Source organism: Anser cygnoides, chromosome 3, assembly GCF_040182565.1.
Source record: "Anser cygnoides isolate HZ-2024a breed goose chromosome 3, Taihu_goose_T2T_genome, whole genome shotgun sequence".
Taxonomy (NCBI): Eukaryota; Metazoa; Chordata; class Aves; order Anseriformes; family Anatidae; genus Anser; species Anser cygnoides.
In genome coordinates, this window is record NC_089875.1 from 86,655,308 (window position 1) to 86,922,366 (window position 267,059).

General features: G+C 39.3%; 2 protein-coding genes across 2 annotated transcripts; both read right to left on the bottom strand.

Annotated features, from left to right (window-relative positions):
* Positions 1–96,735: 96,735 nt before the first annotated feature.
* BCKDHB (branched chain keto acid dehydrogenase E1 subunit beta) lies at positions 96,736–222,376 on the bottom strand. Its single transcript, XM_066994621.1, has 11 exons — positions 222,186–222,376; positions 219,512–219,589; positions 217,544–217,612; positions 200,547–200,680; positions 199,724–199,879; positions 195,253–195,361; positions 187,554–187,651; positions 182,637–182,747; positions 151,105–151,191; positions 102,392–102,543; positions 96,736–97,060 (listed from the first exon to the last, which is right to left on the bottom strand). Exons 1-10 carry the CDS (start codon positions 222,343–222,345, stop codon positions 102,403–102,405), a joined length of 1,143 nt encoding a protein of 380 aa, XP_066850722.1. The 5' UTR covers positions 222,346–222,376; the 3' UTR covers positions 96,736–97,060; positions 102,392–102,402.
* An 18,777-nt stretch (positions 222,377–241,153) lies between these two features.
* On the bottom strand, positions 241,154–244,569 carry LOC125180733 (nuclear receptor subfamily 0 group B member 2-like). Its single transcript, XM_066995506.1, has 2 exons — positions 244,465–244,569; positions 241,154–244,400 (listed from the first exon to the last, which is right to left on the bottom strand). The coding sequence occupies exons 1-2, from the start codon at positions 244,567–244,569 to the stop codon at positions 243,729–243,731; spliced, it is 777 nt and encodes a 258-aa protein (XP_066851607.1). The 3' UTR covers positions 241,154–243,728.
* Between the last annotated feature and the right edge of the window lie 22,490 nt (positions 244,570–267,059).

Genomic DNA, 267,059 nt, shown 5'->3' on the forward strand with positions numbered 1-267,059 from the left:
GTGGGTTTTTTGTTTGTTTGTTTGTTTGTTTTCCCCAAAAAACAGGAAAATATAGCTCTGGAATTTATCCCAGCAGTTAGACCACTGTATGGTATGGATAGAGCACTGCTTTTGCTCAGAGTGTGTTTTTCAATAATAAAAGCAGCAACAGGATAAATCTAACTGCTATTATGTCTCTATTTAAAGAGAAAACTTAGGTAACCAGGATTATAGGAATAGAAAGGAGAAGTGGAATCAGTGAGATAATTCCACAGTAAAAAGCAAAGCAGTATCTCATGAAAGGTGGGATGATATTCCTATTTATTAGTTTTAGAGTGATTTCTTGCAAAACTATCTGTTGCTAACAAAGGAGAAAATCTCTGGAAATTTGAACTAAATACTTCATTTTTATCTATGCCTGCACTAACTCACAACTGAAATATCTTGAGTAGTGAAACTAGAGTAAAACTGACTTCATGTGTTTTGTCAATTTAATAAGAGATTTTTTTTTTTTAAAAAAAAAAAAGTCTATTTAATAACAGAAATTTAAAAAATAAATGTGATTAGGTAAATAGAAAATGACAACCTCCCTAAAAATTCGAGCCAACACTTAAGATCCTTTCTAAGAATTTATGTAGTTCTGTTTATGAGAGGGAAATGTATGCCAGAGTTTTGAACCAAAAGCTCCTGGTTTCAAGGTCTGGTAAAGCTCACTTTAGTGAAAGACAAAACCTACCTTTATATTCCTTTCATTTTGAATATATATTGCCCCAGGGAGGTTTGCAGTGGCAGGAAAAAACTGAGATGCCTTGCAGACCACTCACAGTGGTAGTTTTCTGTCATCTGCTGATCTCTGATCAGATGGGTGTGAGCGTGGAGAGGCTGGAGATGCTCTGATGATCCCCCCTGGGGACAGGTATGCCTCTAATCCCTCTGAGTGCCAATGGTGAAGCCCTGCGGAGTACTGGAGTGGCTGGAGCCAGAGGGCTCTGGGGGACCCCAAAACATATCATTGAGGAACCCATCACAGCTTCTGTCCTTACCCACCTTCCTCTAGTGGGGACATGGGCTGAGCAATGGGTGGGAGCTGGAACTGCTTCTCACAGTTTCCTTTTCATACCCACATGGGCCTCTAGTGAAACCCAAATGTGGTGATTTACCACCACAGTAAATAGCAAAGTCTAAATTAATACCTCATAAAGAAAGGCAGTATTGTTTTTTAATGAAGGAATCATTTTGGCTACATCACTGGTAGTTCTAGCAGCTAGGTTTATTCTTCTAAAGAAGTGCTTAGTGGAGTATCAGTTCATCCATTTCCCTTCAGTTTTCAACAAGAAGCCAAGCTTTTTGGGAGAAGCAATATCTTCTGATGGAAAAAATAGATAAAAAATCAGCTGGTCTGCTGGTAGTTATTCTCCCTGAAGGTCTTGTCTCCCCCATACCTATTGGTATTCCCATTTACAGATCCCAATCATACTACAACTCTGTGTGTTAGGCATTTCTGTGCTTCCTGAATTTCACTTCTGGTGGAGGGGAGAAGGGCGTTAGTTGTTACAGGTTAAAATCTTTACATATTTAAATGTATCATTTTTTTTGCTTTTGAATATGACTGAGGCAATGTTTAAAATCACAATCAAAAGGATAAGAGCAAGAAGTGTTTCCTCATTTTTGCAAAGAATTCTTGCAGTAATCTTTTCCACACAGAAGCCACTTATCTGTTTGAGCACTAAAGGAGAGGAGGGATAGAAATAGTCAAAGCAGAATGAAGGAAACTGAAAGGAATGGTCTGACAGTACCACCTTATTTTTTTAATGTCTTTAACATCTTTAATTACCTTTGTCATTTGGTGCCTATCAGTGTAAAGTGGAAGAGTTACATTCCCACAGAACATATTTTCTTAACCCAGCCCTCTGTTTGTACGTGTGCACACAGATGTGCTCCTCTCCCTCACACTTGCCATTTAAAGCAGATTATGCACATGTATTAGATAGCTATTGACTGAATGCTGAAACAATCTGCTGGTCCTTGAGTTATATATTTATCAAAGAGTGTGGAGCCTGAACTGGAATTAGAAGTAATTACTTAGTCACAGACTGAGAGAATTCACAAGACAAATTGTTGCTGACAGTCCCATGATTCAGACAGTGTTTTATAATTATTGATTTAAGATAGCTTTTAACTTGTTTTTAAAATATAATGGTTTGAGAATGAAATAAATGGAATTATATTATATTTATTAAGTCTAGAAGACTCTTGATTAAAATGTCATTTCTTCTTTTGTCTATGGCCAATAAAACACCCACTTCTTTATTCAATTGCTGGTGGTAAGCATCAGTGAGTATAGAGGAAAACAGTTGTGGCTTTCTGCTTCATTTTCCAAATCCTGGGCTCACGTGAGATTAATGTAGGCTACAGACCAGTGTGTTTTGCACTCGTGCTTGTTCTTTAAACATTTTCTTCCACACTACAAGACCATTCTGGGCTTTTGAAGCAGCCTGTTCAACAACCAGCATGACACATCTTTCTCTGCCTGACCTTCATGTAAGAGGAAAAAGGGACAGTTTGAGAAAATGAAAGAGACAGTTTACAGGCATATTTGGCCTTATTTGCACATTATGACACTGGAAGTGGATAATTGTGGAGTAGACACTATTTTTTTTCAAGCCATTTCAATTCCCTAAAAAATGCTACTCTATTTGTTCCTACTCCAGTAGAGTTCATTTCTAACCAGTTGTGATATACAGAGAGGAAAAAAAAAAAAAAAGTTTTTTTATCATCTGAGATTAGGGTTTTTTTTGTTTGTTTGTTTGTTTGTTTTTGACTGGGATTTGGAAAACACAAATTTCATCCTATCTGGGGAAGTTTAGCACTTTAGGCCCAAAGCTCAGGGGTAGCTTTCTTCATTTACAATAAACAGGGGAAAGCTTGAGATGTAATGTCAGAAGTGAACAGAATAAAATCACAGTAGGAAGGATAATGTTTTGTTTTGTTTTCAGAAGGTGATGCCAGAATTCTTTGCCTGCTGCACCAGTTTCTTAACTCATGAAATAAACTGAGTTCTGACATAAGTGAATATAGCACACACTGGAGTCAATAGGATGTCTGCCATTTATACCAGAACTTCACTGATGACTTATGCTTGTTATCATTTACATTTTTCCCCTGTAGTAGATTGAAATAGGACAAAAGGAAAGGAAAAAATGTGGGAAAATGTGAGGAAAATCATGAGAATAACATGAAATTATAAAAAAATGAATAAAATACAGCAAAACTTATTTTGAACCTGAGAATTCAGGATAAAGCTGAAATGGCCTATCTATTTTGATTTTAAAAATGCACATTTCCCAAACAATTTCAGGCAGGAATCTATGGACTCTACCTGTTTACTTCTTAATTACTACTAATAAAACATCTTTCCATTTGCTAAAGCCCATTCAGTTTACACTGGACTGCTACAGTGTACAAGAATTTCCTGAATATCATGATCTGCTCTTATTCCCTTTTTATGAAAGCCTACACTCAGCTTGGCTGTAGTTCTTTATCACATAATGGTCAAATTAAAAAGTAAAAAAACAAGCAGAAAAAAATGTAAAACTTTATTTGCAGATCTATCCTTTACCAGAGGAACATAGGAGTTTGGTTATTTTCATTTTATTTCCATTACCAACTAATTTGCAATTTGTTTATTCCTTTGAGAAATTCTGAGTACAAATATTATGCAAATCAAATTTGGTTTTGGATGTACTTTTGTATGTTTGCCAGAAAATGGGAGTAGGGAATTCCTTAACCTTGAGCACTTCTTGCCACAGGAATTCTCATCTGTTTATGGTTTTGAAGTCCATTCTAAAATCTAATTAAAAAAAAAAAAAATACACTACTAATATTAAACTCCAAGAAAACCTTTAAAACAGAGAAAAATTTAATGATCTAGTACGTATTTATCCTGAGGCCACCTTTTCACATCTTGGGAAGGCATTCCTGTCAGCAGGATGTGCTATCATTTCACGTGTAGAAACAACACAGAACACCAATTCAGAAGAGGAACATTTCTTCCCTTGCTATACCATGGAAAAAGTTACATCACAAGCCACTCCTCCACTCAGATTTCCTCAAAACAATGTCCATATCTTGTCCCTCCGTCACCCAATTCAGGACTGCTGTTCTTGATTTCTTGATTGAAGAATTATGAACCACAAAAAAAAAAAAAAAAAAAGTACAGAGAAGGTAAGGGTAGTTTTCTTGCTCCTATGAACTCATGCCAGAGCACAGGAGTCACCCAAACATCTCCATCTTTTCTCCCACCTCCCACTCCTCTAGTCTTTGTCTGTCATGAGGCCAAAATTAGATCCAACTACCTTCAGTTCCCTTGCAAAGTTCATCTGTAATACTCCTCCAGGGACCAGCATGTTCCTATAGTAAAGAATAAATGAATGAATGAATAAATAAATAAATAAAAATACATTCAAAAAGCAAGTCTACAGAAGCTAACTTGGCTGGATCCTGTTAGTATGGCAAAATCTGCATGTAATTTTCATAGAGGAAGACCAAATACAAGAGGCACATAATTTGGCTTTGTTTTTTATGTCTGAATATAAGTTGAAAAGGCTTGTTTCCTTTGTTTCATAGGTACATGTTACTTATGTCTGTCATGGCACACTGACACTGTTGCAGATTTAGACCCCAGCTGACTTTATTTGAACTGGAGATTTGGACGCTCCACCTCTGCTAGTTTAGTCTGTTTTGCTCCACAAGTGCCTTGCAAATATGGCATGAAAGTTTTCAGAAAAGAAAAGCAAATCTGGTAATGGCTGATTCCAGAGGCTGATCCTTGCTCTTGCTTACTCATAGACTTATCATCTAAGTTCTGTTTCTTTACCAACTAAAAGACAGTGCATTGCATGAGTTTCAGTAAAAGTAGATACACCTGCATAATGTATAGTCCATCCCGTAATATATTATTTTTTGACTACTCCCAGAGAGAAGAAAGAATAGTTAGTGCAGAAACAAATTTATTTTTTCTTTCAGGATAGAAATAAAAATATCTTTCCACTGCCACCAGGCTTATAAAAAATATTTTGCAAAAGAAAACTTAGCCAAAATAACATACAAGAGAAGGTTTTACAATGATGGTATCTAATTAACTCCTAACTATAAAAAGAGTACAAAAGTCTCCCACAGTCCATCGTGTTCCAGTAGGAACCCATTCTGGTCCAGAAATGTACTCATGACAACTTCATTCACTGAGAGGTTAAGAGGTACTTGGTTTTGTGACTCTTGGTTACTGATAAACTAGAGGTCCCAAGCATGTATTACTTCATTTTTTAAAACCACTGTGCTCAGCCAAGCTCTATGCTCTCCACCCAGGGTGGATCTCCCTGGGTGCAGTTGAGAGCATGCTATATAATACAGGATAATGCTATATTATTACAATCCTTACTATATACAGACAAATCAAATTAGAAATGTATTTATCCATACCACATTTTCTAGTAAGCCATGTAACCAATTCCTTATATGTTTAAGGTTTGAAGGAAAAGAGTGGGAGAACTTGGTGTACAGCAGACTACCACTTTGCACCACATATTGAGCCAAATTTTCAGGGGGCTCAAATCTCCTGAAGACTGATTTTTTCCACCTTTCCAGACCATTGCAGGTATGTCTGGATGCCAGATGGGTTCATAGAGATGAAACATAGGCATCCATCTGGGGGAGATTTTCTCATAGTTTTGCCAGAACACAAAATAATAAAACATCCAGATTCAACAACATTTGTAACTGACTGTTCCTCCCAAATATTCTCTAGAACTGTAGAGACCACTAAAGCTGAAAAAAGCAAAACAAGTCTTGAGCTTCATTGTGCAACATGCTAGACATACCCAAGAAAGAAATTTGACTATAACATGCCTGGAAGGAAAAATAACAGAGACGGGTGAGCCTCCACAGCACCCTGGCTGTTTTATGTTCCTAAAATGCATACAGTCTCAGGGAATGTAGATTTCAAGCACATATTCCATTCCTGATGAAAGGATTTTCCAGATACTAAGCAGCAACTATGCTTCTGGACAGATAGTGATTGAGGTTCATATTCATAACTTTTAACATCCACAAGCAGAATCTCACAGTCCTGGTCTGGGGCTTCACTAGGCTCAGCTGTTAAGTTATGGATCTTGATTTCAATCTTAATATTACTTATTTACTTGGGCCAGATATCTAGGTTGTGAATATACCAAGTTCCCTGTGAAACGCTGTAAAGACCAGACTGGTCACCTCATGAGATCTCCCTCTTGTATAGACTACTCAGAGTAAGTGGTGTTTGTCCCCAGTTGCATGCAGTACAATATTTGGTTCTCAGTTTGCTTGCTCTGGTCATTTCCAGGGTGGGTGAGTTGAAGGGCTTTTTTTTGTTGTTGTTTTGTTTTGTTTTTTAATTTTATTTTATTATTACTTTATATTATTTTTTATTACTTTATTTTATTTTGTTTCATACATCTTGTGAAGTCAGTGTGAGGCTACCCCCTAGTTTTGCCAAACTTCCTGTCTGGTTTGCTGTCTATTCTGTTCCACAGTTTTATATGTCAGCAGTTTATACGTCCACGGTTCATATATTTACAAGCCAGCCTCATGGGTTACATGGTAGTCCTTCTGCTCAAAATCTTAGATACAGAGCATGTTCTTTCTCACCTTTTGTCTGTCTTAGCAATAATGAACTTCAAATGGTTCTGTCCAGTTAATGAAGCATAGCTTCCTTTTCCTGAAAATGAAGTTGTCAGAGCCGCTGCAGACACTGCTTTTACAAATGTTTCTCCATTTGCCCTCTTTAAAATACTTCTTTACACTTCTCTTATACATGATATCAACTAGTCTTTGTCCTATTTCCTGTATTTCTATGTTCTTTGCAGGTTAGTCTGTTCTTGTGACCAGTCCTCAGGAATGTCTCCTGAACTGAGTGAACTCATGAAAATATCTGTGAAAACTTCTCCTATTTCTGTATCCATTTCCTTGAGATCTTGGAAATATTTTCTCTGGACAGAATGCCATGTCAAATTTACAATCTTACAATGTTCATAAGTATTTTTGCTGTTGCCCACACAATTTTGAATCCCTCATCCCAGAAAAAGCACAGACTTAGGAAAATATTTACTACTCTTCCCTGCAAAGTCCGGTGCCAAATTATTTTTGCTGTGATTTCTTTTCATTACAATCTCTGTTTCTGTAAAGTAGCATATTTTAAAACTGCATATTTTATTTAACAGCTGAGTTACTTAAAATTATTCTAAAGATATCAAAGACTGCTCAGTTTGCACTTGTCATTTTTCATCTTCTGTTTTATTTTTTAGTAATCTCCTCATTCATGTGTGCAAAACTCTTTATACCTTTAAATCATATCACTGTTTATATTTGATCCACAATAATAATGGGATGTTGTTATTTTTCTGTTACCATTTTTGTATTAAAAAGTATGCAGCAGAAAATAACACCTATTGGTTATGTGAAAGCAGAAATTTCCTGATTATTCCATCAAGTTAAAAACTACTTTCACTGTTAAGGACCAAAAGAAACAAAGCAATTATAATCTAATCTCATCTCTCATCTGAAAAAGAACAAAGAACCTAGATCAACTATTTCTACAATGACCCTAATTACCCCTTCAACTATAATATACCTTATAGGGAAAAAAAAAAAAAAAAAAAAAAAAGACAATTCTCTATTTAGACCAGGACAGATATGTTGATTTAAAAGCAGAGAATCCATCATTTTTCAAGATATAATTTTTGATAATTTAATCACCTTCACTTCCAAGTCTACCTTCAGTCTCTAGCCTAAGGAGCATGATAAGCCTTCTGCTGTGGAATTAAATAGTTTTCTATTTTCAGAAAATACTTCCCTGTGTAGCTTTTTCTAAATTGTGATCACACTATCTCTCACAGTATTTTAGAAAAAACAGCTTCTTCAGAGCTTTAATATTCAAGCATCTTTTTCAAACTCAGGATAACTCAGGGTCCATACTCTGTGCCCTGCTTAATGTCTCTATATCTTTTGTGAAGGGCGGACAATAGAAAAACACATAACAGGTCCGTGTGTACTATCATTTTGGTTCAGTCCATTTCATTCTGGAGCACTCTTTGGTTGGTTCTGAACACAATTTAGTTCATTTCTGCCCTACAGTCTGCAGAGAACCGCAAATTTCTGTCCTCAGGGAATTTAGAATAAAGAAAAAGACATGTTTTTCATATGTCACCATATTTAGTGAAATTGCAGACTTCACTACATTTTGCTTCTTCTATTCAAGACTGTCCTCCAGCAAAACCGCAGTGGGATGTGTAGCACAGTACAAACTAAAACATCACACTGGGCTGCTGTGCAACAAGAATGCACTCCCAGCTGTACACTAGCAAAGCAAAAGGCATCTGGGCTGTGAAACTGTCTTTGCTTTAATTTGCCTCAAATTCTAAGGTGGGGGGAGAATAACAGTTCTGCAGATCTGGAAGTGACAACATGAGGCACAACAGAAATTATCATTCTGGCCATTGAGGGGGAAACTAGCCCACAACCATCATCCTTCTCCCTGAAAGGCATCCTGTAAACAATACTAAGGAGATAAAGGCCTAAGACTGATTTTTATAAAGCTGCATTTGTATATATAGCCCAGTACATCACTCTTGTATGGGTTAAATAGTATGTCACCACTGTCAAAATAGCACCAGATACCCAAGAAACACGCAGTGTCACTGCACATCCACAGAAACAACAGCTTGTAGGGCTGTATCTTATCTCCTGCCCTCTGCTCTCTGCTATTCCCTTGTATACTTTTTCCATTCACCCTGCATCTACCTTCACCGTCTAGTCCCAGCAAACATTCACACATGGCCCAGCAGGTTCTCTCTCTGCCCACATCAGACTTCAGAGGGTACTTGCACAGCAGGCACGGGCATGAGGAAATTAAGGGATTCAATTACACCCCTGAAATTGTTTCTGGATATAAGTATCATGACAACATTCATGAAATGGGGCTCCTCTACTTACCATCTTCAGGACTTTTGCGCTTCCTTGGGTCCCTTCTTCCATGGTGTGCTGGGTACGGATGCACCCAGGATGGGTGTTGTAGCCAAACATCTGCAGCAGGCACTCCAACTAGCTGTGCATTTGTAGGAGCAAGCCAAGTTTTCCAGTGAGATGACATCAGATCATTCCTGCTTGCGAACTAGTATAATGTATGTAGTAGCAGCATATTGTGCCTTCCAAGGCTACCTCTGCCTCTCAGGAGGCCACACAGAGAGACCCACAACTCTCACTATGCTCACAGCTAGATGTAAAGATGTTTCACAAAAACACTGTTGTCGTGGTACAGAGAAGCCATTTTCCTCCATTTCCCAGCTGTTATGCACACCAGCAGAATTTTCCTCCTCCCATGAGCTCCTACAGGGGTTATCAGATCAGAAGTATGCCACCATGATGCCATATCTTGTAACGTTTGAGGCATTTCCAGTAGCAGGTGTGCTCTGAGCTACCTTCTGGGAATATAGTCTGCTACCAGTGAGGTTAGCCCAGGTGCCTTCACATCAAACTCAGCCTTGGGGTTCAGTCAAGCAACACCAATGAATATTACCTTCTCCATACATCACCATCCAGTGATATGCTTGCTAACTCAGCCCCCAGACATACCCCTGAGGAACAGCAAACATCTTTGTACCCACCAGTCAGCCACGTGGCTGCAGAAGATGCTGGAGGCAGTCCTGGACTGACTGCCCTGCAGCCATTTACCTGGGAAAGGAGCTGAGATGCTATCGCGAGGGCAGCTCCACAGGGCGTTTCAGAGCAGGGAGTTCAGAGCTTTTACTGCTATGGTCACAGGACTGCTGCCATCCATCTGCCACCCAGTGCTGCAGCTCCCACCTGAGACATCTGAGACATCTGCCTCAGCCTGCTTTGGCACTGCCAAAACGCATGTTGTTCAGAGGAGCCCATGAGATGCAAACCTCTAACGAAACAAAAGCCACCTTTGTGATTCCTTTGATTCATTTCATGTGTTGCTAAGCTTTTGGGAAGAATATCATTTGTGGTTCAATTAAACCTCTTTCAGGAGCCCCCCCGCCGTTAGGGATATGTGCTTGACTGTGACTGAACACAGTTTAAGTTACCACCCATCAGCTTAGCTGCCATAACCACTTCACACTTTACATACTCTTTTCACTTTTGTAAAGTTCTCTCAGATATCCTAAACTTTAGGCTGAGATGCTTTACCTCAAAACTGGAATAGACAGAGACCACAAATCTTCCCAGCAGCAAAACGATCACACAAGTTAATAAAGGAAAATGATGAGCTTATAATTTAAGCACATTTTATCCACTACTTTTTCAATCACCTCATAAAAACTTTTATCTCCAAAAAAAATCAGAAATTAATTATCCATGCTGTCTCTTTAATTTTTTATTACTTTATTCTTTATTCTTATTGCTTTATTGCTTTTATTCTTTATTATTTTATTGCTTTATTGTTTCTAGAGGTCCATCAAGGGTAAATTTAAAGTTGTCCATTCTCTATTTATATGGGTGATATCATTTATCTACCTTACATAAGGACATATTATTAACTTTTTTTCCTAATTTTTCAAAACTCCCACAATATCCCATGGTATGTTAATGGAGAGCTTCCAGCTCTGTTCTTCCATAAATTTTAAAAGTAATTTGTCTACTCCTAGACACACACAAATATCCTAAAATATTTTATATATTTAACTTATCTACATATTCACATTCAGATCTTTTTCATCTCTTTGGAGTTTTCCAGGCTATTTTGTCACTTGGTGATCCACAGCTTTTTAATCCTTTACCTCAACATATTGATTTCCTGGTTCTAATTCCAATTTGATTTATACCAAAGTCAAAGCAGCCTAAGCACATTAGCCCCTTTGGTTTTGTCCCTATCTGAACACATATGCACTGGAGGAAAAATTCTGTTTCATATTCATGTTTGCTTTCACCCAACCCATCTTACTTTTATGGATAAAAACAATTTTATCACTGTTAATAATGCAAATCCAATATACTTAGGAAAGAGCAATTGGTATGTTATTCCGCCTCATATATTATTGAAAAAATTGTCAGTCAAAGTTCTCATTACAGGTTATTTATCATCACCAGTGAAGATAATAAGAAGTAGCTCATATGTTTTCATCTCATTTCCTAAATGGGCTTTGCAGTTCTGGTAGCTGGAAAAATATTAAATTTTAATTTGTGAATTCAGCACAAGTTAGAAACTTGATTTTTGACAGCTTTGCACAGCTCAAAATGGATGTAAAATTGGCATGATGATGGTTTATTGGTGTTCTTCATTCTCTTTGCATGCAGATCACAGGTTATATAAGGGCAGAGTACTTAACAGAATATAGTTGTGTGTATATATATATGTAAGTATATTTATGTGTAGGTGTCTTACTTGATTTGTGATGCATGTCAGTACAAGGCCAGCTGAAATAGACATTTTTCCCTAAATTTTCTTCTCATCTGAAAGTCAATGTAGGTCTTCTACGGTAATATATAAACAACTGTGTTACGATGTTTTAAAATTTTAGCAATTTTATCAACAGGAAAAATTCAAACAGTCTCTCTCCTTCTGAACCTTCTCCCTAGCTTTTTAATTCTTCCCCTTTGTGAAAGCCTGGAACACCTTTAGACTACACTTATGTTCTACTGAGTGACATTTTAAGCAAATATACAGCTGTCGAATACTTTCTTGATCTTGACAAAATGAGCATTTTATGAGGTTTCAAGGCAGATGTGTTTCTTCTTGTAATTTTCTTTGAAAGAAAAAAAAAACACAATGGTTTTGTAGGACAGGTTAAGAGGTTGATTTCCCACGCTAGCAAATGGCTTCACATTTATAGCTTTGTTAAGCTAGTGTGAAGTGAATGTAAAATGTCACCATTAAAAAAACCCAGCAGCTCCTGTGCAAGGTTGTTGATGAAAAAAAATCAAAAAGATATAAGACATTGGCAGCTGTTTTTATCACTCCATCAACTGGAAGCATTGTGGAAATTCATTGTCCTCCCTCCAAAAAGTATATATATTTTTCCCTGTTCAAATAAAGCAGCTGTAAGTCCATAACCTGTCTGTACAAAACAGAGACCAGCCTGTAGTAGAGAACTATTTCTATTTATTTGTTGAAGAACACATTGGTGCCGTGTGTGATTCGAAGCAGTACATCTTTGTGAACTGGGATAAAGAGATTTGCAGGTGAATAATACCTTTCTCCTTGTCTTTATCTTTTTCTTCTTAATTGTAAGGAAGACAACTAAAGAATTTAAAGTCTTCAGCCTTGTCCAGGCAAGTCCTGTTCTAGCCATTACAGAGATGCTTTCAGTTAAGTCCTTTGAATAAAGGATTCATGACATTACTTGAAGTGGCTTGTATACAATTCTTATATGACTTAAGCAAGCTTATTCCTCTGCCTCAGCTTAGGTGTATCTTCTGGAGAGAGAAATTTTTGCCCAAAATCTGTGGTCAGTCACCTAAACTCAAAGCATATTTAAAAACAGTTCATGAGGCTACAAAATGGCATATTCAAGGGTACGAGTCTGATTCTACCATGTTTGTCTTGCACCCTTCTTCATTAACGTATCTAATGCCACTGGATCTTACTGCTAACAACAGTGAATAATAATAATAGTAATAACTCTAGTCAGTTCTTCAAAGAAATGTCCAAATTGAGCTACAAAGACTGAAGAATCACTGTATACCTTGCTTTCACTAGTTACTGAGTACTGGCCATTGTCAGAAAGAGGACCCTAAATTCACTAGAGCTCTTTTGTTCTGAGTTTTAACCAGACATTCAAACTCATTATTACTCGCAGTGTCCTGAGTAACACATTATCTTACTACAGAATCCAGCAAACCACCATCTCCACCACACACTGACACTTTATTTGACCCCACTTCTTTTGAAATGAAGTAAGTCTGAGGATACTCTCCCAGTTCACAGGAACAGACATCAGAAGAGAAGTAGCTTCTGCTGATACCTCTGCTTGTGATCTAATCTAAGTCTTTTCTAATCTAACTTTCTGACTGAACTTCATTTTAGTATAAAAGATTATTTGTTCTACATGTCTGAACAGTGCAGTGACTGAAGAGCCACTGAAGGAAGCCATGTGTTGGTTAGTCAAAGGCTATTGGCACAAGGCAGGAGGGTGGATGATTACAGTGCTCCTAATTTAACATATATTGTTGCTGAATTGGAAAAGGATAAGCATGTTCCCGTCTCCAGACAAAGATGAAACCCACAAGCAGACATTAGGAGTGCCAGAGAATGTGCTTAGAAACTAGAGGTTGAATTCTACTTGATACATGGACAGAAAAAAATATATATTTCAGTTCAAACCTCTTTTGGGGGAGCTTGATGTATGTTTCTGGCTCCCTTGAGCCATGCTGGGGGGATGTCACTCAGCAAGTCCCAGCAGCTGCCTTCCACAAGCTGCCCAGAGGTCCCTGCCAAGTGTCTCAGGACAGAGCGGGCATGGTGTATATGAGGCTTGGAGACAATATGTGCATAGTGCTGGGCTTCCCGCTGCTCCTGTACAGACTGTTCTGGTGCTAATGCGATGTCTCATAGCTCCAGGTTAATTCAGTCAGATGACAGGCAGCCTTATCACCACCTCACTCATGCAGCAGCTTTTTTCCATTTTTTTTTTGGAGCCTGAACTATTACCAGAATTCAGTTGTGCCTGGAGTTATATAAACAGATAAGAAAAAAATGACATCAGAAGGTTTTACCAATAATCAGAGGAGAAAGATAGATATCTCCAGAGGATCATTCATTTAATCTTAAAACAGGGAGAATTAGTCACCCTGTGAAATGTTGTTTTCATTCACCTTGCCATTAGACACTGTGCTGAAGTTCTGCCATCTACAGGAGGCCATGATCCACTTCCAGCTACAAGTGGAATAAAATAAACTATAATAACAGGGTTTGATTTTAGAGTGATATGCAAACAACCTACATGGCCTCTTTTTCCAGATTTTTTCCTACACTGTTCATCTATCTAAAAAGCAACCTCTGCAGTTCTTTCTTTAGCTCCCTCCAGCAGTTAAAATGCAACCTGTCCTCCAGAAAATTCTCCTTCAATTTAAATCTACACTGCAGTTTTACCATATGTTCTGAGATATGAAGTAGTCAGCAGTGTTTTCCTTGACAGCTTCACTTCATTCCATATAAATCAAAAATACTATAGCCTAATAATCTGTTTTACATTAATTGCTATTAATCACTATGTTACGTATTGTGCAAAGCAGTTGTTTAATGTCTGTATTAGGTTATTTGAATGGATGTTGCAGCACTGTGCATAGTCTGTAGTTTGCTACGACTTTACAAATGCGTGCAAAGTTCTTCCTCTTGTGAGAACAACTGCTTTAGAAGCCACGGTCTTTAAATGCATGTGGAACTACTTCAGGATTTTGCTGCACATATTCTATAGCTGCTATTTGTCAGGTTGTTTAGCTTGAGGGCTCACAGGAATCTGTAGATGAGATAACTTCACGGAACAAAATTCAAAATCTAGTTTACTATAGCAAACTTTATTCTGTAATTGAGGTAGGGTGAGCCATTGGAGTAGTGTTGTGTAGAATATACATCAGTCTACAACATCAGAGGATGTTTTTTCATGTCTTTAGAAAATATTAAACAACATACATGTGTCAAAAAAGCATTTGTTGTATTTATTACATCCTAGATTTAGGAAATTTTCATTTTTTCTCTCTCTCTCTCTTTTTTTTTTTTTCTTTTTTTGTTGTTGTTGTTGTTATCAGGTGAACTGAGCTGTACAGGGCTGCCTGAATTAAAGCTGAACCAAAGCAAACAGTAAAAGTCGATAAGTGTCCATAAATGTTATTTCAGTGGAAAATTTTCATCCATTTTAAAATACTGAGATCCCTTTCATAGTTGAATAGCACTCTGAAATGTAACCAATCACACTGTTGAATGGGGGGCTGTTATTGGAGGAAGAGGCAGAGAAAAGGAAAACATTTCTTTTGCTGTGTTTGGCATTTCATAGTCCAGGCCATGTTTTCATTTAGGGTTGGATATTCCTTTCTTCACAAAGGTAAGATCAGAGAAAACAGAAGCTCCAAAACCAGAATTCTTGGGATCGAGGTTTAGAAACAGCCATTTTTATGGTAACTTACTTGTCCTCTTTTCTTTTTTGTTAAATACCACTACTTTGGGTAGAAAAGAGTGCAGACGAGTGACCTCGCTGTTATCTGCCAAGACAGCTTGCAGGGGACCAAATTAATCTCTGCTGAAGAAATCCTCTAACATGAAAGCACATTTTCCTTGCAGTACAATGTGACAAAGTGATATGATTCAGTAAGTGTTCATGAGCAAGAGGTGAGTCTCATAGTCTTTCCTGATTATGGAGATACAAGGCCAAGGAAGAAATCTTACAGCAGAACTCCCAAGAGCTCATACAAAACTGAAGGCAATACATGACTGAAAACAACTTGTTCAAAGGCACAGCAAAGGATGCAGACACTTTTTCACTAACCTAATTCTGAAACATGTATTTCTTAACTCATTCTTTGACCTAAGTGATGGTTTTATTTGAGTAAACACTTCCTGTCCTAAGTTTAATAAGTTAGGAGTAATAGCCAAAACCTGATCTTACTTGAATATAACTGAAAGATCAAATCAAAAAATAGCATTAAAACACGGACAACTGAAGCTAAATCTGGACAGCCTACAAGGCATGGATGACCTGGGTGTCGTGGACACTTCTGTCCTCTAGCTCTGTAAGAGATCAGGGTCTCCGGTAGGTGGATGATCTGAGACACTCATCACCAAACCCAGCTCTGCTTGGTGTTGTACCTACAGGTACTTTGTGTATAGCCTACCTCTTCCCAGCTCTACCTAGCTAGCTTTTTCACTTGTCACATGGCTGGTTTTTTAGGCAACTTCTGCCCAATAATTCTCACAAGAACATTTTTGAAGTTCAATCTTTTACATTGTCAAACTTTCAGGGACAAATGGATGAGCCAGAAAATGATTAAAAAAAAAAAAAAAAAAGGGATATGGAGATCCAGGCTGTTTTGTAAGTGACCCTATGTGGTTAAGTATATCACATGCATGTACCTATGCTGAAAGGAAATTTCTACTTTAAAGAAAATGTTGTAGGAATGCTTTGTTCAAGAGATGAATTCAGTAAGACTATTGTAACTCTTCCACCCAGCCCAGTAGACCTGCTTACCACTGCAAACACTATTTCTTTGACATTGAAAGTTATTTTCCTCTTTTATTTTCAGTACAAAAGAGCAGTTCTGTGGTTTTCCTGAAATATATGAATGAGTTGAGTCATCTATGATTCTGATAAAGACTGAAGGTAATATGTGAAGAAGCAGCATACTGAATAGATATTTATGCTAGTTATGAATGATGCATGAAGGTTCTCTTCTAAAAGAAAAATGTAAAGCTGCTGTCAAGTCTCTACTTAATACTAGAGTAGGTTCAAACATTTTTCTAAAGTTGTCTTTATCTTTTCTTTCATTATTAACGGTTAAGCTATTTATTCACCCCCTCAAAAAAAAAAATTACATGTCATTATGGATAAAGCATATTTTTATTTCTCTTTAGTGATCTCAGAAAAAGATATAATCCAAACCAAAACAAAAACAATTCTTTTTATTTTCATCAGAAACTGGTTAGTATCTCAAAATCACTGTTATGTATGGGTCATCAGTGAAGTAATTTCCAACACTACAAATTGTTTATCTGTCTGATAACATAAAACTCACACATTACAAGAAAGTAATACAAGATCCAAACACTCCCAATTTCTGTATTTCTTCACTTAATATCTAAAACCATTTTAAGAGAATCCTAGATGTCGAAGCAAATAAACACTGGTCTCTTACTTTGGGCCTCTTCCACTAGCCATGCTGATTAATTAAAAAAGCAACAAAAAATGTCTGCAGCTGGCACTTTTGCAGTAGCAAGGATGATTTACAAATGTAATCAGACTTCCTGCTTCCAGACATAAAGCAGTCACCAACATGCTTCTTTACACACACAACATGAGGATTAATATCCAGACAAAATAAATAGGCCAAACTAGGAAGTTTCGCCCCCTGCAATGAGAGGTGATAGAAAACGGGGTTAGAACAACCATGTGAGATGTCCTGGTTCTAAGACAGACTGCCCTTGCTCCTAGTCATCCTTAGCAAGCTCTTTTCCTTATGCAAAATAGCATATTCTGCTGGTAAGTAGCAGATTCATCAATACTCATGCTAACCATTTACTGTGTTTATGATACAGAAGAAACCCCCTGGAAACTGCCTTTTTTAGAACTAACAGTTGGCAATAAACCCCTGTTCTGAACATGGCTTATAAACATATAAACATATAAACTTATCTATAGGAACTTTCTATCAAATAAATCTTTCATCAAATAAATATATGAGAGAAAGATATTTTTCCTGAATCAATAGGAAATGTCTGGCTAAAGCCATTCCAGTTTTGAAATACAGTTTCAAGCAACAGAAGTGAGGAGAAAACCCTGCTGTAAGCTTTGCTCTTTTCATTCAACAGGACTAGAAAGCCCTGCAGGACTGCTCAGGTTCCCTTGCAGCACAAAGTGACAAAGCCTGGTGAGTTATGTCACATAATGCTTAATCTTCTGTCAGGTCACTAAATTATCATGCGTCTCATGAAAAGGATGTTAGCACAATTCCAGGCAATCCCATAAGTATCCAGAGTATAGTAGGTGTGATCAGGTCAGAAATATTCTCCCTCTCAGTTCCCTGACCCAAAAAAAAAAAAACCACTGAGCATTCACTTTCTGCCAGAAATAAACTTTAATGCCCTCCTGGGTTCAGCCTTTCTTGTAAATCAGGGTCAAGCTGTCTAGGCCAGCTTCTGCTAGGGCTGCAGGGCAGTCTTCAATGGGAGGCGATGGCAGTAGGAGTGAATTAGGGCTCTAGTCGGAAGGAGAACTCTGTAAGCACCACATTAACATTCACAGCAAAGAGCTGTGGGCAAGACAGTCTCCATCTGAGATAATAGGCTTTTTCCAGTGATTACTCCTCATCACTTAGGAACACATCAGTCCTGCACATTAATCCCACCTTCTGCTACCATAGGCTGTCATGTCATATATTGCTTTTCATGGGCTCTATTCTGCGAAAAATAGTTAATGTCTACTTCTCCTACCAGCAGGCTTCTCCAGAGCCTCACTGTGATAGTGAGAAAATTGTTTCTGTCTTCCAGTTTCAATTTATTCATGTCCAGTTTATAACCATTTCCTTCTGAGCCAATATTGTCCTTTAACTTAACTAGCTCTTTTCCCTTCCTGATGTTTATCCTCCTGATATATTTACACAGGACTGACGTATTCCCTGTTAGCCTTTGCTGAACAAGGTAAACTCTGGCAGTTCCACTCATGGGATTAGCTGAATCACTTCTCCTGCTGCCCAGCACTCAGCTTTCTTAAATATGTCTATTTGCTGTTCTGTATTTGCTTTTCTTCAGGCATGTCATACCACCCCTGTCTTGACAGCGTTATTGCAATCTGGGTACTAGATGATCCCCACCTGATTATATCTTCTTCCAGTTCTTCCAAAACACAGTTTTTCTGTGCTAGTCATTGATGGATTTGGGAATCCGTGCATGGTACAGAACCTTGGAGCCCAGAAGCTCATGTCCCTATATCTGTTAACCCCAGGAAAAGCAGAAATCCTGAGTCTTTGGATGAATTTAATTGCCCTGAAGTTCTCTTTTTCCTCCTAATCTGACCATAGCCTATAATATTTGAATCTCTCTCCTTTGTATGTTAAAAAAAGTAAATAAACAAATAAATAAGAATGGGTTTCTTAGTCCTCTCAAGAAATGTAGTGACATTATGAATTTAAGAATGGGGATCCTCACCCTCCTGTATGCCTATATCCTACATGGATGCTTCAAATTCAGCTTGTCCTTCTGAAACATGAAGACACCTGTACTTACTAGGATTCTAGCTGAACCAAGCCAGAACTGTTCAACAAACATAACAATTTTCAGTTAAATGAAAACCCAAGTCATGCTGTAGTTGCAAGCTGCTATTTGAGGGTCTTTGAAGCTCAACATATCCATCAGAAAATCGTGAGCTGCCAGGACCAACAGGTGACTCAGGATGTTAATTACTGCTGCCCGGATGGCAAAGTGAAATGAGCTGATTAATGTTCTCACGAGTGGGATGAAGGACCCTTCCCTGTGCTCCTCTGCAGCTGCTTGGCCAGTGCTGCAGTTCCCTCCTGCTGGCCAGCACTCACTGGCATGGGCTGTGCCCACAGAAGCCCAGGAGGCAGATTTGTGACTCTGCTTCTCCCACCCCCAGCCACCATCCATGAGGCATGCCAGGGCTGCAGCACTGGAAAAGGTGCAGTGCTCCACTTGCTTATTCTGGCTGGTTTGGGAAAATGATGGTAGTGAGGAGCTACTGCTTTCCAGGAGGCCCCTGGGAGAGACTAATCCTGCCCTCTGCATCCAGACTTCTTCCCACGTTTCCCACGGAAGAATTGGTTGGCAGTCAGGGAAACTACTGTGCAGGGGGACCAGGCTCTGCCTGGATAACTCGCTGTTCAGCTCCTCTGCCACAAATTGTCCAAAGGAAAGGCAATGCAATGTTAACATCCTGTCTGGAAGAATAAAAATAGAGGATAAAATGTCTGTTTTGGATGAGAAATGCTTCAAGAAGCATTTGCCTGTTACTCACAGTGCTTTGCCACCATACCATTATTAAATCCACAGCCAAAGCATGTCAGTATCAGAAGTAGGAGCCAGGGGACTGCCAAACTGAGGTGCTCAGTCCTTTCCTGACCACTGTGGTTTCAGGTACCTCAGTCCTTTCATTAGCTGTTTAATTGTCCTGCAAATGTCTTGAGTCAATATTTTTATTTCCTGACTCTACCTGCCAGTGGTGAACAATCTGCTCCCCTTTTCAGAGCATCTGACTAAATTTAACAGGCAGGACGAGGAGGACACGCCTATGCTTGCTGGACTGGAAAACTGTAAGTATATTTAACAATTTAAAGTATGCATGCAGACCTTGAAAACAACTACTTTGTTCTGAATTGGACTACTGTTCTGCTGACTTTTTTTTTTTTTAATGTTGTGGAAATAAAAGGGTTCAGATTATATTGGAAATATGTAAAAAGAAGAACGTTGTAGCTCCATAAACAGATTGAAGTATCAAAATGAATATTTGGAGGGTCTCATATTTTATATTTTCTGAAGTGGGAAATCAAATTGGTTCTTCATTGCTGACCAATGACAGCTGGAAATGAGTGATTTATTTTTACTTCTATCTTTCATCCTGTTCTGTATAACCTACACAAAGTTGATGTGAACTAGCAGTTCATCTGAAAAATCCTGAGTAACTTCAAAAGGCCCATCAGCTCTGCTGAGCTTACTCAGAAGAACACAAATCAGTTCCTCAAAACTTCATAATACAAAAAAATACAGTATAGCAGAACCGTATTGTAACTAGCATGTACTCCATGTGATGTCCAGGTAATCATCCTTGTCTTTCTGACGAAATTTTTGAAAATGTGAGATAATGCAATGTTGAAATCTGGTTTGTAACAGCAAACTTCAGGTATAGAGCTTGCCCTGTTGGATACCAAATAGTACCAAACTAAAATACTTTTCCTTAAAACTCCCTGTCCAAAATCTAGGCATTAATGCACTTTCTTTTTTTTTGGTCATTTGGCATTGTTATTAGTGAAGAAAGGGAAAGAAGAGGCTCGTAAGCATGCTCTACTGCACTGATTCAACACTTGTATCAACAAAATTGATCCGTTATTATTTTTTGGTGGAAATCAAGTCTTTTAGAAAGCAGTGCTGCAGAAAACAGCTGGATTTATACTCAAAGGAAAAAGATGATTTACTGTATCTTTGTTTTGGAGGGTTTAGAGGAATTCAGTGGGCAGGCTCTGTGGTTCCATAGGGACAAGCCAGCCCTGCCAGTTCTGAATTAAACCCAACAAAAATGGGAGCTGCACATATTAGTGAGACAGCCATCACATAAAAATATGGATCGGATGGGTTTCCCTTGTTGTACATCCAATTTTAACAATCCCAGCTTTTTATTATTGTTATTTTAAAAATCCCAGCTGAACTGTGTTTTCAGGAAAAGAGGAACAGAAACGGCAGAAACAGGTATGGCTGGGGCCTTTGCCTTTTAAATCTTGCCTATGGTATGTCGGCACCTCCACGCTGTGCAGCCACTGACATTAATATCTTCTGAAGCTGCTGGAATCTCCCTTTCATAATCCAAGGAAGCCAGAGAGCATGCTGTTGACCTACAGACATGATAGTAGTGGACAAAGTCTGGACCTTGGATGTTTGAACGTGTAAGTGGGCTCTCAGGAACAGAGCCCTGCATTCGATCAGTGGCACAGACTACAAATGCCTATGAACAGTGCTTGTCTGACTGCTGTTTTTCACCAAGCCAAACAAAACACTATTGGCGGACTACAAAACAGATGAACATGCTCCTATTTTTTGGCACATGAAAGGAAACCTGCTTTACCCAGCCACATCTGTTTCTTTGATTTAACTCCATGCTCATTCCTGTTAGCTTTGGACGAGTGGTTTGGCAAATACACTGCAGCCTGCTTCACTGAAAAAAAAAAAAAAAAAAAAAAAAAAAAAAAAAAAAGGGCTTCCCGGGGAAATAACCCCTGTATGAGACTTTGATGTGAATATATTTAACAAATTGTTTGATTAACCCCTCCTCCTCACCAGTGACTGCATTCTGGGGTGGAGCACAAACCTTACTTTAAGGAATCTGGTTCTTCACAAATAAATTGAAGAGGAGACCTTTCTCTCCAGTCACCCTAGATGCTCTCACAGCAGGATCATGATTGTTCACAAGATGCTTGCAGAGAAGTAGCAAATATATCCTGCTGGTTTGTAATGTAATTCCAGTGCAAGAGGTAAGACTCAAATGTAGCACAATTCATTAATCTCTAAACCGTGCAATTGCACAAGCTGCAGGAAAATTATAACTTCTGGAGAGGGCACTCAGAAAGGGAAAAGAGAGAAGCAGAGAGAAAATTAGAGTTTCAGAACACAGAGGTTACTAACTTAGAGCAGAAAACCAAAACTAAAAGTAGAACTGGACACAGGGTGCACATACCACACACACTTTTTAAAGATAAATTGAGCAGATCATAAGAGATGCTCATAAACTCTGCATTTATCCTGTGCTCACAAGCTGGAACTAGTCAAACAATCAGCTAGCAGCTAAACATATGCAGCACTGCTCACATCACTTTGATGCTAAATGAACCCTCGATAGAGACCATTTAATGCACAAATTGCTGGGTGTGTCTGAAGTCACAACAACAGACATTTGAAAAATCACTTTAAGAACACCCAGCATCAAGCTGGGAGCTGGGGGGAGGATTTTTCCATGATTAAAAAAAGTGACTACAATTATTCTGTCAGCAAATATTTAGCCCAATGCTTTCCCCGAGAGCCAGCGGCCAGACCCCACAGTACTGTGCTCGTACACCAGAACTGGGCTGAACTGTGGGAAAATAAAGCATGCCAAGAAGGGGCAGGCAGTTATCTTGAATTCACGCTGATCTGGGTTGACAAGAGTACCATCCCTTCTGTACATGGCCCGTAAACACCCATAGGAATGCAGTTTTGGTGACAGAAACAGAGAATCCCGCAAATGTGACTATAAATATGATGTGGGTCAGGGAACTTGTTTAAACATACTTTATGGCTTGAGGTGTCATCCAGACAGAAAGCACAAACAAGCTGCAAATAGCAGGCCCCTGAGCCTGAAGACTTTTGAATGAGCAAATTCTTCAAAACAGGGTTTCAGCATAATTTTGATGACATGCAGGCCTCGAACTAGAGATCTGCATGAGGGTAAATTCTACAATTCCCTCAAAAACTATTGGTAATGCCAGTCTCTGGGTAACAGGCTATGACTGATGCAAACTCCTTTAGATGGATGATAGATAGATAGAAAGATAAAAAGAGTGGCCAACTAGTAAACACTGGAGCCGACAGTGTCTAAAATGTGAGCTTGAAACATCATTTCCTTGGGTTCACACCCACTCCTTAGTCATCCTTTGTGTTAATTCCCTGAATACATTTGTCCTGGTTTCAGTTAGGAAATTAACTCTGTCCTAACTGAAACCAGGACAACATTCTTCTATATAAAACCACCCCCTGCAGCCAAAATGCAGCAGGCTCGACCTTCAGCGCTGCACAGTCCTTCAGATATCACCATTCCTTGAACCCATTCCCTGCCTGTCTGCCACCAAGGGCATGACACTGGCATCCCCCTGCTCCTTTGTCTTTTTTGAGTCTGGTGACTCTCTGCTCCCTTTTTTCTTTAGAAAGTGCCTTCTCTCACTGGCAACCTCACCCTCTATTCTGCTTTCCAGTACATTTAAATACCCTTCCTTTTACTCATCTGACAAATGCTCCCTCTGCCTTCAGGTTCCTCTCTAAAGCCTTTGAAGACTGCCTATTTTCAGCTCCTTGGTGGTGCTTAGCATGAGTATAGTTGGAGTACGAGCTTACTGGGACAGTGGCTTCCCTTACCTATGTAATTTATAGGCATCATGTTACACTGCAGGGCAAATAAATACTGTTGAAAAATGGGTCTGACAGAAAGACTTACCTTTCTTTCTGTTTTCATAAGCCAACAGGTACTCTGAGTCTTCCGTATGCTGATACTCCTCTATTTTCCCTTTTTTTAAACTGAGTGTATTCCTGAAAATAAAGGAAATTGAGATAAAAATATAGCAAAATCTTACTTAAAAATATTAGTTTTAATGTCACCATTGGATCCAGCATCCCATTCCACATGATCTCATCTTCATTGTCTAACTACTTATAGAGCAAATGTGCTGATTTTTCAAGCTAGTATTAGAATCATATTTTTCCAAGTACCCACCCACTGATACTCTCCACCTTGACATAATGGGATCACTTTTCTTTCCCTTATTATAACGTATAATAAAATATTGGCAACCAGACCCTGGGTCTCTACAGTTGTTGAAGGATTTGGAAAGGTGTCAGTATAGATATTCTGGGATTTATTTTTTTTTTTCATTAATGAACTGATGCTGTCAGCATCTTCTATGATGTTTTATCATTGAAATTAAACAAAAACAAAACAAACAAAAAAAAAAAAAGAGAGGGAGAGACATACACAAAGCCTAGTTTCTCTGAAAACAGCAAAAATCAGAAAGGGGGAGGCAATCACTATTTCCAGCTACTGTTCTTCCTCCAACTTGCACATTTGTCTGAATGTTTTCTCTTTCTCTCACACAGATGCCTGGTTTTCTGTTTGTTTCTCTCCCCGTTCCCTGTCTGCTTCTGCTCTTAACACACATGCACACACACATTTTCCTTTCCCCAAACAGGAGAATCCTAGTGTGGCTTTGCATTACATTCCCTACAAATGCTGTCTGACCCAATCTCTAATTAGTCTTGGACAGCCCCTGCTCTTCTGAAAGACTCTGTTCTCATTTCAGCTAGGGAAAACTCTGAATGTTTGTTTATTTTTTCATCTATCCTGAAGAACAGGAGGCTCCTTCTCTGTCCCACTGTCAGGCAGTGCTGCATCCCTGTCCCTGGTTTCCTGCAGCCATTCTCCACCTTCCAGGCACCCGAGAGCCAAACTGATTAGGTCCAGGGCCAACCCCTTGCCATGAGCCCAGATCACTATGACCGCTCTGCACCAGCCCCCAAAAAAAACAGCTACCTATTTTCTAGGCAGACAGAGAGAAAGAAGGAATTTTGTAGAAAAAAACACTGTCCATCAGTGATTTGGGCATCATGGAAGCAGATGGGTCAATGCACTGTGCTGGGTCTCCCACAGGCTCACAGCCAGTCCTACCATCCCCAGCAGGAAAGAAGGCTGGGTGGCAAGTTTGGCCTCTACCACTGAGTTGGCTTCAAATTTTGTCCTCAAAATCTGGAAGGTTGTTTTCATCCTTAAGTATTTCACTGCCCCTTCTACTTTTCACAGTTTTGTACTTTTCTCATAAACACATTCTTTAATTGCTTCATATTCACAGGGATTTCTCTGCTCCTCAAAGGCAGTTTCATATCTACACCCCTCAGACTTTTCAGAAGTCTCTGAATTTTTCTCTGCTGAGAAAAATTAATCAGCAATCCCAGTTTTTTTCTTTGACACTATCTACCAGTTTCAGTGTTTACTGTTAGTCAATGTATTTGGACCACTGCTAAGTTTCTTCTAACATGAGTGTGCTGTCTGTGAGCTGTTTATATATAACTTCTAAAGCAAACATTTTTCAACTTCTATATCTTTTCCCCTTGTACTCACCATTTTCATTTAACTTAGTTTAAGTCATTTTTTTAGTTTATTAATATTTTATTTTTTTAATTCAGAGTAATTTCTTTGTTCAGTTTTTCTACAGAAATATACTGCTCTGCGTTTCCCTCAAAGACAGGGACTGGGAGAGGAAGCTGTGCAAGTGATACCAGTTGCTCTTTTGAAGTTGACATCTAGGCTGGATGTAGTACTGGTCTGTTTCAAAGTTTCATCTTTAGGGGTAGTTTTACTGATATTTCTGTTCAAGATTAAGTCTCTATCATAGTGGCCAATTATTGACTAAATTCGAATTGTTCAGAGTCAAGGCAAGATTTGACTTCTAAATCTTTGCAATACTATTTTGAAGTGTTAAAAATACCATAAGGAAAGTCAAGAAAATTAATTTAAGCTAAGTACAAAACAAAGTCTAGGTTTTATTGGTCTATTTTCGCACAGAAAAGGAGAACCGACATACAAGGGGACACGACTCACATGTTGCAGCAAATCTGCCGCATGTTTAGGAACTGAATCTAGACCTCTGAGTCCTTTTGCAGTTCCTTGAAAACAAACTTCCATGATTCATGTATGGAAAAATGTTCTTGGTGTTCATTTCTAACTTACACAACTGAAGTGGCAATAATGACCTCATTTAACTTTGCCATCAGCAGTATTCAAGTTGTAAAGACTGTTTTTATTAAAAAGAATATGCCTCTGAGCAATCGCCCAGGTGCTTTCACTGGGAAAGCTTGCTATGTAGCTTTATCCAGTAAATCATTTCTGTGTCCTTGTCTACCAGGTCAGAAACTATCAGGAGAAACACCAGCCTATGGCATGGTGTGGGAGCTCCTCCGTGCCTCTCGGCTTTGCACCTTGCTGGCCAGTGCTCACTTTTATCTCTGTTTATGTGGCCCAGGGGACATGGGACTGGACAAAGACTGTCTCACAAGGCTGAGCTCTGTGTTTTCTGAGCTGGCAATGAATCAGGCATGAGGCTGGCTGACAACCCATGCTATCCTCATGTATGCAGCCATGGATCGTTACACAGCAATGAAGTACAATATCTTGTTCAAAACCTGTCTTGTTTTATCTGAATCCCTGCTGACTCCACTGGCCCTGAGCCACACTGGTGTTTACTGACCTTTTGGAGCAGCACTGTTGACTGTAGGAACAAAAATAGCTTCTTTCCACGCCTGTGTGCAGACACTGAAGCTGTGGGGTGCACAGTGGCCTTCAGACCCATTGTCAGACCATCACGATGGTCTGGGACAGCCAGCCAGCACTGTCCCTGCTGCAGCAGTTGCCTAGCTTTGAGTACCCCGAACATCTGTGTACTGATAACACGCCGGCTGGTCCCACGCTGCAACATGCAAAGTCTGCGTGGCTTCCAGGCAACAGCACTTCCAGGCTGTGCCTGTGCTACAAGGCAGAGATGATCCCACACTGCTCCCTGCAGACCTGGCCCAAAAACAGACGGTGGCGGTATATAGGATCCCACTACACCTGCGTCCCGGGGCATGCATGGAGTACACAGAAGAAAGGTGCTCACAGTGCCAGACTGTTCATAAGATCCTTGGGTGGATGAAGCAAGCACCCCTGCTACGCACATTAGCTCTGCAATACAACACAGCCTCCGAGCATCTTCCCCAGGTGCCTATGGATATAGGTTAGTGACATCAAATACACTTGCTGAGTCAACAGTGACCACTGGTTAGAAAAACCTAGATTCTAGTTAGCCAAAGTCCTGTGGCAAGGGGTAACAGCATCTCCCCAGTGAGGAGCCCTGAAGTTGTTCTTTTTTCTTCTCTTTTTCCTTCAGCCCATGGGTTAGGAAGGTTTTGCTGCACACCTATAGGGAAGAGGGCTTTGGCTACACCAAGGGTCTTCCTCAAGCTGGCTTAGATGAGACATGTAAAAGTAAAGGGACCCCAACTCAGTCAATACATTAAGACCACTGTTAATTATCTTTTAATGTGGTGTGTCTTTTATAAATTCATTTTTTAAAGTGAGCATTTTTTCAAGTAATAACAAGATTTCTACCTGTCTGTGGTGTGCCTGCACATTGCAGCAGGGGCTTGCCGATGGTCTCTTCAGAGACACAAAGGCCAACACATATGCAGAGCTAGATTTAACTAAAACAAACAAACAATAAAAAGCAATCCTTGCACTTTGATGTGAGAACACAACTATTTCCTCAGTAGTTTATGATCATCCTTCTATCTCGGAGAAGGAGCAGCAGTATCTGGGCCACGTTTGCTGATTTGTGCTGAAAGGCTGGGCTAACAGGGGGTTAGCAGGAAGACAGTTCCAGGATGGATTATCTCTGTGCATAATGGTAAAGAAATGTCACTTATTGCAACTTGTACTGACACCAGGCTTGGAAGGCTGCCTCTGGCTGCAGTTCTTCGGGTGAGCACTGTGGTGTCCTTCCAGGCCTGTGAAAATACATGAGGTTTTGTCCCAGGCATCAGATGTCTTGTCTGATGCTCTGGTGTCCTTGCAGCCCCAACAAAACCTCCCTTACTGTCATTGTTTCCTCTTGAAAACCCACAGCATGAGGAGGCTTCAACTCCCACCCCATAAGATTTGGTTAGCTCACGGTACTCCCACTCCAGGATGCTTCTCACGAGCGTTGAACTGATACTGTCAGACAGAAGAGCAAGACAGATAGCAAGAAGGACCAAGATAAATCTAATTGTTTGAGACATCTGAGACGTGCTGTTTAATTTGTCCATACCATAGAACATGACAAAATAAATTAGTAGCAGAGGAGAATATTGCATAGTGCCATTACAGGGTGAAGATTTTTGTGTGTTTAGTCAAAGTACTGCCTAAGAAGATATTTGAGTGTCAGGGAATATCCATTTCAGCTATGCACTTAATTCCCCATATTCTGCATACCAGGAATTCAGATGTCTTCATTTAAATTCTTCTAACAGTTTTTGCATTGTAACTGTTCCTGTTTGTTTCTCTCTTTTTAAAGACCACAGAACTTGCTAGAAATGCATTGCTGAGACTTATTTTGTTTTTCCTCTTTGGGGGATATAAGCGGTATTAATGTTTCTGTAATAACCAGAATAAAGTCAAGACACAAGAACCCAGAATTCATATTCCTTTGTCAGTTAAATAACCTACTAGAAAAAGGATAAAATAAATTATAGAAAGAAAACAACAGTATGACCATAGAATCCTAGTATTTATTCCTACATAAGCGACCTATATACAGTTGGAGAAATTCCTGTTTTGATTCAAAAATGAGTTTTGCATATATGGTGACCAAATTCTATGAAGTAAGTTACACGTTCGGCTGGTCGGAAGCAAGTCACCGAGTGAATGAGAAGCAGTTAGAGGAGGAACTGACTGATATGCAACCTGTTTTCATTGTAGTCGTGCCATATGGAGCGTTTTTCTCTCTCAACCTGTGAATGAATGAGAAGGTTTCATAATATTTGTGCATTGGGTTCATTAGAGGCATCTTCACTCATGTCCCACCAGAGAGTGTCCTTGCAGAAGCAGTCCTGCTTTGACTGTTGCCAACACGTGAAGTCTGGAGGAACTATATTTTGGCCTCTTAAGTGAAGGAACTTTATTTTTGCTCCCCAAGTGACAGCACAGAAAGTGTTATCCATGACTGTGCTCCTTCCCTCACATCACAGGCTGTGCTGCCTCATTCACCTTCTGTACCTGACTGGGAAATGTAAATGACAAGATCTTTACGTGCTCAGAGAAAAATGATCTGAGCTCTAAGAGACATGAACAGGATATCAAATAGCACTCATTTCCAGCAATGACATATCTGTTAGAAGTGCTAAGCATCTGTGTTGTACTAATTTCTCTGACAGTAACCTATCGAGGTAGCTGAGAGAGAGAGAGAGCAAGAAAACATAAGGCAAGTTCACAGAAGTATTTTAACTTGGACTTGTAGGATATATGTAATTGCCCTTTGAGAGAAACCCCTTGACAGCATGTAAAGAGAACTTTACAATTGCAGAGCAGGTGTGTACAAGGCTGCTTTCTGCAATACATGTGCTCCCCAAATCTCAGTCAGACCCAAAGGCTTTGCCATTGGCATTTCATTAGGTGACTCCATGCCTAAACTAAACTGTGCATAGAAATTGCAGAAGGTCTTCTGGCAGCTGAGGCAAAAACGATCCTGTCTTCCTTTTACAAGGGACATAAACACATCTCATGTGCTTCCTATGTTGATCTTTCTCAGGAAAGCATTGAGAAACTGCTCAAAGGGCAGACAGTGAGCTCTGTAGGGACTGTAGCTTAATGGGAGATGGTTGCTCTAAAGGTGGCTGATGCCCATGCCTCTGCACAAGGAAGTCCTAATTCTACCCATCCATGATAAGTCTTCACACAGATGCAGACCTAGACAAAGCACTCCAGGCTCGTTTCCTGTCACACAGTTGCTGTGTGCTAGCTAGGAATTTTAATCCTTCATAAAAACAGTCTCCTTGGATTCCACAAATGATATAGAAATATTTCTGCAGATGAGAAAAAAAGAGAGGTAAGCTTTAAAGGAGTCAAGCATGAAAAAGATCCACCTATTGCAGAGTCTGCAATTTGCTGCACTAAGAGATATTGAAAGAAGTTGGTCGTTTCTTTAAAAAGCACCTATACCCAGCAGATATACCATATATATATATATATCATATATACCATAGCAGATTTTGCTATTCGGTGTAAACATGTGGAGATGGTAAGACCACTCTGAGGAAGAAAATGTTTTCTCTCGAAACACTGATATAGCACATAGGCCAGACATTTCTGTTAATATTAGTCAAAAGGACAAAGAGAGCTTTAGAAACCCAGTCTGTGATAGTAGAAGCAAAGGAAAAAAAAAAAAAAAAAAAGGCAGGACAAAAAAAAAGAAAGAAAAAGAAAAAAAGAAACACTGAAAAAACAGCTCCATTGAGATCCTGGGCTTCAGGCCATACCCAGCACAGCTGCAGCAACGAAACCAAGATACCACAGGAACAGAAAAGAAGGGTCTACTTATCCAGAAACAGGGAGAGGAAAAACAAGTCCCTAGGAAGCTGGGGAAGCAGCAGGGGAAACATCTTGAAGCAGAGAGCTGCTTTGATCCTAATGATAAATCAACATCGCCAAAATGGATGAGCCATTTGGACCAATTCCCTGCTGTTTAAGGATTTGTCCTTGAAGTGATGAGCGCATGTGAAAACCCACATATGCACTGAGGAAGGGAAGGCAGATGACATCAGGCTTGAATCCAGATTAGAAAAATGTGCATGAAAGAGCAAGGGAAAAATAAAAATAAAAATAAAAAGAACTTACATTGCACCGTAGGAAAGTTTGGTGTTCCCTTCCATCCCTCCAACAGACGGGTTTTTTGGCCCCAAATGATGAACACCACGTGCTATGGATCATCTGCCTCTCTGTGTACCCGGGCTGTCTTAGATCTCAGTCTAGCAGGAAGGTTGAAAACAATTGGTAGCACTGGTGCTCCGCACAGGACTAGTGTTCCACAGTGCTTTGGCTGGCACAAGCTACCCAGCTGTCCGGGCTGACAGAGGCCACTGTCTTGGGCTCATCTGCTTCTCTGTGTCCATCACATGGACCACAGTGGTCATTTCCTGGGCATTCATGACAGTTGGTAAAACAAACCTTAAAACAAAACAAAAAACAAAACAAAAAAAAAAAAACCAAAAAAACCACTCCCAAGACATGTAAATGATTTTCCCTCACAGATTAAAGTTCATATTTCACCTTAGCTTTGCTTCTCTGCAAAGGGCCATCTTCACCCAAACAGGAATTTAAAAATTAATATCAAAAGATGTACAAAACCGGTAATTTACAATGTCAGACCCTGACATTTTCCAGCACCTGATGGATGCTACTGTAACGATCACATTAATTTCTAAAATTGACATCATAATGGTTCACATAGGCTTTTTAAAAATACTTCACCCCTTTCAAATGATCCATTAAAAGTTATTTTCAAGACAAGACACTTTTCATTTTTATGCTGGTGCCATCACCATACAACATACATAACAGGAGGTTTTTACACAGGTGGTTTTTTTTTGTTGTTGTTTTTTCTAATATAAAAACATACCTTAGATAGCTGATTTTGCAGCTCGTGTTGGATTGTTTGTTGCTTTCAATTATTAAAAACATAAATTGTGATAGCAACACTGCATGTGTTTTAGCTAGGAAGAAGTTAGGAGACAAAATGCCGAGAATTGTAGACTGTATGCATCCAAATCTCCCTACGTTCAGGAAAATAAAAATACATCTAAGTGAAAATGTTATCACATCTTTGTCATCATTTCATTACCAAAGTCAATGGGTAGTGATATCAGAATACATGCAACATGATGTTTTGACTGTTGCAGTACTGTTAAATAAACATAGGGATAACATTCCTTCTCAAGGATAATAATAATGTTTTCAGCAACTCAAATAAGTTCATTTTTCTAAAGCTCGAACAGACCCAGCTACCAAACATCCATATCAGAAAGTATAATTTTGTTCACAGGGGTATTTTGTAGCCTTTATCTGAAGCATCCCCTCTCTAGTTGATTTGACTGAAGTCCTTTTAACTGGAATTTAAGTTAGAGAGAAATGCTGGGGAGTTACCAGCCAGTCCTTCCTGCCCCACATTTAAGATATAAAGAAGTGTAGAACATGTGTGGATCCAAGAGCTCTCTGCAGCCACTGAATATTAAGAGGAGGCCTGAGCATGCCCCACCTGACTCCATGGACTGCTACACCTCTGCCAGCCCAAGCATAGCTGACAGCTGCTTCAGGCCCATAGGCTCTCTGCAAAACCTGGACACACAAAAATATGTTTTGGTTGTTTACTAAACATAATGATATTCTTTTTTAAAAAGAGTGGCCTCTTGATTGGTTTGCATTTCAGTGTTTATATCTCACCGGTTCCCACAGGAAATCTGCCATAAGAATTTGAAACTGAAGCAGACTTGATTGTGTACTTCTGAAGATTACAGAAATGTGGATTGAAACTGATATAAATAAAGAAACACATCACTTTATTTTTCCTTTTTGCTCTAAGGCTTTTTGTCTATATAAATTAAAACATGGAGATTTTTTTTAAAGATGTGTCTATCTCATCCTAACATAATTAATATTCTGTAAACTCATCTGTCCTTATAGAGCATGACCTTTAATGTTATGTTTTCATTATCTTAATCACCGTGAAGACAGGCTGCCTAGAAAGTGAACGGTGGCCATGGCAAACAAATATCTTAATGAGATCTTGAAGATCTGTACAGTAGAGTAAATTAGAGAAGTTTCATGTATGATTTCATTATATACATCTCAATAATAGCAGCAAAGAAATCTGGCTTATTTTGTATATGTTGAATTAAAGACATTTTTCAATTATCCCAGACACTGTGCAACCAGATATCCATGCTTTTATAGAAACATATATAAAGCAAGAACTCAAACTTACCCACTGTTGTGGTGATCTACTGCATAGATTTACATTGGCAATGCCATAGAAGTCATGCACACTGAAATAATTAATTTGAGTCTAATTTTTCTCTCTGGATTTTGCCATCTGATTACCATTTTTTCGTTATCTTTTTACAGGCTCTTTGAAGGTGGTATAAATTGCATCTAGCTCTGATTAATGGGGGGAAAATGCTAGAAAATAAAACCTTCACTCCAGCTGGAATGTAAATGAAGCCTTTCAAAATAGTGCAGTTTTTAATAGAAACAAAATGGATTAATTTAACCTAGAATCTTACATATGCAGACAAAAAATTGGTTACCTAAATAATCTCAGTTTGTCTCTGCTACAGTCCTTGATAGAAGGCAATGGCTATATCAGTTTGTTGTGCTGCCAAGACAATAATCTTGTTTTTCAAAGTTACATGTAAAGTAGACAGCACCAGCAGTGTGTCAGTACTGTGCAATCTGAAGGCTCGAGCTGGCAGCAATTACTGCCAAGTGTATACCACGTGAGGGCAATCTTCAAATCCGTAAATGGATCAGATGCCTGGCCATTGCTGGCTGCCTGGAGGGGCTGGGTGCTGAACAGCCCCTCACCCTAACGAAAAACCCTTTGCTCCCCGACTTTGGGCTAGCTGAATCCCCATTTAGAATTACAGCAACTGCAGCAGAGGTTGTAGTCCTGACATAAAAACAGTCATTAATGTGACTATTTGGGGTGGCAGAGCAAGAGAAGCAGGTGTAACATCTATAAGTTGAGTCACCATCAGAAAGTTTAGGAATCATTCTTCCAATCATTTTGGATTGGTACTAAATCATTTGGGAACAAGGAAAATCCTGTCTCTAAGGTCAATCCCTCTTTGCAGAATGAGTAAGGCTATGAGAGGAAGATGCTTTTCAGGCCATATTATAAACAAATGTCAGGTAAATACTGGATAACCCTAGAACATGAAACTGGTAATTAGCTCCTAAACTCTCTCTTTCAACAAAAGAGAAACTTGTCCAGAACAAGGTATGAAAATGTGTAAGTACCTTCTGCAAAGCAAAGAATGAGTGGGGAGAGAAGGAGTACAGGGAGCATGCCCACCTCTTCCCTGTGCACACCAGGAGAACAAAAGCTGTGCCAAGTTCTACTTTTCTCAAAGGTGCCTGAAGTCAAAGTTGGGTGGTAAATATGAGAAAACTCACATTTCAAATCCCATTTCCCGCATAAGGAAGTGTCTTCCATCTCCAGACCTGTTCATCTGGTATCTCTCACTAGGACTGAAGAGCAGGAAGGGCCTTTGCTTTCATTTCTGAGGTGGATCCCACCACAACAAAATGAGGCAATGTCCAAGTAAGAGTAACCTACCTATCAAAACACTTTACCGAGTTGTAGAGTTCCCCACTTTAGCTGGGCTGATTTTTTTTTTCATGATAGCTTATTCGTCATGAGGAACCTGAGACAGTGTGAGACCCCTTTCCTTTATTCCCTCATCATTTACACGTTCACCTTCCTTGTTATTACACTGAGGACAGGGAATTCTCTTTGACCACCCTAGAAATGCAAGTGCGGGAAATGCACATATTTGCACACATGATCAGGGTATGAGAAGCAGTATAATAAGCACAATTTCCTTATCTCATGCCTTCCTCCATGCTCTGCAAAAGCCTTTCCTTCCAGCGCACATAGGAGGGTACAATGGAACCGGACACATCTGAAGAGAAACAGATGGCAGAATGAGGATGCTGCACACTCCTGCCCATGTAGCTGGTAGAACAGGGCTTAAGGGTATGATTCCCTTTGATTCCCTTCTTTGCACATCAAAGCTCAAGTTCAGTACACTGCACAGAAAACAGAAATTAAATTTAGCTTTGGATGTCAAAGAATTGCTTTTGTAATGAGCCAGATTAATTTCTGGCATGAACAGACACAATTGTCATTGATTTTGATGATTTATGGGAGTAATTTATCCTCAGTGTAACAGCACTGACTTTGCTGCAGTTACATCACAGCTTAATTTAGCCTGATATTTTTATCAAGGAAAGGAACAGAATTAAAAGACCACGTGTCTCAGTTCAGGCATTTGTTTCCTACTTTCACATTTTACATAGAATGCACTTCTTTAAGCTATATATCCCTCCAGCTGTCTGTTCTCCTATACTGTGATAGCATTCTCCTTTCTTTTTTCTTTGCCGACTGTTTGCATCAGAGCTTATTGAAAATATTGTCACCTGTGATGTGTTAGCTGTCTTACAAGATTATAGATGACTACTGCCTTGCACTGCTTCTCTTCTCCCTGTATCTCTTACATACTGACTAGGTTGTTTCCTGGACAGCAAACACCAGACAATCCATATAAAATGTTTTTTATTCATTCCTCAGCCCCACACTGCTCTTTTCCTTTTAATGACTTTATAGATAATGTCCTGAACAAGTGCAGGGTAAAGATCTTCATGTAAATTGTTGACAACTCTAAAACATATAGACTCCACACATGCTATACAATTAGTAATAAAATCTCTCTTCTCTTTTTTTTTTTTTAAAAAAAAAAAAACTTAGTTCTTGGGCCATTTGTAAAATTATCATTACAGTGAAGAACAAACACAATGCTCAAAATGGATGCCATGTACAAGGACATAAGTATCTATTCCCTCTGTAAACCAGATTCTTGGAAACTGCACAGTTGCCAAATCCAACAGCTTGAACTATTTTATCCTGTCTGCTTAATTCATATTCTGGGCATACACTGGCATGAGTGTTTAACAAAAAACGATATTCTGTTTCATTGCAATCTCTCCCACCAGGGGTATGGGTACCCCTGGGAAACTCTGATTTCTCCCTGGTTGGGCACAGATTCATTGAAGAACCAAGCTATCAAAAGTACTTGCATGTAATATAGCTGGACTGCTATAGACCAACAAACAAGTGAAAGCCTCTTAAAGTCTCTCTGAAATCCTCCCTTCAAGCTTGCAGGAACAATTTTAAAAACTGTTAGGATGCAACTACGCATCAAGGTATCTGCAGAGAAGTCTGTGATGAGGTTGCCACAGACCTTGGACCATAGCACACAGCCCTTCAGGAGGCCAGGATAAAAAGAAGGAGGCTCCGAGGCAATTGAAGGCATCCTCCTCGCATCAAAAATCAACCTGCAGCTCCACCAGCTCCTCACCAGCTCGTCTGTCCCCACACCTGAGCACATTGGCGCTGAAGGGAATTAGCTACAGCACGCAGAAGGAAGTTGTTGCTGTAGAAAACTACAGACAGCATTTAACGGGTAGGTTTACATATGTGTGTTCTGCTGTTTGTGTTCTCTGTGCATTCTCGATTCCTATCAGAGATGCCCTATCACAGTAATTAACTGAGGTTATTAGTTGATGATATGTTGATATTTTCATACACAAACGATCCCGTTCAGTAGATGTAATGTGTTTTCTTCCTCCAAGCTGAGTGATGAGACCTTGCACAAAGAGGTTGAGGTCCCCTCCGACAGGAGGCCTTCGAGGTGCACGGCCTGATCCTTTGTGTCTGCTTGCTCGTTGCCTCTGCTCCTTCAGCTCCACAGCAGAGGATTTTCAGGCACTTCTAATTATATTTGCATGTAGCAACCTTCTGCTGAGCTACTGTTCAGAACAACAGCCATAACAAATAAACAAACAAACTCAGGGCTGCCAGTTCAGGCAGCCAGCGTGCTCACTCTGAGGATATCTGCCCTTCCCTAGCACCAAGATCACTGACTATCCGCAGTGGCCTTTCAATTCACAGTAGTCTTTGAACATTAGGCTAGCATGTCCTTGGCCCCGCAAAACCAAAAGTCCTCAGAGACTTTTTTTAACTTTTTATTTTATTTTTATTATTTTTAATTTTTTCTTCCATTTTCTTTATTGGGCTTTCCACAGCCCTGGAAAAATGTCTGCAATATCTTTCATAAACATCATCATTTATTAATGTACTGCAAGCCTGAAACAGCCCAGTTGTTTGGGTGCTTGGTAACGTCTGAGGTTAGCTCATGTATAAAGAGGAGCAACATTGGAAAGTGTTTCTCTTCAGAGAACCATGATGATGAAAAGTTGTTTAGAGCTCATCCAAAATTCTGTCTCACATCGGACCTTTAATATAGTTTATTTTGGATGAACTTACAGTATATTTTTTATTTTCCCTAATAACCACCAGTATATTTGTATGCATTATTTTAATGCAGAGATTTTTTTTGATGTTATGTGAGAGATGGAGAAACTGCACCTGGGAAATTTGGCTGGTGGATCTATGCGAATGTAACAATAGTGTGACAGCTTAACCAAGTGGGTATTAGTATTTAACTTGCTTTTCTTTGCATTTAGTAGTTTCAAATGCAATTTGAGTATTCATAAGATAACAAACCAGTGACTCATTAAAAAGACATATCATCTATAGAGTGAAACACTGCAGAAATAATCCAGCAAGTCTGCAGGTTGAACAGATCAAATACAGCAGAGGCCAGAAGAGAAGGACCCACAAAAAACATCACTTTTTTTTTTCTAAATGTGTGTGCATAAGGGAAGGGTTAGGATCATCATGTAATATTCAGGAGTTACACGGGAAATACATTTCCCGTAGCAACAGCTGGTTTAGACATTAGAGAAAGATTAAAGAGAACCTATTTCATCTATATTTTGTTTTAAATGAATGGTTATCTGCCAAAGCAGCAGGTCAAAACAGGCACTTCTGTGAAGACAAACATCTCTTCACAAAAATTATATTCTTTCTGTGGTTTTGGTTTTCTTATCTGATGATGGGCAATCATGTGCCAAACTGCAAGTTTCTGTGTGATTACTAATTCACCATTTCAGTTCTACATGGTTAGCCAAAAAGGCCCTTAAGTAAGTAAAAAGCAATGCAAAAATGTTAATAAATTCAAGATGTTAAACTCTGATTTGTACCTAATTTTGTTAATAGATGCAGTCCAAATTAAAATGTAGCATCAGACTTTCTGGATTTGTTGGCTTTAAAAAAATCCAATAAAAAACAAGTTTGTATTATAAAAATATTATAACCCAGTTTTGTTCTTAGCTCTAGCTCTGTTAAAAGAAAACTAGAGGCAAGTAATAATCTCTATAAATGAGTCATTATCAGGGATTATTATTTTTAAATAGCATCCAAAAATTTGTCAGGCAAAAAAGAGGGAGGTTTGACTTCTCTCCTTGTACAAAGAGATTAGGCTCAAATCCTCAAAAGCTTAGATACTTAAGCCCTGCAAAGGGTCCAGACTCATCTCATCTTACCAAAGGATCCTAAGTTAGGAGTCAACACAAATTCCCTCTGAAAGTTCTTCTGAGGAAATGAGGAATACCAGACAATGGCCCAGCTTTCTTAAAGGCTAAATAAACTTCTGAAGGTGTCTGCCTCTTGCTATTGGGGTGCTCTGGGGGGGGGGGTGCTCTTTTCAAAAGCAACTCAGGAAAACTAAATTTAAGCCCCTCACTGGAAGGTCAGTGGCTCACTAGGAGTTTGGTGCTTGTGTGAAGCAGGACGTCTGCTGCGTGGGATGCACTGGGTGTCACTGATAAACAAGGGGAGGGGCAGAGAGAAACTGGGAAAAAATTATGTCAAAGGACGATGTACTCATGAATTTTTATATAGGCATGTCCTGATGGTACTTGCAAAATTATTAACTGATTTATTTTACTTATGTTAAACAGATCACGTACTGCAGGCAGCATGGAAGAGGCATTTGTTTTCGAAGTAACTTAAATAAAGAGCAGATGGCGGCCTGGTGATTAGGGCCTGGATTTGTTCTCAGTTCCAGGTTTGCAGTCACAACCTATTTATTAGACTCTAAATCAGATTATATCATAGTTGAGCCAATATTCACAAAAATCTACATGGAAAAGCTTACATTTGATAGCTGAGAGTCAGGGTGTTGATTAATCTAATTTTCAATAGAAGGAACTTAAATATCCTGGCTACTTGGGCTCTGGCATATCTGATTTATATCTGTGGAAAAAGAAGTCAGTTATGGGGCCACATTGAAACAGATCAAAAACCTTGATTGCCCACCAGCAAAGGTTTCCACTGGGATGTGGGAGACTCAGGTTTAGGTCCCCATTTCATATATTTCACAGCCTACCTCTCCACAAGAAGAGTCTGAAAGCACCAAACTCCCAGAGAAGGTAGCAGAAGGATATTTGGGAAATCTGTCTGTATTGCAGGATAGCAAAGTTTCCAGATCTCTACCTAAATCAGGAGGGGACAGTGCTTGAAACAGCAACATCCATATCTCAGGAGACTTCCCTAACCACTGAGTTCCTGGACTCTCATTCTGGCAAGTTTGCCACTTGGTCCTATGCAAGCACAAGGGGATTTGCAGGACAGAAGTGTTCCACAAAAGAGCAGCAAAGCCTGCTGTAGAGAAGTCACTGAGCACATGCACAAACATTACAGTGTATGGCAGGTCCTCATCTCAGACACCTTGCACAGATTTTTTGTGGTTACAGCTTTTAAGCAAACTCTCTTCAGCTCTTTTGGTGCCCATCAGTACCTCTGTTGGTGGCCATGGCTGAAGCTGACATTTGCTCTCTTAGGAGACATATCTGAGTCACCCTTCTCTCTTACATTTTGTTTTGGTGATACAGGTCATAGACACTGACCTCTTCAGAGCACCTAAGGAATGGCACAACTTCAGTCAGGTACATCTCATCTGGCACTGCATGCCTCTTGCTGTTAGCATGCAATGTCCTCTCTCACTCACCCCACCATCTTACTAAAAGCTGAGCTCAAGACCAGCGGCAGGCCCAGCCTGAGGCACATGGGAAGCAAAAAAGAGAATTAAACTACTTTGGAAAGATCCTCTGTACAGCACATCCTGAAGAATAGGCCAGGACTTCCTGACTGGTTATTTTTCAGTGGCACAGGGGTATGTCATGGGTTCGCACCAGTCCAGGGAGGGCATTTATGTATTCCCACTAAAAGGGCTGAATTCCTCAGGCAGAGGAAGCTGCTCAGTCTGTCTGCCTGGCTTGCCAAACCTCTCCTCTCTGGGGAGAGTTTTGTTACAAAGAGGGTTTCCCCCTTCTTTCTCAGAGCACTTTCAGTCATTTAAATGTGAGCTCTCTCTTTGGATCTTATTATTGCTAGAAATGCGTACCTTTCTTGGAGCTAAAATGGCCATTGTTAAAAACAAAAACAAAACATCTGCATGTGTGGGAAAGTAGGAGCTAGCACAAATAGTCACGACTGCAAATGGACACCGCTTTTCTTTCCAAGTGAATATGACCCCAGATGGTAGGACATGACAAAATGCTGGCAGTCCTTAAAGTACTAAAATAAAGCCCCACTTCAAATATATTTGCCTCTAGAAATAGAAAAGTATCCTCTATATTTATGTTATATTAGTGGTTGGTTTTGGAAGTTTTGCCAGAAGACATCCAGAAAAAAAAAAAGAAAAAAAAAAGAAAAAAAAAAGTTTTGCATGAATCATCCATGTTATGGTCTTTATAAACCTACATCATTACCAAAGTATGTCCCAAATTGCTGCATGAATACCATACTTGAAACACTGGTGGGAAAAGGAGGGTATGAAGTTATGTCACAGTACAACTGGTACTAATATGATGGCAAAACAATATCATTCTGTTAGTCTATGAAATTTCTGTGGTGATACTCTAAGACATATGACTTTGATACAAAAACAGATGTGGTAATACTCTATTTTACATACGATGCAATGCCTCCATCAATCTGTGGCAATGTAACCTCAAACCATAAGAGTAAAATAAGGCTGAATTTATAACTTTCTTAATACTTATTATACAGTGCAGCATTGCAAAGGCAATACTCACTATAGATCTGATTGAGGGAACCTCTTAAAAGAAGCCACCGACACAGAGATTCTTCCGATGGCATCTTAAAATGAAGAAGGCTAATATATTGAAGACAGTTGTCTTTCAACAGCTATCTCATGAAATGGGTTTTGCATGAGCTCTTAGTTGTAAAAAAGAGGTTTATGAGCACTTGCTAGTAGACTTATTAAATTGTCACCCGCAAAAAGAAGATAAGCATATCCGTTCCTTCTGCTGCTTTGTCTGTTTGTTTTGGTTGTTTGTTATTAACCTTAAGAAAGTGAGGACAGTCAAGCACAGGTACGGGTAACCCAGTGAAGCTGTGCAGTCTCAGTGGAGTTTTCAAAACCTGTATGTATAAAGACCCGAACAATCTGGTCTGATCTCATAGCTGCCATTGTTTTGAGATGGAGGTGGACTTCCTGAGGCCCCTTTGCACCTGAATTATGCTATGATCCTAAGATTATTTATCTATACAATTTTATATCTGAGATAATCTACACTAGAGTCTCATAATTCAGCATTGTATTTCCACTGTAACAATAATTCAATCATGCAAAAGTGTTTGGATCACAGACCCTGAATCCCAAGGAGAGCTGTAACCTCCTTCACAGCTGCCAGAATGGCAACATGGTGGGACACAGGCAGTCAAGGGGATTTGTGGAAGAGGATAACTTCTTGGCTCAGGTGTAGGATGGGCAGCTACTGTTGGATATACTACTCACTAAAAAGGAAGAGCTAGTTGGGTATGTGATAATCAATGGCAATACTGGCTGCAGTGATCATGAAGTAGTGGACCTGGAGATCCAGAGGAGAGTAAAGAACGAGGTAGCAGAGTACAGGAGAGCAGACCTCAGATCATTCAGGGAACTGGTAGATAGCAACACCACAGCTCTGAAGGGTGAAGGAGCTCAGGGAAGCTCACAGGTCTTTAAAGAGGGGTTCATTACAATACTCAGGAAACCAAGCAGACTTATCAGGGTACTCATTTGGCTAAGCAGAAAAGCCATAACAGAGCTCCAGTGAAAAAAAAAAAAATACAACCTAAAGTGGAAGCAGGGCCAGACTATAAAGGAGGAATTTAGAAACATTGCCAGGAGATGCAGAGATGGTGTCACAAAAACTAAAGGTCAGCTGGAGCAAAGACATTCAAGGGATATCAAGGATTCCACAAAGAGCTTCTAAGACTAAATTAGCAGTAAAAGGCTGAACAAGGAAATGTGGGACTGTCAATAAAGGGGGCAGTGATTTAGAGATAGTAGACAGGCTGATATACTCAACACCTTTGCCTGTCTTTAGCAACAAGGTCTCCCAGGCCTCTACAGTAGACGAAAGAGTTCAAAGAGGAGAGAGTAGCTAATAGAAGTGAATGAAAACTGAGTCAGAGATTACAGGCAAAATCTTGACCCAGAGAAAAATTTGGCCTTGGGCATATGGAGGAGCAAAACCTGACTGCCAGCATGGATTCACCAGAGGTAAATTATGCCTGACAACCTGATATCGTTATCTGATAAATTGCTTGGCTTTCTAGATGAGTGCAGGGTAGTGGCTGCCATTTACCTTACTTTAACAAGGCTTTCAACTTTGCCTTCCACAACTTAAGTTGGAGTAACTTAAATTAACCCAAGTCAAGACATTAAGGTATGGACACGTGGAAAAACAAATGAGTAAAAGTTCAGCTGGATAACTGTGCTCACAGGTTAGTGGGTAATGGGTTGTAGCCTACCTGCAGGCCAATGACAATGGAACACCACAGGGTTCTATACTTGAACCTTTCCTGTTTAACACCCCTGTTAGTGACCTGGAGGAGGTAACAGCGCACCCTCAACAAGTTTGAAGTTCACACCAAACTGGGAGAACCAGTCAATATGCACTCCTGCCATCCAGAGGGAGCAGGACTGGCTGGAGTGATGGACCAATTTATGAAATTCACTGAAGAATTGCTAGACTCCCTGGAAGAGGATAGCTGTGCTCCACGCTGCAGCTGCAGAACTGCTGAATTTCAATGCTGGCTCCTTCCCTTCTCATCAGAGGAAATACCTCTGTATTGAGCCTTTCCACATGCATGCAATGAGAACCAATATCAGACCCCCACACCCAACCTGTGTATCAACGTTACTGAAAACCTGCCATTGAGTTCTTACTGCACAACTTCATTACAATTTGCTCCTTATAAACTGTTTAGTCTTTCCATACACAAGTGGGTCTGATACAAAACTCATTAACTTTGCAGCAAATCTTTCAGAAGAATGTAACAGACTTTAGATGAAGACCTCTGCAAGTTATTCTTCCCCTTTGTGTCAATATATTAATAACTGTTTCATGGCTTGCCCTATTTATACCCTTGCATTCGTTGGTGGCAATGGCTTTTGTTGTTTTTTTCTTTTGTTTTGTTTGTTTTAACTTTGATCATTTTATATGAATGTCTATAATCAACTCAGTTCTTTCAGCCTTGACCCTATTTTCATTGCCCTTCATAACTTTGTAGCTGATCCTGCTTTGATAAGGAAGTTTAACTCCTGAAGTCCCTTCATACCTGCATCTTCGTATACTCCTGTGAACTGCTCTTCTCTGGTAGGATTGGGGATGAGAAATTTCATTTTCAGGCTGTTTTAAGGAAGAAATCAAATGCAGCTGCTGCACTAACTGGCCTCCTTTTCTCCCACCTTCATCTTTCTCCACACTCTGCTAAGTCCATTAGGCTTCTTCATGAAATTTTCAGCTGATGAACTATTTATGGAAGCTTTCATGACATAATTGTAGCAAATACCTTGAAAGCAAACAAACAGGCAAACAGACAAAGAGTTTGGCTCTACTACTAAGGGCTAGACCATGTCTTTGTTCCAAGACCCAAGACCCATGCCCGGAGGGGTACTCAACTGTGCTGTGCTCAGCAGTAGAAAAAAAAAAAAAAAAAAAAAAAAAGGAGTTATCCTCTTAAAAGATTCACATTCAGCATGCTGCTACTGTGGGAGAAAGACGAAGAAAGGGGGAATGGAAACAGAAGCACATGAAAATTGTTACTGTCCTATGCCAGCATCCACTGATGTTGTACATGTACACATACCCTTAGATTCCCAGCCAATTCCTTTTACAATTTTTGTTTTTTGCATGCTTTGAGGAGGTTGGGGGGGAGGTGAGGGGGGAGCATCACATGAGGATGAATTAAATTTATCTTGTTCCTGAGCCAAGGTATTGTACTAGGAATTTCAGTCTTCAGTGATCTAGCCAAAGAGAGCCTAGCAGCTTTCTTACGCATCCTTAGTCACACACACTCTTCATACCAGGAGCTAAAAATATTAAACTCACCGGCACAGCAAACTGACAGAACAGCTAAACATTTGGTCTGCTAAAGTCATTAACATGGGGAAAAGTTACCCTACAGATATTGTCAGTATATTTGAGCACCTCTAGCAGAGTCTAGAGAAGGAAATTTAACACTAGAAAGATGCAAAAAATATTTTGAGTTCCTCAAGTATAAAAGTTGCTTTACTAACCAAAATAAGGAGCAAGGAGAAGAGTGGAGAAATTTGACAAGACTCACAAAAAATCTCTGAGACGTAAATAACCTTGTGGTAGGAATGTCACTGTTAGGAACTCACAGGAAATACCCATGGCCAGATTTCCAAGGGTACTAAGATGTCTGTGAGCCAGGCCTGAGGCTCTATGGAAAAAAAAAAAAATGGATAGGGACCAAAAGGACTTAAGGAGGAGACCCATGACCTGACTTATCATGTTAGATGTCCATGCTAAAAGTATCAAACCACAAAAGAATTGGACAGCATTTTCCAGTTCTGGTAAATATATATTTATCTGTTTCTTTGATACCAGAATACATTGGGCATTTCAAGTCACGTCCTGTGTATCTCCAGAAATGCCTCAGGCATGGCAATGCCAAGCAACTCTTCAGGTTGAGGCAATGCAAGGCAGCTTCACAAACCAATATTCCTCCTGCCCGCCTCGTGTCTGGCAGCAGACCTCATCTGGCAGCAGTCCCAGAGCTCACCAACACATAAGGGGGAGGAGGGAGGCTATGTTTTTAATCTTGATTTGGAGCTGGGAGATAATCTGGATCTAACATCTAAACCACATCTCAATCCTTCACAAGCATGCAGATTACAGAGCCAGAGGGTATGCTACCAATGCAGAGATGAGAAGGGAGATGGCAGGAGGTGCTACCACTCCTGTCAGTTGCAGCTGTTTGACTTTTCATCCTGAGTGTAGGAGAGACATTTCCTGACATCTTGGATAAAGTGCCCAAGACAGGGGCAGAATATAAACATTGTATCATCTCTTCAGAGATTCTCACTGTATCCTCACCCCAGCCAGCACCACAAATGGTCTTGGAACACAGAGGAGATTCCAAATTCTCCTGGAGTGGGAGTTCCAGACAAAGTCAGCATACCTAGCTTAGACTGTATGAATCCCAGCAGTTGAAGAGATTTGCCTAAATCCACTTGGCAAATCCAGCCTGAGGAATGACTCTGACCCCAAAACCTTTTCACAATGCTGTTATTTTCACCTAACATAATGAGGAAACCACTGAAGATAAAAAAAAAAAAAAATCATCTCTTGAAAGAGGTTTTAGACTTCTCAGGAAAGTATGTGAGTAAAACCTGTTTTTGCTTCAAATGAGGACAAAATTCCAATCTCGGGATTATTTTAAAAAGCAAAGCTGATATTGGTTAAACTGCAGGTCAGGCAGATGTTCTATCCAAGGAGCCAAATCATTGCTATTATAGTTGTGTTTTATTGCAGAGCCTCAGAACCACAGTCACGGGCCAGGACCCCACTGTAACGGATGACATACAAAAACAGAGCTAATGTCCTTCCTGAGAGAAACCCACTGGCTTCAGTGTGATTATTCACACCACAAAGAGGCAGCTAATTTGCCCTAATGAATAAACCACCTATATATTTTTACACAAACACACCTGCACACACACACACCAAACAGGAAAAAAAAAAAAAAAAAAAAAAAGGTCCACCATGAAAACGAGCATATACATCTGAATAAACAGCAATTTGTCTTTCTTTCTTGGAAACAAAGAGATCCATCTTTTTCTTTTTCTTTGGCATTTTTTTTTTGTGTTGGTAATTTCCAAAGAGGCAGAACGGTTCCATACTTAGAATAGCAAATTTAAGCAGCATAAAAGTTGATTATAAAATTATTTTAATTCAGTGTTGCCATTTCTTACTTGCAAATATGATCGAATAGTAAATAAAAACCTGCTAGTAAGTCCTAAAATATGACTGTGATTATCAGAGCAAAGTATTTTAATCTGTAGGCAAGTTCTATTAACCATACACACTAACTTATTTTGCTCATGGCCATGATCAGTCTTTACCAAGAAGCTAGCCAAAACATGCCACAAAATTAGAGATGTCCTAGAAGTTGCATGAGAAAACTACTTTCTTGCCTTCTTTCAGTCTTAAATAAATAGCAGGGTACTGTGTGTGCTGAAAGGAAATCGTTTATGTTGGACTAAAGCAGAGAAGGAAAAAAATATGCAAAGGCCAGAATAAAAGTAGGCTGGATGCCTGGAAATAAATATGAATATATTAGAAAAAATATTTCAAACTAAGGATGTGAAAAATGGAAAGCCCAAACCAAAACTAGGAAAGGAACTTAATATAATTTGGTTTTATGGCTAAGAAGTGCCATAATACCAGTCCAAAGAAGGGCAAGACTGCTTGTGAGATCTCGAAAAACAGGATGCATTTCTACTCCTTAGCTGCTCTGGTGTGAGCCTTGAACAACTCATTTGGTTTCTGCAGATTTGCTCTAGAATTAAGCAAAAATATTTTGCCTTAAATTCCTGCAGATGTGGGGTGATCATGATGTATATCCTTGCGGATGTGCAGAGACTACCTGCCAATTGACTTGCAGGATCACAGGTTTTATCTGACTGAAATGATGAAAGCAGAATCTGGGCCTACGAAATTGTGTATTCACCATCACCGTGTCTTTCATTGGCACCAGTATAAGTGTTTCCCACTTTAGCTGGAGGAATATTCTTGATCTGCCTGGGCATGCCAGAAAAACACCACTACCCTCTGAGGCAAAGACAAAGTGAGATGACAGCATACACCAGAGGACAATTGATAAAAAACTCTCCTTATTTGCTTCCTACCGCAGAATCTGGGAAGATGTTTTCTTCTAGTGCTTTCTACAGCTTTACCATTGCAAAAACGGAGAAACAGCAGGCTAAAGCTACTAGTTGTTACATGGCCAGCTGGTGATAGAAGGCTGAAAATTGCCATGAAAACATGACTGAAATGAGGATTTTTTGACATTCTGCTTCTGTTTTGAAGCTAATATTATAAGCTTTTTTTTGTTGTTTTTGCTGTTTCATGATGAGCAACCTCTCTTTTGTGACCGCAAAATAAAGAACTAGGTCATCAGGTTTATAAAAATGCACCAGAGAAATAGGGGTCTCTTTAATATAATGGAGTCTGAAAATGTTAGCAACAGAAAGACCAAGAGGCTTTATTGAGAAATTATCTGTAAAGGCAAAGATAGAGTGACTGCAGAAAAAAGATCAAAGGAAAGAGCAAGGACAAGGAACACAGGAAGGCCCAGGGAACAGAAAATGTACTGAACTGTAAATACTGAATTGAGGGAACGAAAATTATCTACAAATGGAAAAGGTAAGAGTGGCGAGAGATGGCACAAAATATTATAAGTAACATATTTTCAAAAGATGATATTTAAAAATGTCATATAAAAAGGATTTTGAGAAAAAAAAAAGAATAAAGAAACAAACAAACAAAAAAAAAAAGCCTTTAAAAAAATGAATGAGCAGGAAAACCCATCAAATTGAACCAGACAGAGATAGAGAAATAGGCACGTCTGAAGCAATGAATGGTGAGATAGGTTAACAGAGAGAGGGAAAATAGGATTTTAGACAAATACTGGAGGAGTTGTACTGTATATAGGGCAAATTACATGACAGGCAAAGGAGCAATTAGTAGAAAAGACTGTCATTTAATCCTAGGAGCTGGTTAGGACCCAACCGGATGAGAAATGTGGTTTAAGTGGTTTTTCTAAGATCAGCATCCCAGAAGCCCAGCTAAAGAACATAAACAGAAAGATGGTGTCAATCACACTTGTTGGAAGCAAAATGGCACAGAAATGGTTTAACTTCATCCCAGAGGGTTAAATGTTGGTTCCAACTTTGTTTTCAGTTTTCAGCCTGCATTTAAGAAAACCCCTCTGTTCCATTTGTTGCCCAGAGCCTCTGACATTCCACTTCTTAACTTTCTTCCTTTTTTCATAACTAAAAAAATCACTGATCAAACCCAATTCAACAAATGTCAAAGGCATTCAGTCAAAGCCAGTATGTGGTCTCAAAACACCTCACTTCTTGGCAATGACAAAGAGCAAGATGACTGGGTCTAAGACAAGATGATCTTATTATTTTTAAAGAAAGGTATTCATATTTAGTCATACATTCCATCTAAGACATACTATTCAAAGGTTGTTTGTAATTCTAGCAGTCTTGCGCTTCATTAATTCCCATGGGACCCTTGGGGTTTAACTGTCATGTTTAGTCACTGGAAAACTCTCTTCCACACAGACATCTGTTGGCCTGTGTAACTAAACACAGGCATAACCTCTTACTTTTGGGGGAGATTGCACCAGCGCTTCAGGCTACAGAGCATGTCAGAATCCTCCAGGCTCATGTTGGTAAGGATCACCAAAGGCAGAGGGCAGGAATGCCTTGATGCCAGCTACGGCCCTGTAAACTCCAACTATTCATCATAAAGGCAATTAAAATTATTGAGTTATAAATTAAAAATAAACAGGAAGAGCTTATCAGAAATCATAATCATAAGTGTGCATGTAAGTGCACATATATGCACTCAGTTTTATGTACACCTAGATGTCTTTCATAGACACACTGCAGCATCAATCAGCACAGCTGTATCACCACATAGGATTAGCAATTCTATAGTGCTCAGAGCTGTTTATAACCAGTTGTAATCTCCAGGATCAAGAAATTTAGAGGTACACCTCAGAGGTGGGGCTGGTATAATATAGCTGCATACTGCACTTTCTGCTGATTTAGGAGCGTGTGCAAGTCTACGCCAACAAAAACTTTAATGGGACACAGGTAAACTCTCAAAGTGATCTTTCCTCCCATCGCTCAAGAAAACACTTGGCTAAAGTAAGGCCAACAGAAGAAAAAGAAGACAGAAACCCTCTGAAGTTATGTTGGATCAGGAATGGTCAAGAACTTTTGGGTGCCCCATATACTGCGATCTGACCCTAACTGCTTCATTACAGAGGTTTGGCCAATACTGTCCACTGTTGTGACTTCTTTGGTTTGCAAGAAAATTATCTGTACACCCTTTATATATATCAATCTTTACACTTCCAGGCAAAATTCAAAAGCCCAACATAATCTACTTCCATGTGCTGTTTTCCATATGTGCAGGATCTTCATCCTGGTTAGATGAGACCTGCTGAGTGCACATCTGAGCTTTGCTTGCAGTGAGCCCCAAGAGCCCAGAGCACCCCTGTTCGCTGCACACTGGCATGCAGCAACATCCTGGATCTCGACACGTCCAGCAAGGCAGGTGGGCTGGAGTCTTCTCCCAAAGCCAAAAGAATGAGGAGGACTGGTCCTGCTGGCAGACTCCTATCTACATCTCAAATAATGTAAAGAAGTGATTTTGAGATGTTGCATCTCATAATTAACAAGATTTCCAGTACAACTAAAACTGAGCCACTTTTTTTTTTTCTTTTCATTGCCTTTTCTTATTTCCAGATTTCTACCTGCAGTTACCAGTTTGGGGGTTATATATAGTGACTGCTGTGCACAAACAGCACCACAAAGTCTGTTTGAATGTGCATTTGTTTCTGTAGGCGCACAGAGCTATTTTTGTTCACATCACTGATAAATACAATTTTCACAATGCTTTCCAGTGTTTTGTTTTTGTTTGCACTATTTGTTTCCGAATTACTGAATCTTATTTATCTGTACCGCCTTAATAACAACACTCTACTGAAGCTGATGTAGGAAGAGACTGGCACAAGTACTACTCTTACCACAGAACTTTATTGAACTTTCTGCACCAACTGTGATTTTTGGCAACCCATGCCAGCCTTTTCCAGCCTTGGTTGATGAAGTCATACCCACAATATCAACAAAGAGAGATTCAACTTCTGCTCACTCACATTAGGTGGGCTCTTCAATGTGCTCCTAAAAGAAGGTGACGCCTCCAGATACCCCATGAGAAACAGCTTCGGTTTATTTCTGCTGTCATTGCTAGCATCTGCATGCCACATATTCTCTGAAAAGAACACAAAGCAGTGCTTGGAAACTTAGGATCACAAGAGTAGATATGTTTTGCATGTCTCTAGTTCACTGAACACCACATGACTAATGCTGATGGCTGGTCTTCCTGGGTGATTATGGGAAGCAGAGCTTTTGTCATCTCCATCTGCTTTCCTAGAAAAGCCAGGGAGATAGTTGGGATTTCTGTGTTGTAACTTTATGTCTTAAGACTTGTAGTGCTTCAGTAAGTTCAGTAGGACAGTTGACAGTCAGTGACTGTGACAGTCATTGAAATGTAGCAAATTAATAACGATGATGATAATAATAATAGTAATAATAATAATAAATCACAAAGTGTTCTTCCCAGTATTAGTTTTACATTGTATGTACAGTATGCATGTATGCAAATCTGTCTGCTCATGCACCCCCCCAACCCATTCTTGCCCAGTCCATTAGCTTTTGAAGTTGCTGGATCATCTCAGTTAAATTTGACAAAAGCTGAAGCTCTCAGTGGCTCTCCTTACTGTGTTTCCACAACACATAAGCTAAATTCGTGTCCCCTGATCAATTACAGAGTAACCTGCACCCGCTCTTACTACAGAGCATAGTCCTCAAGTCCACTTCCCCAGCTCCACATCTTGATTTCTCCCACTCTCTTTGCCCTGGACTGGAGGTAGGGTGGACATATCACTTTTAAGTACAGGTGGACACCTCGTTCTTCAGTTCCTGCCAGTTTCCCTGGATGTGGGTGGAGAGACACAGTTGGTGTCCTCAAGTAGAGAAAGGTTGCTGCAGGTGATGACAATTCAGGCACACCAGGGCACTTCACTCTGCTAGCTCCAAGCTATTTGTTTCAGAGTTTGTTGCTTCTGCCAAGTTCTTCTTACTTTCACTGATGGCCTCTGTCACCATAAAATATTCATGTGCATTCATCTCCCATTTCCCCAAGGAAACACAGAAAAAAAAAAAGTGAGTCCTCTCTTAATTTTTTTTTTGTTTGTTTGTTTGTTTTGTAATGCTGCTGAAACTTTCACAGATCACAGCAGATCAGATTTACGCTGTCACAGGTATAAGCTTTCAGTGGTATTCAAAAAGAAAAATGTTCACTCTTCCATCAAAAAAATGCATTTTTATCAAGTATGAAACATTTGGGAGTCGTGTAAATTTTGTCAGGTTACAATGCAAGATAATAAAAATTAATAGTACCAAATCTTCCTGTCTTTTTGTGTCAACAAAATTTATTTTATTACAATGAAATTTTGCATTTCAGCAGTTTTTCCATTATTTCATTTTAACTTCTAGATTATATTTTTAGTATTATATTCCTATACATATTTCATTTTTCTATTGCAGTTTTGATGTTATCCAAGTGAAATATTGCAATGGCTCTAAATTCATTTTTTTTCTGGAACAGCAGGCCCATAACTCACTTATATTCTCTTTATAAACTACATTCTGTAGATCTCAGCAAATAATAGAGTTTGTAGGCTGGTAGTGAACCAAAAAAAAAAGTTAAAAGAGAAATTTAGTTCAAACCACATCAAAACAGAAACTAACATTACAAGAATAAATGAAAAATGGGCTAGGTTATTAGCAAAAATGAGGTTTTCCTTTTCTTTTAAAGATGTTAATGTCTCTGCCCTGATATGTCTTATTAGTCATTGATTTTCCACGCTCAGCACAGCATCATAAATGGTTTTTGTCCATTTCAAACCTCCTTTTTTGTGAACACAATGGGAAAAGATCTTCATGACTCAGACTTTCTTCTCCAGAAGAGGATTTGTCCTGTGCCTTCCTTGCTAAGGAAGGCCTGTGATCTCTGGAGATACCCAAGCATGGGCTAGTCCCACTCATGCTCTTGTTTCCTATTTTTCCTAATGTTTAAAATGATCTGGAAGCACTGAGGAGCACTCATTTCATGTGAGCTTCTGTCTAGATGACACCTTCATTGCTGTCACCGTCCTCGGCCAGAAGAGTCACATAAGTTTAACCTGAAATTTGACAAATCTTAGTGAGTGGGGAGCTAAGGAGTAGTTGCAAGCAATCAGATCCTCTGAAAAAGGAGGTTTAGGAGCTTTCCACCTCCTAAAGTGACTTACCCATCACCAGAAATCCTTTTGGTCTCTGTAGTGACCACAGTGGCAGCTTGCTCACATTACTAACATTGCTCTGCCTAACTGAACAGTGAAAGAATTATGGGACTTGCCTGAGAAGGAAGTTCTCGAGGCAAAAAGAAAAAGAAAAAGAAAAAATTATAATGTAAAAGGTTCACCCTAACAGGAAGATGGTTCCAATAAAATAAAAACAAGCAATTCCCTGGGTAGTCATGTTCACAGACCCAAATGTCGTACGCTGTCTTGTCTTGGAACTGAATTCTCCAGTGTCCCCCAGATTTTAAATGCCTCATTAAAACACTGTCTTGTTTGGGGTAGTTGTAATGCTTCTTTCTTGTGCGGGCCTCTGGCGTCTAATAAAAAGAGATTGGCAGGACCTTTGGAGGGGTCTTGCTCTTTCCTCCACATAGCTGCTTATCTTTGGGAAGATCACAAGAGTCTTTCAGTTTCCACTAAGTTTTGTGAAACTAGCCAGGGAACAGCAGTAGATGCCAGAATTCCTAAGGCTGTTCTTTCCCATGTTTTTGTTGTTGCTTAGGCTGCAACACAGTATCAAGAAGCAAGAAAGACCTTGAACAATGTCTGTCTGATTCAGGCAGTGCTCCTCTTGGTCGATTTAAAGTCTAACCCTCTTCGGTATGATTGTCCCCATTTCTGGCTTTTCTTGTTCAAACTTTCTGTAGTATAAAAGAGACTATCTTTCTTCCATTGACCTGCTGGCTGAGCTCCTCATAATTATGAAGACAGGATTTCACATTTACCATTTTTTTATCTGAGACTTTTTCTAAAACTAGGTGGAATTTGGTCCTTACTGAGATGTTGAACTCATGGGTTATACCCTGTCTTCTGCAAGATATTCAGAATCAATTTAAATTATCTAGAAAGCTCTCCTTTCTCCTGAGACCTGCACATTGTTCTGAAAAGTATCTGCTTTGAATGGTGCTTAAAGTGAAAAAAAAATCTCATTATGGTCCTCTAGCAACCAGCTTCTGTTTCCACCAAAATTATTGTAACTTTTAATTGCTTATTTAACAATTTCCAGCAGGATGCAAGGTACTTCAAAATATGTATAAGAAAAAAACAGATTACTGCCTGCTGAAGCTTATAAATCTGATGTGGTAATAAGGCTGACAATAGAATAAAGTAAGTCAGTGGGAAGGAAAAATCAATTATTAACTGTAAGGCTGCACTACTGTTGATTTATTGCACAGAGTAAAGGAGTAGAGAATCAAGAATTTCTAAACATCTAGGAAATATAATGACTTGGTTTTTTGTTTTGTTTTGTTTTGTTTTTTAAGCATCATCATAGAAGCTCAGAGCTTTTAAAGATGAATTTAAATAAAAAGAATGCAGAGCTCTTGTCACCAGCTCAGTATTCTACTTTAGCAGTGACTTCAATGGTAGCTCGATCACACTAACTTACTTTTTTGCCAGAATGGCAACAGGCATGGAACAAAGTCTGAGTCAATGATTACTCTGGAAATATTGGCATCAAAAATGTTTTATTTCTCAAGCATTTTGACATTTTGAAATTTATTGACAGCACTGCATTTATAGAATACAAATTAACTAGTGAGGTTTTTTTTTTTTTTTACCGATGAATTTTTCTAAAGATATAATTTTCAAATGGAGCTGTTGTTTTGGTTTGGTACATTGTGGACAGAACAAAATAAGTGCGCCCTTTTGAAGAAAAACTGTCATTTTAATAGATGTTAATATTATTCTACAAACAAAAGAAGTGTTTGACTGCAGAAATTACTTTAGGCTGGTCAAACCCCAAGCCTGGCTTGGGAAAACAGATGTAGGAAGCTCTTTATTTTCATTTATTTCTCTAAGTGAAAACTGTACCATTGATTCCACAAGATTTAAAACTTGCTGTGGTGTGAGCCACAAGATTTTATATGGCTAGTGTTATTTCAGTCTGAGACATCACCAAAAATAACTAGTATAATCTCATTAGTTTTAAAGAACTTTTAGTTTTATACTTACTTTTGCAGAAATGCAGAATACATTTTATTTTTTTATGGACGTGTAATATCAGTTAAAGGTTAAAGACAGTACTAAAAATTAAATATCCTTTAAAACTATATGCCTCATTCCTGTAAAGAACTCGATGAATCCATGCAGCAAGCCAGTTTAGATTTCTCCAAAGAATGGCATTCTAATTGTGATTATTCATATAGCAGTAGCATCTAAATATACTTCGATGATTTTCAAACCTCAGGGCTTTAAGCAGTGTTCAAGATTTAACAAAAGACAGACACTGCTCCAAAACACTCAACAAAAGACACTGAGGGAGGAGTGACCACACAAGGTGTGCATGGTCCACGCAAATATATTGTCCGTATGATAATTACATAATAGTAAGGATGAAATCCAGCAGAATTTCTCCCCAGTTTCAGACAAAGAATTAAATGGAATTTAAAGGAATTTGAAGACCATGACGCTTCATACATCCAAGTCATCAGTGAGGTTCCTATTGACTGAGTGACGAAAGCCTTGTATTTCAACCTGATACGGCATGTGCCTACTCCCAGCACTTGTTCACTGAGTCTTTTTTGCAGCTTTCTACTATGGGATTATTGAAGAACTTTTATCAATATTCAGTCATTCTTTCTATACAGTCAAGTTTTCTGCATTTGGAATTACTGAACGTTTTAAGTACACTGGACTAAATCTTTTAAGTATGTTTATCAGTCTTTAATAAATACTGAATTCCTGTAAATTCACCTACTCCTTCATTTATTACACACTTTAACATATGTAAAATTGTGTTTTGATATCCTAAAATATTTTCTACATTCTGATGTCTATGAGACATATTCTGATCACAGTGACACACATTTTTTTTTTTCAGTACTCCATTGTCTGTGAATAAAATATAGCAAAATCTAAACACAATTTAAAAATCTTTTGGCAGATTCCAGATTCAGAAAGATGGAGAATCCAGCAGAGGGAAAAGCCTGTTGTAACCAGAAGTACTTTAAATTTGAACTGATTAAGTTACTTTGCTGAAATAATATGATTACATGTATAATTATTTTGTTTCACAGTGAACAGCTTATGGACTAGGGGACTAACTCATTATTAAATTGTTTTTTACCCATAAATATTCATAGAATAATCAGAATCATCTGCAGATTCAGGATGTTCACCAGATGTTCACTCTGACCACTTTGTTGTTGTTATTTGTGCTGTGTGATTGGCCACTCAAACCATATGGCATTGCTTCTAATTGCTGAATCAGTGACAAAGGTTTAAATCTGGATACTGATGAAAAAGTAAAGTTCACTTCCATTATGAATCTTCAAATGAAAAAATCATGTCCAAAAATCTTTCCTTTTTCATGAATTGTGAATATTTTCACCCATTCCATGTGGACATCCAAATAATGATGAATAACATAGCACATAAAATTAATCCTAGGGTACTGCTTTTTCCTCACAGTTTGTACAAATCATTCTTTTCTCATTTGATGAGCTCTAACTTTTCCCTGGGATCTAAATTTTAATGACAGCTACATTGTTTTGGAATTTATTATCATCATCATAATAATTATTAACCTTTGAACTTGTTATTTCTTCAATGAATTTAATGTATTGATTCAATCAACATATTTACTTTTCAAAACGGGCTTTCAAATAAATATTTCTGGGCAAGGCAGACATATTGGCTCTTTTCTTCAAGAAAATAAATACCATTGTAGGAATATTAGGCAAAAAAGACATATAAATTGGCACTTTTCTTAAAGATTTCTGCACATAACAGCACATTTTTTCACAGTTATATAAAAGGCAACTTTTCTTGAATATTTCTGAGAAAACTAACACTTTTCTTCAATATCTGGAAATGATTCCTACATAAAATAGTGCATGTCTTAAACTTCCAAAGTTTAAGAATATTAAAAACAATGTCCATATGGCATATTTCATAATACTAGCCTATTTTATTCATACCCTTACATCAGTCAGCATGTTGGTATCTAAATGCACCAAGAGAAAAAGGAAAAAATAAGAAACAACTTCTCAGAGATCGAAGAAAGTAACTCCAGATAATCAGCAAGAATTTGTTCTAGTCTTAGCATTAATCTCTATCTTTCAACATGAACTAATATATACATATATACATATAGGTGGTAAAATGACAAATGGGGGGGGGGTGCAAAACAGTTAAACCAATTTGGATGAAAACACAATTTAATCCCACCAAATGCAAGGTGATCCACATAGGAAGAATGAACACAAATCACAGTAATAAAATGAGTTTTTTTTCCCTGAAAATCAGTGACAAGCAGGGTCTTAGGATATATGATGTAGTAGAACTAACCTGATGGTCACTGTTGTCCCTTGTTTTCGTAAAATTCTGTGAAGCTGCAAAATGTAGAACCAGTCTTGGGACCAAACAACCACAAAATCTGCTATGCTTTTTCAGGATTATGAAGAACTAAGATGCCCATTTTGGAACACCATGATACTTAGCAAGTTTTCCATTATATTACTAAGCAGTGCATTTGGGTAACACATATGCACAGACGGTGTGAAATATGCCACCTGCACTGCATTTACTGTACATGAACAATACATGACCTATGCATGCATTATGAGCCTAACTATAGTTTCTGTCTGTACAGCAGCCTAGCTGGAGCTACCCAATATTCACAATAGCATCCAACCTGCTAGAAGCTACCAAACTTCCAGAGGATCCTAGGCAAGAGTAAAGTATCCCCAAAATTTACTCAGAACTGAGTGGGGGAAATAAAACATGATTCAAGCTCCCCTTCTTCCCCTGCTTGTTGGAAAAACACTTTAATCAGGCTTTAGTTTAAATGTGGAAACAGCCCTGGTCAGAGATGCCCTGGTCCAGGTGATGGCCCTAGCTATTTACAGCTGTGCTCCGACCAGCTATCTTTTTCATAAAAGAGCACAACAGCACAACTTGCACACCAAAATGAGCTGCCCTTCAGCAGCTCAGAAGAGACGATAACTGGAGGGGTACTAAGAGAGAGATGAACAAGAAGTACCTGAGGCAACAAGGGAAATTACTGGATTCTGGGCAAGTTGCTGTCAGCTAAGTCTTGAGAAGAAAGGTATAGAAGAGGATGGCACTCCTCATGTGGGTAGCACTCCTAGGCAAGTGGAGGTACTTCCTTAGAGCATTGGTTTGGAAGCTCAGCTCTTTCATCAGCTTCAGATAGCTCTTCACTGGTTAGGAACACTGAGTTGTAAACTCAGCCATGGTCATTCTCTTCATGACTTCTCTTCTTGTTTTTCCCCAAATACTGAACAAGGAGTCTAGATTCTTCACTGACAGTCTTGAATTTGACTCCAAGGATCCCATGAGTTTGGCAAAGAGAATACTGTCTGCTAAAAAAAGGCAAGTCTGCTAAAAAAGGGAAAGAGAGAAAGGGGAAGGGGAAGGGGAAGGGGAAGGGGAAAAAGGGAAAAGGGGAAAAAAGGGGAAGGAAAAAAATGAGAAAAAAAAAAGGAGAAAAAGGGATAAAAAAGAAAAGGGGAAACAAAAAAAATAAATAAAAGAAAAAAGAAAAAGAAAAGATACCCTAGTTGTGCACCATAGAACAGATCTTCTCAGGATGGGTTAAAATTGATGATGACATTGCTCATTTAGAAGAACTGTTTCTCATTAGATCCCAGAGCATTCCTCCTACAAATTCTAATGCTGATTCAACTTGGTCACTTCACTCTCCGAAGAGAACCATCTGTTTCTGATAAAAATCCACAGTGGTCTTACTGTTTTTTTCACCACTTCTGCAGTACTCCAATCATTTGTTTGTGTTCTTATTTAGTTGGCTTCATTCTTCTAGGCCACTGAGTGTCATCATAACTTTTGTTGCATTTAAAATGTATTTGGAACACTTTCAACAGATGAAGAAACTGAGATGAGGCAGTCCGACCTGTCAATACTATGAAGTAAACTCTTTGGTCCCTCTTTTGGTTTTGTGTTTGTCTTCCATTTCTTCCAGCCTTTGAGTGGGATATTAATCACACACCACCTGACTGATCACCATCCAGTTTCAGCCCTTGTGGAAACTCAAGTTTTTATTAAATGACACCAGAAGATGAAGCTGGCCTAGTGTGCAGAGAATGTAGAATGACTGAAGCCAAGGAAAAATGGTAAAGAAATCTAATGTGATGTAAGACAAAAATCCTTTGTGTATATAACAACTTCTATAACTTCATTTCCTATTAGTACCATATACATACACATAGTACAGAAGGATGATTATTCATCATTTATCTTGACAGCAATTTTCATGTTACTTCATTAGCCGTAGCACCAGATGTTCTCACACGGTCCATCAGGAGGAAGAGCTAGGGAATGTGCACATATATGAGTCTGCAAAAGTAAACTAAAAGAGATAATTGTGCAGAAGTCTGTAGCCTAGATTCCTTATTAGAAATACTAGATTTAAATACTCTTCTGAAAAGGAAAGGTGATATTTTTTTCTTCCAAACCCAGAAGATTCCTAAAAACACATCTCATTCTTCAGAAGAAACCAGAAAACTCCCACATGGGGCTTGCATTTCATCCACAGAATCTGATTTAAACTAAGGGAGTCAAAGACAAATATTTTTCTAATTTTATGTGTGCCTCTAAACCAAGCTTTAGATGGAAACAAAAAGAAAATGATCTTATATAAATAACTAAGATATTCAAATTTGTGGTGTATCATAGAATATTTTTTTAGGAATCATTGTCTCGTCACTTTCCAGTGATAGATTGTGGCAGGATATTTTGATTTCTAAGACAGGCAAATTCCTGGACCAAGGTAACCTACATTTGAGGTTTTAAGGGGGAAAGGAGTTGGTGTCTTCACCCATTATAAAGTTATTTAATTTGTATTAAGACCTGTAAACAATACTTTATGAAGTACTGCTGTTATTTAAAGTTTGTGGTGTTATTTTTTCATTTTATTTTAATGGAAATCCATCTATTAATTGGTTTTATTTTCTGCAGGGCGCAATGCCAATTGCTTGATACCACAAGAGAAATCTACTGTCATAGCCACACAAATTTCAAGCAGTTAGCTAAAAATTCCTTAAAACCATTTCAGAGGCTTGATTTCAAGTATGTCCTTTGGGACTCTCAACTACAGTTGTGCATTTTGATAAATGAAACTAACAACTGGAACCCAGATCTTCCATCTCTGTTTATACACTTTAAAAAACAAGGGCAGCAAAATTTGAAAAGGATGGAAAAGGAAAGGGGAAATAACATAAATGAGACTAAAAAGAATAACAAAACAAAATCAAATAAATCAAAAAGAAAAAAGAGCAGCAGGCCAAGGTTATGTATCCAGCTTTGCAAAGTATTATTTCCTGATGCATATTTTCCCACAGAAGTGATTCTGTAAAGTAAGAATACCCAGGGCAGTCATTCAGTTCCTTAAAGAAATATCTGAAAGCCACCATGTATTGCTATCCTTGCAAGATAAACAGTTTTCTATTTGTTGAAGACACAAACCAAAAGATTTGAAACTCAGAAAAGACATTAAATATTCAGCTATTAAAGATGAAGTGCAGCCTTGTCAACTTCATCTTACTTAAATATATATATGCCTTATAATTTGGGATTGCACATTGTGATTGCACATGTTCATTGTGACCTCCCTTAGATAAAATTTTAGATAAAAATCTTCAAAGGGGGCTCACTGAAGCCTGTCTTGTCTTGAGAAATCCATCACAGTATGTGTCCCAACTCTGCCTTTTCATCAAAACATCAGCATGTTAAATGATGTTCATACTTCCAAGCCAGATCACTATTTGAGGAAGGTGAAATATATGTCTTCAAGTCAAAAACCTGTAATTTTGACTGAAGCTGACAATATTCCAAAAAAATTATCTTTGGAAAGACATTATTTTCAAAGCCTTTCAGTTTTGCATCTGAACTTTCTCAGACTGTCTTGGGTATACACTCTCCCATTCCTGCTGCTGCCAGCCCTTCTCAGTCCCCTTTCTCCATCCCTTCTTTTCTCTTGAGCTGCCCTTTGTTCAGTTTTCATCTCCTTTCTTGGTCATTCTGTTTTCTGTCCTCCATCGGATTGCTTCTGCAGCTTCATCTCTGGTTTTTGTTCCTGCCTTTCTCTTCTCTTGCTTTCACAAAAACCCTCCATTCTCGAGGGCTGAACTCATCTTCAACAGCCTGAGCCACTGGTTGCTTGTTGCTTTACCCTCTGCACTTCATTTGACCTACGGTCCCAGCTCATTCCAACTTAAAAATGAAGGTTTATTCCATTTGGCCAATTACAAAATGCACCTTTCCTGTCTGATCTCTTTGCTGCAATGTTTCCCTATTGTGACATCTCAAATCTGTTCTGCTTTCCTTTCAGTCTGATTTACCAACTTTTAGTTTATCAGCATTTAGTCTCCCAGCCTACCCACACCAACCATCTCCATTTCAGTTCTCCATAAGTAACACAGATTGTTCACAGAAGTGAAATGTGAGGTGTCCTCCCCCTTGTTTTCTTAAACTTCATCCTTTACATAGAATAATAGAATGGTTTGTGTTGGAATGGACCTTAAAGATCATCCATTTCCAACCCCCTGCCACATCTCCCATCAGACCAGGTTGCCCAAAGCCCCATCCAGCCTGTCCTTGAACACCTCCAGGGATGGGGCATCCACAGCATCTCTGGGCAACCTAATCCAGTGCCCCACTGCTGTCATAGTAAAGAATTTCTTCTTTATATCTAATCGAAATCTTCCTTGATGTTAGCTGCTCCATACCAACCACACTGCAACAGAAGCAAGACTTTTGGCTGGCAAGAGCAAGGAATATGAAGACAAGCTAAAATCTCCCTCCACTTGTTCATTGTCCCAGTGGTGCAGGCTCAGGCAGAATCACAGAAGAACATTGAGACCCCCCAGGTCTGTCAATCAGGAGGCAAATCAGCTTTGAGCAAAAGGCAAGACTGCTAATCCAGCAACACTGAGATTATAAAATTTCTTGTCATCAAGGAGAGAAGCTGTGTTCCTCCTATGCACTTATATTGTGCAGGACAAAGCTGTACTGACTCTGCTCTGGAGTGGTTTCTGTTCAGAATGAAAGCCCATGTAGCATCCAAACCAAGGCAATATCCACAGTCTCACAACTTCTCATTTCTTAAAAAATAATGTCCCTATAATATTTGCAGAAGTTAAAAATAAGTTTTCCTTCTTAAAAAATGAACTAATGGAATATCTGTATTCAACAGCTGTACAAATGTACCAGACATAGACCAGCAGTCTCGTATCTGTAGCATTGTGTCTGGTACCCAATAAGGTTTGTTGCAGGGCACTGTTACTGTTTCCATTAAATAGCCGAGGCACAATTAGTTTTGAAACAGCTTGTTAGACTTAGTGATGTGGGATATTTAGGCAGGATTTGGAGTTTGCTTTTGGACGATTCATACTGTGGTGCTATTATTGGCATATTTGGTGTTTAGACATTTTTTTACTGTCTTCTGTAAACCCATAACTCTAAATAATCTAATTTTTCTGCTGTTTTTCTACTGGGATATTATTTCCAGCGAAACCGACCCATGTGCACTCCATTTGATTTAAAAAAAAAAAAAATGAAGTGGAAAAACAAATCCTGGCAATTTTCCTGTTTTGAGATCTTGTCAAAGGCATACGCCTTTTCTTCCCCAAGACTTTTGCCTTCCCCACCAAAAAAATAGATTTGGACTTAGATTTTTTTTCTTGGATTTCTTAATTTCAATTCTTAATCAAATTCTTAAAGAAAACTGGTGGTTAATCAATGGAAAACTATACTGAGAAATAGACTGCTTTATGTCCCTACTTAACCTTTCACAGCGCATAACTGAGCACACACTCAGTGTGTTCTTGGGAGACAGAGCAGAGCTTAGGGTCTAACCCCAATTCATTAGAATCAGCAAGCTTTGAGTCAGGTTGAAAAACGGATTACTACAGAATCAGTCATCAACTGCCTAAGCAAAAGAAAAAACAGTTTTTATCACAAACCTGCCTTCTCATGTCAGGAATCTCTCAGTTGAAACACCAAGTAGCTAAACACAATGTCTGGAATACATTCTCTGATTTTAGGAAAGCTCTGGACAAAACAAATATGTTTATCTTCCAGTCACCGGACAACCCAAACCACTAGAATGAAACAGTACTGTGGTTTCGTGTTGAATGCTTGTAATTAGAGCACAGATTGATAGTTACTTCCTTATCATCCTTCAAATTCTTCCTTAAGCTGTTTTTTGCTAACACAAAAAAGAAGTGGCAATGCTATTATGACTGCTTATAAAGCTAAGGTATATCATCTCCTTGTATTCCTGATCAGACTGTATCCATCTATTGTTTTATACATAGAAGTTCTTTATTCTATATTTATAAAGTGCCTATTAAAATGGGCTCCAGACCCATGACTGGGAGTTCAGAGCATCAGAACAAGATGAAGACAAGTCAACATCAGGCCTTCAGACTTCCCAAGTTCAGAAGGTGTACAATCTGAATGCATTGCAAGTTTAGCTTGAGACATAACCCACCTGAGCTTATAAAATAAGTGGTTTTACATTCTCATGGAATAAAGAAAAAAAATGCATGATCTTCTGGTTTTGATGTATTCAACAAACCATATAGTTTATCTCAAGTGCATGATATGCCATTATCATTCATGTTGTGGATGTCTCTGTTAACAGATCTTCCCATATGCAAGCACTCCCTTCCTCTTCTCTTGGCTACTACCACCACCCCACCCATGGTGAAAGGAGGTAGTTAGAGTACCTCAGGTGGCCACCAGCTGGGGATGAGATAATGGCATACTCAGTTGAACAAGAACTACAACCTTGGGCCTGCAACACGAGTAGCCCACTCCAGATAGAGCACTACCATCTCTCTTTCAGCAGCATTTTACCCATATTGGGAGAAGGAGGAAGAACCTGAGCCTAGGTTTTGCCCAGATAATTATAGAAACAGTAAAAAAAAAAAAAAAAAAAAAAAAAAAAGACAACTTTCTAGTGAAGGATTTAACATTCAAGCAATGTGAAGGAAGCTTAGGGAATACACTTCTGTTACTTTTGTTAACAAGTAAAAGCTTATTGGTAGCACTATTAGGAATAGGAGAGACTACCCCAAGCTGCTGGTAGCCATCCTGAGTTTGTTCTTCACTCACTGGAGGGAAAAGACGATTCTCCAGACCCAATGCCGTTGATACATACTTATCAGTCCTTCCCAGGGGAAGCATATGACGATACAGCACTGTTAGCAATGGCTGACAATGGGAACACTCTGCTTTATTATATCGTTCTTCCCTAACAAAGATATGGCTCTCAGGAATCAATTTTCCTTAGTTTTCAGGACTTTCTTCTCCCTGGGAGGTGTGGGCTTGCAACTTGTCACAGGAGAAACTATCACAGTGAGTGGAATGCCATGTTCCCAATTTCTGCTCAAGTGCAACCCGGTGAAAAACAACACAGCATCTGGGAAGGGTCTTTCTCTCTCTTCCAGTGCTGGCTTTTCATTTCATTCGATTCTTTTTTGGAAACCACAGTCTCTCGTATATTTTTAAGTCCCAAGGAAAACCAGTCCAGCTTGTTCCTGAAATAGCTCCAGCTCTGTTATGACAAGGCAAGAAGTCAGGGATTTGTTTTTCTTTCTTTCCTGGTTTGGTGTTTAGTGCTTTTTATGAGACATGCAAGTGGCAAACATCAAATTAAAATACAATCAGTCTCGCACTATACTGACAGTGAAGAAAATGCTTTCCTTCATACTCATTTGAAAAGTGTTTATGTCTGTAACAATACATGTCTGTCAGCTCACTGCATGCAGAACTCAGTGCACCACCTTTTCAAATTTACAGGAAAAGGAATAAAACACTTTTAATAAAGTTTTATTTCCTCCAAAACTGAAAACCAACATTGGAATAGATATAACTACACGTAGCCAGATGCAGATGTATACAATTAAGCAGAAAAAGAATATTTTGATGAAAAAGCTGTAGATGAATCCAACAAGAAAGACTTGGAAAACACCAGAGGTCACTCATAATAGATGTGTTGGAAATGGTATCTATACTTGAATTACTCTGTGAAAATGTACTTCTGTGTTTAAAAGTCTTGCCTCCCATCTTTATATCAAAGGCATTAAAATTGGCAGAAAGGCTGTACTATATAATAAAATAGGAATGATATGCACAAGAAAATTTGCCCAAAACTGGCTACAGTTCTGAAAAATAAAAGGTAGATAGATAGATAGATAGATAGATAGATAGATAGATAGATAGATAGATAGATAGATGAAAATCAAATACAAACACTTTTTAGTGTTTGGCAGCAAAATTATCCTAAATGTGTTTCACTTAGCATGTTCCATCTTGTATTGATAAGATTTAGTAAGTACTTTACACGTAATTGCTCTTACTCTTCCTAGAGCCCCCTGTAGGAGCAGACACAAGAAATGACAAGAGGCAGTTACTCCCTCCTGTTCTCTCTCCTGAATTTCCTGCAGTCATCAGAGAGAACATAAAAACAGTTGTCTCAGAGGCAGAGGAAGGTGACCCAGATGGATAAGACTATAGCAGCAGCTATGAAGTGGACAAGAATCAGCAAAAAAAGGCTGCAGAAGGAATGTGGCCAAGGAGATGCCATGGGGAGAAGAACCAGAGTGAGTTATGGGGAGGGGAGACTCATGCATAAACTTCATGGTTATTTTGAAAAGTAAACACAGTTTGCTTCCAGAGCCTTGCAGGCATTGCACAATTTCTACCTTCCCTTTTCCAAAAGGAAAGATGAAGCCAGCTCTTTTGCCCAAAGTCACAACTGTGGTATTTAAACAGATGTAGGCTGGAGCTCTGAATTCAGGTTTTAGAAAAATTTGGCCAGCACACAGGGGTGTACCTATCAATGTGGGAAAGACAGGCTTTCCACTATTCCCATCTCTGTTTGTCCCCTGGCTGCATCGAGGGCAGCGAAGATCAGCAGCATGCTCCAAAGCTCATTAGGTGGGATGAGGTGGCACGGTGGGGCTGGTGGGGTAAGCATTGGTGTGCTGCTCACCACGGGGCTCTACGCTGTCACTGCCACTGATGTTCACCACCCCTCTCTTGCTGCCTCCATCTTCTGTGGTGTTTCTGCTTACAGCTCCTTTCTTCCAGCTTCTTTAATCTTCGTCTCTTATATTTGGCATTCTGGACACATATTTTTGTCCTTATCATGCCATTCAGATTTGCTCAGAAACATTAAAAATAATGAAATAACCCGAATCCTGCTCTAACCTACCAAAGCCTCAGCTTTCCAGTAAACAAAGGAAACTCCCATTTGGCCATATTCTGGTAGGAAAGCGGTTGCAAGTAAACTAACCTCAAATTACAGTGGATATTACCTCTACAGCACATCTTCAGACAGAAAATTTAATCACAGTAAAACCCTCCTGATTTACAAAAGACATTCCTGAAGTAAGTACATCATTTTGCTCTCCTTCAAACACAAAACACGGGTCTGAGGGAGCTTTTGGCAAGGTAGCAAAGGTTAAAAAATATTGTGGGATCAAATTCAAAATTCAACATCAAAGTCAAATATAAAATTTGACTTTGATATAGAAGACTGACAAGATGATTTGCACAAACTATTTTACCTTTAATCTAAATACTCTTTTAAAATGGGAAGGTGTTTTTGTCTTTTTATTTATTTGTTTATTTATTTTGGAAGAAGAACCATCTGATGCTAATTAATTAAAACTTTCACTGGGCAAACAAAAAGATACATATTTCTTTTACATCACAAAATAGCTGGGGGGGTATTTATTTTCTGAAGACAGCAGTTCAGCTGAGAAATGACATTTTCTCAGAGCTGACCTGAGCTGAACATCAGAACTCTGCTTCAGTCCAATTCAAGGAAGGCTGTAACTGGAATAGGGGCAAATGTGTCTGCAAGAGTTTTTTCAAGTTTTCTTAGTAAGAACAAGATCCTTTCATTTCAATTAACTATTCTAAAGGTTCTTTAATTTTTCAAAATTCTATAGCAATGTCAATTCACCCATGAAAACTGGAATATTATCAATAAGGGGATGAAGAAAAATGTATGTCAATGCAAAGAGCAGAAACTTACATGAGTAGCACTGGGTCACACTTCTTTTTAGTGACTAGATCAATAAAATTGCATGTCTTCCTAAAATTTTTCTGGTTCTACAAATAAATTACCGATAAACTGCTTGTCTAATGTACATCATGTGTGACAACCCAAAGGCAAATTCATTTTCTGCAATTAAGAGCTCAACAATTTCTAAAAGCAAGCCTCCTGTAACTAACTTCTCAACGTGTTTCCAAAACATCGCACCCCAAGCCTGTGGTCCTTTTTTCATGTTTTGAAATCTCCGTATTAAGAAAAATAAGCCCAGGTTTGATGTATGAAAATGCAAGGTCCATTTCTGCACATCATTGTGGCCAAATTCCAGATAGGGGAAGAACTTTGCACTTGCAAGTCTACCTCTGCAACTGGTGTCCACAACTGGAAATTTCATCAGGGCTCCAGTCAGAAGAATGGGCAGAAGAAACATGAGGCCACATCAAGAAACATACCCAGAACAAATCTCCATGGTCAATGGCTAGAAGTTAAAAACCGATGAATTCATATAAAAACAAAATCCATAGTCTAGCAATGAAAGCATAGTTGCAAGGGAGTGGGAAATTCTCCATCTCTACAGAGCTCACAATGAGGCCGATGTTTCTGCAGAGAACTGTTTAGCTGAGCAAAAGTTACTGGGATCAATACTGCATTCATTCAATGAAAATTTATGCCCAGTGTAACAGACTCAGCCCTTCCCATTTTATAGCACACATAGGAGATTGAAAGTGGCAAGTATAAGCCTATTTTCTAACAGACAGTAGACGTTACGGATATGCTGTCAAACTACCACAGGGAACAAGATGAGGTGCATGAGATGGTCCATACTTATTTTCCCCAGTAAAAAACAAGTCATTTATTTTATATTAAAGGCAGAGCAAAAGTATGCAGAGGCGCTATAGAACAGGTGACATACAAAGTCCCATATTGTCACACTCTGGAGTAATACAAGAATGATGACAAAATGCCCATTTGTGTGACACCTCTTGAGCTGTGTGGATTGCTGCAGTTCAGGGAAAGCCCTTGGAAGAGCAGTAATTGACAAGGGACACGTTTCTGTCCCATCCTCTTCACTGTTACAGAACTTAGGAACCCACTTGCTTTCCTTGCCCCGGCACCTACATTTCCCTAAACTGGCTGCCCTTGATGACAGGCAGTACTCCAAATGGCAATGCTAAACAATAAGCATTCCCTCTACCAGCTGATGAAAACATATACATAGGAAGTTAAACCAGAGTAATAGAAGCACACTGTATTAAATCTGAAGTGCCCCCATCCTTGGATTTCTTAAGACACTGCCAAACACAGCAGGACAGTATTTATTAGCTGATGACTAGACAGTGCAACTTCAGATGGCTTCTAAAGTGAAATTGATTGTCTTAATTATTTATCTAACCAAACAGTACCTATCAATATTTATGAGTGGCAGGAAAGTAATGCAGATTTACTTTCAAATAAATTTGAGAAGCACTGGAGTAGCTATATAATAGAGAAATAACCACTGTAACCTTTACTTGCTTTTCCCAGACCACTTACCCAGAGTGAGTGGTCTGTGCAGAGAAAGGAAAGTAGGCAGTTCTGTAGAGGAACTTTGTACTACAAAAGACAGGATGCAGTTTTCCATTATACGTAAGTAATATAACATATCAGTTAAAGCTTAACAAAATTGTGTAGTCTATATGAACTCATGGTCATTTCACATCATAAATTAATTTCAGTCCAAAATGCAGTCTGCTTTGCTGTATTCTATATCTCTTCTGCAAACAGTGCATTTCAGCAGGTGATGTGATAAAGCAGGAGGAAGGAACCAAGTCACAGGCCAGCTTTCTGCTTTCAGGCCCCCAGCACACAGGAACATTAAGGTTCAATAGGCACTGACTCTAAGCCAAATAACCCAGATGTGTGTGCATGGTGGAAGAGTTTATGAGCATTTTAAAGATGTGTTCGTGCTTCTGGGAATGTTGCTGAAACAGATATTGTTATAAAAAATTTAGTAGAACTGAATGTTAACAACTCTTTTATGCTTAAAACTTCTGAACAGTTGCTGATTATTATTTCTACACTTGATGAAATTTTCACCATCTCTTCCAATAAGTGAACTGAGGAACATCGACTGAGACTAGGATGGAACAGACTGAAAGTAAATAAAATAAAATATTTCTTTGCACAACAGGACATTCAGCTGCAGAAGGCCCCTCTGCAATATGTTGGGCATGCTAAAGCATACCTGAGCTTGGCCATGGATCTGCATGCTGCAGCATCCTGTCTCCAGTAGGGTCTCTAGCCTAAAATAGGAGTCTCTCAATACACCTGTTCTTACCTTGTTTGGCAGCCCTTCCATGCAGACAAAAACAAATAAATCTATGCACAGTCTGAGTCCTTGTGCGTGGACACTTTCACTGAAAATATCTCCAGAAAAGACCTGAATTTGATTTGCTATATAGCCAGATCATCACAGGTCATCCAGGAACTTGAACACTTGAACTAATTAATTTCTGTCTTAAAGAAATTAAAAGCAAGGTACATGGATTGAAAGGGAAATAGATTGGAGGCACTGATACACAGGCCCTCTACATTGGCAAAAATATATATATATATATCAATATATATATATCACAGAAAATCTCAGATCGTTCCACAAAATGAATTAAACCTCAAGCTACCAAGTAAGTGTGTGTGTGTATACATATATATATATATATATATATATATCACATCAAAATCCCTGTTATTCTTCTGAAGATAAAGGCAGCAGAGAAGATGGCCTCTCAACTTCAGGTGATGAGAAAATGGAGACATCATTCAAGCAACAAAGCCAACAGGATTTGCCACACACACAGCCTCAAAGGTTCATGAATCCTGTCCAGCAGCCAGCTGTTGGTGCTCTGGAGACACATAAAATAGAAATAATAATAATAATAAAACCAACAAAGAGAGAGCATGTCAACACAGATGGGGCTTCTTGGAGAACAGCTCTTCCTTAACCTGCTTAAGAAGACCTGCAACTTCTCCTTTGCTCCCCAGCACTGTTAAAGCTTGCCCCATGAGATAGTTATTGCTTGCCCACCAGAGATAAACGGTTGCAAACAATATGAAGGCAGGCATGTCAGATTTCTGAAACCACTAACAAACTCTCTCTCACCATGGATTACATGCCCAAGGCTCATTATCATTCTCGAGCCACAGCCAGCACAACATACTTTTTTAATAACATTTGTCCGATTTAAACTTTGCACAGCATATGTTCAATCCTTCAGTCCAGAGAGGGGTAGGAGAGGAATATTCCAGATGGTTTAGCCCCTTTTCACTGAGAGAAAGCAATTTCTTATTTTTGGGGGGGGACCTGGCTTGAAACCTCGTCTATGTTAAATCAAAGAAAACACTTCTCTTGGCTTGAGAGAGGTTACTGTCTATGAATATGCTATTCAAACGTGGGGTTGGAAAGAAAAGGCTGTAAAGCTCAGGCAGCAAGCAGCTCTGCAGTGTAACTGGACCTGATCTTCCTAGAAGAAAGCACATGTTCCTCAGCCCCATAGGTTTGCCAAGGTGCCTTGACCTTCATACCACAGCCCAGAGCCCAACTGCCTCCATGGCATGCAGGATTAAGGGTACCAGAATGCATGCAGGGAATGAGGCAGGGATTATGGCATCTCTGGGTGTGGAACTGCTCTATCAGGTTAAGATACAATGACCCATCCACAACACAGCAACATGTGCCACAACTTGCCGCAAGTTTGGGACATGCCTGGAGCCGGGCTCAGAGACTCCTCCAGGAGACAACAGGAATATCGGCTGCCACAAGGACCATAGTCTTGGATCAAACTTTTATTAACTACACATCAAAATCTGCTGCTGAGATTTAGAGAGGCTGCTGCATGGATTCACCACTGGCCGACGGGAGCACGACACCCTCTGGTCCCACAGCCACTCCTGGCTCGCGTGCCCAGTGGTGTTTTGGCAGGATTTGGGAGGCAGCTGGGGTCTGTGCAGATCTGGGCAGTTTTCACGCCTGCTATGCATGATAAATGATGGCTTCGCTCCATTTCACTTTTGAATTCACATCCAGAGTACTCTGTGTGTTTCACCTGACTGTCTTTTATGCTGGTATTTGCAGTATAAAAGAATTCAGGTGAAACAAAAAATGCAAAGCCTACTTGAGAGACTACACTATACATCTCCTGATGTATGTAGACTGCATAAAATGTCTGCCACTGAACCCTGTCAGTGTCCTGAGAAATTTAGTAAATGCCCCTTGCTGGCTCCAGACCTGAGTCAGAGGCTGAGACACCAGTTTGGGAGCCCACTTTCCCATCAGTCCTGAGAGTGGTGAGGGTGAAAAGGACTCTGGAACACAACAACAGCCCCTCTTAGTCATGATTTGCTCAGATCAGCTAGGTGTGCTACCACATTTAGTGCACAAATGGCTCCTCGGATGCAATCGCTCGTGCCACCTGAGGTCTCAGATGCCACCAAGGTCCAGCTTGAGCACTTTGCTTTCCCCAGCTGTCCTCACCTCCCTCCCCCGGCTCTGGGTGCTGTAACTTGTCTTGTGGGGAGCAGGGAGCAGGGGTGGAGAGGGAGAGGAGCAGTGGGGCCCTGCAGCCACAGCCAGTGCTGGGAAGGCAGCTCAGCGAGCTCCACACCCAAAGGGACAAACCTGGCCTGAGAGGGGCAGAGAGGCACAGTTTGCTGTCATGCAAGAGTGGGTGGTAGAGGCCACAAACGCTGCCCGGGAGTGTTTTAATTTTCTGTCAGAGAGCACCAGGCTGGCATGCGAGCTGTGGCTGGGGTTAGGACGTCAGCCGCTTGGAAAGATTGAGCGTGCGGCCTGGGCCGAGGTTTGGACACAAACCTGCGGTGCCGGAGCCAGCGCCAAGGCAGAGCTGGGGCCCAGCGGGGCACAGGCACGTCCGCGTGGACGGAGCCACAGCGGGTGAAGCGGTGGCCGGAGCTGGTGTGGCAGTCCCCACAGCCCGGTGTTTTCCTAGCTAATATTTAGCTGAGAAGCCTCCAAGGAAAACCCATAGGGCTCTGGTGCTGGTGATTCAATAAGTGTCATTCTTCCCTCTGAGTCAGTGCGCAGCCATTTCCCATAAACGGGGTTAACAAGTGCTCGACGGTTGGGGAGAGACGTCTTCTAGGCCAGACGCGAAAAACAGAAGTCCTGAACAGTAGTGTGAAAAGCATTTGTAACTACAGCAAAGCAAAGGGATTTTCCTAGTTCAGTATAAACAAATGGGTTCCCTTCTGCACATTTGGTTAGAGCAGTATCAGGCCCATTTTCCATGGAGAGAACGCCAGCTTTAGAGCGAAGCTAGCCCTGGTTTAGGGTGAAAATGACTTTTTTATTATGTATGAACAAGGTGATATTTTTGTCTGGGTTTTGTCCTGCTTTGAGGGATCCAAGGTCAGGCAGCGAAGGCGAGCATTTCCACCGCAGGCATGCAGGAGGCCATGGTGAGGGAGAGGCACCTCCACACGAAACACTGCAGCAGGGTGCAATCCCCTGCTTGAGACAATGCCTCAGTAAATGCCACTGAGCCAGCATGCCAAGGTCCCCAGCATCCAGGGACAAGCATGGCCACCCTGAGCTCCCCATTTTACCCCCCTGCAGTTGGGCTGGGGAGGAAGGGTTGTGCTGGAGTTGCCAGCAGCTCCCTGGGAGAGGTTGATGAGCAAGAGTTATAGCACAGCCCTTGGTTGTAGATGTCCTTAGAGATTCCTCCCGATGGGAAAATTAGTAGTTTTAGGGCAAGGCTTAGGAAAGAAAAAAAAAAAAGTATAAATAATAATAGTGAAAAAATTTCATGCCGCACCCTGAGCTGGGGTGAACCCCTGGAAGGCTCCAGGCTGTTTGCAATTGGTGGCATTGGAAAAACAAGCCAAACAGCACTGCCTGTTACACCCAGAAGCCATAGGCTGGTTTTACAGGGTAAGGTTTCCTGAACTTTGTTCAGCTGGCTTAAAACAGTCCAAGCAGTCTTGAGCCCTTTGCTGCCAGATCACTCCACTCGTGCTTGGACAAGTCTTCTCCGTCCTCCCCTTGTCCAACCATCTGCAGGTTTTCGTTTGACCCATGTTCTCCCAGCTTGCCCTGTGCGTCCTTACAGTATCCTGACTGCCTGTTTCCAGACCGCTCCGTGGTGCTTCACACACCTCAGAGGCTTCCCCTACTCCCTCCAGGGTGCCCATGAAGGGGATGAACCACAGCAGGATGAACCTCTGCTGTCAGGAGGGGAGGGACAAGGAAACCTCCCACACCTGCTTATGCCACACCATAGCATTGGTTATACTCACTTCCAGCAGTCACCTATCAGGCTATTGAAAACATTACCATCAGCCATTATCTGCTGGACTTCACCTGGCATAGGATCAGCTGCCCTGAAGAGATTCAAACTCTCCAGCCACATATAGCTCAAGTCAAAATTAGCGCAGGTTCTCAGCCCCTCTGGAAATCAGGTACTTGGCTTTCTCCCTGCAGCCCAAATGCCACAGTTCCCTTCTTTTCATCTCACATTAAACAAAAGCTTAGAGACCCTCACTGGCATTTTTCAAAAAGTTTTAATGTTTACGGTTTGAAGGTTTAAATGTAATGAGAATTTCTGTTCTCGTTTCCTGCAAAGGGAGCCTTGGACAGCCCCCTTGCAGAGCTTGAAAGAAACTGGTTTGCTCAGAGAGCCTGATTGTTCAATTGCAGGCGGTCATTAGAACTCATTGTTCATCAGATTATTTCTTCCTGTTGGGCTTTATTAAATTGCTATTTGGTTTCACCCCTGGGTGTGCTTAAAGGAGTTTTTAAAAGAGCAGGAAAAAAAAAGTCTCAATTGCACAAAGCTGTTGTTTCTCCCAGCGGGAATGCTTCAGCCAGGATGCAGTTCAGGGTTAAAACTCCTAAATCGAAGTGCCTGCATGTGAAGTAGGTGCCTGAATTCCCATCAGAGCTGCAGCTCGGAGGCTGACTCAACTTACTGTAAACATCCTCGGGCTGCTCAGCCAAAGCACGACGCAAGCTCCGTTCACGCTGAGGGTAGGGTCCAGAGCAGGCATTTTCGGTGCTTTGGGGTATCCCCTTGCTGCAGCTGAGCATGGAGAGGATCGCCTGCCCTGTGCGCTGAGTGCAACTGGTGGGACCCTGCGGGGTGAGCAGGGGGACAGCCCCAGGCACCCACACCTCCCCCTGTTCCCGGCCCCACTGCCATAAAACTGCCTTCACTGTGCAACAGCAGTAGCACGCTTGGCACACTTGGGGTTTGGAGAGCTGAGTTCACCCTCTGACATTGTATGAGCAATCATCTGCCACTTTGATTTATTATTTTCAGATGTGATGCCTCTACCGTTTTGTCAAGAAAACTCGCCCTCTGACAAGTTTTGTTTCTCTTTCTTTCCCTGGTTGTGTTGTGACACAGCCGTCCCTTTTTTCTGTGATCTCTTTACATTGCACTGCAGCGCTGACAGGACAAGGTACTGGGGAACAACACATTTTTAATTTGCTTGCCACTTGCAAAAGAGAGCTCATTTCTTGTTTTAGTACACGGTATGGTTGTTGACCGTCACACACCTAGAAGGTTAAATTTAATTGGAGAGCTGCAGCCTTTTGCACCTATTTCACAGATATCTAAAAGTCTCTTCTGTTTGCTCCCGCATCTGCCTGTGCTGTCAGCCATGGCCCATCCATTGCTGCAACACAATGCACACAAGAATGGGGTTGTAATCCACACACGTTTTGAGGAAAGGTGGAGTTTTGCTGAAGGCATGAGTCCTTTATGGGGTAACACAAATTGCTTCTGGACAGAGAGGTACTAAGGAGGAGTTGCTGGTGGGTCTTGGTCTTCCCCTTCCACACTTCCAACAAAAAGAGAACTATCAAAGGCAAATACCTAATTACTGTGAAGAATTAAACAACTACCCACATCCAAACATTTACACTAATGAGAACATTCTCAGAATTTCTTGATTAAAACATCTTTTCCCCAATTACAAGCTCAAAATTCTCCAAGCTTCAATAGAAAATATAACATGGGTTCAGGTGAGAGAGGTGGGGGACTAAGGAGACACTTCAAAAAGAAACAGCTCTTGACGGAGAGGTGCTAAGAGCCATCCTCTGCCCACCCTTCCCTTTTGCTGAGTTCCACCTTTCCCATTACACCACAGAGAAGTGTCTTCTTCGAGGAGAAATTGCACACCCCTGCAGTGTGTGGCCCAGATGGCCCTGGGGATGCGGATGCAATCAGCATATCAGGTAATTGTCAGGGATTTGCTCATAAATGAGTATTCATACATACGAAACCATTTCATTTAACTTCAGGTTTTGCAGACCTAGAATTATAGCTTAGATATATCAGTTTGGTTTTGGGTGGTTTTTTTTTGGTTGCTATAGGTTTGACTAAGCAGCAACGGTACCTTTGGGAAGAGGTACAAGCAATCAGAAAATACTTGTGTAGTTAAAGACAGCTCATGAAATCAGAAGTGCTGGCAAGAAGCATAAGCACAGTGAGTTCACTGGGGGAAAGAAGGGACGTTTCTGGAGCATCCCTTTGACAGCAGTAAAATGGCCATTAATGCAACCAAAGTTTCATAACCTGTTGTTTCCAAGATCAATGCCACCAAAGCTTGCAGGCAGCAGCTAGGCATTGTATGCATCCCTCACGGCTGTGGCAGGACAGTGCCCCAGATGCTGACTTTCCATAAAGTAACTGCACAGACACTGCACTCTGGGGTCCCTTTCAGCCAGCCTCATGAACAGCAGGCAGAGGAACGTGTTTACGAGCAAAAAAGTGTTACAGGAGCTGAGTGTGTGTATATGAAACAGTGACACAAACAGGTAAATAGCCATTACCTTTAACATTTGGCTCCACAAAGACCTTTCTAAACAGCCCATAGCTCCATTTGAATAAAAATAAATAAATAAAATTAAAATAAAATGAAATGAAATGAAATGAAATGAAATGAAATGAAATGAAATAAAATAAAATGAAATAAAATGAAATAAAATGAAATGAAATGAAATGAAATGAAATAAAATAAAATAAAATAAAATAAAATAAATAAAATAAAATAAAATAAAATAAAATAAAATAAAATAAAATAAAATAAAATAAAATAAAATAAAATAAAATAAAATAAAATAAAATAAAATAAAATAAAAAGAGCAAACGAGGCTGAGTGCTGATAATATCTGCCCTTTATAAAGGATATTTATTTAGTTCATGCCTCAGGTAAATTGCACAACATCCCTCATTGTCTTATAGTAAATAAGTCAGCATGGTTATGACATTTCCATTTTGCAACACCACAGAAGTGATCGTTTAATAGGAAGTAATGGGATATTTTACTTCCATTTTCAGCACAATGTGCCATCACTGATTTTACAACACACTGACTTCAGGTTTACTTTCCTTGTTTAGAAGAGGGGAAAAAAAGGACTCAGCTTGGCTCAAAATTTACATTGGCTCCTTGATTTGGAAAAAATGCCTAAGAGGGACTTGGCTGAGATTACCAGTCCATTTCCATTTGTGACATTGCACAAACCTGGATCTTGATCCAGAGCTGAAATCCTCACAGTTATCAGCAACATGCCAAATGTCTCTGCTAGAGCCAGGCTTTCTGCCCCAGGTGATGGCGGTGGTACATGACCCTACAATGCTTTGTTGTGTTCTCTGTCATTCCTTTCTGTCCTGGAAATATTTGGTCTTGCAGCAGGTTCTCAGGGCACCAGCCCAGCAAGACTTGATTTAACCCTCGGTGCCTAAAACAACGCCAACTTCACAAAACATATACTAACAAGCTCCTTTCACTTAAAAATAATAATAATAATAATAATAATCAAACAGAAGTGATGGGGTCTTAATTACCTCCCAGAATTCCTTTAGCAAAATTAAACACAATGAAGAGTCCAGGGGAAGGGGAAGGAAATGAGCTCCGCTTCCATCATACTGGCAGCATTTAGACCCACAGGGACATCTTCCACAGCAAACCTACCTTGTATTGATGCTGTATTTTATCAGGCAGTTCATCTCTGATGCTACACAAGGCAGCTTTTGCTTTTGTTCTTTTTAGCGGAAGTTACTGTTGTGCATCTCCAGTCTCCATTTGGTTACCAGTGAGGAGGAATCTTTATGAGCAAATTGTCACAACTTCTTTTTATGACTCTAAGTTTTAGTACCATAAGGGAAGCCTTAAGCAAACTGTCCTAAGGATGGCCACGGGCACTTAGGTCCCTTTGCCCAGGTGGCGAAGCCACGCGAGCTGTACGATGCCACACTGTCCCTGGGGATAACAGAGATGGAGCCAAGTGTCCTCTCCTAAGCCTAATCTGATAGATAGGATTAGAAAAATCAGTGAGTATGTTAATAAGATGACAGATTTCCCTGATGGCAATGCATTAAGCATTAAGGCACTCATCTGAGCTTGTCTGACAGCTCAACATATATTGGAACCAGAGTAAACTTCATTAAACTATCACGCATCCAAGCTCTGGTGCTGTTGAGTTTCCTGTTGATGCAGAAGTCACAAGAGTTTCTCCTGCTGTTGTAATTGCAAATTTCTCCTTTAAACATGCAGAAAAGAGTCATAACTCCCTTGTGTAATCACCTATTACAATGCTTACACTGCCACTACAACCAGCAGCATAATTTATGTAACATCATCACTAGGTCTGACAAAGATAGATTGATAGATAGGGAATGACTTTGGAAAAGCAAAGGTAACAAGGATATGTGACATGTTTAAAACATACACTTGATATTTCTTCAACAACATGAACCTGGGGCTAAAAATCATAAATGTGTCATATGAGACTTCAGCTCCGTATTATTTTCTGATGATATCTGTAAATGAGAGATAAACTATGTTTTATTACCATGTGAGTACAACCTTCTAAAATGCCCCAGTTCAATAATAAACTAGCAACTATTTTTGTAGGTGAAGAATTGCATGAACATGTAAAAGTCTCAGGAAAAAACATGTTTCCAGAATAAATATTGTTGTGCAACTCTTTATTTAGTTATAAGATGTTTTCCATTTTTTTAATTAAGATCTTATCTAAACTACATTTTTAGACAATAGTTATACACTGACGTTCCTACAGAATTTATTCTAAAATGCAGATTTTATGGATTTACCTGCATGAAATCTGCATGAAATAAAAATAGACCAAGTTTTTGATTGCATAGCCTTTTTGAGGGGTTTCAGCAGGTGAAAATGTACTTATAATATGAACAAAGTTATTAAGATATTTTTGTATTGGGAAAACACTTAAGACAAAGTTAGTGCATCATTAAAATCCCATGGAGGGAACTTCAAGCTATTTTACAAGCTACGTTGCAAAAGAAAAACTGAGTAAGATTTTCAGTGTAAGTTGCTTGAGACATATGCAATACCTTGTGTCCCCAGTTCTAAAGTCTTTTCCCATACAAAATAATTTACTATATGTGTAAGACCCCTGAAATCTGGTCATTATGACCGAAGGGTGTTTCACCGCCTATGACTTTTCAGCAGCTTCATTTCCAGAGGGGATAGGTGGGCATGGTGGTGCATGGAAACATGGGTGGCTGCCCAGGGATGAAGGCCTGGGAATGGTGTTGTTTTGCTTTCAGCAGAACTGTTTGGGCCTCGTGACTCACCGAAGGACTATTTTATGGCTCGATGTCCGTCCACATTTCTTAAATACATTCTACATTCAGCACGAACTAAAATAGGCACAGAAGCAACTTACCATAGAAATGATGAGTGCTGCAAGCTGAAAGTAGAAGAAAAGTATTATTTTTAATCATGCCAAATCCTGCCTACAGCTCCAGAGTTTACCTAAGTTCAAGCTAAAATGAGGCTCTCAAACCCTTGCTGAGGAATATAATAACCTGCAGGAAAAAAGCCTTCCACAGGCACTTTTTTAACTAGCTAATTCAGGGCCTGGGAAGGGACAAGAGCAATAGCCCCTTGCAGATGACATCATGGGCAGAATTTTGATAGGTACCAAAAATTTTGGGGAAGGAGGTGGGAGTGCAGGAACCTTGGTGAGAAGATGTCCATGAGAAGAGGAAAGCGAGGAACAGCCAGTGGCAGGGGGAGGTGGGCTGTCTTCGCAAGTGAGGGCACTGTTGACTATCAAGTCAGATGGTGATTAAATGACATTTAATTAACAGTTGCTGGTTGCTGAACAGAGAACAATTACCCTAGAAATCTATAGTTTTACTTAAGTATGCATCAGGAGGTGAAGTTAATTCTTCTTATAGAGAAAATCAGTGAAGTTGTTTTTACACAGCTCAGGAAAAGCAAGATAGCATGGTGTCCAGAAATGTGACTGGGGACAGTCAATGAAGAACTAGCTCATTAAATGTGTTTGTTTTGTATACATACATACGTACTTATATATAGTTTTATTTTTACACCTTCTTGAAGCATTTCTTCACCACACTAATCAGTGTGTTGCAGTACCCTCTTTATTGCAAAAATGATCTCCACAAACATTACAAAAATGATCAACAACAACATTACAGTGACACAATAATCAGATTACAGAATATAGTTATAATTTGGCCTTGAGTTTTGTGACTAATTAAAAATAATTAATCAGGTACTACAGAATTAAAAAGCAAAAAAATGAAGTAATAGTAATAATAACAATGACAATAACAACAATAATAAATGTTATTCCTGCCATCCAGTTCAGGGGGGTCCCAAAAGCTTGGGAAGGGAATGAAGTAACCCCTACTAGTTGTCTGCCCAAGACATCAGTCCACAGAGTCCTCAAAACAAAACCAAAAGGTCTCATGCTATTGAATGCCTTGAGAGAGAAAGAAGCTGGAGCTACCTGACAGCAGCTTGTACCGTCTGCAGAAGATCTGTAGCCACTCTGTGTGACTTTCTTTCTGGGTATTCATAAACTGCTTGTTTTATGGGGTCTTACTGAAATATGAGGCTGTAGTTCATTGAGGAAACCCGTTGTTTTGCTGTTTCTGAGGCTCTATCAGGAATGAAACCTGCCCACTGCTCTCCGTCACTCCAGACCACGTGTCCATGTAGCATCCCGTGCAACTGCAGCAAAGCAACGCAGTGGAGTTGTAGGGCCTGAGTTAAGTCCTTGGGAGAGATGGGGAGAGAGGGGGCAGCTCTCGTATTTCCCAGCAGGTAACCAGGGTCTGTGGGGAAACATGGCAATACGTTCCTCTATTTGAAAGCCCTCAGCAGGGAGCAACTGTTTAGGGCTGACGGTGTGTGAACAAATACACAATTCACGCTGTTGTTGTGAACTCAGGAAATGAAGGAAGGGGAGTTCTGCAGCTAATGCATCCTTTTCTCATGTCCAAGATAGAGTGAATGGGAATTTAATCTACAGGTGTTGACTCAGAAGTGATCACAGAAGTAATTGAATTAAGCAGACAAACAGCAATGACAGCCCCCAGAGCCCAAACACGTCTTGTCCAAAGAACAAGTACTGGCAATGCATGAGCTGTGATAAAACTGATTAGGTTGCTGTCTGGGAGAAAATTGGTCTTTTTTTGTTGATGTTATATTGACCAGATCCTCTGAGTCTATTAATTCCTTAGAGTTGTGCTTGGGTAACACTTAGAACACTGCAGGACGTATTCTTTGAGGAATAACCTAAGTAAAGCCACAGATGCAACACATGCAGAGATAAATGAAACAGAAATTGGAGTCACACAGATAGGCTCTGTTCCTTTTATCAGAAGTCAGGTGAAAATCATTAACTAGTTCTCAGAGCAAAACAAAAGCAGAAAGCCCAAGGATGTGGGTAGGGGAAGAGGTGATCTTTGTAAGCTCTTTTGTTTTGCACCCTGGGGGCTGGGCAGGAGAGCTGCAGCATAGCGCTGCATGCTTTGGCTGGCAGAAGACTCTCTGTGGCTAGTTTGTTCCACTTTTCATTTGGGAACAATTAAGTTTCGATAATTTGCTTTCATTTCCTGAAAACTCCAAACAGCCACCAAAGACGAGTTATAACGAATGTAACCTCCAAATAGGTGTCTGAGAGAAACATACCAGGGACATCCTGAAGACAGTCACCAGATTGAAGAAATCATGGTCCTCCTCCTGTTTGTCTGCGGTGTTTTTTGTAGTCCTCAGGAGCCCTACAAGCAGTATCCAAACTACACAAACGCTGTGTCACTTTTCCTTCCTGTTTACATGGAAGTATACATTTGTACAGATAAACTTAGAGCAGCTGATTATTGTTTTACTGACCTCCAGTGAGAGGGAGGGAACATCTGGACAACAATAACGTTAACCTTAGCTGCTGCTGCTGAGAAAGCAGAGAGGCTTTAAAGCAATCTTCTGAAAGCCAGAGGACAGAAACTGGCTTTGTCTTGCAGGCAGCAGCTTTCCGAGCAGTGTGTGCTGCAAGCAGCTCTGAGAGACCGCAAATGAAAAACTGAGCAGAGCTTGTTGCGTGCTAGAGGGCAGAGCGAGGCTCTGGAGTATGCAGCAGACGTGCACAGAGGAGTGGGAGAAGCACCCAGAGCACACCAGCCTCGGGTCAAGCAGTACATCCATCCCCTGCTCTCTTCTTCCCAGTAACCCTCCAGAGGAGCAGATGCAAGAAAACAAGATTTCTTTGCCATCAGAGCGAAGTCAGGTCTGGATTTTCAAACGCAGCTCAGTGATACAGGAGTAAAGGTGCCTCTGGTTTTCAACAGGGCTTGTTCAAAGTTACCTGGGGGCTTTGGGAATCCCAGCCCACTTGCCTCAACTACTCATACGGCCTTCATGACTGCACCACCCGAGCACAACACTGCTGTTACTGCATTAATCTTCCCAGCACCTCTGCTAAGAAGCACAGCTGTATCAGCTCTGCTTTATAGCAAGCAGTGGACAGCAACAGAGACCAAAGGCTAGTGCCACAAAAAGACTTAGGCGTTTTGTTGCCCATATAAAATGTAACACAGATCTGGCAGCATGTACAGCATGAGCATATATGCTCACCCCCTGCTTTTACAGTATGTGGGTTTGTATTTTTGTTCTCCTACTGACATTATCATTTCACCTGAATGATTCCTTTATTTCTCCCTATTATTTCACACAATTTATTTTTCCAGGAAGGTCTTGCTTTCTTCAGTTTGTTAAGCTAAGCAAGTCACTTGCTCTCATTCCCCATGTGGATGATAGAGTTCCCATTCCCTTGATCACCCTTAGAGCCTTTCACCACATTTGTTCCAGTTTATCTTAAAAAAAAAAAAAAATCACAGCTGATCAGAGCTGGAAGCAATTTTCTAAACAAAATCGTACATAAAGCCTTGCACAGCAGTGTTAATGCTTCCCATCTCTACTGAGAAGATGTTGTCTGTCTCATCTTAAAGCCTGACTAGATCTTTTTAGTCCAAGTTTTGTCTGCAGCTGGAAGCTCTTCTGCAGCTGGGCTCAGCTGGTTTGACTGCTTGAGAGGCAAAAAGAGGCAAGCCTGCCTCGTGCCTCGCTTCTTGATTTACATGTAGCAGACCCGTGATGAGTACTTACTTCATACTTACCTTCTGGGGCTTTGCCCACTGAGGTCTTTTGTGAAATGTGTCTGTGGGCACCATGGGAAGGAAAGGGAGGGCAAAGTGGCTGCTGTTGCCTTTTGCAGGACACTCCCCTCACCCCCAGATATGATTATGACCTACCTCATTTTTTCTGTTGAATTCAGGCCAAAGAAACCTATCTTGCAAATCACCAGGAGCCCAAAATAGTGAACAGGCTCAAAGATGGTTCCCCAAGCTTTTGCTTGTAGACATCCTTCTGTTCTAAAGGCACAGGAGATTTTCTGAAGGTGCAGAGACATCACAGTTCCTTTGCTGCTCTGTGAGACCCCATCCCCTCTCCTCTGTCCTCCATGTGCTCCAAGGAGAATGCCCCAGTGTGGTAGGAAACAGCTCCCTGGAGCTCCTTGTTCTCTTCTTCATCCATCTACCTGAGCGGTTAGTCTCTCTCTTTTTTTTTTTTCTTTTTTTTTTTTCTTTCATTAATACAATTCTCTTTGGTGAAATAATCCAGTTTTGAATAGGCCTCCCAGAATATGGACCCAAGTGCTTTATGAAACAAAACGCTAAGGACTGTATTACCTTAAGAAAATGACAGGAATACCAAAGCTGTTACGGTGTCTGATTCCAGCCTTCCTGTGCTTCTGAGGTTCAAAGAAAACAAACAAAAAAGGTAAACACAGCAGAGAGAGCACAAAATAAAAAGTAATGAACATACCAAGGTGCGGTTTGATAGAGGCATCAGATGAGCAAGCTGTAATTGTTCAGCTTAGTTCTTAATGTAAGAAACTTCTAACACCAAAAAGTGTCTTTGATCTTAACAAGGGAACAAGTGTCTTTGATATGGAGAAAAATAAGTGTGTTTGGAGAGAGATGTATCTCGCATAATTACAAAAATGTAATCAAAACGGAGCTCTTTGGTGAGCTACAGGCAGCATTGATGTGATTTGTGCAAGGACGTCATTAGACAGAATCTGGGAAGCTGTGGGCCTAGACTTCACTGCACTTGTGAAGAGATGTATTGTGGTCTTTAATCTGCCATCAGTGGTTTGGAAAAAAAAAAATCGAGGTCTAAGCAGAGATGATTATGCAGAAAGCAGATTTAGAACTTATTTTGAAGTTGGTCCAAATTTTATTTCATAGCATTTCTTGACCACATTCCTAGCATTGCATTGGAATGATAATTAGAAAGGGAACTACCTTTTCTAGTGGAAAGCCAAGCTTGTGTTCAGCTGAACTATTTGAAATGATCTGGGGAGGAACCTGCCTTATACTTCTGGGACTGTGGTAAGCAAGAACATCCCATGGTTGATCACATCAAAATTTGGTTCAGGATAAAAAGTGTCAAAGCCCTGAGACTCGACCTCTTTGTATAAGTAAAAGATGTTTTGACAAGAATCATACAATCATTAAGGTTGGAAGAGATCTTCAGGAACGTCTGCTCCAACCATCCCCCTACCACCAATGTCACCCACTAAACCCTGTCCCTAAGCACCACGTCCAACCTTTCCTTGAACACCCCCAGGGACGGTGACTCCACCACCTCCCTGGGCAACCCGTCCCAATGCCTGACTGCTCTTTCTGAAAAATAATCTCCTGGAGAATGCAGGCATCGATCCTGCTACCTCTCGCATGCTAAGCAAGCGCTCTACCATTTGAGCTAATTCCCCAGTTGACCATTATTGTTTTTTCTCCCACTTTGTGTAACATAGTCTTACTGTTTTGTTACTGGCAGTGACAGTCACAAGTGCTATCTGCTGCTATCTTCATAAACAAGGGGAAAACACTAGTACACCAGAGACCTCCCCCCTCAAGTCAATGAGCACAGAAGTGATGGAAAACATCAGATCCATCAGTCATGCTGATGTCCTCATCTGCCAGGCACCAGAAGTCTATTAGTGACTGAGAAACCATCGGTGTCACATACTTAAATTACTGTGTCGTGGTGGCCTGCAGTAACACCCCATAAAAGGCTCTCAGAAATCTTTCCCCAAACTCTCAGGAATGTGACATAACAGGCTTGTCCTCAGCCAGGCTCCAAGCAAGCCCAGCACGTCATAAAAAGCACAGTTCATAACTTGCTGCATCCCATTCTGTTACAGACACATGTGCAGCCATGCACACAGATCTGGCTGTGAACGTGTGGCAGCTGTCACCTCTCCAGCTATTATGGCACTGGGACGGAAAGCTCTGCTCCACAACATGCAGGGCTCAGGATGCACAGTGACTTCAGGGAAAGGAAACTATCTGGAGCTGAAATGCAGTGGGATCCAGCAAAAGCAACCTGGCTTTGTAATGTTCCAGTGTCTCACCGTAAGTGTAGTAAATAGATTAAATGAAAGCAAGGGAACAGCCCGAGGTTCCCATGTACACTTAAAGTCACTGGCAACCAGATTCAAAAAAAAAAAAAAAAAAAAAAAGCAATGCAAGTGGTATGACTTAAGCTTCGAAGCATTACACTTCTTTCACTTCTTTTTCTGGGTGTAAAAAGACCTATTTTTCAATTCACAAATGGAGTGAATCAGGAATACAATACATGCACAATAAATTAGTGGTTCATCCCTGACCCAGCATGCCATAACCGTGACTGCCTGGTTCTTCCTATCTGGTTTTAGTCTCTATGACACATAAACCCAACAGATGATTTCTCCCAAACCGCAGCCTCTGGCCCTTTCATCTAAATCTTTGTAGCTGATCTTCAGCTCATTTAGGTCGTTGTTAATGTTTTGTTGACACAATGCTCTTGGTCATCCACAGTCTCTTCCCAGACATTTTCCGGACTCGTGTTGGCTGTAGGACCTTGCCTGCTTTCCACCTCACTATGTGCCTGACCTAACCAGCTTTTCTACCATAGCTTACTGGCTCTTGTCCAGTTCTCTCAACCATTTCCAGACCCATAATCTAGCATGTTCCCTCAGCTTTTATCCTCTGTCAACATTTTGAGATGAAGTAAACAGCTTTAACTCTCACCAACCATGTTTCCACCAGAAAGCACAGTGTTGGTATTTCACTGCTTTGCCTTGCTACTTGTTAAAGGGCTTCACCACCCTTTCTCCTAGACTTTTGCTCTGGCCTGTCTGTTGTTGCCATACCTGTACAGGGTCACCAAGGAAACAAAATTCCTCAGTGTTACTGACCTTTACTGCCTCTTGTTGAGCTGCATCTGCTGTTCTCCTCCGGCAAAAGCAAACAAGACTTATTTAGGTCTCTCTCCTGTGTCGGACACTGCTTGGCACCTTTGCCTGCATGCCAGGAGTAAGTGCCGTGAGGCATCTGCTTTCCTGCCAACCCAGCACCACCCCAGGGCTGCTGCCTGAGGCATCCCTTAGCCAGCCCAAAAAGCAGAGGCAATTGCCATCACCTTTGCCCAATTTCTGTCACTACCTTAAACCAATTTGTTAGTTTGGGGTTGGGGTTTTACACCACATCCACTGCTGGTGTAGAGTTGCAGTGTTGTTTCTCTATTTCTTCTGCTGTTTCCCAGGTGCTATAACCTTCCCTGGGCTCTCTCCATGCTGCCACCATTGTGTGAAGACCACTTCCAAGGCACTATGGTTCATGGATGGTCCTTGGCTCTCCAGTGCATTTCCTAGAACCCTTCCAGAATGTATATTTGCTCCATACATCCATCCCTGAAACCTGCCTGTCTATCCCTGACAGCAGCTGCTGTCCCTTTCTATAGACTAGCTTCTTCTGCTGCTTGGAGATCTTTCTGGGATTAAGTATGAAACCATGAGATTCCCAGTTATTATAATTACTGCAGTTAGCGTATGTGCCTCTGGCCTGGCCAAGCCACAGTGTTCTCCACTGTGGGATGCCCCCTGTGGACTGATTGTTGTTTTCTTGATAATTTGCACCACATTTTCAATAAAGTCATTGTGCTCAAAGGTGGTCTCGAGCAAAATTTGGTATTTTTTCTTACAGGACAGCTCACCTCTGCAAACATTTGTGGTGAGAATCATGCCTGAAGCATCTGTTTTACCTTTCATTTACGTAATGTCTAAATGCCTTTCTCAGTTTGTATCAAAATGTAAAGTGGGATTTGGGAGAACAAAATGAAAAATAATACTTCAAGAAATTCCAATTTGAAAAGGTTGCTACAAGTTTCTGGCACAGAGATCTGAATTAGAAAACTTCAAGTATGTAAACATCCCCAAAACGCTACAAAAGATCAGTCTGATCTTATCTACCACATGGCTGACTTTGTTATAACCGGAAGCCATATAGGTACTGAACTACGATTTTTTTTTAATACTTGCAGATATTCTGTGAGCTTCAGAAGGAAATGCTCGGCGTAAATATTGCTTGCAAAAGGGCTTGTCAGCAAATTTATTAATCTTATGGGATGTGCCAAAGTGAAAAATACAGCTATCTTTCCATGGATTTCCTGTCTCTTTTGGCATGTTCATACGATAGGAAAGCTTTTAGCTTTTTTAATTATTATTATTATTTTGGAACATCAATAGAGCTCTCAGGACTTTAATCCTGGTAACTGTATTCCCTTGTTGCAGTGAAACCACTGACCTGTGTACTAGTTGCAACCTAGGAAACCTACAAGGTACTTGATAAAAGTTATTTCTCTCTGCAAAGCCCTGAAGGCGCCAGGTAGGTCTGAGTCGTGGTGACCAGACCCAGCTTATACTTGAGGACATGGAAAACAAGGAATCGGCTCTTATTTTCACACTGAGCTTGCCTATAAAAGTTCACAGAGACTATAGCCCTCTCAGCCAGCCTTGCTGAATTCAGTTGAAATAACATGTTTGCTGCAGGATGTAAAAATAGAAATATACGGATATGATAATCCCTCCCTCAAAGCCCGGACAGTGTTGCTTAGGGAATGAGTAAACATGTAAGCTAACACCTATCACACTTTCTTGCATGCTTTTCATCGTTTTTAGCTGTACCTATGCTGCAAGCTGAGGGCAGCCAAGTCAGAGAGGCAGTGGTGAGAAAAAAAGTAAATCAAGGGCTTTGTTTAGACAGATTTTTCTGTTAAAGAAATCGTGTCAGTTTGGAAATTTTACATCTGTGTGAAAGTATTTTTAGCTACTATTGCTATGAGCCCTGCCGTAAGTCTCTGGAGCTAAAAATGGATCCCAGAAAACAACCTAAAATATAACCCCTTTCTTCCAATGCATTAACCTGGTTGAATTCCAGCTTTTGGCAGACTGGCAGAAACTTGGCACTTTTTTCTTGGATTTTTTTTTTCACGTTTTGCACGTTTTTTCAAAGAAAGAGAACAACAAAAAATTACAAAAAAAAATATTTGGTGAGGGATGCAGACTGATATTAGCAGAACTTAAAACAATTTCATTCCTCTAAACACAGTCAAGTCAACATCAAAGACTTAGTTTAGTACTTTGCTGGCCAGATTTTTAGGTGTTCTCAATACAAATCACTGGAGAAACCTCATGGTCATTTTTTTTGTTTTCCAACAATGATACAATAAGAAAGGAAAGGGGAAGCAAGGAATTAAGCTGACCATTGGTAATATGTGCAGACTTCATCTCAATTAAAGAACAGTGGATCTGATAGTGTATACCTGAGTATACATAATACAACTATGTATCAGTATGCCATGTATACTGCTAGTACCATGACAAGCCTGAAGTAGAAATGGGAGTGAAGAGGTAGTTTTTAAAGGGATTTAGCTGACCCTGCTGAGGAAGAACCCCCTCAACCGCTCCCAGGTCAGCCTGTACCTTCCCTTGTGATAGACTGGTCACTTTGGACATAGGCAAGGATCTCATCCACCTCATTCCATGTCCTGCAACATTTGCAGAACACCAACAGCATTGCACAGGTGACAGCAAGTAAACTGGCCAGATGACAGCCTTTTGTTTGCAGTTCCCTGGCAGTGCAGGACTGCTGGTTGCTGTCAGCAGCTCTGTGAGGATCCCAACAAGAGCTGCTGCAGGCTCCTCCTGTGCAAGCAATGCTCCCAGCGAGCTGGTACTGCCTTGGTCACAGTCTTGGGTGTCTGTGGCCAGTCCCTCACCCTCCGATAGCCCCGAGGCACACTGACTGTGGGGCAGTTTGCATTATTTTGTGGCTGGCAGCTCTTGCCAGGAATAATTCAGGGCTGTGACTGGGGAAAAAAGGAGCAAAACAAGGAGGAAAAATGAGCAGTCTTGCAAATAGGAGTCCAGAAGGAAGACCTGGGAACTAGGTGGGTTTCAGCTTGTTCAAGGGTCTACCTGCACGCCCTTGCATCTGGTGTGCTGTGGGTGTTTCTCTGCCCAGGGCTGGCTCCAACTGCAAGCAAATGGGCAACTGCGGGAATCGTGACCGGCGTTTGGGAACAGGATAATTACAATCTGTGCTCTGCAAGGGTGGGTTGGCTTTCACTGAAATAAACGGCTCAAATCTATGATGAATATCAGCATTGTAGGCACAAGGGGCAAGGCAGTAAATTGTAGTCGGATGAAATACCTACATTTAATTATGTCAAATTATATAGAATTTGAGAGACTTTTTCTGATGCCTGCTATTTAAAGTTATGCCTAAGTGCACTTCCTTGCCTGAATAAAGCAGCTTTTGTTGCAGGATGTGGGCCTGCTTTGTAGTTTATGATTTATAGCCTTCACCACATTTTGTCACTTTCTTGTGTCTTGACTGAGATCTTTCTGAACACCTAGTTTCAGACAATGGGGCACAGCTAGAGAGCATGACTATATACAGACTCTTAAACAAGCACGAGCAATGTTTTGTTGTTGGTTTTTTCCTCCATGATACTTAGGTGTCTTGAGCATGCTGTATGCCGAAATATATATATAGCACATGCACGTGCTGTCAGTAGTCGTTGTGCCACCCACCTAAAATTCATGCATTTCTACCTCAGCCAGATGGGGCCAATACCAAAAATCTTCATTTATGATCATTTTTGATCCAGCCCCTCGGGAGCACACAAAGAGCCCTGGCTGGTCCAGCTGTGCACCAATGTGGGAGGCCTCCTGGGGAACAGCCATGAGCCGTGGGCCGGGCTCGGCCTGCTCCTTCCTGGTGGAGCTGGCAAAAAAACAAGCCTCCAGCTCCGGGCAGGGGACACCTCAGCCCTTCCACCACGGGCAGAGGAGACAAAAGGCTGGTGAGGCTGAAGACTGGCCACCCACACAGCTCTGGAAAGGAGAGATGTGTGATGGGCTGACGAGAGCCTGAAATGCTCCTGGCTTGATGGGGTGGGTGTGCAGGGACTGTGTGGACAGTGAGCATGTTGGTGGTGGCCCAGGCCCGAACCACTTATTCCCAGGGAAAAACATGGGAGCATTTCCAAGCTGGACCTTCCTCAGCAGCCTGCCCAGCCAGCGGGACACGTGGTGGGGTGGCAGGACCTACACCAGCCCAGCCAGCATCTCAGATGGCTGTCAGGCACAGCGACTGGGCTGGAAGCAATGAGGTTCTCCAGGCATACTGTGAGCAGTGCAGTACAGCCATCACTTTATTTACCAGATATTTAAGGTTTCTGTGCTCCCTGGTAATGCACCAGGAGCATCCACACCCACTGCTCACCTCACTGCAAGGGACTGTAGAGAGGCCTGGCTAGCAGATTGCTCAGCACGACACCGGTTAACAAAGGGACTCAAGAGCTCCATGAATAGGTAAAAAAAGAACAATTTAATTTGACTGTTCCCGCTGGTTGAAAAATAAGCAAATAAATCCAAAGAACCCACTTAGGAAATGATCCCATTTTTCATACCTTGATGAATGATTGTAAGGTTTCGTCTATGGGTACAGACAGATGTTACAAACACAGCAGAAGGAAATGACTAAAACCTGAGGACTGTTTTTCTTTAAAAATAAAAATAATCAAACTTCTTTGGGAAAACACTTGGAACTTCAGCCTTGTGGAGCCAGATTCATTCAAGAGCAGTGTCATGTACTTCAGTGAGCATGTGTCAATATACACACACACACACACAGCAGTTTGCTTTAGCACCTATGTTCCACTGAGATAATTTTAACCATATTAAGAGGTTGAGCAATCCCTTCCCCAAAACAGCAGGCTGAGCAAAAGTAATTCCTGCAATGATGTGATGAACCACCGGTTCTCAAGGGGCTGGGACCAGGACCAGTAGCCCCACTGTGGAGCAGCAAAGTTTTGCCTGTGCTGCAGGAAGCCATGGGTTGATCTTGGCATGGGACAAAGCCGGCGAGGAAAGGACCAAGGGACAGCTGAAGAAAGCAGTGGCTTCAGATCATCTCTGCTCTGCAGGGCTGGTCTCTGACATTCTGACATCCATGTGCCATTGCTACAGCCACCTCTGACTCAAGCAGAGCAAACACCAAATGAAGAACAGCTCAGTAAGTGATGCAGAATCAAAGAATGGTTGAGGTTGGAAGGGACCTCTGGAGATCATTTAGACCAACCCCCCTGCAAAGCAGAGTCACCTGGAGCACATTGCATGGATGGCATCCAGGCAGGTTTTGAATATCTCCAGAGAAGGCAACACCACAACTTCTCTGGGCAACCTGTGCCAGTGCTCTGTCACCCTCACAGTAAAGAAGTTTTTCCTCCTAATCAGCTGGAACTTCCCGTGTTTCAGTTTGTGCCCGTTGCCTCTTGTTCTGTCGCTGGGCACCACTGAAGAGTCCAGCCCCATCCTGTTCACACCCTCCCTTCGGATATTTATACACACTAATAAGATCCCCTCTCAGTCTTCTTTTCTCCAAGCTAAACAGACACAGCTCTCTCAGCCTTGTTGGTTTTCTTAGAAGAAAATGAGATAAAAGTCACCTTAAAGGCTTAAAAGTGTTGTAGTAGTAAAAGTAGCTAGGTTGTAGGCAAAAAGGGAGGGGAAAACCTAACTGAAGAGATGGGTGGATGGACAAGAAAAGATCTCTAGAAAGGAATAACAATTATGGTTACTCTAACCTCATCCATATTGCTTTTTGTTCTGCAGATATTAACACTTGAATGGCAACCTGCCCACTCTCTCCTTCCCAAGTTAAATTGCGTTTTGTGAATAAAGCACAGGAACGGAGGGTTACAACAAGAGATGCCATAAAGCCGTTTAAGGTGCACTTGAACAAAGTTGCGCTTTGTTCTTCCACCACCTCACTGCTCTCTCAAGAAGTATCTTTGGACACCCCTGAGGTCAAGAAGTAGGCTTTTGCGTCACAGCAGGCAAAAGCTTGTTGCTTTTTTTATGGGATTAAAAAAAAAAAAAAAATCTGAGCCAAAACCACACTAATATGACACATATCTCTCAAGTGTCTTCTGCTTTGACTTGAGGCACGGCCCTGCACCAGGCTGGGTGGGCAAGGAAAGCCTACAGTGCTGGGTTGCAGCCGTGGGTCCTCCTGGGGGCACCCTGCCCATCTTTTCTGCACAAGCCATTCAAAAAAAAAGCGAACAAAACTATTTTGCTGCAAACCCCTGGTTAGAAAATAGAGTGTATGAGCTAGCTGAGCTATCCGAGCACATGGAAAGTTGCGGTGCTGCACTGCAAATGCGTGCAGGTGCTGAGTAATTCAGTGCCCATTGCCACTGAACAGCAAACTCTCCCTAATGTCTCCTCTGTGCAATCGCATCACACCTGCCATTGAGACCCACCACCTGGATGTGCTGCTCAATGCCAGCCAAGCGCCGTCTCCAAGCTTGCAGAGATGAGCTGGCTCCTCAATTCGTCTCCCGTCACGGCTTATTTCCTGCCTGCCGAGCACCAGGCTGCTCTGACTCAGCTGCAGGAGGAAGGCGTTGCCATAGCATGCCCTTGTGCAGATTGCTTCTGTCTCCCACTGAAGGTCACCGTCCCCGCGTCACCACGCAGTATCACTGCCGCAGCACAGGTGGAGGAACAGTTTGTATGAGTGCTCCTTACCTGACCTGGGGTGAAACTAAAGGGACTTGGGATACTGATGTCACTCTGCAGACTGACGTCGTCCTTCACCAGTCGGATTTCAGCAAGGTCCGAGACACTGAGGAAGAGGACAATGGCTTTACTATCCATTTGGCTTACGCCAGAGCTCTGGCAAGCCAAACTGCGTTTGTATAGAGGAGGCTCCTGCTGACACCCATGGGCAGAAGCAGCAGACGGGACTGTTGTCCCCACCAGCTCCCTCAGGCAGAGCCCAGCGGACTGGCCATGCTCCTCCACAACCACCCAGGTTCCCTGCTGGGAGAAACAGGGCCAGTCCCAGCCAAGCATGAGCTGCCTCTCCTGCTTCACAGCCCGAGCTAACCCAAGAGGTTCGGCCTGGAGGGGAACCCCCATGTTTGCCTGCACCGCCACATCACCTGGGCAAGTCAGGGGGCTGGTAAGGGCTGCAGTGGAACGGCTGGAAGGAAATCATCCATCCACAGCCCAGGTCACTTAGCTCAAAATTGCTTGGGACTGCACAAAACTGGAGCTAAGGTGGCTCAGATACCACAGAGCTGTTAAAAGCAGTGCAACCGCTGGCGTAATAAATTCAGACAATTTCTGTTTTCAGCAAGTACTCAGCTGCAAGCAAATGGAGTGAAAGTAAACAGGAATGATTTAATTATCATATAAAATTAATTAATTAGACACAGGAATCAACAGGGAATCCTTTTCAAACACCGGTGCCACATTACTGTCAGTTGTAGCATACTTATCTGCTGACCTACATGAGCAAGAACAGATTGAAGTTTCTGCCCTTAATATACTCTAATTATTTTGGCTTATTTTTCCCCCAAGACCAGCTAAAATAAAAAGGGTGACTGAAGAACATACAATCATTTCAAAGCAAGTAATGTAAACCCAAAGCTGGGTTGATTCAGTGTTGCACTGGCAATGTGAAAATAGACTAATGGCCAAATCCATTGGTTGTTCCTTCTGGTACAGGGCTGGGGACAACTAACAGAACATTACATACAGTTTAGGTCACCATGCTGGTAGCGGTAGACTGAGGGACAGGCAGTCTTCTCCCAGCTTCTTGCACCAGTTTCTGCGTGGCCCCAGTATCCACCTTCATGTGCTGCTTCTCTGCTCCCTTGTCCTTCTGCCAAAAGCATGGAATGGGAATTTTCGTTTGAAGTTAAACATGTAGCACCATCCACATTTGGGCTGTGACTCTATTACAGCCACTGAGAATTGTATCCTGTTGCCCACACGAGCATCTAACAATGATGGTTGAGATGTCTGAGACTCAAGAAGCATCTGAGCTAGCAGGTGTGACTGAGGACCTATGGAAAATCTGAACCCTTCTAAAGTACCAGCTGAAGGCCAGGCAGGATGCCTTACAGCATCTCATTTGGCACTCATTTTGGCACGGACAACCTGAGGCAGTCAATACAATCATTTCAGCCTACAGAGTGAGTCAGACTGCCCTATAAACACTTACCGGCTAGCTCAACTGCTCCGCTCAGCCAAACACACATATATCTTGACACTTAAATATAGGTGGCTTAACGCTGATCTGAATCCCACGCACAGCTCCAGCAGGAAGCAATGGGACTGCAGTGCCCTCAGCTCCCATTGAATCACCACTGTTACTTGTGGCTTCGCTGAACTTGAACCAGGTCCGTCATGAATGCTATCTTTAGATATTCAGCAGAAGCTTGAAGAGCTGCAGACACTAACTGCAGCCAGGGGACATTTGCAGGGCTGGAATTTTGCTCTAAACTATTCTCCTACAGGAACTAACTTCCCAGTTCAGCAACAGCTCATCACCCCGAGGACAATCCTTTCTTTCACATGCACAACGTCCCGTATCCCACCTTGTGTACTTGCTGGGGATTTGAGCAATTTATTTTGAAAATTGAGGCACGCACCAATCTCAGTGCTAGCATTTTATGCAAGCTCACAGAAAGATAGTCAGACATCAGCTATCCAAGCCCCAGAAAACAAAGGGCTCCATTTATATGCTTGAACACAGGCATCTAGTGCCATTTGAGATACCCTAAGGCACCCAAGATACACATGGGGTTGGCAGAAATCACATAAGACCTATGGAAGCAGCAGCTGGAGACCTGGAGACCCCACAGGATACCCTAGGGTGTCTCAAATAGTAATTGACGCCAAAGCATAAGCAACTGAATTAAGTTCTAAAAATCTTGTTTATACTGAAGTCAGATGTACGTCTCCTGTATCTAACACACACGTATCTTGCAGAGCTGCTAGGCAGCAAAAGAGCTACAAAAGAATTGCATCCTTATTTCGGGTCTACTGAAATCTGGCAGAGCTTACAGACTGTGTCAGCTTATTTTGTTATGAGCGTATAATGCTCACTGAACCCCATGAGTTGCTGTGATAACAATCTCTGCCAGCTTGCTGAATGGGTGCCTTTCAGTTGCTGCCTCTGAAGTTATGTGGCTAGAACAGAGCTTCAGCAATACACCAGAGCACTGTGAACACCATTTTTTAGGTGCGGAATCAGGAGAGCTGTCTGAAAAGATTCATGAGCTCGGAATTGATTATCAGACCAGAGGAGGGGAAGGTCATTGTGTCAAGACCCATGGCTACCACAGTGAAAATATGCTACTGTGCAATCCTCTCCTAAAAAATGCACAGTTCCACAAGGGAGAACACCTCAAATGATTTATTTATTTATACTATTAACCGGTGCACTGTTTATTACTGCAAAGTTTTTATGGCAGAAAAGTCTGAGCTATATGAAAGGAGACAAGTATACAAGCCTTTACCACAGTTAATAAATCTGTGATCCCATGAAGGCTACGTATGTCTGCCTTGAATTTCAGACTGCTGTCTCAGGACCCAGCATTGAACTGCGTTCATTAATTATTTCCAGCAATTTGCATTAAATGAGCATGACTAGATAGATTACTAATTTTCTGGACTAACAGCAAGGAGTGATGACACAATTTTTGCTTTAAAATGAATTACTAATAGCGAAACAACCACCGTCCAGGGTAAATCAGACAATATTCCCCGTCACATCTTTTGCATAATATAATTAAGCTCATTAGGAGACTTTAGTGATTAAAAAACAGAAAATATGACTTGCCTTTGTATTTTATTATTGAAGAATTTAATGAGATAGTTATTTGTATGTAACAGCACACACCTTCCTTTCCGATTAGAGTTACATATTATTTTTCCATAACACTCTTTCAACAGCCACCACCCCGGACAGGTTACGTGAACGCATGCTGCCATCTAGGCAGGTTTGTGGGAACAACACGTCTTTTACAATATTGATCATCTTTGCGAGGGAAAAAAAAAAAAAAATCTATTATCCAATGTGGAGGAGAAAGGAACAGTTTTTACACTATTAAAAAGTGACACATCACTACTCACCGAAAACACAAAAACTAGCCCCAAGCAGATTGTAGTAGTCTACTTAAGAGCAAATATTTTCTGTTTATTGAGAAATATATTATTTCTGTATTCCCATACACGCAACTTAAATTTAAACTCTGCAATAAATTAGAAAATGCTTGTATCTATGAAAACCACGAATACAAGTTCTATAGTATTAAGGCTATTAAGACAGCACTTTGTCAGTACTGTATCTACTTTAAATGCTTTGAAATATAGTAATTACACATTTTTAAAAGACAGTTAATAAAAAATCTCATGATTTTCTACAAAGAAAAATATTTTAAATCATTTTTCTTCATAAAAAGAAAATTTTTCCATCAAGCAGAAAAAATATAAAATACATCATGCACTTATTGTATTTAAATCAATTAACAAACTCTATGCACAGCATTTACAGAAGACATATAGGCAGAAGACATTTACAGAAGACTTGACTGATAATGTCAATTTTACCAGAAACATTAATAAATAGCTTAATTTTCAGTTGTGTTATCACAAAATGTCTTCCTCCTCCTTTCATTCCAGTAGGATAATGTGGGATTCTGTAGGGAGCACATGAACTGTGAATGCAGAATCTTACACAACATGGCAGGAGAACTTCAAAAAATTGTAATTTAGCACTTTCCATCTCTACATGTCCTTTGAAGATGGATCTTTGAATCGAGTTCTGCTGGAAAGCAAGCTTTGCACCATCTTACAACAACAAACTACACTACAAGGATTGCTCCTGAGGTTTGGGAGAGTGAGATGAGAGTTGCCTAGTAGCCCTGAGAAGCCACTCAGAGATGTGGGCACATGCACTTTGGCACCCATAATCAAAAGTGTTGCCCCAAAGGTCCAGTTTCCCCTGGATTTGAGTGGATCTGCCTGATTAACAACCCTCAAATTCATCAGAACAGGTGATGGACAAGAAAGGAAAGGGAATATCTACTGACAATCAGAGTGAAGTCACTCTCCTGAGTTTCCTCTCTGGGGTGTTTCATCGATCATCTTGGGAATTGTCCTGAACAGTTTTGTGTACGAAAGTGCTCTTCTTTCTCCCTGCAACATCCCCCTGAATAAGTGCAGAAATGTGCTTTTTTGGCTACTGGCATACTTCTTCCAATCCCATTCCTTCCCCCATAAAATAAGAAGCAACACATTATTAGACTGATTTATACTGAGAGAAAAAAAAATCTCAGTTTAGGTGGTGGACAAGTGAGCAAAGCTGATACCAAAAGTATTCAGTAACAGGCTTTGAAACTACTGTGCTAGAAGTTCTGTTGCCCTTTGAACAGTCCTTGAATGCAGGACAAGGGAGGACAACTTCCATAGCAAGCATCTTTCCTCTGTCCTTAACTTGCTATATGGAAAAGAAGGACATTATTAAAAATTAAGCAAACATCCATTGACTTCTGAAGCTCTCAGCCAGAAAGGCTGGAATTCTTTTTGCACTTCAGAGCATTCAGTGCCCTTTATATTAGCACAGGAAAAAACATTCATGTCTAATTTTATTGTAGAGTCTTTTTGACAATTTTGCATTCCTGTGTCCTCACCAACAGAAAATGCTACATGCGGTGCCTCTCCTTCCACCACCAGCATGAATTTGGTAGTGTACTGTTACCTTTCCTGGACAAGTTACCACATTTAAAAAAAACACTCATCTGCAGACACATTCCACACTGAGATGAAGAATAATAAAAACAGATATTGCATTAAGGTGGAGCAATGGAACTTCTCAACTATAACAACAAAGCAACAACATCTCTCCTCTCTTCTCAAGAAAAAATGGAGTTTTTATTTCCCTTTCAAAAAGGAAAATCAATATTTGGGACCGCTTTACATGAAGCCAACTCTACTGAAAAGCAACTAATGGCACAGGTTAAAGGAGGTCTCAGTCAGACCAAATGCACAAGTTGGTCTGGCTGTCCAATATTTATTTTGTTGAAAATACAATTGCATTCAAATAGCTTCTTTGGGTTTTCCCAAAACAATAACAAAACCAAGAGACAACATGTGCATAATATGTTTTATTGAATAAAATCCCACTTCTAATATTTACACAATTAAGTTTTAACCTAGTGAAGTATTGCAATGTCTAACATTCATAGAACATCTGGAGTATCTTTAAATACATGACACCACTTATTATAGCAATCACCTGTCCATCACTGACTTCTTAATTAATGAGGATTTGAACTTACTGAAAATTAACCAAGATAAATATTAAGAACAGTTGAGTTCAGAAAAAACAGTTTTCTGTGTGAATTCCAAAACCGAAAGACGTTAGTGTCAAGAGTTATGAAGAAGACTTCAGTATTTTCCTGTTCTTCTTCTCGTCTCTGCAGAAGAAGATAAAAGAAATTACAGATCTTAAGGCTGAATATAATATCCATGATTTAAACACCCAGCACTCTCCAAGGTAATCTTACTTTTAAAATTTATTATGTCCTCCCTGGTATATTTAAAATTAAAAAAAAAAAAAAAAGTTTTCCTTTATCAGGCATATGTTTGGATTTAATCCATTTCTAACCAATAATGAAAAGAAAGTTCTTAAATCTGAGCCACTTGAGATGTTTTGCTCCAGTGTGGCTAACTATGCAGGTGTGATGTGAACACCATCTTTGTCCACTTAATTCAAGATAAAAATAAAAAGCTAATTTAACAAGATGTTTACTTATTATGTATTAAAAGTATTATCAAAAATTTGAAGCTGCCAAAGTAGATAGACAGAAATTAGAAATGCTGCAACTGATGTCTAGTGTCATGACAATACTAATTACTACCATTTATACAAAAACTTTATGATGAATTATCTTCCATCCTGCTCTAGTATAAGTAGAGTCATGTGTTGTTTTTTAAAGCTCTAAGAGATATTCTATCCATCTGCTATTACAGTCATGAGGGGTCTTGTAAAACAACTGTAGTCAACACCTTTCCTATTTTGTTGTTGTTGTTGTTTTAAAAAAAAAAAATGTTAATTACTCCTGATCTTGCATGGATTCTCAGGAAGGTTTGAATGAAAGACTAAAATCCCTACCTATAGTCTTGCAACAGCTATCTTAACTCATAGCACTAGTAAGACTGTTATCTTTTATTTGGATTGCTCCCTAGTTGTGAATAAGATATGATTTACTGGCCATTTTCATGTTTTTTGCCATCCAGCAGGAAAACATTATAAACCAGGAATGCTGTGTTCTATTCAAGCCTCTGGAGGTTGTTCATTCTATGGGTTGCAGATGGTGCAGCATGAAAGGCAAGCTGCCTAGCCTGCAACATTTAGGATTCTGTGCTGAAAAAAAAAAAAAAAAAAAAGAAAAACCAAAAAAAACCTGGTTGTTAGTCTCAGGTTAAAAAGAAGTTATCTTCCATAGTCTCTCATTTTATTCATCAAATGGGGAGGAGTTATATTTTTCCCGTGCCTCAAAGTTAACATTTATGAGGTACTGCCTAAAACAAGGACAATAGTAACTGCCTGCAAAGAATAGCTACTAACCTAAGTATCTAACTTAGGAAGTCCCTTCCTGATTCCCAGCACAACTTACTGGCTGAGAAAGGGCAAGCGTTGCTGTCATTTGCAAGCCTCTCCCAACTGGAGCACTGGTTCTAAGCAAAATATATTGGATGTTGACAATATAGGCTCCCCAGGGATGTAGTTACGGCACCAAGCCTGTTGGACTTTAAGAAGCGTTTGGACTGTGTACTTGGTCATATGGTCTGAATTTTTGAGTAGACCCGTGTGGTGCCAGGAGTTAGACTCAATGATCCTTATGGGTCCCTTCCAACTCAGGATATTCTGTGATTCTATGATTGACAACAACTCAAATACACGCTTGAAAATAAAAATAAATAAATTCAAATCTATCCCTTTCATTCCCTAACATCACTTAACCTTTAGGCACCATGCTTAAATTTTCCATAAAAAATAGTTCCACAATAAAGTTAACAGTGTGATAGTGATAATTTTAGAGGCTGAATTTGTAACAGCAATGTTGTCTCTACACACACCACACACACACAAACTCTTAGGCAGGTGAACTGTTAACAGCTTAAAAATTAATAATTTGACAATAAACCAGAATATGCAGATGTGGTTGAAAAAGCTGCAAAGGTAACAGAAAACCACTTGAGTATTGGCTACAGTCACCCCTCAATATATTTGTCTACCATGAGAGTGTATCTTATAACATTTGTTGGTTGCCTTCTTTCTGTTTCTTCTTTTTCTCTCTCTCTTTTTTTTTTCCTCCCCAGATGAGCATAGACACCATTCCAGCTATCCAGGAAATGTGTATCCATCTTAACCTCACTGATTTTTTTCTCTTTATCTTTTCTTCCAACTACAAAGAGTTGTCTGGAACACAGCTGCCTACCTGGAAGCTATTTCTCTTATAGCTAACATAGCTATAAATTTTAATAACTAAGAAGCTGCTGAAAGATACAGATTTTGCTCTTGCCTGTCATTGGCAAGCTCTACAGTACATGCTGTCAAACTATCTTTGAGCAGGAAAATGATCTGTACTGTCAACCTCAAGACAAGCAACTATGTGTGTGTGAGACATTGTTAACGCAGTTTGAATAAAACCAAGTATACATTAAGATAATAAGGCTATGTTCAAAAATGACTGACTGTAGCATCCAGCTTGAGACCCTGCATTAGCCCCAGATGCAGCATAGTGAGTGAGTTCTCTGTCATTTCAAACGAAACTTCACTATCAAACTAAAGAGATGTCAGGCCATCTTAGAAAGGACGATCTGATATGTGCCACAGATGTATTTGACAGTTTGTTTATCACTTGCTTTTTTTTTCCCTTACATCCTGCCTGAAAGCAATGGATGAAGCAAGTTCTAGTAAAATGCCGATTAAGAGGAATAAACAAGAAAAGAGCCAGACATGCCACCACATTGTATTCACTGGAATGACTTGGAACATAAGCAAAGCAACAACTTTGCCAGCTTTGCCATTTCTGTAACTCAAAAGCCAATCCTGTATCTCTTTCCACCACAGGGAACTACCAGCTCCCCTTTCTCTCCAGCAGTAGGACAAGAAGGGGCCCAACTTCTCCAACATCCAGAAGACTATGGTCATCTTCAAGTCCACAGAAACTGTAGCACCACTTCTGAGAAGAGATGCCCGTCTTTGTGTATATGACGTGGTTTGGAAAACACATTAACCTCATCAGTCCATAGTGACAGCAAGTAACCTCACTAATGAACGTTACACTGAGTACAAGAAGCAGCAAATGCTAGAACAATGCTTCCATTCCTCAGAGACATAAAGGTACTCCCCTACATGCAAACTCTGAAGAGCAGATGGTGGAATGGAGATCAACTGAAACGCTGTGTTGGACAAGCACATAAGACCAAGTACATAGCAGAGCACACAGACAAATAATGCAGGCGACTTTTCCAAATTTTAGTCTATACTACCTTCACAGGAAAGTTTAGCATAAACTTCAAGTATAGAAATTGGACTGTGTGCAAATTCACTGCAATCACACTTCTTTATTCTCATACATCCCTCACTTTAGCATCCTGTGTAGGATGTAGGGGGTTAAATTAAGCCTCTGAACCACCCATTTTCCTTGGTTTGTCTCCCTCTGTTTACATAGCGGTAAGAATATTTGGTCTTTTGGGTTTGGTTTGGAAAGAAAAAATTAGAGGCTACCTAGCACGGTCCAGTAACTTGCCTGAAAGAGTACAGACATCCCATTCTCTTTAGGACAGCTTCACTGACTGCAGTACTGAGGTGTAAAATGAAAATAAAATAACTCTTTAATATGTTCAACTCAGATAAAAGGCAAGGAGAATTGTTGGGAAAAAGCCATCATTTACCTCTACAAAAGAATTTGCAACATTCTTCAGTTTTAAGCCTGAAATGCTGCAGTATGTCAATACTGGGTGATTTTGGAGAAATATTCTAAGTGAAACTACTTTATTTTTTAGAGACGCTGCCTCATTGGTAGCTTTCCCATGTCACATACAAGAACTCAAGTTTCAGCTACCATGGGAAACAAAGATAGTGAAATGCAAAAAGTCATCCTGAAAGAAAATGTGTGTACAAATGGGATTAACATTAAGGTATTGACAACCTTCTCTACCGGGTTCTAATTCACAGCTTTACGTATAGATAAAGTGGACACAAGAGGGCGCCCCTAATATAGGGCCTACCTTGGACCGTGGTCTTCAGTGTCAGCAGCTACAAATCCCCTTTACGTATTACAGGATCTCCTTATTCCAGAAACAAACTGGCCAGTTGTTTTTCGTGTGGTTTTGGTTTTGTTTCTCTTTTGGGTTTAGAAGTACAAGACCCATTGAGTCTTAATCTCAAAAACTATGCTACTTGATCTGCTTAATTAAAGGAAGTTCAGAAGACAATGGATTGATATATTTCCTGATGATTAAACTTTGGTCATTAAACACAAAGGTTTATGAGAACACCACCCAATACTTTCTGAAGTCATGGCTGGCCAATGTGCAGATGAATACTTCTGAGTATGATATTAGAATGAAATCAAAGACTAAGACAATACAGACTATGATTAATGAACACATAATATAAATAAACTACTTCACAGACTAGATGCCTGGAGGGCTCTGCAAATAGAAATATCTGTATATGATCAGATTACCTAAAAGTTATACAGAAGAATGTTTTTTAGAGTCAATATTAAATAGAAGCCTTATAACCATATTTGAATAGAACTGCAAAACATTGCAAATGCTTCACACATTTTCAGTGCTCTGTGTATGCTTGTAATGCAGTGCCTATATTCAGTGTAGATCGAGACTTACTAGTACCTCACAGGATTACAATACAACCCTGAAGAATGAAAAATCATACAGTTTAACAATATGCTTTGCCTACGAAATAACTGTCTTTAAATATACCTGATCTTACTTTTCAGGATATAAGACATTTTATTTTCTGATTGATTAAGGAAGGTAATTCATTTCAAACACTGAGTTCTGTGGCACTACTAAAAAATATTTAGACACTTTTCAGACTGAAGGCCCAAAGCCATGTCCCCCTCTGCTCTGCCCTCGTGAGGCGCCACTTCGAGCCCTACATCCAGGTCTGGGGCCCCCCAGCATAACAAGGATGTGGACCTGTTAGAGCAGGTTCAGAGTAGGGCAACGAGGATGATGAGGGTTGGAGCACCTCTCCTATGAAGACAGGCTGAGAGAGCTGGGGATGTTCAGTCTGGAGAAGAGAAGGGTCCAAGGAGACCTCATTGTGGCCTTTCACACCTTAAACAGGGCTTATAAAAAAGACGGAGAGCAACTTTTTACATGAGCAGATAGGAGTAGGACAAGGGGAAATGGTTTTAAACTAAAAGAGGGGAGATTTAGATTAGATGGTAGGAGGAAATTCTTCACTCAGAGGTTGAAGCACTGGAACAGGCTGCCCAGAGAAGCTGTGGATGCCCCATCCACATACATGAAGTGTTCAAGGCCAGGTTGGATGGGACCCTGGGCAACCTGGTCTGGTGGAAGGTGTCCCTGCCCATGGCAGGGGGGTTGGAAATAGATGATCTTTAAGGTCCCTTCCAACCCAAACTATTCTGTGATTATATGATTTGATACTTGTTAAAGAAAATAAAGGAGCAGTACCTTGCAATCACCCTGTTGGAATGTTTTACAGGCAAACTATCAAGTAAGACATCATTTCTCACCTAACTACTGATCAGTAGTTAATCATTTTTCGAAGAGCATCATAGCATTTCCATTTGTCTGGGATGTAGAAAGGCTCGAAGATGTGAGGGAAAGGAGTGTCATAGCCACAGACTCTTGAAATAGGAGCCTCCAAATTCAGAAAGCATTCCTCCTATTAACAGAAATATAGAATAAATGTTAGTGAGGCCATTATTTGCAGGAGTCTTGCATCACAAATTGAGGTCAAATGAACTCTGCCAGACTGACAGTCCTGGAAACTGAAACCTTCTATTTATATCACAGCATAAGTATTCCAGACCAGAACATTACTTCCTTTTGCCCACAGGTCCATATTAAAACAACAGTTTTCTATTAATGTTATTTTCATTTTCTACATGTGTGCTGCATTAAACTGTACGCAGGTTATATTTAGTACATCTGCTATACATCCAGAAAAATGCTGCCAAGAAAAAAAAATATTTTAGGAACAAAGGATTAAAGAGTTTCTTTCCTGTGCCACTTTTAAACAAACAGAAGAATTACGTAACCTAAGAGTGCACGTTATTTGTTGGATACAAAAGCATCATATTTAAACTTCTTTGAACCCTTAGGTAATTAAGGCTCTGTCTGAGAAGTGCTAAGCAGTCGCAGAAATTATGAATTTGAACTTGAATGGATTTCCACATCTCCAACACTTGAGTCAAATCTATGCTCTACACAAATACACACAACTTTTGTTCTGTTCAGAAATCAGATTTGGCAACTGAGAGAGTTTTTTTACTCGGCCTGCTAAGGCCGAGTAAAACTTTGCACCACATTAATCTGAAAATAACCTATGGAAATATGTGTAAAGTGTTACCAGCTTTAATAACCAAATATACATTGGGGTCTCAAATAGGAGAGCGAAGACATGGACCATGACAACTGGCAAAAAGTGGATGCAGTAATACCTCTTTTCAGATCAAATCAATGTCAACGCTGATTATCATCTCATTTTTCCCCCACATCTTTAGCATATGTGTCCACTTTCCAGAGCAGACAAATGAAGAGACAAAACACATCTTTTCCTGGACTCTCCCTTACAGATCGTAGCAACTGAGACATCCTGGCCAACTTCCTCTGTATGTAGCTCAACAAAATAGAAGGTAACGTATTATCTACCAGTCCTTCTCTACCAGGTACACAAAGAAAACAGTCAAATAGCTATGCTGCTTTTCAGCAGCAAAGTGCTAAGTATGTTCTCAAACTGATGAACTGTTTTGAATGAATGTTGCCTTGCAATCAGTGGCAGCCTAACTCTAACATACTATGCTTTCTGTACATCGTGATACATGGCAGCATAGAAGGTACTCATAACACATCATGAATAGTTTTTCCTCCAGCTACCATTTCTGTGCAGTGTGAATGGACGTATTTATTTGAAGTTGATGGGAGCAAAATACTCAGGAGGCTGTGAGATTGCATACACCGTTGTCACATTTAATAGCAAACTAACCCACCTAGAAAGTTTCAGAGTCTGAATGGGTCTGAGGTAAAGATATATGCAACCAGTAACAAGATTTTTTGAGATCCATTTTCAGGCTCACCTTTGCTTTTACTTGTAAAGTGAAAGATCCATGTTAGTACAAAATACTGGGAAGCAGAGTGTATTAAATCCTTTACCTGTCCATGAGACTGATCATGATGTAGCACCCCAACCTGCTGGCAAGGGTGTTTTTGATAGTAATCATCCTTTACTTCCCATGCTGTGACTGCCAAATAAGACAAAGCAATAGCTTTGGGAAAATCCATAAAAATTTGCCAACCCAGACCACCCATGAGACTACAACAAACCACACAGGTGTATTCTAGACCTACAGCCTCCCAGTTCCACACCTGACTTTTAGACTTTCACTGCATCACTACACAGGACAGATCTTTGTTTAATGTCACAACCAGCTCTGCGGTAATGGCCCATCCCAAATAAAGTACAGAAAGTTCACTACAGTGCACTGAAAATATTCACTGCAATATTCCCCATACATTGGGCATCCATGCAGAGACCAGCCCTGTACCTTCGGTAGCCCAACCAGTTAACAGAGAAACACTGTCTGCAACTGGCGAGGTGCTATACTCCCCTGAATCAACCCCCAGGCTTGGCTGTAAATATTAATCTCATCATGCAAAGCCAAGTCACGTAAAATATTTGCAAGTATTCCTTTTTATGGAAGTTATCTGTATTTTATTTAATACAGAATACCAATGAAGTCATAAGACTTTTCAGAACTACACTTGTGTTTTTTTTTCTTTATGGAGAACCCATAACTGCTGTTACAAACAATCTCATGTGGTTTTAAAGCTCAGCAATTCCTTTCAGTTTGAATATATACAAAAGTTTTGAAACTTTTACAGCTTCCAGAGCTATGTGGATTGCCTTGCCTCTGCGAAGAAGTCAGAGAGAGAAGCTGAGATGAGCAGACTGATGTATTGTCAGATACCATCCAAAAACAAAGGTGGAAGAAATCTACAAGTCTGTCTGGGCTATTGTCTGTGTGTTGACATGTATGCACAACTCTCTTGTATTGTTTTTCTGGAGGTAATGGTGTGTGTAGAAGTTTATCTAAGGGATTCCACTGAATGAGTTAAGTATTTCAGAGGCAGAAAAAACAGGCCCAAACCCCCAGCCAAACCCATAAAGGAACGAACTTGCACCTCACCTGACAGACGTCAACACATTTTCAAGAAGCTTCACACCCAAGTGACTTTGATTATAACAGCGTCACACAAAGAATGTCACATTGTAATAAAATAATTTTCCTAGAAAAGTAATTTTCCTAGAAGATTGGTAAAATTTGCATTAACAATATCCTGAATAAACTGCTTACAGTTTTCAGAGTACCATCAGTCTTACAATGTATTTTTTCCTTACCTTGCATACCTAAAGTCATAACGTAAATCCTATAGACATGTTTATGTTATTTCACAGAGGATTGTTAGATTATTGATGCATATATTTTATGAATGCAGTGTCTGAGTCAGATGATGTGTTGGTTATGGAGCTTCCTGGAATAAATCCCACAAAGTCAATGATGAGAAACAGAAATGCTGCAGACCTAGCAAAAGGAAGATGATTCAATTGACATTACTTGATCTACAGATTTACTGACAATATTTGCAAGAATACTGGCAAGAGCAAATTGCAAAGAAATGCTTCTAAGTTTTTGTTTGTTTGTTTTTAAGACTGTAAATAAAATTGTAATCCATAAAGTGGAGCATAAAGTTATTAGAATAAGGTACCTGAAAACAACCAAGAAAATGCAGATTACAGCACTTTTACTTTACAATGCAGAAGTATTGTAAAGAGGCAAGAGTCTTGATCTTGCTAAGAGTTTGAAAAATACTTGACTTCAGCATCATGGTTCTCATTCAAAACATAATGAGGTTAATGTTTTTACAATTTTCAATGTGCTTATTGTAGGATAGCTGGATTTACATACAGAATCACAGATATTCCTGCCATGTGCTAAGTATTTGGTCCCCCTCCCCCCAAGAAAGTCACAAATCCACACATTTTGTATATGAACAGTCACAGAAAACAGGCTTAAGAAAATTTCATCATAAGTTGACTTAGAGGGAGACAGTATTATTTTTTTCCCCAAACATATAGGCTGCTTTGATAGAAGATACTACTTCTTTATCAGCAGTGCTTTAGATACATTTAGATACGCAGCAAGTCTTTTCTAGAACTGGGGCCTTTGATTATTTTGGTCTATAATTAGGTTTGGAGACAGTTTTGCTTAAAATATAACTATCATAATTTATCAGGTCATGGGGTGTTACCTCTGGAATCAGTTCTAATCTCTGGAACAATATATTCAGTCGAGTCCTTTAAATTTAAAGCAAAGGAAACTTTCTCACGTAGTTACAGAATATGAAACTGGCAGCTTGATGGCATTCATTTAACAACTGCAATCTAAACAAATGAGATGATGCTCTTCATTAGATGGCATTATATTCAGAAGAATCATAGGGTTAGCAAGAGCTAGATGCTAATACAAAAAATAGTCTGTGGACATATTTCTAACTCATCTTCCCTTTGATCAGCCCATCAAATAGCCTATTTTATATGGATTCTTGTTCGCAGCTGCTGCTGAAAGTTAAACTGCATGAGAAACAGCAGGATGAGGATGAAGATCTGATGAAGAATACGATACTGCCTCATCTGCTGTACAGATTGTTGTGCCAGATTTTTTGCACCTGTGCAACCACACTGTAGAGAAATATAATTGAGTATATTAAATATAAAACATCCAGCTCTTTTTAAGGAGTAATTAGAAGACATCCATTATACAAGCCTACCAGCACAAGTACATTGTAGTGTTTAAAAGAATGATAGAAGATCAAAATTTTACATTTTAAACAGATTTACTCCATACCACTTGGGCATACAAGAGCTGGTACTGCCTGAAGTGTTCTTGCACTGTAAAGGAATGCAAGCTTAAAAGCTTCAATAAGGCTCTGCTTATTCAAGAAAGACTATTAAAAATCTTAAAGGTAAATGCTTTTGAAGTAAAGTAGGTATGGGGTTTCTGATTCAGTGTAAAATGCTTTAAAGTTCAATTTTTAAAAGCAGTATGAAAAAGTCACACTCGTTACTAGAACATCTATTAGATTCCAAACTTCAGCTGAATTATTTCAACCAGGGAACATCTATGGTTATTACAAGGATTAAAATTAGAATTTTTACACACATATTTATTATTTATATATATATATTTTAATTCTACTATTCTGTAGAATATGCTCTAAGCTGGGAAAACTTTTGTTAAAAAATCAATTATTTCTGTAACATTTATGTTCCAGGAGTCTCTCCCATGCTATTCTTATTTTGTGACACTGCAGATACTCAGAAAAGATGAAGAGCTTAAACATTATCACATGGCTACAGAGCTGCTATATGACAACAATGATTTTACAACTCCTTTTTTCAGTACAGGAGTTCAGTTTCTGTAAGAAGACAAACAAAAAAAAATCAGTTTTAAACACTAACATGAATAGACCAAGTTGGATGGAGCTTTAATATTTCTTTTGGTGTTATAGCTGTTATAATAAAAATAAGACTCAACATAAGATTAAAGTCAATTATATAAGACAAACTGTAGGAAAATTCTGAGGCAAGACTATTTATTTTTCTGCAGACAATAACTGCAAAATTTAGACCCAAGAAATCAGTGACCAGCTGCAAAGGTTTAATTCAATTGTGAAATTTCTGTCAACAAGAATTTTGAATTTTGCCATCTGTAGAATATTCAGTGATTTATCTTTTTTAAGTATTTATTCAAATAATATTTCAGAAGGAAAATTCTACAAATTTTCAGCCATGTATTATCTACTACTGTAAGAATGAAACGAATCCTACTCTAGGCTAGTAATTAGCAAGATGAGCTCATATATTTATTTATTTACATTGAAACCTAGATAAAGATTTTCAAAGAGGCAGTTGATAAAAGCCAGCTCCATAAAAGGTGGATTTCGTGCAACATCAGTGCTAAGTACAGATTAAGTCTTTCTTCGGTTTCTGCTTATGAAAATACACTAATTTGAACAGTTTACTTTCAAGATCAGAAAAGTCCCTCAGTTTTCATATGTCTCAATTATAACACCGGTACTTTCCCTGACAGCTGCAAGCACCAGATTCTGAAGGTTGTTAAACAGAATATGCTTTGACAACATATGTGTGTTACATACTTCTGAACAGTCACTTCTATGAGCTGTGTAAGTGCTATACACCCATGAGACATTTTGAAGTGAAGATATGTTTGTTTTGGTTTGGGTTTTAGAGAGCATTTTTTTTTCCAATGGCTTAGTCATATTCAACTAAAAATAACTATATAAATCTCCTCCTGTTAGTTGCAATAGTGATACATTTTTTTCCTCAAAGAACTCTGCAGTTATATTTTTTTAATGCTTAATTCTATCAAAAAGCTTTTTGCTTTTTATGAGATCATGTTAAAACAATTATTTTATAACTTAGCATGGCTTGTAATGTTTATTTCTTACTAGTTCTTTGAATTTACATAATTAATATCCTGTCAAATACAAATAAATAGTTTGCTGCTAAAATTATGTATTTCATGATTTCCAAATAGATAACATTTTTACTATGAAGTAGATCAACAGTTAAAACAGAAAGAAGCACTGGGGGGTGTGTGTGTGTGTCTGTTTCATATAACTCATTGGCTTGTTACCATAAAAACAAAAAACATCTAACGGTAAATATTGCCTTTGTGGAACTGAATCATACAAAACAATATTTATAGGTGAAGTCCAATATAAAAGATAAAGTATTATAATATCAAATGAATAAGCTTATTTCCAATTAATTCATATTCCTCTTAAATCCATCACGCTAAAATAAAGAATTCACTTCATCTATTTCTAATGAGCATTGAATCTACTTACAGTGAATATATTATTATTGACCACAGTACTTTTAGAATCCAGATAAATAAAACACAATGCAGCATTTTAACAGGAAAGCTTAATCCAGCCTGTTTTAAATCATCTATGAGATGTTGCATTATCATAGTCATCAAAAGATAAAATAAATAAAATAAAAAAGGAAGTTTGGTATATGACTTATTTGTATTAAGATATTTACCAGAAAGGAAAGGGACGGCATGCAGCATGTCTGCTTTAAATATCATCTTCATCAAAAGAAATACATACAGTGATTGTGGGGGGTACAGTGGACAGGGACATGGGTACTGAGTAATATCTAGTTCTTTTATTTATAACGCGCACACATTTAGAAAATAGATTTCTACCATATACCACATAGTTAAAAGTTTTCTCAATAAATGCTGAATGAATTTGAACAAAAAGATGTTTAAAAGATGTTTAAATTGCAAGCAATGTAAAATGAAGATGATATAAGTGGAAGTACCTCCGACAATATGAAATGTAGGAACAAAAACATCTGTATGTAGTAAATCAAGTATTTTCAAAACTGCTCCCTTCAGGCAGGATACAACATTTGGTGCCATGACCATAACTGCAATCCCGTAAGATGATGTTAGATCACTACAGCAACTATGGGGTGGCTCCATACCAACAAGCCAATGTTGTTAATACAGGCTTCTTTTTCTATCACGCAGAAGTAAAAATAAAATAAAATAAAATAAAAATAAAATAAAATAAAATAAATAAAATAAAAATAAAATATTAAATTAACATTTTCTGGAAAGGCACTATCCAAAAAGCATCCAATATTACTTTTCCGTAATCCTTGATACGTTGCAGATACATATTTCCATGTTTTGCTCTTGGCACATCATTAGCTGATGAAACTAATGACATTGAAAGGATGTTTTAATTCCTTTAAGTCACTGAAACATATTTATGTTGCATATTTTTCCAGACCATTTGCAATTGCTTTATATTAAAAAACAACCAATTTACTCTGTCAAGTTCATTACTTCCATTTCACAGAAAAGAATGTGCATAATTAGACAGGGAAAACAAATGAGGATAATGTTTTCTTCATTGTCACTTGTACCTCTGGGACTTGTAAATATTCTGAAAGAAGATTTGACCAGAAATTCAGGACACTGTCCTTCCTATGAGCTGAACTTAATTTTTGAAATCCATATGCATTATTTTTGTAAAGTCATACCTTTTGTAGCTCACACACTGAAATGAACTGCTCACAGGCAAAACAGCATTAAATTCACAGTGAATATTTCATAAGCAGTAAAGAGTTCTGTAATTTCAGAAAGGGATAACCAAAATTAACTTCTCTAGCTTCAATAGTTTATGGATGACAGGAGACAATAAATGGCAAGTTTGTCTACCTTAGATTTTACAGAGCGTCTCATCACTATTCATTTATGCAATATAGCCCTGTTACACATGGAGAAATTTTATATGAACTCAATAATATCTTATTTCTTATTTTACATCTTTTGGGGCTTCATTATTTGCGTTAAGACAACACCAGTTATCTTAGAAATGTCTGATGGAGCTGGGTTCTCATGCATACACTGTTTTGAAAATTACCTTCAAATTTAGTTTCAGCTAGCTTCACAAATGAACTGTAATAATCTTAACAAACAACACCAGTCTTGCATTGGGTTATTAAAGTTCTCTTTGTCAAGTTTACAACACAACCACTCCAACAAACACTCATGGCAGCAGTATTAACTTGAAGCTGCTGGGACTACACGCTTGGTCAGTGACTTAGTAGTCCTGGTAGCAGAGCTTCACAAAAACCTTACCTAAGGTCTCTCATACAAATTACGTACCCTATACTTCATATATCCCATATATAACCAAATTCTTCAAATAGAAGTTACTTATTCTGTAGAGTAGCAAACAACCTCACAGCATGTTCACTAGACATTACATTATTCTATAGTAAATCCCAAGATTACTTTGCAGTTTCTTCAGACCAGTGGCAATTATGACTATTTTGTACCAGGACCACATATTTTCTAAAAGCTTGCCCTAAGCCCCATGGACTGTTACAATGCCCCAAGAGTATCTGAAGATCCTTGCTTTATTTAATTAGTTGGCACTGCTAACTCATCTCTTCAGTCCATGATCCTGCAAACTACATACGTTAACATGGGTAAAAAAATCCAAGTGACATCAACGGAGCTAAAGTGCCTGCATAAAATTACGTATACGTAAAAACATTTGTAGATTGTCATTTTCCCTCATGAACAAGCAATATAATACACATTTGTTAAGATTTTTCAGTGAGGATCATCTGACTTCTACTTACATCCGACACCATTTAATCACAAAGCTTGAAATACCCTATCAATATAATCACATTTTGTACTTTTAGATCATCTATGATCTAAATCTAAATCATGATTCTAATCATGATTAAATACTTTGCAAGCGCATCTCTTAGTTAAGCTCAACATGCCAGAAGCGACTGGAAGGATTTACTATTAAGAGTTTTAACAATCAGTGAGTGGTATTTTTATTTTTATAGCTGTTTAGGCAGCTTGGAGATTCTTGCAAAGACAGCCTTGTCAATCTGCACATCTGGCCCAGTAAAATAGTAAAACAGAAGTACTTCACTCAACAAACTAATGAAATTATAAGGAAATGTAATTTCAGCTTCTGGTATTAAATAATTTAACATATTTTATACCAAAGCATTTGCAACTTTTTTGACAGCATAAAATAAAAAATACTGCCATTTTGACTGACCATCATTAAACTTTTCACTATTGCAAACCAAGTCAGCCAGGGAGAAGCAAGTACAAAGGAAATGATCCCTTCCGCGCATGCAGAGGTGGGACCCAGTGTTTTCCGCAGCATTATTTAACATACCATCTTTGTAAAATGATCTCGGATACGGGGAGATGGACGGAGGGGGGGAAGGAAGGGAGGGGGAATATTATGTTACTTGAAACAGATGTATAAGGAATTTTATAGCATATTCTTCAAAGCAAGCTGGTGTTTTTAATTTAATTTATAGGTTTTATAGAACCTGCTTGATGATTCAAACCCACAGACAGAAGTATTCTACAGCAAAGTTTAAACTAGTATGTTAAATATCCTCTTATGTAATGGTAAAAATAAGTGACTCGTAAGTATAGAGAGGCGATTTTTATTTTACAGAAAAAAAAATATGGAGAGAAATGCAACAAGCTTTTACAAAACGTAAAAAAGGATTACTGTAGAAAAATACTCAAACACTGAACGAACTGCACTGGGGATTGAGCAAACTGTATACAGGCTGACTTAAAAAGCATGAAAGAATTATTTTATCAAAAAACTTCACATTTTTATATGAAATTATGCACAACTTTCTTACAATAATTAGCTTTTCTTCTTTCCCAAAGATATGTACTTGTTTGATAGCTTTAATTATTTTTCACTACATTGCCTAAATTGTTTTCACATAAACACACTACATAGCTATTGCACTGTAAAGAAAAACTGGTATTACTCTCCTTAGTCGAGACAACAAAATAATAAAAAAAGCTTTAAGGAAACAAGAAAATAATACTTTATTAATTTTTCCATCTAGAAAAAGTAAATGCAACTGTTATAACAGAACAAGAGATGTGCTGTAAATTAAATACTTTCATTTTAAGATATTTAATACAACTATAAAAAAGCTAACATTTCATCTCTTCATTTAAGAACTGCTCTAAAAATGAAGACCATGAATAATATATTTCAAAGGCTCTGAAAGTTTACTTTTATCCCAGAATTAAAAACTCAAACCTATTGACCCGATTGACCTGTCACCTGGCAATAAATGGACAGAAACTGTGAAGTACCCAGCAGTAACATTTAAGAACATAAATGCATTTAAGAACACAAATAGATGCAATAGAATTAATTATGTTTAAACACTAGAGAGACGTAAAGGTAGAAGTTAACAGTAGAGGTTAACTGTATATTCTGAGAGCCTCACTGAAGTTTTCATTGGATCAAGACCAAGTATTTAACTTGGTGCATGTTTTAGAACTGGCCTTTTTAAAAATACACACACACACGCACACATATATACATAAAATGACGACGTGAACTTTACTTTTACATTAAATCAATTATGAAGTTCTAATTTTCACTCCAGTAATGAACTTCCTGCTGTACATCTAGAACTGTAAACCTTTTATGTAACTTAGCCTGTCTCTTCCACCAACTATGTTATCTATTGCATAGAGATTTCTTAATAAAGATACAAAGTAAAAAGTGAAATATCTAAACTGCTGCCTTAGTTAACCTGAAGAAACCGGTAGAATTTTCTTCTTTTCAGTTACACAAAGTGTCACTTAAACTACAGTTGCCATGAAAAAAATAAGCTACTAGTAATATTGCAAAAAAAGGAAATTGCAACCCGTCGCAGCTGAAATTTTCTCTTCCCCCATGTGACTGTTAAATAGAAAAAAATCAAAACATTTCCCTCATCTAAGTAAGTTACGAAGTTATTTCTCTATTTATTCAGTAGGTAAATTTTTGCTGAGATTAATCTATCAACACAAACTGCATTCCAGAGGAGCAGAGACACAGACAAACGTCTTTTGATACCACAAATATAAAACATAACTATGGTATGAATTGGGATTTGTTTCAAAGTTTAGAAGGTCTGATTCTTAGAATTTAATCAGAAAACATCAGTCAATCTCCCTCCTCTGGAAAAAAAAAAAAAAATCCACCGTTATTAGATTAAAGCAGGATCCTTTAAGAATTAGGGTCTCTATGTCAATTGATTTTTTCAATATTTAAAATACTTTTGGAAAAAACATTGGGCTTCTTGTTTCACCTCATATCCAGTACTGTAATTACATGGTAGCATAAACTTCAGCTATTTGCAGTCACAGAGGCTGGGATATATGACATATAATAGGAAGCATAAAGAAGGAGAAACCAAAAAGCAGAGCTCTGTAGAAGTCTGAGTTTTCTTTAGGTTCTTTTCCTTTGCTGGTGGCCAAACCCACTGTTTGGCCAATTCCTGTCCCATAACATCACTTCTGGTGGCAGAAGTAAGGGATGAAGTGCACTGATATTGATGTTTTCTTCCAGCTGTGCAACCACAAGACCAAAACACATTTTTAAACACTGATTATCCATTCAGGGAAATTCCTGCTTCCACCATCCCATGTGTCTTAATTTCTTTTACTAAATCAGACCATCAGGCCACGTCCAACTGAGCAGCTTTTCTTTTCGGAACTTCTGAGAAAGCATAAGGACATAGGTCTTGACAAGGTCTCAGAACAGAAAGTTCAGTCTCTGCTACCACAGATGGCCACAGATGGTATCATAAACAGATCACATTTGACTGCATTGTACCATACTGCAGTGATACTGTAGTTACCGTTCTTTTAATTGCAGCTCCTGCTGTATGACAAGCAATCTTAAAACCCTTTTTCTAATTTCAAGCTTAAAGTCATTCATTTGTTCCCAGTATTCCAAGTAAAACAAACTGTGATGGTTACCTTTGGTCAATTCCCATTAAATTTATGAATAGGACTTGCATTCTGGTAGCCTTCATTCTCATTTGGCACTGTGAAGGTGCTCATAAAGCAGGCTCTCCACACCACCCAGCTACCCTCACAGCTCACACAGTCTGGTTTCAATGTTTTTTTCTTAATACTAGTCAACCACACTTCTATACAATGCTCTGCATGAAAACAGTACCTTCTACAACAAAATAAATACTTACTATTTCTACTGTAAGCGTCTCTTCAAATGCACTTGCCCTTTTATCCAAGTGCATGGTGTTGGTGGCACGTAACTAAGCAAAATGGATTTTTTCTTTTGCTCAGCTAACAAGCTATACGGTTATGTCAAAAAAAAAAAAAAAGTTATCAGTCCCTAGCTATGTAAGCTTGTAGTTTACATTATTAGACTGCATCTTGTTTCTGCTTCTGAAAATCTCAACATCATTCAGGTTCATTACAAGATTTGAATTTTCACTCTGTTAACAGTAGACCACCCTTGTGATTGACAAATTCTATTTTTTGTAACTAAGAAACTAAATCAAATATTAAGATCTAACTAAGTATTTTAAATTCTGCTAGAAGCTTCTTACAAGTTAATAAATTCTTTTTTCAGACCTCTATCTACCACAATTTCATCCTAAAAGCACATTTCATCATATACCTTGCAGTTCTTGTACTGTCAAGATTTTATTATGTTAGGATCTGTTAGGTTGATTCTGGCACAACAGAGACTTTCTATATAGAAAGCCTTGCAAATTCAGTAACAAATTAAGTTTAAGAAAACATCAGCCTGACAAAAATTTGTATCAGAATACAATAACTGAAGAAAACAAGTACTTTACGTGTTTAGGAGGAAATTTAGTATGATGAAGATGGAAAACCAATGTTGAAAAAAAAAAAAAAACAGCAGGTACAAAAGATTTTCTCATTGTGCTTGGCACACCACGTACACCACGTATTTTGTTTTGCTTTTTTCCTTGTGTCAGCTGGTAGAAATATAGCCCACCAATTCTGCTAACAACTGTAAGAAGGATTCCTTCAGACACGGCGAGCATGAGTTTACATTACTGAAGATCCAGCTTTAAGTGCTTGACATTGTCCTTTGTCTTGATCAAGACAAGAAACGTGTTTTGAATATCTTTTTGGTGGTTGGTTAAAAAAAAAAAAAAGCCACAGAAGTAAAACTCACATGTAACACGTTATTTTCACGGTTTGTATCCTCTGTGAATCCAGAGATACTCCAGAAATTATGGGTTTTGTTGGGTGCATATTTTCCTATCCACAGTAAAAATTAATATTATATCATTTTGAATGCTTTACAATAATAAGAGGGTAAAGTAGCTTTCTCTGAACACTATATGATTTTTCAAAATATTTCAACTTGTTTTAGTGGTCACCACAAATTATGCACAGAAAGAAAATCTTAACTTTTAGTGGTTAATAAACAACTTCAGCCTAGAAGACCCTCTGACCAAGCAAAGCAATAGCGGAGGTTTGCTGCAGTGTGGTGAGCAAAGCATCCTGAAACTCAAGTTGCTGCTTTGCAGTTTTCTTATTGCATATAATGGTTTCCAATAACCAATTATCTTTTTTCTTTTTTATTTGCTATAACTTTTCTAAATAACTACTGTTTGCTGTCTTAAAAACGGACGTTTTCAAGGCTTCTTTTTTCCTGCTTTATTTCCCCCCAAAATAGGAATATGAAATATGTACTTGAAGTATTTGAATTTCTCATTTCTAATCAACCAGTCTCTAAATACTCCTCATTTACTGCTGTTCTGTGCCACATTTAGTCAGTTTCTTTGAAAAAAAAAAAAAAAAAAGATAGGCTTTTTTCTTTTATTCTTGAATTTTCCTTTGGAATGGGCCACTTCAGACTGAGTGTTTCTAATTAAGGAAATTGTGGAATATTACTAAGGTAGTGAAAAACTAATAAATCCAAACAGGAGAAGAAAGCTATATATAACCTGTTTATAATGTAAAAGTAAATATTTGGGGGGCTCAAACAGATGTAAGCAAAAAAATTATTTCATACTAAAACAAAAGTAAATCAAAACTTTAATACTATTAAAAATTACGTAAAAGCTATGATGGTTCAGAACAGACTGCAGAATGGAATGGAATCTACCTAGCAGACAGCCTGCCAACACTGCAAAGCAGCTGAGCATCTTTAATTCTCAGTGATCATGTGTTGCCCTCTGAAGATGTTTACTCTTACTGACTTGACTGTGAAGCAGGCCTGGAGTGACTAAATTACATTAGATTAATCTCACCTGAGTAGCTATGTAGAAAATTCAAATCCATGTCATCTCCCTGCAGTGAGCATCTTTACACGAGATCAGAAATAAAACAGTTAAACTACATTATAGTGGAAGTCACCAACACCAAACTGGACTAACATCAAACCTACAGTACCTTGTGCAAGTGTCCACTGATAACAGTAAGAGGGACATTGTCACTTTAAAAATCCTTTGTATTTTTCGCTCTTTTCTGACCTTGTCAACTGGTAAAGGAGATAAATTTATATATGGACATGAAATAAATGACAACATTTTGATATGCTACCAGTATACAGATGGTGGAAGGTCTTTGGATCTTTCAAGTTTCTTGATTACGTGCTGGAATTCAAAGTTGGTGTAATATTCAGCTTCTGTAATGAACTCGTATAAACTGGCAAGGAAAATGTCTAACAATACACTGTTCCATGCTCATAACACCGCGCACCTCTAAACTTGTAGGTAATGCAGCATTCAGAAACAGATGGTCTCCCTCCAGTAGCTCAATGTCCCATACAAAAATGGGAGAAGTTCAACTCTCCCTACTCAACAATAAATCAGAGAACTTCTATCTTATAGAGAATGAGAGGAGATTCTTTGTAACTTTTGAAACTATAGAATTTAATAATTCTATAACATCCATGTTTTCTTCACTTAGTGCTGTCACGCTTATTTATATGAGAAAGCCTTTTCTTAGTATTCTGAATATAGACAGTGATTAAATACATAAAGATTAGAGGATTTTGCCTCAAAGGAAATTAGGTTTCTCAATTTTAGTTTAACCAAGCAGAATTCCTCTAAAGGGAAGTTGTTAAAATGGTCTTTGAAATGCAACATTGATTAAGTAATCTTAGAATAAAACTGGATTGCTTATTCTGTATGAGTTACTAGGTTCTTTGCTCATCTGAAGCATTCTCAAAACATGCTCAAGATAAATTGCTTCTCTGAAGCATTCTGAATAAATGGGAACAATTTGCTTGCTCAACAAACAATAAATATATGGTGTTACAAATGGTATTTTCAAAGGCATCTTCTGTTCTTTCACTTCTGCCCTGTGGGATTGAACACAGCATAACTCCATCAATATATTTATTAGCATATAATTGCATAAATTCTACCAACATCAATGTGGTGCTTAGGGACATGGTTTAGTGGGTAATATTAATGGTAGGGGGATGGTTGGACCAGATGATCTTGGAGGTCTTTTCTAACCTTAATGATTCTATGATTCTAAAATTCCATGTACTGTGGTTGACTAGACATGTACTGCAGACTTGATACCTACCACATACATAAGAACATTTAATGTTAGTTTATATATATATTTGGTATTTTTCTCAGCAAACTAACGTTCATAAATGTGTTTCTTAACTGCAAAAAAGAGGAAGAAAATAGTTCATAACGACATGTAGCAGCTGCACAAAATGTACCTGGGCACATTTTTCAGGATTCTTGCCAAGATAACACTGAAATCATACACTGCTGTTTGCCAAGATTTTTGTTTATCTTTAACTTTTTGTTGGTAGTAATTTCACATACAGACTTGGTGACTTATACTACTGATTTTTTTTATATTTTTTTTTGTCAATCTGTTGCAAGGGAAAAAAATCCATAATAAATATAATTTTTCAGATAATTCTGTTTTGCTGTGCAAGGGATACTTCTCTCATTACAAAAACAAAAAGACAATTCACAGTTTTCTAGCCATTCATAAGGACCTAAACCTAGCATCGCCCACTTTGAAGCATACTTAGAAATGTTCATAACTCCAAGGTATAGCAGCTATGAAAACTATTTGCTACTACAAATGCTTTGTCAGATATATTTGCAGTGTGTTCTAACATAAATATATTTATTTCTTATTTCAATGGTTCTTTCTTTTTTAAGGAATACAAAACTTTTAATGAAACTTGAGAAAAGTTGGAAAAGGGATCTTAAGCCCTGCAAAACTCTAAAAACACACCAAATGCCACTTTAGAATGACATTTTACAGAAATGGCAAGTCACCTTTATTTTAAAGGAGAAGCAAAACCAAAAGTAAAACATATTCACTACATTACCAGTCCCTTCTAGGCAGTTTGGTACATGCTGAGGAAAAACATCAAGCAAGTTGATACAAGTTTTATAATCTTTTCGGCCTTTGTAATATCTACACTGTAAACTCAAAGCCTTTTCACTTTCTCCCACAATAAATTTAATTCATTCTCTCTGTGACCACTTATTATTATTTTGACAGCCTCTTATGAGCTGATAGCTCAAAAAGGCCATAGCCAGATCAGCACGATACTGCCCTATGCCAGGCAAATCTGTATTCTTGAGGACTGCTTTTATTACCAGCTTAGGGTAGACAGCCCTATGAGACTAATGCTGTAGCTGAGAACTAGCGAACCTTGCAGGCCCTAGCACCTGAAGCAACACCAGGGCTTGACCAGCATAAAAACTACCCAATATTTTCGGCAGACGGTGAAAAATAACTCAAAACAGACCTCACTCGGTTTTTCAAATGGTCACTCCTGATGTTGACACATCAAATAATAGTGCCTCAGCCACATATGGCTACATCTACACTTCTGTTTTCTAATCTGGTTCAGCTCAGGTATACCTCCATTTCAGCTCAATTTATTTTTCTCTCGAAGTTTTATCAATACACACCACAAGACCGTCTACTTGGAGTAGATCTACTTCACTGATAATTAGCTGCTGAAGAATTTGACTGCACCTGACCATATGTGAATGCATATACTCACGTCTGCTTTCCCAGAACTAACACTCCTTCTCCAGAAGGAATACACACACTCCAAATGACCTCCCTGCACTGTCATCCTCCTGATACTTTGGCAAGCTGTGTAATTTCCAATCCCCTCCCTATGCATCTTCTCTCACTCTCTGAGTAAATCAGAAAAAAATCTGCCTCTAGGAATCCCTGCAGTTACAGTACACACACTTTATCAGGTGTTGCATCCTAAATATTATATTTATTTCTAGAGAATTATTCAGGCTCTTCACACATACCAAAAAAAAAACAAACTTTCCTGTCTGCAGTTGTTTTAAAATGTTTTACAACTTTTTTTTTTCCCTGTAGATATTTTTGGGAAGTTACAATGGTTGCACCTTATGTAATATGACGCACCCTAAACTAATATAGGCTCTGCAGAAGCTTCTAAAATCCCTTTATGGATTTTGTCTAAATACACTGAATGAGATATTTTAAATGCAGAGTAAAGTCACACTGAAAGGTATGCTAAAATCCTAATATATTTGGTACTTAAACCGTACTAAAAATCTAACTACATTCATCTGACAAATTAGCCTTTGGCAAAAGCAGGCTTATCTACAAAGATGTAATTATGTCTATATTATAAAAATGTTGAATATATAAATGCATCAACTTCTTTGTATTACGTTGTCTATATGCTGCTACAGCAATAGGATAACCCATACAGAGCATTCACCCATTCTTGCTTCCAAACCGTAAGATAATTGCCTCAGAAATGAGTTTTGACATCTTATTAAAAAAATAAACAAACTAAGGTTATGCTTTAAACAGTCAATAGGCAGAGTGCAAAGCTTAATAACCAGCTTCACCTGGCTGCGCAGGAGAAAACTGCTCACTTTTTTCAGGCTTTGAACTAATTAACCACCCCCCTCCCCCACCAAAAAAAAAAAAAAAAAAAAAAAGAACGATCCAACACACCAATATAAATCACAGGAGTCAAGAACTTATATGTACTTGTCCAACCTCATTTTTTTTTCTTGTCAGTTGGTCAAAAAATCTTGCTCCCTTTCACTAGTTTCTTAAGAGTTGAAGAAATGACCTGATCAGTCCTGATGATATGAAAATCAAGTGGAGTTCTCCCAACGTTGCCCTTCCAAGAAATAGGTGGTGCTAGGAAAAAGAAGACCACCCCCTATGTGGTATGCAAAAAATAGAGCTTACATTTCGCACCCTAGCAGAAAAATGGGTATATGTTGGGGAGGGAAGTCAGTGGGATTCTGAAAGTGAATTTTCAAAATCTCAGGCAGAAGCCTATTTGCTACCTACATCCTGTACAGGCTGGTTAAATGACATGTCCCAAATCCTGACATGAATTTAAAAAAAAAAAAAAAAAAAAAGCTAAAAAAGGAGTAATGTTGGAAAGAAGAGCATTCTCCCCAAGGCACCCCAAAAGAAGCAGTGCCACTGAACAAGGAAACAAGTGTGAGTACAGCACCTCTGCTCCATGCCTCATCATCAGGACCGGAGCTCCTGAACTCCTGTTCCTCCTCGTACATACATTTTATCCAATGGCTATGAATGCAAAATAGAGAAGCAGACCAGGAAAGAGATTCAGATTTTCAATCAAGAATGGCACTTTTGTCAGAAATTCCATCTGGAAAGACAGAACTGCTGCCTGACAGACTGCTAAAACTAAAAAAGATCCGATGCCGGCATTTTCTGACACAACAACATTTTGTCAAAGAATCACAGAATTATATAGGTTGGAAGAGACCTCCAAGATCATCTAGCCCAACCTCTGACCTAACACTAACAAGTCCTCCACTAAACCATATCATTAAGGGCTACATCTAAATGTCTTTTAAAGACCTCCAGGGATGGTGACTCAACCACTTCCCTGGGCAGCCCATTCCAGTGCCTAACAACCCTTTCGGTAAAGAAGTTCTTCCTAACATCCAACCTAAACCTCCCCTGGCGTGACTTTAGCCCATTCCCCCTCGTCCTGTCACCAGGCACATGGGAGAATAGACCAGCCCCCACCTTGCTACATCCTCCTTTAAGGTACCCGTAGAATCTACAGCCAGTCCAAATATAGAGGCATTTTATCTTTTTTTTTTGCTAAAGAATGAAAGGGTTGCATGTAATTCCTGCCTGACCGCAATAACAGGTTTGCAGGGACTATGTACGAGCAGACACAAAACAATAGAACAGGATGGTCATTCATCCTCCAGGTCCTAAGTAATTTTCATCTGTCATCTTCTTTCCCTACCATTATTTCCTTGGAAATAGTCACGACTTATAGATGCATTCAATTATAAGAGTCTGCACATCTGTCCCAGTTCATCTTAAAGAAAAATAATGAAACTATATTAGGCAAAGAGAAAGATACTTTATATTTCTACTTGAGTATTTCATAAACGAAATGTGATGCTTGTTTCACTTGAATAACACCAGTCAATGCTAGCCACCCAAGGGGCCTTCCAGGATTTAATTACAGAAACTTGGGCTTGCAGATAACTTATTTTCTGTGACAATGCTGCACAGTATAAGTTTAACTGTACTCAGAGCAGCAGCCAATCTTAAAATACTTTAGGATTCATCCATTTCAGCTGTCCAACAAAAGCATGGAGCTTTCACATTATAATGTGGGAGTTAAGCAGTGGGTTTTTGTTCTTTTTTTTTTTTCCCCTTAAATTTTTACAGGAACACCACGTGAGTTGTCTTTGGACTCATAAACCCAAAAGCTGTTTCTTGTATGCTTTTTAGATTACACTGTTACTAGCATTTCTGCCTCCCTGATGGAATATCTTAGGTCTGAGGTTTCATGATTCAATGCAATTATATCATAAAAACTGAAAGTTAAAACAATTCATTTACACATACATTTATGTTACTCCAAAGATTTTGTAAGCTGAGATCAGATTATAAAGCACGTGGAACTAGACCTGTGTGTTTCAGCTTCAGCTGACAGATGATTCACATTCAGTAAACTGCTTCAAAATAAGATGACTGCACTCCATTTTAGAGTTTGAGTTTTTTTATAATCATAAGAGTATACCCTAATGTATTTTTTACACTTAATTAATTACATTTGGCAAAAGTACAAATGTAGCCCATGAAGTTTCTTTTGTATTATTCAAAACTGTTCTTGACTGCAGAAACCTATGAGCAGCTATATAGAGGAAAATTTTTACTTTAATTTAAAAAAATAGCATACAGAGTTTCAAATACAATACTACAATTAATACCATAAGTTTTACATATGGAAAACTTAGGTTTCAGATTTACAATGTATCGCTCAGTATTTTTAAAAATTAAAAAAAAAAAATGCATTTCTGAACAGATAGTGTTCTTTCTAATATGTTCTTTTTTATCTATAGAATTATTTTTAACCGTAGAAAATGATAAATGATAAACAGGTCAATTTAGTGAAGAAAGACTATATTTTAGGTTACTGTTCTGTGTTTCAGTTCTGCATTTGTATTCTGTAATCTACCGTAAAAAGAAAATCTCATGCTATGAAATAGGCATGAGAATGGCTTTCAAAATTTAAAGCTGTAGTGCTACTGCACGCTACAGCACATGCAAGCAATTAGCTCAAATTGCAATCATCTTATGCTGTGTTTGTAGAAAATAAAGCTTTAAAAATACTGATTTGAAATGGTGATACTTTGCAAATATGCTTGTATACATAAAGATAATTAGAGGTAATTTATTATGTTTTACTATCAAACTATGTAACGAAAAGGAATATACTATGATGTAATAGCAAAAACATTTTTTCTGTTGAATATAATTTTGCAATTGTTACTAATATTTACTTAGAAAGACACCCTAAATTCTTTCATTCTAATATTCATTAATTACCATTCTGAATCCTTTATATTATGCAAACAAAAAGGTTGGCTCTAAAATGTCAGAAGAGGTTAATGTTGTGTAGAGATTAGAAATACCAGTACCCTGAGCTGTGAAATGCTTTCAACGTTTTCTTAAAACTCCCACACCTCAGCGAGAGATGACAGAAACAAACACCACAAAGAATTGTATTTTCAAAGGTTACAGTGACTGGAAATTGCAGAAAGTCTATTAAAGGTTGGTACTTAAAATTTCATAAGGAATTGATCCCCTTTGGACTACAGCATAGATAATATTATTGGATACAACTTCTGTTGAAGTCTGAAACTGTAAACATAGGCAACAGGGTGATTTGTTTGGTTTGGTTTTTTTTGTATGAAAGAAACAGTACCACGCAAATTAAACAACAAGCTGAACTTCCTTAGTTGCATTTATTTTACTGATCAAACATCTTACAGTCCACTAAACTGTGGACCAGAGAACATTTCATTTGTAGAACACTTCCCCAGTTTGGTTTTGGGGAATTCAGCCCTACTGCACTAAGGCAGGACTCTATTTTAGCTCAACAGGCATTTTGGCCATTCAAAAAGACAAGCATCCACGTTATCAAATGTTACTGTTTCAGTGACATCAGGTCAAAAATTGTAAAAGACAACTGATTTTGCTTTATACTTACAGTAACTTAACTGGTTGTAATACAGTGACCAGTCCACTTAGACTGCTTATCTGGAAGGCAGCACCTAAAAAAGCAGTAACTTGCTCCATTCATCACAAGTTTGTTTTGATAAAATCAGTTTGGTGTGCACTCTTCCATATTTATTTTTAATTTCAAGTAGCAAACACATTCTACACACTCTCAACACAAGCATTTTCCAGACTTACAACTCCACTTTTTCCAGAATATATTTCAAGACAACGTGCACCTCAGTGGCTAGCAAAGCTCCTCGGTTTGGCTTCTAGATTTATGCTTGTGCTTTATTCCTACTTCACTGCTGTACAAACTAAGAAGAAAAACATCCAACTTGCAAAGTGACACATAGGAGCGTATGGGCAGCTTCTGAGGAGGCTCACTCAGTGTGCCACAGCTGTGGGTGCCTTACCTCTGATGACACTCTGATGACCACTTTTAAGGTAAGCAAGAGGCCAGATGGGCCCAATTTAACTTCAGGCTTCGGTGCTGGGGCTCAGGGAGGGCCTGTGCAAGCGCCTGGCCTGGCGTCGCTGAGGTGGTGTCGCTGGGGACGGTGATGGCCCCCTCAGCACCTGAGTGCCATACAGGGACCACCCGTCAACGTGGGTGGCACATACAAGGCCTTGAGGTCACAAAAAAAGAACTTCACCCCCCACTTTAGCAGTTTTAGAAACCTAAAAGCAGCTTCTGTTACTCAGAAGCCACTGTGTAAGCTTGCACTGCTGTGAACATTACCCAGAGGGGAATGGCAGCAGCTGAACGTTACCTGACAGAATTTCAAAATGCACTTTGGACAGTGAAATATTTCATTTAAAACTGTTTCAACAAAGCACCCCAGACCAGTCCATTGGGGTGGGCAGTCTGACTGTCAGCAACCAGTTTAAGCCACTTGTCAGAGATCTCCTCATGCCGTGTGGGAGCGGGGGCCCACCTGCACAGGCGACTCAGGCCCCTGGGACATGGCACCACCGAGATTTTTGCTTTTCGACTGGAGAGGGAGCTTAAAGCAGCAAAACTGCTTGGCTTCAGCAAAACTTCACTTAATCTGACCCAGGCAGTTGTCACGTCAAGAACTAATTAAATCAAAAATTCAGTGTTATTTAGAAAATACATACATATATATATATATATATATCAACTCCAAACTTCAGCTATTCAAGCCATAACGAATATTAGTAAGCTGGAAAATTAGGAGGGTTGTTTTTTCTTATCATTATTTTTTCCTATGTACAGCCCTAGCCATCCCGATGGCTCCTTACTTAATGAAGTGATATCTTTATTTTTCATACAGTGCGATAAATCAATACATGCTGGTAGATACCATTTCAGAGCACGTCCTAAATCGAAAGAGTCGCTTCGGAACAGGAAAAAAACTATCCGGCCAAAAGACTGCAAACCACCAGTACTAAAAATTCCCATATGCCTATAGTGTAAACAAAGTATAAAAATACTTATGCGGTATTGAAATGTTCACGAGTTTATACCACTGTCACATACTTGACTATCAGCATGCTTATCTGCACAGCCACATCTTTAACACATTTGATTTATATTGAAGATCACATTTTTTCCCAGTTCTCTAGTGTCAGGCTCTGGCTCCAGCACTTTACCATTTCATGACCTTGCTCTGTGCCTGGATGAAATGAATCTATCTTGGATTAACAGCATCACTCAGTTTAAAACTAACTTAAATATCCAATTTTTACATCTGAAAATCCTAATTCCATAAATATGTAGCACTCCTGAGCTGACAAGAAATTTCCTTTCCTTAATATGCCAGGGTGAAGAATCGCACAAGAGACATGAGTAATTGGTAGCTCACCATTTCCCAGCTACAGAATGAAAACTTCAGTGGTTCCAACCAGCTCGGGTGTTTTGCTCTGCAAAGTCTGAATCAGCTTTTCGAAAAAATTGAGTCTTTAGAAGCTACAGTACACGAACAAATCAAACCACCAAAAGCAAATGCAGAGCAGATTATTTCACATACACTGATTTTCAAAAATTCAGACACAAAATATCATTCTCAAAAGTCTGCTGAATACTGCTCACACTTAGCAGTTTGGATTTTATGAGCAATGATTGCAAAGAAAAAAAACAGTAACGGCCTTTATATTTACCCCTATCTTATTTTCCAGAAGAATGTATTTTTACATTCAGGGAAAATATATATTAAAATATGATGGAGAATTCAGATTCCTAACACAGAAGAAAATTGAAAGTCCAGAAAAGTGTCCACATAATTAAAGAATTATAAGCACATTAAATAACTTTCTATAACAAACTATTTCTGAAAAAGTCCAACAGATGTGAAAGGGGGTCCTTAAAATCCTTAAAAACAGAATATATATTTTGCTGATGTAGTCCTGTTCCAATTTTAATCACAATCCATGAATATTTTTTTTTCACACAATATACATAGTCTCTGTCTATGCAGTTACCAAAGCTAGTAAATCAAGGGCAGAGACAGTTTTATATCATAGTTTCAATTGCATTTATTTATTTAACACCCTATTTTGTTGTTCTTTATATCCTTGTCACCCAGAATTAATGTCATCTGTCCTTTACAGTACTATCAATTTGATTCTGTTCCTTTTTTTTTTTTTAATGAATTCTGAGTGCAAACACTCCCGAGTTCTGCTGAACTCAGTTCTCCTGTTGGACTCCATTCTCAATTCCAATACTATTTTTTTCCAGTAATATCAGTGAGAGAATATTAAGCATTGAACTAACACCCTCTTTTCCCCCCTGAAGCTGACAGTCTACTTAAAAGTAATTGCATTGCACAGAAATTCAGATTTCTGAGTCATTGTTTCAAGATGTCTGAAAACTCAGGCAACTTCCAAATGTACCAGACTGATTGAGCTCACATTTTTAATGTATTCCTTACTGATGGGTAAAGAATTCAAGTAGTAGCTTCTTAATTTCATTTAGTAACGTGTCATTTCAGCTATAGCATTACACTAAACCACCATTTTTGACAGACCTATTTCAGCTGTCTCAGGAATTAAAACACAAGAAATTATCATTTAATTCATTTTCAGAACTTTTAATCCCTACATTTCCCAGTTGCGTTGTGCAAAAAAATACCTATTCCTCCCGAGTGATTTCAAAGCCTGTCATTCATCAAGAGTAATGTTTAAAAAGGTATGCTACTGCTTCTGTGAGAATAATTTAAGGATTGGATTTGGAAGTTTAGTTTGGTTTAGTTTACATAAACTTCCCACTGAATATTTGCTATTAAAGAGTAAGGGGCTGCTTTTGCAGTCACCTTCAGAAAAAAAAAAAAAAAAGTTTAATAGAAGCCTTTAATTTCTCCTTTCCCCTGACCGACTGACACCCTTGCAAGGTGCTCCTACAAGCCAGTGAGCAGTAAAACTAAGGCTTCTGGATACTAGGAATCTAGATCTTGCTTGATCAAGTAGAATGCAGCTTTTCTGAAGATGCTATGGTACGCTAAAAAATAAATAAACAAAAAATCTTGACTGGGTTTTGGTCTCATAAATACCTATTCACACACTAACATGTGAGAGCATTTTCCCCCACAGAGATTTATAGCTGTGAATCCCTATTTTATAACAATCTAGAGGTACACAGATATATTCTAAGGCGTGTGTGTGTATATATATATATATATATACTCAAAGGGAAGTTGCTCCTGTTTCATTTTCTCCAACATCTTATTAAAACTTTTCGTATTACACTGCCATTAGTTATTGCCCTCAGTGCAAAATTCTTAATCACTTCCACAGTTTAAAACTGATTTTCTCCATATCTAGCCCTTCAGAGGTAGACATGTTAATCTCACTTCTAAATGCTTTCCTTACTTTATTCAAAATATTGATGGTATCCAAAGTATAAAACTGTCCTTTGGAATAACCCAATAGTCCTCCTTCATTTGGCACTTAATGCCTACTCTGAAAATGATTTGTTTGACTCTAAATTGACAAATGAGTGTTTCCAAAACGAGTGCTAATTACAAGGAGTTTACTACTCTCATGTTTCCTTTCACCAATAAAACTGAGAAAAATACTTCTGAAAACACTGTGCTGTCTTTTAAATGTCTGAGCCGATGATATTATCACTTCTTATGGAAAATAAGATTTTCAGCATGTAATTGTTACCAGGCACGGTATTTATAGGTCATCCTTTATGCATAATGTGACTTGTTTTGTGCTGCCTGTTACTCGTCATCTCTACAAGTGGAACTTCTCTCAACTTTAGTCTAAGTCAGGCATCTTCAGGAACCTAGCAAAAATTTTGGGGTAGGAAATAAGATACAGCAGAGATTATATACCCTCTGTGTGTGCCAGTCTACCTATTTTCGAAAAGGGTCAGCTATTCTTTGAAAAGCTTTGGTTTGTTTGTTTTACATATAATAGAGAAAATAAAATGAGACAAATCTTACCTTAATTGATTAAATCTCTGACAACGTGGTATGTATTAAGAAACTGTTCGCTGTACAACTTTAAACTATCATTTCCCTTTGGAGAACATTCATATTCAAGCACATATGTTGCATATGAATATTAAATGTTCACAAAAGTAATCGATTCAATATTGTTTTGAATGTTATTAAACAAACAATTTTATTTCCATTTTCTAAAGTAATGCACAATAAGCAAATACACCAATCCCATCCACACATCTCTGATCTGAACTATAAAGGTCACATGCCGTTATAAGTTGTAAGTGAAGTTAGTGAGCTTTGTACAACTTTGAAAGTTTAAAGAATTTATTTTCAATTGTTGACATTGTTATTGATTACATCGATGCAGAGTCAGTGGCAGCAGAGCTCAGTTATACAGTAATTCAATACAACTACACAGTCGTTGTTGATGAGCACCCACCTAAAGCAGCAGTCTCAGCAAGATCAGTTATCTGCTTGCCGATACTGCCAAGGTTGGCAGACGTATTCTGCATTCTAAATCACAGCACCTTTGTGACTGGGAGAAACACTTTGTGCTGCATTTTGCAAAACCCCTTACAGACCGCACTTGCTTGCTCTGCAATTCGTCTGAAGACAATAGCAAGTTTACTTGCAATTTCACAACACTTCTCTAATTATTTTTATGGCTCCGAGTTAAAAACAAATCAGTTTACCATTAACAGTTTTCCTTAGACCACTTTAAATATTTTCTTTTAAATACAACCATATGATTGCTTTCCTTCCAAAGAACATTTGAAAAAGCTGCTGAAATTAGTGAATAGTGCAATAACAAAAATAAGCAAGGTATGTTCAAAACAAATAGTAAGAAAATGAAGTCAAGTAAATTTTTAATTCTGTAATATGACCATATAAAGTGATAACATGGAGATCTGAAAGGTTCTTCATCTAGTCCATTGTCCCATAAATGCTTATGAATTGTCTGAGCAGATAACACGTCCCATAAAGACTAAGCAGTAACGTTTCACCAAGGTGTCTTCCAGTAAACCCAAACATAAACGGATTCAAACACAAAAACCCTATAGAAACTATTCAAGTCAGAAAAGCAAGAGATGAAGTGAAAGCCACTTGTCAACAGCTGCCAAAGCTTATCCAGCAGCAGGGAAGTGATAAGGAGAGGTATGTACTAGTTATCCCCTATAACAGATGAACACCCAGGCTGCAACACTGCACTTCTGATGCTAATTATCCCCACATAAACACAACACAGGCTTCCAAACTTTCCAAACTTAAGTCCAGTTTTCTCTAAATCTGCCAACAATATACAAAACAGGAACCTAGGAGAGAAAATTTTCCAAATTTTCCTCAGCAAACTGTTCCATTTGTCCCTTTTCTCAGGCCAATTCTAGATGCTGCAAAGGAACACATCGCCAAAAACCTGCAGAGAAATCTGATGCTGAAGACGATGCACCCCTTTGGGATACAAAGCTTACCGGACTTCCAAAATAAATATCTTCCTTCTCTCAGAAACAATACATTGTTCACTTAGCTTATCTTTTCCAAATATCTCAAACTGTCATTGCTTGAACCTTAAAGATAAGTACATCAGGTGAATGTTCAAATAAAAACTCAATTGACCCGTTTGACAAGACCAGATGAGAAGAAATTTGGGCACTGAGAAGTGTTAACACTACTTGGAGCAAAACCATACCAGGCTCGAACAGTCACTGCAGCTTTTCAAGTTTACACAACAACTTTTTGCAGAAATCCTATTGTTAGTTTTCCTTTCTGTCCATTGTAAAATTCTAAATTAATTAGGAAAATTAATTATGTAAGAACAGACCTAAGCTACTACACTTGTGCCAGTCCAGTCCATTCAGGTCATTGGGTACTGCATAAACAAAATGCAGCCTGACCTTCAAGCTAAATCAGATGGCTGATACAAGGTTGATTTTTCTTTTTTTTCTTTTCTTAGATGGACTCTCTGGTAGCAGAGAAAGATTTATAATAACTGACTTCTTCCTCAAACCTAGTATGATTGAAAGAACAAGACACAATATGGACATGAGCTGTATACAACATATTTAATTCATGGTTTTAGGAAGAACAAGAAAGAGCATCCAACAAACCATAAAGCAGTCAGCATAATCTCAAATTCCCACACAGGCAATGGAGCAAGCCATCCTGGATGCCATACCCAAGAACATCATGGACCACAGGTTGGTTGGGAATGGTCAAGACAAATTAAATAAGGGCAAACCTTGCCTGAACAGCTTGCATGCCAGGCAGCAGCAGAGGCAGCTGATGGCAAACTGGGCTATATTTGCAAGTCCAAAAGCAGTCTGGTTTTAAAGACTTTGCTTCAATGTCTTTTGTGGTTTCACAAATCATATTCCTTACAGGACTTGAATGTAATACTTGTGGATTAGTTTTCAGCTGATGATTTTTCCTCAGTTCTCACTGTTCTTTCTTTCATACATTTAAACTTTACTTAGATTTTCATTAAAAAATAATTTAAAAAGCAGGAAAAGAAAATGTGTACACCAAAGCCTGACAGTTACATTTGTCTAATTATTTTATTTTTTGCTTTGAAAGAAGGTGTTAAAGAATCATAACAGATAAGCCCCATTCATACTATATTAGTTCAAAAGAATAAAAGCCAAAAATAATTAGCATCAGCAAAGATTTCAGATTTTAAAAGAGTGAGCACAATGCATTCCTTGTGTTATTCCTCTGTACTGTACTAGGAACTCTGTAATATTCCATCATTACAAAGTGTGCTTGTGAAAGAATATAAAAATAGGCAAACAAAATAAAGACCAAAACACTCAAGCTCAGAACACACAGTGCACAAAGTACATTCCCATTGTATTTACCCAGTCATTAGCTATCTGTTTGCATTGTATATGGGGAAGTGCAAAGTAAACTAGAAAGCTTGCTTGCGTAGTCACTGACATCAGTATTGTAGGGTTATTAGACACTGGACAGCCTTCTGCAAAAAGCTTTTACGATTTGAAACCTTTCGAAAATAACAGACCTGGATTTACTGTGAGAACTGAGACAGCTCAAGCCCACGTTGTCCCATTGTCCTGTTTTCCCTAATTAACACTGCTCGGCATGGCGGGCACAGTCCCAGACACTACATGCCAGAGGGAACAAATGCTCACGCCTTCCGCTAACGAAACATTCTTGAATTTCAGTGTGTGATCATTTAAAACCCATAAACACGGAGCACAGGATGATATATTTTTGTGTTAATAAAGAGCCGTTACTTGCCTCCTTGGTCCATCCCCAAACCCTACAAAAATGAAAGAAAAAGTGGCCATGGCTGCAAAAATATCACCTAGATCTGTTAACGATCTTCTAGAGAGCCTCAGCTCATGTTGCAAGGTGCAGATGAGAAAGGAGGGAAAAAGGTTCAATAGGACCAGAAGAAACAGTAGCGTGAACACATCTCTTTTGGCCCCCAAAGAAGCCATGTAGGAATAATTCACTGTCATCCTTAGCACAGAACACAGACATGACTGTAGTAGAATGGCTACACTAAATCTTGCTTTTTGCAAGCATGGTAATAAGAGAATAGTGTGAAGGCAGCATGCTTACACACGTCTTCCAAAAATTAGTTTTTCCTATTATTTCTCATCTAAAAAATGTTCAAAGGGTATAGGAAAAAAATCACTTATATATGAAACTTAATGCAATGACTGTCGTGATTTTCCATGATCAAAGGATATAACTCACATAACTTAATCCAGCTTGAAATCTTGGGAAGAACAAAACCTCTTTCCCCCACCTTCAGAAAAAAAAAAATCTTTTTAGAGTTTAAAAAAAAAAAAAAACCTTTAATCTTGGAAGTACTTCAAAAAATATTTATTTCACTGCTTACTTTCAAACTTCAAAATTGCCAGTAAGATCAGCAGCCATGTTTCTCCATTGTTTTTCCTTCCGATTTATGTATCCTAAGGTTCCAGAAAGCACACGTTGCCACTTCATTCAGAGGAGGAAAAAAAGGCATGTTGCAATATGGTTGCTTTTAATCACTTCAGCTATAAAGCCAACATTAATAACAACTTTGAAAACTCTTTATATCGGCCATCTTCCTCAAATGTTTTGCCTTTTTAATAAACATGCTGCTAAAAATTCTGGCAAAATAAAACGTGAACACAGATTAGAAAACTTTGCAACTGTCTGGGGAAAGCGATGATGAATGTGTAAACTCCTAAGTGATAGGGCTGCCCAGAATGCAGCCAGGAATTTGCCTCTGTGCCTTTGCATAAACTGTCCGAGTTGTAAGGAATAAAGCTATTGCACAACACAGCTGTGTGCAAGCAAATTCTTAAGACTCCAGCATTTGAAAGTGGGTGTAAACGACAGCTCTTAAAGAAAACCAAGGGTTTTCCTTCTAGCACTCAATAGATATCAAAAGGGGGAAGGTGGGTGGATAGAGTCTTTATTTTTTGTCCAAAATGCTGCCTGTGTTATGCTCTCTCTATTCAAGTTAATATATTGTAAGCTTAAAGTCCATTCCAGTCAATTGATTTATACCAGAGGTGATTTTAGTTTTAACATAAAAAGGGGTTGGGTTGTTTTGTTGTTGTTCTGAGGGGAGTATCAAGTGTGCGTTTGATACTTTGAACAACCTTTCTTGTTCTGTCATATGCTGCTGGTAAAGCTGTACTTTCCTTCTCATGAAGCAGATGCTTCCTATCATTCTCTATGGACAGATTACACTTGCACTGAATAAACTTTGAGCAATTTGAAAACGCTTTCTTCCCTTTGCTTGTGAGAAGTGTGAAAGTCAAGGAAATGTGTGTGCGTTTAATGCAGCCACCACAACTGAATGGCTTGCCACCAGCAAAACAATCTGCACGTCCAGCGCGCAATGAAACAGCAGCTTTTCCTAAAGCTGCTCCCGAGCTTTTAGGGTTTTTCAGCTTTTTTTCCCTGATTGTTTCAGAGCTGAATTTTAAGTGCTTGCTTTCGCTGCACTCCTGGCTGTGATACTGGAGTCGTTATTCAAGTACAGAGCTAACCTAGACTTTGGCCCTTCCATACTTCACGGTTTCTTTCAGCCCTGTTTTGAAACACTTCAATCACTGGCACTAATATTTATATGTTTTATATATATATATATATCCGTGCTACTCAAAATCTGTGCTATAAATACCTGTCTGAGCTACTCAATTATTGCAGAACCACGACTGGATTAAGACTCACATTGTGCAAACCCTGAAAATGAGCACTTACCTCTGATTTCTCGGAGTGCCAAACAACTGGCAAGGCAGCGAGCACCAGGCTACCACCGACCAAGATCAGTACAATACCTATCAGCACACAAACAGAGGACTGGGACCTCAGGCTTGCGATGAATTTTTAATACCACAAAAGGCTTTTCAAGTCTGATAAAACTGAATTACTTCTATGGGCGTAAGATTAAGATGTTCTTTGCCACGTTTTCAGCAGAACTAACTCCAGTCTAACGATTCAGAGTAGGATTAACAGTATGCAAAACCAAAGCCCGCAGTAAAACACTTGAACATTTGCAGAGAAGCAGCCTTTTTTTTCCAGAACATATTTTAAAATATCAGTGAGGACTTATTTTTAATAGTATGAAAGAGAGACATAATTATTAATATTTTAAATGCTAATAAAGCAAAGCTACCCAGTTATAATATTGTACAGCGTATAAACCTCAATAGGAAACCACAACTTGATTTTATGTAACACTAAAACTGTTTTAAGATATTCTGCAATTTTATTTAACTACTTGGCAGCAGTCAGATGAGTAAATGGACCTTCTTTTGCAATACATGCTTTGTACAGTTAGAAATACACTTCACTCTGACTGTAGTGTCAGTTACTGACAGTGGCCTGCAAATTTCAATAGCAGCTTTTCCCTCCTCCTTTCATTCAGACAATAGCGTGTACAACCACAGCTCATACCAGAAATTCACTTTTGCTATCAAGCCATCTGTCTGTAAATGCTTCTACTGTTTTCATAATACAACTCTAGTACGTATCATTATAATTCTGGATGTGACGTTAAAACATACATGCACTATTTTCATTGAAATTATTAGCAGCTGATTTTATTAAGCCACCTGGAGTGCATTTAGCTGAAAAGAAGCAATAATGAGTAATTATCCCCACCTTGAGATCAGAGTGGAGCTTTAATTATTTCTGCTTGCATTAGACTGTTTTCATGCACTAAAGAGAAAATATTTTTATCAATTTCACAGAAAAACAAAATAAAAATTATTATACTATACAAAAGCATGATTTTATCACAGTGGTTATTCCACCATCCAACAAAGGTTATGTGCATGGTAGAGAATATCACATCTGCATCTTTTAACTAAATCAATTCCTGAAAAACTGATGTTTCTAAACACAGGAGGCCAACATTATGTACTCATATAATCACAGAAGTCAGATAACTTTCTACAAGTCATTAAAGGTGCACAACCCTGACATATGAAAAACTGAATTTAGTAGAAAGATGCCTGAAGCACTGTTTGGGCTAATTCACAGCTATCCTTTCTAGCAAGGCATCCCATCCATTAATAAGGCTTGCTCTGGGGCAAGTTCAGCCCACAGGAGGGGGAAAAAAATCAGAGAGAAGGAATAAAAAGTAATTTTTATTCCACATGTTAATTTTATTCTTATTTCAAAAGATAACCTCAATGTATTAAGTTAATGGATTTTTATACATATTCACATAATACACTTGCAAGCCAAGTATCAATCTCTGTCCCTGGAAAGTCAAATTTGGCCATTTAATTTGTAAGCCACGAAACACACCACAGTTAACCATGAAAACACTGCTACCACAGAAGAAATAAAATACTCTGAAAGTTACAATCCATATTAAGAGAACCTTTGAACAACTTTTTTTTTTATTATTATTTCCACAGCACTCTAAATTTAAAAGATATTCTCAAGCCAATAAATAAAGGGACATACGTGCACACAAAAGCTAATTCATTTTCAGTCACACAGTTATGAGTGCAGGGCTGCTGAAGGACCTCTGCGTAAAAGCCTGCTCTCTCTCACTCTCAAAAGGTGCCTTGCAGATGCTTTCAGTTAGCCTGGGACAGCTTCTTTAAAGAGTTTGGAAATGCTCGTCCTGCCGAAGTTAACTAAATGGCTTGCAGCTCTCAGTGGTTCTATTGCCCTTGAGCAGGAAACTTCAATATAGATAAAAATCAGTTACTAATGTCACTGGCATTAAGCCATGATGCTTCTTTCCTTTTTCTTTCAACACTTTCCTGTGAAAAAGTATCACTGTGATTATGTACTTTCTCTCTTATTTCTTCAACAGATGATTTATTGAATAGGAACGCTAAAAGGAAAAACTGGAAGATGCTTCGATTACCTTTTTCAAGTACCTGATAACCACTGTTTTTCAGGAATGAAAAGTTGAAGAGAAAGAAGCCAGCAGTAATATTTCAGGAAGTTACATGACAGAAGAAGATTTCTGTAATTCAGAACACATACTGAGGTAACCAAATACAGACCTCTTGCCATAACTACTTGTTCACGATAAATTAAAAACAACAACAACAAAGAAAAACAACACAAGCCCTTTTTTAAAGAAAGCTACATAGGAGAACAAAAAAAGTAAAAAGTAAAAAAAAAAAGTAAAAAGGAAAACAGCATAGTCATAAAAATGACATTTAAGATCAAAGGTTAAAAAAAAATAAAATGACCTTTTCTATTCCTCTACCACAGACCCACCACAACTGCAGTATATTTTTCTGAGGGTTGTGTAATGTCTCTAAATGGGTTACCTTGTATAAATTCCACCAAGGCAAGACACATACTAATTAATCTGCATTTTTGAAAGACTAATGGATAGTGAATATCTCACTTTCTGCCTGTAATTAAAAAAATAGGATTCCTTCTTTATGGAGCTTTTATCTTTTGATGTGGTGTGGGTGCAACTTTGAAACGAATCATACTGAAGAAATTTGAGTCCTCTAAAAAAATATTACTACATTAGGACATTTATCTTGAGCTATATTAATCAAAGTTACACGTTTACTCTAATAGCTGGCTGCTAAATAACTTCATTTATCCCTCCTATTATATAATAAGCTCTGGTTATTCTTGTAATATAAAATGCAAAGCCATACAAGATTCTGATATAACATTGCTGAAGTCAACGCAACTAGAGAAAGTATAAAATATATATAATATATAAAATGTTATATATAAATATATAATATAAATATATAACATAATAATTATAATATATATAATTATATTATTATATATTATAATATAATATATAAAATCACCATTCTAAAAGACCTAGCAACATTCCTTTTTTTAATAATATTATTCATAATACTGTACTAGTAGAGTACATTCTTGGCATTTTCTTTGCACAAAGCCATTCTACTTTTCAGGGATTTATTTATTGTGTTGTTAGTTGTTGGTGTCCAGCACATCTGATGTTACTGCTTAAACAAAAGAAGGTGCAGGAATACAAACCACTGCAGGTTTTGCTGCAAAGACCTCTAGCTTTCCAATGCTACACATGTGCAATCACTTAAAGAAAAAAATGAACAGGTGACACCTAAGGCCAACCCTCCCCTTCATGCACTGACTTGTAAAAGCAGTGAAATACTCAAAAGAGGCATTCAGAATTAAACCTTAATTCCGCTGACTTCACCGCCTGGGCCTAGGTTTTCACCCTGGGTGAACTGGAGCCAAGTGTGCAGTGCCAGAGACGCAACGGGGCGGGAGAGGATGCAGTGTCCACACGACGGCTCTGAAGTCTCGGCAGCCTGCATTTCCTACCACCTCCCTGCCTAAAAGCTAGGCATTTTTGAATGTTACCTCTCGTTGGGAGGCACATTTTATCTTTATTCCTTCCTCCCCTGCAATTCTCCTAATGTAGGACAGCCATTTCTACAAAAGGTAAGGGAGAAATGGTACTTTTTCCACCAAACGATGGGAGGGAGGGAAACACTTCTGCCCCCCTGCTTCTGACCAAGAAGATACTTACGCTCCTCAGACGTCAAAGTGACTGCACTGCCAGTCATTTGCTCATGCTTTGTGCTTCACCAGAAAGCAGTCGGGCGATCAGACCTCCACTTGCCGTAGCGTGGACAAAAGGCACTTACTCAGTGATCACAGTGAGCAAAGTACTATTTTCAAGCCAATGTATCTTGGGAACAATTCCAGTTGCACAGATCAACTTTTCCAGAGTCAGAAACTTCCATATATAAAGAAAAGATGTGCTTGGCTCTCTGCAGAGAATTTTTTTTTCTTTTTAGTTTCGAAGGGTGTTTCACTTCATGTGTTTTATAAAATGCACACTTCAGTGTTTGGTACAGGGGAAGCAAACCTTCCTTCCTGACTCAGTCATGTCTAGCATTAAATCCCCATCGAGTTTTGCTCCTTGCGATAAAACCAGGTAAAATGACTCGTGGTGTACGTGCCTACCACCTCATTTCCCACTTAGTTGTCCCCTATTAAACGTGGTAACCAACAAACATTTCCAGCGGGCTGTGGACAGATGCCTGCACTGCTACTGCTCCTCCAGTAAAGCTGTCTTTCAAAATCCCATTTCCATAGCAAACAGAGCACAGCTACAGAAAGCATCGCAGGCACTGACTATACAGAGCCCATGAATCATGCTTACAGCTAGGACAGTAACTCCTGTTCATTCGTTTCTGCTGATGTTACGGTACACAATGCACCTCTTGCCAGCAGCCTACAGCATTGCCGCAGGTAAGGTCAGAGAAGAGAGGGGCACGCCGGCCTCTTCCCCTGTGTTGTTGTTCTTCCCATGCAACTGGAATTGGCAAATTTATTTTTTCTCAGGAACTAATTCTTGGCTTACATCTGCTCCTCGCAAATTTTTAATTACTTTGGTAGCTTTTTTAATTGCCGTGTCCATCACTGTAATGCAGGGCCACGTGCCCACTTAATTCAAAAAGCCTATTGGACAAAGAAATAGGATTCCTTAAGTTCTTCCGCTGGGCCTATTTAAGCTCTTATATGAAAACTGAGCACTGCCACAACTTATCCCACAATCGTACGTCCAGATCTGAGACTAGGGTAACTAATGGCACTAACAACCGCTAACTAATTGGGCACTAATTCAAGCTGTGTCTGTGCACAGGACAGCAGGTGGTTGCCTTCTCAAGGATGCAGCAGAAGCTGCTAGCCTAGGTTTTAAAGGCAGTAAAACTGCAACCTTCATTTTCCTCTCTACCTTAAAGAACTTAAATGTAGCCAACAGCAACAGTATAAAATTTGCAGCACTCTGGAAGGGCACAGAAGTGCCAAAGAGTTCAAGAGGCTCTTTTTACATCGTCTCTTATGAATACATTCAGTACAGAACTGAAATAACTTGATCTTGTGCGTACATGAAGTGCCAATACATACATGCTGTTTTACAGGCCTGTTATGTATTAATTAGAGTAAGACCCTAGAAAACTAAAAATCAATGTTCTTTTGTTCCTTTAAATTTAAGTATTAAAAACCCTTCAGTGAGACATGAATGTGAAAGTATCGATTTCTCTTCATTTTGTAGTGTATTTTTCCCTCTCTGTTCTGCACAGATTTTTATATGCCACTGACCACTCTGCTCCAGTCATGCTGCTCTGAACTACACCCGTTGCTATAAGCTCATCACCGTCTAACCAGGTCATTTCTAATGACCATATGAAAGGCCAAGAAAATAAAAACCAATGTGCTTCCATGAATCAACACTTTGCAACCCTAAACCTACCCACTAAAGTAAATTTTCTGACCAACAAAGACAAGCTGCTGAGCATTGGCACCAAAGTAAATCTGACATGCAACACAACTCCAAAACTTCACATTATTCTTTACCGTGGCTCGCCCTTAGGACTTACGTTGTGGTACCTGTAGCCAGTAAAGAGTTCTAGCATCCATGAAAGTGTCTCGAGAAAGGATGCCAAAGACAAGCAGCTTCAAGCACCCCAGAAGTCTTGTATAACTGTAATGCACTGGAAATTGGAAGAGAGCTCACTGCTGTGCTGTTACTGGGACTGCTGGGCATGACATCATAAACTGCTGTTCGACAGCGACTCGTAACTCATTCTGAATAAAAGATAATGCCAAACAAAATAAAGCAAGTAAAACACAGTATTGCTAGATTTTCAAGCAGAGGTTAAATAACCTCTGAATTATTAATTACTTTGCAGGTTGGCCTCAATCCAGAGTCCTGCCACAGAATGTCTTTATCAGACTAGAGTCAGAGTTTCAAAGCACTGTAAAGCCATTAAAATGAATGGGTTTTGTTTGTTTCTTGTTTATTTGTTTTAAGTAATTTGCATAAAGCAACAAGTTGGTAATTTGACATGGTATAATATAAAGGTCTGCTCAGTAGCAGCTTTAACATTTACCTAAAATTACTACAGAATAGCTCAGCACTTTGATGTGCTCCTAAAACATCATTAGTTATGTTTACATACCAGTTAAAACTGCTGATGCTACTGAACTCTAATATGCTATTAGAGGGGGGGGAAAAAAAAAAAAAAGCCATGTAAAAATACCACCACATTACAGAGGAGAAAACACAAGACACACAGTCATGGAAAGGGTTTTTTTGTTGTTTTTTTGCCCTCCCTCACTGTCTGGAGGGAAACCTCATTTCTATCAGCTCCGTGGGTTATCTGAAACGTATGGTTAGCATCACAATGTAGTTCTAATAAAAGCAGTTTGAATTAAAATTATATTTCTGCAAGTGCAAACTGTACATTAGAGTAAGTATAAATGCAAAATATTTCCTTTCTCTTGAAGAACAATGTCTAACAGCTCGAGAGATTGACATGTTGAAAAGCAGGGAGTGCACAGCAAAGTGAATTTTCATTCTGCCTCAGTGGACAGAGTTTTGGCCCCTTTCAGTATTAGCATGTGGAAGGCCAAACACATTGTTTAAATTTATAAATCACACAGAGTGAACACAGATCCATCAGCAAGATGATGCTGGAGTTCAGCCTCAGGCATATGGACATTTGCATGCCAAATTAAATAGCAGAACATGGGAAAAGTGTCCTCAATGAATACACTAAGAGGGTACTTAACATTATACACTCTACTGATTAAGGAGAATCCAGCACCGAACTTGTTCAGCAGTCAGAACTGAACTTTCAATTTAATTTCCCTGCACAGCCGCCACTCTCCATATATCCTGCCACTTTACCACTATGTATTGTCCTGAGATAAACTGCCTGTGCCTGTCCAAAAATTTGCATAAGAGATGGAGAAGTGTGCAGCTGCACACTTGCATATCCATCCAATGCAGGAAAACCAGCTCAGCCAGAAGACATCAAATAGGTTTTTGATGCGTCTGGAAGAAATGCTGCCCCCTGCCTAACAGCCAGCACAGCTGGAAACAGGACAGCAGCAACCATGTGTCAGGAGGGGGCTAATCGGCATCAGTGGCAAAAGCATTGATTTGAAAATAATTTGAAAATAATACCAAATTTTGAAAACATTCTTCTCTTAGTTTAATGCTTTCCTAAAAAGTGACTGATCTTGCTGGGTACTGCGTACAGTGAATGACTGCCTGGACAGACAGGCAGGAGGTCTAAATTAGCACACGCCTGCCATCGTTAGCCACTGCTTCACTCTGTGAACTGTGATCACATATCAGCAAAGTCATGTTCTCCCTGGAGAGTACTTCATTTAAAAATACAGGTACAGTAATGGTTTCTCTATGGATTTCCTGCAAAATGCTATGATGCTCAGACAAGCATCTTGAAAGCTTAGAAAAGGATGTTACTATTTTTACTCATGGTTAAATAAAAGCATCAGTGGAAAAAGATGAGATTTAAATAGCTATTAAAATAGCTCAAGTATTTTCAGCTATTTAGTGTTAAGAACTGATTTAACAAGATTTCTCTATTATCTCTACAATACAAATTCAAACATGACTGCTAAACTTTAATTTAGTTATTTTCTTTCTTTTTTTTTCCAGAATTAAAGGCTGCTAACTGGACAACTTTATTGATATTTACTAATGAATCCCATACTACAACACACTTATTAAACTGTAATGATATTGAATAAAAATGCCTTAACAAGAAGTGCATACAACACGCAGTGTTGGACTAGAGAAAAGTAAATGACAAAACTATCCTCACTTCTAAATCCGTACTTCAACTGGAAGCTGTGGAAACTTAAGGATGGACATATAACCTCACTAATAGACCAATATTTACCTGAAATTAGTTTCAACTGTAAAATACAGCGTGCATATTAACGCATTTGATTAGCTTGTAATAACCGAAAACACTCATCTGTTAATGTCAATGTGATTTTTATTTTTGGAGTGAAAAAACAGCAGCAGAGCACAACACTTGCTGATGTGTGTGCTCTACAAAGGCAGATGGATGTATTCACAGACACTGGGAAGAACCACCCAAAGCTTCACTAGTGGCTTTGCTCTCTCACTTATTAAATACTCATAATGAGGCAGAGCTTATCATCTCTCCGAGCACCTATGGAAACTTCCAAGCAACTGTCACATCCTTGCCTCCACCTCTCTAGAGAAAAAAAAAAAAAAAGGAACTGCTTTAACTCCCACCAGCAGTCGGAAAAAGCTTACTCCAAGCCATAGTTTCTAGACAGCAAGAATCCAAAAACCAGGTAGGCAGTGTACACTTTACCTGGGTGGGAACCCTTGTCTGAATGAGCATGAGTGGGATTCAAACCTGGGTTACTTATTTGCCAGCAATGCACGTGGGTGGTGGGGTCGTTTTGTGTTGTCTCATACAGTAAATGAGACTGTCCCCTAAAATACAAGAGAAGCATGTGCATAAGAAATCCCAAAATCTTAATATACGTGCTCATTCTTGCATGGATGTTTTTATGAAATTTTTCACATAAGTTTAAGAAACTCTGAGTCAAGCTGCAGACAAATGAGAGATTGTGATTATTATGATTTTTGTTGTGCCTACAGACTGGACCAATTGCACATACCTACCCTGCATTTACAATTATAAAGACTGTGTTTGAGAGTACATTTTATAAAAATCCCCCACAGTATCTGAGTACTTCTCTTTGCATGTTATTTGAGGAGTTGGGCTTTGTTTGGGTTTATGCGCTTTGGAGTTTTACACAACACAAATAGATTACTGTGTGTGCAGTCCAATATTTGGCTATATTCAAATCATTACACCACTTTCCTCTCCTCCTTATTGAATTTATTCCAACTTAGAAGAGAACAATCCCTTGTAGCCTGCGCAGGTAACAGATGCTACTGCTACTATGAGCTTTTCTGTTTGCATTTTAGAGAGATTTGTCTTTCCTTATGTCCCCCAGAAATAAACATGTATGAAGTCTCATGAGCAAAATGTACATTAGGACATAACACAGAATCACAGAATGGGTTGGGTTGGAAGGGACCTTAAAGACCATCTAATGCCAACCCCCTGCCATGGGCAGGGACACCCCCCACTAGCCAAGGCTGCCCAAGGCCCCATCCACTAGAACTTTTTAAGAAGTCCAATCATCTTGTGCTGCGTTTCTTACCAAGGAAGATTTAGTATAGATTTAAGGTATCAGAGCATGAAACCAGATGAAAATTGGGACAATCCTGCACTATGAGCTAAACTGTCACGATAGACTTTGGAGAAAGATCCAGAACTCTAACCTCAAATTACTGTGGAGAAAGTGCAGGCACTACCCTATGAACGCTCCTTCTTGTCAGATCATGGTTCCCTTTTGAGAGTGACCCAGGCTGAGAAAGCTACCACCCTGCCAGACAAACACAGCCAAACCCATACAGCTGGGCTGGTGAAGCACTGATCCCATGCAGGCACTGCATCAGGGGATCTCACATGCTGTGAGGGGGGAAGGTCCAGAATGGGGGACACGGTGGAGGGAGACCAAAACACACTAGTACTTCTGTTTGGAAAAGAAAATAGAAAAGATCCAATGTTTACTGCTGTATTCAAGCTCTTTAAAACACAGAATAATTCTTACTTTCATAATTAGTATGAAAGATTCAAATTAAATTCATAAGTCAAATTCATGATATGAAAGGCCATTTTTTTCATATTCATTTTACTGAGCTTTACAGTGAATCTCAACTTCTACTCTCTTTGTAGTATATCAGCTTCAACTTTTTTGATGAAAAGCAGTTTTGTTTCCTTTTATAAATCTTGGTTTTGTAACATTTCATCTCTTCACTTATTTTCTGTATTCCTTATCAAATGTGCTGACATATAAGACTGAATGCTGAATAAGACAGTCAGTATTATCCACAAATTTAGACTTGCATAACTAAAATTGCTTCTAGTTCACACTGCATCAGAAACTGGGAGTTCACTGAACTGTCTACATTCATGTTTTACAAACACGATGAGCATCTTCATGCACCTGCCACAAACACTTTTAACTCAAGCCACTGAATGAGAATTTTATTTAGATGACATGATGACATTTCCCTTATTACTCCCAATTCCTTTCATAGGAAATAACATTTTTTCCCATTATTCTGGGTTAATTTCTGTATGGTCTGATTTTCTTTCCTTTCAATTCAGTTCTCTTTTTTCCACTGCATTATTAAATATTTTCTGCCCATCTTCGATTTACTTTGCTGTGTTCATTCCAGCTTTTATTTATATTTTATACCAACACTTCCTAGATCATTCTCCTAGTGACAGAACCTGACGTTGCAATCTATAAAACCAGGCTTTTATGGATTGTGATTCCTACTACAGTGACTAAAAGCATGAAAGTGGCAAACAAAATTATGTAGGATAGTAAATGAAGCACTAGACTGCCTATTTCAGTTCTTTCAATTTTACTGCCTATTGTGATTGTGTCAAAGCAAAGTTAAAAAAGATTCAGATTTAATAATTTTTCTATGTGAACTGAATGACCATACTCCTGTACCCACATTTCAGCATGCTGTTTTATTAAGTGTCCATGCTATATTTAGTCCAGAACCTCTCTATTTAGCTACTCCCTGAAATTGTTTTCAACAGTGAAAAAAGTCTGTGTCTTATGAAAAGCTGTCCAGGCTGACCTGTCCTGAATCATCTTTCTAGTCAACTTGGAAAAATGTGTTTGAGACTCTTATGATTCCTCAAACTGCATAGAGAATTCTTCCATAATTCCCTCATTTCCATAAGTAAGTAGGGCTAACACTTTGTATCTCAAATTCCTCCAAATTCTTAAGGATTACACATTCCATTTTAACTCAATGCTCAGTTTGAAAGTCAATTTGTTTCAACACATGTTATGAGAATGAAATGATTTAAATATAAATGAATTACAATTACACTATAAGAATTGCTTCCAGTAAAGACAGACTTTAAGAGAAGTTTGCACCCTGTTCATTTAAACTAATTTTAAGTGGCACTGGCCCAAGATTTTATGTTATTCACCATAATTATAAAATAAATCCCACAGAGTGCTCCAAGTTATTATTTAGTTCCTACTGCGCTAAGTAAACCCCTAATGCAGACACAGATGCATGATTTGAAACTCAATCTGTCTCTCAAATATTTTGGAGTACTACATTGCAATCACCTGTTCTAAGAACCACAAAAAGCCATGGAAGATGTCACAGCTTCATTGGGAAAAGCCATCTCAATTTCAGCTCATGGGAAAAATGAAGTAATGGAACTGTATGGAGTATCTAAACCACCCAAATTCTGAAGACATATCATGAAGTCGTATGAAAACTGATTCAGTTCAAAGATTCTGGAAGTGTAATGTTGGGAAGCCAATTTATTTTCATTTTTATTTTTTGCTGATGAAGTTATTGAACTGTTCTTTGTTCTTGTTGTTCAAGCTTTTTTGTTTTTGCAAGTTCTTCCTATGGTAACTTGGTAGAATAAAATTGCTCTGAAGCTGTTACAGCTTTGAAAGGCATTCCTAGACATATTGACTTTTCTTTTTCCTGAAATACATCTCACAGAAATAGCTCATCTAATAGTTCTCCTAATGTTACACAGTAGCAGGAAATTACCCCGCTTAGAGCAGATTAGGCCTTATTTTGCAACAGCAGAAGGAAATCTAAATCCCCACCAATCCAAACAGACAAAGATTATTCTATCCAATTTTACATACAGAACTGAAGAACTGAAAAAATAAGATCACATAACTCAATCCTCTGATACGGGTTATTTCATTGAATTTGCTGGGACCTTTCCCCTGATTAATGTTAATCTTTTGTAAGACAAAGCTTGGTGCAACTTTGAGAAGCTCATGATTTCTTCTGGAAGAAATCTGTGGTAGCTGATCTCCCATTCCTCAGATCCTCCCAAGGCATAATCAGATGCTCCATGTCAAAGTAGCTGCCAGGCAATAAGAAAAGAAACTGCACTACTAAGATAGAAACTCACCCTTAAACCAGCACTGCTCTGTTCTTGCAAGAATGAAGAAAATATGTGCCTTGTTACATCTGTGCAAAGCTTGTGCAAATGACAGTGTGCCATCCTCTTATTTCATAGACAGCAACGAGCTCACACCCTTCTCGAGCCATGTATGTTTTTGTAAGTCAGTAAGTAAGGCACATTTTTGTGGTGGATTCTGCTGTAATGTTACTAATGTGCACAATCCAATTTCATAAATTAAATTTCAAAAACCTTAAATTATTCAAAATTAGTAAAGCATCTTCTATTTTTCAGTAACTTAAATATTATTTGTGGATAGTGGGGGAGAAACCACCAAGACTGTTTTGTGACACAGATTTTCTATATTTGCAGGATCAATGCCAGATGGTTTGTGCATGTTTATTTACATTTATTTTCAGTCCTAAAAGAAAATAGTGACTACCGTATTGTTGTAACCATAACACAGCATTCCCACACCTAGTCCCATAGAAAGCAGGAAGCTACACATTTGATGTAGAAGCCCTAAAAGACAGGAAAAGAAAAATCAAGCTACTAGTCTGCACTCATGTCATGATCCTTTCCCAGGTACATTTCCTAAACTACTCTACCTATAAATTCCCCCAGCAATTTTAACTCTGTTCTCCTCAACTTTCCAATTTCTCAATACATTCTCTGTCAAATTACCATCACTTCTCAGAAGCGTAGTACAGTTTTTGTCAAAGAGTTTGCATAAAGAAGGAGAAGAAAGGTGACTAGAATAACAAAAAAGGAAATTACATGCTGTACTATGCCAATTCAAGTGCTGATGAAGTCCTGCAGTTAAGTAGTTCATATTTTTGGATCAAAATGCACCAGAAATTAAGCAGAATAGGCTCTAAGGTTCAAACTAGCAAGCACATTCCATCATACACAGAAGCTACATAAATATAGCAAATTGCAACAACTGCCTATTATACTAGTGTCAATTTAAAATCCAATTTTAAAAACAAAAGCTACTTGTTTCAGATTTACATTTCCCTCAAAACTGTATAATTCAAAATGTTTTTAAAGAAATATCAGACAGCTTCTTCAGATTGCCATGAAATTTTCAGCCACACCCAAGTTTCAAATAATCTCTTCTAATACATCATGAACTAACAAAAATAAGTGTTTGAGACTTCACAGTAAAAGGCCACCTGCTAATAGAGGTGGGAAAATATAAGTGTTCCACAGAATTCTCTTCAAATCTGATATGTTACATTGACCACAACAAGACTTATAAGACCTTTAACGTAAACTTAGCTTTCTAACGTATTACATTCCGAGTGAAAGATAATTTTGAAATAAAACAAAGAGATGATGTGTTATGCTGGGATAGAGTTAATTTTCTTTGTAGAGGCTCATCTGATTGCTGTGTTTGAACTTTTGATGAAAATAGTACTGATAACACACCGATGTTTAGTTGTTGCAGAGCAGTACTTACACAGAGCCAAGGCCTTTCCTGCTCCTCGTGCTGCCCTGCCAGCGAGAAGGGTGCACCAGGAGCTGGGAGGGGACACAGCCAAGGGAGCTGGCCCAAGATGGCCAAAGGGATGGCCCACACCTGGTGGTGTCATGATCAGCAATAAAACTGGGATAAAGAAAGAGGAGAGGGGTACATTCGGAGTGATGGTGTTTTTCTCCCCGTCACTACCCGCGATGAGCCCTGCTGTCCTGGCAGTGGCTGAACTCCTTCCTGCTGATGGGAAGCAGCAAATGAATTCCTTGTTTTGCTTTGCTTGCACATGTGGTTTTTGCTTTACCTAGTAAACTGTTTGTATCTCAGCCCATGAGTTCTTGTGCTTTTACCTTTCTGATTCTCTCCCCCATCCCACCCGGGGAGAGTGAGCAAGCAGCTGGGTGGTGCTGAGCTGCCTGCTGGGGCTAAACCACAACATGACAATATCTAATAGAAAAAAGATCACCTTCGAGTTAGTTTTAGATGAACCTTTCAACGACTTCTCATTGCTGAAACCCAAACTTTTGGTATCTACAGCCCTCTGGGGTGACCAGTTACTGCAGGATTACTACTGCCATATATTTGGATTCCTTCCCCCTTTACACTGCACGCTCAGCAGAACTGCTCTGCTCATAAGGGCCTCATCTTTCTACAAAGTGATCAATACAGCTGTGCTCAGAGGCTTATCCCAGTAAAAGCAACCTAGAATAATAATCCCTTCATTTGCAAGGAAAAGAAAAACAAAACAAATTGGAACACTGATGGCAGCTACAAATAAAGAGATTTGATAAAAGGGTTATTAACCACCGAAATCATGAAAGACTTCTAAAATGAAGTATTGTTCTTTATCACAGTGTTCATCATAAAGTTCTTTATCACTTTATTCTTTATGTAACTGAGTTTATTTTCCCCTTGTACAATCCTTTGTTTATAGCCCCCTATTAAGTCTCCATTTCATTCTGAAAATACATCACACCATCATCTTTATTTTGTCAGTATGGCAGCAATGGCAAAAAGGAAGCAGGACTGCAAGCTGCTTCTCTGCAAGGCAGCTTTTTACCAGAGACACCAATGAAAGGCAGTCTTCAGAAGGTTCCCTGATGGCTTTAATTAGAGAAACAACATGCTTTGAGGTTGGCCAACCTCACCTGTAAATAGCTCTGCACAGCAGACGCTTTAGAAGGTGAAACATTACAAGTCAATTAAAATAAAGCAAAGACAAGATTAGCAGAAATGAGTAGGCAAAATAGTACGGCATGCACATGACATAAATTCCTCCTCCTGTCAGTGTAACATGCTCAAAGGCTGCTAAGCCAGTAGCTGGCTTAGACCTCCTGGTCCCTCCAGTGGGCAGCTCCTCCAGTTGACACTCCCAGAGATACCCCCACGTACACCCGCCTCCCGAGTTGCTCAGCCTGCTGTCCAGCTTGACGTTGGCTGGTGACAGACACCGACACGCTCCTGGCACTCAGACCATACTTACCCTCGAACACAGGACAGAACGCCCCACATGCGAAAAGAGTTAGAAATGGGGTGTGACGAGAAGACCAGACACATGGTGCTGATTGGGCACAGTGCACAGCCGGACAGTCTATCAACCAGCCCAAGGGCAAGCAACCAGTCCTTCTTCTTCCCCTTTTACCCAAAATCTGCCCTGTCGGTGGTTGCTGGCTGTCTCCCCTCAGCCCACGGGGACAGCCCTGGGAGGAGCCGGGTCAGGGGCTCCATCTCCCAGGATGGGCTATTGGGGTTCCCCTGCTGCAGCTGTGCCTTCTGCCCCTGCTCACAAGGGAGCCTCCCCCCGTCACCCCTCTTTGAAACCACCCTGTTCCTCTCATTTTCTTCTTCAACACAGGTGCAAACACTGGATTCACATTCTTTTACACTGCAAGTTAATAATGTGCTGATGATTTCCACACCCGATTTTGGAGATGACATCTCCGTGGGCCTTTCTCCAAGGCTCCTCCAAATATGCTCCAATGTGTCCCTTAAGGAAAAGAAGTTTAGGGCCCTCCCTGCTGAACGCTTCTGCAAGCTTTTATACACAATATAATCAACGAGCAGTATTAACAGTACCTATATTGAATTTATCCTATCATCTGTTACTCACTTCATAATACCCATTGAGAACATGTAAAAACGTCAGTACTAAGGGCAAAGTCTCATCACATGCAGTTTTAACTACACCACTTCATCCTTTTCTTAGTTTTATATGTTTAAGAAATCAGAGTGAATGACTACTTAATGCAATAATGTGCCCCCTTTTAAATATTCTGTACTTGACACAGAAGAGTTCTGATTTAATATGCTCTCCTAACGCTTTTATCTTTCAAATAATGAAAAGGAAACCTTCCATATAGTTTTCTCATGAGTGAAAGCCATCATTTCCAATCACACTCATTTCCTTGAAATCTACATTACCATGAAATGTTTATGACAGTTAACTGTTTTGAAATAACCTATGTATTTTTATTCACCTTATTTCTATGACGAGAGACCTCATGGCAAGGATGGAATAACAATATGGAAACTAACCATCTAATCCAACTGGACACAATTGATTGAAGTCTTATTATTTCCATGTGTAAGAGGAAACTAAAGCCAACTGCAATCCACAGTTTTTGGCATTCTCAGTATGCTTTGCATCCAGTAAAAGTGAATTTCACTTTTCATTTTTATTTTTACTGCACACTGATATCAGACATATAGACTTTACTTGATTGTTTAAGAAACATGTTTAAATAAATTTAAAAAGCAAGGTCTTTATTATGCCTACTGCTCTTGAAAAAGCTGTTACGTTTTGTAAATGATGTTCTGCTCTCTTTTGCAGAATGGATATTCTTAAAAATAACTGGTATCGAAACTTTCGTACAGGATGCTGAAATCTTCAAGAACAGATATAAAGAGTAACAACAGTATAGTTATAAAACAGATTTGAGTCAGCCAAAAGAAACTCACGACGGATAAATTCAATGCCAAAGAGTTATATTTCAATGTATTCTGAAATAGCATGTGTGATAAATTAACTAATATTTCCAAAGAAACAAATCCTCATTTCCTAAAAAATTTGAATACAAGATTATTAGTTACCATCATGAAACAAATATATGCTTTCAGCATGAACCAAAAGAAACAGCCCTTTATTAAAGGCTTTTAAAGTTCATTTGCTAAATATGTCGTATTTGTCAATATATATATCCCTGATACAAAAAACAAACCAAGATGGATCAACCACGTGAGTCCCTTTCTTAGTGGACGTCTGAGGAGATTAAAAACTCATTTTTTAGTTTCAGCAATATATTGATCATACCATGAAATGAATCTTCCAGTAATATTTACTGATAAGATTTTTTCTTCAACTTTTTCTCTCCAACTAACATATTTTTTAATGCCACTAAATCTCACTAAATCATGAGATTGATGCCTGACTTTAAAAAAAGTTATCTCCTCAGGTGTTATTAATAGTAACACACAACACTAAAAGACAGGCACCACTGATTATTTTTTTCACATTTTCCTAAGAATTTAAGAAAAAGCATCACATTCAAGACTCAAGGTTGGCAGTGTCAAATGATTTTACTAGACCTATTTTAATCAGCAAGGTCACCTACAGAAGGGGAGAAATGGAAGAGGGATCAAACACTGCTTAGATGATAAATGCTTGCTTCTTCATAAAGACAATTTTCATACACAAAGTGAATTATCTTCACTGTAATATTAAAATTAATACAACTACTCTTAAAAAAATGTTTCACAAATACTAAGAAACTTAGTTTTCTGACTCCTTATGCATATTTAATTCAAAATTACATTCCCAGAACTAATTCCCAAGTTTAACTGCTGTCTGTACAGCTTTTTGTGTGAACTTTAGAATCACCTTTGTTTATCTGTTCAGATAAAATAATGCAAGCATGCACAATTCTGAAATTAAACAAAAAAATCAAAAATATGAAAACCCCAATTTTTAATATAGTAATAAACATTATTTCTATACATAAACTCACTCAGACATGCAGAATGCTTAAATACAAACAATCTGTGTACCTGAACTGTAGAACTAATTTCAGATGCAAACCCTCCTGTCAAGGGAGCCTCGTGGCTGATCAGCAATCGCCCAGTCTTCACCACTGACTGAAAAGGAAAAACAAATACAAAAATGTAATCAATTACAGCTCTTGTGAATTTCTTACCTGTATTACTTACAGAATATATGAATTGTATGATATTATTAGCAGTACTTAAGTGTAGCTGCAATTTCCCTCTTGCATTTTCACTGAAATGAGGAATCATCCCATAAATCTGAGTAATTATTAGAATGTTTACACTTACTAGAGAAGTGCTTATATCTTCCATTCCATTTTAAGCAAATATGAAGAATAAAAATAGATTCTACTGAATTTGAATTTATCCTATCAATTCAAATTGTAACATTTCTGAAAGAGAATAAGATTTTTAAAAGTCATCAGCTTGGATCCTGTGAAAAATAAAAAGCACACATGCAAATAAATCCTTCACCGATAAATCTGCCTGACCAGACCCTAGGTAAAACTCATGAATAACAACCATTCAAAAAGTATACTTATTAATTTTTTTTTATTATTATTTTTTTTTTAGCAAGAAGACAATTGTATGGATTAATGTTTCTTATTCAGGTTTTACACAGCAATTGCAAACATTTTCTAATTTTAAATCTCAAAGTTTGTGTAGTTTATATGGAATTCACTTCAGAAATAATTCCACAGCACAATACATACAGAATGTAACATAAGCTACTTTTAACCAAAAACTGTGTTTATGTTGAAAGACAATGATGAAAGCAAAATAGTTTAATCTGATGAGAGTACAAAGCTTCAATACAACCAAATATCTTGAGGTATATAGCAATTACATGCTAAATTGCTTAGATTTCACAAATATCAGATGCCTCTGGTTAGAAATATGGCAGCCAAGCTTTACTTTTCATAATAAACATTTTACCATTTCATAAGGTGCATAAAAAAGTTCCATGAACTTCTAGATTTACATATTAGGGGAAAGAAAAAAAAAAAACATCAAAAGGTTGTGTATAGTAATCTTTCAAGGACAGGACAGTTACAGTCGTATTTTAGACATAATTACACGGTGTACTGTTAGCATACCAGTAGTAATCAAGAAGGAAAGCCCAAGATACTGGTAGCTCTCAGCTCAACTTTTCTTAGAGATGTGAACTTCTCCAGTGGGGCAGCTCCAGGCTATCTACTTTATAGAATATATAAAGGCTATGTCTTAATAATTCCATTTTCATTATGAACCCAGTATTTTCCTAATCCTTTCAATTTTCTAAGGCAGCTCATTGGCTCTAAGTAGCTTGTCCACAGAGGTACTGGCAGGTCACAGGCCAATAAGCAATATGAACCATATACTTTACTATGGAGGAGCCTGAAAATATTCAGATCTAAGCAAGACAGGAAAAGGCAGTTGGAAAGTTATCCATTGTGAGGTAGGGTATTTCCTGTATTTCTTATGCCTGCACTGGAAACTCATAGCTAAAGAGCAGAGACATTAAATGCACTACAAATCTGTCAAATTCACCAAAACAACAGCTCAGAAAAATAAACACTCCAGTTTAAATTTGATATGATAAAACTGATATGATTAATCAATTTACAAGTTTGTTTTTTTTTATTGTTTGGTTTTTGTTTGTTTTGAGAATCCACTTATTTTAAATGAAGATATTTATTCTTTTGCATATATTTATTCTGAGAAGTACACACTTTGAAACATTACAAGCTATCATTACAATTAGCGTCTCAACTCAACTAAAAAGTACCTGTCAGGCAACCATGCTAGCAAGGCTTGGGGACGCTTGGTACCCAAACCAGCTTGTTCAGGGCTAGCGTGGATACCTGCAGCACATTGTGCCATATAGAAATACCTTTAAAATTCTTCTATATGTTAATACAGAATCAAAATGAGCAGATGTTAATCATTATACTGCATTGCAAATATCAACCTGGATTTTAAGGAAAGATCCAAGTACTGCAATTCCTGAATATTACAGGTTCTGCTGCATTAATTTTTGTTTGAAATTTCACACTTGTTCCTAAAACACTGTGCATCTCTCAGAAAGACATGCAATGTTAATTATGGCATTTCCAGTGTTTGCAAATGCATCACAGCTATTGCTAAGTTGTTCCAATATTTAACTGCTTTCCCTGCTAAAATTTTGCATCTTATTTCTAAACTAGTTTGGCTAAGTTCAACTTCAAGCTGCTGGTTATTATTTTCCTTCTGTTTGCTATCTATCATCTTCTAGGAGAAGCTATCTATTATCACATTTCAGCTCCCCACATGAACATGTTAAGATTGTGATCAAATCATCTCCTACCCACACTTTTGCTAAACTAAGCAGACTGAGCTTTAAATCTTTCATCATATAGCACACTTCCAGTTCCTTCATCATTCTTACAGCCCTTCCCTGAATCATCTCCAGTTTTCAGTGTCCTACGCCCATCTCAAACCAGCATTCCAGCCTTTTACAGAGCAACACCAAACACAGAGGCAATGTAACCTCGGTACTGCGGTTCTTGGATGCACAAGGCCTTTTGGCCAAAGCATAACCCCACGAGTCCAGTTTCAACTGATAACTGTGATTCCCCATTTTTGGGAAACGATTTTTTTTTTGCCTTTAACAAATAATTTCTTTCTGGAATAAAGAGGGAATAATAGTCTGCATTCATTATTTCAAGATGCGAAATTATATTTGGATATGCTGAAAAACATAACATGAGCCTGAACCCAGCCCAGCCAATGAATCCAACTTCTCTTTATCAGTGATCGAGTGTCTATTTCTCCAACGGCTTCCTACCTCCAACATTTTTTTTTTAAATCAGTAATGGTTTTAAACGTTTTCCATATCTTCGATAAAAATACTAAACAGGTTAAAAAAAAATCATACTATGCAGGACCTCAGTGACTTTACTATTACCATTCATTAGCATCGCCCTTCCAAACCATATAATTTAAGTCAGGGTAGCCCTACTGCCTTACTTCTCAGCTATGTTAATTTGCTTTGTGAACATCTACTAAAGTTCTCAACTTCTCGTTGTTGATCATGTATTTCTAAGTTATTTCTTCCTACTTGTTTTTTCTAAGCTATTCTTTTCATGCTTTTATAGATCATTCCTCCTAATTGTTTTGGTACACAGTTTGGAGGGTGGAGTTTTTTTGTGTTTTTTTTTTTGTTTGTTTGTTTTAAAAGAAAAACAACTCTGTAATGCATGAGATAATTACTGAATTACTGGTCAAAAAATACTTCAGTTCAGCGAAGATAATGGGTCTTTGTATGTCCTCTTCATTTTAATTATATTGTTTTCTCTACCAAAGACAACAGTACCATACAGTAATAACTGCAAACAGTAGCAACAGATGTTATTATATTTTTTTATATACAGCAAAAATTTTATATGCATATATATACTTTTTCTACATTGGCAGTGTTCTAGAATGGCCAAGTTATAAAATTCCCTATGAAGATGTAGAAATTAAAATCTTATTTCCTGGAAATAAAGTAGTTAATGAGTTAAAAGGGAAAATCTCACAAGTAACTGCTCTACAAGCTATAGAGCACAGAGGACATGAATTGTTAATGATTGTTTGCAGATATCAAAGCTCTTCTATAAAACATTAATTTCATTTTTAAATTAAGCTACAAAGCATTACTCCCTGTCAGATCAAATGAGTCAGGCACTCAACCTCCAGGGTAACCAAAACCCAGCATTCAGAAGAGCATTTTGCAGTCCAAATATTTTATCAAACAACTTTGTCTACAGTGCGGTAGACATCAGCTAATGGGGTCCTCACCTTTCAACCTGAATTGGAAGTACCACTGGCATAAAAACTGAAGAAAGCAGTGGATAAATCAGCACGGTGTAACAAACTGGCCATCACAGAATTCTACTGGTTTGTCACCTTTTAAGAAGGCATTTAGATGGAGTGCTTTTTCCATTTGGATTAGCTAGAGAAACTGGTTGTCTTTCAAGGAATGAAGTATTTTGTCCCCTCACACTGATACCTTTTACATTTCTAGAAGGGCTTGGCTCTTCTCCATTTCCCCAACAGCTCTCTACCTTTCAAAACACCAGTTTTTACATTTAGTCCTACGTCAGTGAGGGATTCAAAGGTTTAAATGCACGCACACAGTGCAGCTCACACAGAGTACTTTACAAATGCATCTTCAAAGAATACAGTGTGGCTTAGGAGACTGGCACTGATATAAAACGTTTCTTCTTTATATCTGTAACCAGAAGTTGTTGCTAGCTGATCTTTAAATTCCAGAGAGACTTTTGAGGGTGTTAAGTGTAATTGTAGTTATCTCCTGTCTTAAATTAAATGAAAATGGAAGCTTTTGCTGATTAGCTTTAGGAACGGTCCACAAAGGAAAGTCGGAAGAAATATCCAGGGATTTAAGAGAGCAGAGGTCTCAGTCATTCTGTGTTTTCAGAGCTGAGTCCAGCTGATGTCACCCTGGTTGCTCCCAGAAGGGAGGGCTCCTGTCCTACCCAGCACCTCAAGTTCCCATCCTAGCATCTCCTCAAAGACTTATGGGGCTGCGGGGAAAGCCAGTTTCAGGAGATAACTTGGTTTGTCCTGCAGCATTGTACAGTTAGCAGCCAGCACCACCAGAGAGATGGGGCAGATCAGGGTCACCTCCTTCAGAAGCGGCCCGGCACACTTCAGCAGTGCTCCCTCCTGAGGGCCGCTGAAGCCCAGCCAGCAACGCTCCAGGCGCAGGCCGTCACACCACTGTCACCTGTGCTGCAGCTGGGCATTGGAGAAAAGACGCTAGGGCTTTCAACTACTACATTAACCCTAAAACAAGAACAAACGCACATACTGAATATAGATTTTCACCTCAGATTCCTTGTCAGAACCGTTTTACATCAGTTTAACACACAACAGCAACAGTTTAGGTTTCTCCAGAGCACGAGGCTAGCGGCATGATCCCCCAACCACCCGCTAGTGCCTTTGCCAGACTGAGGCTTTCAGGTTGCACACTGAAGGTTTTCTGAACTGCCGCCCAATGTTTTTGCAGTGAAGCAGCTTAGCAAATTATTTTCAACCTCCCTCACCACACTCTTTATCCAAGAGTTTCCATAATCACTTTTCTATTCAATTCTCAGTTCGTCATCTTGGCTGCTTTCTCCTCTCCTACAGGCACTGATGACAGAATAAAATAATACACGCCTGGTGCTTCCAAGCGCTTTGAAATCTAAGTGCTGACATTACCAGTAACATACTGTGCCCTTACTCATGGGAAAGCTGACTTAAACCAAAATGAGGTTTGATGGTCAACTGTATTTTACACTATTACTGTATGTCCACGGTAACAGCACTATTTCCACTGTCACCAGCTGCTTCACTAACACAGCAATTGCCTTTAAAGAAATGATCAAAGCCAGTATTAGATTATATATGTCTGTTATTTTATCACACTGGCAAGCTGTCTATTTCTGTAAACTTGTTCTCGGAAAAAGATTTTCCATCTCTTATAGAAATTTTTTTGATGTTCACTCTCCCGTTTAAAGTCCTGCATACTTTTGATCTTGTTCTTTATAGACTGTAAAAATTTCCTGCATAATTTAAAAACTAGCTTTCCAAAATAATTTCAATGAAGCTGGCAAAAGCATTGAAATATTATATCTCATTTTCAATGAACACGTATGCAAACAATTATAAAATTACATATAAATCAACATTAGTAGATATGTGTCTTTACCGAAAACGAGCCAGAATATGGAAGCTTAAAAGAAAAAACACCCTTGGTAAAGTTTCAATAAATGCCTTGAAAAACTTTGTTCTTTTCACATTTTTAGATTAGCTTTAATAAATTTGTTCTTAGAAAAGGTAAAACCTGAGGGAGGCTACTTTTTTCCCCAGATCCCCTAATTCCTACTTTCCTTTCAATGTTTCAATAACAAATGAAATTGCATAGCTGTATTTGTCGTACTGAATATCATAAGCACAGGGATAGAAGTAAGATCTCAGATTTCTATTCAGAATTTCCCAGAGAGAAATGTGCAACATAACCTGCCAGATGAAACACTGATGATTATGTTTACTATGCACGTGCAGATCAACAGCATGACACTAAGTCCAGTGCATCCCAGACACAAGGAACTATTATTGGTTCGTGTGATATATCAACAATCTTAACAAATGCAGTATTTATGTCGCCAATTTCCAGACACCCTAGAGCCATGCTGGAGCTGTAGGATCTCTGGAAAGTCAAACAAATAGATCTTCAAGTACTCTTTTACCATAGCACAGAAATAACGAATGAAAGAGAATAGGAATAGGATGTGTCCCAAGATGCTTGGAGGTACAAAACCCTTGAGCTTACTAATGGTCAAGATCCAGTTTGCAAATTATGGCTATCAATTGCACAGAACTACCTTCTCCAAGAAGTAGTTAAAGCAAAAAATTGTATGCACTCTTTAAAGCTTCAAAAATAATTCTTGAAGAAAAAACATGGAATTAATCCAAATTAAAAGAAAATATATAGTCTGATTTTCAACAGTACTAAATTCCCAGAGATGGAAAGTGAAAGCAAGCCTTCAGATCTACTGTATTATATCTACACTACGCTCCCAAGTTAACTGAAACTTATTCATCAGTAAAATCACAATGCAAAGATGAACAAATGACATGCAAAAAAACATTATTTCATCACATACAGCTCAACAGCCCAAAGCACGAATAAGATTTCTCAATTACTGGTAATCAGGGAATCATAGAATAGTTTGGGTTGGAAGGGAACTTAAAGATAATCTAATTCCAACCCCCCTGCCATGAGACAGTCTGGCTTACACACATTTTGTATAGATTCATAAGGCTAGTGTAAGTAAAATAAACACATATGTCCGAGTAGAGCAATAATATAGCAGAGAATCCTAGCTGAACATTGGCAGCAATGTAGGTAGATCAAAGGATAAAACCACTTGGAAAAGAGAAAATGTCATTCTTATTCCATCATTCAGGAAGGCTATCAGAGAGAAATCTTTAACAAAGTCTTTCCAAACAATAAAATGAAAAAAACATGAAGCTCTAATAGGCGAGACTGCTGATTAACAAACAGCAGGGAACAAAAACGAAAATCCTATTTCTTTTTAACTTCACATCAATAGCTAAAACATTGCCAGTCATTTTAACCGATCTACATTAGCAGAGCGCAAATCCTTATCTACCTACTAGTAGTTAAACAAAACAGAGGCTTTTAATCCATTACTGCCTGCTCGTTGAGCTCACGCATCAGAGGGCTGTGCTTTCTGACTGAGAGGCCGGCATCCATGCACTGAAGGTGGCACAGCAGCTGCTGCTGGCACCGGCTGTGGTCTGGGCAGAGCTCAGAGCTACCACCAGCTGCTGCAACACAGAACAAGTTCCCCCAAAACAGAAGGAACTGCAGTAAGAAATTTATATGGCAAGGAAAACAGGTTCAATTTGCAATTTACACTGCGAGGACAATCCGGTCCATTAGCATCCCAGACTGCAAAGAGCATGAAGATGAATGGACAAGAATTCTGATTTCTAACAAAGAACCAGAACATGGTCTTTAAATGCACATGACATTTACAGTAAACAAGTGGGGGGTGTGAAGGAAGGAACTGAGAACAGCCCTGTACTGCTGTTAAACACAGCGGGCATCCTTATCACACTGGGGCAAAGAGGCTGTCCTGCTGCACAGCCCTCCTGTGACATAATTATTATACCCTCACCTGCCTTGTGTGAAATGAAAGATGAAAATAAACCCCCCAAAAAATTTAAAACTAAAAAAAAAGTTTGTAGTCTAACCTCTTGCCAATTTGTTTCAAATCAGAGTAAAAGATCAGCTACTACAGAAAATAGACAAAGATCTAAAAGCATAATTCATTACAACTCCAAGTAGCATAATTATCTAAAACCAAATGATTAATGCTACATGGAAGAAATTACCAAAACATGTACTAGATTTTGTAGACAGCTGTCATACTGTCTGTTAAGGTCTTTCAGAAGTTATTACTGTGCATTCAAATATTGACTTCTAATAAGGAATAAAGCTCCCAGAATGAATTTAAATTAATTTTACAGGACCAATTTCAATCTGTTTTCCCTAACAAATCAGTCTTGCTGTACTTCAACCTGGCATCTACTTCCAGCAACTCAGTGGTATCAGCACAATATACTCAGATTAAAATCCTAATGACAACTCAAAGGCAGGGAAAGGAACAAGCAGTTTGGATCACTGGAAAAGGTTGGAATGCATTTTTGACAACAGCAAAGGCAGAAGCAGGAGGAAGCGTTAGCAGCAAGATGGCAAAGAAAAACAACCTCAAACCTACTTTTATTTGTAGCCACCTGTCCTTCACAACTCTGATCTTTGACCTTCCCTTAGCACTACATTTAAGAATAAGCTTAAGTATCAAGAGAGACTTTATATTACAAATATTATTCTCTGGGAAAAAAAAAAGTTCTGATGTTTCAGTAAAACAACATTATTAATATGGTTCGGTGTCCCAAGGAATATGGATTTTAAATGATTTCAAATGAAATCATACAGATATGCTAAACAAAGAGACATAATAGTTAAAATAGGTCTGTAAGGCTTACCATTTGATAAAATTCCATACAAATAGAGAGGTACACACACTGTACGCACACACGTGAGCACACACACACACAACACACCCTTATCCATAACTCGACTGCCCCAAAGAAAGTAAAGCTTTTTTTTTTTCTTCAAATGTTGTTAAGCCCATACATTTATATCATTTGCTGGAGTTGTTGAGCCCTGTTTCCACTGTGAGGAAGGTTATGAATAAAATCACTTCCAAGGTTTCCAGCTGGTGCTCAAGAAATCTAGCTGTACATTCAGTACAGGAATTCTATATTATAGTCAACAAGCTGGAAGAAACAAGTTAATAGGCTTGCAATAATTCTTGAAACCTGTTTTCAAACAATTCTCTAAAACCTCTGACTCTGAGTAGAGAGAAAAAATGACCCTAATAGGTAGAATGCTGATATTTTGATTCTTTTTTCTACAGTGAACAATAAATGCAAACTGAATGAAAAGTGTTCCTGTTAATACAAATACTGCTAGATGGCCAACCAAGCTTTCAAAAAAAGTTACTTAAAGACTTCTCTGCACTTTGTCAGTTTCTATAAGCATATCTAGCTATCTGCATGCAGATGCATATGTCTATATGTTTTCTTTGTTCCCAACTGAAACGAAAATATTACATTGATCTCTGAGACAAGACTAAAAGAGGTAAAAATTTGTTTGAAGCCCAAGATGAATAGCTCAAATTCAGCATGTCAAAGCAACAAAAACGTTTTGCTCAGGAGTCATCATTCACAATTTGTTCTGACATTCAGCATAAATAACTTCTGAGTTATCTAAAAATAAATGATGTCCAATGACTAATTCCCAGTTCTCTTACCAGCTTTATTTAAATAACTGTGCTTCTCTTGAAATCTACATAGCCTCTTATGGCAGAATAAAAACAATTCCCAGGAAGTATGATGCTATGAACCCCAGAATGTCCTTACCTCAAATAGCAGTGCATTAAGCTGTTGAAGTTTTTACTGCCTCTAACCTCAACTGAGGTCCTTGCAACAACTTAAATTGCTGTCCCAGCTTCCTCCTGTGTGAAAGTACATTTTCCAAGCAGTGGATCTGACTGTCTCCTTTTAATAAGAACAGTTACAAATGGAATCAGCATTGATATGAAAGTTTGACCCATTTAGTTACATAACCATTTATACCCTTTAAACTGTGCCCATTCACCTAAGACACAATGATTTTGTTACTTCTGACAAGCCATACAAATAAATAACAAATAGGAAAGCCAAAGTTGGTACTAAAGCTAAATTTATAAAAAAAAATGCCCTTATCTAACACAGAGGTGAGAGAAAAGCTGTGCTATGTGGAACACACTGCATCTCTGCTATGAGGAAAGGCTGTTCAGCCTGCAGAAGAGGAGGCTTGGGGAGATTTTATCAGTGTACAGAAACACCTGAAGGGAGGGCGCAAACAGGATGGAGCCAGGCTTTTTCAATGTCCCAGGGACAGGATTCAGTGTACCCAGGACTGCACAGTTCACAGTATTATGCTGATGCTGCAAAATGCCCTGGTTAAACCTCACCACTTTGAAATCCACATCAGGGTAGATCTTTTTCCCCAGTTTAAAATGTATGTATGCAGGAACAGTGCATAAAGAACTAATGTGACCACAGCTGAATGCACATAGGAAACATCTTGGAGAGAAATGTTAGTGCAACCATAGAGCTTACTGCCTCAGCACACCAGGACTTTATTGTTCCAATAGGTATCATTTTACACTATAAATGCCAAAAACAATTCTGAAAGACTAATGTGGCTTTTTCCTGCATAGCACTGAAAACATAACATTATAGTGTGAAGATAGTGATGTAGAGATAACACAGAATGGAAACAGGCACAGGAGTAATGCAAAGTAACCTGGAAAATTAAATGCCAACCAAAATCACAAGAGTTGGCTACAGAGCTAGGCTGAACATCCACAGAAGCAATGAAAAGGGTGGATAATAAAATAATTAAGATTACTTTATGACCTTTCTATCACACAGATATTGTCAGGGTGTGGCTGATCTGTTCAACATAAATATTCGTAAGCTTCGTGCAAAGCTAACAGCCAAGGACAGATTCCCAATGTGTTAGACACCACAAAAATACAGAGTAGCAGAGAATTCATATCCAAAACAACTTGCAATTTGAGTAGCTAAGACCATGAAAACAGAAAAAAAGATATGACACTCAGCATGGTGCACCTCAACATGGTTTGGGATGGTTATTTTTTTAACAGAAGAGTGCTAAATTAAATTAAAGACTCCATCGGTGACCTTCTAATGCCTTTCAGTAAATTTAGACAAATCTTGCAAAACAACCCTGATAGAAGCAATCTTGTAACACTTTCATACCACCACTCTACATGCTCTAAAGCAGTTAATGGTCATGGATGTGGAGACAATGGAGAAAAGTTGCATTTTGTGCACAGGTTCTTCTGCTTAATCAGATTCTTCTGCTTAAAAGATTCAGGAAGATATTAACCAAATTCAGTGTGAGCTAAGCAAAGAAAAATTACTTCTAGGATTTTGGTGTGACTTCTTGATATCCTTAAGATCAATTGCTACGTACACAGTGGAATCAATTAATTAGGAAAGAAAACTGATTTTGTATTTTCAAAGTTGCTTTTGACTTCTAACCTACCTCATCCCTGTCACTTTATATATGGTATGTTGATTTCACTCATTCTTGTCCTTCAGTTCTTCACATCTCTTTTTTTTTTTCTCATTCCTATATTTCTTATAGCTTTCCTTAATAGTGACAATTAGTAGTTTCATATAAATTAGGTGTAAAGAGCCCCTGATGAGTTTTGGGAACCCCACATTCCACCTGTGTAACACTACTGAAATAAGCAATGTGAATACAAAAAAAAAAAAAAGGCTTTTCTCAATCAAATGTCTCTAAATCACCCAGACATTGTCTTCTTGGTAATAAGTATGAACAGAATGCTTAAATAGTCTTTTTAAGTATAAAGTCAACTAAACTAATGGAAAGTATTCATGAATCCAGTGAACTGGTAGCTCACAATTCCTTAACACTTTGAGCTGTACTTGCCTTCTTAACCACAATTAGATACATCTATTCAAACAATCTTTCTGACTGTGTAACCTAAAACATAAGACTAATAGTAAAAGTTTCAAAAAACAAGGACTTCAGCAGCAGCCTCCAAACTTCACCAGTCCTTGACCAGTTGTTAATAACGCACTGTGGATAAATTTGTCCTTCCCTCCGTCCACTAGCCTACTTTTTACATCCTTTCGTGGAAGCAAAATTAGGAAGTCTCAGAAACAAATGCAGATAGAAAACGTTGCAATAAAGAGATCCTTTTCACTAAAGAGGTCCTGTTCATCCAAGAAATCTTCACGGGCTTGTTATAAAACTCCTTCAAGTTTGAGACATCACCACGTTTTGTCAAGGTTCCATAGACAGAAATCTTCCTCTGTTTTTTTTTTCCTCCCTATCATTTTAAGCACACTGTTAAACATACAAAATAGTCTTCATAAATTAACTTGCTTCTTCGGTTTTTCTATCCTCATAACTAATATTTATTTTCAGAGTTAGAAGTAATAAGGCTATTAAAAATAATATTTAAATAGATTAGATAGCCCTTCTTCTGTCTTTCAGAAATGACATGAATATTATTTATTAACAATCTCGAGTTTTGAAAATTTCCACAATCTCCTGAAATAATCAGGCTGTACTATTATATATGCTTTTCACCACAATACATTAAAAAAAAAAAGTTTGAATCACACAGAAAAGTCAGGCAGCTAAGCTGCTAATTACGAGGATGACCAGTGGCTCAACTAGATCCCTGTGTGTAATTTTCAAGAATAAAATAATAAATCAGACGAAATCTTGGCCAGTTCTGAAAGAGCTCCTATGGACAAGCCAACTCTTTGCAAGATTCACCCATCTCCTGTTAGGACAAATCTCATGCTACAGCTTCTGTGCAGAACATCCGATAAACAACCTCTCAGAGTATTTCACTGGAACACAAGTGCATGGGCTGTTCCTTCCCTGAGAATATGATCATTATGAAGCAGCAATTGACGACTGTTGAACATCTCACTGAATTCCCTAATGAATTTTGATGCTATTTTGGAGGACCCAAGAATGATGCGACCAATTCACTGTTTTTCCCATGCGGGAAACACATACGGAGTCTTTTTGGAACAAATTTTGAGTGGTATTCCTTGAACAGCAAAAGTACTATACACATATTTTAAATAGAGTGCTGCTGGGAATGACCCACACAACAGGCCTCTTCAGAATATTTTTGTTGACATTAGCTAGATCTTTGGAGATCAAAAAAAAAAAAAAAAGGCAAACAGTTGTTCTTTAAAGAGAAAGAGCATCAGGTTACCAAGAAAGTAAGTATAACAGACAAATTTTATTGCTGAGCCCATCATAACGGTTTCGTTCCCCTCCATCCCCCCCAAAAAATTACTCAGTAATTTCTAAACTGATTGAAATAACCATGCGTGACAAGCAATAGCGAGAGTATTCCCAGGAAAAATAAAGAGCTTTGACTTTACATTAGAAAAAGATTTTTAAAGTGCCAAAGCTGTCTGAACCAGCCTCTTTCATCTTTACAATTACATTAAAAATGTAATGAAAAACTTAACAAAATATATGGCAATTTACTTACAGCTCATAATACAAAAGCTATCAGTGATTAACAAGGTGCAGCATGTGAGTAAAAGCTACTAGGTAGAAGAAAATCAGATGCAAGATATCCTTTGATATTTATTAAGGCTCACTCTCTATTTTCCAGATAGAAAGATTAAAACAAAACTGATGTTTCTTACAGCTGCAGAGAAAGAGTGACAGAAGATGAATCAAAGAATGAGAACATCATCTGCCACTGATATCCTTGATATCCTTGTCTCTAAATGGGAGAGACATGGATTTGATGGATGAACCACTTGGTGGGTAAGGAATTGGCTGGATGGCTGCACTCAGAGTTGCTGTCAACAGCTCAATGTCCAGGTGGAGATCAGTAACGAGTGGTGTTCCTCAGGGGTCAGTATTGGGACCAGTACTGGTTAACATTGTTGGAACTAGGTGATCTTTAAGGACCCCTCCAATCCAAACCATTCTGTGATTCTATGACTCCATGAAAATTAACAAAGTAAAATACATCTGTAAGTTAATCACAGCACTCAGAACAACCGAGAGCCCAACCAATTGAGTGTGAAGTTTCAGAACTAGGCAAAGGGTTTTTGTTTTTCCACCACAACCAGAACAGGGAAGTACTACTCCACTTCTCACCAGGAACTCAGCATACCATGAAAATAAGTCTCCTTCATCAAGGAAGGCATTCTATGCTTGAAAAGACTTTTCTTCCAAGTCAGAAATCATTTAAAACTATTACCAGGAAAACACACTATGAAATTGATTCCCATCCCCAGAACCTATTTATCTAACCAAGGCTTCTAAAGTTCTCACAAATATCATCAACTACCCTTATGATGGAAATAAATAGCAACTGAAAGTTAAAATGAGATTTCTGAACCCAAGACTAAGGCTGTTTAAATATATATATATATATATATATTCTATGTCTTCAAATATTCAAAACATTCATACATCCAGAGTTTGGCTTAAATAATGAGCCCAGCCCTAAGTCAGAGTTCTGTAGTTGCCGTATTTTCACAAAACATCTTAGATGCAGAAAAACAGATCGGTAAGTTTCTAGCCAGCAACAAACATCTGTGAAGATGTCTTTCAAGTGGGGAAAGAAGAAGAAAACACTGATGATATTCTTCAGATCAGCAACTGTGTCTTTCAAGTAATTCTGAAAGACTCACATCAAGGAAAAACAGAATATGTATGCTAAATCTGAAGGCTAGCGCCTTTTATAATCTGAACAGCCATTCTGGAAAGCTCCACCACACTTCTAAAAAACAATGTTTTACTAAAACTCCAAGAGAAGCAGAAGCTCCAGCATGTAGGAATCCAGAATCTGCCTCATCTCCAGTTCCTGAACTTAACCCCAATTCTGATAGTCTAAATTCACACAGCTCATCACAGAACAGATGCATTGGTTTCACTGCAGATGTCAAACCCATTCACAGCTAGGATTCACTGGGCTTAGCATCTGAATTACTAATGCAGGTTACATGGGAAACACGAGGTAATACAATGGAAAGACCCAAGCACAATACTCACAAAATAATTTACAAAAATATGAATTTGACCAAGATAGTCAAGGAGATGTCTGAAAATGCCACCTGCACCATCTTTGACGACTTTCAAAAATAATAGTTACCAATAGTAAAATGATACATGGTCTACGCAATGTTCTGCCAAATACCTTGCAAAACTGTTTTAAAAATTACTGTACCTTTGTTAACATTCTTCTGAATACCATTTTTTTCCTTTATTTCTTCCCCTTTATATTTATTTTTCTAAAGCAACCTGTTCCTCTATTTTCATTCTTGCAGTGCTGTTTTCTACTATTCTCTTTTCTATTCTTTGTGCCCTCTTAATCAAAACCATCTAACAATCTGTATTTCTTCTTCTATCTCCATTCTTTATCACTTACAAACTCTCTCTATCTGACCTAGTTCAACTAATGGCAAAATGAATAGTCATTTTCAAGGTACAGCTATATTCATTTTCAGCCTGTTAGCCAAGGAAATGAGGGTTCTATGACCTGGTCTTATTTTTCTGTCTATTTGTCAGTCTCCTGATAGCCACTTTGCAGCCAAATGCAAGTCTTAATGATTAAAGATAAAGTCTTAGAGTTCCTGCAAGTTTGGTAAAAATCAGTCTCTCTGGGTAAGGGAGATCACTACCGCTACTAAATTGGCACCCCAATAAAAGAAAAGCTGCACTTAGCACCAACTTTCCCACTGATTTTTCAGCAACCAAAAGGCACCAACAAACTTTATTGCTGCTTTTTGTCTAGCCAGCCGTTAGAAAGGAGCTGAGCATCCTAATGTGGTAAGTGGAGAATAAGGAATGGCAGAAGGTAGGAAATATGGAACATAAATCTGTAACAAAACAGGCATCATTACTTATGCAATAATTTCCATTCTTTACGATAATGTTATCCAAAGCAAAGAAGGAAATCCAGTTCTATACATTCACAGCATTGCATGGAAAGAGGACTGATGGTAAGGCCAAATCCAAAGTCCATTAAACGTATCTTAGAGAATTGATTTTTTTTTCTTCAGGCTTCCACTTCATGGAACTTTTCTACTTTTTTTTCCTTAATTCATTAAGGCAATTACTGTTCAGTAATGTGAAGCAATTTTAAAATTCAAATTTCTATTAAAATACCATAACATGCAAAACAATACTTTCTATTTAAAAGAAACAACTCTGGTGCTTCTACTACAGCTTGATCTTTTTGATGCCTCTTGCTCAATCCAGTAACTTGGATTCAACCTATTTTTCCCAGAGGAGTGATTATAGCCACAATGTTTTGCAGAGAGGTAAAACATTACTTCTCAATACTATTTTTTTTATATATCTCCGAGCATATCACTGAAAGAAGCGTGGCTCTCAAATTTGTCAACTGAGCAAGACTACATAGGTTAAGACTATAAGAGCCTACATAAGACTATTGGCTCTTCCCTGCAAACGGTGGCATCCTCACTGAATTCTGCCAAGACCTTTGAGCCAAATGTCTCCAGGGAAGCAGGATTCATTCTTGGAGCAGAATAATTAGCAAAGCTGTAGGTGTTCTCTCCATATTGCTGCGTTGAACAACATTTGCATTTTCTTACAGAGTTAATAAGAAAACCACTGTAGCAAAGCCTTTCTTAAAGATGGCATAAATGTTCCCAAGTCCCTTTGACAGAAGTTCATGAACTACTGCTCCATAACAAAATCTGTGCTCTCTGATGCTGTTTTGGAAAAAAGCTTTTTATGTGCAAGTTTATCACAGTTTCTAGATTTCTCAGGTATGGCCTCTGCATAATATGCAATTGCTTAAGAGAGCTACTGTTGCTTAGACTTTGTGGAAAGGGAAATTGGTAAAGCAGGTATTGAACAGCTAGCATGGTGAATTGAGAAAAACAACACTAGTTTGATGGACCATATAGTTATATTGTAGTAACTTGAAGAAAATTAGACGATCTAAGTCTTTAAAAGCTACTTGAAGCCCACAGCTTGCATTTACATTAGATGACACAGGAAAAAGGTCATATTAGTACATATTTTATTAATAATAAGACCAGGACACGAAGAAATCTAGTAACTTGCCAAATCCTAAGTTTGTGTCAGAAAGGACTTGTGACTAAGGCACTTGACTAACGCAAATCAATCTCTTCCTCTATAGCCCTGCATTTTTAATGACGTTTAGTTACAAAAGCTTTGAGTCTCTCAACGTATATAATTTTAGATTGTTCAAAATGTTTTCTGTATTTAAAGATCATCATTTTGGCATCACCACTACATATTTCATTTCTTTAGAAGCTTGCAGATGTACACAAGATTCACAGTATTTTAAGAACGCACATTGTGAAACCTTCAACACTTCCACACAACCATTTCCTCACTCAGTACTTTGCTGAATAATCAGTTTACTCAGCCATATTGGTTCTGACATTAATTTAGGTGATAATGAAACAAAGATGAAAATAATAAGGAATACAGGAGAGAGACCCACAGGAATATGAGTCTTGACTTCTACTTTACAGTGAGCTTTACTTTGATTTTTCCCAAATACTAAACAAAAAAAATTTGGTATCTTATTATAGTGCATTACAAATACAGGTCAGAAAGCTACTTAACACTATGATGCTTTAAGAAAAACAAAGTTACAGTCATTTAAAAGAATTAACAGTGGTTGAAGTAACAAAAAATAAAGTATGTACATAAATTTATCTTTTGCAATAAGCAAATCCCAACATGATACTAAGACAGTGTTGGAAATGACAGATTCCATATATTACCTGTTCAACTAATTTCCTGAAATAAATTTCAATTACCAAGTAATTACCCTTAGAAAATCTCTACATTTTACAGCATTTCATTAGTGCAAACAAATGTAATTAAATAATGAAGTTCTTTAAAGTTCAACTGCAAAAAACTAAACCAATCATGAGGATGCTCTTCAAATCTGGACTTACACATACCCTTTAACACATACATTAACCACTTTATGTCCATTTTTATTTTTCAGTAGAAAGAATAATTTACACATGACTAGATAGATTACTTTGATAGATTTATTTTCTTTCATTGGAAAATAAAATTAAGACTATACAAACACAAACTGCCAACAGTATTTTTAAGATCTCAAATCACATTTTCCTCTAGCCAATCCATTATTTAAAATACTATTAAGCTCTAAGCCAAAAAAAAAAAAAAAAACCCAAAAGATAGTATAAAGAGATTTCTCTAGTGTCAACAAAACACTGTAGCTGGTAATTAGAAATTGTTTCCACAGGCTTTTTAAAGAGCAACACTTAGTGCCATTGTATTTCAAGCAGTTCAACACTAACAAACGGAAAGCTAAAAGACAAGTCTTCCCTGCTTATCAACCAAGCATATTAAAAAAAAAAAAAAAAGTTGAAAAAATAATATCTCAGCTTCTGCTTTTAGTGTTAAAATAATAAACTGTCTTACTGGTAAATAGAAAGCCACTTACTCAGCCACTTACTCTTTAAATTCATAATGGATTCCCATTTGCAATAAAGCCACTTAAGCCCCTTTCCTCCCATTTGCAATAAAGTCCTTTTTCCTTAAGGAAGTTTGCAATCTTTCAAACACAGCACTCTTGTGAACTTTAGAGTCTAGGTGACATGTCAGTAAGCACACCACAGATGTCAGAGATGATAGTATAGCATAGATTAGCACTTTGCGGTAGCCTTTGACCACATGCCAAAAGAGTGGTTTTACAGTTTTGTCATTTGTAGACCAAATAACTTAAAAGGCTTTTTTTTTTTTTTTTTTTAAACACGGGATGGAGTAATCATAGTGCACACTTCCAGCAAGAGTACTATATATGCTGTAACCAAGTGGTTACAAATTATTCTTTACTGTTTTTCTCAACCAGAAAGTTTAGCATTCTTTGTAAACAACGACTTTTAAACTACAAGACCTTAACCAATGTACTGTTGAAACTCATGGCACGCTGCATTGATGGTCTAAGCAACGTGACTGCCATTCAGACTGTGCATTGTTTAGGCAAGTGCCTCAAATATGGTTCATGTGGAACAACAACTCAATGACACAATCTCAAAATAACATCACTGTAAGTATTTTGTAACACCAGCACTTTTCTCGCTTGATGAATTTAGGCCAAATGAATGAATCCTCTACTTAACACCTGGTTTTAAAAAGCAATAAAGAGTATTCTAATGCTTAACATGGCTATGCTTAGAGTGCATCAGATTAAGATGTTCCAGTACTTCACTAATTCAGTCTCCCACTGCTTTTTCTTCTTATACATTATCTTTCATATTCTATCATACTCAAAAAGTAGAGAAAGTGACCTGGAATAATTCCTCCTGAAGATATTGTTGCAATTATATTTTATAAATAATAAAAAAAATAATAATTCTTTTTAAACAAACTAAATTTGCAAAACAACCAGATAACGCTGGAACTGTGTGCTTTTTTTGTTCACAAGCTAGAATCTTGATTCATGGCAAAAGCATGTACAAAGGTAATCACACTGGTAAAGAGGTAGGGGAGGAAGAAGAGTCTCAATGAGGGAATGCAGGAAATTGTTTTTGGTAAATGTTAGTACAAAATACAAGGGCACCTGTTCTCTCCCTCCATGCCTAGCAGTGTGGTGACATTCACTAGGCAATAAGTAAAATCCCAACACTTCCAGAAGAACAGCTAGACAATTCTTGGTAAAGGCATAAGACTGCTATTCGTATCAGGGGTTACGAATCAAAACTGTGATGACATCCTAGCACTGCTTATTGAATGTCCTCCTTTTTCTCAGATGCCACCGGTCCGTCCTGCATATCCTACCACTACAGTCCTACTTCTTTCCTTCTCCTCAAATTAACAATGACAGATGCCATAGATCAGAATATTTCCTTTCATTTTGCTCCTTCTGGTCCAGCATTCATAGCTTTAGCTAGACAGTAATTCAAGTACAAGGGCTAGAAATTAATATAACACATCCTTGAAAATGGGTAAGTGAAAGAAAAGAGCAACAAGAGCAATAACAGATGTTGCAACGGCAATTCCTCCTGCTGTATGTGTTTGGAAGAGATGGAGAACCACAGGAATCAAAGACCATTATTTTCAATTGTTATATTTTTCAGTGCCTAGGAAAATTAAAAGGAACAAGAGCAAAGCTTTCCTCTTTTTAGGCCAAGAAATGAGAATACACCAGGTGCCAATAACGAACAGGTGCACAGATCTTCAGAGATATTAAATGGGTGTTGGTACAGTAGCACAGCATCTTCTGAAAGATGAAAATCTGATCTGGCAAACAACCATACAGAGAATGGTGATGGGACCACAGCATCACTAGTCAACATCACTGATCAGCTGCTTTATCCACTCTCTTCAATTTAAAGCAACAGCAACCTTATCCCAAAATATTTAAGACAGTCAATAGAAAAAGATGAAAATTATTAAGTATATATATGTTCAAGTACTCTTTAATATAAGAATAAAATACTATTTTAAACCTTACCCACCTTAAATCACAATTAACAATAAAGTAAATTATACCAAATCTTCTTGTTTCCAACAATATCACAGAAACTCATGGTCCATTTCAGAGAAGATTTCTCTTTTACCTGCCCAGGGAGTTGAAATCTAAGAACTAAATTTAAATAAACTAGTTGATCATCAAGTTTGCAAAGAATCATCAAGAGTGGTCCTCCAAGCAATTCATTTTTGCTCTTTGGACACAACTCATTATGACTGGAAGGGGCAAGACAACAAACAGCTCAGGCAGCAGATTCGACCATGCTTTGAGGTATGGATAAATAATTTTAGCAGATGTAAAGCCCCAAACAATCCCCTCAAAAAAAAGCAAACAAACAAAAAAAACAGCCAAAGATTGACACCAAGCATGTGGAAACCTCAGCAATTCAAGCCTGGCCAATTTACATGAAACTACATTTTTTATAGGACTTTAGACAGTTTTAAGTACAGAGAGAGCTACTACATTCACTTTAATTAAAAACCATATATTCACTTTAATTAAAAATATATACGCAATTCAGCTGGGAGCAAAATTTCAAGCAGAAAAGATTAAGCCCTTAAGGCAAGAAGTGTCTTGAAATTCTGTCTGGCCTGTAAAAGGATATTCTGAACAAGAGGCACCTTCTTGGTTCTGTAGGGTTAGTTATATATCACAGCTGAATTCAAATCATACACAAGGGGAAAAAAATTTGCTCAGCTGCTCTGCTGGAATGTGATACCAAACACAGAAGGTATAATTCATGTTTCTGATTTATTTATGTATTTATTTTGCCATAAAAGCAGAAGTCTTCAGGAAGCTCTGAAATATACTTATCACTTTAAAGTAATTTAAAAAATACTCAAAAAACACACATCAAATGAAACAATTCCTGAACACTAGTAGCAACAAGTTTAAATATAAAAAAAAAATATATATGTTCCAAACACAGAGCTAGAAAAAACTTCAGCCGGATTTATCTCAGCAAAAAAAGATATTTCTAGACCCATCTTTTCCATGTGTTAAACCACTACATACACTACATAGTCATGCAGTAACTGAAATTCATACACCTCATTCTACAACACTTTTCATGACCAGACAGTTTTTTTGTTTTTACAAATTCACATGCAAAATTCAATTGTACACCAAAGCCCATGCAAATTCTGTCCTACTCCAACATATTATTGGGTGAAATATTATAACATAGATTTCAGGACAATGAGGGTTACATGCAAAGGAAGAAGCAAACCACGAGGCTTTCAGATTAGTTCAGTCCCCATTTGTATAAAAGTAGCAACAAAAAATTTACTAACATACCCAAGAAGTCAAACATTTCAACATAGTAAAGGTCTTAATGTCTGTGAGAGCCTTCAAAAGATCCATAACAAGACAACAGGAAAACACAACAGACAGTGATTGTTTTCTGTCATAATGTGAAAGTTTGGTAGCCAAACATTCAGGATTTGATGCATTAATTCAGTTCACCAGATTTGCAGGGGACAATAGTCAAACAAGCTAAAAGAATTACAAAAGACTACAGAGATTTTAGTAATACTTCATAGCAGCTTAAAAGAAAAAGCTGCTGTGGAATATATTGAGACTGAGCATAGATTTTCTTGAGTATATATGACAACAGGTACATTAAATGGGCATTTTACAGAGACCTGAACTGCTCTTCCCTACCAACAAGCTGATTTACAATAGTGTGAAATGTTCATTAAAACATGCCTTCAGACTTGGGGAATTTTACTAGTAGTAGTGACTTAGTAGGAAAGTTAATGTAAAATAGATTTTATTTAGAATAAACCCTTTGATTTTGATGGGTGATGTTGAGCAGCACACCAAAATTGAAAGCAGTCCATAAGTGCAGGCTCTTCAGCACAAAACAAAGATAGGAGAGAAGGTAAAAGGTTTCTCCAGTCCCACATAAGCAGCAGTGGAAAATGGAATGGTGTAATGAAAACTAAGTGTAATCAATACATCTATCTGATCAGCATTTAGCCTGTCATCCTACCAGATACAACTCTAAGAGCTTTGTTAAATATCTTGATGATTAAATATCTTAATGAAAAACAAAGATCTTGTTATAAAATCAAAGACTATTTACATTTGGAAATCTCTGCAGTCTATCTAGTACAATTACAAACAGTTCAGATTGCCTTCACAGAAAGCTAATCAATACTGGCTGTTGAAAGAAAAATACTTAACAGTAAGCCAAATACAATGCATTATGCTATTACACAACAGTTTGGTAAAAAGCAGACTAAATCTTGATATCATAAACATCACAGTTAACTTAAAAGCTACAAAAGTGTTGTAGAAGTACTTAACACTAAAATCTCTGGGGTAAAACTTAATAACGCACACAGAGTAAGAACGCTTGAATCCTGAAAAAACTAGTTTAGAAAAAGTAGCTGGCTCAACTAAGTGATAATAACAGGATAAATAGCTACAGACATTTAAAGGAAGGCAATACTGTAGCGAAGTAATAATTATCTCCATGGAAGAATGATTCATATATTATTACCACTGTGGAACTTCATCCCAACTTCCATTAGAATTCAATCAGCAGCAGTTACAATGGAAAAAAAATAAAAAATAAAAACACACATTGGAGCTATAAAATACCTTCTAACTATAGACTAAGCACCACTACTCATTTACTTGCATAAGTGCCTTTAAGTTTGAAGCCCATAACATCGAATGTGGGCAAAAGGGAAAATATTTTATGAGGAATTCATAGACCATATTATTAACACAATGTTCAATGTTAACAGAAACAACATGCAAATGCCTCTTCCCTATTTAATGAAGGTGGTTTATTGTGGTTTGTTTGTTTTTAAACAATCCTTCTGTATTTATAATCTGTATATATATTCCTTCTGTATTACCACTTGTCAATACATATGTGAAAGTGAATTCAAAGGACTGAGAGCTACTTTTAAACTGGAAGGGAGAAAGGAGAAGGCATAATTATATATACAAATGCCTCAGCTTTGAGGTACCTGCCCAAAACAATGACGACAAGCTTTCCATTCAAAGTTTTCTTGAAATATAGAAGAGCAAAAGATGTGAATAATTACTTTATAAAATGGTTCTAGATATTCTCATAACTCAGAGATGACTACTTGCAAGCATGGTTCCAGAGCTCTGCTTCTTCAAGCCAACCAATAGCCCATGGCATGCTCTAAAAATCTGAAACTACAAGACCAAAAGAGCCAAGTTTCTCATGGAAACAGTGACAGAGTTAACTGTCATCATGTAAGTAGTATAATTTTAATCACTTTTTATAGGTATGAGCATCCACTTAGTAAGAAATCCAAAGAGCAACAAGTAAAATGGCAAGAGATCAAGAACAGACAGCCAAGAAACATAAATCTGATCCCAGGATACCTGCATTGCAATTGTACAGTTCAATGCCTGGAGCATGCAGTTAAAGAATAAAGAAAAACACATCAAGCTTGCTGATTTTGATTTTCCTTTATTCACAATCCAATTAGATGAAGTAAACTTAAAGGAATGGGAAGAACAAGCTGGTAGACCACTAGGTCTGCCAGAACATACTGCCTATTAAATATAGGACACCGAGTATCTACTGCTTATAATTATTCATTCACTTTGATGACAATGGCCAGCAAAAATGCTACCTGTGCATTAAGGAGAAGGCTCTAATGCACACTGTAGAAAACCGCTCTCATCAAATACTGTTGATGGAAAACATGCACATGATTTGCCCTAATCCACTCTGTGGTGCTGTTATCTGCTAGCTCCCACTCCTGCTCCTTTCTCTTCCACTCAGATTTGCTCTTGCCAGCGAGTGCAGACGGTTTCCAGACTGCTGAGCATTTATGTTGACCTGTTGGGAGGTCTGCAAAGCCTCTTCAAGAAAAGAGCAAAGCAACCCAAGTGCACAGATGAACATACGCCCCTTCACTTTTCTGTATTAGACTGTATTACGTTATATTGATTCTTTAAATCAAGTTCACAGTTGCTATCACTGATAACGTCAATCTATAAACTACATTTCTGCAAAGACACCCATATTTTCCTGCAAAATGCACGAAGTCATATCCCAGTTATGCAAGCTCACACTAACCCACAGGCCTTTAAAACTGTAATTCAGTTTATAGAGCCTTCATTACTAAGTCATAAAGGAACAATTTGCAGCATTTCTTTGCATTACAGGAGGAACTGTTCAGAAACAGGATGACTAATTAAGTAATAAATGCAAATCTTCATCAATATACATGGCAAATACTTGCCTTCTAAATAATACATAAGAAAAAAAAAAAAGCCCATTTGTGAATTTTCTCTTACCAAAGTGAAATCTACTGAACAATTTGATTGTAATTAATTTAAAGTGTAAATAGCACGCTTGATTCAATATAGGATGAATAAAATAGAATAACATGTACAGTCCTTTAGGAGTACTTAATCCTGAGCTACATTTCCCACTTCCAATAGCACAGGCTTTTCAATACAAAATAATAATAATACAGCCACGAAATTTGACCCCCCAGTGTGACCAGGGAAGCACTGGGATGTGTGCTATTGGCTTTTTAATCAGTACTACACCATCCAACAGTTCAGAGACAGGAAAATCCACACAGTCTAATCTCTCCAACCCTTCAAAGTAAATCTGTTAAGCATAATGAAGGAGAAAAAAAAATCATCTGAAAGCATAATTTCTGGAAGGAAGGAAGAAAAGCATCTTTAAACAGTTTTGTAGGTTAAAAAGAAACAATTTTTAATAGATATTAGATATACAACTCATATTTCAGTTTCTGGAACAGCACCCTTCATGACAGATTGCTATGCCAATATGAATGCAGCTGATCAGTCAAGTAGTAGATCATTACCAATCTGTACTGTAATCAACATCTTTGCTGTGGCTGCACTAAACGTGGAAGTCTGCAGGCACCTGCACCAGCTGGGGAGTCACAGAGCATGGTCAAGGCAGAGGTTTGGTTATCTGCCTCCTATGTTGAGAAGCACGTTAGTTTTGTGTGTTTGCATTTCCAGTTGAATGTATAAAGGGGAGAGATCACTCCCGATCCCAGCTCCTCTGTACATGAAGTAAGACATCAAAATAAGATGCTGATGTTAGAATAAGCACAGAAAATGCATCCTTCTCTCTCTCTCAGAAAAAGCAACCCACTCGAAGGAGAACTAACTGTTCTCTTTCAATCATAACCACTGTATCACTCATATGCCAGCCTTGGGATATAAAGCAAGACCTTTAGTCAGAAATCAGTGAAGATTTTCAGAATAAACAGGAATCTTACCAAATTTTTCACTAAACCTTGAAATTACGTAGTGTTTTGAGAACGTATATATAGACAAGGGGATCGGTAACTTAAAGACAGTTTTCACTGTTAACATTTCCTAAATAAGCAGCAAAGGCAGCACATACACTTTAAAGAAGCCTGTTTACAGTTGCAAGAGTTCAGAGAATGTTACAAGCATGCTTAAAATCTGCTGACACTGAACTCACAGCCCTGAGGACAAACGCTTGTGAGCTACTCAGCTCTTCATCTAGAGATGGTGATAAAGGCACAAGTTCCAGAGGGGCAAGACCTGGATTCAATGCCTTATCAGTTCCCAACCTACCGTCTCCCTGAGGTGTGACCTTGTTAACAAACTATAGCATAAAACAGGGGGATCAGCTTGCTCGTATTCCAGTGATGTTATTCCCCTAAATTGCACAGAATTAGCACACGGTCAGAGAAAGCAAGAGGGAATGTGACAATTCCTATAAGGAGGGCACCACAAAAACGAAAAGGTCCCAGGTTCTTGTCTTCATCTTCAGGATACTGTGCTTTATTAAAAGTCTCTACAGTGCAAAGACACCAAAATTTATCTGATAGACTCAACTACTGACACTTTCACCATGATCTGAATCTCCTGAGAAGCTAAATCCATGCGTATGGAATCATGACATCCACACTAGTTCAAACTTAATCATAAAACTAGAAATTAAAAGCAATATATTTAAAAACATTTTTTGTCATCACCAAAAGAAAATAAGAAGTCAGTATCTTCAAAAAAGATTCTCTGAAAAAAAAAAAAAAGAAACACTTCATAAAATTCAGAAAAATATCACTTCAGAAATTAGTTTTCTAAGCACATGAACACCTAGATATGAAGTTCAGAAGAGATCTTACATCAACCTTTCACAGCACTGAGCAACATACAACTATCAAACAACATATCTACAGCAATCATTTCAACTGTTTGAAATTTGTTCAAAATGACAATTCCTGATTAAATATAGACAACTAAGGAATATACTATATTTTATGCAGTTTGATTTTTCTTTTTTACCTGTCTGAACTCCTGTAAAAAGCAACAGAGTAACTCAAGAGACTTAGAATTATTTCCTGCATCTTTTTTTTTTAGTTTTCAACGTGCAAAATGAATTACTTCTCTTGATCCAGAGCAAGAATGCCATTTTTTAAGAATGCTAGGGAATCTTGGAACAGGTTTGATAAATTTTCAGGGGCAAGGAACTCCATCCTTTTCCTACAAGTAAAGAAGCACCTCACATTTTACAAGAAGCTTTCCCAAGTTAAACAGCAATGAAGCCTACATAAAGAAATTGAATCTATATGAATATATACATAGACACACACTCACACAGATTCTTTGTTTCTGTTCTAGCAAAGAGATTCCTGATAATTTTAAACAGGGAAACTCCCTGATTCCTTTGTCACCCAGCCAAACAATGACTGGGATTTATCTCATCTGACTTTACACTACACACATCAATCAGGACTCTCTTAATTTTTTTTATTTTTTTTTTTAACCCAAGACATTTCTAGAGGCCACTATTTCAACCTAAAATGGGCTGAAGAAACAGCTGAGATGAATGACCCTCAGGAGATACCCATCCTCTAGAATAACTCATGAGCTAGTGTCACTAGCTCAAACTTCAATATCCTTATCTCCTCCTCATGCAGATGACAAACGGTAACCTATTTCAAAGCTGAACATAATATCAGAATCTTGAAAAATTCTTCGCAAATTCTTATTTATGTTTCACCATATTTATTATCCACATTTATTTTATTTACGTCTCACTCAGAGCCATACGCTCGTAAACACGCTGACAGGAGCAGTGCAAAGTCAAAGCAGCTGCTTAACTTGGCTAAAAAGAGGCCTCTGGTGGCAGTAGTTAAGTACAACTTCTCAAAGTTCTATGGAATATGTATTTTGATGACAACTTTATATATAAAAAAGTATCTATAGAAAGCAGACTAGGCAGTTATATTTGCAGTGAAAATTGACACATTACTGCTCATCTCCAAAGCAGTAACCGTGTCAGTCCATTCATCTTCATGCCTACACCACCCTTGTCAAATCAGTCTTAATGTTGCATATATTTTCAGTTAAGTAAAGTAGTTCATTTTTAAATACCTGCATTGAAAATTTCAGTGTTAAAGTTATCTTATTACTGCATATAGTAAAAATTAATAAGTTAAGGTTGAGGCCTGCTTATTCCCTGAGACCCACCATGAAGGCACCTGGATTTTTTTTTTTAAAAAATACACAGATAAGGAAAATTCAGTGAAATATTTCCTTGTGATTATAAAAATGTAACATTTCTTGAGTAAGTATAAGAATAAAATAAACCTGCAGATTAAAACATATCAGATAGGCAAATGCATACAACTTGATAAAATTCAGTTCCTTTATTACAGCTTAATGACTTTAACCCACAGGCAACACATGTCCTTTAAAAGTCTGTGCCAAACTTCTGGCACATGATTAGGAACAAGAAGATAGCCTACAAGAAGTTAGATAAGGCTTCCTGCCTTCTAGAAAGAGCCAACAGACAGAAGAATCGTGATAATGTAGAGAATTGGAATGGAAATGTTAAGGTCAGTATGAACGAAATGTGAGTGGAAGTGTATGTGCACAGGAACTGAATGCAGCAGCAGAACAAGGACTAAAAACAGCCTGTACTGAGAACAAAGGACACCACTCCCAGCAGTAAAACAGAGGGATGTGTGAGTAAAACACAAAGTCCTTCCTGCTCTCTGATAAGACCACAGCACAGATCGGTCATCGACGGAAGACCCTGCATCCCAGCACCAGCAGAACAGCAGAAAGTCTGCAGCTTATTACATATACCACCCTTATCTCCTCCTGTCATATGCAAAGGAAAGACATATCTAACACACGTAATGTAATGAAAAACATAAAAAATGCTTAAGATTGCGGAGGCTGACATAAGTAAGACTCTGAGGCAAAGTGCTGCCCTGTCACAACAGATAATTTGCTTATTGGTTGGGACTGCTGTAAAACCAATCCCATTACCTATTAAAATCCCACACACAGACTCATGGACAGCCCAGGACTCTCTGATATGGTCACCTTTTCTATCACACTCTCTTGGTCCCTGATGATGGAATCTCAGGACGAGAATAAGTGAAGTACAGCAAGTCCTGTTGCTGGAATTGACTCTGAAAGCCACTGCCATTTTCATCAACTGCATCAAGAAGTTCCTCTTGGTTCCTCTTGGCCTCAGGTTACAGCAAGCAGCTACAACTATCATTTCCATCTTTCTACTTATGTTAGAAATTACAGAATCATAGAACCATTAAGGTTGGAAAAGACCTTCAAGATCATCTGGTCCAACCACCCACCTGCCACCAGTATCACCCACTAAACCCTGTCCCTAAGCACCAGGTCCAACCTTTCCTTGAACACCCCCAGGGACGGTGACTCCACCACCTCCCTGAGCAACCCGTCCCAATGCCTGACTGCTCTTTCTGAGAAGAAATGTCTCCTCGTTTCCAACATAAACCTCCCCAGCACAACTTGAGGGCATTTCCTCTTTTCTTATCACTAGTTACCTGCGAGAAGAGGCCGACACCCAGCTCCCCGCACCTTCCTTTCAGGTAGTTGTAGAGAGCAATAAGCCTCATCTTCTCCAGACTAAACAACCCCAGTGCCCTCAGCTGCTCCTCACAGGACGTGTGTTCCAGGCCCTTCACCAGCTTCGTAGCCCTTCTCTGGACTCACTCCAGGGCCTCCATGTCCTTTTTGTAGTGAGGGGTCCAAAGCTGAACACAGCACTCGAGATGCGGCCTCACCAGAACAGAGTACAGGGGGACAATCACCTCCCTGGTCCTGCTGCCTACACTATTCCTGATACAAGCCAGGATGCCGTTGGCCTCCTTGGCCACCTGTGCACACTGCTGGCTCATGTTCAGGCGAGCATCGACCAACACCCCCAGATCCTTTTCCTCTACACAGCTTTCGAGCCACTCTGCCCCAAGCCTGTAGCGCTGCATGGCGTTGTTGTGGCCAAAGTGCAAGTCCTGGCACTTAGCCATGTTGAACCTCATCCCATTGGCCTCTGCCCATCGACCCAACACAACCAGGTCCCTCTGCAGGGCCTTCCTACCCTCTGGCAGATTGACACTTCCCCCCAGCTTAGTGTCATCTACAAACTTCCTACTTAAGGTGCACTCAATTCCCTCATACAAATCATCAATAAAGATATTAAAGAGGATGGGCCCCAACACCGTCCCCTGGGGAACACCACTGGTGACCAGTCACCAGCTGGATTTCACTCCTTTCACCACTACTTTCTGGGCCCAGCCATCCAGCTAGTTTTTAACCCAGCAAAGAGTGTACCTGTTCAAGCCATGGGCTACCAGCTTCTCCAGGAGAATCCTGTGGAAGACTGTGTCAAAGGCATCACTGAAGTCTAGGTAGACTATGTCAACAGCCTTTCTCTCATTCACCAGGCGGGTCACCCAGTCATAGAAGGAGATGAGGTTGGTCAGGCAGGACTTGTCTTTCATGAACCCATGCTGACTGGGCCTGATCCCCAGGGTGTCCCGCACATGCTGTGTGACTGCACTCAAGATGACCTGTTCCATCACCTTTCCTGGCACCAAGATCACGTTGATAGGCCTGTAGCTCTCCGGTTCCTCTTACGACTCTTCTTACAGATGAGCATCACATTAGCAAGTCTCCAGTCATCTGGGACCTCTCCAGATGACCATGACCACTGATAGGTAATGGAAAGTGGCCCAGCAATCACATCTGCCAGCTTCCTCAGCACCCTCAGGTAGATCCCATCTGTCCCCATGGACTTGTGACAGTCCAGGTGGGGTAGCAGGTTTCTAACTGTTTCCACCTGAATCGTGGGGGGTTTCTTCTGCTCCCCATCCCAGACATCAAGGTAGGGAGGCTGAGTACCCCAAGGTGCTGATCCGACTATTAAAGACTGTTGTAAATAAGGCATTGAGAACCTCAGCCTTTTCCTTAACCATAGTAGTCATGTTCCCTACCGCATCCAGTAAAGGATGAAGATTCTCCTTGGCCCTTCTCTTGCTGTTAATATATTTGTAAAAACATTTTTGTCCTCTTTAACCTACCTTAAAAGCTGCTTAGGATACAAGTGTTGCATAGTACCAACTGCAAACTACTGATTATTTCCAGTTCAACAGAACAGACAAGATCTATAGAAAAAGATAATTTAACATTTCTCCCACCAAACTGGGCAGCCTGCATACATACTAATGTCAAAGCAACACTAAAAACATTTACTATTTGACATTTATTATAATAAATATATGAACTGCATAGCCAATGTTCACTATATTTCTCTAGAAATAATTCTCTTTTAATTCTTAATTTAAAAAAAAAAAAACCACAATTAATAGATCTAAAACAACAGGTCTATCTGTTCCATCTTTTTATTTATACCACAATTGCTTTCAAAGATGTTCAGGATTGAAAATATGCTCAAAATCTTCAGAGAATATCTATTTTTAAAGTTCATATATGCAAAATATTGTACAAATACAGCTCCACATTTCCTGTGCACATCTGCATTTCTTTCCTCATTGCATTTCCATGCAGATCCAATCCAATGAAACAGACTTAACTGTTCTTTCAGATAGATACTTTGTCTTCATTGCATGACAGCTCTAATCTTTAAAGAAGAGGGAAAAAAATACCTAAAATTGTGATTAATTTTAGTTGTCCAGAAACGCTTATAAAGGATTTAGGAGAAATAATCGAAATAATGCAAAAAATTACCAGTTACTGCCAAAGTTCATATTGATTCATGTCTTCATATTGATGGATACAGCTCAACGCATTTCATTTTTTACAGATAGAAAGTACATCCAAGTAACATAAAGTACATCAGAAACAAACAATGAAAACACTTCAACTGAAGATCAAACTTACATAAATCAATACAAAAATTTAGACCGTAAAAAAAAATTTACAAAGTCATAATTATTTGCATTTAAATTGTTGTTAACAGTAGGGTTTTTTTTGTTTCAAAATTAACATTCATCATTTTCTTACCTTGCAAACAGTCTCTGTATCCCAGGGTAAGATGGTCCTCAGATCAATAACTTCACAGGACACACCAAGCTTTTCTTGAGCCATTGCTGCCACTTCTTTGATCACATGTACCTGAAAAAGCAACTTATTATCACCAAGCTAACATTTAAGTTCTTTTTAAGATGTTCTAAATTAACACATACGGAACATATACAGTGATTTAACATATTACCTGCATGTTTAGCAGAAAACTTTTTATTTAGTAATGCAACAGGCACCCATCTACAAGAAGGGCCGGAAGGTTGACCTGGGAAACTATAGGCCTGTTAGTTTGACCTCAGTGCCAAGGAAGCTCATGGAGCAGATTATCTTGAGTGTCATCACGCGGCACTTGCAGGGCAACCAGGCGATCAGGCCCAGTCAGCATGGGTTTATGAAGGGCAGGTCCTGCTTGACAAACCTGATCTTCTATGACAAAGTGACGCACTTGGTGGATGAGGAAAAGGCTGTGGAGGTGCTCTACCTTGAATTTAGTAAGGCTTTTGACACCATTTCCCACAACATTCTCCTCAAGAAACTGGCTGCTCTTGGCTTGGACTGGCATATGCTTCGTTGGGTTAGAAACTGGCTGGGTAGCTGGGCCCAAATAGTTGTGGTGAATGGAGTCAAATCCAGTTGGAGGCCGGTCACTAGTGGAGTCCCCCAGGGATCAGTACTGGGGCCGGTCCTCTTTAATATCTTTATCGATGATCTGGATGAGGGGATCGAGTGCACCCTCAGTAAGTTTGCAGACAACACCAAGTTAGGCGCATGTGTCGATCTGCTTGAGGGTGGGAAGGCTCTGCAGGAGGATATGGATAGGCTGGACCGATGGGCTAAGGCCAACTGTACGAGGTTCAACAAGGCTAAGTGCCGGGTCCTGCACCTGGGGCACAACAACCCCAAGCAGAGCTACAGGCTGGGAGATGAGTGGTTGCAAAGCTGCCTGGCAGAGAAGGACCTGGGAGTATTGGTTGATAGTTGGCTGAATATGAGCCAGCAGTGTGCTCAGGTGGCCAAGAAGGCCAACAGCATCCTGGCTTGTATAAGAAGCAGCGTGGCCAGCAGGTCTAGGGAAGTGACTGTCCCCTTTACTCGGCTCTGGTGAGGCCGCACCTCGAGTACTGTGTTCAGTTTTGGGCCCCTCGCTACAAGAAGGACATGGAGGTGCTCGAGCGAGTCCAGAGAAGGGCAACGAAGCTGGTGAAGACTTCTTAACCAAAAGGGTCGTTAGGCATTGGAATGGGCTGCCCAGGGAAGCGGTTGAGTCACCATCCCTGGAGGTCTTTAAAAGACGTTTAGATGTAGAGCTTAGTGATATGGTTTAGTGGAGGACTTGTTAGTGTTAGGTCAGAGGTTGGACTAGATGATCTTGGAGGTCTCTTCCAACCTAGATGATTTTGTGATTCTGTGATACTCAGTTCAATATTCTAATTTACTACTTACATTATTTGCAGTATTTTAGCACTACTTCAAAAAAAAAAAAACTTCAATGAAGGATCACTGAAAACAAAATTGTTACTTTCTAGAAAAGTATTTCAGTTAACAGTATCAGACCTTACTATTTTATAGTTGTAGTCTGATTGGGTTTTAGGATAAGCTTTTCTGAGAACTACAACTAAAAAATCCAAATATCAGAATGATGTATTTTAACACAGCAGTCACATGAAATCCTGCAAAAAGCATTACATACAAAAATAGTCCTAGTAACTGCATTTACTACCACCTACTGGAAGTGCAATAGATTACCAAATGATCATCTCCTTTCAAAAGCATTATCTTATGAACAGTTAGGAAAGATAGCAAATACCACATAAATAAAAATTACCCATAAATATCTAGTCCTGACCCCCTATCGACAAAGCGTACCGGCACTAATATGACCATACGACCACTCATTGGTCTTCCAACACAATTTAATACCAACATTCCAAATGTCACATTATCTAATTATTATAATTAAAGTTTCACCACAACAAAAAATAATTCCCTTCTAAGCAGGAGGTTTGCACCGAATTAGAATACAAATCATTCACTATCCACCAGCCAAGGGGTCTATTTAGCAGCACATGTATGAGCTTCTTAAAAGAGATGTAAAACAGCCCATGTCTATTAGCATCCTTTTCATAAAGTATGTTATAACATGAACAAAAAAGCAAGCAATACTGTATGCATTTAAAATTGTTATATGTATGATGTTATACAACTTTTTTTTTAAAGCAAAATGCGTTGTAAGCATTGAAACAAGCACAAGCAAGCAAATGCTCCAGCACTAAACATAAGCACCCTGATAACAGCTCAGATTATTCTCCAGAAATATCTAATTGAGAAGTATTTGCTTGTAAGAAGCTAAAACAGAGTTTCCTGATATGGCATTATCAATAGATTCTGATATTGTCCTTATTGTCAGAGGGTTGGAACGCTTCCTAACACAGGTTTGGACTGAGGTAGCTGAGCTCCCTCGAGCAACTGCTAGGCCCAGTTCAGTGGTGGGAAGCCAAGGACCATCCCCGACAAGCAGTTTGGATGAGGTCACCTTGGTCTGGAAGGCAACAGCATGTAACAATATGGACATGGCAAGATGGTGTCAGCTGCCTGGGGATCAAAGGGCAGCATTAAATTTCACATGGAATAGAAATCTATGGTAAAACAAGCTGATTAAGGATTTGAACATGAATCTACATGACACAAATATGAACACCAAAGGACTATTTGGGGCACTTAGGGACATGGTTTAGTGGGTAATATTGGTGGTTGGGGGACGGTTGGACCAGATGATCTTGGAGGTCTTTTCTAACCTTAATGATTCTATGATTTTAAAGATAAATCACAATACAAGTATTATAACAGTAAAAAGAATTAGCCTGCAGTGCTTTGGTTTAGATTTGTAATACATCAGTGACTGTACAAGGTTTGCGATTTTTCAACCTGACCCATGATGGGAAGGATGTTTTTGCCGTTTCTACGATACATAAGCGAAAATGTTTACCTAGTTCACAGGGGATAAGGATTAGTTAATGACCGTAAAACACAGGGCACAACTGGAGAGGAACTAAAAGCCTTTACTGACCTCCTTTAGTACTACTCAGGAAAGCAAGCAAAAGATAACCGCGCCAGAGCAGCAGCTGCCAAGCAACTACTTAGCATGCAAGAATCATATAAGAAGTAACCACTGTGTGTGTGCAATCACTTTCTGCTTATTGAAAATGAGCTCTGGATTTGTTGGACCTACTGCATATGTGACAATCAAGTTCCAAGTTTATGCACAGAGCCTGCAAACACCCTCAGCACAAACTTACTGAACATATTTGACCTGCAGAAGTCTGACACGTCCAAAACATGCTGGATTTTCTGTTTATGGGATAAGCATCTGTATAGAGGTATGCTCAACAGTTGTGTAAACCAGCACAGTACACACCTTCCATGTGATGTACATGCTCATACTTCTGCCCAACAATTCCTGAATAGAGGCAGGAGCACTAAGTAGCACTCCCCCATGCTGCAACATTTGGCCACAGACATGGTTTGGTCAGATCCTAAATTTGGATTAGGGCTGCACATCTGTCCTATTACTATTCACATCAAAAGAACTGCCTGTCTAAACACTTGGCTTATATTTTGCAAGCTCCAAAGCACATCGTATTTTGAAAGTACGTCATTCTGAGCCTTCTCCATTCTACTGGGTAAACTCAGGACATTAATAACTATAGATAGCTTTCAAGCCATTACTTAAGTGACCTTCAAAGCGTAACATCTTTATGGTTATTTATCATTACAGTTTTGGGGACTATGACAAACACTAAGATTTCATCCAAATGGAGCATGAAGTATCTAGGAAAAACGAGCATATACTTTCAAAAGAGAGCAAGGAAAAAAGTAGAAACTGGTTTCTGCTAGAGAAATAAATACAAGTAAAGATATTGAAGGAGTCTATAATTTAATACCAGTGCAAAGTATCAAAGATTAGTAGAAATAACCACAGATATAAAGGAGTTTCCCTGTCCTCTGACTACTTGATCCATCACAGAAAATCAATGAAGACTACAAATTTCAAAGAAAGAGCAAAAAACAAAAAGACAACCCCACAGATTAACGCTATTGTGATATTAAGTGTTATAACACTCCCTCCTCTGACAGTTTCCCAGACATAAATAAGCCAGGAAAATAGCCATTTTCTAAATTACAGGTTAAAGACAATAAAAAGATTTTTCTGGTAATTCCAATGTTGACTAAAATTTGTTTTCTACAGTCCTTGAACAAGAATGTGTATTTTGTTGTTTTATTGTTTTCATTGTTTGTTTTGATTTTTTGGCTTTCTCTCTTTTTTTAAACCTTTTTTTGTCAATATTTGCACATCTTAATTGGAGCGGGGGGAGGTGAATCATATTCTTGAACAGCTTTGAAAATGAACTGTCAGAAGCAAAACTGCCCCTATTAGCATTAAAAATTTGAAATTACCTATATTTTTTTTTTTAACTCTATGCATGAAGGCAACCCCAGACTGATTACACTACTTTTTAAATCTTGCAGTAAAAATCCATGTTTTTTTCCAGCATACTACTTTCAACTGTCCTTTTCTTTCCTCAGTCATATCCCACTGCCACATTCTTAAACATGTAACTTGCATAATTGTAGATAAATCATTAACCTGCAGTAGAGGTAACTCTTCCATATTTCCAGAGTCACCTTCAACCAAAAATGAGTAAAAACTCACTCATTAAAAAGCAGGTTTCATGTAAGTAGAAACAAAGGGAATCATTTATTCAAGCCTATAGCAATGGAAGATGCACATAGTTTATCGTCTGGCACCTGAGTCCGAATACAATGCTGTTTAAACAGCCCCTAACCCTTAACCTAAGCTTTGGTGGATGACAAACAGCTCGGAGGAACCTTACTGACCTGAGTGCCCCAAGCAACCATTGTCACATCACTGCCCTGCTGTAGTACCTCAGCTTGAGACAGTGGAATGTTGTAGGGCTCCACGGGAACTTGTTCCACTGAATAAATAAAAGCAAAGGGAAAAAAATAAGCATTAGATTCCTTTACTATTCAGTATTATGCCATAGAAACATACACTATTTTTTAAATAGTAATACCATTTAAAACAGTAGACCAAAATCACATTATTATCTCTTATTTCAAATGTTTAGCTGTAATTAAAAATATTTTTATTTATATTGTACACTTGAAAGCATTCAGTGTAATGTTTCACTTATCTTGTGTAGTACACCAAAAAGATACACAGATACTCTACTGTAGTAATAAATCCAGCTGTTTCCCAAGTCAAAGATATTAGCATCAGATTTGCAGATGGACACTGCTATAATTGATTAAAATCCCAAGCACGGACTGCAATTGATGCAGTGAAACAAGCATCAGAGCCTTGAAATCATACCTTAATACTCAGACGAGAAAAAAAATTTGTCTGCTCTCCTGATATTACCAAGAATGAAGCTCCACAATTTCATGTTAAAGTGGTAGAAAATACAATTTTCAGAACCTACACAAAGACTGCCACCGGGAACTTGTGATTATAGCAGCTTTAAGTGACTCAAATATTTTTGTTTTGAAGAAAATGTTATTAGTTGACCAAAAATATATCACAATTAGAGTAACTAGAAAACAACTAGGCATCATGCCTTTCCTGACCACTGCTGAAGGTGGTTCCACTCAACTTAAGATCCATTTAATAGTTGTCAGATGGAAATATCTTAGGTCAGTTTTTAGTATTTAGAATCGATGATGACCTAAGTTGCTTCTTGAAGTTATGATAAAGAATCCTACTGAGCGACTCCAGCAGGAAAAATTAAGCATCTTGTATTTTCCCTAATTGGTATAGCAGATCCAATACAAGTAAAATGACTTCAGTTCTTTCCTGGCTTACATATTAGGACAAAAGTTTTTAATAAATCAAGTGGTGAATAGTTTTCTAAATTACAATTACAGCATTTATTATTTTTTCTCCAGAGATGGCAAACAAGCACTACAAATGTCACGGAATCACAGGATGGTTGAGGTAGGAAGCAAGTTCTGGGGTTCACTTAGGCCAAGCTCTCTGCTCACAGCAAGGTCACTGAGAACCAGTTGCTCATGGCCATGGTGAGTCAGGTTTTCAGTATTTCCATGGTTAGAAGACTCCACAACCTCTCTTGGCAACCTGTTCCTATGTTTTACCCTGAGTAAAATGTTTTTTTTCTTATGTTTACATTAGGGATATCTCACTTTACCTGAACAGGCACGGAGCAGGCATAGATATCAATTAGACCATTATTACTAATAACAGAATAGGAACCTTCTTTCATGTAATTCATAATGTTTCCATTCAGCCAAGAAAAAAAATCAGTTTTAAACAGTGGTTTTTAACATAGCACAAAAATCGCACGTATTTGCTGACAATTATTCTGAACGTATTAAATGATCTGTGCCTTCCTATAACAATTCCTTTGAATAACAAATGGGGACAATAATCTGTAGTGGGGAAAGACAGACAGGAAAGGCACAGCCAGCCCTTGCTCACTGCACATCACTGGTCGACAGCAAAGCAGACCAAGCTGCTCCAGATTTTGCACGGCATAAAACCCTCAGGCAAAAAACAGGCAAGATTTTGAAATATAATGAAACCAATTTGCATAACATAACTGTCTTTTTCATGGGATTGTCACAAAACCTGGAGAACAAGAACCCTACAAAGATACCACAGGACCTTCACATGGAAACCCAGGCAACTGACACGAATATGAAGGTCTGGAGGGGAGTTGGATTCACCAGTGGAAGACCTAGAATGTGCAAGTCATACAAAAACAGCTCCTTCTCTGTGTAATGGTTTTATCCATTTAGGGAAATTAAATGTAACATACAATTACAAAAATTAACTAATTTCTTATTATAGCTAAACCATTCTGAAAAAAAAAATCCTTTCAATGAGCTCAGCTCCTGCCTTTACAAAACTCCTCCCTCCACTAACAGTGATGAAAAATAGCACTGAAATTATTCTGTGCATTTTCTTCCCTACTAATTAACCAAAACACAATGATGTCTGTATACAAAGCAGCCTACTCATCTATTATTGAACATAAAAATATTTTAAATCAAATATTTAAAAAGCAGATTTCAAATAAAGCAAATAACAAAGTTGTAATCAGAGAAAGAGGGCCATCACTAGTTAATTTTAAGAGGCTGCACCATCTGTTGCTCCCTCTAAAAGAGCAGTCTGAACAACAGAAGGAAAACATGTGTTCTCTCATCTTACCTGTCTTGTCTCTATAACAACCACCGATGCAAGTCATATTTATTTCTACACCACCAATGTCACATATAGTACAATTAAATGAAACTGAAAAGGTCAAAAAACATCAGAGTAGGTTCTCCACAAGATGTCTAAACCTGATAATGTCAAGGTGACTCATCTTCTCCTTTGGTTCGTAATGATTATGTGCTCTTGACACTGCACAGGTTGTTAACTACTTTTTATAAATCAAAGCCTCCTTTTCCTTTTTTTAATCCAGGTATTTTCTTCGCATCTCTGACATTTAGGGGGATGTCACCATGGCACTTCCAGTAACATTATAATCTCATAATTTAACCAGCAACAGAATTCTCTCAGTATGTGTACTTTTGTATTTAACTCTGGACTTTTTCTCAGAAAGGCTCGCATCTCCTTGCTGCTTTCTAAATTTATACAAGACACATGAATATACGCAAAAGCTTCTGATGACTGCTGTAAGGATACGTGGAAGGACACCCTGAAAGGGTGTCTGGATAAGGACCTTTGCATTGCAAAAGGACGTGGCTTCCCCTTTTTTCTTGTTCTATGCGCGAATACCCACAGACATAAATCTGGCCAACGAAGGATAAGGGAGGCAGCCACAGGAACCAAGGCTGCCCAGCCATTTACTGATAAGGCTATGGGGAATGGGGCAATGTTTATTTCTGTAAGTGTATCTGATGGAGGACCTTGTTCAATAGGATGATATAGAAATGGGGGAAGCCATAAGCAAAATGCACAGAGACTCAAACTTTAACAGATCAGAAACTAAGCTGGTCAGCCACACCAACTGATGGGCTACCAAGAAACTACAAACACACTGGGAGCTTGCAAGCCTGAAGGCCCAGGACATTGGAGCAGGGTGGGTGGAACTCTGCCAGCCGGAGAGGGAATGTGCACAGGAAGGGGACTGGGGAGGAACAAGATGGGACTAAACAGAAAGGAATATAACAGGGGCCAGATACGCGTAAAACAGGTGAGCGGGCAAGACACTGGGCCAGGGACAGAAGCCAGAGAGGGGCTGCAGGTGCCCCTGCTCCACAGGGTCTGCTACTGGAGATAGTGGGGGTCTTGGCCCCAGCCACTGGGGTGGGAATGGTGTGTCCCCCCAAAATCAGCTACTGGCAGCGGGACAGCAGCGAGGGAGCAAGCAAGATGATCAGCGCCAGGACTGGCATTAACAGGTCTTTTACAGGGCCCAGGGTGAATAAAACAAACCTGCAAGTATACAGAAGCTCCTAAGTAGGCATTTACAAAATGGCTTCTGAGATTTTCTTAGAGGGATTTTCAATTTCAGACCTAAGCTTGCTTAAACTTAGGACCAACATTTAGCCTTCAGCTCGTGGTACTGCTGCTTCTCAGATGCTGGGAACATCAAGATGTTCCAGGGCTGATTAAGTTGAAGACTTCAGGCCTATTCTTGTATCTTCTGTGGGCAAAGCCATGTTTGGATAGCAAATACTCATATAGAAATGAATGATTATTTTGTAAACATGATTAGTTTTACCTCATGTCTGAATAAGCACACAAAATATAAGAACAAACAAATCTGTGTTCATTGAGGAAGACATCCAGCTAAGTCCATTATTCCAAAAAATATTTTGAAGTGTCTTTGATAATATTCATTCACAACGCCAATGTGATAGTCACAGTGAAATATTTTGTGCTACAACTCTGCTTTACCTTGGAGATGAGACATATGTTTCATAACACTTAAAGAGTATTTATTTTTGTAGAATGTCTTTACTGTTATAAAAATATACACTTGAATCTTGGGAAAAAAAAAAAAAAAAAAAAAAAAGCTTTGTTATCAACAACCCCCAAACTGCACATTCTAAGTGGACCTGAAAACAGAGTTTGACAGCAATTGGTGGGCTGTTATAGCTCACTGGATAAAGTATGCATCAAATGCAAACTCACAAGCTTGGTTCTGCACAAGAACTTCTGTAAGAAGCCAAATGACCTGGCACACTGCTCAGAAAGCAACTTCATTTTACACGTCCTAAGCTAGATATGTGTTCTTATATTCCAGCACTAGCATCCAACAGCAAATTTCAACAACAGCAACAATACTTGGGGGCAGAAGCAAATAGTATAATTTTGCTTTGTTGATTTATTTTTAAACAAACCATTAGTAACTTCCACAGATGTGAACAAGAATAGGTACCTTGTGTTTTAAAGACTACCCAACCTTACAGCCTATTTTCAGCTGAAATGTCAAAGATATTAAGCAAAATATCATCTATAGCTATTTAGAGGCCTCATAGGGAGAGAAAAAATCCATTAGACTAGAATGGTAAAGCTTAAATATCTACATTAATTGTACAGGTAGCAAATACTACTTCATGTTATCCCCTGACACCCTATTTTTTTCTAACGAAACCCCTACAAACCCAATGTAACATTGGTCATGAAGTCCTCTGCAGCAAGTATGTCTACTCACAGGACGCTAGAAAAAATTATTCATTATTCAATATCTTAACCATCATTATGGAAATAAAATGATTTTTCTCTGTATATGATAATCTCTAGTCACTGAAACAATGAAGTCCCAGTCTTGAGTGGGGCATATTATAATATTTATACCCTTTCTGCTGAAAGCATATCAATAAAGTGGAAGTTTCCTGTAAAAGTCAATAACTTAAAAAAAAAAAAAAAAAAAGATTAATAAAGCAACAGAGCACATCTAATATATTTTTGTCTTCCTTGTTTTGGAATGTTTGTATGTTCCCAGCTTTGGGAAGACCCTGTAGTATTTCGAGACAATAATAGAAAGAGACAAGAAATACACAGGTAGATAAAGCTAACTCTGTGAACACGATTCTGAATTCATTTTCTCTAACTAGAAAGAACACAGTGACATGGAATATCAATAAAAAAATCTACTCAAAACAGAAGACAGTTGCATTTTTAAAATCCTTCCTTCCACCATTATCCTGTTCTTGTTTATCAGGCTTGTGTTTTACTGCTGCTGCATCTGGACCAAATCAAGAAAACCCTGGTCCATTTCGAATTAATCAAGCCAATTCATTTCTGTAGTGGAATTAAAAGAAACCCTGACCATGGCCAGCAGAACAGGAAGGAATACTATAAGAAGTTAATTTTCTAGGACAAACTCCCAGACACTACTGTTTTCCTCTGGTTCATGCTGATCCAACCTACAACAACAGCTCAACCACCAGGACAATGAGTTGATGATGCCAGAAGGAAAGGTTTGGGGGCAGGGGTAGAAGGGGCAGGAGGGAAGGAACACAATATCAAAACCCTTCCACATAATAAAATAGTCCTGCTTTATGTCGTACAAATACAAAAACTATCACAAATTGTCTTAAAGTGAAAGAATAGAAGCTAGTCACAATTGTAACTGTCACATGGTAGCACAAAAGTACTATAAATTTCAGCCTAGATCATTAAACTGAAGTTCTTAGAAATCTTAAGACAAAAATATAGGTAATGTCTCTGAAAAACAGGCCATGAGAATATAGAGGAAAATCAACACCTTCCAGATATTACTAAGATCATCTTGCAGCAATGCTATAGTTGGTTATTGACCAGCATATAAACCACACTAACTGCTAGTCTAGCACATCTTTACTCAAGATTTCAATCACTTGAGTCATTTATGTTCACTAGAAGACCCAGCAACTGTTTTATAGGTCAACCCTTCATACATAAAAACCTCAATATATTCTCAATAGCTGTGTGATATTTTTGATGCAATTCATTCATTTCACTATGAAAGCAAATATTTTATTAACTCTGCAGTCTGTGATTGTGACTTCTAAATACCAAAACCAAAGAACAGCAGGGATGTTTGAAGATGAATTCTTTTTTGTTTGTTTGTTTGTTTAACTGGACTCTAATACTTGAGTTCATTGTACAAACAACATCTAAACAAAGAGTCAGAGACATTTATTGCTGAATTACTCTAAGCTTTCAAAACACACTGATCTTAATGTGACACCCTTCGGGCTCATCACGTCACTCTAAAAATAGTCACACTTTTAAAAATACATTGCTAACTGGAATCCAAGTTCTGTTTCGAAAGCATAAAAGCAAAGCAGCAGTCTCCCCAGCAAATATTGTATTTGCTCCCAAGTTACTCTGCTCTTTTTCTGTGGCTTTAATGCCTGTTTTTTTAACTCCTTCCCTTCTTTTTCTTTGGTTTTCTTCTTTAGAAAGAGGATAAACTTCCTAACAAATTGAATGCACTAATGGAAAAGTCTTGTTAGAAGGTCCAAAGAAAAGTATGAACATTTGGTCTTTCACCCAACTTCAGTCCACTCAGAGACTTAATTTATAAATTGTACTGAAAGATTTAAGAACAGTTGATATACAAAACTATATGACATTAGGAAGGATGAAAGTAAATGAAGGCTTGGGTTCTATTTCATTAGTTGCTCACGCAGACACTGCCTATCTCCACTTGCAAATTTATTTTTTTTTTTTTAACTCTACACTCTGTTGTCAGTACAGCTTCTCCAGTCCCAAGGAAATAACAAGTGTACCGTTACAATAAACGTATGCACTATTATCTTCAAATTGTTCTTATATGTTATGCATAATGATACGTATAATGAATAAAACCTCATTCAACCAAAAAGATCGCATGACTGAAACAAAGGAAAAAAGTAACAGCAATCACACTTCCTTCCAAATAACATAAGAAGTTAAGGGGCAGATTTTCTAGACGTTTAGAAATGAAGCACTTCAAAGAAGTTCTAACTTTGTAATAATGGTGATGATGTTTAGCTATTTTGGAAAAATAAACACAAATCTGGCCATTTATTTTAATATCTAGAGTCACGAAAACAAAAGCAGCTTAACTTTTGTGAAACGTATATTGTCCTGTTCCATTAAAAAAAGCCTTCAAGCAAATCCATAAATCAACATGCTAACAACATTAAGTTTGCCCTTGGAAGAATTATGGTTTAGTTTCTTTAACTATTAAATGCTCACTGTTCAATGCCTACACATCTCCCATACTTAAATGGACTTGGTCTTGTTTATATTTCCACAACTCAATTTGATATGGGATAATGCCTTTTAGTTCTATTTCTCCCTTTTTTTAAACACAAGACTGTACAAAGCATTCTACTTCCAAAGTTCACTAAATATAAATCAGACTAAATATTCATCCTTGTATTCAAACTTAGAAATTCTTACCCGATTTTCATACTTCCTCTCAAAACACAACCCCCCAAACACAGCTAAAGGCAAAACAAGTGCAAATAAAGATTTTTGCTACATTATCAATTTAGCTGTGACTATGGAAATACATGTGCAAAATATAAGTGTTGCTTTAGTGGAAATCACAGCAATATAAATCTTTACCTGCAGCTCTGTAAAGTATTTTAGGTTCAAAGAATATGCATGGATTTTTGTCCTCTATGCATGAAAGCAGTAGTCCTTTGGCCTGAAGAGGACTCCTTGGAATAACAACCTGCAAAAATATTTTTAAAAGAGTTTATTTAAAGTACAAGTCTCCTACAAGCTTCCTCAGTATTACACTGAATGTCAAAAAAAAAATAAAGTAATTACTTGCTTTAAATAAAATTATGCAACTATTGCACAGTTGTTACAAAGTACATTAACATCAGTACTACCTTACTAACACAACACTGCAAGTTTTCAATTTTATTTCATTTATTAATGAGGCTTGAATAGTTCCCCTCTACACAATGATTTAAATACTAATTTATTCCCCTCAGATAAGGTAGAACTAACATATCAACAATAGCATTTTGAGGTTGAAGGAACAGAAGAAAGATTCAAAAAAACTATTATTTTTACAGAACTAGTATTTTAATGTGGGTGGATGACAAGAAAAAAAAAATCAGCTGAGTGATCTGAAGTTGTTTAGGTAAAGGTTCCTTGGAACGGTCTGGGAAGGTCTTCAGACTTGGTCCAGTAAATTTTGAAGACTTGAAAAGGAGTTAGCATTTTAAAGTTGATTTCCTTTACTTATGGTGGAAGCCTGAAATTTGATCTTTCTGGAGGCCCCTCCAAAAATAAATAAATAAATAAACACTGAAACTACTGTCAAACAAACAAAACTGTAAGCAAGTCCTCTAGATGTAATCTGAATACTTGAAAGGAAAAAACGTAATTGTTTTTCCAGCAGAAGAGTTAATTATGAATGATCTAAGAAAATGTTGATTATAATAACGATCAGAAAATCACCAAAATGTCAGTTTAAATGAAAATAAAAGTCAAGAGAGCTCAACTCCCTCGAATCAGAAGGGCCAGCTAAACTACATCTCAGATCTCTAAAAGCTGGTGCAGGCAGGGCCAAGACTACTAGTGAACGTTTTATAGCTGTGAAGTAAGAAGTGGCAACCTCTGACTGAAAGCATTAGAAAAAAAACAACACGCACACACAACACGTAACTACAGTTATGTTAACTTAGCACCTAACAAAGAGTTTGCAAGGCTTTAAAAAACTTTGAGAGTAAGAACATTTAATGATATAAATATAACACAGAAGAGTCAAAACACAACCCAAATCAGCTATCGCCTCAAATTAAGTTGATAAGTGATTTTTCTAAGCAAGGGAGAAGCAATCTTTTTATACTCCAAAAAAAACATTTGATGTGGAAAATTGTCAGACTTACGGATGTCACCAGCACAGCTCCTTCAGGATCATTTTTAGGAGGGACTTTATTTACTGTATTCATTTGTGAAATTAAGTCAGAGTGTGGAAATGAAATCTATTTGAAAGCTCAGTCACCACCAATACAGAGAATGATGTCAAAAGCACCAGTTCACATAGTAATAAGACACACATCTATGGACTAAATTTTTATTATAAATTTAGAACTCGGCAGTAGAAATTCAGAGAAGGATCTGAAAGTATTATTTGCTCAAAGGATAACTAGGACACTGTGCAGTACAGCTGTAAAAGACAATCTTGTAGTCAAGGAAGTGTTAGTACTATTGCAAAAATTGCTGCTAGAAAGTCAGTTGGAATACTTCATGACTACATCAACAGTTTTGAAAGAAAATGAATCAAAACAGATGCCAAAAAAGCTTCGGAAATTGTTTAACATCTCTTTGATAGTTTGATTTGTTTAGACTAAAAAGAAACAATGACTAAAGAGAAAACAATTGCTCTTAGCACATGAAAGAGAAGATGAAGGACAGATAAGTTAAAGATACAAGTTAAGAAGAAATTTAGGCTGGAACCAAAAAGAAAGCTTCTAGCTGTGATGGTAAAAATCCTGGTGCAGTCTTCCAATGGAATAAAGAGTCATTACAATAATTTAAGACAGTTGTATCCATTAAGACATACCTCCTTACAACAGTAGACAAGACACAATGATCTAACAATGTCCTCCTCACTTCAACAAGCCCTGTCTTAAGCACTAATGATTACAGTCCTTCCCTTGAACAGCCCAAGTCATACAAACCCTCTTTTGCTTAGGAAAACTAAACCTCAGTTTCACTTAAGAAAAACAGAGTATAAAAATCTTCAGTCAGTAATCAACCACTGAGCTTAGTAAGTGGGTAGTTTTGGAAACCATCCTCCCCATGGGTATCTCCTACCCTCCCAGGTTTGTAATACATGGCCTTTCTTCCCGTGATTTTGACAAAATATGCACAGACACAGGACTCTGCAAGTACATCTGGACCAAAGTTTCATTTGCATTGCTGGATTTATACATTAAGGGATGGATTTTTGTTCTTTTAAAAAAGTTTCCTGCAACTTTGATGCCAAAAGTTTTCACTGAGTAATATTTATGTTCTACTACTAGCACATTTATATGAAATAGAGATACGTTTCAATTTCAGCAAAGAAGCTATAACTGTTTCAAACATTAACTGCATTAATGAAAAGCTTTGCAAAAAATATTAAAGGAGCTTTGTTTTCACAAAGATACAAAATTCAAGAGTCTAATATACTTCTGTGTGCATTCAAAATTAGTATATTGTTCCACCAATTCCACATAATTTAGTATGCCCTTTAACTGAGATGGCCGCAATGTATTTTAGCACATTACCCAAGGAACTTCTGCCCTGGGTTCCTTCAAGCTCTTCAGCAACTCTGAATTCCTCTCATTCCCTGTAGCTACTTCCCAGCCTCACTTCCCATCACTTCTCCTCAGTAGTATTTGCAAGCCACACACCAGCATATTTATATTAATTCACCTCATCCTTGGTATAGCTATGATATACAGTTTATGATGTTGATCCGGAAGGGTATTTTCCTTACATACATTTACACTGAAAGAAGAAAATGAAGAAAAGAAAAAGAAGAATTAAAGATGAGAGAAAAGAATGAAATTATCAGGAGTGATAAAATGAAATTCTGACTTACTAACTTATTCAGAAGACTGAACACAGTAGTATTAGGTTGCACTGAACTTGAAAGGGGTTTTAATCAGCAGAGTGGACTACAAAACCTCAGCACTTTGTTCAATATGAAGATTTGAGATTGACCAACAAAGACCAGCATATATTAGACACTTTCTAAGATTAAGATACTGATGCCAGGTCTACCTTGTTCTTCTATGCCATAATAAACAACTCTAGTTTTTGAACAAGCTCGAAAAACCCTTTGATTCAATTACCTGGCAAGAGACTTTGTAGTTTACTTTTGTCTGTATAGGGAAATATTTTCAAGTTTAGTATACAAACACCTCAAAGAAAAAAGATGTATTCCCTTTCCCGAATATCACAAGATAAAACGTGAATAACATGCAATAAAATGTGAATAATCCAAGCTCTTACTTAATTAAAGAGAAGCAAGTAGAAATGGCCTACCTATAAAAAAAAAAAAAAAGTCATATCTGACATTTTAGAACACTGAAATAATATTAAGGCAAAAGTTTAAACAAAATATAAACAATGAACATGTGTCTCCAGCATACAAATATTGCTTTTGCTTAAGACCTTCACATTAATCACGCTATGAGTCATTTCTTAATGGACTGGATGGCAGTTAATCCAAAAGTACAAGTCCATAGACACCAAATTTACTCAGAAAAAAACTGAGAACTGGCAAACAGTGCTTGATTTATCAGAGATTAACAGATCTGTCCCCTCTATCTTCACCAGGAAACTTATCTGTCAAAACGCTAGGAAACTCAACTTTCAAGATATGCCACTTTCTCATGTTGAAAGCTTGCCCCAGTTTATCATCCACAGAGTCAGAGAATGGCTGAGGTGGGCAGGGCCCTCTGGAGGCCATCTGCTCCCACCCCTGCTTCAGCAGGGCCACCCAGAGCAGGCTGCCCAGGACCACGTCCAACTGGCTTTTGAATGTCCCTAGGCAGGGAGACTCTACCACCTCTCTGGGCAACCTGTGCCAGCGCTCAGTCACCCACCCGCACAGTGAAGTGTTTCCTGGCACTCAGAGGGAACCTCCTGTGTTTCAGCTTGCACCCAGTATCTCTTGTCCTGTCACTGTCATTCATTTGAATCAATTTTATAATGCACTTAATATGACAGATACAGAGAGGAGAAAAAAAAAAAAAAAGGAAAGCACTATTCGTTAGTTTTTAATTTCTATACAATGCTAGACACCAAACAAATGTAGAATGTACGCTTTCAGTGCAAAAAGCACACAAACACAAAATGCTACATCTGCTGAAGTTTGTTTCAATAATGGCTACAAATTCTCAAACTCTTAATACAGTTTAAGTTTTATAAATATTAAACTTCTAACAGTACTTAATTAGCATATTCACATTTTTTGCTGTGTACTCTGACTACCATCCTCCTTTCCCTGCCTGCACTCAGACTCATCAGTCTGGTTACTCTGATTCACTCAAAATCAATCTTCGTCAAATGTGAATTACTGTACCTTTATTCCTGGACAATGAGCGAAAAAAGCTTCTGGACTCTGAGAGTGATATAGTGCACCATGACCCACACAACCCCAGGGGGCTCTGATGGTGAGGCTTCCACAATTAAACAGATCTCCCGAGCGGTAACGGTATTTTGCTGCTTCGTTAACAATCTGGAAAGGAAAACAAAACAAAATCCTTTCCATATACAAAAGTAGCATCCAATACCCTTAGTTACATATCATTAAACATCTACAATGCATGAGATGTAAATACATCATCTACTCCATGCTTGGAATTCACAGAACCAAATTAGAAGCAAAAGATTCCTGTAAGTCAGTAGAAAAGCAAACATTTTCCAAGGCAAGTGATTCAGTAATTTAGCGTGTTCAAGTTAAATGCCCAGGCCTCAAGGGTAGCCATATAGCCCAGTTGTTTTCCCATTCCCAGACAATCTATCAGCCCCATTTAAACTTGTGGTTTATCATGTGGCCACGTGGTTGGCTGCAATCGCACAAAGAAGTGAGAGATGGTGTGGGGAAGACACAGCTGGGGAATTTAAAGCTGCTTAAGCCAACGTGGCCACGAAACCCATAATAAAATCAAAGACAGACATTTGCTTCAAACCACATCTTTAATTTACATTAGTTAATCAGGACTTCAACCTGGCCCTAGTATCTTCCTGTTTATTTAAAGTATGCATAAATATTAGTAATACATTTGTGGATATTTTTGCAAAATATATATATATTTAAGCCAATATTAATGTGAACAGAAGAATAATTTAAACATAAAGCCATAACATTTCATTTTACTTCATTCAAATTTCTAAGTACTAACCTGATCAAATGCTGGAAAAATATAATCTGCAAACTGAATTTCTGCGATAGCCGTAGCACCTGCAACGGCAACTCCAATACCAAATCCAACAATTCCTTGCTCACACAAGGGTGTATTGAAAACTCTATCTTTACCTATAAAAGAAGAACAATTTCTTTAATACACTGGTTCTAAGTGGAAAACCTAGCCCCAGAAATACTCAAGTTATAAACAAATCCTCTTCAATTAAGCACATGGCTCTTTAGATGGGCTTTCTAGGTATAGCAATCATACACATCCATTACAGATAAGGATATTTTCACTTTAATTTGTAACCACTCAGAGGAAGACAAGGAGAAATGAAATGCAAGATAAAAACAGTTTCAGTAATTTACAATACTCTTATTAGCACTTCAAGGAAAATAATTTGTTCTGATGTAGATATAGATAAACATGCATCACCATGTTTATACAGGAGGTATAAAAAATACTTACAAGCATTAAGAAAGCTTACAACACAGAACAGTAGTGTTCCTTCAACTGTTTGGTTTTTAATCCAGACAGTCAAAATGATCTGTCCATACTCAAATGTACATGGCTCTACAAAGGCATTTATCAAGAGTATACTCCCGACAATCCCCATAAGTAGAGCCCAGTCTAACCAGCCTTTTGTAAGTTAAGACTTCATTTCCTAAATAATTTGGTTCATCTCCAAGGCAAGAGGGGAAGGAGAAAAAAAAAAAAAAAACTTTCTGCTGTTGGAGGCACAAGACGAAATCAAATATTCTGTTTTGTATCTGCCCTGTGAGAGTGTAAAAGGTCATTTTAACTCTGACATATTTCTGTGCTACACCAGCTTCAGATTACAAATATGCATCAATCTAATAGGTAAATATAAAATTGGTCAGTGCGTGAAATTAAAGACAAGGAGGGGGAGGGAGGCAAAACACCATTAAAATTTCTTCTATAAGATATATGTAAAGTATTTGCTACAAGTACCATACTCCCTCAGCAGACCAACAAGAGAACCTAGTGATGCTATTAAATTTTCCTTTTAGAGCACTGGGAGATGGACAGCAGGTTTTCACAAGAGTGCATCGTGCATGAATATGCCAAGACTTCAAACTGGGTGGGGAAAAAAAATTGAGCATGGAGCACATCAGTGGCTATAGAGTAAATTAATAGCTTGCTAACCACTAAATAAATAACTAATAAAAGAAAGATTAATGAATTAATAGTTAGGAGAAATTATTACTCTGAAAACTCCTAGTCTCAATAGCTGCAAGTTAATAAACTGGAGAAAGGGAAGCTAACAGGAGGTTTCAGAAACGGATGATAGAAGCAGAACCACTACCCACAGCTGTATTTATGATACAGGAAGGCATGTTTAACAAATCTTTCACGTACATGTCTTTCGTCTTCCCACATCACCCAGCATAGCACTGTCACTGCTCGTGCATTGTCCGTGTGCCCTACACGGTGTTTTGAATTTCATACTTCAAGGGTTAATTTGTTTTGGTGTTTGACAGATCAGGAATTCGTTTTTGGCCCTCCTTCTGCATTTCTCCCTCTCTCACCCCAACAGGAACATTACAAGGTAATTAAGGTAAGTTAAAAAAAAAAAAAAAAAAAGCCATCCAATGATATTAGAACATTGGTAGTGTCAGTGAGGCTATGCAAGTCATCACATGTCCAAAGGGCTACCACAATTTCAGGACACTCCACAATTTTGTAAACAAGACAGAAGAAACTTTGAAGCACCTTAAAAATTGTCTATTTTGAGGGAAAGCACTTTTTCTGAAATTAGTGATTTTGAACTTCCATGACTTTGACTCATTTCTCATAAATCTGTGTTTGAAATACAGATCCCTATGATCTACAGTACTTTTAAGACATGTGCACACTGGGCTGCTTCTTGTTTATAAATTAATATCCAAGATACTTCTAGCTTTCATTTCTTAGGACTTGGATGGACTTTCTTTGTATGGCCATTCCTACAGAAGACAGAAAGAATGTTACCACAACTAGCTCAGCAATTAAAATTTAATTCCAAATATTTCAAAAGCTATGCTATAATTTTGTTAAAGTTATTTTTGCTGTCTGGATGCCAAACACCCATCAAATATTATCCCAATCAACTCTGAGTCAGAACAGAGCGCCCTGCAGATCTCAGAACATTTCACAAGTGGGAAGACCAACTAGCTCTCATATCCAAGATTTATGAGCAAGCTGATCTAAGTAATTTCCAGATGTGGGTCAGCTGTACTTCATTTCACAGCTCCTGGAAAAAACAGTAATAAATAATCTCTGCAGGTATTGTCCTCAAAAGTTGTTCAGCCTGAAAATAGCACAGGAAGTCTGAATGGCAGTACCTTCATAGCACTGCCATTTATTGTTGCCGGGCATTATTTTACCAGTGTGCCTCAGTAACATGACTAGCCTCCCTATTTTTATTCTTCCTTTACTAGAACTACCAATTTGTCTGGCAATGTCACTACATAAAAATTTCCCCGGCCCCAAAATGTTCCCAGAGAAAAAGAGAATACTCTGGGAAATCCAGAAGTGGGGAAGATCCGCATAGAAGATGTAGCGTGTTTTTATTGTCTTTAATTATAGTAATTTCCCATAGATGTCAATCATTTCTTGGCTTTACTGCTGAGAAATTTAACAAAATGAAAAAAAAAAAGTTCAAAAAGCATCAAACAGGAATTGTGTCTTCCTTTAAAAGCTGACAAAAGGGGAAGGTTTCAGTCACGTCAGGCCTTTCCTCCTCCCATGCAGAGTAAGGAATTCTGGCTTCCAGGGCTATTTCTGCAGAATCCGTAGATCAGGAAACTAATCCATAGCGCACAGAAGGAAAATAGTGCCATGAAAAGAAATTCTGCAATTAGAACATAATACGATTTTTGAAACTAGATTGACTACACACTGTACAAGTTGTCCTCGATTCCTCCCCTGACAGGCATCGCGGCCTTCGCCTTGCTCCCCAGGCCATTCCCCCACATGCAACAGGCCTTGGCCACAGATATCAGCACCACCTGTAGTGGCCTGGGCAATCCAGGCCTCCGTTTAACATCGACATTTTTATTTTTCAGGACCTGTAGAATCCAATGATCAGCCAACTTTCTTCAGCCTAAGTAATTTTTAGCCAGGAAAAAGGAACATGAAGCACCTATACAAATGTGTATTTGCCCCCAGGCCTCACCACTGCGAGGAAGCCCTGCTTCACACGCAGCCTCCAGAGCTGTCCCCAGACCCACATCCGTCTGCAACAGCTGACAAACATCTCTTCCCCTCTTCCATATTCAGTCTAGCATGCCTTGAATTTGACATTTTATTTCCCTTCTTTCACTGATGCGTTTAATGGTGTTTTGCTTGTTTAATTTAAAACAACTCATATTTTACCAAGCTAGGAATGCATTAACATTACCAAGACATAATTATACTTCCCTCCTTCATAGAAGTCTATTGGCAGCTCAATGCATTTCACTTTTATTCACTCAAATGGCATTTTGATCATATACATGCAAACGGAAACTCCAAAATGTTGTAGGTTTTGCTGTTTTATTTTTGTTTTAATTCACTACATTTCATGGGAGCCTGAAAACCAGTATAACAGTAAGTAGCTGGGGAAGGGATGGTTAGGACATAGTTTGCATTTCAACTTCTTGTTCCTCCGGGGTATACTATTCCATTTTGTCACGATTCCTCTCTCTCAAACACCACGCTGGAAGACAAGTCATGGACACAGCACAGATAGGAGGATAAAACAGGCTGGCAATGCGTACAGTCACATAAGAAAGTAAACAGATTGCTGAGAATTGCCCAAGAAAAGTCAAATCATGCAAAGCTTACCTAACCTTATTATTTAAGAATGGATTTTTCAAAGTACACTGAAATAGCCTCATGTGTTGGTACTATAAATAATTTTATATCGCCCTGATATTTAAATGGATTTGAACAATCTTGTAAAATTAGTTTTCAAGTAGTACTTTAGAAGAACTTCAAAAATAATTGTTTAATATCAATTTTGGGTAGATGAATGAATTTAAAAGCATTTTAGATCTACCACACTATTATTCCTTTCTGTGATTCTGAATATAAAAGACATCCCAATAAAATTGCTGAAAATAGTTTGAGATACTAAATTAGAGGCAGTGTGCTGCAATCAATGGAGTACAATAAATCAAGTGAGAATCAGTGAATGCAAATATGAAATATACCATGACAGTTATAACACGGGCAGTCTGAAGCACCTCGTTTGGGCTTTCAGAACTAAAGGTGTAATCCTGAAGTACTATAGCTTAAAGCAGTAAAGACAGAATCAGGTAATTCTCAATGAATAAGATTCATTACTCAGTAACGTTTTCTATTTAAGATGTAAAACAATAATACTGACCCCTTCTTACAAGCAAAGCCTAAAAAACTCCTTTTCTTTTCATTAGATGGGAAAACAAGCGTTGGATAGGGCTTCAGTAAGTATTTGTTTTATATAAAAGCTAGCCTTTTAAGATTAAAGATATACACATTGTTAGGATAAAACAAATTTACCAATTTCCCTGAACACTAAAACTTTTATGGTATGGCTTTAGCCTCCTGTTTGTATATATGCAGTAAGGAAATCATTAATAAAAGTAATACAAAATATTTAAACACTGAAAATTTAAACCCTATGTATTTTTAACTATTTTTCAAATGTGAAAAGGACATCATTTTGATTAAGTCATTCTTATCAACCTTGGCAAACCATTCACTCAGCTGAAATCTAACTTAAACAACTAAGCCAGAGATACCGTGTCATTCCATATTTTATTTCTATATCTATGAAGAAACATTTCCTAAAATGTACCCTTCCCCTACTACTTGCGTCAGCCAAGCAGCTCAAAACAAATGAGCGCAGACTCAGCAAGCTGGCTTTTCACTACAGGTGGCAGTAATACCTCTGCGTTATCTGAACTCACGTGCGTCAGCCTCTGAAGACAGACGTTATGCCTTTGTCCACTTCAGTCAGCCTGCCCGACTTTATCAGCATCCCGACTTTCAGCCATCCAAACATATTGGTGCCCTTATCCATGCAGCTAGTTAAACAAGATGGCACACGAGGCTATGTGAAAAATAGATGCTTCTCCTCATGTCTCCATCCCAACAACTCAGAAAGAGCAGATGCATGTTAGGAATGTGAACAAATACACAGTAGGTAAATCTGAAAAGATTAAATACTGAAGTAAAAACGCGGTAGCTGACTAAAAGCCATTTTTTTAAAAACAATTCCTTCATCCCCCTCTGAACTATTTTTATTTGAATAAAACAAGCTTGGTCTGTGTGATTTTTGGAACAAAGAGTTAAGCACCTCACAAATGTTCAAATTACCACTGATCCTCTGCCTAAGGGGCAACAGCTTTAACTTGGTTTTACAGTCATTTTCTCCTCCAAGAGGGAAGTTTCATAGCAACCTAACAGAACACATGTTTACAGGCATATGTAGTCGATTATTATGCATTAATGTTTTGGCCTGCTTCTTCTTTATTTATTCCAAGCTGTCAGGAAAAAAGTATTTCAGCTTTCAGTATCTGCAATGAAACATGTTCCGGTCTTAATTTATCTCCAAAAATGAGTTGTTCAAACAGTATAAAATCTTCTATATACTAACACATCACTCAAGGCTCCAGCTCTCTGGAGCCTTTTGCTCTGTAAGAGCTTATGTTGGAAGATTTGGGTGGGTTGGGTAGCACTGTTGATTTACTTAAAGGCATTTGTTTATTAAGATACTTGTACATCACTTTTGTTTAAAGAAAAGCATCTTAAAATAAATAAATAAATCAGCAATCTATACAGGCACCATTTCATTTGTCCCTGTGATCTCAATAACTTCCATTAAAAATACCCATTAGAAGTCAAATAAAGGAATCCAACAAGCTAAATGTATTATGTCTTTAAGTGCAATGATCGTGGGTGCACAAGGAAAAATAAAGGGCTGGAAAGACAAGGAAATCCCAGCAGACTAGCTCCTTGCTAATTATTCACTGGGGAGTTTGTGTAGAAAATTCAGGTAGAAAGAATTGACTTTAAATAAATTGTGCCTTTAGAGAACTGTTCTAATCCTGGAATATCTAGGACTCTTTGTAGACGTACATCTACTAAATCTATTATTTAGCATAATTTAACATAATCTATCCAACCTTCAGACTTCCCTAATCCCACAACTCAGGTAGAAGAAAAATTAATTTGAATTTTGACTAATTAGCAGCTAATTCCATGGCAGTTTTCCATCCCTTTCCTTAAGGAATCTAAGAAGTCATGTTTTGGCAATCAGACACAGCTAAGACAAAAAAAAAAAAAAAAAAAAGACATTTCACAAAACTGTGAGTGACAGAAAAATGGGTCAGAAAAGAAATTTGCACACAGTAAAATACATTATCTGCTCCCTCCTCTGGCGTTGCAAAATCTGCTATAGCATTCTACTTTGCAATGTCAGAGCCCAACTTCCTCCGTACAAAAGTTTTACTATTTACTACTGCCAAATGAGAAATAAGTCTTCAAACACGGTTTCACTTTTACAGGAATTTCAGTTAAGCTTCACTTTGGAAAAAAAATTAAAAAAATCACTTAGTTAAAAAAAAAAAAGTCTCTTTCTGAACCAGTAATGACCACAGTGCTGCCCAAAGAAAAGGACACCCATCTTCACAGGTAGCTGTGAAGAACAAGAACTAAGGGATTCCTGTTCCAGGTCAATCCAGATTTGTTTTGCCCCACTGAATAACCAACACCTCTGAAGAGTAGTTCAAGTAAATTGGAAATTATAAGCAGCTGACAGGTAAGATTTTCCTTTCAAGTCCTCTCTGATTACTATTTCCAAGGCATTCGTACATGTGAATAGACCTGCATATTGGAAGTAGCAGCTCTAGTTCCAGTTGTTCTCAACATGACATTCTCTTGCTCAAGATGGTACATTTTTCTTCCAAGTGCTCCATACACCTAACCTGTATTTTCCTCTCCTCTCCCCAAGACTCCCTTACGAGAAAAGCATGTTTATTGTATTTTCTTTTAATCTTCAAAGAACCTAAACAATATCAGATTCGGGAGAACTACTGGAGCATAAAGAAAATATTACTATGGATGGGGAACAGCCTCCTCAGTCATCTTATCATAATCTTACACAACTAACTAAACTGAAAGCTTGGAATGAAAATAAACTTACTTTCTAGTAAAACTTCATAAATTCTTAAAGTTGTTCCTAGCATGAACATAACATTAACCACTAAGTTACTGTCAGGTTTATGGCTCTCTGGATGAGGGAAGACCCAGGAAAATTTATTTATTAACAGCCCTACCTACCTAACGCACATAGGGTAAACTTGCTTTCTGTCCCTCTCCCCCACATCAGATTTCCTGTCATTTGTGACAAACTAGCATCCCACCGACAGCTAACGAGTATAGCAAAAATGACAAAACATATTATCTAATTATCAGCAGGCAAGTGGAAAAAGGAGAGGTCATGGAGGTTAATGCAAAGCTTTTGCACCAACTTCAAACGGCCAGTAAATTTGTATGCCACTTAATCCTTCCATAATAGAAAAGCAGCCAAGCAGTAGTACAGAAGGGGGGGCAAGATCGGATTCTTTTCAGGTACACAGTGATAGGTGAAACAAAGATGCAAAAAGGGAAAATGATTATATATGTGGAAAAAAATCACTCTGATAGTAGCCAAATGCTGGAACAGGCTGCCCAGAGTGATTGTGTAAGCTCCTTCCTTGGACATATCCAAATCACACCTGGACAAGACCACCAGCAACCTAAACTGACTCTACTTTGATTATCTGTTTGGAGCAGATGACCTTCAAGGACTCTTCCTTCCAGCCCTTATTATTCTATGGTTCATTAATGGCCCCAAGCAGGGCTACATGCTGACTGCCCAAACTTCTTATGTCTGCACCTGTCCTGCTGATGGAAGCACTTCATGACGCTGATAAAATAGCACTGATTCAGCTCCACACTGTTCGAAAAATGTTTTATCAGCAGCTCACATCAAGGCAGCAGATTTACTCATCAGAATTGATTTTTGTTGATGACTGTGCAGGTAGCCCACTCCTGATCCCACAGTCTGCTCGTCTGGCTCATACACCAAGTTATACCAGCCTAAATCAAAAAGCACTGTGCCTAACCACACCACGGCATTTGTGTGCTCCTCCAGCAATAACAATCCTTGCTCACCCACCAAAAACTTTTGCTGTGAGAAGCACGCTTGCAGAAAAGCATAACTGACTAGAGAGACTTGCAAACCTGTATCAGATGACAGAATACTCACCTGGAAAAACAGGCTCTAAAATCAACATCTACCAAACATTTATATATAGGTATAACCACGGGATAGTATATCAGCTTTATTTAAGAGGCTTTGATAAGTCCCATGCATTTTCAGAGGACCTGCAACATTACCTGACAAGTTATCCAACAGGAAAAGGCTAAGAATTAAAACATGTTAATGAAAACTCTGCTATAACAAGCTGGGTAAGCTATCTAGATGACAAACCGAGGAAGAAGCAAAATTGTGATATATACAAGGCAGCCTCTCCCACACTCATTAGTATCAATACCGTAGAAATGTTTTATGAAAGTTTGAAAGCATGCTGCCTCTACCCTAAGTTGTGATGCAACTATTCTCAACCCAACAGCAGAGATTTAATGCTGATAAATAGTAATCAGAAGTACTGAATGACCAGTAATCTGCAGTAATGAAAAACTGGCATCTCACAGGTAATACAAAGCATGTGCATGAGAAAAATCAATAAACTGATCTATACCTGGTGCTTCCATATGAGAGTGAAAAGTCCTTGCCAGACAAGGATTCGATGTTTCTACAAATTAACAGAAAGATTTTTCTAGATTTTCTATAATGAATTGGCAGTGTGTTATGTCAGTCTAGTCACTAGAAGATGACATTGAATCAAGTTAAATTAAGTTTAACCTGCTCCTCAAAGTGCTTCTGTCACAAAGCTGCTTAGACATTTGACTGGACTCACAGGCAGTGGTCGTGAGCAGTTTGACCCTTCCAGGCTTCTAACAAATTACATCCAAGAAAACTCAAAAATGTTGCACCCCCTGTAATAAAGACTGCAGCACCTTCTTAAACTGAAGTGGTGATAATTACCACACTCTCATCACTAACCAGAGAGGCAGAAAAAACAGTAAATTAGTCCCACGTGATGCATACAAATGAAACAGAAGTCGGACTGATCACAGGACCTACCAAGGAAACTGAGAATCACGTAAATTCACTTTAGGAATAGTAAAGGCATCAAGACTGACATCTGAGACATGGCCAAAAAAATTATGCAGGAAGAGCTGGTATCGATACAGACTGCAAATACTAGTTATGTCCATAAAATCCATCTTGCACTGTTAACGAGTGGAGTTTCATCCTCCTTGACACGGTATTGCTCCAATATTATTTTTAAATGTTTCACTGCAAGTTTTCTATGAAGTGGAAAATTCCATCCTGAGTTCAGCAGCAGAGCATACTTTTTGCCCAGAAATGTATCCTGAAATATCTTTAAAATGTGTTAGAACAGCTTTCTTAGAACTTGATACTCAGCCCAGAGCTCATATTAAAAAGTATATCCTTATCTCTCCCTCGGATTTACAACATATAAAGCGAATCACAATAAAGATTAGCGAGTCTCTGACAAAACATTCATTCTTTTCACAACCTGCACGCTATCAGAACAATTAGAAAAATTAAAAGCAAAGCTAAACCCAAAATATTTAGCTCTGACATTTATTTCTTTATATCAATATTCCATCAACATACAGTGTAAAAGGACATACTACACCATATCAAATTCTCAAATAGCTTTATAACTTTTCTTTTCCTAGCTATAAATCTTAAGAAAAGAATTGGCTATTTAAGATGAAAATGAACAAAATGTACTATTGTGTAATGAGTCTGGAACACATTCTCCAGATGTTACTGTTCAAAGACATTCATATAAATCAGCACAAAATCCCAATCTTGCCAAACTGCTCTGGAAGAACCAGGCAAAAAAAAAAAAAAAAAAAAAAAAAAGCTGCATAATTATCTGCTTAAATCTATCTACAATGATATAAGGATAACCAAACTCCAGATTTCTTAGATTTTACTCACTCTCTATATACCAACCAGTCATTTTTAACTCTGAATAAAATTTTCCACCCTCAGCTTAAGTCTGACACATCAAAAATACCCAACTGCTTCATTCAACCACATGCAATATGTCAGTAAGGACAAGAACTAACAGAAAAGAGGTAGCAGGGTGCTTCTTCAATAACCTTGCAGTCTGCTTCTGAGGCAAAAAAAAAAAATAGCATTTAATATCCATCTCTTTATACAATAACCCCCAATCACATTTCTCATGCTACTTTAGGTTGAGTTTTTCTTTTCACTGTAACAGCTTATTGCTATGTTCTTACAGGATGCAGAAGACCCCATGATTATTGATTAAAAGAAACTCATGGAAAAACCCCAGAGCATCTCCCCACCAGCTACAACAATACCCAACTAGTAGCAGCTTGTGGGAGGCATTAATGCAGTGCGTTACTTGCCCCAACCAGCCTATTCCTGCTGTTTTCAGCTACTTCCTGACCTTGCAGTGCAGCGCCTGGCACCATGAGCACAGACCCAGAACCTCCCCTGACAGATCTCCACTCCCCGGGCAGTAACATGCTGTGATGTCTCCACAATAACCAACTGCCTGAAATGACTAACAAAAAATCAGTCACACCATACAAACATTGTAAGGTATTTTATGGATTTTGGAGGCAAACTATTAGAATTTTTAAAAAATAAATTTATGTCTACCTCTATTTGCTCAGCTTCAGTAGCATGAAAGAGTGGAAGAACCTTCTAAAAGCTGTCAGGACATTAAACAATTTCTAAAGCATATCCTATCCTTAGCCAAGAAACTTCAGCAAATACTGTAGCAACCTGGGGTCAGCTTTATCTTCTCATCCAGATTTTCCCCATAGGCATTTCATTTAAACACAGAGCTTGCCTTCAGTGTTGTTTTTTTTGTTTTGTTATGTTTTTGCATCTCATAAGTTCATAAAAATATTTTGTGTCTAAGTAAACACTTTTCTTCAAAGAATGACTACCAGAATTTTAGAAATGCTGGCATGTCTTGGGCATGGTGAGGTACAGCCATCTCCTGGGCCAGATAAACAGAACGTCCTGAATTATTTTGATGGACTATAAACAAACCATTCATTTACTGAGAATGAAGTATTCCCTGAAAACTCACACAGGAGCTTACACCCTAGACACAAGATCTGCAAAATAACATCCAGGGATTACAGTGGGTCAGACATTGGAAACAAACATCAGTGCTGCAGGACAAGCTAGCATTATCATGAGACGTATCAACAGAAAGCTGTAAGCAATCCTGTTTTTTCTCAGTAAGACCCAAGCAGAGTAATGTATTCAGTTTTGGATGGTCCGTATCCTTCAGTTGCAGCAACCAGAATCCAGAAAAGATCTATCAATAAAAAAAAAGCTTTGAACTAGAAGAATAATCCTGCACTGGGACAACGTGTGTAGGGAAGCCACAGAATCTCCATCACTGAAGGCTAAGACCAGCCTTGGCACTTATCTGTCCCAAAACATACCCTGTCCTTTAGAGATCCAATTCTGTAAGGCAGGCAGAAAGTAGAGGAAAACAAATATGGAAGTGATAAATAAAATCATTTTTAAAGCATCCAGCCGATTACGAATGATGTGGCTAGGTCATCCTCACATAAGGATGTTATTTTCTTTCTATAACTGTGGTTTCATATGCAGTTAAGTCACTTGTTGTTTGATGTGTTTGAAATTTTCCACAGGGGAAATCTTTGATTCAACTCCCCCTGCGCCCACGGGATTCAATACGAGTACTATTTCTTTTCTTGATTTTATTTTTCTTCTGCAATTTTCCAATTTGAAAGAAAATACCCTGGACAAATTAAAAAGACACAAATCACTGTTTACAATCCTTTTCCTATTCACTTCACGCTATTTTATTTTTTAAGCCTGGTTTGGATGAAAAAATTCTACAAACTTTATTTGCACTTACAGATGCATCAGTATAATAAAACATAAAAGGATTATTTATAAAACAAGTCTATATGCTCGAATAGGTCAATGAAATAATTACATTTCAACACTATACTTCCTCTGGTTACATGAACTTTCCAAAATCTTCATTTTGGGCCACATTAGGCTAAGTGGACCTTTCTTTGGAGTTTCCATTTAGACTGCTCTGGCGTTCTTATGAGTAGCATGTCTTGCCAATCTCTATTTCTGCTATTCTTGCTTATCAGTCTTTACTTCTGTCCACTTTCTCCATTTTTTCCTTTCATTTCTTCACCTCTGATCTGTTCTGTATTTTTGTAATGTGGAATGAACAAGGGAAAGAGTTAATATACTGATCTTTACATGCTGCAATTCTATTTCACACTTCAAACAGAGCAACCAGACATGATGTATTTACAGTCCAAGAATCGTTATTTCAAATCCATCTGCAGACTCAAAGACAAATGTACAGCTATTTCGTTCAGATAACATTTTATTCAAAAGAACAAATGTACATCCCTTTAAAGAAAACAATTTTAAAAGTTTGCACACATTACTGAGGCTACAAAAATACAGTAGGCAAGGGAACCAGCTATGAATCATATAGCTTACATCTTTCCTCTAGAGACAGGAAACATCTCCAGACAGCAGGAATATGGAGCAGCAGACATTTGTTACTTTTTCAATAAAGCTATTCTGCAGGTTAGAGTGTGCAACCTCTGCAAAATGCTGACAATCAAAAACCTGGCAGGAGGTGATGGGGAAGGAAAGAAGAAATCAGAGCATGCCATCCAGTGCAAAAGAACTAAGGGAAGGGCCAAAGAAAAACTGTACAAGACTATTTCTTTTCCCTTTTCCAAAATGAACTTTCCACATTAAAAAATAAATAAATAAATCAGATGTCTACTCGTTTTCAGGAAAGAGGATTACACAGCAACTGACTTCTAAGCATTCGGTTCATGTAAAACATACTGAAATCCATAGAAGAATGATGAGTTGCAAACGATGCCAGAGATCTGTAATCAGCCTATTTCAGATGTTGGCATAAGATGTACAGGAAGAAACACAGTATCCTAGGTTACAGCTATTGCAGAGAAGAAACTCCTGCATGCTGACTTGTTTGCATATGATTCCTCAATTAAACCATTTCAAACAAAATTCCTCGTAGCATGTCAAAAACTTATCAGATCAAAAACTAGGATTTACTTCCTTACAGAGTCAATGAGCTGCACTTCTTATGCTTGTTAGCACAGGCCTCTAGCCGTGTTTGTATTAGCGCTATACTCAGAGCTTAAATGGCTTTTCTGGAAAAAAAAAAAAAAGTTTTAGATTTGATGATAATTTATTCTAAAAGCAATTTTTTCCTCTTCTTTACCTGTCCAGAGAGACTTGCGTAACAGTCTGGATAGGAAGCACCACCTGTATAGTACTACAACTGAGTATTAATACACTAAATTCTCCCTACTGTAATATTAGATGATAATTAGACATTTATGTCTAAAATATGCTTTAAAAGGAACTATTAATTTGTATCAAAGTCTGAGTATTTATAGGCATAGACTGCCACCTAGTGATTTGGATTATCTACAAAACTGCAAAAAACACTCTGAAAAAGAAAAGAACATTAATTCCATCGTATTTTATATCAACATAAAGAGACAACCTCATGTTTTGCCACTTGCATCTCCTATTATTATGTTGATGGTACATGCACGAGGTAGGTGGTGAAAGAAAAGCCAGTAAGTATGTAAACTGCATTGTACAGGCAAGATCCATGAGGTTGCTTGTTCATCAGTTGTCTGGAATTCCTCCTTATTTTACTCAGACTAGCTTCTGCATAAAACAAGCACTGCATCCGGAACTTATTTTATCTCCAAGACAAAGCTGACAGACAGCCACACTCCTGCTGAAGTTTTGGATTCCTTCAATTTTTGTGCTTTCAGTCTTTCCTGGCTCTCCTAAGCACAGTAACTAGATTTTCAGTATGTCCTGTAGTTCATCTTTGCCATTTCCTCTCCAGCCACTGCCTGTTTTCCAGAGGATTTCATTATTAGAGAAGCCAAAAGTTCTTGTGTCGTCTTACCTGCCTTACAAAAAGTTGAATTATCATTACGCGGACAATTCTTAAGTTCACCTCTTATCTTCAGACTTCTCTCTCTATCCAAATTTGTAGTTCAGATACTGCCACCATGTACTTATGGGTACCTCATCAGAAGAATTATAAAGAACTCATTTATTTCTCCTGTCATGCCTTCTCCACTACCTTCTGTCTCAATCACTATCGACATCTTCAGTTCATTTCTCAGCAAGACCTAAATCTTAGAATCTGCAAGACAGAAAGGGATCTTAAGATCTTTATATAATGTGTAAGAGAAACGTTTTTTTTTTTAAGATAGGAACACGTCAAAAAGCTTTTAAAATTTCTCTCTTTTAGCAAAGACACTTTTCCTGTAGCAATACAATCTTCGCAATGGTCTGAATGAATTTGAAGAGGCAGCTTCTCAACTTGTCAATTTGATTTCACCAACACTTTATATACCCACCCATTTCATTATACAGTCACATGGAACATAAGCTTAGTTCTTCCACGTCTAATCTATCATCTTTTTCACTACGACGAATCAGCACCTTTTCTGATCAAACATCAATATTAGCTTTCATTGGCCCTTTCTGAATGCTGATATAAGTACTTCTACAATTTCTCATGTTGTCTCCCATGCTTTAAAGGAGTTCCATTCAAAAATCCCCAAAGTATCAAATATCTTTCACAAAAATTTCACTAAAAATCCTCGCTTCACGCCCACAGAACAAATTTGATTCTACCTAGGCTGCTGATGTGCTGAGACTATTGTAATACCCTTTATAAAGGGTTCTCTGCAGCACCCACCTCAACAGCACCCCTGCACTCTGGGGCAGGGGCTGTCAGTCTGTGAACAGCACTGGCACATCTGAACACATGGTGTTAAAACACTGCTACAGGAATGAAGTAATGCCTTTCCTTCATTCCAATATTACAAGACTTTCTTACATCAAAGAAAACCAAAAAATCACCCTCAAAGCAACACCCTGGTAATATAAAGTTTATTCCTTTGTGACTTTAAACTGGGGATGTTCACTAAAAAACTAGAATGTTGCTTATGAAGCCATCTGCTCCTGTTACTTACTTCCCAAACAAAGTTTTCTGTTGCTTGTTTTTACAGAAACCAACTGCTGTCTCAGGAACTTCATTTTCACATGAAGTCTGGTCAGCAGAGTAAACATATCCCACCAGAGTTACAGAACTAACTTAACCCCAACATGAAACTCTAAACATCTTTAGTAATAAAAGTATGATTGAAACTATATGAACATTTTAATATACAAGCATAGAGTGAGAAAATATCGACATAGTAATTGAAGCAGAGAAACAAAAAGACAAAATAGGGCTATGTTTCTAAAATTTCTCAAAAGCATAGTATTCCTCCTCTCCCTTCTTCAGTCTGCTGCTTTCTTGTGATCTCCAAGATAGCAGTAATTCATCTTCAGCAGATGAAAAAACTAAAATAGATGTAATCACTTGCTGCAAGTCATTTTTGTGCCTCAAAGAAGCTATACTGCCAAACCTTAACATTTTTATAACATCCTTCAAACTGTTTGAAGGCCCAGGGGAAGACAATTCCCATATAAAAAGCCAGCAGGTTACTGTAGCCGCAACCAGTTTCCAAGACCTGTAAATCACTGTGTGTCACCTCGCATGCCTTACGTGGAACACTGGTTCTTTTTTGGGGCAGTAACAGTTCTTCTTGTAGAGAAATGAGTACTTAGAAACCACACGAAAGGGAAGAACAGTACTTTGAAAATTCCTCCAGATTGTGGACTAGGTGGCTAACTCTATCCAAAAAGAACTGTGCACTTACTTTTTTTCAGACCATATATTGTAACAGAAGCATACCTTTTTTTTCCCCCCACATCTTTCTTATGAACCACTGATACTCTTCTGTAGGAGAGTGTCCCCCAGAAACAGCAGAAATAAAGTTTCTTCCAAAATGAACACAATATAAGGATTAATTTACATCACAGATCATGCAAGCAATTATTGAAAACTCCTGAAAGTTTTTAAAATGCAGTTGGACTAGATGATCTCTGAAGGTCCTTTCCAACTGAACTACTCTATTCTAAGAAGTTTCGTAATTAAAACTTCTTTAGAAAATAACCTTTTTTAAAAAAAATATAAAGTTTTTGCAAGTAACTACTCTTTTTCTTCCACTGAACTCACCTCACCTGTTTGTGGTTTGAGATAATTAAGTATCATTTAATTTTCATATACTTTTGCAAATCTGTTTTTCCCTACCTAGTGGACAGACAAAGGTTACTTCTAAGATAACTTTGAGGCAAAGGCTGTAATATTTCTCTGAATGCCTTCTCACAGGTTCCCAAATATGTAAACCAATCGCATTCTAGATGAAGAACAAGCATAGAACACGTTTCTATACTGTGTTGTATTTCTGCATTTCCAAGGCATATTAGACAACGCTATATTTAACAAAGTGTCTAAATCAATTTTAAGGTAATCCCTTCCTGGTTCTTGACTGATAGGACTGAAAAGCACCACCGTGTATTGCTGTTAAGAGGCTTTAATTTGATGACAGTAATTAAGCGGAGCCAAAATGATGGATATTTAAAAATTTGAAGTTATACTGATGAAATTATTTGAAGAAATTGAAAACAAATTAATTTACATCAGCAAGTTCACTAACTTTGAAAGCTTACATAAATGATAACACAAATGATAACACATTCTAAACTTATATTTTCAAGGGCAAATAGACACAAAAGTTCACTGACAAGACTTTTCTCCCACATATCCCATATGTGGGATTTTTATCCCATAAACCATACAGGGCAGAAAAGAACAGAGATGTTAATATGAAAATAATGTCAGATCTAAATGCTAGCTTACCATACTTGTCTCGCAAGCCAACCGTACACCTGAAGACTCCACCAAAGGCCACATCTTCACCAAATATTACTGAAAAATAAGAACAGTAGAGGAAGGTTAATGTGACTCCAATGCATCTTATTTTTAATGAACGTGTTTCAAAGGCTTTTATGTGAAATACCTAACACTCCATTTTACTTCAAGATTTTATGTTGACATCTCAGTTCTTCTCATGTACAGCCTAACCGTAACAAAAAGAGAACAAAGGCTAATGAGGAATTAGTAAAGCAACACAGCTATGTCTCAAAACAGAATTAACATGATTGATTCAACTAAGGTTTCATTTAAACCATCTATTTATTTTTCTGAAATATTCTATAATATCACATCATCTAAATTAATACAAGCAATTCCAAGAAGCATTCAGCCACGAAAAAGTGTCCAAAGTTATGTGATCTGCTTCAACTGGCAAACACACACATTCTTCATCCACAGATTTCAGTAAATACAGTGTGTCAAGTTTTGAAAAATGTCAAATTGAAGTGTTCTTCAAAATACAAATCAAGCCAGCTGGTACTAAAAAAAAAAAAAAAGAAATACCATTTCATGTAGCTATCAGCATACTTCCATGGACTTACTCATTCTCTTCATCCACTGAAATACTTTTCTGGACAGATTACACGAGCACAAGGATTTCCACTGCTTAGACAACAGTTGCTCAATTCCCATACAACTAAAACCATATGAAGGACATGCTTTCTACTGCAAGAAGCACTGATTAATTTAGTAAGTAGGATAATACTTGACAGCTCATAGATCTGGACTGCAGAATTCCAGTATGGTTTGGCAAAAGGGCTTTACACAGATCCAACCCCGCAACGCTGAGTAGCAAGACTGGGGCCTTAAAGCAACTAAAAGGCTGAAGGTTAGGTTCCTGCTGGAGTAACTTTCTACTCATTTTTACATAGTTGATACTACAGAAATGGCACTAAAATCTGTTCCTGGCACCAATTTACCTACAGTTGTCTAAGTCCAATTTAATAAAGCTGACGTATATAATACAGCTCTAGACTGAGAAGGAATGTATACAGGCACAGACTGGATACAAAAGATGGAATTTGTCCTAACAGATTAGACAATTAATCAGACTTCAAAGCGAACAGTGGTTTAAGCAGTGCCAAAAAGTGTTACTAATGCACTGGAGGAAAAAACAAACCGACACAACAAGATCGTACAGATTTTGCAGCTGGGTTTGTGGCATTAAAAATCTCTTTTAAATATCTGGCCATCATCACACCTTTGTTGATGACAACAGAAGCAACAGACCTCCCGTTACCTGTAAGAATTAAGAGTAAATAGTTTTGCATAAAAAATAAAAAGACGAGGGGTTTCGAATAACCCTTTTTAATCAGACCACGATGAGCTACCTTCTTTAAAATTATAGGTTACCCAGACTGTCAAAGACTGGAAAATATTACATCGTTTATGTGCAATGATGAACCGAAATCAGTAAAGCTGGAAAGGAATTTTGGAGGGCAGGAAAGGAGAGAAGGGAGAATGGACAGAGCAAGAATATGTGGTCTTTCAAGAGCACCACTTTTTGAGCATGGACAGTAGAAGGAACTAAAAAATGAAGACTTATATAAGAAAAACCTCCTTTACTTACTGCTGCAGCTAAAGCTGCCCTTAAACACCAGAAGTGTGTTAGGAAACATAGCTTTCTGTCCCAGCTTTCAACCAAAATACAACCAGCTGATAGAGAAGACACAGCTACAGCTTAGATCACATAATCCATTAATAATGTGTTAATATTTTATTTATGTATTTTCAACCCTAACAACACATTTTGAAGTTTTGTTTGAGATCAAAGTGTAGAAATAACTTATTAAAAAGCTCTAAAGGCTAGGAGGAATGTATTTAATTGTGTGCACAAACAGGCAAAACAAAATGCAATCTATACAAAGCAAAACACTAATGAGTACAGCATACCTGCAGTCGGATCTTTGGCTAAAGCATTATCCAAGGCACTTGTTATGGACTGGAAGAGGTTCATCTTCTGAGTTTGCCCTGTGTGAAAGGAATTATTTAGATATGTAATTGGTTCAAAGCACAAAATGTGTTAGAAGACACTGGTACAAAACTTTACTAAAAATTTAGTCAAGAGTCATAAACAAGATCCCTGTCAGGAGAACCTCAAAGGCTCATTGGCTGAGTAAACTTAAATTATGGGATAGATGGGATTGAGCACTGCATACTTTGCAATCCCAAGGACTAAAATTCTACTCAGCCTGTTTTCAAACACCATGTTCATAGCTGCAGATGCAGCTTTGCAACGCTTATTCAAACACAGAATCACTAAGGTTGGAAGAGACCTCCAAGATCATCTGGTCCAACCATCCCCCTACCACCAATGTCACCCACTAAACCATGTCCCCAAGCACCACGTCCAACCTTTCCTTGAACACCCCCAGGGACGGTGACTCCACCACCTCCCCGGGCAACCCGTCCCAATGCCTGACTGCTCTTTCTGAGAAGAAATGTCTCCTCATTTCCAACCTAAACCTCCTTTGGCACAACTTGAGGCCATTCCCTCTAGTCCTATCACTAGTTATCTGCGAGAAGAGGCCGACCCCCAGCTCCCCACACCTTCCTTTCAGGCAGCTGTAGAGAGCAATAAGGTCTCCCCTTAGCCTCCTCTCCTCCAGAATAAGCACTACAAAGAAATATTAATACAATGATTTTTCAAAGGGAAAAAAAAATAGTAAGGCATTATTGTTTTGAGGATAGGCATACTTTCTCCTGAGGTTCACCAGATCTCATCGAACTTTCTTTAGCACTCTTAGACGCATTTGTTTTTAAGCTCCAGCCTTTACTGTTTACAGATACCTACTACTATCGTAAGTTTTCTACACCTCCTGCCTCTCTCTGGCCTGCAGATAGAAAGTGTCAGATCAAACTCCACGTAAGGAGGAAAACTGGATGCTGAACAGCTATACTTAAAAAGGGTAAAAGGAAAGCACTTGTCCACTGTATTGAGATCTACTGCACGTCCCCTTCTCCACTGCAATGCTGCAAGGAAAGAAAGGGCCTTAAAACAAAGATGGAACAAAGCGATAGCCCAGTCCCTGCTACTGCGACCAACTCAGATTCTCCAATAAAACAAAATGATGCCTTATCAGAAACTGAGTGAAGAAGGAAATCCCTTGCTGATGTTTGGTAGCTCTTTCACTCACAAAACCTCTGTCTAGCTCACGATTACGAGCCACAGCCCAGGAGAGGATTGCCTACCAGCACACACAGCATGCCAAACAGAAAAAAAAAAAGGTGGTGGTGGTGCTAAGGTGAGGAAAAAGTAAAAACCCCGAAGAAATGTAAAACCAGGAGTAGGAAATCACAAAGAAGAACGAACTACAGTCTGTTTCCAGTAGGTACAGTATCTCTCGGTCATCACTCAGTTTCCCCTGCTCTTAAATTGTTAAGTAACATTCAGGTTTTTTGTTTGTTTAAGAGCTGGGTCATGGCACAGCAGAGCTGGGGAGCTGCTTTCCCATGTTTGATAGCTTCACTTGTTACACATGGCCCTTTAACAGGAGGAAACTGTAAAAATTATTATGGGAACCATTCAAATCATGAGGTAGCTACAAGTGATCATCATTTACAAATTCAGCAGAGGGAGAGCTGTGAACAGCAATTGTTCCTCTCTTTTCCCCATCATCCACACAAGCGCTGAGGTTGTCCTTTTACCAAGGTACAATCATTCCAGCATTTGATGCAAGTAAACGCCTATTACTCCAACCACTGTCAGAACCTGCTGGCACTGACTGCTGTGACCTGCTGTTCTTGTTTACAATAAAGACTTTTGTTTCAGCCCTTGTGGGGACGGAGACAGTAATCGCCCCCTGCAGGTGTGAACGGTGGAGCTGGAGAAGCATTAATGTCCAGACAAGTATTGGCATTTCTTTATTTCCCTTTCAGTGTTTTTCACAGGATTTCAAAGCATGTTTCCAGGCACAGTTTTGCTCTCCGCAAACGGCACTAGCACCAGGCCTGCCCACAAGGGCTTCTCCACCGGGACCTCGGCAGAAGCTGGCAGCGCACAGGCACTGCTGTGACATCTGGCACGCCTGTGCCTAACGAGGAACGGCTGAGAGCTCTCTTGGAATTAATCGCTGAGTGGCGACACCGAGGTACCACAGAATATCCCGAGCTGGAAGGGACCCACAAGGATCAGCGGGTCCAACCCCTGCCTCCACACAGGACCACCCAAAAATCAGACCACGCGACTGAGGGCGTTGTGCAAGCGCTTCTTGAACTCCGGCAGGCTCGGTGCCGTGCCCACTGCCCTGGGGAGCCTGTCCCAGTGCCCGACCACCCTCTGGGTGCAGAACCTTTCCCTAACCCCCAGCCTGACCCTCCCCTGTCCCAGCTCCATGCCGTTCCCTCGGGTCCTGTCGCTGTCCCCAGAGAGCAGAGCTCAGCGCCTGCCCCTCCGCTCCCCTCGTGAGGGAGCTGCAGGCCGCCATGAGGCCTCCCCTCAGCCTCCTCCTCCCGGGGCCGACCCAGCCCCGCGCCCCAGCCGCTCCCCCTCCAGCCGCGGCGGCGGGGCGGGCCGTGCTGCGGAGCCCTGCCCGCGGGGAGGACCCGGGCCCGGCCCCGCTCTCACCGTAGGCGCTGGGCGCCGGGTCCGGCTGGAAGGCGAAGTGCGCGGCGGGCCGGCGGGGCGCGGCCGGCAGCGGGAGGCTCCAGGGCCGGCCTCGAACCCGCGGCCCCGCCGCCGCCGCCCCGGCCCCGCGCAGCGCCCGCGCCAGCCCCGCCGCCGCCATCGCCGCCGCTGCCGGGGGCCGCCGCCGGCGCCGCGCGTTCTAAAGAGGCGGGGTCCCCGGCGGGCGTCCCGATTGGCCAGAAGCGGCGAGGGGAGGGCCAATCAGAGCCCGCTCTGCGGTGGGTGGGGAGGGGGGAGTGACGGGCTTCTGCGCCTGCGCAGGAGGCCAGCCGGGAGGGGGCGGGGCCGTGCGGGAGGGGCGGGGCTGGGGGCGGTAACGGTCGGGCGCGGCCGTTGGGCGGGGCGGTTGTGGTGACCGTTGTGGGGCTGACCCGGCTCGCTGTCTCACCGCCGGGGAGTCCCTCACGGGTGGCGGAAAGGGATCCGGGCAGACCCCGGGGGGTAGCCCATGAGGAGAAGGGGAACAAACGGGGAGAGTTAAGCGTCCAGCCGCTGGCCGTGGGGCAGCTGCATGCCCCGCCACTCCCTCTGCCCGTACTAATTGGGGTTAATTCTTCATCGTGTCCCAGAGCTGCCTTTTCCAGAGTCCCTTGGGTCATAACCTTCGTTATATATACACACATTCCAATATATACATATATACATATATATAAATTTCAAGTGCTAAACATACATATATAATTAATATACATATAGAAACACAGAATCATTACGGTTGGAAAAGACCTCCAAGATTAGCTGGTCCAACCATCCCCCTACCACCAATGTCACCCACTGAACCATGTCCCTAAGCACCACGTCCAACCTTTCATTGAACACCCCCAGGGACGGTGACTCCACCACCTCCCTGGGCAACCCGTCCCAATGCCTGACTGCTCTTTCTGAGAAGAAATGTCTCCTCGTTTCCAACTTGAACCTCCCCTGGCACAACTTGAGGCCATTCCCTCTAGTCCTATCACTAGTTATCTGTGAGAAGAGGCCGACCCCCAGCTCCCCACACCTTCCTTTCAGGCAGTTGTAGAGAGCAATAAGGTCTCCCCTGAGCCTCCTCTTCTCCAGACCAAACAACCCAAGTTCCCTCAGCCGCTCCTCACAGGACTTGTGCTCCAGGCCCTTCACCAGCTTCGTAGCCCTGCTCTGGACACACTCCAGGGCCTCAATGTCCTTGTAGGCCCAAAGCTGAACACAGTACTCAAGACAATTTATTTAGCAATTGAAGTTAATTTATCTTTGGTCTTTCCTACACATACATTTTTCTTGCCAGGTTTTGTAAAGCATTCTTCCTGATTTTTCCTTACCAAAGCGACCACCCCTCATTCCCACTCACGGTGAGGTTTACCACCTGCTATAACATGTTTCACTTGGCTTTAGATAGTGGCTTTTTCCAGCTCACTTCCAACCCATTGCCAACTCTGGACCATTTGTGAAGACCTTTGTTGCACTAGGCGCTGTGTGAAAAAAATATTTCTGTTTATCCTGAATTTCTTAATAGCTGGGGTTTATGCAAGATGAAAGGCTAAATCTTACTCCTAATTGAGGAGCCCAGTGGTTTGCTCTTTAACATGCCCTTTATCCTTGGAGACAGTTGACAAAGCCCTTGAGATCATGGGGTCAAACAAGTTCTAACATATCCCAGTATATCCCACGGAGGCATAATACTGATGAAAGCTTAATGAGAATTTTAAAAGACAATAGAAAAAAAATCCAATAAAAGCGGAGTAAATGTCAGATGTTGCAATTGCTTCTCACTCCATGGGGAGGCAAAAGTTAAATACCTGAAAAAGTTTAATACATGAAAAGCGTAATAGCTGTCAAATGTTATATAACCATTTATTTGTATGGCTGATAATAGAATAGGAAATTATGAATAGCCCAGTTTATTATTCAAAGAATTGCCTATGTTTCTTTCAGTAAGCAATGTATTCTAATAGGAGGAATTTAGCTGTATTTACACATTGTTGTGGCCAGAACTGCAAAAACTTCCAAATGGAGAACAAACAGTACAGAAAAACACCCTACTTGTAAATCATCATCTATTATTATGTCAGTCGCTAGATCTGTGAATTGCTACATTCAAACTATAAAGTATGAGGTTTATTAGGTGTATGTACAATGAGTGTTTCTCATGATGATTATGATTATTTATAAAACATACCAATAACCTTGGTCAGATATTCCAGGAGATGCCTCAGTTTTCACCACAGGCAGATAAAGGATACTCCTTGCTGCCTTAGTTCAGTGTCCCACATCAGGTGGTACGTGGAACTTGGAAAGAAAAGAAATGGTTTTGCAGCCCAGTGGAAATTCTACCATTTACAACGGAAGGATGGAAAAAGAAACACCTCCAGTAAGACCTGTTTACCTGCTGTTCAGAGCTAGATGAAAGAGAAAAAAGTGTCCAGAGATGACACTCTGAATTACGACACTCTGAGATGAGTGCTACCTGAATTATTACTGCCTTTTGAGTACAAAAGGTAGTTAGTCCACACATGGCCTTAGGAAGCTGCACTGGTATTGGAAATGGAAATGGACAATCAAAGGGTTTTATCCCAATGTACTTTGGCTGACCGGTATGTTAGTAGAGATGAGTCCTAGCGTTCACGACTTTCCAGCTCTGATAGAGTGATAACAATATCCACATTGTTTCTGATATATTCCAGCAACCTGAATTACATTTTGAAGAGAGCTCTCTCATTTGGAAGTTGTTCACTCAATTAGGGCCACTTCAGTTAAATCTATACAAAGGACTTTAAGAGCTGAAATCAACTGCCTTCCCCATCTGCGCATATTAGTCATTATGTGTATCCTTCATGTTGTTGACAGCCATTGAAAAACCCCTGGCAGCCATTACTATTATTTCTGGATAATCACGTAAAGCAATTAATGAGGATCTGATGGGGATTGCAGACCCTACTGACATGGACCAGATTATGCCCATGTTTATGCCAGCATTATCCAGAGGTAATGTCTTTGAAATCCATGGTGATATTTAGGATTGACATGGATCTAATTGTGAACTAATTTCAAGTATTGGACTCTGACGTGAGCATATGGCCCCATGTCTATCATTCTACTACAAAATCTCGCCAGATTTGAAAATAGCTGGTAGCTGAATCTTAGACTCCTTCTGAGCTTCTTACATTTCCCAGTGTGTATTGTTTTACTTACATTACTTACATCTGCAGATGATGTAGATGAAATCCAGGTGATTTCTCCTGCATTACTTTGGGTATAGTTTCACTGTTTTTGCCTTGTAAATTCTAACAGTCATGCTATAGTCTTGCTGTCAGTTTTCCTCACTGCTTTGTGGTTCATCAAAGTCTCAAATGACTAGCCCAACAGTCAATGAGCTGATCCACCTCCTCCTGTAGGAGGTGATAGTGACCAGTTTTGTCTCGCTGTTTTATCTTTTGCTGTTTTTTCTCTTCCTCCTACCCTGATTATAATCAGCTTCATCATTCCTTTTCTGTAATTTGTTGGTCCCTTGGAGCTGTTTTCTCCCCTCACCCTGGTCCCTCACTCACAGAAAGAGGGTATTTTGCTGATTAGGGAGTCCTCTCTTGGGTACATACAACAGGAACTGTTTTCTAAAGTATACCACGGAAAGGACCAACTGTAGATTTTGGCCTGTCTGTTTTTGTTATTAGGCCTGTACAGAACCCCAGTTGCTTTTAGATTTTTAGAATTCAACAGAATGGTCACACCAGAGTTAAAGACAATTTCACTTTTAAATGATATCAGTAATTCCTAATGCTAAGTGAAGCAATGCTAGAAAAAGCAGGGACGATCTGCAGAGACATCTCTCAACATTATTTATAAAATATTTTGGTGTTCATAATTATGAGAAGAGAATTCCACTCTCCCCCACTTAATTCAATCAGTTTTAAGTGTTTTCAAATCACAAAGCATATTTGGCTCTTTGTGCTGCTGCGGCTCAATCTAGAAATACCCGTATAGGGAAATTGTTTTTAATAGTTGACACTTCATAATTCTAGCGCAAAAAAGCAGCATAAAATCCATTTTGCCTGAAAAATAAGGAGCACATTTTTATCTTGAGGATAATTAAAAGTAGGAACAATTTACCTGAGAGCATGCTGGATTGTCGTCACTTCTGTTCTTCAAATAAAATCCAGATTTCTTTGTAGAAGGCACCGTAGATCTCACAGAACATATGCAAAACGTGCTAGAATGCCTGTTTGATATTTGTGACAAGATGCTACTGTATACTGGTCAGTTTTGGCACCGGCTTGTTATAGTATGGTCATGTTCAGTGGAAGTTAAAAAAGGGAGAATAAAAGTACAACGGAGCAACTTGTTCAGGAACCCACTGAGCCAAAGCCCCCCTGTTTCTCCATCATCATTTCCCTAGAGCACGGTGCAGTTCCCATGTCTGTATAAATGTCCTGCCTTTATGAAGCATTTCTCCTCTATAGAGAAGTCTTAAACATAATTCCGTAGTTTTGCTGCTATTGTTTTTATTAGAGGACTAATTGCTTATTTCATTCAGACTGATAATGTTAGTTCTGGTTTGAATAATAATAATTAATAGTAAGCCCTATCTCATCACGTGTAAAGATAAAAGTGTGCTACAAAAGGAAATCAAAAGGAAAATCCACAGCCCTTTTGTCAGAAGATATGGTTTTATTCAGTTTAGTTGGCTTTAAATAATGGTCACGTGGTCTAAAGTCACGTTGGGATCACATGAGTTTCCTACAGTTTTCCCCTGTATTGCTGTCTGCCACCAGCAGATACCGCGCTGGAGATAACAGCGTACAAAGCAACACATTCCACAAGGCTTAAATACGCGTTTGAGGTTTGGTTCACCTTGCCACAGACTGACCTTGCACTGTTCATAGTAACTTCTGCAAACTGAACGTACAGAATTTGTACTCTGTCAGCAACCAAACAAGTAAAAGTCTTACTCCTGCCATACAGTTGTACAATTTCGACTTTTAAGTGCAGAGACATCCATTTCCATGTATCAGTTATCCACTCGTTGAACCAGTATCAATAGCCAGATAGGCTATATTGTGTGAGTCAGTGCAGCATCCAGGCCCACATTTCATTGCTCTCAAACACGAGGTGATGGAACAGAACTGTGTTCGGAGTGTGAGGAATCAAAGCTACCCAAGAACAACAGATCCTACTCCAGGGACACCTGCGCTACTGACTTTATGAAAGCAAAATCCCATACTGAGCTGTCAGTTCTCCTACATTCAGCCTAAGTGGATTTTTTTTCCGATCTGTGTCCTTATCCCTTCTTGCTTCACCAGCTTTGCAGTTACATGACAATCTAGGCATTTTCTTTCTAGGTTAATTTACAAAGGTTTGTGGTGTTGAATAACATTCAGATTCTACTCTTGCAATCGGTGTTGCACTGGAGTCTGCACCAATGCAGTCACCTGCATGCAGCCAGGAAGTTAGTTGTGGTACTAAATCTTTCCCTTTGCCCTCAATCTATTTTCTTCATCCCAGCAAAAATGTCTAGATGCACTTTTATTTTTAACATTAAAAGCATATATCTTCCTATATGCTTTTTTGACTTGTGCAATTCATGTGGTTCTGGTTAAATCTAAGTTTGGTTCAGCATTTTTGTGCCTCGTTCAAAATAAATAAATAAATACATTAATTATTTTTAACTTTTAAATAAAGGTTTGCTTAAGTAGGTATATGTTTTGCTTAAGTTTTGTTTTGCCTAAGCTTGTGTTAGATTAATAGAATCTCTCTTAGCAGGCACCCTGGCCTCCGTCCATGAACCCACAGGCAGTGTAGGAGTCTAATTTAGAAGCACAACTTCACTGACACACAGAATTTAGACTATATTAGAAAGCCTGGACCTCCCTGAAGGACTGTAGTAGTTCACATTTTTATCCACAACCTTGGTCTTTCTTTAAATAAATTTACTAAAGTCTATTAGGAATAGCACAACTTGAGAGTTGTCTTACTGATTTGTAATTTTTCACAAACACCGTTAGGTGGCAGAGAACAATAAAGTTTTACTTGATGGAATTTAATACATATGTTGAAATGCAGTTCTGTCAGACCGTTCTCTCCACCCTTTTTGAATCAGAATTACTCCCTGCTATGAACTGTCAAGAGCTCTGTCTAGTTAATTATTAAATTACTTACAAACAGGGCTCACTGCTTTCACCAAGACTGTTTCATATTTAATTTCTCTGCCTTTTGTCAAGTGAGAAAAACTGAGCCATGTTCACCCTAATGGGAGTTCTCTACAAGCAGTATCTCATCATAGCTTTATCTCTACTTCCAATCTCCACTTCCACATCTAGTTAGGCTAAATGTGAGTGCTGAAGGTAGCCCCTAGGCCAGGATAATTCCAGCAGCAGCCATTAGTGAGAGGCAAGAAACTTAATTTCGTTTTTGGGAGCCGCGATTCTAAACTGTTGAAAAGGAATAGGATTTTGTGGGGGTCCAGGTAGAAATAAAGGATTTTCACATAGTGTAGATAGAGCAGGGTTGGAGTGATGGGGTTTAGATACCCAGGCTGACAGACAGATGGGCGGATGTAAGAAGACGGGAATTCATACTGCCAGCGGCTTCTGTTTCTCTAACTCTAGATGGCTGCTGATTTTATAATCCCTGTGTGAGAATTCCAAGTGGATTCCAGTTTAGATTTCAAAGGTGAGAGGGTAGGTAGCAGGAATCACTGAGCAGAGCTTCGCTGCTTAATTTCTCACTTGCTCACTGATGTAGAGGAGGCCAATTCTGCTCTTAGCGGTATCATGGAAGTCAGGGATGTCTGTGGTCAGCATTTCCCAAAGATGCAGATTTAACCCGCTGGCAGGAGCAGTCCCTAAGAGATTTATCTTATTCCCTAAAACTCTGCTTGTGCTCTTGGTAGAAACTGTGCCACAGACTGTCACATGTGCTTAACTGAAAAGTCCCAGCGTAGGTTTTTCCATAAGTTCATGTTTCAAATTGATTGCCAAAGTAAGAAGTAAAAATTCCAGAAAATACTACACAGATGTAGGTTGCTATACCTGCTTGTTAAGCTTACACTGGAAAAGAGGAAAAGCACACGAGAGACATTTTGTTGACTTGCTATTGACTTGTTTGATCTGCAGAGGAATTCAGATCAATGCAGTTTTAACCGAAGTGAGTGACAGTACAGACTGAAACCCTTTATTCACAGAAAAATGTGTGGTGGCAATGCAGAGCTCCTGCGGGTGTCTCTTCTGACCCCAGCAACCACATTGGGAAGCCAGGAGTTCTTTGTTGCTTCAGTTCAGCCCCAGAGTTGCCTACAAAAACTGACAGTAAGCACACAAGCTGTAATCTCAGCATTTGTGAGGTCTACAATGTGTCTGCTTCAATTTGTGTTTAGTATTTTTCATCTTAGTGCCTGAGTATTTCGGTAAGAGGAGTTTCAGGCACTATGCATCTGCCCAGGCCAGACACAGGCAGTCCTGTGGGAAACTGCGTATCTGAACAGAAATCTTCGGTAGTTAAAAACCCCCAGCCCAGTAATAATGCTGATACTCTGAGATGACTCAGGCAACAGGTTGTATTAATGTGCAGTGCAGAAAGTCAGCTTCCTCTCAAGCAGAAATACTTACTGCCTGTGCACATCGCAGTCACCACGCCACCGTGGCTGTCAGCATGAGAAGTGGGTCATCTTCAACAACCAGTCCTTTGCTTCTCAAGTAGCTCTCACAGATACAGACTTCAGAAAGCTGTCAAACAGGATTCAACCTAATTCAGCATGCTATCAGCCTGAGCATCTGGCAGCAGTCTTGGTACTCAACAGGATTAGGTTTACAGTCAATCCATAGATCACCCTGTTCTCTAGACCATGGGTATCCCAGGAAAAATGCAGCTTTTCCTGTAGATAGTTCACTAGGCCAAAAAAATCACCATCTTTGGAAAAATGAAAATGGGGAGACTAAGCAAACGTATTTCTCTGAGGAGGTCGTGTTCAGTGGGGTTATCCAGGCTCTGGAGAACAGGTGGGTCACACAGTTCAATGTACAGTGCGAGCTGCGAGCACATCACAATTTGCCCCTGGAGTCAGCATCACGCTGTGACCCCTGACTTGGATTTCACTTGGAGTGATCTGTGCTTGGAAGCACTGACGATGCCGTCGTGCTCTCACTAGCTCGGTGTCTAACAGTGCACTGGGTAAGGCCATGGACCGGGGCTGGGGCAGAGTGGATTGACTTCTCTGCGTGGAAAAGGGAAAGGAGGAGCAACCATAAAAATCAAGCTGATCACTTATCATGTGGTATGTTTTTAAAACTGCAGAATAAGTACTGCCAAATACTTGGATCTCCAGACAGTCTTTTCAATCTGCACAATCCACAGTGGGTTACCACATGCCTGAAGCTAGGAAGACTGTTTATCTCTTACCAGCCTGTTTTCCTTATGATACTCTTCACAATCGTATCAGAAATGTCAAGAGCTGCTTACTCAGCTGGATCCAAATCTTGAAGATCTTCAGGTTGTGCCTTTGCTCCTTTCATTGTTTTACAATCAGATGTGAAAGCCTGCCCCAGGAGAGGATAAATACGTTCTGAGATACTGTCATATTTTGATATGTAACAACCTGAGCAACATTCGGTCTCACTGAATTCTCCTTTTAAGTTATAGTTGTTTGCAAGAGTTGTCACAAACATTTTTTTGATTTCTCCTGAGCTGTGTCCAAGAGGGCAAAGTACAGCAACCTTTGTGTGATTTTGTATCTTCCATCTACTCTCTGAGGGGGATGCAGTAAAGGCAAGAACATGACAAATTATCTGCTTCAAACACAAAGAACCTAGCATTATTTTTTTATTGCTATTCTGCCTCATCTCCTTTTACAGACAATGTCAAACATTTTTTTTGTTATTGTTGTTTGCTTGTTTTTCCTGAACTGTCCAGGCAATAAACTATAAATATGTACTTTGTAGTAGTATCTTTATGAAGCCTTCAGGTCTTTCTTTTGAGCAGCCTCCAGTCAACTTAAAATATATTTCAGAATGCAAAGAAGGGATAATGTTTCACTGTAAGGTAGAAGGAGAACCCTTGGCCTGAAATGAGTCAAATCAGTGAAAAAAAAAAAAAAAAGTCTTTTGGGGACTCATGGGGACCTCAGGCATGACAGTAGAGGCAGGCTTTCTGCTGAGGTCAAAAAAAATCAGGAGAGCAGCGAGACCAAAGTGTATTTCCCAGGCATATGATAGTTCCACAAAGTCTCATGGTATATATGATATTGCCCTGTCTCCTCTGCTGAGCTTCTCGCATCACCCAGAAATGAGATTAGCTGGAAGAAAAATGCATGCTATTTTAATATGCTTTTTCTTAGCATGCTGAGAAGATGATGACAACAAGCAGGATGAGATAGAAAATGGGAGGAGCAGTTTTGTTCGGTATTGCCAGGTCTGCAAGATCCTGGGATGATTTACTTTACAGTAGGTTAATGCTTAGGGTTGTTTTCCTTCAGGTGTGCCAGGAGGTGGTACAAGACCTACTGATGGTTTCATAGGTACCATCAAAGCTACTGCTTAACGACTGCATACATTCAGCTTCTTGTGAAAGACTGTTACAGGCAAGACCAAGGGAAAAACTACTCTTGCAAGCAATACTGTACCTGCCCAAAACAAACAACAGACAGGGTGGTTGTGTAGCAATTTGCAGGAGGAGGTCTAAGGATTTACGTCCTTTCTATAAAGCTGGGATCTAGGAAAAGAAGCTGAAGGGAAAGAGAGGGAAAAGGAGGAAGAAGGATGAAGTTACAAAAAAAGAAAAGAAAAAAAAAAGGACTAACTATTTGAGAAGAATAAAATTGAGAAACTAACTTGCAGTAGTGGAAGGAGATGTGGAAAAGCGGATGGATGCTGGAATGGCAAAAAATATAAATAAAAATAAAAATTATGGAAGCCAGTCACAATAGAGGAGAGGAAGATGTGACTGAGATGATAGCTAAGAGGTGGAGCCTAAGACAGAGCAATGATGCTCTACGTAAGGCTATGACATAGAAAAGGAAACAAAATGACCTCCAGGTGAAGGAAACAACAGATGGGAGAAAATCTGAGAACTGGAAAGTTCCTAACCATCAGATCAGAAGGCTCTGGATGCTGTCCCATTAGGAACAGAGCATGCAAATAGATCCTAGACATTTTCATGTGGAGTTTGATAAATTTGAGGAAGTAATCACATATAAAATTGATATCCACAATAAGAGAAACCTGGACTGGATATTGTAGGAGGACCTTCCTAATCCCTGCCCTAATCTTATTTTCCTAATAATGATGCTGTTGACTCTCATATATTGACCAGGACAGGTGCAGACAGACATGTATTTGCCTCACTTGCTATCCAAGCCAACTGGATGCCACCCACCTCTGGAATCTGTGTAGCTGGAGTGGCCCAGGGCTGTGCCCAAGCTGCTAAATCTGTGCAAATGCATGACTTTCAGATCTGAACCGGCCTGCTTTTGCCTAACGTGGGGTGTGGGCGAGGGAATCCACACCTATCCATACCGCTGTGCCCTCGGAGGGCTGTGCAGGGCTCACATGTTTGGTGCCTTAGAGGAGTGTGAAAAATACTTAAACGGAGAGTGCAGGGACTGTACAAGCTGCATGTAGCAGAGAAGACTGTACAAGCTGGGTATGAAAGGACTGGAGATCCAAGAAGTGTAGTAGCAATGTTCACTAATCCAGAGTATCGTAGCTTCATGGTCAGGAGCAAGGTGCAACGCCTCTCTGGTCACTTCTGCATGCAGGTGTGAAGCTCCATGGCATATTCTATCAGTCTGATCCACCAACATTATCTACGACACACCAGTAAAAAATGACTTAAATCTCTGAGAGCTCTCCCAGTTGTGCTGCGTTCCTAGACAACGCTGTACAATGGAGACAATGCCACTGTTCCTCCTCGGCAGAGCATCCCTTCCTTGTCTGTCATCATACTTCACATCACGCTCCCAGAAGTTACATTTCTCCTCCACAAAAGTACAATCCCTGTTCATAACTGCAGTGACCACAACCATCTACCACATCAAGTTTTGTTGCAGCGCGTTGACTGATATTTGTATATTTGGAAGCAAATATTTGTATAGTATCAGCAAGTGACGGATTATTTCTAATTGTTAGGAAGATCCTGGTGGGAAAAGATTGTTAGGTCCTTCACTGCATAAGAAAAAACTTTCTTTTGGAAATTCCCCTTCTGCCATCCTGGCTGCTGTTTCAGCCACACTGAATTTCTGATCTGCCCTCCCAGTAAACATCTATCTTTGTGTGAGCGTGCATGGCTCGCACCATTTCCTCTGTGACTGAAACGGGACCTTTCCCACGCTACGTGAAACCTTGTGTTTTCTTGGCTCCCCAAGATTACCTGCTAGCAGATAGCTGTGACCGTGCCTCCCTTTAGTGGAGAAGCTCTTATCTTATCTGAGATGAGGCGTGCTTCATCTTGCAACATTTCTGCTACTGCCCCAGGCAACATGTGTGTATGTTTGTGGAAGGGGGGCGAGCAGGAAGGGTGACAACTTGTACTTTCAAAATCACAACCTCACCTGGGACAACAGCTGATAACAAGCCCAAGCAAAACTGCACTACTGCCTCACCCTCGCCTGTCCTGGCCCACTGGAAGAGAGTGAGGATTTCTGAACAACTAGTAACGCTGTCTTCAGTGAGATCCTTTTTGTCATTACAAGAGTAGAGGTTTCTTTACCCTATACCATTATTATAGAAACTTATGTCCAAGTTTTTTCTCCAAGTTAGGCTATCTTATCAGTAGATCTATGATGGAAATATACAGCAGATGCTTCCTTGTGTGACATTAATAAGTACAGCACCACGTTTGTCACATAGCCATACCCTACCACGGTTGGCTCAGGTGCAAATAAAATGATATTTAAGACTGAGATTGAGTATGACTCATAACTGCTTTCTAGCAAACGTGAAATTTTAGTTTTTGAATGAAGTACTTTCATTCCTACTAAAGAGGTACTAAAGGCATTCCACAGAAAAATAAATAAATAAATAAATAAAAATAAATAAAAATATTGATAGAAATAAGGATAGAGATGAGTGAGATATCCCATGTGATTCGAAGTCTGGCATTACTTAAAATAAATGACTTTTCTTAGAGAATAGTGTGTCTCCTTAGTCCTGTCTGGTCAGGTGAATAAAATCACTGAATTATCTTTGTCTCCAAGCCCATATCAGATATCTGTTCTTTATTACAAATACACCTTTAGCTGGAAACATAAATCTAAAATCTACTATTTAAAGAAGATCGGGACCGCAGAACCAAGCATGCTAACAACGGAAGTCTTTAAAGTTAATGTTGTGTATACAAACTGAATCCAGATCACTTCTGCATTTATCATAAAGGTGGGATTAATCTCACTTTTGCCATCTGAAAGTTAAGCAGTGAAGCCCAGATGGCCAGGTAGGCTGCACAGCCGTATCAATAGGCAGAGGTAAAGCACTTCAGAGTGTGATTCACCCTAACCTAAGACAGCTGTCTCAGACAGGTGATGCACAACTCCCTCTGATCACGCTCGTCTTTCTTTCCATGCTCCAGAGAGAGTGCAAGGGACTCATTTGTAAGGTAGATCCCACTGTAATAAATGGCTTGTTATTTTTGTCACAGAATCACTGCCTCTCTCAGTACTTCCTAAATCGTTCTCTTTCGTATCTTCTCTTTTCATCCTCTCCCTGTAACACGTAGGCCTCTGCTTTGCTTTATTGTGCACTGTGGAGTATGCCACAGATTGTTCACTTTCTGTGGGACTTTCTAAGGTGCTCAGGTGTAGCATTCACTACTTCATCACAGACATTGATTAATACCTTTAAAGACCTGTCACAAAAGGGAGCAATATGCAATTGCACCTGCTTTACAAAGGAGTAATAAAGCAGTAAGACGAGAGCTGTTGAAAGCTTCCCTGCATTTTGGCTGCATGGGGACTTACTTTTCAGTGCTTGCAACACTATGTGGCATTTTATAAGTAAACCTGGAAGAAACCAGTTTGTTTTGACCACTCTTGCAGCTGTAAGAGCTCACTGACTCCTGTAAATCACACCTCTAGGTCTTTTATTTGTCCCTGTGAGAAACAAAAACCTTTCTTTCCACATAGCACTGTCAGTAGCAGCTTTAAGCTGGGACACTCACCACGCTGAAGTGACTGGAATAAAGCCACCTGAGCTCATGTGGTTGCCCCCGCTCTGTTAGATGTCATTCATCCCATTTCGCTGTCAGACCCCTGCTTGGCACTGCAGACCCGTTTTAACCCAGGTTCTGCAATGTCGGTTCTGCAACAAAAGCAGCTGAGGCTTAGCAGACGGCAGGCTCCCCCGTTGCACAGTCAAAACTCATTCCCACAACACAGGCCATTCTTTGCCCCAAATAAGGCAGGCAGCCCCGAGGGGGAACCATACAAGGCTGTAATCATGTCATTAAAAGAGCTTATGATAATATTCAGAAGGAGGCTGGAGTAAGGTTTCACAAGCAAATTTAATTTACTTTTTCATTCCTGATTTTGCAAATGTGGGTTTCTTCTAAAAAGTTAAAAATATCACCATACAATGTTTTGAAAAAGTCACCAACGGGAAGAGGAGAGGTGTCTCCGAGTGAAAGCTCCACCTGGGTCATAGGCAATGCTGACTGCGTACTTTATTTGGCAGGTCTCTAGCAGTCAGCTCACACACCAAGTGGTGGCAATATTGTCACCTCCTGGGCGCTAGAGGGAGATGGATGCACACACTGCTGGTGGATGGCAGGGCCACATAACCTGTGCTTCTGCTTCTTGTATCAATTCCAGAAAGTAAAGGAAGTGGTGGCAAACCTTTTTCTCCTCATCATCTTTTTCTCTTTTCTTGAGGAATTCATGGTGAGGGAATTGCCCTTTATCTTCCCACTGACATTTGTTCATTTCTGTCTCTGGTTCTCCATTCCAGTGCATTATTTCCCTTGACTTCCAAAGCCTTGTGCTGTGCCTTCCCTTCTTCAAGAGAGCTCCTGCTTTTCCTCATAGCCTCTGCTCATGATCCTTAACCACCTGCTCCTGCCTGCCTTCACGTCTTCACAGCTTCCACCTTCATGTGCAGCAATTAAGTAGAATATGTGCAGGTCCATACTCTGTCCTCGGCAAGGCAAAGGTATCTCAGCCCCTTTGAACAGGATGTCAGTCAAATGATCGTTAACATTCGTGCTCTCTGTTGTCAGGCCTGTGAGCAGGGGAATGTCTGGTTATATGGAGCTTTAGCTCAAAGTTGTTGTGTTTTTTAATTGCGTAGGTACTAAAGAAGACGTGTTTTATGTTAAAGACCTATTGAAGGACTGAATCTTGTATTCAGAGCAGAACAAGGTGAGGTCCATAAGTATCAGATTTTGTGGGAGTCCCCACAGTGTTTGAGGCCTAGCCTTTGTGGCATGGTGGATCATCATCCACACCATCTTGAAAGCCAGCGCTGCTCCCGTGGAGCACGAGGCGTGCCTCTCAGGCAGCTGGATGCACAGAAACCAGCCAGGCCTAGCGAGCAGTCAGCCAGCACGGTGTCGCCTTCCAGGTGAGCCAAGCCATGGGAAGCTGTTGGCACCGTGTCCTCCTATTCAACACAAGTTGAATTGAAGCCATGGCATACCTTGAGGATAAAGTCAAAGACCTTGAAGCTGATTTCGATAAGAAGTAAAGTTAAAGCAGAGACTGTCCGATATGCTCCCAATAGCCTGAAATACTGGCTCCTGAATATTGAACCCTGTCCTGGATTCAGGCTGTTAGTGAGTCCTTGAACAGGCCTTTGGCCTATAAAGGTAAGCTGGACAATACACAGAAATTGTCTTGATTAATAAGCTTCTTCTGTCCCACATCCTGCTTTTTTGCTCCTGCCTCTAACCACCCATGACTATTTCTCCTTTTACATGTTCTCTATACTTTTCTCCACTATCCAAAGTTCCTTACTGTTCCCACTGATCTGAGGTTGTTTCTTCCCCTCTCTGCTTTCTCCCCACGAGCAATGGAATTACTGAGATCAGAGCAGGGATCTTCTTCCCATTCTCATTCTTCCCACACCTGCAGCCCTGCCCTGCGCTTCACAGTCACATATAGACATGGACCGTTTGTGGTAGCCAGAAGGTAGAAGCTGTTAGGACTTGGGAGGTTTTTGAGAGAGTCACTCTTCTGGTACTTCAACTACCACATGATATTGTTGATACCAAAAGTACCAATACAGTTTCTGGAGATACATTGCTTGGGTGAACATTTTTAAAATAATAGGCAAAAAGCAAATCTCTGGAACTAATGTTTCTATTCGCTAGCATAAGCAACTAACCATGGAATACCCAGTTACCACCTACCACTTGATCTGTGGCAAGTACTGCTGAACCATTATAACAAAAACTACTGAAAACTTCTAGACTGAAGGTTCCATACAGAACATCAGCCCCCAAACCTTAATTTCCAAAATGTTTGGTTAGCCTGTAACATAAGATGGCAAGTTGTGTTTACTCCAGATATTATCACTTCTGTTATCACTAGTACCCATGGGTTTAGTTGGTTTGTCTTGTTTGGGGTTTGCTTTTTTTCATTATTTTTTTTTTTTACAATTTATTCTTCAGTTACCAAAGTGGGGAAAAAATGTGCAGTATATAGTCAAAACTGCCAGGTAGCAAGCTCTTCTTTTAATTTCATCTTCTTCTCTTTTTGATTGGTCTTCTTTTAGTCCTTTGAACATCCATCTCTGCAAATATTTGTTGATATTGTGGATATATATACCTGTGAGATTTTCTTACAATTTTAGCTTTCTAAGGAAGCATGGATTAAGCTATCATACTGTTTATCCTCCTGTCTGTCTACCTGCCTGTCATTTGGTGAACTTGAGCCCTATTGCCAAACACAACTTTATTTGACCCTTTACTGAAAAACTCGGAGAGAAACAAATTCCTCTAAGTTTCATGAAATCCATTGGAAGACGAATGGGAGAGGAAAGATACAAAATGCTTCCCTTTCTGCAGCTGAATTATAAGCTCAACAGTTGTTTTTATCCTGATGGACGACCAGTCACATTGCTTGATGCCAACCCCAACACGTGCTGCCTCTCCTTCAGCCAGACAGATAGGAGACATGGAGCCTGTGCAGCGAGAGATGGAGGAACAGATTGTACACATCTGTAGGAAACCACGTTTCATCGTTTCTGCTGTCCAAGGAACATCTGCCATCTGTTTGGAGGGAAGCCATGGTAATTATAGAAGGGTGCCGGGAGGGCTAAACGGGAAAGGTCTTAAATGTGTAGGAAACCAGGCTACATTAGTTCTGCAGCTCATGGCATGATACAGTAGCTGTCAGTCTTTGTTAGTCCCATCCTGGAAGCAATTCTGAACAATGGCTTTTGTCTGCTCATCAGATTTATGAATCATATGGTTCATTTTTTTAGTCAGGGAAGGACTTTGTGAATAATGTAAGAGGGATTTTATGCCCACAGTTGAGTGCAAGACTTAGAAAAATAACTTACAGGAAAGGAGTTAGTAAGGGGAAGCTCCAACAAGTAACGACAGACAATGACTAGCGTTTTCAGTGAAACAGAAAAGTAGGGTAGGGGGAGATCAGGGAATGACATCCCAGGAAAAGGAAGGTTTTATTCTGATTTTACCATTGCTGAACCTTTTATGTATCTATCCGTCTTCGATGGGTAATGTATTGAATACAGTTTACTGCTGCTGCTTTTCCTGAAAGCAAAAACTTCTGGAAAGCCAAAAACATATAGGATATGTTAACTAGTTGTAAAAATGCTTACTGGAAATAATATGGCTGGACCTAGCATAACTGCAGAATTTGCTTGGAAAGACAGTCTTTGGATAAGTTAGACTAAAGATTTTTGAATACACACAGAATCACGAAATGTTTATATTTCTCTGATTTTAGTTCTAAAATGTTACAAGATGACTTCATCATACAAAAAATAAATATGGCTTACAAAAATGCATCAATGATTTGTTTGAAATGTGTTTAACATTCAGATTGTTCTCATACCTTCAAAATTAGGTATTGTAGAGCACAGAGGTCATCTGTTTTCAAAGCCAGTCTGGCTTGATGCATAGGGTTACTAGAAGCAATTAATTTAGGGTGGCCTCTCCTAGGATGGACCTGAAGAAGAGCTCTTCAATAGCATCTGCATCAATGTCATGAAGAGAGGTGATTAGCTGAAGTATCCAAGCAAACCTGCTTAGGTTTCTGTTGAACATCATTGAGATAAGCTCCATCAAAGCTTGCTGAGCTTCCTGCTGCAGTTTTGTACATAGGGGAGACATTTTAGGACATGACGTCCTGCCAAAACAAAAAGTAAAACAACTAATCTTGAGTAAACATTTTAGTTCTGTACCCTTCATAATTATTGTCTGGCTCTATAGTGCTACTCTCTCTAGAAAAGAACAAGAACTTTCTAAATGTACTTTTTGGAAAAAGAATATATGTGTAGTTCAATAATTTGAATAAACATCTAGCAGCATTGTAAGAACATTGGAATACAGCATTCCCTTACACTAAATTCAGCTTTGAAATTGCAACACGAGGTAACTTTGACATGGAACAGATTGAGAAGCTTTACAGCACTATTTATCCACCAAGTTATTCTGAGACTTTAGTCTGGATAGGTAGAAATACTCCAGCTCTAACCTAAAATGAGTAGACAACATCAGCAAGGTGGAGGTGGTGGTTTGGAGTAGCAGGCAGGCTGGCAGTCCAAAGTCATAGGTTTCCATCTACCCAACCCAATCTTCCTTCTGTTGTTGCCTCTAGACTAAGCTGGGGCCTTGCAGTTCTCCATGCTACCTAGATGCCTTCATACACAGCCTAAAAAGAGCACAAAGGCTCTCTGTGAGATGTAGCATGACCCACAAGAGTAGGAGAGAGAATTATATTCCCTGGTTTTTTACTCCCTTTCCTCAGCCATTTCTGAAGTGGGAAAGGTCTGAAGTGTTGCTCAGAGATCCCTGTAGTCTCTGAAGACTTTTCTGCAGTGGCCCTTGGTGTGCTTCCAACCCACCTCCAGCACCAAATCACACCGTGTCCTGTGCTTGCTTGTCAGAGGGCACCATCATAGCTGTGTTTGATACTGCTGGACTCAGAGTACACACAGAGACAGATAAAACAGCTCGTCTAGTACCTTTGTATTCTGCTCTCCATCTGTATATACTCTAAAGGGGTGAGGGAAAGAGGAAATATCTGAGCCATGCTTTTGCTTAACTTAGTCATTTGGTCCCGAACCATTTTTACGTATCCCATTGATTCTTGACTGAGTAAAATCTGGAACATGCTTTCTGTTTAGATATCATCCATCACTTTCAGTCATACCTGTTTTCTTTGCTGGATCAAGGCTACATCACAGACAATGACAATTTTAAAACACAGCAAGTAAGAAGAGATACTGTCTCTATACAGGGGCATAACATTTGATGCTGTCGTTGAATTTAGTAATTTCAAGTACTAACTATTTTTACCATTTGTGTAGATAGTATGTATGCTTAACAACTTAAATTAGTGCACAGACAGACTGAAGAGCCCCCTTGGCCCAGTCTATGCACTATGCTGATGCACAGGCTTAACTTTAAACACTCAATAAATTAGGATTCAGCAAGTGATGGTGCCTGTTGCCTTACAGAGTCGTGGCCTTGAGCCTTGAATCCCCAAGTGCTGACTTCTGCCTCCCCTGCCTCCCACCTCTTTTTTTGTCCTATCCTCAGGGCCATGTAGCATCTCATACAGTGAGTGACTCCACACCTGCCTGGGATGGGGTCTCAATGGCTTAGACTGGGACATGCAGGATCGTTCAGTTGTGTGGGAGGTTCTGCCTTCCTGCTCTGCAGTAGGGCAAAAACAACCTGGTTGTTTTTTTCAGTCTGTAGCTGGCTGCCCTTTTTCAGCAATTCTCTTTTCCCTAGACATCACTGCCAGAGGAGAAGAAGCTTCCACAAAGCCTGCAAGCAGGCTAGCCAGAAATAAAGGGTTTGGAAAAGTCCCCCAGGAGTACCACTAGCTGCAGGCTGTGAGAAGGGTGCCAAGTGCTGGAGTTTTCATGGAAAGGAAGTTGTCAGGATGTTGTGTATTCAGGATGAAATTCCAATTGGTATATCCCTTCAAATCTGCTCAATTTTCCCATTTGGACTTCTTTTATATGTAATCAAACACTTTTTTAACTTGCAGGTAATGAGAAACTTGTTCTGAGATCTGTTGTAATAATATTCAGTCAAGCGTGTTCCCAGCTGACCTGCAACCCTCTGAGGAGCATCTTTTATAACAAAAGTCCTCTTGCAGCCCCGATGGAGTTACACAGCAGCAATATTTTTCACAGTTCCCATCTCCTCACAGTGCAGTTGCTTTTCAGACAGTTGTCAGAAGCAAGAAGAGCACTTTCACCTCGTGCCGTGCCGTTGATGCCCGGTGGGACAGGACTACCTGCTCCTTCCTCTTCCTCTTACCTGCATCCTAGAGGAGACCTTGCAGCTGGGCCCTTTGCCTGAGCACACGCTGACCTTTCTGAAGGTACTGAGCTAAGGAAGAGCAATATCTTATTTCCTGGATCGTTCCTCACCACTCTCTCCAAGGGTCTGAGTCATTGCTACCTCTGTCTTGAAAGAGAAGGCGGGCTGGGATTATCTTTACAGCCTAGTGTTTCTGCTGCCTAATCATCCCGAGGAAACTATGCTGTAGCATGAGGGCCCACCCCCCGCGCTGCCTGCTACCACCCTTTCTCCAAAGGGATTTTTTGTGACAGTAAGCACAATCTGTATGCCCCAAGAGATTGCATAGGCACAGAGAAAGCCCTGCTGTGCTTGTTTTTCATGTTTCTTGCCCAAACACTGGCCTTGCTGTGCTGCTACAGCCACACTTCTGGGCACCTTCTTGAACTCTAACTCATAACCCAGCTCTGGACTGCTCCATGCCTGGTCCTTTCCCTTTGCCCTGTCCAGTTTCAGTGGTCCTAGAAGGAAATAAACCACACTGAGCAGGAGTACACAAGGTACTCCGTGATCCAGGAAGGATTTAGCATTGTCGTTGCTATCGACTGCCTGAAATCCTCTTGGAACTGAGGCCTGCAAAATATTAAGATTTGGCCAAACATCAAGCCAAAACTAAGAGGCCTGCTGAAAATGTGCTGCATGTATGCAGAAGACATTTTCTGAGCCTGGTGGAAAGTGTTCAAAAAAACGTTAAGAATAACTGTGAAACAACAGCTGTCCAAATTTGTTTGCAGCAAAGCAGGTAGGAGAAGGGCAGTTTGGGCTGTGGAAAAGCCCCAGGCAGCTGCTTCAGCCCAGAGTCACCCACTTGAGAGCCAGGGCTTCTTCCTGAAGCTCTCGGCTGTCTCTGCAGACAGCATGAAGGACTGCTGGGCCTCCAGGGAATCAGCAGTCGGCAGAAGGCACGGATCCAGAGTGTAACACTGCTGCTGCCACTGCTTTCTCCTTCATTAAGTGAAAATTAAATTTTATCCACAGAGATAATAGAAATGTCTGCTCATTAAACTGCGTAAGCCTCTGCAGATGAGGGATTTATCCTCTTCTCATCACACTGGATAAAGCAGCCTGATTTTATTGTGAAAATTTGAGAAAACAACTTGCGCTGAAACGAATTCCACTGGTTTGCTGCTGCAGCACAGGCGCTCAAACCATCTGGTTGACATTACGCACGAAGCATCAGAACCTGAACCCTATTGGAAATAAATACAAAGCCACTACAGCCTTTGAGCGGCCTATAAGCCGTTCACCGCAAGAAATACCGTGGAACAACTGAAGCCTTCAAGCATCCTTTTGGTGTAGCCCCAAGTACAGCACGCCGCTGACAGCACAGCCAGCAGCAGGGATGGCTGTGGAGGGAGTCAGGGACCCGAGCCAGGGCAGGCTGGAGGCAATAAGACTTTCCATTTACTTTAGAAGACTCGGAGCTCAGTTTGAATGAGTCACCGCCTCAGTGGTGCTGACCTGAGCAACCTTCCTTCCTAAAAGAGGCTCAGCTTGGCACCAGAAGCAAAAGGATGCAAGCGCTGGTCCGAGCCTGCTCCCTGACTGCTGTCCCAGGTTTTGCGGGCAGACGTACCCAAAGGATAAATAAATGAACAACCCAAAGCCCTGCGACCTCAGCACTGTGTATTTTTGCCTCATTAATGATGCTCAGATGATGTAGGTTGGTTTATCTTCCCCAGTGCTCTTGCTACAAAGGGGGTCTTTATCACACGAGTGTGACATTCACGACACACACCCAGGTACCATCCCTCCTTCCCTGCACCAGGGATGAGGCTGATGTATTACTTATGAACTGAAAATCAGCCTGAAATGGCACAGTTAACTTCTTACGACTTAATAAAATCTGTTTTAGCTTACAGTGGGTGACCTGCTGCCCACATCTAAGAAACCTAAATAAACTGCTTCAGGAAGAAAATCGTTAACTTGCGGGATGTAGATTTTGAGAACATTTAGCTATATTCATAGAAAAAAGAGTAAAACTAAACATTTGTCTATACATAAATGAAAATGCCAAATGTCCTCCTAGGCACATAACCAGCTGTGTAATTTCCAGGAGAACTTAACAGAATGGAAAAGAATAATTCCTCTGAGATAGGCGTATTCTCTTGCGCTTATGTCCAGGTCCCAAAATTTCCACAATAAATTCTTAATCTTCTGAACTTCTGCTAAGGACGTTCCCAGGGATGCGCTGCCCGGTTCATTGCTAGCTGTTGAAGATTGATTGAGGAGGATTTTTTTCAATAAACTGGGGCCCAAAACCTCTCGCAGGTCAAAATCCATCCTTTCTTGTGCCAGGCCCAGGACAAAAAGAGGGGCCCAGTTCTGCTGTATGAGGACAAACCGATCCTCCCACGGCACATGATAAAAAGAAGGCAAGCTCCTAACAAAAGTTAACGTCTTCAGGAGCACTCCAGAAGCTGTGCTGCACGTGGCTCCTGGCGTTTTCAGGACAACTCTGCTTTCATCCACACAAGCGCAATGGCTTCTTGCTGTGGAGTGGTGAGGTCCATGACACTGCTGGTGCCGTTTGGCCTCATTTTGATGCTCTTCCTTACGGATCTGGTACAGGATGCTCTCGGCATGGCTCGTCTCGCACTGACACCCCCCAGATTTCTCAGCCGGGCTCTCCCCAGCCTTAGAGCCGGCCACGGGCTGCAGGTGCACCCCCCGTGGCAGCAAACAGCAGGCACAGGGCTATGCTCCCACAGCCCAGGAAAGCATTTCTGCCCAACAGCGAGGCTTTGTGCTCTTTTTATACACAGAAGCAATGTGACCCAGTCTGTAATGCTCCCTTGAACTTGTTTGCCCCCGGCCGCTCCTGCCCGCAGCCCAGCCAGGTGGGGCTGCACGCTGCCGGCAGCATCGCGCGGGCTGCCACAACCCCGCAGCAGCACTGGGTTTTCCCCTCCATGCACTCAAAGTGGATGTTTTTATTTTTTTTCTTAAAAGGACCTACCTGAAGATGCTGTGGATGCGTACAATTATTTTTCATCGGGCACTTAGCAGGCTCAGTACTTCACGCTGTAGCTTACAGGATGCGATCCAATGTCAAGGAGCTCACAGATGAAAGCCCCAGGGATGTAAATCTCACGTATACGAATTACTTCATGTTCCTGGAGGTTTGAGAGGGACTTCAGAGAATGTCAGGTGCTGTAGGTCATTGTATAAGATAGCTCCAAACACTGAACGTGCAGACTTCTCCCTGACTTGCCGAGCAATTAAGTATTTTTCATACATGCTGTGGAAATAAAGCTGATGAAGAAAGAGAGCAAAATGGCAATTCATACTCTAGCATGTCTGAGCTTTTCTAGCAAAGGACAAGCTGAACGCTAGCATTGCACAGACTATTCAGTCTACATCAGTGACCATTAAATGGCAGGAACTCAATAAGAAGAAATTCGTCCCTCAAGTTTTTGCTACTTTGCACACTCTTGGCTGCTCTGATATGGGGAGGAGGTACCAAGGTTTTCCACGAAGCGCAATGTTTGTGTATTGCTGCCATCTAGGCTCTTAGTGTGCCTCCCAGGAAAGCAAACATGAAAAGCCACAGCTCCAAGAGCTTGTCCAGCTCTCCATCTGTTCGGTAGCTCTCTTCTGTTGGCCGCTGGTGTCCTATCAAAGAGCTCATTAACTCTTAGCTTAAATGGCATGGCAACAGAGGTCCCCAGGCTGTCCCGTTCTTGTCCTCACTACAAAACTCCAGCCGGGCTGAGGTTTAGTTCAATGAACTCTAGTTGCAGGGTTAATGCAATCTTGGGCTCTGCATGAGTTAAAGATTGGCTAGCAGCTGTACTAGAAACAGGGAATGAGCTTGCTAAAACCATTCTTACACAGAGTTTGTTTGTGAAAAGTTCTCTCCGCTAATTGCCTGTGAATATTGTATTGCGCTGTGTAAGTAATCAAGGTAGGAAAGCAAGCTCTGATAAACCCCATTCCTTCTCTGATTCCAAAGGGAAAAAAAATTGACTCCATTTGAAAAGAGCATCATTTCACAGTTCACCCTCCTTTCATCATCATGGTTCACTTCATCATTTCACAGTTCCTATTAATTGTCCTTATTAAAATTCTACCCCAGATTAAATTAGATCCTTTCCTACTTTTTTTTTTTTCTTCTAAGATCTGCATCAGTTATATTCAGAGCCCTGATATCCAGTAACATGCGGCATTGGATACCTTTTCTATATATCAATTTATCATAGTTGATTTCCTTTGATAGCAGTTAGTTCTAAGAGGCAGAAGCAAACAGGGTCTTTCTAACAGGAATTCCTGGTACATTTTAATAGTTTTATGATTGTTTACCAAAAAAATACAGAGTAAAGGTTACTGCCACAGTACGACTGCTAAAGACACATCTTCAGCTTTTTATATGAGAACAATTACTTAGAGTTTTGAACTACTCCTGGGTTGTAGTTGAAGGCAATTGTAGCGGTCCCACTTCAAAACTGAATTAAATGAAGCATCTGTGTGATCTGATTTTCTCAAATGTAGAGGACCAGCAGATACATTTATCTTGATGCTCATAAATTAGACAACAGTTATTCTCTTATAAACCTTACCAACAGAACAGTCTGGAAGACACATGCACCTAGATTTCAAGCATATACAGTCTTCCTGTAGCAATAATTTCTGATATCAGAAATCCCCATGTTTTTTTGTCTTTTAGCTGTTTCTAGCATGATAGTTTGAGAACAGCTCATGCCAGTGTTATTTTTTCTGTTTTGCATTTATCAATCTGTTTTTCAGACAGTGAGATACACACAATTATGTGCTTCCACCAGATTCTCTCTGCAAACATCAGAATTGCTACTCGGGCACAAGTGCTGCTGTTTGGACAAGAAAAAAAATGTTCCCTAACAACTCCACACACAAAATTGCTGCAGACAGCTTGTGGATATTCACACCATCACTGGGAACTGTCCTGCTCCGAGCCAGGCTGCCTTCTCCACCTGCCCCGTGATGAATGTTGCTTTGCTCATCTCTACTCTGCTGTAGACAGGAGTGAGTTTAATATAGCTCTTCATCTTCGTTGTTTGGGCGGTTCACAGGCAATGCAAGGTTTTTCCTAAAATCCCTGGATTTCTCAGGTTTGTAGTAATTGCCTGCTGAGCCTGGCTTCCCACGGCGAGCAGGCTTTATGCTCTCTGAGCAGCACTGTCAGCAGGAGCTGAGGGATGTTTGTTGCTACTAAATATCCAGGGACTTAATCACATTCTTAAAGATGTTGTTGGGACCAAAAGTATAAGGCATGTAGTGTTTTTGGCCCTTAGCCCCTAGTTTTAATTTGCCTAATAGAATATCTAGAAGGCTGAAGAGACTTTTTCAGATAATACAGGAGCTTAAGGACTACATCGTCTGGTATTTTTACCCTGGCAGCTGCCAAACATGAGTGCTTCAGGAAGAAAGTAAGACATGCACCACACCTCTCAGTACTTTCCTTGCCTTCAGTTTTTTGCAGCTGAACCAGAGTGCTTCTCATGCAGTCTGCCCTTGAATCACAGAATCACAGAATCATCTAGGTTGGAAGAGACCTCCAAGATCACCGAGTCCAACCTCTGACCTAACACTAACAAGTCCTCCACTAAACCGTATCACTAAGGGCTACATCTAAACGTCTTTTAAAGACCTCCAGGGATGGTGACTCAACCACCTCCCTGGGCAGCCCATTCCAATGCCTAACGACCCTTTCAGTAAAGAAGTTCTTCCTAATATCCAACCTAAAGCCACGTGAACATCAGCCTGGGCAGGCAGCAAGCGGCTCTGTGGATGCTGAACGTGAGACAAAACCTGATCAAATGACAGTCACTGGGTTTGGTGTCTTCTTGCTCTTGTACATCTTAAAAAAAAATAATATCGTCATGGCTCTGGCCCTACGCATGCCACAGTGCACTTGCTGCTATTGAGGCATTTCTCCCCAGTTTAAAGGCAAGGTGTTGTTTGAAGCAGCTCACGGAGAAGGGCATGAATCTGGAGACGTGATAGGCCTTAAGCTGTCCAACATAAATCCTTTGCTTTTTGCATGCTAGAAAAATTGGTTAACCTTTATAGGGGCATGCCTGGCAGGGGTGGGGGAGGGAGATTATAAAATACACGAGAAATGACCTCACACCAGACAGTGCCAGACATTTTACTGCAGCTCCCCCAGCAAGGAGACAGAGTTTGTACAGTCACCCTTATCAGCACCGGGGCAGGCACCACCTGTCATTTTAAATATAAGTAGATAGACCGCTTGTTATGGCTCAGCAAATGCAAAATGAGGGAAAGCAAAGTAGAGCATGGGCACAGATTTGAAAAAGCAAAGTTAGGAAGTGCTCCTGGCTGTCAATGCCATCTTCAGAGGGACACTGAAAAGGTGACTTATCCCAGCAGCCCTCTCCCCTGCTGAACAGCAGGCTTGAAAGCTAGAAACAGTGGTAGAGAAAAGCTTTTTTAACACAGTATGGAGCCCACTATCATATTAAACTGAAATCTATCTTATATCATTGAAGATAAATGCCTAGCCCAGTGATTAGCATCGCCATAAACACTACCTATTAGCTAGAAAAGGTGAGAGGGCAGATTAGATATATGGTATAAATATTCAGACTTGTCTTTACACATTTTATTTATCTCATGACAAAATGAACAAGGTTTTAACAAGTAATCTGTGGTCCAACAAAATAAATCCTAAGTACTTTAATTTTATTTTGAAATAAACAAGGTGAGAGTAACTTCTACTGGGGTATAGGACTGATGCATTGAGTTTTCCCTCTGATAAAAGAAAAAAAAAACATGCCCAAACTTCCCAGACTGTTTGCTATAGGATAATTTCTGCATCAATAACTCTTACATGAAATATCTATCTATTAATAGAGAAGGGAAAAAAAAAAAAAGCATCTCTGTCTCAAAACTGGGATTTTCTGATCAGTAGCTCAGGCTACTTAAGCTGATAGAAAATTCTACATTGTTTGGGTTGGATTCTTCGTAATCAGTTACTGATTATCTCACAGAGCCTGCACGTACAAATCTCCAGCCCCAAAGAGATTCTCCATCAGACATTTCCTCACCACAGTTTCCCCAGCAGAGCCCCATTTCTTCTCCCTGTCTTTGATCTCCCCGCCTTGCTTGCTGTGACTGTCTTCCACCACACCCCTGCCAAGGAGATACCCGCTCCTTTTTCTCACAGATGGTTTCCCGTCTGATGTGAAACAAGTCTGGGAGCAGCTCTGATGCTGCAGTGGAAGGCTCTTGTTGCAGATCTATTCCCTCACGATTTCCCAAAGGGGCAGGGACAGACCCACCACATCAGGGGACCAGCGTATCTGGGGAATCCCTGCAACTGAGAGGAGTACCAAAACCCAATCCACTTTTGGAGCTTAAACATCTTTGCAAAAGCTATACATCCAAGTCTAAGCACATCTTCAACGGTACGAGCTTGAATTACTTCAGATTTTAGAGATTCTCTGATACTACACACAACCAATACTCAACCAGTTACACTTGTACCTAACTGGCACCACTGAAGACCAATAAGGGTCTGCCAACTTTTTTTCTGGTCCTTTGGGAATAGGTTGCCCTGACAAAAATGTGAAGGAAGATGTGATGTGGCTCCATACATGAGCCTCTACAGTCAGCCTTCTGATAACCAGAATACTAAGACTAGGAAAACAAATTTCAAGTACTGAAATCCAGAGTAAGATTGTCACAGCAAAGAACATCTGCAGCAAAAGTACAGTTACGGCAGTAGTAATGATTTCTGTTGCATGTTAACTTGACTAATAACACCCTGCGTTACTTTTACATGTGCCAGAACCTGTGGAGGGAGGCTGGGGGGTAAGATCCTGCTCCAGCTCCCCCGCCTGCTCCATCTCACAGGCAGGTGACAGCAGCACTTCCCGACACGGGGCAGCTGCCGGTGATTTTGTTCACCCTGAAGTTACGCTGAGCATTGAAACCAGAGACTGCAACTCACTCAGTAGCAAAAGCAATGTTTGGAAGGACGGCATTCGCATCTTCTCTGCTTGCTATCATGCACGCTGATGTTACTTTACCAATAAGCTACAAACTATGGCAAAGCATGGATTTCTTTCTCAGTATAGGAATAAAACACCTAGTAGAAAACAAACCTGTGAAAAATTTCATTTCACACACATTTTCCTCTTCAGGAATGATCAGCGCAAGACGTCCAGTTTATTGTGACTTCAAATGTCAACTTTAATCTCCCAAAATCTGGAGCAAATAATTTGAGTCAAAACAAATGATTTAAAAAAAAAATGTTTTTACTCAAAATGTGAAAACAAGAAGTTTTCACTTTAATATCTACTAAAGTTACAGCAAGTAATTTAGAAAATATAAAGAGTGCCATGGGCATCAGCATTTATATATTTTTGAAATATGTAAATATTTTTGAAAGATCTTTCTTTCTAAATTCATGTATCCACAGCAAACTGTGGTTTGAAGAACACCAAGCAGAGGCTCAGCTGTTTCATTAGCCAGCCTTTCTCAGCTGCTGCTTGAATTTGTGTTTCAGTGTGTATGGAGGATTAGAAAATTGCTAATATAACATCAAAACTGTTCACAAACAAAAAGTTGTTTCCAGGACAAATAGAACAGAAAAAAAACAAGTAGAAGACAGGAAATAGCACCCCACTAAATAATCATAATAACGGGAGAGGAAGAGGTCTTTGGAAGATCAGACTCGGTTCTCAGAAATATTACCAAGGGTGTTTTGACAGAAGAGTATGTGCACAAGTACTGATGTGATCAAAGTAAATGATTTCCACGGTGCAGTAGCAATGTAGTGTTACAGTTCCCTTTTAATTGCACTTCTGGCATTTGCAGTAAACACGTGAAAATGATTCAGATGCCACATGGTCACACAGCCACTTTGGTAGCAAAAAGGATAACAGCAAGAGATTAAGAGTGATGTCTTCATGCACTCTGTTACACATTAAATCCCAACACCAAAATCTAAACACGTGGAGAAGATAGAAAAAAAATGAGGGAGTAAAGCGAACAAACAAACAAAGGAAAATTCTTAGAAAAAGATACCAATACTGATTATTGTTGTTCATTATTAGAAATTACCACTTCACTGTCTGAGCTAAGAGTTAACTAAGAAAGTTTTAATCTGAAGGCCAAAAAAGTTAAGAGCATGGGGGGATCCTTGTTTGTTTTGTGTGTGTGTGTGTGTGTGTTTTGTTTGGTTGTGGTTTTTTTTCTTGCTTTTCTTTTATTTTCCTTTCTAACAGAAAAATAATTCATCTCTTCTAATAAAGCTTTTTCTAACACCGATGTCCACAGAAAACCACGCTATGAACAGTTTGTTTTGGATGTGCCTTTGCTGAGGATAGCTGATATTATCATTCAGAATGCTGAAACAAACAATGACATATGAAGATATCAAAATTTGTACAACATTCCTTTATAATCAAATGTCCTCTACTGCCCTTTCTATTCTGTCTTCACTTTTGTGTGCCTTTCTGTTGCTGGGTGTTTTTAAAATGTGTAAAACAGCTGGACTCTGAGCTTCTTTGGAGCTACCACAAAACAAATGAATACAAAAAGTAAACATGCTCTACCAACTTACAGGTACATTCTATCTCCTTTCTCCCCTGAATACAGAACATCTAGATGTGAAATTAAAAAATGGAAAACAGATTAATGCTGATTACCATATCATCATTTCCAATATACTTGCTAGGATATACCTTCATGTCCATGTAACACCCGCTATTTCTTGCAATACAAATATCTAGCAAGTACAGTACTGATGGAAAAATATTCCCCTGTTTACAGGGTGCTATGAAGCCTTGCTCAATCCTTGTAATTTTGACACTTTCTTTCTGCGTCCACCATTTGACAGATCCCAGTACACTTTTGAGTCCCTACGTGTGCAAACGGATTAGCTATCAGTAGGATGTTGACTTGACTGGTACTTGCATGAATGAACCCAGTGACTCTTGATCTGACAATGATTTCCAGAAGTCTATTGTTTGTTTTCACTCTGACCATCAAAAGTTAAACCAAACTACCCAGATGTAATAGCAAAATCCAAGGACAGAGAATTATATGCAGGCTGACTTCACAGACAGAAAACAACTGATAAGAGACAATATGACATCTGACTGTAGTTAACCCTTAATTGGGATCCAACACAATTTAGCATGTGTGTGCTAAACATGCTGTTTCAAACACAAACACACAAGTAATTCCATCTTGTTTATGCAACAAGTAAAATTAATGTAAAACATTAATCTTTGATCTAATTTGATGATGTTTATATTATAAAACTACTCTGCAGTCGGTACCATTTCATACCAAACCTCAAGTAGGATTGCTTTGATTTTGTCTTTACTTCACCCTCCGTGAAACCAGGCCCTTAATAATCCCCTTTGCGAAGACAACAAAGTTTAAAAAGCGAAAAGCCATGATTTACACATACCTGTATTTAAGCACAAGCAGTCCTCTTTGATCAGGTTATAGCATATGCTTTGCTGTGTTTTAGGCAAGTCTTGAGAGAAAGCCCAGGGGCAGCTTTCTCCAGCTATCATCACCTATGGGTGATCCCTTGCTGCATCTCTCTCCAGTGGTGTAATTCTGATTTCCCTGCTTATATTCACAACAGACAGAGACAGAGGAAAAAAGGAGGAAAAAAGAAAAAAAGAAAAAAAAAAAAGAAAGCAATCCATTTATCTCCACCTAAATTTATTGACAAAGTCCTTCACACCTTCATCCCTATCTTCCACACTATGGAGAGATTTCAGTCAGGTTGAATAAGCCTACAGGTGGGTAGAAATATTGCTCTCCACCCCCCCACCCAAAAAAAAAAAAAATCATTTTTGAACTGTTAAATAGTCTTCTCTTATATCCTGATGGATGGGAACCACTTTCATTTGATAAATATGACAATCTGTATTAAAATGGTGTCCCATAAATGGTCCTGAAGTATGTAGTCACAGTTCTTAATTCTGAACTCTCTGCAGAACAACAGTTGATTATCTGGGATGGGATAATGACAACGACCTGCAGAGCTTGCAAACCATGTGCTGATTTGAACCACACGAAGCCAGAGACAGCCCAGGTACCACAGAGCAAACAGGATGCTGGAGGTCCCTGTACAGCCTCCTCCCACTGAGACCAGGCATGGGAACACAGAGGGTGAGACACCTTTGTTCTCTCCGCAGAAAGCTACGTAATTATTTCTACCAGTATTCCTTCCCCAAACAGCTAATGAAAGTCAGCTGCCACCCCACGTATTTTCAGGGGCCGTAGAGGCAGTGAGTTGCTCTTCACCCTGACTCACACAACTGAGACCATTTCAGGCTGCTGCTGCAGCACTCATCAGCATGACCGACAGCACCAAACCTCAAAACCTGGTCACCAGCCTCACTCAGTAAAGCTAAGGTCTCAGAGGATCTATGCAAAACAGAAAATATTTAGGGAGCAAGCAACTGATCCAATGACAACAGGCATTCATTTTCCCCATCCTGTTAGACTCACGTCACTCAGCCAAACTGACGAAAATCATTAAAAAATTTCCTTTGCATATCATTGAATTTAAGCATGAGCAGTCCTGTTGACTCAGGCTGGCTCTACTGAATTAACTAAAGCCTTTTATCCGTCTGAAATTTCATCTGCTGCAGAGGAGCGCTGGAAGAGAAGAGTCACTGAGAAAAATAAGGCCCTCAATGAGGACACAAATAATAATAGCAAACATAAAAGCAACGTCACCCTTGCATTTTAGACAGCTGAATTTGTGTACAATTAGGCATAGCACACAGAAAGTGAAGCAGAGGCTCCGAGAGCCCCTGCAGCTTGTCATAGGGGCAGTGGTAGGTTTGAGACTCAAAATCGTTTCTCCTCATGCTTCGCCTCATGGCCTGCCAGCTGGGGCCCTTAGGGGTGAGCCCAGCACTGATTCTGTTCGCCTTCTCCCTTCCCGTTCTGCAGAGGGGATCCTGGTATTGCAGCTTTATGCCTTTGGGAGCCTGTTCCTGTGCTGACAAGCCTGAAGCGGCCCAGCCTCTGAAATACAGACAGAAATGCTTCCAGGGCACTACCCTAAGGCCTGCAGCACTTGCCAGAGAAGCACACACCTCCTCTACGTTCATCCAAAGTAACAGGCTGAAACGTAAGTGCCCCTCAGGAAGTTTCCCTGGGCAGCGCTCCCACTGTGCTTTCAGGCCTCGCTTCCTGGTCAGCAGTGTCCACAGCAGGAGCAGACTCTTCCTTAGGCCTCTCCAGTTCAGTCAGACACTAGGTCAACCCATTGTCAAAAAGCAGATTCCCCCCCAAAAAGCAGCACACAGCCATCCATCGGCATTATCCAGCCCACCCTCCCTCGAGTGACAAAGCCCAGAAGCCTCCTCGCTGAGCAAGGCCGGGGCAACCCAAGGCCGCTTTGACCACAGGACCTGCTCAGGGGCTCTGCTGCTTTTGGGAGCCGTGTGACACCAGGCAGGCTCGCTCAGCCACACAGAGGTGTCTTTCTCTTGTAGGAGACTGCCCTTGTGCTCAAACCTGGACCTTCCACTGCCTGAAGTGATGTTATGGAGGGCTGTAAAGGGAGGGCAGCTTGGGCACGAATCTGTGGCACAGCAGCTGCCTTCGGCTTTCAGGCCCAGTAGCTGGCAGCCGGTCCCTCCTCAGATAAATATCTCCTGTTGTTGTCACAGCACTGGCTCTCCAAGAAAAGTTTGTACCTCACGAGAGCTCAGAGCTAAAGCACTCCTTATTTTCTCTCTGTTTGCGTCTGTCGATTCACAAAGCTCATCACACTACCAGGAGTAACTGGAAGGACTGGTGATATAAGTACTGTATAGATGGTCTTGTGCACTAAGGCACAATGTCCGTAATCCAGGGGAAGATAAAAGAGGTCAGAAATAGGTGATCTCACAAGATGGTTGGTTGTGTTTGCTTGTTTGTTTTTAAATAAATTTCTTTAAAAAAAAAAAAAAAGCAGGAAACAGTCCACCTACTTAGCAAAAACTCTGCTATCAGCAATACTATGGTGCCCCCAAGTGGCTGCAAACACTGTGATGTGTGCTATATAAACCATAGTCTCCTTGTGACCATGGTACTGCGCGGCCTACAACCAGGGCCTGTGAGCACAGCTCCTGCCTGCCCGCCCTAAGAGCCCTTTGTGAGGCCAGAGGAATAAATGCACTTCAGCATTCAAAGAGTGCCAGACCAAAAGTCTAATCAAATCTCTAATTTACGGTTTAAAGTAGTAGAGGCATGTTTGGAAAAAGTACAGCAAAAATGTTTTCTTCTATCAAACGGCATTTCTTTTCTCACTTTAATAGATGTTCCTTCACTCTCCCCTTAACTTCCCAGCACTGGTCAGCTAGAGCTTGCTATATTAAAGCTTTTCAAAGGAATTACTGGATTTAGGGGGAAAAAAAAATAATAAAAAAAATGCAGCATTACCTTTCTGATGTTTCCAAGGGGTAAAGGAAAATCAAGGGGCTTCTGAGCCCAACCCCACACCAACTACCATGGAACTTGATTCCCTTTCCAGATGCAGTATCGTTTTCCTTCCTCTGGAAATCAGCAGTTGATGCCAAATTGTCTGACATCGGTCCTTGCTGATGTGCTGTAGCCAGCTTGCTCTGCCGGCTGTTGTGCAATACTTGTTTTGTTCCCCCACCAGAAGACCTCTCAGTCATGACTCCAGCAGACAGGGATCACAAACACTTCTCCACCCAACCCTGGTGTTCTGCAAGAGCCTGTCCTTTCCTGCCCACCAAACCTGGAAAACCACCAGGGAACTGCTGAAACACAGGGTCACAGAGGTGCCACCACAGGTTACAAACTCTCGTCCCCTTCTTCCAGTCCTCCAGAGATCAGGACAAGGACAAGATGGTTCAAGACTGGTCTTGCAAAGACCTTCTCAGCTCAAGTCAGGCCAGTCAGGCCAGTGACATGACTGGTGAGCTGGTTCTCTGCCAGTTGTGCTACTTCACTGATGGCAAGCCGCCTACCAGATATTTTGCCAGACAGCAGACACAGCCACTGAGCCAGAGGAGCATCTCTCCGTACCCTTTGCGAGGTCCATCTCACGTAAGGGGGAATGAAGGGGTAATGAAGGTAACCTAGGCACTGTGTGAAGCAGATCTGTGAAACCAGTTGCATGAGTATCACAGCAGAACATAGAACAGAAAACAGCAGGAGTTTAAAGGTAGTTAACGATGAACTAGACACAGAGGTTAACAACACACTAGAAAAGACACAGACCCCATTTATGGCTTCCTCCTTCCCATTTTCAGTTTAGGAACGTACCATGCTCTTTGCCGTATCAGAAAGTTACAGGGGCAGCATGAGCTCTAGCAAACACCCCTGAAGAAAACAGGGAAGATCTCAGGAGGGTGGAATAGAAATACAAAGACTCTAACACTCAGTTCACATAATTTTAAAACAAATCCCTCATTTTTAACTCAAAGATCACACGATGAGCCTTACTGAGCTTCCCTCTCAGAGGTCATAGGGCAAGTAACACCACCAATAGAGAGGACTTGAATCATGGTGGGCACTGTAGAATTTAAATTAGCTTATCATAGCAGCTAAGTTACCTCAATTATATACTGCACAGGCAGAGAGAGGTCTGTTAGAGCAACACCTGTGTGGATGCACATTCACACACATGCTCAGCTCGCTGCCCATCACGGCCCTTTCTGCAGAGCTGCTCCCAGGCAGGCAGCCCCAGCCTGTCCTGGCAGCCAGGGCTCTTTCTCCCCAGGGGCAGGGCTTAGCATTAGTCCTTGCTGGATTTCACGAGGTTCCTGTTGGCCCATTCCTCCAGCCTGCCTAGGAAAGGCAGCCCTGCCCTTAAGCAGCTGTCATCTCCGAACTTAATGAGGGTGCCTTGCATTGCCTCCTCCTCCTCCAGGCCATTGATGAAGATGCTGGATGGGACACACCCCAGCACCTGGAGGCCAGCACCAGTGGAGAACTGCAGGGGGCTGTGAAGAAAATACAGCAACCCTCTGTGAGTCCACTCGTCAAACCCGTGTTTCACCTATCTGGAGGTCCATTCACCCAGTCCCTCATTTCCTACTTTAGACTGTGGGAAGCAGTGTCAAAAGCCTTGCTAAAATCAAGATAAATGTTGCTCCCCTCTTGTTCACAGATCCAGTCATTTCATCATAGAAGGCAATCAGGTTAGTGTAACATGACTTAATCTCCTGAGCAGCTTTGGAAAGAATTGGCAATATAAGACTAGAGCTACAGCAAACTGTATTTATTAGAAGGAACATTCCTAGGTACACAGAGAAATCGTGATAAGTAGGAGTCAATCAAAACCACAGCTGTCTATCTAAGCAGGAAGAAATAGAGAACTCCTTATGACAGTAAATTAGAAATGGGCGCCTAATTTAGCTCTGAATTATCTGCTTCGGAGCATTCTTATGCAAAAGCACCCAATGCACTGATACAAGTATTAGTAAAGATAGTGGGAAACTTGAAGGAGTTAAACTTTATTGCAGCAAATATGAGGTCTTGGACTGCGTAGGTACTGTACTCTTAAAACACCGGGACATATGATCAGCCCCTTGTGCCAAGCTACGTGGACCATGCACCACCAGCCCCCAGTGTGTTCGAGCAGAAATAGCAAGTTTGTTCTCGGTACAGTCAGAACAGATTTAAAATACCTTTTTAGGGGAGACCAGCATTGTCCAACTCTGGACAAAAATCTATTTGCAGTCAGTGGCCTCAAGAAGCGTGCCTCTCAGATACTGCTGAAACACTGTTTGCTTGAAGTCAACACACACAATTTGCAAATCAAATGCCAACCTGGGGGAGGTGTGGTGGGTGCAGATTTTTTTCCTATGATATCTGTCATAATAGAGCTAAAAAGGAGTCCAGAGCCAGTGGTGTGTAGGGTAAGGTATTCCACAGCTCAGACAACAATTACTGGGGCTGTAACTCAAAAACAAAACCATACCAAGAAAAAAAAAAGATTTTTTTTAATCCTGAAGGATTAAGGTCAACCTCTTACTGGTATATGAGGGAACTGCCAGTACAAGTAGAAACCTGCTTAAAAGAACCTAGACTCAGAGTAACAAAACTAATTCTAGATATAAGGTATTTAAAGGAAGGCTAAAAGACATTTCATGAAAAGGTGGATGGAGTAAATTGCCAAGTCCTGCTAGTCACGTACCAGAACACAGGCCCGTCCAAAAAGGAGAGTGGACTGGTGACACAGCTTATACAAGCTTACTTAGCAAGCAAATTGCCAGCAAGCATCCATCCCAGCCCCACCTGAAACAACCTCCCCAGGGCAGATCTGTGGCCATACCACACCATCAGTGCAAGGAGGGCACTGATTTATGGTCTTTCCTCAGACTGAGCTCCTCAGGTTTCCTCTTCCTTTCCAAGGAGCAGGTGACATTCAAGCCTGCCACCCCAGGGTCTGATTTCATTCCATCAAGGAACTGAGGAGATTTATCAGGACCTCAGTGCCAAAATCATTTTGGAGACAGGTGATCAGAGTAGTTTTACTACGGTAGTAAAACTGACCATGAGGGAATATGTGGACAGAACCTAAATATATAGCACCAGGGTGCTATACCATTATTGGAGGTTAGCATCCTAGAAAAGAAATCAGAAGAAACAATGTTGTAGTGACAACCTGGAAGTGACATTTCTCTTTACCAAATCACCCCCAAAAATCTGTAAAATCAGCAGCCAGTTGGGTTTCCTTATAGAAAAGGACAGAAGGGTTCCAAAATTTTATTTGAGAAATAACAAGTGATCACAGGTTAAAATAAAGTGGCAGGACAAAAAACAGAAGTAGGTATACCAATAAGTCTTCTGATTTTTAAAACCTGAAAGAACATGAACTCCAACCATAAAAAATGAAAGCCTTTTAAAAAGGTACATTTTTCAAAAAATTATTCCTCATCTAAAAGGTAAGGTGAGATTGACTTTGCAAATACTATTAAAACAAATAGCATGTTCTGTCATACATAAAAGACAGAAAGATAAAGATTACTGAATTTTTACATGTAACTTCAGAAGAAACTGATTCTTGGCCTTGGTTTTCAGTGAGGACCATATCCTCTTCATGGATGGTTACTGAAACTGGGCCTGGTATTACAGAACTCCATCCCTTTGGACTTGGAAGGGCAACTTCATATGAACTGAAGTGAAGGTGCCGATCCCAATCTCAGAAGCATCACTGCACACTTGCCCCAGGCTGCTCTTTCCTTAGCATCCACTATGGGTCAGAGAACAGATTTAGGCTACAAGTACCTTGGTTCTGACCTCATGGGCTTAAGGAGTTGTGAAAGGACCAGCCTATGAAATCCCAGACAAGGTACTTTCATCTTACAGTGAAAGTGCTTGAAGATTTAAAGATGTGCTGATCTATGCAAGACTTATCTCAAAAGTACATCCAGACACATTTATTAAAATATGTAGTGATAATGACGTATGTAGAAAGTGACATAAAACACAGCTTAGGTGTATTTAATTCAGACTTACCAAACAATTTCTTTCCTCCTGACAGTCAGGAGACCAGATTATACTTCATGCATCTTGACGCACAGCTTCTGGCACACCAGCCTCTTCTGGTTGAAATAGGAAAAAGTGAGGGCAGGCATGTGAACCATTGAGACAGATGACAACATGCAATACTAACACTAGTACTAGTCAGGTATATTTGGATATCATCCTGCTGCTCTGGAAGAAATCAGAACTCTGAGGAGCGCTGTGAAAAGCTAGAACAGTTTCAGTGGGCTGAAAAAGGCTCTTCAAAGGTGAATGACAGCTAGCACTTTCATTAATTACAAAACCAGCATTCTAATGAAGTTTATTGCTACCTCTGCTTTATATCATCCTTGATTCAAGGGCAATAATTCAGGTCTAGGTGGTTATCTTCACAGATGGGCCTAAAATGAGTTGCCATACTCAAAACTCAAGAGCTCAAAGAGTATGTCAAGCACCTAAAACCTGTCAAGCACCTGGAAACAAAGCCAAAATCTCACCTGCATGCTGAGGGCTTAGCAGTAGACAGTGAGAAGAAGAGTTCTCTGTCATTTTTGGTTAGTTGTCAATGACGACTACTTAAGTCAACAAAAGGGAAATGGCCTAGGGATTTGTGCTCTGAAAAGTATTCCTTGAAAACAAAACAGTATTAGTACTTCCTTCTGAAAGGTTCCGGTTCTGACCTCTGGAACGCAGTTCCATTTTCCATTTATCTTTCCTGACTGGAAAAACAATGTGCAAAAGGGCAAAGACAGGTTATTGGGTGGTTGTTAAGCTACTACTCTAAGTAGAAAATTAAGAGGAAGATGAGATATTTTGGTTAAGGCAAGTGAGCAAGACTCCACTTATAATTCCGGTATACTGCAAGCATGAAGATAAGCTGTTACAGAAGGCATGCTTTGGATTGTACCTTTGGGTGCACAACGCACTCATGCATTAGCAATGTTTATGGATTAACACATTACACAACCAGTCTTTATGCACATCCCTCCTGGGAAAACATAGGTTTCCAGACATAGTCAGAAGCAGGATGTCCAATATCCATGAAAAGTTATTTTTCCATAGTCTTACATGAATCAGAACCTCCCTCAACATAATATCTTTGACCAGTAGCTGAAGGGACAAGGGAACATCTAATGCCCCCCAAATAATGAGGCCGCAAAGGGCACTACAAATGCTGTAGGACAAGCTCCAGGACATGTCATCCTCATGCTAGGAGCTAAGGCAGGAGCCCATCCAAATTACATCAAGCACCCATCAGAAAGCAAAACCAAGGAGAATTTGAAAGGAACACTCTGAACTCCTTGAACTGGTGTTTCCCCATGAAACCATGGCTGGAAAGCTTCCAGCTATTGCCCTATAGGAGTGAATACATGCATATAGCAAAGCGTGAGGCAACGTGCTGTGGGAAGGCTGAGCACATGGGGAACCGTGAAAGGGAACCATGAAAGGAAGGGCTGGGCAAACGAGTTTTGCGGGACTGGTTGTAGACCTGCCCATGCAGGAAAAAATAAGTGTGCCAAACTGCTTATTGGAACAGGGCCACCTGTAGCGACCGAAGCTGCTGGCAGGAGTTGCTGCCAGCATTGCTAACAGGGCATGTGCAAAACATTACCTGGTGCCAACTATGTCAGTACGTGGTTACAAGCAGAGTCAGGAGAGGTGTAGTGCATACACAGGACCTACAGGTGAACTTTTATTCACCACACCAAACCTGTCAGAAGAACTGAGCCCTGCCACAAACATGGTACTTAATTTCCTTCAGCCTTGCTCCCATCTCACATCAGAGCAAAAAAGATCTCTGTCCTTTTCCTAGCTTCCAGGTGCCCTTCTAGAAGCATGGTTTTAAAAGTATGGTTTATGATCTCAGCAGGGAAGTGATCAAACTGGCACGACGACTTGAGGCACTAACTCAGAAGATGAAGGTGGGATGTAAGATAACATTGTACAGATATGGCCAAGCCATTGCTGGTATACAAAACGCCTGCTAAAACATGATTGCTTTTCAGATGACACTAATGCACCTGATCACACACATTTGAATATTGCTTATGAAAATTGTCATGTTGACAGGCATGGAGATTGAAATCAAGTATCTAGTACCCCAAAAGCCCCAACTACAGGGCTCCATTTAGGAACCCAAATGTTGCTGAAGTAGGTCAGAGCAAGAGCCCATGGTCTGATAGGCTCTTTCCATCGGTGAAGCCCTACAGCAAGGCAAGCGATTCCATCTCTGGCAAGGCATCCCAGGTGCTTTGGAACAGAGGTTTAAAGGGAAATCCCAAGGCAAAGATTGCATCTACACAATTTTATTCAGTGCCAAGGATCATCCTAACCTCCTTGAATGTGTCTAATCTTTTAAGCATGCTTATACATTGGGCTTCCACAATAGACTTATTTCAAATGTAATTGTATTTTGCATATTAAATCCCAGTATTTTCCATTTTTCCTTTTATCTGTTTAAAAATTGACTGATCATTTCATTAAGTGCCTCCTAGTATACCCTTAGCCTACACAATGCTCATCTTTCTGCTCCACCATCCTGTCAACAATCAATCTGCTCTTTAATACTAAAATCACTTGAGTATATGGATTACCACAGCTCCTTGACCCACTTTATTGCAATCTTTAGGTAAGAATGACTCACCACTCATTTGATGGTTTTGTCCTACATGTTCATCTCCTGGATGGGACTAAGCAACTTGATCTGCTGGAAGGCATCACTGCCCATGCCAGGGGGTTGGACCAGATGATCTTTAGAGGTCCCTTCCAACCCAGAATCAAGGAACAGTTTATCTATGATCCATGAGTAGACCTTTCTCCTTCTTGGCATATTAGCTTCTTTGAGACATTGAAGGACCTTGCTTTTGGAAAATCCAAATACATTGTACCTGAGTATCACATACTCAGACTCATTGCATGGAAGAAAAAATGCTTACAGATCTTAGTTCTTCCCAAAACGTTCCTCAGCATTCACCCATGGATCCCCCAATTCTGCTCTGTAATTTTCTCCCCTCTGTTTATTTATTACTGAAATCTTACTTGTTGGTCTAATTCTCAGTCTCCACCTTTTTGAAGATCATTATCATATTTATTGCCTTCTATTTCTGCAGTCCTAGGCCTAATTTAAGAAACTCACATAGTACATTTTCTAGCATAGACATTGCAAACTCCTTTAGAACTCCTTCAGCCAACATGGCCAGGAACTGGAGATGCTAGGGCCTTGAAAAACTGCTCTTGACACATCAACTCCAAGTGGATCCTTGTAGTAACCTCTTAAAAAGAAGTGTTCTGACATGAAAGCTTCTGAGTTCCTCTGCACTGAATACCAAACCAGAGAATTTACTTTTCTATCAGCCTTTTCTTCCTGGAAAAGGGTCAGCAACAGAGACATTCTCAAACTCAGCAACAATGTGCCAAAACCCAACATGTCTTTGAACTATGGAGACCTCTGGAGATCATCTGGTCTGACCCCCCTGCTCAGGATCACATCCAGGTGGATTTTGTTTTGAACATCTCCAGAAGAGGCTCCACAACCTCTGGGCAACCTGTTCCAGAGCTCTGTCACCCTCACAGTAAGCAAGATTTTCATATTCAGATGGAACTTCCTCTTTCAGTTTGTGCCCATCACTTCTCATCTGATCACTGGGCACCACTGAAAAGAGTCCAGCCCCATCCTCTTGGCACCCTCCCATTCAGATATTTATAAACATCCATAAGATGCCCTCTCAGCCTTCTCTTCTCAAGGCTAAACAGGCCGAGCTCTCTCAGTGTTTCCTCGTAAGAGATGTTTCAGTCCCCTAATCATCTTCATCTCTCTCTGCTGGACTCACTCCAGATTTATCTCTCTCCTGTACTGGGGAGCCCACAACTGGACACAGTAAGTTTTCAGCTGCTCTCTCTAAAACCAATTCTTTATTAATAGTTGCATGTTGTGTTGCCTAATACACATCAGTGCAGTTGGGACATGTCTTCACAGTGCTAGACCTCTGCTAAGAACTCCAAATCAGATTAGAAGGGATTTAGGCAGACATTCACTTTTGAGTCAGGTACCCAAGTTCTACTCCTCTCATTCCTGAAGTCCTGTAGTGTCTGTGAGGACCTTTATCCATAAAATTCACTGGCACACTATGGTACCACCACAGCATGTGCAGGCATCAAAGAAGGCAGCAGCTGCCTGCCTTTTACACAAACCACAGGGAATTTGGAAGTCCCACCTCAGCAGCCAGGTTCATTGAAGTGTCCAGGCAAAGTCACATGGAGCAGAGGGCAGCCACAGCAGTTTTGTTTTGCCTTACAGCACAGCAACTAGCGCATTCATCAAAGCAAACACGTAGGTTGCAGGCCTTCCCTTCCTCTGCCTGAGGGGTAGATTTTGGTCAGTGCTTCCTATCAGATGGCTTTGGAGTCCTTCCAGGGCACGGCTGCTCCTGCAGTGCCCAGTGCTGCTCTTCTGCCATGGGAGGAACATCCCTGCCTTCTGCTGCACGGAGCTGTGCATCCAGAAAGTGGAGACCTATTATATGAACATCCAAACACACCACGTGGATAACCAACTTCATTCCCTGCTACAAATGCTTCCAAGCACGATGCTATTCTGCAATAGCAGCATTAAGAGCTCGGTCCTTCCCACACAGGAAATCAAACACAACAAGCATGGTACAAACCCGTGGTAACAAACAACTCGCTACCAAACCATAAGCAGATAAAACAAAAAGCGTAAAGAGCAAAGACTCATAATTTGTCCAAGACCACAAAGGAATGAAGTGTTAATGCCAAGAATCCAAACGATTATTTCCTTAAATATGCTCACTACTTAATTGGTTTTCAAAAATACATTAAGGGGAAAAAACTTGACAGACAAAGCAGGTATTCAGAGTTTCCTTGCACTTACCACATAACATTCACATCTTTACAATGCAGTAAGAGTCAAGACCAATAGGCTGATGCTGTTTAAGCATTGAACTTTTCCTTGCATTTGTTAAGGGTTCAGAACAGTAGCACCACTATTCCTCCTCAAACCAGTCATCTCTTCCATTGCAAAAGCTGCCCGATTTTAGCAATTCATCTGATTAGAGCTGGCGTCTTAGAGTTGCATCATTGTTTAGCTGTGAATATTTCACCTGCTAAGGCAAGGAATCGAGGTGAAGAGTCAGATTTTTATCTTGGGTTTCATTTCAGCAACTCCCATGAAAGTGTATGGGCAGGCTGTATAAAGCCCTCTGTTTCAGTACAGGCGTACAGTTCTACATCCTGCAAGTAATCACACTACACTGTTTGTTCCATTCTTTATACCCCTTATCTTGCAAGAAGATTTATCTCTTAATTGCTTTATGTGGAGCAAGTGAGCAAACAAGGGCATACTCCACAAGCTTACTGACAAACAGACTGATCTTGGCAGGTGGGCACAGGTAACTGAGCTTGGAAGTGATACATGCATTCAGCAGGAAGGGAATTCGTGTGTTAACCATTTATATTTAGCTGGAGCAGGACCTCTTAGCCATTAGTGTCTAAGATATGAACATAAGACATATCATTTCTTCTTATCCTTGCTGCTGAGAACCCATGCAAACCAAGGGAACAGCAAGGCCACGAGAGCACAGACAACAGGAAGAAAGCAGCAGTTAGTTTTTAGCACTTACTGTATTGCTGGTGACATGACTGATACCTGTAAGGATCATCCTTCCATCCTCGAAGAGGTGACCAGGACAAAGCTAGGTTCCACAGTTGAAATACATTCAAATAAACTTAACTGTTTGATTTTCAATTTGGTACTGTGCTCAAGGTTGGTTATTTACTTAGCATGAAACTACCATCAGGTGCTTAAAGAAAGAACAGAAATCCATAAGACAGACCACAATTTAAGAGCCATTTGCATTTGACCACTTACCTTCAAATCAAGTCACATCCCTATCTGTACTCTCTACCATTAAGGATTTAGCCATTGCCTTCCCTCCCAGCTACACATTCAGTAGCACAAGCAGCGTGCCCTTGCCAAAGGCAGAAGATAAACAGAAGCCTGAGCCATCCAGGGCCACAGGGACAGATGCAGCTCATTCCTTGGAGAGGTGTTCTGAGAGCAGAATTATGCAGGAGAACAGCCTTTTTCTCCTCAATACTTTAGAAGGACTCCGTTTTGTGTACTGGCACTCCAGGAAAGTCTATCACATTAGAGCCTTCAGAATTTACACATGAACCTGTTTAAATATAGTTAAAACTCCAAGTCTAAAGAGAAGCTGTCCCAGCTGTTCAGGCTGAGCAATTCTATGTGCATTCACAAATATCCAGAGGGCACACTTCTGCAGTTAGTCATTTTTTAGTGTTAGCTACTGAATAAATATGTATTTTTGACCATAGTATTAGATTTAAAGGTTACAAGTACCCAAACCCAATTGAACAAAATTACAGAAGGGAACTTAAGCGCTATCAGTTACCTTTTTACTCTTTATGAAGCTACAGTATCTCAATATTAGCTGATAGAGCATTGTTATACACATATCCAGAAACACTGACTACAGACAAACATACTCTGATCTGGTTTAGCCAATTCTCTCTCCTCATTCTGTACACACACACACACTGTCATGGAACTGTGGCCTTGAGACTAGGTGACAGTAATGCATAATGGGCTTTGTAATCTTGAGAAGCTCCAGGCAGCAACTTCTGTTAAACATTTAAGATGTTTTTTGCCCTTTAAAATTATTCATGCATAGCTATTCTGTACTTCACACACTTTAAGATCCCAACAGAATCAAAGAGAATCCGAAAAAAATCTTTAGCAGTCATGGAATGAGACAAAAGATTGCAAAAGTATGCACTACAAAAGAAAAGATGGGGCACAGCTTCTCTGTATATTCAACATTAATCAGCAGACAAGCAAAACAGTGAAAAGTCTAACAAGTAGAACAGTTATGCAGAAACGTCTCAAGGTCTGTAATCTAGGAGACATTTTAGTAACAACTCCTCACACGAAAGGATTCTACAGAGTAAGTTTTCCCCAATGAGGCTGATACATATTTTTCCCTTCTACAGAAAAAGGCAGAGATAATGTTTCAGTTCCCATGCTACAAGTAGCTTCCCAAACTGCCTAGAATATGAAAGGTGTAGAATATTGACTTTTTTTTTCAGTAGCTTCAAGCCTTGTAACTCTGAACTTTTTATATAAAATGAGCAGATTACAATTAACAGATGTACTCATGCTTGAAATAATGCACTGAACTTCCACATGAGTACAAAAATCTGGGATAAAAATCAGAACAGGACCGTTACAAGGAACAAACCTAACGTTTTTTCCCCTGGAAACATGGGATAGCTGCCCCCTCCAGCAGAAGGCTAGTTGAGACTACATTAATCTGTTTCACACCCTGACAATTAGATCAAGAAACTTAGGTTTATCGTTCCAAATTTACCCTTATAAGAAATGAGGGATTCCTTTGAGATGTGCTATTCCTACGTGATCATCCCAGTGACGGGACATGTTCTCTGCTCTGTGCTTCAGCCCTCCTCCCAGACCAGGCTGATGTCAGAAGGGCCACTCTCAGGAGTGGTTCCAAATTATTCTCCCCATGTAACCCAAAGAATCCCTACTGAACTGAAACAAAGGAGGGCAGATGCTGAACAGCCCCAGGAACACCACAACCCAGAATAATTAATGCTCTTTTACAAGTACTTGCTCTGTCACAGCAGGATGGCCTTAACTGGCATAGGAAGCTGGTGAAGGCTTGGTTTTGAAACAGACTTTAAGCAGAGGCCTGAAAGTTACAGAAACCCTATTCTTCATTGGGGATTTTTTAAATTACAGAATTATTTTGCTGCCACTTAGTTTTTGTTCCTCTAAATCTTGAGTCATAAAAGTGAAAGCTGTGGAAATCAGCTAGCAAATTAGCTAGT

Excerpts from the sequence above, each read along its gene's own strand:
- BCKDHB (XM_066994621.1), bottom strand. The coding sequence starts at position 222,345 with ATGGCGGCGGCGGGGCTGGCGCGGGCGCTGCGCGGGGCCGGGGCGGCG. Across the intron at positions 217,613-219,511 it reads AGCCAAAGATCCGACTGCAG|TAATATTTGGTGAAGATGTG; the intron begins GTATGCTGTACT and ends CTTATTTTTCAG. Across the intron at positions 182,748-187,553 it reads TGGTTGCTTGGGGCACTCAG|GTACATGTGATCAAAGAAGT; the intron begins GTCAGTAAGGTT and ends TTGCTTTTTCAG.
- LOC125180733 (XM_066995506.1), bottom strand. The coding sequence starts at position 244,569 with ATGCTGCCGGCAGCGTGCAGCCCCACCTGGCTGGGCTGCGGGCAGGAG. Across the intron at positions 244,401-244,464 it reads CTGGGTCACATTGCTTCTGT|CCCTGTGCCTGCTGTTTGCT; the intron begins GTATAAAAAGAG and ends GTGGGAGCATAG.